The 286,196-nt window shown below is 45.7% G+C and overlaps 5 protein-coding genes across 10 annotated transcripts; 2 read left to right on the plus strand and 3 right to left on the minus strand.

Annotated features, from left to right (window-relative positions):
- Nucleotides 1–1,923: 1,923 nt before the first annotated feature.
- On the minus strand, nucleotides 1,924–6,859 carry LOC116576937 (translation initiation factor IF-2-like). The gene is made up of 2 exons (XM_032319491.1): nucleotides 6,188–6,859; nucleotides 1,924–2,021 (listed from the first exon to the last, which is right to left on the minus strand). Exons 1-2 carry the CDS (start codon nucleotides 6,857–6,859, stop codon nucleotides 1,926–1,928), a joined length of 768 nt encoding a protein of 255 aa, XP_032175382.1. The 3' UTR covers nucleotides 1,924–1,925.
- On the plus strand, nucleotides 6,159–168,772 carry HELZ (helicase with zinc finger). Of its 6 annotated transcripts, none has more exons than XM_032322670.1 (34): nucleotides 6,159–6,248; nucleotides 7,612–7,667; nucleotides 8,605–8,697; nucleotides 12,763–12,819; nucleotides 35,280–35,507; nucleotides 38,116–38,152; nucleotides 49,013–49,137; nucleotides 50,740–50,796; nucleotides 56,095–56,146; nucleotides 57,535–57,610; nucleotides 59,687–59,885; nucleotides 60,334–60,441; nucleotides 61,495–61,792; nucleotides 70,189–70,456; nucleotides 83,135–83,468; nucleotides 84,356–84,486; nucleotides 89,949–90,128; nucleotides 90,682–90,786; nucleotides 96,796–96,974; nucleotides 99,811–99,929; nucleotides 101,316–101,461; nucleotides 102,912–103,059; nucleotides 106,117–106,300; nucleotides 110,698–110,926; nucleotides 118,532–118,736; nucleotides 125,398–125,449; nucleotides 126,196–126,386; nucleotides 128,150–128,357; nucleotides 135,134–135,213; nucleotides 139,589–140,159; nucleotides 140,564–140,804; nucleotides 142,023–142,539; nucleotides 159,529–159,781; nucleotides 165,626–168,772. In XM_032322670.1, exons 5-34 carry the CDS (start codon nucleotides 35,298–35,300, stop codon nucleotides 165,958–165,960), a joined length of 5,838 nt encoding a protein of 1,945 aa, XP_032178561.1. In that variant the 5' UTR covers nucleotides 6,159–6,248; nucleotides 7,612–7,667; nucleotides 8,605–8,697; nucleotides 12,763–12,819; nucleotides 35,280–35,297; the 3' UTR covers nucleotides 165,961–168,772. The 6 variants fall into 6 exon arrangements, with proteins under 6 accessions (XP_032178561.1, XP_032178565.1, XP_032178562.1 ...); XM_032322674.1 differs by having other exon boundaries at nucleotides 90,685–90,786; XM_032322671.1 differs by lacking the exon at nucleotides 12,763–12,819.
- Nucleotides 168,773–174,445: 5,673 nt separating this feature from the next.
- On the plus strand, nucleotides 174,446–175,784 carry LOC116578397. The gene is made up of 2 exons (XM_032322676.1): nucleotides 174,446–174,878; nucleotides 175,102–175,784. The coding sequence occupies exons 1-2, from the start codon at nucleotides 174,720–174,722 to the stop codon at nucleotides 175,606–175,608; spliced, it is 666 nt and encodes a 221-aa protein (XP_032178567.1). The 5' UTR covers nucleotides 174,446–174,719; the 3' UTR covers nucleotides 175,609–175,784.
- A 6,743-nt stretch (nucleotides 175,785–182,527) lies between these two features.
- On the minus strand, nucleotides 182,528–194,717 carry CACNG1 (calcium voltage-gated channel auxiliary subunit gamma 1). Its single transcript, XM_032321783.1, has 4 exons — nucleotides 194,283–194,717; nucleotides 185,304–185,378; nucleotides 184,283–184,420; nucleotides 182,528–183,982 (listed from the first exon to the last, which is right to left on the minus strand). Exons 1-4 carry the CDS (start codon nucleotides 194,515–194,517, stop codon nucleotides 183,756–183,758), a joined length of 675 nt encoding a protein of 224 aa, XP_032177674.1. The 5' UTR covers nucleotides 194,518–194,717; the 3' UTR covers nucleotides 182,528–183,755.
- Nucleotides 194,718–206,209: 11,492 nt separating this feature from the next.
- Nucleotides 206,210–264,131, minus strand: CACNG4 (calcium voltage-gated channel auxiliary subunit gamma 4). The gene is given in 5 exon segments (XM_032321782.1): nucleotides 206,210–207,238; nucleotides 207,241–207,332; nucleotides 211,328–211,468; nucleotides 216,799–216,882; nucleotides 263,654–264,131. Coding segments are annotated over 5 exon segments (984 nt in total). The 5' UTR covers nucleotides 263,874–264,131; the 3' UTR covers nucleotides 206,210–206,791.
- Between the last annotated feature and the right edge of the window lie 22,065 nt (nucleotides 264,132–286,196).

Raw genomic sequence — 286,196 nt, forward strand, 5'->3', positions numbered from 1 at the left:
TCCCAGGGTCCTGGGATGGAGCCCCGCATTGGGCTCTCTGCTCTGCGGGGAGCCTGCTTCCTCCTCTCTCTGCCGGCCTCTCTGCCTACTTGTGATTTCTCTCTGTCAAATAAATAAATAAAATCTTAAAAAAAAAAAAGAATTCACATCTAGAAAAGTTTTGCTATGGCTGATGTCAAAGACATTACTGCCTATGCTCTCTTCTATGACTTTTAATGTTTCAGAATAGGCGGGAAATTCTTGCCAGATTCTGTGGGAAGAAATAGAAGACCATTCATGAAAGAGAAAGGGAGGGGGAGAATGAAGGAGGACTTGGGAAGAGTAGAGGAGAGAGTAGAGATGGATGAGGGTGGAAAAGTAGGAGGAAGAGGGCGCCTGGGTGGCTCAGTGGGTTAAGCTGCTGCCTTCGGCTCAGGTCATGATCTCAGGGTCCCAGGATCGAGTCCCGCATCGGGCTCTCTGCTCAGCAGGGAGCCTGCTTCCTCCTCTCTCTCTCTCTGCCTCTCTGCCTACTTGTGATCTCTGTCTGTCAAATAAATAAATAAAATCTTTAAAAAAAAAAAGAAAAGTAGGAGGAAGAAAAGAAGAAGAAAAAGGTGAAAACAGGGAACAAAATGAAAGGGAACTCCTCATGGGTTTTTTTTTTTTTTTTAAGATTTTATTTATTTATTTAAGAGAGAGACAGTGAGAGAGAGCCTGAGCGAGGAGAAGGTCAGAGAGCGAAGCAGACTCTCCATGGAGCTGGGAGCCTGATGTGGGACTCGATCCCGGAACTCCAGGATCATGACCTGAGCCGAAGGCAGTCGTCCAACCAACTAAGCCACCCAGGAGTCCCACTCCTCGTGGTTTTATCCACGCCTTGTAGCCAATGGTTCTCTCGCAACCCACAGTTTCTGCTTCTTTAGTCAAAACAAGCTAAAATGTCTTTCCTATTGTCCTTTCTTTGTCAATCATCTGCTAATTTTCATGATGGGTTGTGGAAAAAGGAATTCATTCACTCAACAAGTACTTATTAAGTACTTACTGTATGCTAATTCTTGTGGGCACGAGGAATAAACATACAAATGAACGAAACATATAAAAATGCTTTCCTTCATTGAACTTGCGTGCTAGTGGGCTAGAGTAACCACGGTGTAGTCATTAACATGCTAGATGGTATGGCTCAGCTATGGATGCTAGAGGATTAATGGAATAAAGGTCTAGTGTCTGTTCGGCTTAGTGTCAGATGCGTGTATTTATTGTTATTATTATTTTTAGAGAGAGAGTATGAGAGTGCGAGTGAGCAAGACATGGGTGGGGCAGAGGGAGAATCTTTTTATTTTCTTAATTTTTTACAAACATTGTATTTTTTTATTTGAGATAGATAGAGAGAGAGAGAGAGAGAGAAAGAGAACAAGCAGGGGAGGGGGAGAGGGAGAAGCAGACTCCCTGCTGAGCAGAAATTCCTGATGTGATGCGGGGCTCCATCCCAGAACCCTGGGATCACGACCTGAGCAGAAGGCAGATGATTAACGACTGAGCCACCCAGGTGCCCCTTTTTATTTTATTTTTAAAAAATAGTTTATGTATGTGTGTATGTATTTATTTATTTTAAAAGATTTTATTTATGACAGAGATAGTGAGAGAGGGAACACAAGCATGGGGGAGCTGGAGAGGGAGCAGGCTCCCAGAAGCCGGATATGGGGCTCTATCCCAAGACACTGGGATCATGACCTGAGCTGAAGGCGGATGCTGAATGACTGAGACACCCAGGTGCCCTTTAATATTTTATTTATTTATTTGATTGAGAGAGAAAGACAGCACACAGGCACAAGTAGGCAGAGTGGTAGGTAGAGAGAGAGAAGTAGGCTCCCTACTGAGCAGAGAGCCTGATGCGGGGCTTGATCCCAAGATCCTGAGATCATGACCGGAGCTGAAACCAAGTGTCAGATGCTTAACTGACTGAGCCACCCAGGTGCCCCATGATGCATGTATTTTTGATCCGGCCGGTTTCCACAGTCATCCTTTTGCTCGGAGTTCATCTGCAAGATGGAGTCACAAGGCCACAGTCAGCTTCGAGGGCATGGCTGGGAAATGTGGTTCTCAGCAGGAAACCTACGTCTTTAGTGATCAGCAAGCTGACTCCTCCCACAGAGAGAAACAGACAAGAAACTGAGTAACTAAGCAAATTACCTATGGTATTAGGTGGTGATGAATGCCATGGAAAAAAAGCAGGGAAAGAAATAGAGAGTGTGTGTTCAAGGAATATTGAGATTTGAAGTAGGACAGTGAGAAAAGGACTCACTGGGGTGAGCAAAACCTTGAAGGAGGTGCGGGAATCAGCCAGGTGGGTGTATCAGGGAAGGAGGGAACGCTCAAAAAGGAGGCCATCCAGGCAAAGGCAGAGCAAGGGTGAGAAAGGTGTGGGACTAGGTCAAAGAAAGGAGAGGAGGCCGATCGTGTGGGACTCTGGCTTTTCTTCTGAATGAGAGGCATGGAACTCAGAGGGTCATGCGCACAGGAGAGAAAAGGTTTGATTTGCATTTTATCCGGACCAGGTGTGGCAGCTTCCCTGAGAATGCACTGGAAGGTAGGAAAAGGAAGATGACTGTGGCGTGGACCAGAGTGGCAGCGAGGTGGTGATGATGAGACAAGGCAGGATTCAGTATACGTTTTGAAGGCAAAGCAGGATTTGCAGATGGATTGATGGCGGAGTCTGAAAGACGGGGGGCCTGCGGCCTGAGCAGTTTCTAGGATGGAGTTGCCAAGAATGGAGCTGGGGAAGACCGTGATGGAGCGTATTTGTCGGGTAAGATGTTTCTGAGAGATCCAAGTGGGGAGGCAGAGATCTGAAGTAGGTTTAAAGTCCTACTTCAGGGTAAAAATGGTATTTAAAGCCTTATGACCGAGAGATGGTGGGGGAGGGAGTGTAGCTGGAGAGAGTCTAAGGATCCTCTCAGGGTTGAAATGAAGGGTTGGCTAGTAAGAGGGATGCAGAGGAAGGGGTGGGGGAGTGGTTAGGGACTTAAGGTGGGGCAGTGTGTTTATCAGATCAGAATCACAATGGAGCGCCATTAATGTTGGCCAAAGAGCCTGTGTGCTCCTCATTCCATTCCTATTTGCCCATCTCTAGCTGTAGGAGGTCAGAATGGCCTCAAAAGATGGAAGGCAGGGCCCTCAGCCCTTCATTCCATGCTCCAGCACTTTCACCACCACTGCCCTGCTCTGATAAATGTCTGCTCATTCAGGGGTACCTGGCTGGCTCAGTTGGTAGAGTGTGACTCCGGATCTTGGGGTCATGGGTTTGAGCCCCATGATGGGGGCAGAGGTTACTTAAAGAAGAAAAAAAAATCTTTAAAAAATGTGTTGTCATTCATTCAACATCTTATATATGTGCCAGGCCCTTGTCTAGACATTGAGGGGACAAGCCAGATGAGGCCTGTGTCCTTGGGGAGCTTATACTCTAATGGGGTTGGAACCCACAGCAGACAGACATGATCATTTCTAATGAGGGTAAGAGAACAGTGAGTGACCTCTTTTGGTTAAGAGGATCAGGAAAGTCCTCTTGGAGGAGGTGACCTTGAGCTGGGAGCTGGAAAGATGATGCTTGTGAGATGCAGGGCGACCAGGTTCTCACTGGAAGGAAGTTTGGGGTGCTGCAGGGGAAGACAAGGCCAGCCTGCTAGATCATGGCGACGGAGGGAGGGGGGCCAGACCTCCCCCCCCGCCCTTACACAAGAGTGTGTAGGCCACAGTGAGGGATTTGGATCTTCTTCCAGTTGTGAATGGGCCACCTCTGATGGGGTTAAGCATTAACATTTCAGACACGCCAGGGGGTTGGTCAGAGGGAGAATGGATTGCAGGGGGCAGAGTGGAAGCAGGGAGAAGAGCGAGGAGGGCACCTAGTTCAGGCAACGGGTGGTGTCTTGGACAAGGATGGACCAGAAGGCACCCTGGAGGAGATGAATGGGCCGGCAGTTACACAGTGTGAACTTCTCTGGGTCAAGGCCTCTGTGAGGCAAGAAAACGTATGTACTAAAGAATCCTTGGGGAGGCCTAGTTCTTGGCCGCTTGAGCCTGCCCGCCATTCAGTGGGTAACTACAGACAACTGAGACCACACACCTAAAATGCCCTGTAAGGACAGAGCAACCATTACGTAAGTATATAAGGGTGTCGCCAGTGCACAAGGAGAACGGGGAAATGAACAACTGGGATGCCCTGGGAAAAGGACACTTTGGAACCTTCTTTAGATGGGAGGAGCAGCCCATGTTTCAGGGGGCAGCAGCAGAGGGTCCTCTGAGTCCTCTCCCTCTAGTGCACAGGTTCTGCGTGGCTGCATGTGCTGGAAGCTAAGAACCTGGCTCCAGGCTCCGGGTTTCCCAAGTGCAGAGAAGCGGGTGACTCAAGGGAGGTCCCTCCCCAGCACGCCTAGTTCGGTGCTGGCTAGGAGTGACTCATTACCTTGTTCCCTCCCTCAAAGCTAACCCCGGGCCAATCCTTTAATGAGTCTACACCTCACTTTACTCCTTCAGTCCGCAGGGACAATTGCCTGGTGGATTTTTTTTTTTTTTTTTTTTTGTGCTCCCCGGGGGCAGGGCTCTGGTCAGCAACCCCAGGTTCCTGGAAGGAAAGGCAGTGCAGAGGGACAAGTTGTCATAGGGTCTGGAGGGGAGCAGAACCTTAAGGATAGACCTAGGCCCCCCGAAGAGGGGTGCTTTAATGCCCATGCATTCTTGTAATTTCAGAACCCTTAAACAACATTTAGTAGTGAACAGAGTTTCGCAAGCATTGATGTCCTAGAGGATTTTCCCTTGGACACCTCCTTGTAAAAAGCTTGCTTGGGGGGGGCGCGGGAAGCAACCAGAGCAGACTCCCAGTCTGCAAAGCGGAGTACCAGAGTCCCTGGGAAGGGAGGGAGTTGGGGGACTGACCAAGGGGCTCTAGGGGTCATGGGACCACTGCTGAGGGTGCGGGCGAGTGCTGTGTTCGTCCGGTGCAACCGAAAAGCCCGCGGTGGGTATCCGGGAGAGCTCTGCGCTTTGCAAAGGGCCCGCGGGAGGGAGCAGAGCGCCGGGCGGCGTGCGTGGACTGCGGGCTTGCTAGCCCCGCGTCTCTGCGCCCCCTACTTACAGGGTACCCCGTGGCAGACAGGCGACTCCGGGCATCCCCCGACAACTCCCAGGCGGGAGTGGCGCGGATAATCCTCCCCTTGCCCAGCCCCTAAGGTTCGCCTCCCCGCCGGGATCCGGCAGGTGGACCCAGGTGGGCGCACCCTCCTCCCAGCCCCGCACCCTCTCCTCTCTCGGACTCTCCCAGGGCCCCGGCGCGCCTTACCCGTCCGGGTCGGATGCAGCAGCCTAAGCCCCTGAATTACCTGCCCCGGGAAGTTACAGTCCACATTCTGCCTGGAATGCGAACCGGTGGGCTCGGCAGTGCCCAAAGCCACATTCCTAGGGGAGGGGTCTCCACCTAGAGGGTCGGGGATCCCGTTACCGGCGGAGGGGAGGAGCCAGCAGGAGGGCGATCAAATGGGTAAAAGTTGCATTTAGCTTGTTACTTCTTTCCCCAACCCCCAAACGCGCGTTGACGCCGGTTGACTCGGGGACAGTGTCCGCCCAGGTCCTGGAGCCCGACGGCCCCGGAACGCTTTGCCAGGGTAGAGGCACTTCTCCGCCCGCGGATGCGGGAGTCCGAGCGCCGACGGGTCTGCGGTGCTGCCAGGCTCCCGGGCCCTGCAGGCGACCCCCGGCTGCCCCGGGGCAGGGAGCCGGCCGCAGAAGCCCGCCGCCGGGCACTGAGGATCTAGAGCAATAACAGACGCATAAATGCGCATAAATAAATCAATGAGCAGCTCTCTGCTGCCAGCAGCAGGGAAACCTCGGGCTGATTAAATGCAGACGTGGGGTGTCTGCCAGGGCAGGAGGGCGGCGGGGCAAAGGGAACAGGCGTGGAGGCGAGGGGTGGGGGGAAGGGAACCCAGGGGCAGGAGCCAAGAGGAAAACCCAAAGCCACATTTTAAAAAATGGGGATGAATTTTAAATGCAAACAGCGAGGAGGAGGGGAGGGGGCCGGGCTGCAGGCGCCCGGGCCGGCCAGCCAGCCGGGGCAACTTTCCGGGCGGGAGGTGCGGCCGGAGGGGCGGCGCCGGCGGCGGGAGGCGGGAGTCGGGGGCCGAGGGGGGGAGTCACTTTAAAGGCTCTTTCTTACCCATAATGCTTTGTGGGGACGTTGACAAGTGGATCCAAGATGGCGTAGAAAGTAATGACAGGTAAGTCCTGACTTCCCCCTTCTCCGCTGCTGGGACCGCTCCGCGAGCTGCCGGAGCCCTCCGGGGAGGAGACCTGACTCCACTCCGGTCCCCGGGGCCCCGGGAGGGGCGGCCCTCGGACGGGCTGGGGACCCAGGCGGCCCGCGGCGGGGCCTGGGAAGCGGGGCTCTTCGAGGCGAGGCCCGGACGCTGGGGCTGTTTACAGCTTCTTCCCCTCCTCGGTCCCCTTCCCCTCCGCTGGGGGCCGCGGCGCCCGGGGCCCAGGCGGTGGAGGGGGCTTTGCAGACCCCGGCCGCGGGCCTGCGGGAGGTTTCTCCAGCCGCGGGCACTCCGGAGCGGGGTTGGGGGGGGGGGTCGGGCCGCCCTGCACGCTCCCCTTCTGCGGGTCGCGGCTGGGGGTGGGGAGGGTGCGGGCCTCCCACGCCCCGCTTGATCGCCCCCTCAGGGCTCGGACTTGCTGCTGTGGGGCGGGGGCCGAGGGTGGGCGTCAGCAAAAGTGGGTCAGGGGTGCGCCCCCTCTCTCCCCCGCCGGGGGCTGTTGCCAGAGCTTCACTTTTTCCCCCCTTTTCTCCGCCCCCTCCTCGGAAATTCTCATTGGCCCACAAGCGCATCAACAAAAATAAAAACAGACTATCTTTTTCTGGGAGATCTTTTAAGACTCCCCTTTTCTAGGGCTAGGGGACTGCAGTTTTATTTAGGGAACTTTGGTTCTTCTACCCCCAGATTATTTGAGCTTTCTGCACCCTCTTCTTCTCTGAGGATCCTTCAGACAGGGCTGGAAGCCAGGGTCTTAAGGTTCTTCTTGGATTCAGATCCTCAGGTTTTGTTTGAAACTCAAAATTGTTATTGCTTCTCTCTCGCAGCTTAGACTTTTCAGGCAAATCGTTAATAAAATGTGTATAACTCTAGGGACAGTGGATGCCGGGTGTGGGTGGGGGTGTAGGGTTGAGGCGGGGAGGAGTTGTCCTGGCTAGTTTGTTCTTAATTTTGCCCTCTCTAAAACTTAAATTAATGAGGTTTCTTGTCCTTCATTTCTTTTTTTTTTTTTCTTTTCTTTCTTTCTTTTTTTTTTTTTTTTTTTTGGTCTTCTTTTTTGAAAGTAAGATCAGTCAGTGCTGAAAGAGAAAGCTTTTTTAATGTTTTGGATCTTAAGAGCATTTTATAGTCTGTTCTTCCATCACACAGAAAGGAAATGTTTTTATTCGAAAGCAGAACAGTTCATTTACAGAACTGCATACTGTACCATTTTGGTAACTTTTTCCATTTGAAATTTAGAAGCCCTCTCACTTGGGACTGATGTAGTATTTGCTACTGATTGTTATTGGTGTTGTACAGACACATTTTACTTTTCTGTTTGCCTCAGGAATTGGATGAAGTAATTGATCACTAAAGAACTACAGTGCTGGTGAGATGTGTAAGGTGAGACTGCAGTTAAGAATGATTTCCCTTTTTCCTTTATTTTAATCAATGCATAAGGGTGAGTCCGGGACTAAGTAATTTAATGGGACCCTCTTTATTTTCCAAGTATCTCAATCAGTCAAATGGGTCTGTAGGTAGGGCTAGCTTTAGAAAGGAAAAATGTGTCCAGCGTATAAAACTTTTAGGTTATTGCAGTGGTTCTCAACCATAGTGGAGCGCATCCAGAGCCAAATGTTATTTGCAGCTATCCCTGATCAGTATCTTCACCACCAGTAATTATATGTAAATTTCCTTGTGTAACTTTAATTGGATGTCTTAATTTCATGTGTATTGGTGTCTATCACATACTCAACATTGAGTGTTAGTGATTGTTTATGTGGGTTTTCTATGTCCGAGTTACTGGGACTCTTGTTAAGAACACCCGTTCCATTGGAAAGATTGATTATAGGCATCAGTCATTCCTTTTCTTTTCTGAAAAAGTGGAATAGTATTTGTCTTTCCCATAGTTATTTTGAAATAAGAATGATAGTGTTGAATTTTGTTTAATTTATTAGGGATAAGATGGGTTTGTCATTATTTTCTGTTCATGTGGTGTGGGAATTTAAAGTGCTGCTTTAATCTAACTTCTAATGCTTTGGATTTGAAGGACATTATTGATAAAGTGTTAGTGTACAGTTAGTATTCTATAACGGGGAGGAGGAGAGGTTTGTTAATTTTACATTTTTCACAAGCAGTTTTCTCAGCTTTAAAAATATTATGATTTATTGAGAAAATGTAAAGTTATTAGGCCTGCTGCAGGTGTGTGTGTGTGTGTGTGTGTGTGTGTTTTTCCAAACAGGTATGGGTAACCTTTGGATTTTGAAATCCTCTCACAAAATTTTCCTATCTATTGGAACATCTGATTAAGAAGAATAAGCTGTGCTTTATTTTTTTCCAGATTGAGGCATTCTATTGACATTTGCCTTCCCAAAAACAAAAAACAAAAAACAAAACTTGGGAGAGGAAGGTGGACGTAAATCAAGATCCTTTTGTAAGTGCATATGCCACATTTGCTTGTGTTTGAAACTCAGTGCTTGTGTGTATTATATATTTTTATTTTTATTATTCTTGGCGGAGCAGATGTGGATTTTAAAATTTATTTATTTCAGTGGCATATTCAATGCCTTAGACCTTCCAATCAGAACCTTTCCTTTTTATTTATGTATTTATTTGTTTAAATTTACAGATTACTTTGTGGAAAGGAACCAGTGATCTGCTTCTTAGCCTATGGAGATGTTTATTTGTAGTCCAAAAATGAAATACTTAGAGGCATCTGCCTGGCTCAGTTGGAAGAGCATGAGATTCTTGATCTCTGGGTTGTGAGTTTGAGTTCCATGTTGGGTGTAGAGAATACTAAAAAAAGATAAATAAAAACTTAAAAAAATTGAATATTTAGAAATTGGTAATCTCTTGTGACTAGTGTTAATTTGGGTTGAATTATGTCAAGATATTTTCCACAATTTTTATGCATGTAGACCATGTGAAGTATTAGTAGTCACTTGAAAATGAAGTTAGTGGTTGGTTATCAAACAAGTTTGTACAAAAGTATTCTAAAATAGGAAATACCATATTATTAAAGGTTAGGGCTAAGTTGAAGACAGTGTCTTGTAGCCGAATAAAGACACAGCTTTTTTAGTCTATCCTTTTGGCTGAGAAGCTAGGACACTATTTTTAGGTAAGGCTGTAGTTTTGGGGCATCATTAAGTACCTCTCTGTCCGGTGGCAAACTTTGACTTTTGCCACTGTCAGGAAGATTTTTCATTTTCTAACATCAAAGAGATATACTAAGTCCACATTGGAAAGTCAGTGTATATTTATGGACTGTCCAGTTTTTATTGAGGAGGGGAGTGATGCCGAAACAACAGGAGAGATCATTGCTACTTGCAGAGGGCCTTGTGTAGTTTAAAAATACATAGCATATTCATGAAAGGCTAAGAATATTGCAGAGGGATCTACACATAAGTAGACCAGATCTTTTTTTTTTTTTTTTTTAAAGATTTTATTTATTTATTTGATATAAAGAGCAAGAGAGCACAAACAGGGGGAGCAACAGAGGTAGAGGGAAAAGCACGCTCCCATTGAGCAGGGAGCCTAATGCGAGGCTCCATCCCAAGACCCTGGGATTATGACCTGAGCAGAAGGTACAGGCTTAACCAACTGAGCTACCCAGGTGCCCCAGTAGACCAGGTCTTATACATGCATTTTTATTCCCTGTTTATGAGGTAGTCTTGGTATTAATATTCAATAAAAGTTAGTTTATAATTGTCAGACTGCATTTAAGATTCAGATACTGGCTCAGCACAAGAAGTACGGTTCTTTGCCTGTTACTTCAGATGCATAGAGGATTTTGGGTCAAGTATATCAACTTGTTGATAAACAAGATAGGCTGAGGAACTACTTAAAAATTATAAGCAAATTGTTATGGTTATTTTCATAAACTTAGATAAGTGTACATTCAAATATAATTTGACTTCTAAGTAATAATTTGAAATGCTTTCTGGGAAAGAACTATGTTATGTGTGGAGAATGTGGCCACACCAGCTTACAGTTCATTTAAATTGATGGGTGTAGTCAGGATTTATGTAGCATTGGCTAGAAGCAACGTAAAATACAGTGAACCACTTCAGGAGTGGCTGAGATAATACTTTTGAGTAATCCTGAATTCAACAGAGTTAATATTCCTCTTTTAAAAATAATACTGTAGATGTAACATGAAGACTATTATATATATTAAATATATAAGTATGTATAATATAATTTTTAAAAGCTATCAATTGTCTAAAACAAATTGAAAGTTTTTCAACATACTGCCAGATAGTCATACCAACTTGTTTCCTTGTCTAAATTATGCTGGGTCATTTTCTCTAAGAGCAGGAAGTTGTCTGGTAAAACCAGAGTTTGTATATTCATCTTGCTTTTGAGCCAGAAACCCCCTGATTCATCATTAGATCTTCAGAGAATGCATGGCATATTTTTTGACTGAACCATTCTGAAGTGTGAATGTTTGTGATTTTTTGTTATTTCTGTGCCATATTTTAGGTGTTCTCAGCACATCTGAATTTGCCTTTTTCCTTTCTTCTGTGGAAATTCTCCTTGTGGTAAAAATATTCCTGTAAGGCGAGCTTCCTGTCACTAGGCAATATGTATAATTAATATAGTTTTCAACAATTTTTTTATTTTTAAAGATTTTAATTACTTATTTGAGAGAGAGTGAGAGAGATCACAGAGGGAGAGACAGAAGGGGAAGCCAACTCCCCGCTGAGCAGGGAGCCCAACGCAGGGCTTGATCTCAGGATTCCAAGATCCTGACCTGACCTGAGCTGAAGATAGACACTCAACCGACTGAGCCACCCAGGAGCCCCTTAAACAGTTTGTGTGTGTGTGTGTGTGTGTGTGTGTGTGTGTGTGTGTAAGATTTTATTTATTTGACAGAGAGAGATTGCAGGTAGGCAGAGGCAGGCAGAGAGAGAGGGAAAAGCAGGCTCCCTGCTGAGCAGAGAGCTCGATGTGGGACTCGATCCCAGAACCCTGAGATCATGACCTAAGCTGAAGGCAAGAGGCTTAACCCAGTGAGCCACCCAGGCACCTCTAAACAGTTGTTTTTAATACAAAAACTGATGTATGCTATGGTAAACAAAATTGAACAGTACTTAAGTACATAAAGTTAAAAAGATTTATTTATTATTTTTAAAGATTTTATTTATTTATTTGAGAGAGAGTGAGAGGGGGAGGAAAAAGAGAGCATAAGGAGGAGGAGCGGCAGGCAGAAGGAGAGAGAGAACGGACTCCCTGTTGAGCAGAGAACTCAGTGCGGGACTGGATCCTGGGATCCTGACCTGAGCTGAAGGCAGTGCTTAACCGACTGAGCCACCCAGGTGTCCAGTAAAAAAAGATTAAAAAAATAAGACTTTGTTCTTTTTTCCCCATCTTTAGTTGTGTTCCTCTGAGCTGACCATTAGAAAACAGTTGGTGTCATTTGGCTTCTGGAGGGTCTCTCTGTTGTGGTGTACACTAGTATTAGTGAAAGCAGAGGGAGAAGTCAGGGAAGGCCTGGGCAATGAACTAGTTCAAATGTTACGCAGGGTCCATTCTGCTCCTATTTCCTATGATGTTAAGTAATACTGATAATCTTTTTTTTTTTTTTTTTTTTTTTTTTTTTTAGTAATACTGATAATCTTAAACTACCATCAGTTTAAGATAACTGTAATTGAGGGGCGCCTGGGTGGCTCAGTGGTTAAAGCCTCTCCCTTCGGCTCAGGTCTTGGGATTGAGCCCCGCATCGGTCTCTCTGCTCAGCGGGGAACCTGCTTGCTCCTCTCTCTCTGCCTTCCTCTCTCCCTATTTGTGATCTCTGTCTGTCAAATAAATAAATAAAATCTTTAAAAAAAAAAGATAACTGTAATTGAATTGTTAGTGAAACAGTTAATTCCATTGTCAGATTGGTACAGGTTTGATTGTTGATATTTTAAGGAAATAAATATTTGAGAATTGAATTCGTATAATCTTAGGGCTGGGGTAACGGTGGTAATTACTGTCTGTAGAATTTTATGATAAACTGCACAGTATGTTTACTATAGGCTTTTTATAACTCATTATCTCTCCTTTAATTCTCATAACAACCCTAAGAGAGTTGTTATTTCCGTTTTGCAGAGGAGGAAATTTAGGCCAAATGTGAGCTAGCTAACAAATGTCATAAGACTGGTAAGTTGTGGTGCTAGTGTTCTGTCTTGGAGAGCCTGTGCTCTTTCCATTGTAATGTATTCTGCTACTTCTGTCTGGTCTGTTTTATTTTCCACATGAAGAAATTTAGGCCCGCAGAAGTCAAGTGACTTGCCCAAGGTCACACAGCTAAGTAATAGCAACAATAAACCAAACTTCTATCTCTGGTCTCTTTATCTCAGGACTTTTGGTCCGACTGGCTATGCTACATTTTACTGAAATACTATGGACCAAAAGACCATATGCCGTGAATACTGGATACAAGTGATTCAGAACTGATACATCGGCAAAGGTGTTTTCTACTATGTATTTAAAAGCTTCCTTTTCTCTCTTTCAGAAATTATAAAGAGCTCTGATGGGCTATTTGGGTGATCCCCAGTGCAGTGAACTGCAGGTGAGTAAGGTTTAGGAGAGCTTTATTTAGAAAACAAGACCTTGGTAATGCCTGAGAAGGCAACAAGAGAGGCTTAATCTAGAGGGTGATACCGTCCAGAAAGAATAAGGTGGGGGTGGGGGGTGCCGGTGATGCTGAGCAGTAGTGAGACGTAGGAAACCTGAGGATGCTGGTCCCGATGGATGGAATTGGCCACTCCTGAAACAGACGGGGTGACGCTGAACAGAAGAGACTGTTTGCCGCTTTGTGGGAGTTTGTTTGGAGAGAAGTGAGGGTGGGTTAATCTTCCACTCTTGTTCTGAATGAGTAACCACATAGGGGCTCATCCGATCTGCATATGATTGGATCTCGAGAGGCCCTTCAGTTTTTGTGTCAACATTCTGAGTCGTAATCACCCTGTGCTCTGATGAACTTGGTTAAGTATGAATAGTTTGTTTACCCTGGTATCTGCTGCGTGTGTATTGTCATGAATGATCGTATATATCTGCATTTTTGATACTGAGTCTAGATACTGAGAACACAGCAATAGAAACACAAGGTTAAACTTTTTTCCTAATGGTTATATTTATTAGTCCTTCAAATTATTTATCTTTTGCTGAAATGCCCTTCTAAGAAAAGCAATTTAGTCTCTATTATTTCTGATTCACAGTAACTAAGTTTTTTGGTCCATTATTGTATCTTGGTCTTTCATTATTAAACTTAGACAATGGTGATAATACAGAAAAAACAATGAGAAGACTGCTTTAATAGCATCCTTGTGGGACATCAGTGCTAAAAATTATGTTTTGATATGTTTTAATATTTAATAAAATGACTTGCTGTCCTGGCTTATGGACTCTGGCTGCATGAGACTCCTGAGACACGGCCAGCTGCTTTTTACCCAACTTCTTTGTAGTTAAAGTAACTTTTCTTTTTTCTTTTTAACTGTACCTTGGTCTCCTGGCCCTTAGTTCTTTGATTTGTCTGTGATTCCATACTGCTTTTTAATTCTGGTATAGTCCACTACTCAGCAAGTTGGCTTTGAGAATCCTGGAAACCTTAATGTGACAGTACTATATACTTTCAGGGTTTATAATTGAATTTGGGCTTGGCTATTTGCTGATTGCTAAAGTAACACACAGTTGTAGGCATTCTTTGTTTTAGAGTTTATGTTATTGTTTTGCATGATTTGGGAGTTCAAAACAGTTGAGGTGGTTTGTTGGCCTTGGAAAGTGGGGGTCTAAGGGTGTCATAAAGAGGTCATTGTGATAAGGAATGCATGAGAGTTCTCAGTTAAGGCCAAAATGAACTGTAAAAGGGAGGGGTGAACCTCTTCTTGAGGCTCTGCCAAGCTTGTATCATGGAACCCCTCTGTTTCCTCAATATGGCAGAACTTTCTTTTTCAAAAGTTGAGGAGAATAGGGCACCTGGGTGACTCAGTTGGTTGAGCGACTGCCTTCAGCTCAGGTCATGATCCTGGAGTCTGGGGATTGAGTCCTGCATCGGGACACCCCTGCTCAGCAAGGGGTCTGCTTCTCTCCCTCTGACCTTCCCCCCTCTCATGCTTACTCTCTCTCATTCTCTGTCAAATAAATAAATAAATAAATCTTTAAAAAAATTTCAGAAGAATGCCTATTAAATAAATTGTTAAGATATTTAGATTACCCTAAAATGGTTGATTTTTTGTTTTGTTTTCCATTAAAATACATAGTTTTATATGTAAGCATATATATATATATATGTATGTATATACACATATGTGTATTTTTTACTCATGTTAATTATGGTACATGTAATTTGAATTTTTTCTACTTACTAGATCATGAAACGTTTCCATGTTATAGGTGCCACAATTTTAATTTATATGCTTACTTTTTTTTTTTTTTAAGATTTTATTTATTTATTTGACAGAGATCACAAGTAGGCAGACAGGCAGGCAGAGAGAGAGGAGGAAGCAGGCTCCGTGCTGAGCAGAGAGCCCAATGCGGGGCTCGATCCCAGAACCTCAAGTTCATGACCTGAGCCGAAGGCAGAGGCTTAAACCACTGAGCCACCCAGGTGCCCCTATATGCTTACTTTTTAAAAAAAATGATTTATTTGTTTGAGAGACAGTGTGTGCACACATGTAGGCACGGGGAAGGGCAGAGGAGGAGGGAGAGGAGTAGACTCCCATTCATGTGAAGCCTGACCTGGGGCTCGATCTCACAGCCCGGAGTCACGAGCCAAAATCAAGAGTCAGATGCTTAATCGAATGAGCCACCCAGGTGCTCCTGTAGGAAAGGCTGCAAAATATTTCATGAAGTCATGCTCCCATAATTTACCTAATTCTTTCAGTGTTAGGTATTTATGTTGCTCCCTGGTTTTCACTTAATACTTTACATTATTGTACATACTACTGGTTTTATTTTTTTGACTAATTATATTTCTAGGGTACATTTCTGAGTGTATTGTGTTAAATGGGATGAATGTTTTTATGGCTTTTTGTATATGTTGCCATAGAGCTTTTCAAGAACGTTGTACCAGTTTTTACTTCTAACAGATAAATGGATATACCTGTTTTGCCAGAGCTGGACAGAGAAATACAGTTTTCATAAAAAGTTTTTGCTCATTTAGTAGTGTAAAGTGGTATTGCATTTCTTTGTTCTGTAATGTTGAATTTTACTTTGAGTCTCTTTGTGGTGCATTGTTTGTGCATATCCTCTGTTATTTTATGCACTATGGTGTTGATGTGAGCTTTGGATGGTAAGGCAAGTGTAGCCAGCTAATAAACCAGTGGTTATTAAAAAGATAACCAGAACACATTCAGTGGAAACGTTCAAAGAGGTCTAGATGGTAAGTGATCTTGGAGGTAGTGGTTGAAAGGGAACACATGGGTTATTCTCACTTCAGTTCAGCAACTGTTTATTGGGCATCCACTGTGTACAGCGTGCTGTGTTGCGTCCTCTGAGTGCGTCCAAGTTATCATTGCAGTGTGTGCCTGGTTGAAGGAGGAAGCTACTTGAGAATGCTTGAGGACTGGCCAAGATAGCTCAGTTGGGAGAGGGTTAGACTGGAGAATGCTTGCGACTTGACTGGTGGGGACTCTGCTCTGGCTGCTGAAGGCCCTTTGTGACTGCTTGGAGGGTTGATTACGGCCTGGAACATCTTTAACTCGCCACTGTGCCTTTGCACAGTCTTTGAGAAGCTCTGTTCTGAGGAATACAAAGATGAGTAAGACGTATTTCCTACTGACAAGGAACGAATTATCTAGTAGGGAGATTAAAGGCACCAGAAAATGAAAGGACTAATAGGTGCTATAAAAGAGGTTCAGCCCCAGTGCTTAGTGGTTAAGGAGAGGGTGTTATACTGCCCCCTTGGGGAAATCAAGAAGCACTTCAGCCGAAGAAGTGGTATTTAAATGGCATCACCATGAAGAAGAGAAGCAGAGGGAAGAAGAGGGCATTCTGGAGAGAAAGAGCTTGAGCAGAGGTGGGGGACTAGTGTTGGAAATGAGGTTGACCTCAGGAAACTGCATGTCCAAACCACTTGGACCCTGGGATGCATAAAGGAACATAGTGGATGTTGAGACTGCTAAGAGGTTGGGACTGAGTTTTGGAGGGTCTTAAGTGCCAGACTGAGGATGAGTAGGATGGATTGGCAGTGAGGAGAGATAGGGCTTTTTTTTTTTTTTTTTTTAAGATTTTACTTATTTGAGAGAGAGAGAGAGAGACAGACAGCGTGCGAGAGAGCATGAGAGAGGGGAGGGTCAGAGGGAGAAGCAGACTTAACACCTGAGTGGGGAGCCTGATATGGGGCCCAATCCTGGGACTCCTGGGACTCCGGGATCATGACCCAAGGCAAAGGCAGACTCTTAACTGACTGAGCCATCCATGTGCCCAAGAGAGGGACTTTAGTTGTATTCATGGTAGTAGTCCAAGTAAGGAGTGATGAGGGACTGAATTGAATCTGTGGCGTTGGGGATGAAGAGGAGTTAGTGCATTAAGGAGATATTTTGGAGGCTGAGCAGAGAGATGTGGTAACTGATTAGATAGGAGGGGAAGGGAACAGTCAGTTCCATGTCTCAAGTTAGAGATGATGTTGAGGTGTGCATGCTCAGGCGGCTGGCAGAATTAGGCATCAGGAATAGGGAAGTCAGGAGGAAGAACAGGTCTTCAGGGTTTGGAAGAGAGGAAAGATGAATTTGGTTTTGTTTGTTGAGTCCAGGGAGTAAGGAGAAAGCTGAGATCAGAATTTTAATCTTCGAAGGAACAGAGGAGGAAGTTTGGGGCCCAGAGGTACTAGAGGAACCAGTGAGGTCTCCTACTTAGTAAAGCCAAGCATGAAGGAAGCTTCCTGATTCCCAGTCCGGTGTTCTCGTCCCTGCCTCTCACTGCAAAGTGCTGAAGATTCTCATGGGGCCTGTTTTCCTCACACTGGGATGTGCTCAGTAGAAGCTGGAAGTGGCAGAGTTTATGTTGCAGAATGAGGACTTTATCTTTTGGAAAATTTCTTTTCGAAAAATTTTTTTAAAAAAGATTTTATGTGTCTGAGAGAGAGCACAAGGGAGGGGGAGGAGCAGAGGGAGTCGGGGAGGCGGACTCCTGGCCAAACGCAGAGCCCCACGTGGGGCTCAGGGATCATGACCTGAGCCAAAGACAGACGTTTAACTAACTGAGCCACCCAGGCGCCCCTTAGTTAAAATTTTTTATTATGGAACCTTTCAAAGGTTCCACACGAAGTGGAAAAAGAGTATAATCAGTCCCGTGGTACCCATTGCCCGACGCTGACAGTTGTTTGTGTTATGTCATCTGTTTCTTCCCTCCCCATCAGTTACTTTATTTTTTATTTTTTTAAAGAATTTTATTTATTTATTTGACGAGAAAGATCACAAGTAGGCAGAGGCAGGCAGAGAGAGAGGGGGAAGCAGGCTTCCTGCTGAGCAGAGAGCCAGATGCAGGGCTCCATCCCAAGATCCTGGGATCATGACCCGAGCTGAAGGCAGAGGCTCTAACCCACTGAGCCACCCAGGCGCCCCCCTATCAGTTACTTTAAAGTAAATGGGAAGATGAAGTGTGTTGGTAACCTTGAACTTGGTGCATTTGCAGGTAGGGAGAATTTGAACAGTTTCGTAGGGTATGTTTTGAGCTACGTGGGTATGGTCTAGAGGGAAAAGAAGTAGGATTAACTTCCAGAATTATGTTCTGCCTCAGATTTTGTGTTTTGGGCAAATCACTGAAGTCTTTTGACTCTTGGTTTGTCTGTGATATGGAGATAAATGATACCAGCTTTGCAGAATCACCTGAGATAAGATAGGTGTTAAAAAAACCCCAAATGCTCTCTGAACTCTAAACTTTGAAGCTAAACTGATGCAGGTTTTAGTTGTCAGTAATAACAAAAAGGTAGTGCTGTTTAACTTTGGGATTCTGTGTTGCTGGCATAAAATGTCTCATTCAACAAATTTTTATTTTTCAGCACATACTTATGTCAGGAACCTGGGGCTTCAGCAGTGAACAAAATAGACAAAATCCCAGCTCCCATGGAGCTCATATTCTAGATTTGTGAGCTAATGCTTCCCCCCCCCCCAAAGATTTTATTTATTTATTTGACAGAGAGAGACACAGTGAGAGAGGGAGCATAAGCAGGGAGTGGGAGAGGGAGAAGCAGGCTCCCCGCTGAGCAGGGAGCCCTATTCGGGGCTCGAACCCAGGAGTCTGGGATCATGACCTGAGTCATAGGCAGATGCTCAGCGTCTGAGCCATCCAGGCATCCTGTGAGCTAATGCTTTTATTATAGTGGGCCAGGCACTGTTCGGAGTACTTTTTTTTTTTTTTTAAAGATGTCAGTTTTTAAAAAAAAGATTTTATTTATTTATTTGACAGACAGAGATCACAAGTAGGCAGAGAGGCAGGCAGAGAGAGAGGAGGAAGCAGGCTCCCTGCCAAGCAGAGAGCCCAATGTGGGGCTTGATCCCAGGACTCTGGGATCATGACCTGAGCCAAAGGCGGAGGCTTTAGCCCACTGAGCCACCCAGGCGTCCCTGTTCTGAGTACTTTTATAATTCAATTTATTTTAATTCTTGCAAGAGTCCTGAGAGGTGGAGATTGTTATTATTCCTATTTTACAGATTTGGAGATCAAGGCAAATTTTTATGTAGATTGTCTCTGGTTGCAATGCCAGAATTGAAATTTAGGCAGATCTGTTTTTAAGCCTGTATACTCTTTTTTTTTTAAGATTTTACTTATTTATTAGACACACAGAGAGAGATCACAAGTAGGCAGAGTGGCAGGCAGAGAGAGAGAGAGAGGGGGAAGCAGACCCGATGTGGGGCTCTGTCCCAGGGCCCTGAGATCATGACCTGAGCCGAAGGCAGAGGCTTTAACCACTGAGCCACCCAGGCGCCCCAGTTGTAGTCTTTAATAGGAAAATATTTTTCCTCCTGACTTATCATAGGCTTGATATTATCACTTTTCTTGGTTTCTTTGGATACAAATGACTGCCTCAATGGAAAGAAGTTATTTTTCTGCTGACACTTGGGCAGAATCCCTTCTTCAATGAATCCCCTTCTTAGAATTCTCTTTTACCTTTTCCTCCACTTCCCTTCCCTTATCCCAGAAAATTCTCTTCTCTGATCTGTCCTCCATTATTCCCAGTTCTCACCAACTGTGCTGTCCTTACTAGTCTCATCAGCTCCTCTGTCCTGAGTCTCTGCTTTCTGCCTTTGCCTTCTCCTCCCTCGCCTGCCTCTAGCCAACTGCTCTAGACTTGCACCCATGTTTTGGCTTTTCTGAATTTATTTAGTGGGACTAATTTTCCACCTTTGGATCTGGCTCTGAGCTCTCAGTTCCTCAGTGGTGGGGCATACTGGGAAATGGGCAGTAAGGAGTCCTTAGGTTTGCATCTGGATTAGGATATGGGCCTCAGTGCTTATAAGGAGGGTATCAAGACTTGTGTGTGTGTTTTCTGTAGAAATTTTGGCTAAACGGGCGTAAAGTTACCATGTTAGCCATACAGGTCAGTGGCCGGAGGTACATTCACATTATTGTGGGACTGTCCCCACCATCCGTCTCCAAAACTCTTTCATTGCCCCAAACTGAAACTCTGTACCCATTAAACAGCACCTCTCCATTTCCCCCTCCCTCAAGCCCCTGGCAACCAGCATTCTACTTTATCTCGCAATGAATTTGGGTATTCTAGGTCCCTCATGTAAGTACAGTCAGACGTTGTCCTTTTGTGTCTGCCTCTTTTTCACTTAGCATAATGTCTTCAAGGTTCACCTATATTATAGCATATGTCAGCATTTCCTTGCTTTCTGAGGCTAAATAATAAGCCATTTTATGTAAACGGCACATTTTTAATCCATTCATCTTTTATTTTTATTTTTTTTAAAGATTTTATTTATTTATTTGAGAGAGAGGGCATGAGCAGGGGACAGGGAGAGCAGTCTCCCTGCTGAGCAGGGAGTCCCACCCTGGGCTCAATCCCAGGACCCTGGGATCATGACCGGAGCGGAAGGCAGAAGCCTAATGCACTGAGCCACCCAGGCGCCCCTCCATTCATCTGTTAATAGATACTTGGGTTGCTTCCACCTTTCCGCCAATGTGAATAATGCTGCTATGAACATGGATATACAAGTATTTGTTTGAGTCCCTGCTTTTAGTTCTTTTGGGAATTAACCCAGAAGTGGAATTGCTGGGTCCTGTGGTAATTCTGTTTTTAATTTGTTGAGGAATCACCATACTGATTCTATTTCCATAGTAGTAGCATCATTTTATGTGCCACTAGCAATGTGTTTCTCCACATCTTCACCAACACTTGTTATTTTCTGGATTTTTTTTTTTTTTTTTGAGAGAGAGAGTGCATGTGCGAGTAAGATGGTGGGCAGGGGTGGGGGAAGAGGGGTAGAGGGAGAGAGAATCTCAAGCAGGCTCCACACCCAGAGTCCACCTTGGAGTTGATCTCACACCCTGAGATCATTTCCTGAGCTGAAACCAAGAGTTGGATGCTTAACTGACCTAACCACCCAGGTGCCCCTGGATTAGTTTGGGTTTCAAATCACTTTTTTTAAGTTAAAGAAAACCATTAGTTTAATTTATTTCATAGAAATGTTTATGCGTATAGGAAAGTTGAAAGACTGGTATAGTCAACATTCAGTTGTTAGCATTTGTCCTAATTTACTTTCTCTCAATAGAAGTTGTTTGTTTTTTTTTCCCAGAGCCAGTTGAAAGTTAGTGGCAGACATGTTGGATGGTACTTCATTCATATGGGTTTGAATTATGCAGGTCCATTTATACATGGAGTGTTTACAGTAGAGTAAACGTATTCTCTGTCCCTTCTTCTTCCTTCTTTTTTTTTCTTTTTCTTCTTTCTTCTTCTTCTTCTTCTTCTTTTTTTTTTTTAATATTTTATTTATTTATTTGACAGACAGAGATCACAAGTAGGCAGAGAGAGAGGAAGGGAGAAACGGGGAAGCAGGCTCCCCGCTGAGCAGAGAGCTTGATGATGATGACCTGAGCCGAAGGCAGAGGCTTTAACCCACTGAGCCACCTAGGCGCCCCCTTCTTCTTTTTTTTTAAAGATTTATTTATTTAAGTAATCTCTACACTCAGCATAGAGCTTGTGATCAAGACTGGCATGCTCTACTTGACTGAGCCAGCCAGCTGTCCCTCTTGTGATTCTTTTTTTTTTTTTTTTTTTAAAGATTTTATTTATTTATTTGACAGAGAGAGACACATAGTAGGGGAGTGGGAGAGGGAGAAGCAGGCTTTCCCCCTGCGCGGGGAGCCTGATGCAGGGCTTCATCCCAGGACTGGGATCATGATCTGAGCCAAAGGCAGCTGCCTAATGGCTGAGCTGCCCAGGCGCCCCTCTTGTAATTCTTTTATTTATTTTTATTTTTAAAAAAGATTTTATTATTTATTTATTTGTCAGAGAGAGAGAGAGAGCGAGCACACAAGCAGGCAGAGTGGCAGGCAGAGTCAGAGAGAGAAGCAGGCTCCCTGCTGAGCAGTGAGCCCGATGTGGGGCTCGATCCCAGGACCCTGGGATCATGACCTGAGCCGAAGGCAGAAGCTTAACCGACTGAGCCACCCAGGCGCCCCACTTGTGATTTTTTTAATAATCTCTTTTCTCTAGTTAATTCTAAGAGTACATTGTATAACATACAAAGTATGCATTAACTGACTGTTAGCAGTAAGACTTCTGGTCAGCACTAGGTTATTAGTAGTAAGGTTTTTGGGGAGTCAGAGTTATACACAGATTTTTGACATCATGGGGGTCAGCAACCTGATGGTCAACTGTATCTCTAAAGTATGAGGACATTTTTCTTCATAAACATTATATCATTATCACACCTAAGAATTCAGTAATGCTAACGGTTACTATCAGATATCAAGTCTATGGATGTTTCCCCATTTGTCCCCAAAATGTATTTTATTTCTTTAGGTTACTGTGTCTCTTTAGTTTTTTTTTTTTAATTTTTATTTATTTATTTGAGAGAGCATGTGAGAGCTGGGGGAGGGGCAGAGAGAGAGAGAGAGAGGGAAACCCAAGCAGAGCTTGGAGCCTGTTGGAGGGGATGATCCCAGGACCCTGAGATCATGACCTGAGCTGAAACCAAGAGTTGAGACACTTAACTGACCATGCCACCCAGGCACTTGTTTAGTTTTTTTAAAATCTAGAATAGTTACCCCTCCCCTTTCTGTTTTTCACGACAGTGAAGCATGGTCCAGTGTTGGTGACATAGTGGTCAGCATAGCTGCCTTCCGTGACAGTGAAGCATGTTGCTTGTTGAAAAATGCTGCTGAATAGAAAAATCCATAATCCACCATAGATACCCACTTCATTAATTTTTTACTTTATTGTTATTATTTTAAGATTTTATTTATTGGGGCACCTGGGTGGCTCAGTGTGTTAAAGCCTCTGCCTTCTGCTCAGGTCATGATCTCAAGGTCCTGGGATCGATCCTGCATCAGGCTCTCTGCTCGGTGGGGAGCCTGCTTCCCTCCCTCTCTCTGCCTACTTGTGATTTCTCTCTGTCAAATAAAGTCTTTAAAAAAAATCAAGATTTTATTTATTAATTTGACAGAGAGAGACATAGTGAGAGAGGGAACACAAGCAAGGGGAGTAGGAGAGGGAGAAGCAGGCTTCCTGCCGAGCAGAGAGCCCGATGTGGGGCTTGATCCCAGGGTCATGAGACCATGACCCGAACTGAAGGCAGACGCTTAACGACCGAGACCCAGGAGCCCTCACTTAACTAATTTTTAAATAAACTTTAAATTTTGGAATAATTTTAGATTGACAGCAAAGTTGTAAATGTAGGCCAGAGTTCTCATGTACTCTATCCAGTTTTTCCCATTGTTTTTTTTTATTGTTTTTTTTTTTAGTTTATACTTGAGTGGAGATTGCTGCTTATCTAAAATCAGGGTAAATATTCTAATTCACAGTCACTGTTCCTGTTGTTTCTCTTTTGCAAGTCAAAATTTTCCTAAGAGGTAGTTCTCCCATTGTTAATGTCGTACATTTCTGTGGTACATTTGTCAAATCTAAGAAACCTTCATTGGAACATTAGTGTTAATTAATAACCAGATTTTTTTTGGATTTTCCTAGTTTTTCTGTTCAAAGATCTATCCAGGATCCATGTCGAACATGACCGTTATTCAGAGTTCATTGTTTTTTGTTTGTTTGTTTGTTTGTTTTTAAAGATTTTATTTATTTATTTGACAGACAGAGATCACAAGTAGGCAGAGAGGCAGGCAGAGAGAGAGGGAGGAAGCAGGCTCCCCGCCGAGCAGAGAGCCTGATGCGGGGCTCGATCCCAGGACCCCAGGATCATGACCTGAGCCGAAGGCAGAGGCTTAACCCACTGAGCCACCCAGGCGCCCCTCAGAGTTCATTGTTGAAGAGTCCTGGTCTTTCCTTCTTTCTCTCCTCCCTCCCTCCCTCCCCCTTCCCTCCCCCTTCCCTCCCTTCCTCCCTTCCTCCCTTCCTTCTTTTTCCTTCCTATTTTTTTTTTTTTTTTGAAGACTTATTTATTTGAGAGAGAGTGCACCAGGGGTGGGGGAGAGGGAGAGGGAGAAAAAGAATCCCCAGGCGGCTCCACGCTGGGCGCAGAGCCCTTCGAGGGGCTCCTTCTCACGACTCTGAGATCAGGACCTGAGCCAAAGCCAAGAGTCCAACACGTCACTGACTGAGCCACCCAGGCCTTGGTGGGGTATTTCATAGAGTGTTACAGAGTTTGGGTTTGTCTGATAGTTCCCCTCATGGTTAGATTGGAGTTAAGGGTTTTGGGAAAGAAGATAGTCACTTTTGATATTTTGTTTCATATCTTGGCCTTTTTTTTTTTAAAGATTTTATTTATTTGAGAGAGAGAGAGAATAAGAGCGAGCGAGCATGAGGGCGGGAGGTCAGAGGGAGAAGTGGCATCCTGCTTGGCTGGATACCGGGACTGGATACCGGGACTCCAGGATCATGACCTGAGTGGAAGGCAGTCGCTGAAGCAACTGAGCCAACCAGGCGCCCCTTATCTTGGCTTTTTATGTAACATATTCAATACATGTTTTATAAAATGGGATTATATACTGTATTATTTTATAATCTACTTTTTTTTTTTCTTACCAAGACTGTTTTTTTCTTACATATGGAAGTAGGAAACTCTGTACTGAGTTTCAATCACCGACTTGAAAATGCAGTTTTAGAACATAGACTGTTGGTGTAAATTAGAGACAGCTTTTAAGAAGGATGATGGTGGTGGTGGTGGTGGTACCATTTTGTTTTAATTACGCAGTTGGCTTTTTTAAAATTGATTTATGTTTTGTTTAAAAAGCTCAACTGTTTGGGATTATGATGTGTTTACAAGTCTCCACAGATAATCTAAAAGGGAAAATAAAGAAATACAAAGAAAGAAAATGTTTTTAGTAAAATGTTCTTGGTAAGCAGCGAACTTTTCTAGAAAGTCAGTCTTTTGATTTGATTGCTTCATAAATATGGGATTTAAAATATATGCATTTTTATTGATTAGTAAGCATGTTAGATGATTTGGGAGGAGGCTCAAACTTTTTAAGAAATAATTTGGAATTCTTGAAAGAAGTCTGCCTCCAGAATTGCTGATAGTTCTGAAATATGGGTCAGGGGTGCCCTGGGTGGCTCAGTTAGTTAAGCAACTGCCATTAGCTTAGGTCATGGTCCCGGCGTCCTGGGATGGAGCCCCGCATTGGGCTCTGTGCTCTGCAGGTAGCCTGCTTCTCCCTGCTCCTGTCCGCTCTTCCTCTCTCACTGTCTCTTTCTTGCTCTCGCCAATAAATAAATTAAATCTTTTTTTTTTTTAGATTTTATTTATTTATTTGACAGACAGAGATCACAAGTAGGCAGAGAGAGAGGAGGAAGCAGGCTCCCCACTGAGCAGAGAGCCCGAAGCGGGGCTTGATCGAAGGACCCTGGGATCATGACCCAAGCCAAAGACAGAGACTTTAACCCACTGAGCCACCCAGGTGCCCCAATAAATTAAATCTTAAAAAAAAAAAAGGGTCAGGAAAAGTCAAACTAATAGATGGGAAAAACCCCCTCAATTTTAGCTATTGATACAACTTTTAAAATTTAGTTTTTTGGAGGCGCCTGGGTGGCTCAGTGGGTTAAAGCCTCTGCCTTCGGCTCGGGTCATGGTCCCGGTGTCCTGGGATCGGGCCCTGCATTGGGCTCTCTGCTCAGCGGGGAGCCTGCTTCCTCCTCTCTCTCTGCCTGCTTCTCTGCCTACTTGTGATCTCTGTCAAATAAATAAAATCTTAAAAAAAAAATTTTAGTTTTTTTTGTTTTTATCATTTTAGTTACTAAGACAGATGGTAGAAGGTCCATTAGGATGTTTCTTTTACGTATTTAAAACATTTTGCTTTGCTAATATTGAATTCCATGCATTCTGGAATTTAGGAAAATTTACCTCTTCATCAAAGAGATTACTCAAAATGGAATACGATTGATGATCTTAGTTTCTAGTTTTCTTCTCAATAGGGTTAGTCTTTCTTCTAATGCTTCTTGCATGCTCAGAGATTTTATCAGAGTTTTAGAGAAAAATGCAAGTCTGGGTGAATATTAAATATAGTACAATGAATAAAACTTTCTTTACTTTGCAGAATATTTTGCTTATGTATCCCATAGAACCATGGCAGATTCTAGTTTTGGATAAAAACAGATAAATTTAAAGATAATACAGCATTCCTCTTTATGACTTGGAATTCTGATGAGTACTGAATTTGGTACAGGACAGCTCAGTTCTTGGAATGCTTGGCATTCAGGTTATTTTAGGCCATCTCTTTGGGAAATTCAATTAAAGCATTTATTGAATGGCGTTAGTGAATTGAATGGTTGTCTTGGGGATATCAATGATATAAAATATGACCCTATTTATAAGATGGTTGTGTGGGCAGCCAGAGCATCTTATATGTTTAATTCAAAATAATAGATGATTTAGAGGCCAAATCCTTCTGTAGGAAGTAGTGCTGGTTTAGGAGGGAGAACATTTTAGAGAAATTAAGCCTGGGATCATTCATTTAAAGCCGACTAGGAGTTAGGTTCAGAGAGAGGAGGGGAAGGACATTCAGGCGGTGGGAAGGGGCAGAGACTCAGAAGCTTGACTACCCTTCAGGCGTGGCGAGAAAATTAGGCTCTAGCCAGGCCGTGGGTGGCCTGGAGGTCTAGTAGTGAGCCTGGACACTAATTTATCGGCATTTCAGAACCACGGTGCCACCCCTGGAGTAATGGTTCCGAACTTTTTGTTCCCCGAGGAAGCATAACATACTTCTGCTGGCGTCACTGTCTCCCCACAGCTGGGCTGCTGGGTCTGGAGAAGGGGAGATGCTCTCATACACTTTCCTCCATCCAAGGGGCTAAGTCATATGGGTTATTTTAATAATGTATCAATCTGGCTTTTCTTCTCTTGTCACAAAACATGTACTTTCCAGTAGAGTCTTGTTTTCAGAATAATAGAGTTTCTCCTGGGAAAAGAACAATGCATGAGGCTGATTAAAGGCAAATAATTGACTTTGTAGAAAAAAAAGTGAATCTCTAATTTTTTCCTAGCAGTTCTTCCTTTGTTTAAATTTTTGTTTTGTAAAAAAAAAAAAAAAAAAATTTTTTTTGTTTTGTTAGTCATGTAAAGAAAAGTATTTTATTGTATGCATCTTTCAAGTTTTCCTATGGTTTTATTGCTTATATAGCTTAATAAATTAAGGCCAACTTGGAGTCTCATTGAGACCTGATTGTGTGGCTGTTTGTGATTTCTGTCAGAGTAAGTAGATAGTGTTATAGAGATAGAGTAGATGTTCAGCACAGCTCTTCAGTCTTCTCAGATCTCGACAAATGCAGTCCGATTCCTTCTACCCAAGTTACCTATGAGGAAGATATTTTTTTTTGTTTGTTTCTGATGGGAACAAATGTATAAGACAGAGATACAGAAATTCTCTTCAGTTTAGCTTGAAGAAATTTTTTTTTACTACTGTTGGCTCCTGCTGTTTGCTCACAGTTGATTTTTCTTCTTTGAAGTCTGTTTGTAATCAAATAAGCTTTAGCTCTTTTGAAGTAAAAGAGGAACATAACTACATTAACAAGAAAAGTTAATTTAAGGAAGATAACTGATTTTTTTTTTTTTCCAGTAAACCACATTTCATGACTTGATTTCATGGTGGTCGGATGGTTATTCTCATACAGTTACAGAACGAAGTCCACTGTGGGAAAAGAATGATTCTTTTAAAAATCACCTTCCTTTTTATCATCTGTTACTGAAAATGTCTTAGTCCAAGCCTGTCTCCCTAGCACCTTCGTGGCGCACTGTGGATTTCATTTTTCTCCATTATTTACTTTTGGTCCTGGACAAAGTACCTGGTGATAATGGAATTCTTCAGAAGTATCCTGTATTTGGTGCCAACTGAGCTCAATGAGTGCTCAGTTTAGAGACTTCCTTTCTAAGCCTCCGTTCTTGCCTCTGAAACATACGTGGATGGAAAGGGACATGTGCGTAGGTTTTCCATTGATTAACATACCCTTCCGTATCTATTTCTTTACAGTTTTTAAAAAACATGTTAATTGTGACATTGCGATTCATATTTTAAAAGTGATTTTAAAATTTTACTTTTAAATTATCATACTGTAAAAGTGGCTTTTTTTCTTTTGGTAAGAAAATTTTTTCAATTTAATACACGTCTAGTTTGTGCAGCTTTCCCCAGAGTCTGGATACACGCTATTATCATCCCAAAAAACTCCCTCATGCTCTCCTTGTGTAATTATCCATCCCCATCCCATAACCCCTGCAACCACTGACCTTTTTCCAGCCCTATAGTTTTGGCTTTTTGAAAATATAATACAAATGGAATCATACAGTATTAAACTTCTGAGACTGGGCTCTTTTACTCTGTCTTTCAGATTCTTCTAAGGTATTATATATATTACAAATTTATTCTTTTTTTTAATTGCTGAGTAGTTTTCTATCGTCACTCATTAAGGGACATTTGGATTGTTTCCAGTTTTTAGCAGTTATGAATGGAGCTACTGTAAACATCTGTGTACAGATTTTTGTGTGAACATAACGTTTTCATTTCTCCAGGGTCGCTGTCTGTGGGGAGAGGGATTGCTAGGTCATATAGTGAGTATATGTTTAACTTTTTAAGAAACTGCCAATCCTTTTTCTGGAGTGGCTGTACCATTTTATATTCCCACTAGCAGTGTATGAGAGTTCTGGTATTCCACATCACTGATAATATCAATATTTGCAATGTAGTCATTCTAATAGGTATCTAGTAGTAGTGCCTAATCATGGTTTTAATTTGCATTTCTCTGATGACTAAAGCCATTGAACATCTTTTCATGTGCTAATTTGCCATCATCATATTTTTGTGGAGTGCGTGTGGAAATTTTTTATCCAGCTTTTAATTTGGTTATTTTCCTATTACTGAGTTTTGAGAATTCTATGTCTGGATACAAATCCTTTTCCAGATATGTGATTTGCAAAAAATTTTCTCTTAGTCTTTATCTTTCTCTTCATTCCTTTAACGTGGGCTTTTAGAGGACAGAAATGTTTAATTTTGATTAGGTCTAATTTATCATTTTTTTCCTTTTTTTGGATTGTACTAAGATTGATAGATTTTAAAACAAGTTTCTTTCCTATAAACGTAGTGAAAACTAACTTAGTGTTAGGAATGGTCTCATAAAGTTGACTTTGTGGAAGGTGCAAATGTTATCATTTTACGGAAAGGTGGTGTTAATTAAAATACTCTGTAGTCTTAGGAACATCTCTGACTTTTGATTAACCGAAAGAGTTGATTGGCTTAGATTTGGGAAGATTTTCCTACTTTCTCTTCAATGGTAATTTCTAATATGGTTAACAAACAGATACTTTTATGATGCAGAACTATGTAGGAAATCAGTCATTAAGACTGTGAAGATATTTTACATTCACATTTAATATTTTTGGAAGTGCCTGGGTTTGAGTTTCCACTCTCGGAAAGCATGGGAACCTCCATTGTGGGTTCAGAGTCAGTGTCATGGCTAAAAGCATGAACCGGGTCATACTGTCTGAATTTGAATCCTGCCTCTGTTGTTTACTGTACAACTGTGGGTAAGTACCTTTTCTGTGCTTCAGTTTTCTTCTCTGTAAATGAGATTGGAAAAATAATATCCACCTTGTAAGGTCATTATGGGGATTAAATTGGATTATGTAGCTCATTTTCAACAACATCCATCACACAGTAAGCGTTCAGTAAATGGTTCTTATTATTGCCGAAGTAGCTTTATGGTGAAGTCATTTAAACACATGTTTTAGAATTACATTTTCAACAGGCAGAATAACCAAATATCACACTTTTTTTCCTCCTTACACTTACTGTTATTAGTAATCAATAACTGTGGCCAGTGCTATTAGCAATCATGTGCGTAGATACTGTTTTATGAGACAATTACCAGCTTCTTCTGTCTTTCACTTCCTGTAAAGTACTAATTAGATGTACATATACATCAGTTAGTTCCAGCTGCCTGAAGCATCAACCTGAACTGTCTTAAACTAGAAAGAAATTTCTTGGCTCACCTAACTGCAAAGTTCAGGCATAGCTAGATGGAGTCAGGCTCAAGTCGTGACATCAGGACCCAGTTTCTCCCCTGAATCAACTCTGCCTTTTTCTAAAGTATAAACTTCAGTTGTAGGCACTATATGGTAGAAAAATGGCTGCAGCATAGTCATCCCCTGGAGCCTCAGAGTTTAGGTTCACCAGGAAAGAACACCTATCTCTTTCCCAGAAGCCTCAGCAAAAGTCTCATGTCTCATTGGTTCTGATGGGGTCACATGTCTTACCCTGAGCCAATCTTGGTGTTTGGGGCTTTGAGGCTTGTTATTGGCCAGTCATGGTCACATGACAGCCTTAGCTTCCTTGGTGCAGTCAGCTCTTCAGGAACCACATGGATGGCAGTAGGGGAGAGGTGAATTGTCAGAGGGAGAGTACGGGCTCCTATTACCAGGAAGAGGAATGGGTGCTGGGTGGCCAAACAACTAATGATATTAGTCTCTTTTATAGGTCAGCAGCGGATTGCAGGAGTTCATGGATGTGGATTGGAACCTTGGTTTCTGATTCCCACTTTCTTGCGAAGTTACATACTTTCAAGCCCATGTTCCCCACACAGGTTGGAGTTTGTAGAAAATTAGTGTTTTATGTTCTTTTTTAATGTTCTTTTTTATGTTTTTATGTTCTTTTTTAAGATTTTATTTATTTATTTGACAGACAGAGATCACAAGTCGGCAGAGAGGGGAAGCAGGCTCCCTGCTGAGCAGAGAGAGCCTGATGTGGGGTCTGATCCCAGGACCCCGAGGTCACGACCAGGCAGAGGCTTAACCCACTGAGCTACCCAGGCACCCCACAACTTGAATGTTTTTAACAGGAAGAGAAGAATCAAGGCTGGTAGAGGGTAGCTCTCACGGTAGGCAGATGGGGTGCTTCTTCCTATATTGATGTGATTCATGTGACTCAGCTCCTTTCCCTGGACCTCCCTGTCCCCATGAGAGAGGCTCTCCTAGACCCAGCTTGGTCAGTGTCTGCCCTTGGATCAGGCCGTTCTGGCCAGGCAGTGGATCGTATGCTATTGATAAGGCTGTATCTGTATCCCAGACAAGAGGGTCTGTCACCCCCACAGTGAGGTGTAGCTGGGTGCTGGCCTCTTCTAGTAGGAGTAGTTCCAAATCTCTTCATACGTATTTTCTACAGTCCATTTTAGCATGGCCTGTGACATTATCTCACTTTGACTGGCAGTTTTTATTTTATGTTTGAGAAAGCACTTCATCTTTAGGAGCATGTGTAACAAGGTCATGCTTTTTTCTGAAAAACCAAAGTTGAATAAGACCTGCTTCGTCCTGATCTACTCTACAGCCAAGTACCCTAGGAGGTTCAGGTAGGACTTAGGTAGAAACTAATGATCAGGACCTGCTTAATGAAGGTATTTGTGATAGAAACTTTCACATCCTCTTCTGAGGTTGGCACTTGAACCTAGTGAATCAGATGTTAACTCCTTAAGTCATTGAGCCACAAAACTTCTGCCTCTAATCTCTACTTACATGTTAAATGTTACTGAGATTTCCCTGGCGAAAATGTTTGGTGGCTAATGTTGGTAGGAGTCTTTGTGATCTCCCTTTGTAGTCCCTTTTAGGGGTTATTTCATCTAAATCAGTGACATACAAACTTACTTACTTCTCCATAATCATCATCAGTTTATTGAGATGGATAAAAGGGATGAAAATAATACCTCTGTTAAATAAGTAAAGTAGTTAGGTAGAGTGCTGTTTTGTTTTCTATAAATACATTATTGTATGTTGAGATCAGTGCAGTGATTCTACTTTATTTAAATTGAAAACTTGGAATTTTATTTTATTAAAAAAAAAAAAGATTATTTATTTATTTATTTCACAGACAGAAATCACAAGTAGGCAGAGAGGCCGGCAGAGAGAGGGGAAGGGAAGCAGGCTCTCTGCTGAGCAGAGAGCCCGATGCAGGGCTCGATCCCAGGACCCTGGAATCATGACCTGAGCGAAGGCAGAGGCTTTAACCCACTGAGCCACCCAGGCCCCCCGAAAACTTGGAATTTTAGGGAAATAACAATAGCGGACACTTAACTGAGCACATACTGTGCCAGGCATTTTTACAAGTATTCTATACATATTAATTTATCTAATCCTGCATTAACCATTGGAGGTAGGCATTAGTTGTTTTGCCATTTTAGAGGTAAGTTGAGATACAGGAGGTTAAGTCACTTGCCCCAGGCCATGCAGCTGGTGAGTGTCTGAGTGACAGAGTGACAGGACTGATGGTGAGTGGGGAGGGGGGGGTTAGTTAGTGAGAGGGGCTGGTGAGTTAGTGAGCAAGTCCTCTGGCTCTAAACCTATGCTCTGAATCACTGTGCTGCATTCTTTTCCTAAGAAAGATTTTAGCTTGTGGATTCTTAGTTTTTCTTTTTTTTTTTTACTTATTTTTGTAGTATTTTCTAGATGTGTGCTGAGAGTTTTATAGGAAAGATTTGCTCATTCTGGGGCCTCTGCCTCAGAATGATAACCGTGGTTTATCTACTTATTGTTGCCGTTTTCTGGCAAGCAAACACTATATGCTTGTTTGTGTCGGTAGTTCTCAATCAGGAATGATTTTACTCCCAGGGGACATTTGCTCCTGTCTGGAGACCCTTTTAGTTGTCATAGGGTGGAAGATACTACTGGCATCTAGTGGGTAGAGGCCAGAGATGCCGTTACACATCTTAACAAAGTACAGGGCAGCCTCCAGAAACAAAGAACTATTCGGGCCATAGTGTCAGCAGCATTAACTGAGGTCTGTATAGTAAGTTAGTGGTTATCTTGTCATGCCATTCTTATGCTTAAGGGGCAAAAAATTACTGTAGTAATATAGAAATCATTATTTTTGATTTTTGTTTGGTAATTGGTTTTATCCAAATTAATGCATGTTTGTATAAGGGGCATGAATACCAACTAGATCCTACATGTTTCAGCTCCCCTAAGTCACCCTGGGTCTTGTAGTCCACTGAAGGAGGGCTGAGGTAGTTGAAAGGGAGGCAGTGTAGAGACTGAGGACACAGGACTCTAAATATCTATTGGATTATTTATTTATTTAAAGATTTAATTATTTCTTTTAGAGAGAGAGTAGGAGAGGGAGAGAGGGAATCCTCAAGCAGATTCCTGCTGAGTATAGAGCCGGACGTGGGGCTTGATTTCATGATGCTGAGATCATGACCTGAGCTGAAATCAAGAGTTGGACACTCAACCGACCAAGCCACCTGGGTGCCCTTATTTGTTGGATTATCTTGTGTAATTCACAACAAATACGGGTGTTTTTGTTTTTGTGGTTCTTGGTAGAAGTTAATTTTTGTGGTTCTTATTAAAAGTTAATTTGTTAAACGTCAACATTTAAAATATTCTGTAATTTTAAAACCATGCTTTGGCATTTTTTTACTTAAAATTTCAAACGGAGGAAAGTAGAGAATATTGTACCCCATGTGCGTACCAGCCATTTTAACAAATGTTAACAAAGGCTGAAGTCCTTTTTGACTCTTTCTTGGTCCATTCCTCGGAAATTTCTACATTTTTTGACATACAGGTATCTCGAAGTTGAAGGGGCCCAGACTTCTGTGATGTCTGTCCTCCTGCCTTACTCGCTGCACCACTGTGTTTTGGGGGCCCATCCGCAGGTGTCTCCCCTCGGCTTTTGCTGCAGCGCAGAGGCAGCATGGGGCTGAGGAACAGCTGGGAGAGCGCGGGGCCAGGTGGTCACCAGAGCTGGAGAGGCCAGGCAGGAGCGTACGTGTGGGCTGGAGAGAGACGAGAGGGACAGAGAAGTCCCTGGGGCCAGTTGGTAAGGTGAAGGTAGGGAGGAGCAGGAGAGCGAGTAGGGGGGAAGCGGGCAAGAACAGCAATCTGCATGCTGACGGAGCTGGTGGCTAGAGGTCAGCCAGACCGACCCTTGGAAGCAGTATCGTGATTGTCGGGTCACGGGATTTTAGGTCTTGTCTGCCTGGCTTTTGTGCTCTTGCTGTGTGAGTGGTCCAGCCAGGGAGAGGCTGCACTTGAACCCTCAGTCTGTCTTCCTTGGACTGCCTCCTAGTGATCCCTTATCAATGGCAGTGCCTGCCAGTTCTTCACACGACTTCTATATGAGAGTCCTTCCTTCCTTAATTATTTTTAAAGATTTATTTAGTTGAGGGGGTAGCCAGAGAGAGGGAGAGAGAGAGCCTTAAGCAGTGCAGAGCCTGACACGGGGCTTGATCTCACGACCCTGAAATTACAACCTGAGTCGAAACCAAGAGCTGGACGCTTAACTGTGCCACCCAGGCACCCCAGATTCTTTCCTTATTTAAAAATCTGTCATGCCCCATCACCTGTGGAATAAAGCTCTCACTTCTTGTGGCACGTGAGGTCATTCGTCTCTCCTCCTCCTCTTCCCCTGATGCAGCTGGAGTTTAAGTCACATAGTTTCTCCTCTAGTCATTTCACTCGAACTCTTTTCTCTCTGAAGAGCCCACATATACTTTTCCTATCATCTCTGTGTGGTGAACTTCTGTTCACCTTTTGAGGCCAGCTCATGCCTTTCAGCAGATGGAATAAGTCTTTCTTGTAATTGTTCATTTGTGCTTTGCTGCTCTTGCTAGAATCGCAGTTTCTTGAAAGCGGTGATGCCGGACTCCCACCCCTGACTTCAGTGCTCTGAGCACGGCGCTTGGCCTCAGGAAATCCTTGTTGAATTGAATTAATCAGCAGTTCAAACTTGGACTTTAGCCATTTTTTTCATGTTGGTGGAGAAAATCCTGCATGGTAGAGATTTCGATGCTCTGCAGTCACAGTCACAGAATTACAAGACTGAAATCGGGAGGTTTTGATTTGAAACATTTCTGTACCTTCTGGTTTAAAAAAAAAAAAAAAAAAAAAAGAAGCCTTCATGGTTTGTCGCACTCTGCAATATTCAGAGTCAATGTGTCATTTATATATTTGCCTCATGTATACGTTGATGCATTGTTTGTATGATACTGACTTATGGTTGACATTTTGCTTGGATCTTGGTAAAGACTTCGTAAAATAGAAAAGAGAAGTACAGATTGTGTGGCATCAGTCACCCTGCTCAGCTGCAGCTTGATCAGAAGGCGGTTTCAGAGTAACTACTTAGATAGATAATTAAACCAGCGGAGGTAGGAATGAGGTTACAATTTAGTAAGATTTTATTTTTTTTTAATTTTTATTTTTTTTAAATAAAAAACTTTTAAAAAAGATTTTTATTTAGTTGACAGAGAGGGAGAGCACACAAGCAGGGGGAGCTACAGGCAGAGGAAGAGGGAGAAGCAGGCTCTCCGCCGAGCTGGGAGCCCGACGTAGGGCTCGATCCCGGGACCACAACCCGAGCCAAAGGCAGACGGCCAACCGACTGAGCCACCCAGGCACCCCTTCTAGTAAGATTTTAAAACCTTCTCTGACTTGTTCTTTCTTCCTGTAGGATTTTTGTCCCTGAGTCATGGAAGACAGAAGAGCTGAGAAGTCATGTGAACAAGCGTGTGAATCACTTAAGAGGCAGGACTATGAAATGACCCTCAAGCACTGCACAGAGGCCCTCCTTTCTCTTGGCCAGTACTCCATGGCCGACTTCCCAGGGCCATGTCCACTGGAGATAGAAAGCATCAAAATTGAGAGTCTTCTTTATAGAATTGCCTCATTTTTGCAACTGGTGAGTAAACACTGTTGATAAGCCAGTTATGAACCATGTAAAAGGGACTTTTTCACAGAGTGGGGACTCGTTGGTCGTAATCACCTAATTCTGGGCTGAGGAGACGAGTGACCTGGCTAGTGATTGCTGAATATGTTTAATTGCAACAGCAGTTTTTAAGCCTTTAACATTGTACTATTGTGTAACATTTTGGATTATTCACTCATTCAGCAAATATTTATTAAGTGTATACTATGTGCTGGACACTGGTCTAGGTACTTAGTATACATTGATGAAAAAGAGAAAGATCTTCATGGTAATTTTTGTATTAGGGGACAGACAATAAACAACAGATATTATACGTAGGTAGACACTTTAGATTATTAGAAGGTAGCACTCTGCTTGAAAAAAAAAGATGGACAGGGCAAGGGTGATTGTGGATACTAGAGTTAGGGACGGGTTGCGGTGTTTTTTTTTTTTTGGGGGTTGCAGTTTTAAATTGAGTGGTCAAGGTTGGTTTCACTGATCAGGTGATGTGAAGGAGGTACGGGAGTGAGCCTTGTAAAAGGTAGGGGAGGTAGGGAAGTGAGCATTACAGGCAGAGGAAATAGTTCGTGCAAAGATCCTGAGGCAGAAGCCTGACTGGCATGTTTGAGAAATAGCTAGGAGGCCAGTGTGCTGGAGAAAAGTATGTAATGGGGAGAGGGTAACAGAGCTAGATCTTGTGGGGCCCTATAAGGACTTGTTTTTCTCCTACTTAAGACAGGGAGCTTTTGTGGTTTTTTAATTTTTTTTTTTTTTTTTTTAGATTTTATTTATTTGTCAGAGGGAGGAGTACTAGCATGGGGAGTGACAGCCTAAAGGAGAAGCAGGTCCCTCACTGAGCAAGGAGCCTGATGTGGAACTCTATTCCAGGGCGCTGGGATTGTGACCTGAGCCAAAAGCAGATGCTTAAGTGACTGAGCCACCCAGACATCTCTCTTGTGGTTTTGATTAGAGGTTTTGATTAGAGGATTTTGATTAGAGGAGTGGTATAATCTGATTTGGCAGGAATTCTTTGGCTTTTGTTTTGAGAATAGGCTATTGAGGGGTAAGTGTAAAAGGCAGGGGACTAGTTTAGAGGCTGTTGGAATAATCCAGGCCAGAGATGATAGTGACTCAGACAAAATGGTGGCAGTGGATTGAGAAGTGCTTTGGTTCTCTGGTTCTGAGATGAAGATAGAGCCAGTAAGATTTCTTAATACATGAATGGAGGGAGTGAGAGAAAGGGAGCAGACACAGTTTCCTTACCTCAGTGTTGTTTTGTGTGAGCAATTGGAAAGTGGGTTTTCTTCAATTGCGATGACAAGGCTGAAGATGGGGAGCACGTTTTGCTGGCGAAGATAGGAGCTCAGTTTTGGACCTACTGACTCGGAGATGTCATTTAGATATGTAGCTGGAGATGTTGAGTAAGCAGTCAAATATGCAGGTGTGGATTTTGGCAGAGAGGTCTGGGTCAAAGACACTGACTTCAGAGTTGGTGGCCAGTGGGTGATATGTATGTAAAGTCTTGAGCCTGGGTGAGATCACCAAGGGAACGCGTGTACACAGAGGAGAGGAGAGGACTGAGGACTTAGGTCTACCGTGTTAGGAGGCTGGGGAGAAGAGCAGGGACCAGCAGAGCAGCCTGAAGGGTGATGGAAGGGGAAGGAAGCTAAGGGAGGACGGTGTCCGGTAGCCATGTGAGGAAAGTGGATCCAAGTGAGGGAGTGTTGAGCAGTGTCGGTCGCTGTGGATCGAGTAGTGAGAGTTGAGAGTTGGCTGGGGTGTGACAGTGTATCTGAACGGGAACATGGAAATGTGTGTGTCTAACTGGATACGGTTCAGGTCACTGGAGACCTCCATGAGAGCAGCTTCCATGGAATGGTGGGTGAACATCTGACTAAAGAAAGTTTAAGACCGAGTCACGGGGAAGGACTTGGCAATACATGAGTAAGACAGTTCTTGAGTTTTGTCCCAAAGGGGCACAAAAAGTGGGAGTGGTAGCTGGTGGGAGAAGTGAAGTCAAGAGAAGGATTTTTTTTTTTAAAGGTGGGTTGAAATAGCACTGTGTTTGTTTCTAGGACTGACCCAATAGAAAGCAAAAAAGCCAGTGATGTAGGAGAAATAGAGACAGCTTGCCAGAGTGATGTTCCTTGAGTGGGCCATAGAGCAGGTATGCGCAAGTGGAATGACAGGTTCGAGAAAGGAGACCTGGATGGCTTGTCTGGTGACAGAGGGAAGCAGGGTGCTGGGAAGCAGGAAGACCTGGTGTGACAGTTCATGGAGGTTCTCGTCTCATGGCTTCGGTTTTCTCAGTGAAGACTTTAGCTGAGGGTGGTCCTGAAGGAGGAGGTTCTGGTGATGTGGAGCTAGAGAAAGTGAGAAGTCGGAGTGAGTAAATGGACGGGGAAGTGCAACGTTACAACGTTTATTTGTAAAGTGCTATGTAAACCTCAGAGAGCACGTGACTTGGTTTTGCTCTGTGAATGTTACATTTGAAACATTAATAATTAAACTTTGAAACAAAGTTGAGCTTTTTTTTTGGATAAAACCTGTGTTAAGCAGCCCTTGAACTACTTAATTTTATCTTGTATCTTTTATTTTGCAGAAAAACTATGGGCAAGCTGATGAAGATTGTAGGCATGGTATGTTTAAAAATGGGACTGTTTTCTACTTTGAGTATTTTGAGTTACTTAAATTGAGCATTGTTTGAGATTTGATTTTTTATATGCTAATTTCAAGAGAGATTGTAATATTTTAAACACTCCGCCTTCCTGTGGTGCCTACTAATTCTGGATGACAATTTCCTTGCCTTGATGGATATACACTCGAACATTGTTCCTAGTCATGAGTGGGAACATTGATAGTGTCCTTTTCAAGTTTGTGTATTTTCAGTCAATAAGAGCCAAATTTTAAAACTGTTAACATGCATCAATTAAAGGTTAAGCTTGGATAAGTTGAAATACTTGCCTGTCCCTCCTAAAATGTGTTTTTCCCTTCAGTAGAAAATTTCCCTTAGAGAGGAGAGACTAAGCAGGGTGCTCCTTGTGCTTTTTTCCTGTTTTCTTTGGGCAAGAAATTAATTAAAAAGATTTTTACTCTTTGGGTACTCATAGGATGGGAATCCTTTTCTTCATAATTGCTGCCAGTTCACTGGAGTGAATCACGAGGAGTGAGTGGGAGAAGGGGTTGAGCGTACATGCTCACACATCCTTGGTGGGATTTTTTGCACAGCTCAGTGATTTGAGTAGTGTAATGTTTCAGTTATCCAGAATTTGGGGGAGGGGTGCTGAGTTAAACGGAAGTTAAGCTTTTTATTATGCTTTTGTATCAGAACTTTTAAAAGTATTAACTGTTTTTGTTGTAAACTTTAAAGAACTATCTTACTCCTTTGGCATGTTGGATATAATTTAACCGTTCATTTAAGAATGTGAACCTCCTTTAATAAAGTCTTTACTACCTGTGGACATTTAAAGTTACCAACAAGCCAGATAATAAGAAGTCAAATGATAACAGAGGACTATGAAGAAGGGAACCCTCTCGCTCCCCTTTTTACCCCACCTGAAGAGGTCGTTGTTACTAGTTTGCTCTATCTTTAGTACTTTTCTCTATAGTGACAAACATAAATACTTAAATAATGTAGATACGGGTTTTCCTTTAAAAATTAAAAAAGATATATGTGATGAATACAAAGCATATTTCCTACATGTCTACAGATCATGGGTATCTTTCTAAGTTCCACTTGCCGCTTAATATTCCATATGATAAATGTTTCATATTTACTCAAAAATTCTCCCATTGGTGGGCATTCAGCTGGTTCTAGTTTTCTAGGTTGTTCATTATAATTCATCCTGTAATGAACATGTATTCTTTCTTACTGTTGTTTGTTTCTGTAGGACAGTCTTAAAAATTGAATGTCTGGGCGAGGAGGTTTTTTTTTTTTTTTTTTTTTAAAAGATGAATTTAGGAGTGCCTGGGTGGCTCAGTGGGTTAAGCATCTGCCTTCGGCTCAGGTCATGATCCCAGGGTCCTGGGATCGAGCCCCGCATTGGGTTCCCTGCTCAGTGGGGAGTCTGCTTCTCCCTCTCTGTCTGCCTGCTGCTCCCCCTGCTGTGCTCCTCTCTTAGACAAATAAAACAAACCTCAAAAAAAAAAAAAAAAAAGAGATACAGGGGTGGCTGGGTGGCTCAGTGGGTTAAAACCTCTGCTTTCGGCTCAAGTCATGATGTCAGGGTCCTGGGATCGAGCCCCGCATCGGGCTCTCTGCTCAGCTGGGAGGCTGCTTCCTCCTCTCTCTCTCCCTGCCTCTCTGCTTACTTGTGATCTCTGTCTGTCAAATAAATAAATAAATAAAATCTTAAAAAAAAAAAAAAGAGATACATTCATTTTTAGAGAGAGTGAGAGAGGGAGGGGGTTGGGGGGTGGATAGGGGCTGGGTTAGAGAGAGAGGGACAGAGAGTCTCAAGCAGAGTTTCTGTTGAGCGTGGAGCCTGCCCTGAGATTGTGACCTGAGCCAAAATCAAGGGTTGGGCACTTAACTGACTTCGCCACCCAGGCACCTCTGGGTGAAGGAGTATTAAAAGTTGGATATCTGGTTTAAAATTATATGCTTATAGTTTTTTTTAAAAATTTTTTAAAGATTTTATTTACTTAATTGACAGCGACAGAGAGAGAGTGAGAGAGAGAGAGAGAATGCACAGGCAGGGGAGCAGCAGAAGCAGGCTTCATGCTGAGCAGGGAGCCTGACACAGGGCTCGATCCCAGGACCCTGGGACCATGACCTGAGTGGAAGGCAGCCGCTTATCCCACTGAGCCACCCAGGTGTCCCAATATATGCTAAGAGTTTTAATAGACATTGTCAGATTTGTTTCTGATGCATACACGCTGCAGCAGTATCTGAGGATGCCTGCGTCCATGACCTCAGTAACACTGGAACCCGTCAGTCTTGACATTCTGCTAGTCTCATGTGTTAAAAACAGAGTCTCTTTTCTTTAATTTTCACTCCCTTGAGTAGTGAGGTTGGTACAGTCTTCTCATTTTGGAGGCATACAAAGTTCCAGAAGGTTAAATGACTTCTGAAAAATCACAGAAGAGTAATTGCTGTTAGTGAAGGAGCATATGGGAAATTTTTCTGTTGTTTTATTTAGCATTTTGAAGTTAGATACTATTTTACAACTACTGAATTCCTAAAATAAATGTTTAGCCAGGAAACATGGATATGTTTATTACCTATGTTGTGATGATAGTAACATGTGTAGACATGATGAATTTTTTTTTTCCTTTTCAACTTTTGGTAATCTTACTTAAGAGAAAATACCATGGTTAGGCAGTGAGTTAGTAATAAAAAGCAAGTCAGGAATCTCCGGCTGGGGCATCTGGGTGGCTCAGTTGGTTGAGCGGCTGCCTTTAGCTCAGGTCATGATCCTGGAGTCCCGGGACCAAGTTCTGCATCGGATTCCCTGCTTGGCAGGGGGTGTGCTTCTCCCTCTAACCTTACCCCTCTCATGCTCGCTCGCTCTCTCTCTCTCTCTCTCAAATAAGTAAATAAAATCTTAAAAAAAAGAAAAAGAATCTCAGTCTGTTAGGTATTACACGGCTTTGTAATGCTGGAGAGCTCTGGACTAGCTCCTGTCCTACTGGTCCAAACCCTATGCTTCCCTTTTCTATACCATATTGTGTTGATGTCTGTTCCCTTCCTGTCAGGCTGTCAGTTTGCATTCCTTGCAACTCTCAACATGCCTCATTGTAACTACCTTTTCCCTCATTTCTGTTTGCTGCTTTGACTTTCTGATTTCACTTTCTCAGGCAGGGTTAGGAAATCAGCCAGCCAGTATTTGTTACAGAATTTAAAAATATTAAAAGTTTTTTGTTATGAAGAAATTAAAATATTTTCCCATTCATATTCTCAAAACTTAAATTGTAAGATTTTACCATGTTAATTTTTTTCTGAGATATTTGAAAATAATGACAGACATCATATTTACCCCTAAATATGTTAGTATCATCTCCAAATGTAAGACCATAATTGTATAATCACAATTTTATTATTAACCAAATAAAATTGACAGTGATTCTCTAATATTACCTTAAGCCCAGTCTATAATCACATTTACTTGGGTTGTCCCTGAAATGTTTTTTTATGGCTGATTTTTTTCAAGCCAGAAATTAATTAGAATCATAAAACAATAAAGTTGGACTTTTACTTCAAAAAGAGTAAATACACTCTGAGTAAGGACATGAGGGTATCTTAAAAACTAACTACGTAGGCTTTGAATTCACGGACCTTAGTTCTGAGTTTGGTGTTGTGCTGTAGAGAGTGACAGTTGCCACCCTTGTGAGCACTGGATAAATGAGGTAGGCAAGTCTGTTTCCATTATCTGGACATAAGTTGTGTTTGGTGTAACAGGATGCCTGTGAAATATTGATTATATAGGAAACTTACAGTTTTTACATTAACAAAATAGAATGATACTGTATTTTAACTAACTGGAATTAAAATTAAGACTTAAAAAGAACCAAAATAGGGACGCCTGGGTGGCTCAGTTGGTTAAGCCACTGCTTTCGGCACAGGTCATGATCCCAGGGTCCTGGGATCGAGTCCCACATTGGGCTCCTTGTCCAGCAGGGAGCCTGCTTCTGTCTCTGCGTCTGCCTGCCACTCTGCCTGCTTGTGCTCTCTCTCTGACAAATAAATAAATAAATAAATAAAATCTTAAAAAAAAAATTAAAAAAAGAACCAAAATAGAATGAAATAAATGGCAAAAGTGAAATCAAAAGAAAATATTATCGACCAAAATTATGCTACAAATTCTGTCATCATAAACATCAATGAATGTTTTTCATAAGGCTGCCAGATTTTTAAACCCTAGCTGAGAATGTTATTACTGTTTTTTAAGTACTCACTATATCCAGTGTGGGGCTCAAACTGGCAACTGTAAAGTCAAGATTTGCCTGCTCTACTGACTGAGCCAGCCAGGTGCCTGGTTATTAACTTTTTTTTTTAAAGATTTTATTTATTTATTTGACAGAAATTACAAGTACACTGAGAGGCAGGCAGAGAGAGAGAGAGAAGGAAGCAGGCTCCCTGCTGAGCAGAGAGCCCGATGCGGGACTCGATCCCAGGACCCTGAGATCATGACCTGAGCCGAAGGCAGCGGCTTAACCCACTGAGCCACCCAGGTGCCCCTAACTTTTTTTTAATTGATGTGGAGTTGATGCACAGTATTATGTCATTTTCAAGTGTCTATAGCATAGCGATTCAACAGTTCTGTACTGTGCTGACCACAAGTGTAGCCCCCATCTGTCACCATACAACGCTATTAGAGTTCCATTGGCAGTATTCCCTGTGCTGTACCTTTATCCCCATGACTTACTCATTCCATAGCTGGAAACCTGTAGTGTTGCTCCCATACCCCTTCACCTGTTTTGCCCATCGCCTCTCACCCCCCAGCCCTCTGGCAACCATCAGTTTGTACTCTGTATTTATGGGTCTCTTTCTGCTTTTGTTTATTTGTTTTTATTTATTCATTTATTTATTTATTTTTAAAGATTTTATTTATTTATTTGACAGAAAGAGACACAGGGAGAGAGGGAACACAAGCAGGGGGAGTGGGAGAGGGAGAAACAGACTTCCCGCCGAGTGGAGAGCCCGATGGGGGGCTGGATCCCAGGACTCTGGGATCATGACCTGAACCAAAGGTAGCCGCTTAATGCGTGAGCCACGCAGGCGCCCCTTGTTTTGTTTTTTAGATTCCACATATAAGTGACATCATATGGTATTCGTCTTTCTGTGATTCATTTCACTTAGCATAATGCCATCTGGGTCCATCCATGTTGGCGCGAATGGCAAGCTCTCATTCTTTCTTATGGCCGAGTAATATTCCATTGTGTGTGTGTGTTTATGTGAGTTTGTATGCGTGCGCACATGGCATCTTTTTTTTTTTTAAACATTTTCTTTATTTTAGAAAGAGAGCATATGCGAATGAGAGAGGAGAGAGGGGCAGAAGGAGAGAAAGAGGGAAAGAATCTTGATGCGGGCCTCAATCTCATGACCCTGAAATCAAGAGGCAGACACTTAACTGACTGAGCTGCCTACGTGCCCTTGTACTACATCATCATCATCACCATTGTCATCATCATCATCTTTTTTTAAAAGATTTTATTTATTTGAGAGAGAGAGAGAACAAGTGGAGGGGAGAAAGGCAGAGACGGAGGGAGAGGGAGAAGCAGGCTCCCCACCGAGCACGGAGTCCAGCACGGGGCCCGACCCGAGGATCCTGAGATCATGACTTGAGCCAAAGCCAGATGCCCAACCAGCTGAGCCACCCAGGCATCCTGTACTGCATCATCTTAATCTTTTTTTTTTTTTTTTTAAAGATTTTATGTATTTGATAGAAAAAGCACAAGCAGGGGGAACGGCAGGCAGGGGAAGAGGGAGAAGCAGGCTCCCTGATGATCAGGGATCCCAGTGCGGGGCTCAATCTTACGACCCTGAGACCATCACCTGAGCTGAAGGCAGTTGCTTAACCCACCGAGCCACTCAGGGGCTCCTGCATTTACTTAATCTGTTGTTCCATCAGTGGACACTTCGGTTGCTTCCATATCTTGGCTATTGTAAAGAATGCTGCAATAAACATAGGAGTGCATATATTTTTTCAAATTAGTGTTTTTGTTTTCTTTGGGTAAATAGTCAGTAGTGGAATTACTGGATTGTTTGGTATTTCTTAATTTTTTAAAAAATGATCTTATTAATTTGTCAGAGTACGCGTGCATGCGTGCACAAGCAGAGGGAGCGGCACGTAGAAGGAGAAGCGGGCTTCGCACCAAGCAGGGAGCCCAGTGCAGGACTCGATCCCAGGACCCAGGATCATGACCTGAGCTGAAGGCAGTGGCTTAATCAACTGAGCCACCCTGGCGTCCCTATTTCTTAATTTTTTGAGAAACCTCCACACTGTTTTCCTACACTGATCTCCATTTCTACCAACAGTGCACAAGGTTTCCTTTTTCTCCACATCCTCATCAACATTTACTATTTTTTGTCTTTTTGATTGTAGCCATTCTCATAGGTATGAGGTGGTATTTCACTGCGGTTTTGATTTGCATTTCTGTGATGATTAGTGATATTGAACATCCTTTCATGTGTCTGTTGCCCATCTTTATGTCTTCTTTGGAAAAATGTCTATTCAGGTCCTCTGCCCATTTGTTATTTTATTTTTAAAGATTTTATTTATTTTTTTGTCAGAGAAAGAGAGACAGAGAGAGTGCACAAACAGAGGGAGAAGCAGGCTCCCCACTGAGCAAGGAGCCTGATGCAGGACTCGATCTCAGGACCCTTGGATCGTGACCTGAGCTAAAGGCGGATGCTTAACTGACTGAGCCACCCAGGCGTCCCCTCTGCCCATATTTTAATCAAATTATTTATTTTCTTGGTGTTGAGTTATATAAGTTCTTCTTATATTTTGGGTATCAACCCCTTTTTGGGCATATTATTTGCAAATATCTTCTCCCATTGTAGTTTGCCTTTTTGTTTTGTTGATGGTTTCCCTTGCTGCAAAAGCTTTTTATCTCGGTGTAGTCCCAGTAGTTTATTTTTACTTCTGTTTGCCTTTCTTGAGGAGGCATATCTGGAAAAATGTTGCGAAGGCCAGTGTCAAAGAGATTACTGCCTGTGTTTTCTTCCAAAAGTTTTGTGGTTTCAATTCTTGCATTTAGGTACTTAATCCATTTTTAGTTTATTTTTGTGTCTGGTGCAAGAAAGTGGTTCAGTTTCGTTCTTGTGCATGTATCTGTCCAGTTTTCCCAACACCATTTATTGAAGAGACCGTGTTTTCCCCATTGTATATTTCCTTTGTTGTAGATTGAAAGTTTTGGAAAAATACTTGATTAGGCTTAGCTTTTCTTTCTTTTTTTAAAGATTTATTTATTTATTATATATATAGAGAGAGAGAGCGCGGGGAAGTAGGGACAGAGGGAGAGAATCCTCGATTAAACTCCTCGCCGAGCACAGAGCCTGACTCAGGATTTCAGTCCCAGGACCCTGAGATCATGACCGGAGCTGAAACCTGGAGTTGTACACCCAACTGACTGAGCCATCAAGTCGCCCCAGCTTAGCTTTTCAATGAAAGATTTTAGAAATAACTAACGACTTATTGAAAAAAATAATCTACTCTAGTGATGTGACTGAAAAGATACAGTTAGACTCAACATTTATTGTATTTAAGCCTTATTTTAAATCACCTTTCTCATTGCATGTAATTCTTTACAAGTAAAAGGAATTACATTTTAATTTTTGATTGTCTCCTTTTGATAGCCAGAGGCTATCGGACCCTAAGAGAGGCTATTTTGTTGAAATAGTTGAATGAATATTCCTTGAACATTACACATTTCAAGTAAGACATACACAAAAACTGAAGAATGAGAAGGGATGGAGACCTGACTATAATAACAGAGGTGAGGTGTTCGGTCTCCTCCTTAGTAACTCCCAGCAGGCAGGAAGGAGCTGTTCAGTTTGGGAATACTTGTGTGCTCACAGTAAAATCTCACAGAGTTGGTGGGAAGAGAATTTTACAGTGCAAAGCATTGTAACATATTTACAGTGCTCATGATTAGATTATATTTTTAGTGTCCTCTCTTTCGGCAAGTTCATTATTTGAGCTAAGGCAAGTTTAATAATACACAAGGCTATACTTTATTTTCTTTCAAGTTTTTTCAAGATATTACAGATAATGACCGACTAGATTGGCAATATCACAGTTTAATTTTGTTACATGATGCAATAGCAGAAGAGCTTTTTATCTATAATTGTTGAATATTTTTTGGTGATAATTCTTCATGTGGGATCCTGTAAGACAAACGGAATTGCATTTTAGGGCAACAGTTGGCAAAAAGTAAGTCAGTACTGATTTTTGTCTAAAAAAGGGAAAGAGAGAAAAAGAAGAAACATAATTTTGACAAATATTGAGGCCTTCAGACATCAGTATAATGCAGGAACTTTTGCAGAATGAAATTTGGCAAATACCTTGTACAAAACCAAAGATCTGCGAAAGGTGTTTGTAACTATGGTGTGATTTAATACTCTTTAAACCTGACACAATTTCCTGATTTTGAAATATTCTTAGATTTTTTTTTTGTTTGTTTCTGTGAAACATTCTTTAATGCTTGACAACTCGTTTCTTAATAGTGCAATTACTGAAAAGGAATTAGAGTATTTCCTTAGCAGTTCTCAATACTGCTGTATGATTTTTAGAAGGGGAAGGTAAGCAGGGAACTTCTGTGACGAGACTGTGCTAGATACTTACATATGTAATTAACACAGTTAATCTTTACCACAACCTTCCTAGGTAGCTTCTGTCCCTTCCATTTTATAGGGGAGGAAGCAGTTTTAGCCGAAGTAAGTAGTCCAGCCCTTAGTAGGACTGTCGTTTCTTCTTCAAAGCATTTTATTATTCGATCCTTGCAACAGATTTATGTGTGTTTCTGTTTTATAGATGACCGCACTGAGGGCCAGAGAGATAAAGTAATTTGCCAAAGGTCATATTTGAATAGTTTTAGGAATAGTAAGAGCCGAGGGAGATGTGGGCCTACCAGGGAATTTTATAAGATGTTCAAGACATTCTTAATCATACTGTGCTGGAGTTCATCACTTACTGGAATTATCTGGGGACATTGAGTAGATCCATTATGTGGATGGAGTGAGACAGCAGGTTGGCCCAAACTAAAAGTAATTGAATAAAACTGTCTTAAATACAGAGAGACCGCAACTTTCAATTCAGTAATCTGCTTCAATGGGGATATATACATAAAGATGTTTATTGCATTGTTAGTTTCAATAGTTAAAAATTGGGATTCTTATGGAGCCAGGGAGTAGTTAAGTAAATTGATGTACATACTTGATGGAACACCATATGGGCAATAAGATGAGAAATGTAAACATTCTGAGAACCATGGAAGATACTGAATGTGCTGAGGGAAAATAAAGCAGAATACAAACTGTTACATTTATATCAGTTACAGTCATGTAAAAATTACACAAATATTGATGAAAATTGGAAGTGAAAATGAATAAGTGAAGACAGTCTGTTTAGTTGAGTGATGAACTTACAGGGAATTTTTAGGTAGAATTTTATTAGTGTTCTCGTAATGTTATTTGTGTAATGGAAAAATTGAACAACATAATGAAAGGATGTGTTCAGTACAACCAAAATAAATACATTATGAACTGACCCAGTGGACTTTAAATATGCAGTATATTATACTGATATTTAAACATTTCCTTGGAAATAATTAGAAAAAAATGGGGGGTGCCTGGGTGGCTCAGTGGGTTAAAGCCTCTGCCTTTGGCTCAGGTCATGATCTCAGCATCCTGGATCTCTGCTTGGTGTGGAGCCTGCTTCCTCCTCTCTCTCCCTGCCTGCCTCTCTGCCTCCTTGTGATCACTGTCTGTCAAATAAATAAATAAAATCTTAAAAAAAAAAAAGGAATTTCCAAAATATTTTCTTTTAGCAAGTTACTTTCTTGCAAAGGAAGCTAAAGTGTGTTCAAACTAAAAATAGAATCTTGGACTTAGCAGTGAAGAGGAAGATACAGATTGTTTTACTAGTTGAGCCATTAGAAGTTGCTGTGAGAAATCATCTCAAATAACATGGCATAAAAATGAGGATATTCTGTATTGTTAGAAATGTGTGCTCCTGTGATTGTATTAAATCTGCAAACACATGCAGACAATTAGGTCAGCATTTTCTGTGGCCATGTGACAATTAGGTTCTTAGTTAATCTTGCTGGTTTTGATAAAATCTAATTCTTAGCTGCTTAGGAATACCACATGTGGAGATTTGCAGTTTCTATTCTTACGCATTTTAATGGCACTGTATCTCTTGTGTCACTGTTAAAAATGTGGAAACTTTATTCAGAAAATATCAGCGTTTTCATAGCCCTCACTTACCCAGGAATTACAGGCTGAATGGTATTTTTCACTGGAGAGAGAGGTTTTTTTAAAAGATTTTATTTTGGGGGGTGCGGTGGGGAGTGATAAAAAAAAGAAGATTTTATTTATTTATTTGACATACAGAGATCACAAGTAGACAGAGAGGCAGGCAGAGATGGGGTGGGGGAAGCAGGGGCCCTGCTGAGCAGAGACCCTGATGCGGTCTCTGTCCCAGGACTCTGGGATTATGACCCAAGCCGAAGGCAGAGGCTTAGCCCACTGATCCACCCAGACGCCCCATAGAGAGAGAGGTTTAAGATGAACTCTTGTTCCTGTGACTTTGATGTGATCCTACCTGGCTATAGGCCATGGTGGGTTAGATATGTGGATTGACCCATGTTTCTTCTTGTCTTCGCGCATATTTTGGGACAGAACTGAACCGTCATAGCTTTCTACCAGTACTTGAAGTTCATTCTTTTAGCGCATAAGAATTCATCTTTGTGATAGTGTGCTAATGTTATAATCAAGACAAAAATGTGCATTGAACGTTACATGGTTGATACTGGCTATTCTTTCCTAACAGTGCTGGGAGAAGGCCTGGCCAAGGGAGATGGGGCCTTTCAGGCAGTGCTCTGCTGTATGCAGCTGAAAGGAAAGCTTCAACTGGTATCCAGCATTCTTGCCAAGTCACTGACAGGAGAGTCCCTGGTACGTTGACGAGCTCTAATTCTGAATGTGTGAAAATGGATTCATTCATGTGACTCCTTAAGCATATTGTGGGGGAGAAGTAATTAAGTTTGCATTTTTTCTCTTGCTTCCTCCTATTAGAAATCTTTGATACTCATTTCTCTTCAACAAACTGATGTTGAATCATTGGGTTCTTATGGTGTGTGATAATATATATATAAGAATAACACGTACTTTTTAAAGCTTTGAAAGTATAGGATAACTAAATGATTTTCTTTAAAGATGTCATTTTATTAGAAGCTCGGAATATTTTGGGGTTTTAATTAATTAATGATTTTTTTTGGTGAGTAAAGCAATAGAAGTTTATTAAGTGAAGATACAGAAAAAGCTCTCAAGAGTGAGAGGAGTCCTGGGATGGCCGCCCTATTTATTTATTTAAAAAAGATTTTATTTATTTATTTGACAGCGAGATAGGCAGAGAGGCAGGTAGCGGATGAGGGAGAGCAGGCTCTTCGATGAGTAGTGAGTCCAATGCAGGGCTTGATCCCAGGACCCTAGGGTAACGATCTGACCTGAAGGTAGCCGTTTAACAGACTGAGCCACCCAGGTGTCTCTGATTGCTCTGTTTAATTGATTTTATAAGCAAGCTCTAGACCCAGTGTGGCACGTGAACTCAACAATCCTGAGATCAAGAGTTGTGTGAGCCAGTCAGGTGCACTCCTTATTTTGGGCTTTATTTATTTATTTATTTATTATTATTTATTTGAGAAAGAGAGAGAGGGAGAGAATGGGAGAAAGCAGGGTGAGGGGAGTGGGGAGGAGCAGAAAGAGAAGCAGACTCCACGCTGAGCAGGGATCCTAACGTGGGGCTCGATCTCAGGACCCTGGGATCGTGACCTGAGCCGAAGGCAGACACTTATAGTTTTGGGTTTTATTTATTTAGTTAGGTTTTTTTTTTTTTAATTTTTAAAGATTTTAATTTTTTATTTGACAGAGAGCGACATCACAAGTAGACGGAGAGGCAGACAGAGAAAGAGAGGGGGAAGCGGGCTCCTTAGTGAGCAGAGAGCCCGATTCGGGGCTTGATCCCAGGACTCAGATCATGCATGACCTGAGCTGAAGGCAATGGCTTAACCTACTGAGCCACCCTGGTGCCCCCAGTTTTGGGTTTTAAAATGCTCCTGCGGAGTGAGCATTTTAATCATACAATATGATTGTATAGGGTTTTTATAATTGTAAGGGTTTCTTATAGTTGTTCTTACACTATACAATCAGCAGATTGTATAGTGTTCTTAAAATTTCTTAAAATTTATTTTTCGCTTTGCATATCCAGTCTTGCTCTTCAGTGACACCTTTTGTGAATATTTTATTGAACTGATTTTAAACTCTTATACAGGGTGAATAAAGTGTTTTAGGCCACACTGTATATTTTGTCCTGTTAGCTTTTTAAACTTTCCTTACAGATAGATTAGCTTTATTATCCCCATTAATGATAGTGGGATGGGAGATGAGGACAGCATTGTCTTTTTACAGATAAACCTTAGGAACAGTGGAGGAGTTGAGTGACGCCCCTTGGAACTAATACACTAACCGGGTTTTTCGTTTTTCATCTACCTTTTTCAGAATGGGATGGTCACAAAAGATTTGACAAGACTCAAAACACTTCTCACAGAAACAGAGGTAAGACTATTTCAGTGGATCTCTTTGGAAAGAGTTTAACTCAGTCTGGCTATAGTAAGTGTTCTGTATTAAAACTGGAAAGTCTTTCGGCATCAGCCAAGAAAGCAAGGGTGTTACGGTGGGGTAGTGGGATTTCCTGGCCGCCTTTTCCATCGCGGCCCCATCCCAGGAACTCTGCTTCTTCTCATGGATCCCCTGCACGCCAGGTCTTCTGCTCCTAATTCTTTTTGGTGGTCTTTGGCCAACAAGTGGAAAGATGATAGGGAAATTTTAGTGTTTACATCGGGCTGTTAGAAAATACTGTCATTAAAAATCAGATAACTCTCAAGCCTTCTTTTTAAAGCAACTGAAGAGGTCTGTGATCGAAGGACCATTTTTAGGGAATGGAGTTTAGGAGATGGAAATAATGTGTATCAGGGTAACTGGTGAACAGAAACATGCTCTGGTGAAGCACTTGAAGGGCACATAGAAGGCCAGGGGACAGCAGTGGCATGGAACAGGCCCAAAGCTTTGTCAGTTTCAAATTTCTATTCCTCATAGAGGCATTTAAAGTATTTTGATTTAGATACTGCTTTTTGTTTCATTTATTTATTTATTTATAAAAAGATTTTATTAATTTATTTGACACAGAGAGACATAGCAAGAGAGGGAACACAGGCAGGGTGAGTGAGAGAGGGAGAAGCAGGCTTCCTCCTGAGCAGGGAGCCCGACACAGGGCTTGATCCCAAGGACCCTGGGATCATGACCTGAGCCAAAGGCAGAAGCTTAATGACAGAGCCCCCAGGTGCCCCTAGATGTCACTTTTTAAAAACAGCCACTTTTGTCAGCTTTTATTATAAATGGAAGCCATGTAAAGTGATTGGTTTATTTATTTCTTTTTTTCTTTTTCTTTTTTTTTTTTGAGAGAGTGCAGGAGGCGGTGGGAGGAAGGACAGAGAAAGAGAGGGAGAGAGAATCTTTTTTTTTTTTTTTTAAAGATTTTGTTTATTTATAAGACAGAGATCACAAGTAGTTAGAGATGCGGGCGGGGGGCAGGGGAGGCAGGCTCCCTGCCGAGTAGAGAGCCCGATTCGGGGCTCAATCCCAGGACCCCAAGATCATGACCTGAGCCAAAGGCAGAGGCTTTAATCCATTGAGCCATCCAGGCGCCCCGAGAATCTTTTTCTTTTAAAGATTTATTTATTTATTTGAGGGAGTTGGTACATGCGTGAGTATGCGGGGAAGGGCAGAGGGAGAGAATCTTCAAGTAGCCTCCCTGCTGAGTGTAGAGCTGGACTCGGGGCTTGATCTTACAGCCCTGAGATCATGACCTATGCCAAAACCAAGAGCCAGATGCCAGGTGCCTCTGATTGGCTTTCTTATTAAGGAAACTGGCACCTACTATGTGTTAGGTCCTATGTGCGGTGCTGGGAATACAGCACTGACCAAGACACCCATAGTTTGGGAGGTCAAAGTCTTGGGGAAGAGAGAGATAACAAATAAATTGGACAGCTATAGGTATAATTCACATTGAGTAAAGTTCGTATGAGGGGACAGAAATCAGCTTTCTGTGATGGAAACTATAACTGGATTGGGTAGTCAGAGGCTGAGCTAGCTAAGCGAAGAACTGAGGGGTAAGAAGGTGCCATTCCCATAGTGAGTGAGGGGGAGGGCGCTGCACGTGGTGCAGAGAAAGAACAGAGGCCCAGGCGTAGACTGTGACCTCCTGTGGCTTGCTTTCCTGTTCTAACTCTGATAATATGTGTCACATACTGACAAACATTAAGCAAAGACAGTCATCATAAATTGCATGAGCTGGATGAAGATACTGTTTGTTTTGCTGCAATTATAGAGGCTTTAAACAAATGTTATTTTCTTTGTCTTACTATAAATTGAGTATCAGTAAGCTCTAATTAACTTCAGAGCCATTTCCTTTCTTGTATATATGCAGTCTTTTTAATTTCTAAGGCTTAGAGGAGGACTGATAAATTTAGATTTTCAACATGGAATGTAAAATAAGATGACTTTTCATTTTATTAAAAGTTTTGGCTGGCTTCTTTTTTATTGCCTTTATTGAATTACCAGCTTTACATCTGATAATCACACACAGAGATATATATTACGTATTTATATACAAATTTTAATTTTTAATATTTATAATGCTCTCACATGTAAGGCCTCAAGTATCACTTGACTCCTATTTTATAACTGTCCTTTTGGGGAGAAGTGACTTAACTTTTGTTTATAGTTAACTTATCTCTGTAACCAATGTAGTATTTTTTTGGCTAGTGAACTCATATTATTAAAAAAACTCCGTCTAGAAAAAGCTAACAAACAATGAAACCCTTATTATTGCACATGACGTATTAAAAAATTTAGAAACAATTTGTTTTAAAGATTGAACTGAGCTGGCATTTAAATGCTAGAGGATAAGGATAAAGACATGAACTCAAGGCTAACTAATGGAAACAAAACCTGAATATAAAGATTTAAAATATCAAATTAATAGATCTGATGGTAAATTTGTAGACATTCTAGCAATATGAAATTTGGCTGCTTTTCGTGAAGGTGTCAGTACAAACTAAAGATCGATCATAAACTAATTGATATTGCCTTTCTGTCCTGGGGTCTGAACATATAAAAAGGTGTTTAAAAAAGACCCCAAAACACAGTACTTTGGAACCTAAAAGCCATGGTGGCTAAATCCTAAGCCCGGGCTAAACTTCTCAGTCTTACGAGCCCTTGTGGGGCAGATGCGCTGTTCTCCAAACCCCACCAGCCGGTGAGCTGTGGTGTCAGCGCAGGCGCGCCTGCTCGCTTGTACATCATTGCAGATGCTGACCCGGGAAGCATGCCGTGGCGTCTTCCTTCTACCTGTTCTCAATGCTTTCAGCTTTGTCCTAGGACTGAAATATGTTATTTCTATTTTTTTCTTGCATATTGGGAAAATTTATTTTGATAAAATTTTAAGACTTTTTTTTTAAAGTTTATTTATTTATGTAATCTCTGCCCCTAACGTGGGGCTCAAACTCACAACCCCAAGATTGAGAGCTGCATACTCCCATCAACTGAGCCAGCCAGATGCCCCGATTTTGATAAATTTTTTAGAGGAGGTACTTTAAATTCACACATGAAGTGAGCTTTTAGCTTTTATATTTATAAATTTGATGAAGATGAAAAGTAATTTTTTAAAGATTTATTTATTAGAGAGAGCGAGGAGAGGGGTAGAGGGAGAGGGAGAGAAAAACTTGAGAAGGAGACTCCATGCTGAGCAGGGAGCCTGATGTGGAGCTCAGTCTCACAATCCTGAGATCATGACCTGAGCTGAGTGTAAGAGTTGAGCGCTTAACTGACTGCCACCCAGGCGCCCCTGAGATCATATTTTAAAAGCTGGTGTGGGACCTATGACACTTACACCTTGCTTGTAGAATTTAAAGAGAGTTTTTAATATGTACCTTTTTTGTGAGCATAGCACCCTGGTAATGTAAACAATTACTCTTGATTCAGCTTACGTATTTTTTTTTTTTTAAGATTTTTATTTATTTATTTGACAGACAGAGATCACAAGCAGGCAGAGAGGCAGGCAGAGAGAGAGAAAGGGAAGCAGGCTCCCCGCCAAGCAGAGAGCCCGATGCGGGGCTTGATTCCAGGACCCTGAGATCATGACCTGAGCCGAAGGCAGAGGCTTTAACCCACTGAGCCACCCAGGCGCCCCTAGCTTATGTATTCTTATAGTCAGTCCTCATTTTCCAGAAAGAATGGGTTGTCTTTAAACATTTTTAGTAAGTAGTTGGAGAATCAGGAGGCATCTTCCTATAGAAACAGTATTAATGGTGATTTAGTTCCAGCTCAACCTGAAAAGTCCAGTTTAATTAATGACATATGAATTATAATGATATTATTGTTTCAGTTATACCCAATTAGCATTTAGACATCATCTCTACAGTATAGACATTCCAAATTTCATGTTGGGATGCTGTATTCTCTGATTCAGTTCCACGTTTACTGAGCTCCTGTGCTGTTCAAGGATCTCTGGGTTTTGGGAAGCTGAGATAATCTGTGAAAAACAACCTGGTGGGCCAGTTGGAGATGCACATAGCTACTGTACCCATGGGGCAGGCTGCTTGTGGTTAGTAAGTGTGGCAATGGAAGTATAAGCAGGGAGAAGAGAGATTAATAGTCTGTGGGGAGACCAGGAAGGCAGAAGATTAAAGAATGGGGGTGCTAGGTAAAGACCTAGCGGTGACTTGGTACAGGTTAGCATGGTAGTCATTTGGTTCAGGGACAGATGAGAGCCATGGCCAGGATAGTGGCAGTGGGAGTAAAGAGTATGAGACAGATTATGAGGGACATTCTAGACCTCGTTGGGCAAGATTTAGAGAATACTCAGGAGTAGGACAGAAGAGGGAGAGTTCAAGATGGATTTCAGAATTTTAGTCTTGCTCTCCTTGGGAGTATTAACACGAGATAAGGAGCATGAGAAGGACGATGAGATTTGGGATAAAGATGATGAATTTAATTTTGGGCATACTTGTTTGAAGTGCATGGATGATCATCTGTCCAGCCACCATCCCATCCTGGATGCCTTTACTGGGCACCCATTATGTGCCTGGTCCTCTGTGAGCCGTGGGAATGTAGAAGGAGAGTCAGGCTGTTGGCAGTGGATCTGTGCATGGCTGACAGTGATCCGGCCTATAAAACGGTGTCGGTTGTTAAGAAAAGTAAGAAAAAGTGCTGTGGCTGGCACTCAGTTGAAATGGGAGGTGTAGAGTTTAGAGTAAAATTAGAACCAAAGGAGTCGATTGGGGATTTATGTGCACCAAGGGGACCTGAGTCAAGAAAACCAGGGAGAGTGAGTGGGTCCTCCGCTCCATCATGGGAGAGGGGCTTATCCCAGAGCGAGGGGGACCAGCAGGATGTGCTCCAGGCCCCACAGTGGTGGTGTTGCACTCAGTGCAGGAGAAAGGCACCTCTCTAGCTGGTCATTCTCTAGATGTTAGGAAGAGGAGAGTGAAATGAATAAATGAATGGAGGCACTACTCCGTGGACTTTATCGTTAACTACCAGGTAATTTTTATATAGGGAATCTCTATCCGTTTCCTTAACGAAGGCCACATAAGTACCTGTTTTCTGTATTTAAACATACTTTAACATAGAGCAGAGATGGATGCAAAAAATACTGTTTAAAATATTAATGTGTATTAAAATTTCTAAGTATTCAAGCTCAGCCTTAAAAAAAATGTTGAAAACATCCAAGTTTAATTCAACATCAACTGGTTATTTCTTATTATAAAAACATTTTCATTTGGAAAATTTCAGACAGCCACTAGTAACGTCCTGTCTGGATATCACGTGGAAGACTTGGAAGGGGGTAAGTACCACACTCTGTGTTCCTTCTAGCTGTAATTGCTGGCGTCGCTTTGTTATTGGTTATTGGGAGGACATTTACTGAGTTACAGTACATATAAGTGGAGGTTTGGAGAGAACATACAAATTTAATTTCAAGAAGTAGGTGTAGATGAAAGCATTTTTTCCACTGGCCCCTTCTCATAGCATAATGGAGTCAGGGAGGTAGGAAGTATCCTTTTCCTGCCTCCATGTAGCTCAGTGTAAGTAAACCTCATTGTTAGCAATGTCAAGTTGCTACATTCTCCATGTAGTGGGGAGTCTTTACCTTGTTCTGTCCCAGGCTAGTCTGATTACTACTTTTTGGAAGTCCTGATCTGGAAGCTAAGTTGTTCCTGCCACAGTTAAAATCCACGACCTCCTCTTCTCTTGCCAGAGGAAAGGAAAGAGGGACCAACGTTCATTGAGTGCTTGTTGGATACTGTGTACCGTGGTAGCAGCTTTCACAAAAACATGTGTTGGCTTCTCCATCTTTTTGATAAGTGATGAAACTGATGTTTATTAAGGTTCAGTAGTTTTTCCAGTTACACAGCTGGAAAGGGATGAGACATGGCTTTAAACTCATCCTGGCTGAATATCTTTTTTTGGGGTGGGGGTGGGGGTGGTAGCACATGATTTGTGAGGAAATAGAGAATGGCCATGAGGTCCTTGAAAACTTGGTGCTGCTCAGCCTTTGTTGCTCTAGCCTTTTCTTTCTTAAGCCTTATTTTTTTTTTGGTTTATTTGGAACTTTTACCTAAACGAATCAAAGCTCATTGTATTCAGAAGTAAACAAATGTTATTTTTTTTTTTAGCTCTTATGTCAGAATTCAATGTTTTGAACTTTATGTCAGTTGTAAAAAAGGCTTGATTACTTGATACAATGACATGTGCCAGACAAATCCTAAAGAACATGGGTAATAATGTGGAACTTTTCACTCAATATGCAGTATTGAATTTGTTCTACATAATTTCCTTCCAGGTTATGATAATTTCCTCATTCCTGAAATAATTCTGATAGAGACACATTTTATACTTAAGAAATGACAAGCATGCCAGCATTTCCCCCTTTAGTTGTTAGGGAAGAGACTGCATTGGAAATATATCCACCAGTGGCTAGGATAGAGTCAGGGTCATCGACCCGATTTAGTTGCTGGGTAACTACTTCAGTGATGTCTGAGTTTCCTGTGGTTAATTGAATTTAACTCATTTGATTGGTAGATTACTTTTTTGATAGAGGCAATTATGTCATGTCCTTTTTACATCATCTAGGATGATGTGTGTGGAGGGTTTATAGTATTTCTTACACATTAAAATATCAGAATTATTAGCAAGCCTCAAATGATAAGACTATATATCCTGATTACTCTCTAGGATCTTGTAATGGTTGGCATTTCCGCCCACCACCTAGGGGAATCACAAGCAGCGAGGAATATACTTTGTGTAAAAGGTAACGTGATTTTTTTTTTTAAACCAATGACATGTCTTTATTCAAAGGATAGATAATTTTCCTTCACTTTCTGAAGAGTAGTAATTCCAAGTTAAAGAAGATAATCTGTGAAGGAAGAAGTATAATGATTGAGTAAAATGGTTTACTTTCAATGTGAAACAGAAGCCATAATTAATGGTCATTATCATTAAATAAAAGTCAAGGCCATATCAGTGAGCCTTCTTTTAATTACAAACAACAGTGATCTAAATTGGGATTGTTAAGACTTTGTATAGAAGTCTTTTATAAAACCAGTTGAATTATTGTGACTGAATTTAGTTCTGGTCTCTTATTTGTGTGAAATGTACCTCTAACTTACAGTGATTGAATTGAAATTATATAACTTGAAGTAGAGCATAAACTAGATGAAGAAATGTTAAATTATTTTAATAACTTTTCTAAAAAAATCTATTATCTTCATGTTGTCCTTATATATAATTTATGAGTAATTTCTATTTGAAGGGCTAACCTTTCAAAAGTCAATCGTTGTTAAGCTGGAAAGAATTATTAAAGTCACATTCTGAAAGGTACACTCCAGTTCTTTCTGTAAGTAGTAGTAGGGATTTTAGATGTAAATTCTCATTACTATAGGTTGTTTTTGATAATGAAGGAAATTGCATATATAGTTCTGGTAATTGAGTAGTCAGGGTCAGATATGATTTTATAGTAGAAATAAAGAAACTGAGTAGTAAATTTCAAAAATCCTGGCGGCATCATGTTGTAGTACAGGTAGAACGGAGTCCTATGCAGAGGAAATGTGAGAACATTTATAGGCCAGTAAGAATATCAAACCTTTAGTATTTAAAGAAATAACTTAAAACAAAGCAGTAGAAAAACAAAGAAATATTTGGCTCATTAAGACGTACTTAAGAGAAACAAATATGTGATTTTTTGAATGTGTCTTAGAAAGCGTAAGAGAACTTAATAAGTAGTATAATTTAAGTTCCAGTACTTTGTATCATTAAGAAAAGCTTTAAGTACAGTCATCTTTTCAAATAGGACGAACCATTTGATAATTTACATTGTGCTGTGGTTCGTTTTATATTTCTTACTGTCCATATTTTTTCAGTTGAAAAAAATACATAAAATATTATACTTCTCATCTCTATTTTGCTACTTATAGTTTAATTTTCATTTTTTGTTCAGAAGATCTTTAATTTTTTGATGTTTCAGTTGTTTAAAAACTGGCTAAACCCATAATTTTGTAGGACATTTAAAACTTAAAAAAATGAACAAAGTTTTGCATTTTTATCTGTTTTGACCACTGAATTTTCAGTTGAATATTCTGAGTCATAAACACTGAGAAACCATTAACTCTGTCCTTTAATATGAACATTTAGGAATTTACCATTGAAGAATTTAATCTATTAAATTAATTGTGATTCTAATATAGAGCTTTTATTCTTAATTTATTTAAAACTCAAGCAAATGGATATAGTCCAGTATTTTCAATGAAATACAGGTGATAGTAATATAGAAAAGAGTAAAGGCTTTACATTTGAAGGTGAAAAGTAGAAGCCTTAAGATGATAATTTAATGCTATAGTAACATTTTTTTTTTTTTTCAGAATGAAATTCTAGTGTGTAGAGAATTGTCTTTAGGTGATACCATTTTGAGAAGTAGGGCACACCTGTGTTTGATGCATTGTTCCACTTGATGTCAGTGTTGCTTTAGGAAAATTCTGCTCTAAGAAGAATTGTCCAAATAGAGTTGTTACATCATGAAGGAGGAAGCTACCTTTTCGATGCCGGTTTTGTGGGCGAGGGGTGGTTATGATTGATTATGCTTTGCTTTAGCATCCTCGTATTCCAAAAAAAGAAGTCGCTGAGTATGGAAAGTTGCTGTAGTGATTAACTGTTATAAATGTTCTTGAAACCTCTTCTTCCTCCTCTGTGCAAGTCAGTGTGATAAATACGGCCTTTCAGGAGATGAAGTTTTGTTTTTGTTATTGAAGAATCGGAGGGCAAATGCTGGAAGTTTATCTTTTAAATGGTCCAACAAAGTATATGATAAAACAGTCTTTCCTATTCTACTTAGATTTTTAGAGCAAGGAATCTGTAGGTATGGTGCGCAGTGTACTTCAGCACATTCCCAGGAAGAACTAGCAGAATGGCAGAAAAGATATGCTTCACGCTTGATAAAATTGAAACAGCAAAATGAGAATAAACAGCTCTCAGGCAGTTACATGGAAACCTTGATAGAAAAGTGGATGAATTCATTATCTCCTGAGAAAGTGGTGAGGAAAATAAACTGCATTTTTTATTTATTTTGTTTGTTTGTTTTAAACGATGACCTTGTTTGAGTCTTGACTTTATTTTGTGCTATTTTGATTTATTTCCTTATCCTCTGTATGAAGAACTTGATTCTTGATAAAGTGTTTTTGTAGCAAAAGTAGACCCTTTTGCTAAAATAAAGAGCAGAACTAAGCTATTTGTGGAGATTTGCAGGTATTATGTTAATCTTCATTCAGGGAGTGTTTACTGCCATTTTGTTGTTATTAATTTTCTTATGTCTTGTCTAAGCTTTGTTGTATTTTGTTCTTATAAAATTAATGTATAAAAAGCATCTTACTTTGTAAACAGTTCCATCAACATCTTTACTGTTGATAGTTATTTACCATGCCACAAGTTTTTGTTTGTGCTTTGGGGACTAAAAATATAACATTAATTACTCTCTATTTTCAGCTTAGTGAATGTATAGAAGGAGTAAAAGTAGAGCATAATCCTGATCTGTCGGTCACTGTCAACACCAAAAAGTCTCACCAGACATGGACCTTTGCTCTTACTTGTAAGGTATGAATTTTGTGCTAATTAGAGAATGTAAATTTTTTTTTTATTTTCTTAAGGCTTTCTGTGACCTTTAAATCTCTGTGTTAGAGCACTGAAAATGTTTTAATCTAAGTACATCTTAAGTAGGTTCTGTATTGTGCTAAAGTGTATTTCTGTACTTTGTTCATTAAAGGTATAATATTTTTAGGTTTTGAGATAAAAATCTTTATAGATATTTAGATGTTTGCTAATTTACTAATTTGATAAAGTGGTCTTTGATATATTGTCTTCCAAAGTTGGAACATAGGATGGGGTTCATGGCTTATAATTGACTATTTACAAATTGAATTGTTTAATCTGGCAGTTCTAAGATATTTAAACAGTCACATCTTGTTTTTATATTTGATGAAGTCACAGATTCTGTAATAATGTGGTCTTAATATGAGACGTTTTCTGCAGTGCTTCCTGTCTTGAATATAATATTACAAATTTAAGAATGAAGCAGAGTCAAACTTTTCTGTGAATGTGTGCAGTGGAAAAGTTCTGCGTACCTTTTGGTGGCATTTCTTCCACTGTGGCTTCTACATCTTGGGATGAACAATCTGGGAACATTTAGCTTTGGCCTTGAACCCAATCCAGTGCCTTCAGAGGTAACTGCTCTCTTATGAAGACTTCCTACTTGAACCGAGATAAAACTTTTTTAGGCCAAAGGTATGGAAAGTTGGAGGTCAGTGATCTAACCGTGTGATAGAGCTTTTGCCACAAAGAAAGATGAGCATATCCTAGAAAGAGTAGGAAGGCTAGAGATATAGCATAAATATATAATTTTTTAAAATTTCAGCTTTACTGAGTTATAAATGACATCATAAATATATAATTTTAACAACTGATTTTTTTTTAACCATTCTCATTTTTTTTTCTTAAATGGCTTATAAACACAATTTGTACTTTTAACATAGTCTCTTAGAAGCATGGGAAAGTAAAAGTCCCTTATGGGAATATTTTCATTGAAGAGCCCAAATACAGCTGGATTTTTCACCCCCTTGTACTCAATGAATTATTTTAACTTCCTTGTAGCCTGCAAGAATGCTGTATCGTGTAGCATTGCTTTATGATGCTCATCGTCCTCATTTTAGTATCATTGCAATATCTGCCGGAGATAGTACTACCCAGGTATCACAAGAAGTCCCAGAAAACTGTCAAGAATGGATAGGAGGAAAGATGGCCCAAAATGGATTAGATCATTACGTGTATAAAGTCGGGATAGCATTTAACACAGAAATATTTGGAACTTTTCGCCAAACCATAGTTTTCGACTTTGGATTGGAACCAGTACTCATGCAAAGAGTAATGATTGATGCAGCTTCTACAGAAGGTAATATTTAGACTTTTTTCCCCTGATACGATGTATTAAAAGGCACTATAATGGCAGTATTAAAAGATATGTATTGGCCCCTAAATATTCCATGGATAGAGAGAGAATAATAAGGAAAAAAATCCCAGAGCAATCGACTCATTTACTGTGTAATGGGATTAGAATGGTTCACATTGTGCCCTGGTTTGCTCTGCAGTCATCAGGCAAACTTGCTTTGAGCTTCCTTCAATTTCTATGAGTAGATGATCAGGTCTGTTTTGGTCTGCTAGCTTTGTTTTTAAAGTAAGATGATTTTAGCACCATAAAACCTTTCAGTATTAATTTGGGTAGACCGTTATTTCAGTGGTAATCGTGAGTACACCTCCAATGTCTGTTTGCATGTCTGACTGAGTCTCCAGTTAACTTTGCTGACTTTAGTACGGTATCTTTGAATGAAAAGCCCTCAGTAGAAGATTTCATAGGTTAGTTTTATATATTCACTGGTAAAGGAGCTGTGGTGCCTTTAGTAGGATCTGCTCTGTGTTCCTGGGAAGAGGGCCCTGCTTTCAACATGTAAACACCTACAGAAGATGATAATTACTTTGTACGTAGTTACATTACTGCCTGTTGCTAAGTTTTATGCCAAGCTCCAACGTGACAAGGGAAAGGGCACATTTCCCTGCATTTCTTTGGCTTTTGGTTAGATTATAGGTGCTTTTTTATTTTTTAATGAATACTAAATATTTATTTAACAAACACTTTGTGTGATACTTCATATTACGTAGACCATAACCATATTGTGGAGAGTGTTTTTTGCTATGTACCACCATGTCCCATTTATGAGAACCTAGAAGTTTTGTTCATGAGCAAATGCTAGGATTTTATTTTTTGGACACAATGAGCAGGTGGAACTAGTTTTGTCTCCTTCTTTCCTTCAGCTGCTGGTAAGGTTAAAGCAACATTTGGGTCCAGATTGAACAATTAGGCATTACCTTCTAGTGTGTGTGCTAATATTACCCAGACTTATTTCAGCCTCACTTAAACCTTATTTCTTACTTATTTTGATCCCTTATACCTGTTTTTATTCTGTTGTACTGTATTTTTTCATCTTCTCAGTACCCTTTGGAATCAGAATATGTTAATTCCTGTAGCCAAACAGTTGACAAACTAAGAATATTTAATTATGTTTGTTAGTATAGGAGCTCTTTGGCAATTTTTTTCTGCAAAAAGTCAGATAGTCTTTTAGATGTCTCCAGGCAGATGGTGTTTGTTGCAACCACTCCGCTCTGCACCACTGTAGCTGATATGGAAGCAAATGGGCATGACTGTGCTCCAATAAAACTTTATTTTTAAAAGTGACAGCAGGCTGGAGTTACCTTGCGTGCTGTGGTTTGCCTACCCCATGCTAGGGCATTGCTTTTAGAGACTAGAACTTGAGAACTATTAGGAAGCACCCTTTTAAAATCATGAAGAGAGATTAACACTTATTTCCCGCTTTCCAGTGTAACTCTCAGGACGTTCTTGGCTTCCATGTGTGTTGTATTAGAAAAGTTTGCTTTTATTTTATTTTATTTTATTTTATTTTTTTAAAGATTTTATTATTTATTTGACAGAGAGAGATCACAAATAGGCAGAGAGGCAGGCAGAGAGAGAGAGAGAGAGGAGGAAGGCTCCCTGCTGAGCAGAGAGCCCGACGCGGGACTCGATCCCAGGACCCCGAGATCATGACCTGAGCCGAAGGCAGCGGCTTAACCCACTGAGCCACCCAGGCGCCCCGAAAAGTTTGCTTTTAGATTGGTGTTTTGTAACTCATGACTCATATTCCTATAGAAAGAAGTTTGTGTTGTCAAGAGCCTGTATCTTGTTGATGAAAGCCTATGTAGTAAATAATATGTTACATGATTGCATTAAAAAAGTAAGAGAAAATGACACTATTAAGGCAGATGAGGGAAGGGGGTGATGATGAGGATTTCAGGGCACCCTCATGGGTGCTCTGAGTACCTGTGCAGGGTACTTGACATTCCTGAGCTTCATGTGGAAACCTCTTTTAAGTGGGCCTAGAACATTCTATCTTAGAGGATCACCGTGAGATGGAAAATAAACCCTGTACAGTATCTGATACACAATAGGCATTCAGTAAATGGTAGCTGTTGATTTTATCATGAGCCATGATTAGGATAATTCCTGGCTTGTAAGTAGAATGAAGAAAGTAGGAAGAGAGGAGGAGAATTGTTTTAGCAAAGGGAGGCCTGGGGCTAGGGTGCATGCAGAGGAGGGACTGAGAAGACCTGAGCCCTTCAAACCATGGCACCTGTGGATCTTGGCAAGAGAATACAAGAGAAGTTTGTGGAAGAGAAGTTGTCCAAGATGACCCATGTTTTGAGTGTGGGAGTTCCATTTCTTTGGTTTCTAATGTATCAGTTTGAAAATTTGATGAATTTGAGGCACCTGGGTGGCTCAGTGGGTTAAGTTTCTGATTTCAGCTTGGGTCATGATCTCGGGGACCCGGGATGGAGTCCTGCATCAGGCTCCTTGCTCAGCAGGGAATTTATTCTGCCCCTCCCTCTGCCCCTCTTCCCACCTCTCTGCTTGTGCTCTCTGCTCTCTCTCTCTCAAATAAATAAGCAAAATATTTAAAAAAAGAAAACCAAATGATTTTATATTTTATACAGATATGGTAGAAGGAATTAATACAGTCAAGTCTATCCTCCCATTTGGAACTAATATGATGCCTTACCCCCTTTTTGTGATAGTTCTTTATATCCGTTTAGTGGCCACTTTGCAGTTTGTTATCTTTGCTTATTTCTTTAAACAAGGTTTTGCTTCTAAGTCGTTACATCATAGAAAATAATTGAAAAAAATTAAACATTTTCTTGAACTAATTCGGAAACAAAATAGTTTCACATAGTGAAATTTGTACTTCAAGGCCAGGAAAAACAATTATTACAAGAAGACAATTATATAGAATGTACAAAATGTATTTTCCGATGGGAGATTTTGATACTATTAAGGCAGATGAGGGAAGGGGGTGAACATTATAGACAGAAAACCTTAAATTTAGGTTTAGGCAAGCTAGGCGACGTTTGGGCTGATGTTTCTGGTCATTACTGACATTAGCTGACCTGTTGTGGTAATTTTTAGTTTTTTGGTGTTTTCCCTACTCTTTTCTTTTTTTAAAAATTATTTATATATTTTAGAGAGGGAGGGCGATCTAGAGCACAGGTGTAAGTGGGGGGGAGGGGCAGAGGGAAAGGGAGAGAGAATATCAAGCAGACTACCTGCTGAGTGTGGAGCTCAGTGGGGGCTCGATCTCACAACCTTGAGATCAGGACCTGAACCAAAACCCAACAGTTGGATGCTTAACCAACTGAGCCACCCAAGTGTCCCATTTTTTAAAGTATAATTTTCATGATACCTATTTCTTTACTTTTATTTTATTTTTTATTTTAGGTAGGTTCCACACCTACTGTGGGGCTTGAACTCACAGTCCTGAGATTAAGAGTCATAGGCTCTACTGACAGAGACAGCCAGGCACCCCTGTTTTTATAGTATCTAAAGCATGCAAACCTTTTCTGTTTGTAGGCCATGTTTTAGTTGTAAATGACAATTCTGCGAACTGTTCAGGTAATAGGTATGACTTTAACTTTGCTTTTTTCCAGTGCTTTTTCCTTGTTGGGGAAAGGTTCAGGTTAGGCTTATGTTCAGCAAGAGAAACTGTATGCACTAAAAAATTACTGTGAATTAAAGACACGCCTCTCAGAAATACGTGACGGGAGACCATTTACAAAAGAAGGAAGTTAGTGAGTTGTCCCTTTGCTTAGAAAACGAACTGCATTATGCACTTTATCCTATGACTTTGAGTAATGGAACGTTTTTGCTTGGCAAAATTGATTTGGAATTCTGCTTTGAATATCTGGAAATTACATGTTGAAAATTAATTCTTATGTTTAAAATTGAAAACTCGGTAGTACACATTTCTCTCCTTTGAGTCTAGCAGTGTATGTTAACATTTACATTAAAATTTAGTATGACTTAAAAATTTGTCTCCAAATGCCAAAGTTGGTGGTAAATTAAGGGCAGGTTATATATAGATGTATCTCTGTCAGGATCGATATAGATGCTGATAGTATGAAAAGTCATAGAAAAATAGATTAAAAAAAACACTGTACTTGTCAATAGAAGATAAATATTGAGTAGAAGCATGTAAAAAAGTAATGAGGTGGGCGCCTGGGTGGCTCAGTGGGTTAAGCTGCTGCCTTCGGTTCGGGTCATGATCTCGGGTCCTGGGATCGAGTCCCACGTCGGGCTCTCTGCTCAGCAGGGAGCCTGCTTCCTCCTCTCTCTCTGCCTGCCTCTCTGCCTACTTGTGATCTCTCTCTCTGTCAAATAGATAAATAAAATCTTTAAAAAAAAAAAAAAAAAGTAATGAGGTACTCCTATGCTGTTATTTTGCTGTTTTAAATTTTATTTGGTTTAAGAGATGGAAGATAGGGACAGACAATATAGGTAAGCTAAGAGATGCTAATCTTGTTTCTCTGTAGCAATTTTTGGGAAAGGAATGTTACTGAAGTGGATAGCTGAAAGGATGGTTTGGGATTACTTTCAGATTTGTAATTTTTTTGTTACTTTGGGCAGTTCAGACTTGTAAAGACATGACCAAAATGTTTCCTAAGGAAGAGTGTTTACTTCTGATTTCAGAGTTGAGAATCATTTCATCTCATTCTCTTTAATTCCTAATAAGTAGAGCTGTTCTGAATATATTCTGTATGCATTTATTTATCGCACGCTGCTTCTACATCCACCCTTGTGCTAGGCTAGGACACTGGATTTTTTTTTTTTTTTCTCCTTTTTCTTGTCTACTCTCCAGGTTCTGTTAAGGATAGTTTTCAAGTCTGCTATATTATATTCTTCAAGAGAAAACTAAACCAACCTTTTGGATGCTTTGTTAGAATAGTAACTATGTGGCTGAATGAGGAGGCATTGCTGTTCTCAGTCAGCAGGACCAGGGAAGTTGGGAAGCATGTCTTGTGTCCACATAGGCATTCCAAGCTTGAATTCTGTTTGTGGAAGTAGCAACTCTTCCCTTATGTTATCTTCAAAAAATTAGGTATATTCTAATTATCTTTAACTTTTTCTTCTGAATTTCTCTTAAAGTATGTTTATAGCTTCTGCCTACCACATCTCAGCGTAACAGGTCCTACAGGTTTATAATTCTGTCAGATTTGCTTTGGGATTTATTACTGGAGGAGTTGGTTAGTAAGTCAGTGTTAAGCTCTCCATACATGGTTTTCTGAGTATTGATCCTTAGCCTGTCCACTTGTCTTCTTGGCAGAGTGTTTTTCACGTTAGCCTCATCTAGGTTGAAGAAAAGTACTTTCTAGGGATGGACTGGCCCAGCTGCCCCCAGTAGCACACATGCGTGGTTCAGACGTTGGCAGTTGCTGCTGCGTGCTGGAGGTGTGGTTGCGGTGAGGCCCGGTTGTAATGTTACCCATGGGGAACCTCCTCTCCCTCCTCTAGTTGCAAAGGGGCTTTTAAGGGGTGCCTGGGTGGCTCAGTCAGTTAAGCATCCAACTTTTGATTTCGGCTCAGATCATGATCTCTCGGGGTGGTGGGATCGAGCCCTGCATCAAGCTCTGTGCCCAGCGGGGAGTCTGCTTGAGGTTCTCTCTCTCTCTCTCTCTCTCTCCCTCTCCCCCCCTTCCCCTGCTCTCTCTCTCTCCCTCTTCTCCCTTTCCCTTTCTTTTTTTAATATTTTATTTATTTGACAGGGAGAGATCACAAGCAGGCAGAGAGGCAGGCAGAGAGAGAGAGAGGAAAGCAGGCTCCCCGCTGAGCAGAGAGCCCCATATGGGACTCGATCCCAGGACCCTGAGATCATGACCTGAGCCGAAGGCAGAGGCTTAACCCACTGAGCCACCCAGGTGCCCCCCTTTCCCTTTCTTTCTGTCCCTTTTTCTCTCTCTAAAATAAATAAATCTTTAAGAAAAAAAGTCTTTGAACAGGGACTCTTAAGACCTAAACCTTTAAGGACTGGAAGTTAGGTGGGTGTTTGAAAAGGCCTAATAAACTGTTTCTTAAAAGTCAGAGGGTTGGAGGCAGAAAAGCTTGTCTCAGTTCAGATGAAGTAGGGAAAGAGCAGTAGCTTTGGCAAAATATGTCCTTAGTAGTTGCTGGCCACAGTTCATTTCTGATGTCTGAGTTAATGACGGAGATCAGTAATTTGTGGACTTTTTGATGTTGGCACACTTGGATGTTTTTCAGCGTTCTTCTTTCTGTTCCTTGAACCCTGCCCTCTCCTGTGGTATATTTACAGTCACTTAAAAATAAATTTAACATTGTTTGGGAATTGTTTTGAAATTGTGCTACCTGCTGGAGACACGAATTTTAATAATTTCATAAAAACAGGGTGGAAATCATGGCACTGTCTAGGTAAGATGAGAAAAACAAACACTGTTTCTTACGCCACTTTTCCCGGAAAGACTGAGTACTTGTAGTCCAGAGTAGAATGACTGTCTGTGTAATTTGCTTTGCATACTAAATAGGTGACACAAAAATGTTTTTAAAAGGAAAGCTCAATTATTTTCGGTTTCTTATTATCCCAGTTACTTAAAATTGAAAATCAGTTAGAAATAATTAGTGGCTTTTTAAAGAATATGAATGAACATAATGTTGTTCAAGGCATAGTCTGATTCAATTTCTTATTTAAAATAAAATTATGAAATACAATTGCCCTATCTCCAAATAGTGGACATCTTTTTATTATCTATTACAGTGATTCTTTGAGAGTATATGGAGTTTAGTTCTTATTTTTAAAGAGCTGGTTTTTTGGTTTGTCATACTGTACCATTGCTGTTTCTCTTGACTTTTGAATTAAGGAAAATAGATTTTTATGTACATCCTTGTTTTTTGACAATGATTATCATCTGATTTTTAGTGATAGTATGATCTCTTAGAAATGTTGGCATTTGTGTAGCTTAAGTATTTTTTGTACCTATGATTTAATGAACGAAAGGACAGGGTCCACATTTTGGATGATTTAGGAAGAAAATATGGTTAGTTTACTTTATGAAACTTCTACTTTTGAAGCTATTGCAAAAACACCATCCTCATCTCATCCAGTGTATTCTAAGAATGCAGGCCATCCTAAAACTTGATGATTATGGTTGTATTTATTTTATCCTTTGAGAAATAATTAAAAGTGGCATCTAGAAATACCTTTTCAAGGAGCAAAGGCAAGAAATTAGGTCCTTTGCATTTGAATCTTTACTAAGATATTAGGATAAACTGTTTTCTAGTATTGAGAAATGTCTTTTGGATGATTATGCTTAATATGTTTGTAGTTTATATATAACATTTTAATATAGGAAAATCTTTCACTAAGCCATACATGGCAGTTATGTATTGTTCTCTCATTGCAAAGATAGTACAGGGTAATTTATTTTTGTGTTTTGAAGACCAGCTGATGTCTCTTTAAATTTCTTATTATATCGTCCCAAATTTTAACCTCATTTGTGAAGCCATCTTTTCAATTATGTTACATTAAAACTGGATCTCAGCCTAATGAGTCAGTCAGGCAACTTCTTTTTCCCCTTTTAGTTACGTTTCATATTTACAGGGATATGTATGTTCCACCAAATAGAAATGTCACACGCACTGCAGTCAGAGCGCGTCTCCCCAGGGCTCAGAATCTATGTTACGATAAATTTCATCCTGTGCTGGTACTATGCTCCAGTTTTTTCCCAGAGATGTCAGAACTTGAACAGTCATTCATTTTGACATTGTGTCCTACTTAACGGTATAATGTAACTGAGGCTAAACTGAATTTTTCTGAAATGTCATTTGAATGCTACATCGTCTCATCTTTTAATGAGGAATTAGCAGTACTTTTTTACATGAATATTTCCTAAAAGGTATTTGTTTGTCGTAAGTTGACTTTCAGAGAGTTTCACTGCACTTTACTACGCAAGAAAAGACACAGTTTTCTGATCTCGTCTTGCTGTCATGGGCAGGTATTGGTTGTAGGAGGGGAAAAGTGATTGGTCACCTGATAGATTTTATCTCAGGAGGACTTTATCCTGCAGTTAAGATTTCTTTTGACTGTCAGTGAATTTCTAAATGTTAATCAGTATTTTCAATATGTTAATGACTATTTTTGTTACATTCTACCCTAATGTTAAAAGAAAAAGGTTTTTTTTTGTTTTTTTACATGGGTTCCTATTTATGTTATTTTGTTAAGCTAGACAAAAGATTTCTGATATGGGGAAGATTCTCTGTCAAATGGGTTTTTGTATTGTTCTGTTTTTAAGAATTATGAGCTCTAGCATATAAAATGCTCCTACCAAAACGTGTAATGTATTATTTGGGAATTTTAATGTTGTGTTCCTTTATAAATGTGTTTTTTTGTTTCCGTTTAGATCTTGAATACCTGATGCATGCAAAACAACAGCTAGTAACCACAGCTAAGCGTTGGGATTCTTCTTCTAAGACTATTATAGATTTCGAACCCAATGAAACTACTGATTTGGAGAAGAGCCTTCTTATCAGATACCAAATTCCTCTCTCTGCTGACCAGCTGTTCACCCAGTCCGTTTTAGACAAATCGTTGACCAAGACCAACTATCAGTCACGGCTGCATGACCTTCTTTATATTGAGGAGATAGCCCAGTATAAAGAAGTCAGCAAGTAAGTTACTTCAGAAGCACTTTGTTTCCAAAGAAACCCCTCCGCATTCGATGGTATTTTTTTATTTTTAAAATGGAGATGTGCCGGGCGCCTGGGTGGCTCAGTGGGTTAAGCCGCTGCCTTCGGCTCGGGTCATGATCTCAGGGTCCTGGGATCGAGTCCCACATTGGGCTCTCTGCTCAGCGGGGAGCCTGCTTCCCTTCCTCTCTCTCTGCCTGCCTCTCCGTCTACTTGTGATTTCTCTCTGTCAAATAAATAAATAAAAATCTAAAAAAAAAAAAAAAATGGAGATGTGCCTAAGTGAGGCAAGGTAGTAACGGTTGTTATTTGATAGCTGTTGTTTAGTGCTGTGTCCTGTTCGTCTCGGCCTCCCTAGTGCACAGTATATAGTTCATTTCCGCAAGACTGCCCCGTGCTGGGATGTAAACATACGGTCCCTGCTGCACAGGAGCTTTCTGTTAATGATAGAGTGCGGGCTCGGTGAATATTTGTTGAATAAATGTACAAAAACTGAAAGAGACTACATATTTTGGAATGTAATTTTATGAATGAAATGATTGGGGATGCCTGGTGGCTCAGTATGTTGGGCTTCTGCCTTGGGCTTGGGTAATAATCCTGAGGTCTTGGGATCGCATCAGGCTCCTTAGGAGCTCAGCGGGGAATCTGCTCCTCCCTCTCTCTCTGCCCCTCTCCCTGCTTGTGTGCTCACTCTTACTCCCTTTCTCTCCCTCTCAAGTAAATAAATAAAATATTTCAAAAAAAAGAAAAGAATGAAATGAATTAAATCTTCAGGAAAACTATTTGTTAATAGTAAAATACTTTTTGAGACACTTATAAATGCTTTAACATACTTTACATTTTATCCATATGCCACAGGTGAAGACCAAGGGTAAATCCAAGAGCTTATTTGAGGGACACCTGGGTGGCTCAGTCGATTAAGCGGCTGTCTTCGGCTTAGGTCATGATCCCGGAGTCTTGGGATTGAGCCCTGTGTCAGGCTCTCTGCTCAGTGGGGAGCCTGCTTCTCCCTCTCCCTCTGGCTTGTGCTCTCTTCCATGCTCACTTGCTCGTTCTCTCTCAAATGAATAAATAAAATCTTAGAACAACAAAAAAACCAAAAGCTTATTTGAGTCATTATAGGAAAAGTGATCTTAGCAATGAAATTTTGGGGCACCTGCGTGGCTCACTTGGTTAAGCATCTGACTCTTTTTTTTTTTTTTTTTTTTTAAAGATTTTATTTATTTATTTGTTAGAGAGAGAGAGAGAGGGAGAGAGAGAGTGTGAGCACAGGTAGACAGAGTGGTAGGCAGAGGCAGAGGGAGAAGCAGGCTCCCCACTGAGCGAGGAGCCCTAAGTGGGACCCGATCCCAGGCCGCCAGGATCATGACCTGAGCCGAAGGCAGCTGCTCAGCCAACTGAGCCACCCAGGCGTCCCTAAGCATCTGACTCTTGATTTTGGCTCTCAGCATGGTGTTGGAGCTGTGAGAGCAAGCCTTGCATTGAACTCTGCACTCAGTGTGGAGTTGGCTTGAGATGCTCTTCCTCTGCACTCCCCACCTCCTGCCCTTGGATGCACGCTCACTCGCTCATAAATAAATAAAATAAATTTTAAAAGATTAAAAAAATGGAAGTTTGAGTGAAGGAAGATAGTAATGAAGTCATTTGGTAGTAGCATTCCACTTTTCCAATAAAATGGAAATAAGCCTTAAATACTGAACCATAGTTATGAGAAAAATATATATATTTTTAAATTTATTTTTATTATTTGACAGAGATCACAAGTAGGCAGAGAGGCAGGCAGAGGGGGAGGAGGAAGCAGGCTCCCTGCTGAGCACAGAGCCCGATGCGGGGCTTCATCCCAGGACCCTGAGATCATGACCAGAGTCAAAGGCAGAGGCTTAATCCACGGAGCCACCCAGGCACCCCGAGACATAAATGTATTTTTTATAAGTAGTTTTCTCTTTAGGTATAGCCTAACCAACCTATTTTTTTACCAAGATGTCTTATTTTGGTACCTTATCATTAATATTATTAATAGATACAACACTCATTAAGGAATATATTCAGAGAAAGAAAAGTAAAAAAATACCCGTGTTACTCTATTTATAGATCTAGCTTTTGGAACATATCTAATTTGAAATTAAATACTTGTAAAATTTATAGTGTTATATAGAATATATTTTTCATTACTCTTAAGACTTCAAATTATGGCCACTGATGGTCTCTTACAGGACTTTTATTAACTGTGTCCATGTACAGTTCTAATGAAATAGTCATACTAAATAACGAGGACCAGGCAACCTTCTCGGGTCCCCTCCCTCCTCAGGAGCTTTGTACTGTCACTTTGCTATCGCTCAGTAAACCTTGAAAAAAAATAACAAGGACAGTGGCTTGTATCATGTATATTCACATTATTAATAGCATATATGTTATTTACATGGTCATAGGTTTCTTTTTCCTCAGTAAAGAAAACATTGATTAAAAAATTGTGAATATTGGGATGAAATGGAGTTTAAAAGCTTACCAGAGTCTTAAGAGACTATTCTGGAGTACTATATTAGAAATTCAGAAAACAGGGGTGCCTGGGTGGCTCAGTGGGTTAAAGCCTCTGCCTTCGGCTCAGGTCACGATCCCAGAGTCCTGGGATCGAGCCCTGCATCGGGCTCTCTGCTCAGCAGGGAGCCTGTTTCCTCCTCTCTCTCTCTCTCTGCCTGCCTCTCTGCCTACCTTTGATCTCTGTCTGTCAAATAAATAAATAAAATCTCTCTTTTTTTTTAAGATTGTATTTATTTGGCAGAGAGAGAGAGAGAGAGAGAGCAAGCACAGGCAGGCAGAGGTAGATGGAGAAGCAGGCTCCCCGCTGAGCAAGGAGCCCGATGTGGGACTCGATCCCAGGACGCTGGGATCACGACCTGAGCCGAAGGCAGCTGCTTAACCAACTGAGCCACCCAGGCATCCCTAAATAAATAAAATCTTAAAAAAAATAAAAAAAAAGAAATTCAGAAAACATTATGTGTTAACTTACACTTGTTTAAATGTAACAAATAAATATTGTTTGTTCAAGTTTAAAAATTATTCCATATATGTTTTCTCAGAACTTATAACTAAAGATCAATAAGCTTATGGATTATTACCTTAAAATAATTTTTTTTAAATGGAGATTTGGGATATCTGGGTGGCTTAGTGGCTTAAGCATAGGACTCTTGATTTCAGCTCAGGTCATGATCTCTGGTCATTAGTTAGAGCCCCCGTTGGGCTTTATGCTGGGCATGGTGTCTGCTGGAGATTCTTTCTCTCCCTCTGCACTGCACTGTCCCCCCCCAACCCCACTTGCTCTTGCGCTCTCTCCCTCTCTTTAAAAAAAAAAAAAAAAAAAAAAAAGGAAATTTGAAAAGATAAAAGAATGAACCCTACAAAATTGTGGAGATCAGATTCTGATTATGAAACTAAGTGGATGAAAGTTCACTCCAAGAGTGCCTTGTAAGGGCTTCTTAGAGCCCATACAAGGGACATCTAGGTGGCTCAGTCATTTGAGCGTTTACTCTTGGTTTGGGCAGGTTGTGGTCTCAGGGCTGTTGGGTCGAGTCCTGTGTCAGGCTCTGTGCTGAGTGTGGAGACAGCTTGCGTTCTCTCTCTCTCCCCCTCTTCCCCTCCCCCTGCTTGCTCGCTCTCTCAAATTAATAAGTAAAATCTTAAAAAAAAAAAAAAGCCCATATAAGAGGGGTTTGGAAATACCTGCATACATGCAATGTGAAACGAACACCCGTGACTGACTCAAGTTGGTATATTTCTGGAGGAGGTTTTTAAGGCAGTTTATATTAAAGGTCTTTAAAAGGTTTGAACCTTTTGGTGTAGTAATTCTACTTCAGAGGAATCATCCTGAAGGAAGAATCAGAGGTGAAGTTAAAGATGCCTGTGCGTAATTGTCTTTCAAAGAGTAGTGAAAATAAGTAAATTATGATATCGCCATATAATCCAGTGTTCTGTGGCTACAGTTGTTCCCCCTCATCCGTGATTTCCCTTTCCGTGGTTTCAATTGCCTGTGATCAACCGTGGCCCAGAAGCATATGCTGCTTCTTGAGATCTGTCATCAGAGGGTCAGTGACAGCTTAATGCTACGTCACTAGGTTTTGTCATTGACCTTACTTCATCTCATCACCCAGGCATGTCATCATCTCACATCACAGAAAGTGTGAGTACAGTACACTAAGATATTTTGAGAGAGAGAGAGACACCCCACATTCACATGGCTTTTTTTTTACAGTATATTGTTATACTTGTTTTATTATTATTGTTGTTAACCTCTTTTTGTACCAGTGTATAAAACTTTATCATAGGTATGTATGGTTAGGAAAAAACAAAGTATAAATAGGGTTTGGCACTATTCATGGCGGGTCTTGGATCATATCCCATGCAGATATGGGGGGACTACAGTATTGAAATTATGTTCTTGAAGAATTTTCAAAATGGTAAAGATGCTGATGATACGATATAAAGGGAAAATCTGCTAGTTATGAAAGCATCAACTGTAATTCTAATTTTGTATGAGTCTATATAATGCATATACATGAACATATTTGTATATAAAAATATTGGGAAGAGTTAAAGCATTATGTGTTCTGGTTGATGAAATTATGAGTAATTTCTATGTTCTTTTTTTTTTTTTTTTGGTCTGTTTTTTAAAGATTCTGTTTATTTGTCAGCACACATGCGTGTGAGACAAGCACGCGGGACGGGTAGAGAGAAAGGGAGAAGCAGGCTGAGCAGGGACCCCAATTTGGGATCTGATCGCAGGATCCTAGGATCAAGACCTGACCTGAAGGCAGATGCTTGCTTAACCACTGAGCCACCCAAGGGTCCCTTTTTTATATTCTTTTTATTTTTTTTGAAGATTTTATTTATTTATTTGATAGACAGAGATCACAAGTAGTCAGAGAGGAGGAAGCAGGCTTCCTACTGAGCAGAGAGCCTGATGCAGGGCCCCATCCCCAGACCCTGGGATCATGACCTGAGCCGAAAGCAGAGGCTTAACACACTGAGCCACACAGGTGCCCCCCTTTTTATGTTCTAATGTGGTTTTCTCTATTTTTGAAATGTTGTATAATGACCATATGTTACTATTATAATACAAAAAAGCAAACAAAGAAATAGAAAGACGGTTAGGATACTATCAGTTGCAGTACTTGGTGATTCAGGTGTGAAATTGCCGTTAGAGATGAAAGGAAGTAGTAAGGAACGTCTGAGCTTTCTCTCTCTCTTTTTCTTAATCTTTAAAATTAGGTCTTTAAAATAGTTACTGATTCAAATAGGGATGTTCACAAATTGAATATAAGTCTATAGGATCACTTTTTATATTTATGCTAACTACACAAGATTTAGAAGGATCTTAAAGATGGAAATGAGGGGACTCCTGGGTGGCTCAGTGGGTTAAGCCTCTGTCTTCGGCTCAGGTCATGGACTCAGGGTCCTGGGATTGAGCCCCACATCAGGGAGCCTGCTCCCCCCGCCCACCTTCTGTTCTGTCTACTTGTGATCTCTCTCTCTCTGTCAAATAAATAAATAAAGTCTTTATTAAAGATGGAAATGAGAATTTATTGCTGCATGTCTAATGTGACAAGTAGATAGTACTATGTTAGAGAATTTGAAAATTTCCAGTGGTTCTCTCACCCAGAGAGGAGACCCTCTGGATGTGAAGACTGGTAAATTACACTTCTGAATTTGACAGGCTTGCAAAATTTTGGGAAGTACAGCATAGAGTTTGTGTACATACGAAGAAGCAAACCATCTTAGTTATTAGATGGAGTTCACAGAGGGTGTCTGTAAGCAGATGGACGAGGGACAAATAACAGATATAAACTGAAGAATTTTGAAAAATTGTTGACGAAGTTTTATATTACTTAAAAAAATTGTATTTTCTGTTTTTTCCTTCTTTCCCCTTTGAACTTAATATATTAATTTTATTGTTGCCTTGAATTTAATTCACATTTGATTGTTAATTCTTTAAGCACAAATAACGTGAAAGATGTATTTAAAAAATGAATTTGAGGGGCTCTGTATGCAGCTACTAAACTAGTTCAGCAAACTTTTTCTGTAAAGGTCCAGCAAGTAAATATTAAAGGCTCTATGGACTTGGTATAGTCCTTCTTGCATAGCTTCTTTGTTTTGTCTTGTTTTATTTTTTGTTTTTGTAAAAACTGTTCTTAGTTAAGGGCTATACAGAACAGGCAGAAGGTTGGATTTGGTCCTTGGGCCGTTCTCTAGTGTGTCTGATTGGATCATTTTACTTGTCTGTTTTGTCAATACCAGTCATCAAAACAAACCCATGTCACCATTAGAATGGTGAAGAATGTTTTGCTGTGGATTGAGACTCAATTTAAAGCCAGAAGACAGTGGCTTGGGTAAACGGAGTCCTCCCTCTAAATGACTCGGATGTGTATTGACAGTAGTAATGTATTCTGTATGCAATGGTATGTGCCTCTTTGAGATGCAGTGAGACTTAGCCATGATTAGTAGGGTATTTCCTAAGATAAAGCGAATGTATTGGTCATTTGTGAACTTTGACAATTTAAAAAAAAAAAGATTTTATTTATTTATTTGACACACACAGAGAGCATGAGCTGGGGTGGGGGAAGAGGGACAAAGGGAGAGGGAGAAACAGGTTCCCCGCTGAGCAGAGAGCCCAGTGCAAGGCCTGATCCCAGGATGCTGGGATCGTGACCTGAGCCAAAGGCAGACACTTAAACTGACTGAGCCACCCAGGTGCCTCAGAACTTTGACAATTGAAATAGAATATTGCTCATCATGAAAGTAATGTCAAGGTTTTTACATCTTAATTGTAAAGTTTGGATTATATTTTTACATGGTTACCCTTATCATTCCTTCCTTGAAAATGGGATTGAATGAAGCCTCCCAAGATTAGACAGAATAGGGGCTCCTGGGTGGCTCAGTGGGTTAAAGCCTCTGCCTTCAGCTCAGGTCATATCCCAGGGTATTGGGATCGAGCCCTGCATTGGGCTCTTTGCTCCTTGGGGAGCCTGCTTTCTCCTCTCTGCCTGCCTCTCTGCCTACTTGTGATCTCTGTCTGTCAAATAAATAAATAAAATCTTTAAAAAAAAGACAATATATTTTGGCTTGAGTTTCGATGTAGTAATCAAGTTTATCTTCTTATTTTTTTTTACTTTAAAGAAAGGGATGATTTTTTAAAGCGGTCTGGAAATTAAGATTCCTTTTTATGTTAAGTTCTAGTGTGAGATGTGTGGGGGTGAGAAGGACAATACTGAATTTCATTTAAGTTTTGGAAAATGCCCTTCAGTTCTTTCAAGATTAAGAAAAAAAAAAGTATTTCTCTTGTCTTCAGCGACATGTTGATATGCCTTCAATTATGATTCTACCTTGAAGTGAAAGCTATCTGATTCTTAGACGCACATTTTCAAAAGAAATTGACTCTTGGCTGAAGCTGTTGTGTCCATTAAACTGTGTAGCGGTGTGCCTAATCAGGTAGCCGGGGCTTCTCGGCGCTGACAGGTGGCGTGACAGGCCTGGTGTTTGGATGTACATTTCGTCATTAAGATGGGTGAGGTGAGGCCTCTGTTGGGTCTGCCTGAGTTCTGTGGCTCTGCCTCAGTAAATCCAGGTATTGGCTTATTACCTTGGTTGATTTTTGTTACCATTCATTTAGTCAGAAATTGTGTGAAGTGAAATTCTGCATATAGCTTTGAAAGTCTTTTAAAGTTATACTCGAGAGATATAACTGTTGCTAAGATTGATAGAGCCATATTTCTTTTAGCTGATATTAAATTGGTCCAAATTTGCTTGGCTGCTATTCTGCTGTTTCCCAAAACGTTAGGAATTGTATAAGCTTTAAGGTTGATTTCAAAATGTGGCAAGCAGTAATAGAAAGATGGTTTTTCTTTTTATTAAGAAATATCTTTGTTAATTGTATAATATATTTTGTATTCTAGGTATTTCTGAGTTATTAAATCTTAAAAATATACATGCTATTTTAAATACTTAAGATATCTTACTAATATAATTTATTTTTAGGCTGTTAATCTTCTAGAAAATTAAATATTACTAGCTGTAACTTCTACCAGAAATTCTGTATGTCTGTATCTTGAACATATGATGTATCTTCTGGGGGAAAGCTGTATTTCTTAGTACTTTTATTTTCTAGTGCCTCTACCTTAGGAGTTGTGTTGTAAGGTACAACTAAATGTCATAAGAGGATTCTGTTACTGCTTTAAGACTGAGGTGAATTTTTCATGCTTGCTAAATTGTGATCAGGTGTTTTGGGAAGGCAGATTCTAAAACAGATGCAACAGAAAAATTTTAATATATTGCCTTAGTTGAGAAAATATTATACAATTTCTAGAATTTATTGGGGAATAGTATAAAGTAGTTGAAATAGAAATATGTTGCCTGGAAAAAATCAGGTTATTATGAAAATGTAAAAGTAACTCAATGAACAAATTTTTTTGAGTATTTAAAGTGTTAGGTTCTAGACTGGCCACTGCTGATTCTAAGGCAAACACACTATGTTTCTTCCTCAAAAGTTTGTAATCCATGAAATGAATATAACACTGTATGTTAACTAACTGGAATTAAAATAAACTTAGAATAAAGTTTGTTACCCAGTGAGGGAGACAGACCTATAATATAGGGTTGTAATCCAGTGTAATAAGCACTGTAATAGAGGAAAGCACGAGGGTCCCACAGGAGAGCATCTGCCCCACAGTAATGGGGAGAAGGAGGATAGTCAAGTCAAGGAGGGAATGAAGTCGGCTTTTGGGAACAAGATGGTGTTTAAGCTGAAATTTTTTTTTTTTTAAAGATTTTATTTACTTTAGAGAGGAAGTGTGAGAGAGTGCTCTCCTGTGCGCATGTTGGGGTATGGGTAGTGGGAGAGAATCTCAAGCAGCCTGCCTGCTGAGCAGGGAACCCGATGTGGGGCTCTATCTGATGACCCATGAGTTCATGGTTCATGAGTTCATGACCTTAGCCGAAACCAAGAGTCCGACCCTCAACCGACTGAGCCACCTGGGTGCCCCTTTAGGCTGAATTTAAGACAAAATAAACAAGAATAAAACAAAAAAACAGGTAAAATTGTCAGATGAAGAATACAAAGGTATGTTAAGGTTCTTACATCTTAATTGTTGGAAGGAACAAGATTTGAGAATAAGAGGATAGAATTTGGGGGGAAATTGCAAGTTGGTCATCATAGCTGTAATGGAGGGCTCATGCTGGGTTGGGTGGGGTGGTGAGAGAAAGCTGTTTAAGCCTTTTACTTAGAGCCAGAGGAAGCTGCTTATCTTCAGACTTACATTTTGCAAAGTGGTGGTGGTATGAAGTATAGATTTGAATCAGGAAGTCATGTTAGGAGTTTGTTACGTTTATCCATGTTCAGAATGTTAAGATGCAGAGGAATTAGGAGGAAGAGGACTCAGCAGGGCTTGGTGAATGTATGATAGAGGATTGAAGGATGGTGACAGACACAAGGTCAAGGATAACATGGTTTCTGTCTTGAACACCTAGGTTGATGAGAGTGCTGTTGCCTAAAATATATAATACATGGAAAGACTAGTTTGGGGTGACAGAAGGGGACGTCAGATCGTAACTGTGTTTTGCTTATACTGAGTTTGAAGAGCATATAAGTGAAGGTGTCTGTTTGATGGTTGGGTTTACAGCCCTGAGCTGAGAGATCTAGGAGAGGGTGACCTCACCTAATGAGAACCTACAGAGTGAGAAGAGGGTGGACTTTTAGCAGGTGGCCAGTGCTTGGGTGGAGGATGGAGGAACTGCTAGAAAGGTAAGAAAACTAGAGAGTATGACTTTCGGGAAGTCAATAGAAGAGGGAGTTTCAAGAAGTGGAAAGTGGTTGCAAAGTTAAAAAAAAATTAAAATTGTATATCAACTTTAGCAGCAAAGAGACTATTTCTTCTTTCCTTTTTTTTTTTTTTTAATTTGACAGAGATCACAAGTAGGCAGAGAGGCAGGCAGAGAGAGAGAGGGGGAAGCAGGCTCCCCGCTGAGCAGAGAGCCCGATGCGGGGCTCGATCCCAGGATCTGGGATCATGACCTGAGCTGAAGGCAGAAGCTTAACTCAGTGAGCCACCCAGGCTCCCCTCTTCTTTTCTTTTTAAAGATTGTGTTCACTTGAGAGAGAGAGCCAGCCTGCGCGCACTCACAGGGAGAGGGCCAGAGAGAGAGGGAGAAGCAGACACCCTGCTGAGCAGGGAGGTAGAAGCGGGCCTCGATCCCAAGACCCTGGGATCATGACCTGAGTTGAAGGCAGATGCTTAATCAACTGAGCCACCCAGGCGCTCCCAAAGAGACCATTTCTGAATGAAGAATGCACTATAAGAAATTTCTTTCCTCTCTGAAAACTTTTAATGACCGTAAATCTCATATATGTGGAGTAAAGGAAAGTAAAAATTTAACTGTATTTGAAAAAGCGTGATAAACCATGGGCTTCTGTTCTTTTTTAAAGCATATGTTGTATTACAAAAAAAAAAAAAAGCAGGTCAACATAGATTATATGTAAACTGGGGAGTCTAGTATACTTTTATTTTCTTTTTATGTGAATCTTAGTGCATGTTCCAGTCTTTAAAAAGAGTCAAATATAACTAGATAACATACAAACTGTATTTCTTTAAATTATCATCCTACTTTTCTGTTTTGGATCTAGCAAAATATGCACAGAGAATGAGAAAAATATAATGTGATTTTTTAATAATTCCACACAAATGGCAAATACTGCTAGAATTCGTTTAATCCTCATTAGATCATTAAATACTAACTTTAGTATATATTTATGCATGTTTTTGGAGTTTAAGTGTTCTGTTTTTAGGTTACTAATGGAACTTATAAGCTCTTATTATTTATTACATGCGTAAGTAGCTATTCAGATATATTACTTAAAGATTTCTGTAACAATATTTCTCTATCCTTATGCTTTTCTACTTTATTTTTTTACTTTTTACTTTTCTAACTTAAAGTATATAAATGGACATTCTACATTTTAATATGGTGTTTTTCTTTTCTTCTTTTTAAAGATTTTGTTTATTCATTTGAGAGAGAAAGAAAGAGAGAATGAGGGTGGGGAGAGAGGCACAGGGAGAGGGAGAAGCAGACTCCCTGATGAGCAGGGACCCCCCCCCACCCCATGCGGGATCTATCCCAGGACCCTGAGATTGTGGCCTGAACTGGAGGCAGACACTTAACTGAGCTACCCAGGTGCCCCTTAATATGGTGTTTTTTTTTTTTTTTTTTTTAAGATTTTATTTGTTTATTTATTTGACAGACAGAGATCACAAGTAGGCAGAGAGGCAGGCAGAGAGAGAGGGGGAAGCAGGCTCCCTGCTGAGCAGAGAGCCCGATGTGGGGCTCAATCTCAGGACTCTGGGATCATGACCTGAGCTGAAGGCAGAGGCTTAACCCACTGAGCCACCCAGGCGCCCCCAGATGTTTTCATTAAGAAAATTTACAGTGTTTTAAAAAATTTTTTTTTCTTAAGAATGTGTAAGATATTCTTAGCATCATGCATATAAAAGAAGATTTGAAAAGAAGACAGTTCAGTAGTACCATTAAAAAGTAGCCTTTTCCACAAATGGATATTTAGATTTTAAAAGAACTTAGTTTTTTTTTCATTCACATAATTTGAAATCTTCTGAAGAAAAAGTAGAAAATGTTACCTTTCCTCTTTTACTGCTTTGTCTTCTCTCTGCGGCACCGTTTCAGAATGGCAAAGGAGAGAGCTGTCCGTTAGCTTAAATCTTTCTTCCACCTCCTATTTCTTGACCAGGTAGCTCGATTCTCTGTACTTGTTTGTCACACACATTCTTTCTCACACTCATGGGTACACACGGGAGTGCAAGTGAGTGCACCGGCTGTTGCCTGACAGTCTAGCTTTTAACTTCATTTCATTCCGCATGGGATCTGTCTCAGTGTAGTCATGAACAAAAGTTTATTCTGGGTGTTACTCGTTAACAGCATTGAAAGAAAAATTTCACAGTTTGAATCTATTGTGTACTTGAAAAGCCTCAGTTTAATGAAGGTCTGTTTTAGTTTCAGTGCTGTGTTTCTGTCTGGCTTTAGGGGATTTTGAGGTTTTAATGGTTCTAGGAAGTGTTCAAGCAGACTTCTGTATTAATTAACATGTGATAACATTTCATTTTATTAAAATACCATACTTAGCTTTATTTTAAATGTTTAAGTTTTATTTTATTTTTTTTTAAGATTTTTATTAGAGAGAGAGTGAACGAGAGAGCACGACTGTGGGGCGAGGCAAAGGGAGAAGCAGCCTCCTCACTAAACAGGGAGCCCCATGCAGGGCTTGATCCCAGGACCCTGGGATCATGACCCAGGCCGAAGGCAGATGCTTTAACCGACTGAGCCCCCCAGGTGTCCCTTAAATGTTCAGGTTTTAAAAATGTTTGTTTTCTTTAGCTCAACTAAGTAAATGCCTTTATGTAACTTAGATGAAAGTTTATTGACTTAAAAAAAAGTTTTGTTGTTTCCAACTTAATGGCAGAAAGGTAATATATGGTTTGTAGCTCGATGGAATGGAATTGATGAAGTTTTAAGTTTTTGTATGTTTAAATTTGATTTATTTTGTTCTGCTCTTCTAGTTTTTTTGTTTTGATGTAAAGCATTCAGACTCATTTTCTACTTTTGATTTAGGTTCAACCTTAAAGTGCAGTTGCAGATTCTAGCAAGTTTCATGCTCACTGGAGTTTCTGGAGGTGCAAAGTATGCTCAGAATGGACAACTTTTTGGTCGCTTTAAGCTTACTGAAACACTTTCTGAAGATACTTTGGCTGGACGGCTGGTGATGACCAAAGTCAATGCTGTTTATTTATTACCAGTCCCTAAAGAGAAGTTAGTACAGACCCAGGGAACCAAAGAGAAGGTTTATGAAGCTACTATTGAAGAAAAAACAAAAGAATATATATTTTTAAGGATATCCAGGGAATGCTGTGAAGAACTTAATCTTCGGCCTGATTATGACACACAGGTGTGTTCTGAAGTGAGGTAACTTAATTATGGTTGTCTGTAATGTCTTTGTCAGCTGATACAATTCTGGTTTGATTTTCCACCTTTTGTTCTAACCAGAAATGCAGTTGATTTTGAAGTGTTATAGAGGTGGGTGGAGAATTAGACCTCTGGTAGCTCTCGGAGAAAACCAGTTTGGTGATTAAGTAACATCTACAATGTTTCAGTCTTACATGAGGCCAAACTTTCTGATTAGAATTTTAAATCAGCAATAGAAGAACAGATTAAAGGAAACTAAGCCACATTCAGGGACAGTTCTCATTGGAGGTTGTATCTGCTTATGTTCTCCTCTCTTTGTGTAGGTGAACTGTGTGTTCACTCTGCCATATTTAACTGGAGAGCCAATCTTCTTTAAAATTTTATTTATTTTTCTTTTTTCTTTTTAAACGTAAAATTTGGTGATTGTTATTTATTCATAGTAAATTGATACAGTGTCCTGGGCCTGATTTTTTTTAACCACTTAAGAGATAATATCTCACAGATGTTCTACAGATTTCATCAAATATAGTATTTATAGGAATATGGTGGAACAAGATAACCTTTATTTAGATATTAAGTGACTCATAAGTATTTCATTTTCTTTAGATGTTAAATAAGGTTAATAATGATACATACATCATTGGTACTAGTAAGTAGATAATTTATGTAAAGTGCACATTACAGTGCCTGACAGTAAGTAAACAAAGCAAATATTAGCCGTAATAATTCTTATTAAAATAACATTGCACTTAAGAGAATCTCTAAACTTGGCTTCCCTAAAAGGTTATCTCCACAAAAATTTTTAGCAAGCTGCAAGCATTGATGTTTGCATTCATGCATTTAAAAAATTTTTTTAATTTTGTGTTTCAGGTTGAACTTCAGTTTCAATTAAATCGATTACCCCTCTGTGAAATGCATTATGCGCTAGACAGGATCAAGGACAACGGGGTTTTGTTTCCAGACACCACTATGACTCCAACCATACCTTGGAGTCCTAACAGGTACAGAAAAGGAGATGTCTCACTAGAAGTGAAATTGAATTTCTGTATCAAATAATGCCAATATAGTTTTTAAAGCAAATTTGCCATACTCTCCAGGAGCCGTGTATTAGTAGAGAAAGGGGAGTGAAAAAGCCCTTGAAAGGAAACATTTGAGTTTCATCATGTACTTTCTTCATTTTTCCTCAGAGTCTAAATGAGTTCTGTTGCTTTTCTCAACAGCCTTAATTTGATAGAAAGCCAAGCGATTCAGGAATATTTCTGAGTATAAGTTGAATGGGAAAATTAGGATCTTTTTTAAAAGTGGTTCAAACAGTTCATTTAAAATGATTTTTATCATACATAATATTTCAGAAACTGCTCTCAGGTTAAGGGTTGTATAAATATTTTCCTGCTTCAATTCACTTTGGCACATCTTCGTAAGTGTCTTTATAAGGGTACTTCTGATTTGTTTCCAGACGAACCCCGATGGCTGTATGACTGCATCGTTCTTCTTGTGCTTTTCCCTGAGTTTTTATCTTCTCGGCCCCTGCTGCTGCCCTGCTCATTCCACCTTTTATTCCTTTCTTTTTTAATCTCAGTGCCTCTCCACAATAGAAGGTTATTTATTTATCGCTTGTGTCACTCCAGTCATGGTCGGGTGGCCCTGCTCCACCACTGATGGAGGCCCTGGTATCTTCAGTAAGTGGTTTCCATGGTTTCACCCCGTGTGTTGACATCCAGCTGGCAGGCAGGGGAAGAATGACCACAGGGGATCACCTAGGAAAGTTTTATGGGCCAGGCCTAGAAGTGGCCTATAGCTCTTCCCCTCACATTCTATTTCTTTCGGTTCTAAAAACAGAACAAAGCACAAGATGCCTTACAACAGAAAACCCAAATCATTTCTCCCTTGTTTCACTTCTTAACTATCTTTTTTGCATTCTTCATTTTATTGCCAGAATTCACGAGCAGGAGTAGTTTATGTATTTCCGCTGTTCTTTATACGCATCCTGTGATCTCCGTTTTCCACTTCCTCACTGTCCCGGAAGTAATCAGCGATCTATAGCTGTAAAACTCCAGTCTTCTCAGTTCCCATTTGGCTCGCTTTCTTTGAACTTTTTCCCTCCTTCCGTTCTTGCAGCCCGTGTATAATTTAGAGCTGGGATACATGAGGAACCTTATAGTCGGTCTCCTGTTCTGTAGTTTGTGTCTCCGTTCTCTGGTCCATCCCGCATATTTCTGCCACAGGTAGTTTACTGAAATAATCATTTCATTTCAGTGGTTACGTATCTATGAGGGTGTCTCCTTGATATGTGGAGAGTCCGAGCGGCCGAACGCCATCCTCTTGTTATGTGGCCCCATTGCCAGGGCTTTCCAGCCATAGCTTCAGATTTCTTCTACATTTTTCTACTTGACACCCCCCCTTCCCCCTCTAAATCCCCATGCTCTAGCCATATTGAGTTACCTTGAAGTTTCTTTAGTTGGCCCTACACTTAATTTCTTTTAAGATTTTATTTATTTGACAGAGAGAGACAGAGTGAGAGAGGGAACACAAGCAGGGGGAGTGGGAGAGGGAGAAGCAGGCTACCCGTAGAGCTGGGAGCCCAATGCGGGGGGACCCGATCCCAGGACCCAAAGGCAGATGCTTAATGACTGAGCCACCCAGGCACCCCAGTTTCTTATCAATTTTTTAAAAATTGTGGTAAAATTTACATAATGCAAAACTGACCCTCCAAACCCCTTTTAAGTATATAGTTGAGTCTTGTTAAGTATATTCACATTGTCATGCAGTCATTCTCCAGAACCTTCTCGTCTAGCAAAACTGACACTGTCCACCCATCAAGCTCAGAGTTTCCCCCTCCGCCATTTTTATCTGTAAGTGATTTTCTTTCCCTGAAATAATCTTTGCCCATTGTTATCTGTTGATCCACCTGTCCTTTAAGATTCAGTCCAGCTCAACTGTTCTCTCCTTCAAGGAGATGAGCCTGACCCTTCCATTTTCATTTTTCCAAGAAAAATACCTTGAGTACCTTCTGTGGGCTAGATTCAGTTAGTTTTGTGCTTTCAAACACAATTATACTCAAATTAATTTTTGTCACTTGCGTACATTTTCCCGGTTTTGGTACACTCTGAGGTCTTTGAAGGAAGAGACTGCATTGCACTTATCTGTCAGTCCTCAGCACGGCCTTACACATTATTAATGTATGACTTAGAGTTTCAAGTTTAAAGAAGGAAATTAAGGTTTCAAATGTGAGACATACCAGTAAACTTTTCGGCATATACTTGATATGTTTACTTCTGAAAATTATATTGTACATAACGGTATATTCAAGTACAACTGACTGCAAGGGTTAACTGCAGGAGTAACTAAGAAAATGTCAGGTATCAGAAAACGTCTGAGCAGGAAGAGATTCCATACCGCTGTAATTTAAATAGCAACTAAAGGTGTCTGAGTGGGGGAATATACTCAGAAACCATTAGCCGTATAAAGTCTTTTTGGGGATAAGGTGGAATACAGGTAGATAAATGAGCATGTGGTCTGTAAACTAATTATAAAAATGCATTAGACCAGTGGGAAAAAAGGACTCTGAATTAATGTGATTCAGGGTTTAAGTAATTTTTATTCAGAATGAGCTTGAAGAGACTATGTTATTTTATTTTAAAGATTTTTATTTATTTATTTGAGAGTGAGCAAGTGAGCACTAGTGGGGGTGGGCAGAGGGAGAAGCACACTCCCCGCTGGGCATCAAGCCTGATGTGGGGCTTGATCCCAGGACCCCGGAACCAAGACCTGAGCCGAAGACAGACGTTTCCCCGACTGAGCCACCCAGCCGCCCTGAGAGTGTTCTTTTAAACTGTGAAAATCGAGATGGGTCTTACTGGCACATGTATTCTAAGTCCTCTTCCCTCTGTTGAGCAGGTGGCACACTAAAGACAACTTGGGCTCATTGGCCTTCCTCATTCATGACCAGAAACTGTAGAGGTGACCAGCATTGATGGTTTCTGATCTGCTCTGAAGCATTTATTTATACTGAAGCAGTTGATAAGTAGAGTGGGCTGTATAAATAAAGAGATAATATATTTTAGAGCTATACCTATAAATTCGTCATGAATGTCTTAGATCGATACTTTTATATATAACTTACTATTTGTCTCATTTATAAGTTCATCGAAGTCACCACATTTGAAGAATTAGAGCATTTTTTTGAAAACTTTTGTTTTTGGAAGTGTGTATTGGTCAAGTAATATGTCATTTTTCTGAAGTCCTCAGTGAACGCGGTAATAGAAACTAACGTTAATTGAGCACTGACTGCTCAATTATTTTTCTAAACGGCTTTTCTAAACAGCACCTCATTTGATCCTAGAAAGACCATCTGATACACAAGTCATTATCCCCATGTATAGGTAAAGGAGCCACTGGGGTCAGGTATGGATGCAAGTAACAGTTTACTGAACTAACTATGGCTTAAACAAGTAGAGATGGACGCCCAGAGGTACGTAGGTGGTCCAGGACTTGCCGGGGCTCCGCAGTACCATCCAGGACTGAGGTCTCCCCTCCTCTCCACCTTAGAGCATACGAGTTTTCTTCATGCTGGTTTTCTTCCTGACGTCTGTTACCTCTTGATTATAAGAGGGCAGCTGCAGTTTTGTTTACAGGATCTCTTTCCAGCCAGGTGAAGGAGGAATGCAGAGGAGCAAGAGGGCTTCCTCCTAGTGAGGCTTTGTTTGTGTTTTATTGAGTCAGGGAAGAAGCCCTTCGGAGGGGCCTTTCCTTTAAGCTCATTGACCAGAGTTGGAGCTCCAGCAGAGGAGGGAGGGCAGTTGAGTGTTTTAGCTGTCTAGGCTCAGCAGCAGAAGAATCGTTCCACTGTGAGGAGTCGTTCCACTGTTTTCCACATATATTACATCTGGATTTAACAATTACCTAAAGTAATTTCCTCTTTTACAGAAAATGGAACATTGCTAGGTGCTGGCAGAATTATGAATAAATAAGCTGTCTAATGATGAGAGATTCTTTGAAGTCAAAAGCTTGACCTTTAGTCAGTGGTTTCCAGGAAATCTAGTGCCATTGGTCAGAGTTCTTTTGTTTTTTACTTAAAAATTTTAAGTTTTGAAAAAATAAGTAATGGCGTGTTTATATAGTCAAAAGTATATTTTTTAAAGTTTTACATTTCCTCAGAGACTTCTGTTTGTTTGAAATTATCTGTCCGAATATAGCATTAGTTACACTTTTTAAAAACTGAAAGTATTAAGATTTTCCAGGAATAACTGGTTTCTGATTACTGTAGAGTACAGCCTCAGAGAGAAGGAGTTTTCCCATCCAAACTGCGTCTTGCAGGAGTATTTTGTTGGCACTTGGAATGTAAATTTTCTAAGCATCTCTTTACATACCCTTCCTATTTTGGTTTACATCCTTATCATTTTTGCCATAGTTGTTGCAATATTTAGTATTTTAATTGTAGTTGTGAAAAAGAATGCTGTTGATTCTCCACTTGGTTTGATCCCTTGTAGCATCTGCTATCCATTTAAATCCTCGAAACTTAGCCAAGTCATAGAAGGGACACTCATAAGATCCCATTACAGCAACCATTTGTGCTACTGTGACAGGTGTTCTCTGCCCTGAAAAATAGGACATCAGTACATTATGGGTATGGGGGAAATAATAGAAAACATTCCTTATTGTTTGGCCTTTGATACCTTTTTTTTTAAAAAAAGATTTTATTTATTTATTTGAGAGGGAGAGAGAGAGAGAGAAACAGAGATAGTGAGAGAGCATGAGCATGGAGGAGAGGGAGAAATGGACTCCCTGCTGAGCAGGCACGCTGCCGTGGGGCTCGACCCCAGGACCCTGGGATCATGACCGGAACTGAAGGCAGATGCTTACCCAAATGAGCCACCCAGGCGTTCGTCCCTCTTTGATATCTTTTTTTTTTTTTTTTTAACTGCCGTTTTCTGAATTAAGAACTTTGTAAACATTTAATAATCTCTTAACCAGGGACATACAGGTTTTTTCTTTGCCTCTTGTTTTCACTTTCACTAGAGAGAGCTTTCAGTGGACTAGAATTTGAAATGTGGTTTGTCTCCCTTTTGCATTTTACTTGCTCTGCAAAGAAACTAATACTTCTTTATTACCAGAAAAAAAGTTTCCTGATCCTTTTATGTAACAGGGAAATTAAATTTTTGAGACATTGCCATTACTATTCATAGACTTGGTAGCAGCTAGACTAGAAGTGTGTGTGCCTTCTTTAGTTATCACAATCTTTTTGCACTTGGAATCGGACAAAATAATTAAAGTGAGTTTTGATCAACATAGTGAAGCACCCTGCACGGCTCTGTTGGGTATATTTCTGAAAGGAAGTTTTAGAATAAGTGTTTGTTTTTGTAGGTGCTTTGTTTCTTCAGTATTTTTAATGGTTCAGTAAAATTTAGGCTTGTGTTTTATTTGTAAGATGCATGTGTTTACAATAAATTTTTATTTTCTGTAGACAGTGGGATGAGCAGTTGGATCCTCGGCTAAATGCAAAACAGAAAGAGGCTGTCCTGGCCATTACAACTCCACTTTCAATACAGCTGCCTCCTGTTCTCATCATTGGACCCTATGGGACAGGCAAAACATTCACTCTAGCTCAGGCCGTCAAGCACATACTCCAGCAGCAGGAGACGAGGTGAGGTGGTGGTATGTGTGCTCCGATTTCATCATTAGGCCACAACCTCTGTCCTTGTTGTGAGTACAAAGCTAAGGCTAACGAGACCATATTAATTCAGCTTGGAAAAATTAAAACAACAACAACAAAACAAAACAAAACAAAAAACAACAAAGGAAAAGAAAAAGACCCACACCAAAACCCGAAAGGACTAAAATTTGAATTCTTTTAAAACATACTGTTTTTAAAAATTGGCAACATAGAAAATGATAGCTTTTAAATAGCCATCTGAATTCCCAAGTCTGCTAAGGAATTGTGATATACGTTAGAGCTGAAAGACTTGGGTGCATAAAGTTCTGTGTGTTAGATTTAAAAGTAATTTGGGGAAACTTGTTTCCTTTACAGCTTAGAGAGTTATAGTTTCCTGAAAACATCATTGAATAATATGTTGGAGATTGATGAGTAGGTTGAGGGAAATGTTTGATATTAAGATGGCCACTGCTTTTGTTTGGTATTATACTGCTTGAGTAGTTTTGTGTTTTATCATTCTTTTTATTTGCACCATTTATTTCAGCAGGATCCTCATTTGCACCCATTCTAATAGTGCTGCTGACCTCTACATAAAGGATTATTTACATCCATATGTAGAAGCAGGCAATCCCCAGGCAAGACCTCTCAGGTATTTTTTAAGGCTTATTATGTATCTGTGTCATACTTTATTATTCTTAAGAAAAGGTGTCTTTAAAGATTTTAGTAACTTGGAGAACACAAAATCTTTAACTGTATATTGGCATTTGGAGGTGATGCCTTTTGAAGCAGTCATTTAAAATTAAGGAAAAATTTAAAAAATCTTTGACCATTCATTTCTTTAACATTAAGTAAAGAGAAAGACATCCTTTTTTAAGTTTCGTATGTAAAAATGTTGTTACAATCTGAGCAAATTTTGATGTGTACCTCTAAGAGCTACTATGATGAAATAATATAAAAATGATTTGCTTAAATCAAATCTTATTGAAATTCCAGCATATTTTGCATGGCCAAATAGTCATGCAGTAGATATAAAATTTTGACTGTGATCATGCAGGTAATTTCATAGAAGTTACACTTTAGAGAAGCATGAAATATTGAAATGATTTCTGCAACAAAATGTAATTCACTGCTATTTACAACTTTTTACTATCATATAAGAGACAAAATGTCAAAGAAAAGTTTATGTTGATATAGAAAGGTCGTTTTAAGTGTATATGGATATGAAAGGTACCTAAATACGGATTGTGGGGGAATAAAATCCTTTTCTTCAGAAAACAATAAAGAATCATTAAATGGTTGTTTATACACCATTTGCTTTCATTGTTATATGAATTAATGTTTGGTTTTGCCATTTTACAAACTAATATGTCATGCCCTGTGTTGTTTGAATACAATTATTGCTTACAAATTAATTTCTAACCACACTTTTGAATCATAATCCACTAACTTTTTATTTCTAGTTGAGTCCAGGCATGGAAAAGTGAGATTATGCCATTTAATTCTTAATAACCACAACCAAAGCCATTTGAATGATTTTACAATTGCATTAAAAAGAACAATAAAGAAAAAGGTGGTGTGGTCTGCTAACACAGGTTTTTATGCCATACTTTGTTTCCACTCTGGAAGATAATTCAGAGCAGAAATAATTGTTTCAAGTAGAATCCAGTTGTATTTAGTAAGAAAATATCACATATATACAATCTCTGTAAATGAAAATGTGGTATTTATCACTGGATAAGTTCATCAGTGACTAGTGTGCTTCAGATTCTGATCTTTTTTAGTCATAAGTAAAAACTCAGCAGCTAGTAGCAGTTTTGCTATGAGTGTTCTTACTTTGGTGGAGGTGTTTCGTTTGCTTTTATTGTGTGTGTTTCTGTCTGTGTATGTGTCTGTTATGTAGGACACCTTCAGTTATCATGGTGTACGTGGGCTTGGAAGCAATGGAGTAGCCCCCTCACATCTTGATTGACCTAGGATATAGGTCATTTGATATTTGGGGCTAAAGAGCTCTTGTTGATTAACATCTGCCATGTGACTAGCATTATGTTTAACTTTTCCCATGTAAAATTATGTTTTGACGGTTATAATCTATCTAGATGTGTAGTATTAATAAGTTATGTCTCAATAGGGTGTATGTGTAGTTGTAGTGCCTCAGACACAGAAACTGGCTCTTTAGCAGAATATCTCACCTCTCTGTAAGTCTCAAGGGTGGTTCAGTCAAAAAGCTTGGAAAGTACTTAAATTTCTAGTTACTGCATTTAGTAAATGGTATAAAATAAGAGGTTTGACTTTTTCTAAATTTTTTCTTTTTGTGGTCCTATATTTTCACCATGGTTTTTCTCTTTGGGAATGGTGTTAACTTGTAAATGTATTTCCTAGGAGGATGGTGCATTGAATTATTAAAATTTATTAGTACCGTCTGTTATTACATTAATTCATATTAATTTGTAATTATCCTGATGGACAACAAACATGGAAGATATGAGAGATGGGATAGAGGAAATTAGCATGACTGAGCACTCTGGAGAGATTAGCTTTATCTGTCCCAGGATACAGGAGAAGGAACACAAGGGGGCACTAACTGTCTGCGTGTGACTTTGAAGATTTGCTGTGTCTGTGGTGTAAGGTGGTTGAAGTTTGCCTTCTGCATCGTGTAGTCTAGAATGGGCCATGGTAGATGCCATAACATGTGAAAATGGTCATAAGTATTAAATAGTTTAATACAGTACATATGACATATGTTTAAATATACACATTTACAATTGAAATGTATAAAATTATATTACTTGCTGGGAGTTGAGCTTAAAATATTTGGGGTTGGAGATTTTAGAAACCATTTCAGATTATATTTTATTTGGCTTTTACCTCTTATTTCATCAGAATTAGTAGACCTTAATTTGGACGAGAGAGGAAAACACAGTTTCTGTGTAGGGTTCTGAAGATCAGTATCTGGTTCTGACAGAATTATTACTTAGTAGATAGAGGTTATCCATGGAGAGAGTCTATAGTTATTGCTTTCTGGACATATAGAAGGTATTTGTTTTTTATACAGATCTTCAGAGTAATAGATTTTATTCTGGTATCAGGTATTTCTGATTCTGTAGTAGCTTGTGTAGTAACATTTTGGAAGGGTTGTTTATTGTTTATGAATTCAATACATGAATAAAATTTCAGTGAATTAAAATTATGTATTACCAGACAATCTCCTACTTTAACAGTCATAATTCATGTGGGATCTGTGGATAGTTTGTTCCTAGAAATATGTAAATTACTTAGTTGGTGTCACATTTAATACTATGAGCTTGAAGGTGTCACTTGTCACTGTTCTCCAGTATTGAAAAATGTTAGTTGTGTTTCAAACAATCTTATAGATAGTGTCTACCTTAAATGTTGCACAAAACGAAAGCACAAAGAAAGTATTTAAACTTTTTGAAGTCAGCACCAGAATATTTACTTTTAAGGAAATATATTCTTAACAGTCAAACTTTGTCTCCTTACTAGTTTCAGCTTGAGGTGGTTTTCCAAGGTAATTGTAAAAAACGTCAGTAGTGAGACTTAGAACTTCTATTTTTTATTTTTTCTTTGAGTAAAAAGTGGTGCTTGGCATTAGAATTGATGAGTAATTTGAAAAACCATTTTTCCAGTTTTATAATGTGAAATGTTCATTTAGGAAAGTATGGAAAATACAGAAAGGAACAAGGAAGAAAATAAAATTATCTGTAATCTCAGCACACAGAGATAAATACCACTAACATTTTAGAGTTTAGTTTCTAGTAATTCCTTGGTTTAAATGCATGTACTTTGGTTAATATTTATGGAATCATAATTTTATAAATGATTTTTTCAGATAATTTGTAAAATGAGATTTTTTTTTTACGATTTTTAAAAAAATTTCTTTATTTAACAGAGAGAGAGAGATCACAACTAGACAGAGAGGCAGGCAGAGAGAGAGGGGGAAGCAGTCTCCCTGCTGAGCATAGAGCCCGATACAGGGCTTAATCCCATGACCCTGAGATCATGACCTGAGCCAAAGGCAGAGGCTTAACCCACTGAGCCACCCAGGCGTCCCAAGATTTTTCATTTATTTTAAAGTAAATTCCACTTTGCTGATCTGATTAAACATTTTTTTATTAAAACCTAAAACTCTTCTATTATTTATGTTTTATTAAACTAATATTTTTTATTATTTATTTGTTTACTTAAAAGATTTTATTTATTTGAGAAAAAGAGAGTGAGTATAAGCAGAGGGAGAGGTTGGGGGAGAGGGAGAAGCAGGCTCTTTGCTGAGCAAGGAGCCTGATGTGGCTGCTGGGATCATGACCCAGGCCAAAGGCAGACGCTTAACTGACTGAGCCACCCAGGTGCCCCCATTTTTGCATCTTTTAGAAGTGATATTGGTTACTTCTATCAAGTTTACAGTCCTTTCTATCAGAGTAATGTTTTTAAAAGATATTTCTTGACTTTTCTTATTTATATTTAGTTATATTTATTAAATACCTTTTTTATTGCTTTGCAAAAAGTAATAGTCAGTTTTAAGTATTTCATGAGAGGTGAGAACACATTTTAGAAGATCACGAGATTTGGTTTTATGCACATTACATTTGAGCTGCCTTTGAAATATCCTGAAGGAGACATATGTTAAATAAAAAGTTGATATGCATTCTGGAGATGACAAGACAAGGTCTTGGCTGGAGAGAGAAAAGTGTGTTGAGTCAAGAGTATTGGTGGTGATTGAAGCCATGGGCCTGGCTGAGATGGGCCGGGAGAGAACAGAGCCCGAGCAAAGGAGTGTGCTGTGTCAGCCGCGGGAACCCTAACCTAGAGAGGAGGAACGAAGGCCAGGAGCGGCTGAGTCATGGGAGCCGAGGGCGGGGAGTGTGGCTCGCAGGGAACAACAGCAGAGCTGGGTGCTGCTAGTGGTCAAGCACCACGATGGGCCTGGAGAATAACCAAAAGATTTAGTAACACGGATGCTTGTATCCCTTGACTGGAGCCCATGCTCTCCTGAGTTCTTTTTTACTTTGACTGCTTCTTGCCAGTTTCCTTTACTGTTTGCCTCTTCTTTTCCCTGCGTCTAGACATTGGGGGTAACCGTCAGTCGTTCTCCCGACTAGTTTCTCTTCTATCTACACTTACTCTCCAGCTGATCTCGTCTAGTCCCTAGGCTTAAATATTATCCCAGCTGTATGTTTCTTGTCCCAGACATTCTCCTGAGCTTCAGACTTCTGTATCCTCCTGCTTATTGAATATCCCCACATGGACGTCTGCTACTGAATTTGTCCACAACTGAGTTCTGTTCTCACTTCAAATCTGTTCCTCACTTTCACCATCTTTGTAAACACTGTCATTCATCTAGTTTCAGAGGCACAGAATCATCCTTTCTCTTAAATTGCACATCTGGTTCACTAAATCCTGTCAGCATTACTCTCTAAATGTGTAGTGAATCCAACCATTTTCACATCTTTACTGTTACCACCCTGATCCAAACTGTCATTTTTTTCTTGTCCAGACCGTTGTAACAGCCTCTTAACCGTTCTCGCTGCTTCTCTCCCCTGCCCCTGTCCAAGTCAGTTGTGTGTTGCAGCCAACTTGTAGTGGCTTGTGAGACCCAGTCATGTACATGTCTTCCCAAGTTCATGTTCGGTGACATCATGTTGGTAGCTTGAAATTGGCCATGGTAGTGGATTTTATTCCACGGAACTCAGCAAACACTACAGATCAGCACCACCCCTCCCCTCCAAGCTGGTCATTCAACATTTACCAGCACACCACTGTCCAGCCCCCCCCAACAAACTATATATTCTGTTCAGAGAAACAGAGTGGTTCTTTATCAGCATAAGAGCATGTGACCGCCCTGTCAGAGCTCTCTGATGGCTTTCCATTAAAATCAGAGTAAATCAAAGCCTTTATGAAAGCTTGGAAACCATGTGATTTGTCTCTGTGCTGGAACATAGCAGACACCCAGTATATCTTTGTTGTACTGAGTGGGTGGATGGATGGATGCCTTGTTTCTGTACCATTTTAGTAGTCTGTCGCATGAGGCCTATTGGTATTTTTCTTTTGCAGTTAATGGAGAGATGCTCTTAAGATTTTTTGATTGTCCAAAATTTAAATTTATTTTTAAATCTCCCTTAGATAATATAGATAAACCTCCTTTAGATTTAAACATGGGTGTTCAGAATATATTCTGAAGTGAAATGCAGATAACTTTTAAGTTTCTGTTGTAGGTGTGCAATTCACTATTTTTTACTAGCATAGGTAATTACAATATTAATTAAGTGTATTTTTGTAAGAATATTCTGGAAAAAAAGTAATTCCTAAATGGGAATGTTTTGAACTTAAAAAACTATATAGTGTTTATGAAACTGTTGGTCATTCTGTTGTAAGATTGATCTGAACACTTAAAAATAATTAGGTATTTATTTTATGATAGTACATATGCTCTCTGTTTGAATCTGTTTTTGGTAGGGCATAGTCACGTACATTTATATGTAATATACAGTTGTATGTTAAATTCTAACTCAGTAGAGTGTTAATGGTTACCAGATTTATTTGTTAATGTCCAGATATGGTAGTCTTAACACAATAATGTTAATTTTTTGATTATGCTGGTAAGATGTTAATAAATATAAATAGGAAATATTATCTTCTTTTATAGGGTATATTTCAGAAACCGCTGGGTAAAGACTGTCCACCCAGTTGTGCATCAGTACTGTTTGATCTCAAGCGCACATTCCACCTTTCAGATGCCACAGAAAGAAGATATTCTTAAACACCGAGTGGTTGTTGTTACATTGAATACTTCCCAGTACCTCTGTCAGTTGGACCTTGAACCTGGTATGCTGACTCAAGACACAGATAGGGTGTCTCTGAATGCATAGGCCTCCTGCATTCAGTTTAGACCAGGGGTTGGCAAACTATATAGTCTGTGGGCCAAATCTGGCCTGTTGTCTGTTTTTATAAATAAAGTTTTATTGGACGGAACACAGCCATGCCCATTTATTTACCTATTTTTTATGTATGGGTGCCTTTGTGCCACAGTAGCTGAGTTGAGTAGATGCAGCAGAGATTATATGGCCAACAAAACCTAAAATATATACTGTTTGGCCTTTTACCAAAAAAAGAAAACAAAAACAAAAAACCAACAAAGTCAACCCCTAGTTTAGACATTTGAGTGACCACTATTCTGTTTGTTCTCTTATCAGATGGTATTTACTTATTATTGGCCATGTGAAAAATTCAAATTTGGATAGTATGTGTTTTTTTTTTAACAATTTTTTCAAGTTTTTATTTTAAAATGCTGTGTGTTATACATTGTAGAGATAGCAATCATGATAGGTTTTTCAGACATGCTATTAAGATTATTATATTGTTATATATTATTATATTTAAGTACAGTTTGATTTGTAAAATCAAACTAATATGAAGTACAGATATAAGATGACAAGTAATTCTGATAACTGTGGGAGAACTTAACCATCAAGAAGTGGTACCACTTTAAGGTATTTGCTTTGGAAGAATATTCATTTATTACTGCCATATTATAATGGTTGACATTGCTCAACACTTTTTTGCTCTCTCCTTTTGGAATTGCTTTCAGAGCCAGTGACAGATTCTTTTGAACTTTCCAGTCCCTGGAAGGTAGATACTGTTCTCTTCACCTTGAATTCCTGGCATCTGGCCCAGGGTATAGACACCTGGAGGCCCTTGATAAACCTCTCTTTATCTTAAATGAATGAATGGTGGCCAAACTTTCTTTTTTGAGGGTAGATTTAATTTTAGAAGAGCTTCAAAATCTTTCTGAGCCACGTCTGGTAAATAAGGTAGGTGATCAAACTGAGCAGTGCCATTAGGAGTAAAAAAAAAAAAAAAAGGGAGAGAGACGTGCCTCTCATGTAATGAGACTTATTTTCTTGTGCATACAGCTCATAGCTGGCTGGTGAGGGCAGTTACAAAAGCAGAGTTTCAAAAATGTTTTGAACAGTGACTGCATCATTGGAGTGAGTTCTATTTCCTCCCAACTGACTTCTTTGAATGGAACAGCACTTATTTGAAATGTAAATTTTGGTATGTTTATTTAACAATCAGTCTCATTACTTCATGGTTATACTCTGCCTTTTTGCCGCTTAGATGAAATTCCCAAACCTCCTAGACAGTATACTTTTGTGGGAAAGTGTAGAATGGCTTTGAAGAGCCAGAATATGGAAGAATACTTAGAAGTTGCCCATGTGCTCTGTTCTGGGCTTACTTATATTTGATTTCATTTAATTCTTATATCAGCCCTGTGGAGGGAGGGTTCTTTGGCAGAAGAGAAAACCAAGGCTCAGGCTAAATCAGTTTGATTAATTCAAGTTCCCTGTGCTAGCTTAAGTGATAGCTCTAACAGTTTCATGATATATCCAGGTTTCATGATTCAAGCCTAGCTCTATTTAATTAAAATGTCATCTAATGAAAACAGTGGTTTTCAAGTAATTAGTTTTGTAAAACAAAAAGCACAAAGTTCCCTTAACAGGGAGAAAAATGCACAAGGCTCTGTCATGTTTGGGCCACTGTCAGGAAATAAACAAGTTGTTGATACTTACACTATCAACCGTAACCATAACCTTTTGTCTGAATGATGGTGGTCATTACTGCTGGTCAGTAAGATTTAGAAGATTCCCAACCTAAAAACAAGTTGCATAAAAAATGGTTTGGGACTTGCTGATATTCGTAGACATAGGTATAGAAACGGAGGTTTGGTTCTTGAGCCCTCCTCCCAGGAGTCTCATCAATCCAGAGTTTTAGAACTGTCATTCTGTTGAGAAACTGCTTTGTTCTTTTGCTATGCTAGTAAAAAGAAGGCCCCTTTCTTCCTAACTCTGTGTATTGGCAGCAGGGGAGAACTTTTTCCTTCTCCGTATTGAGACCGTAGGATTTTTGCCTCTTTCCCCACTTAGGGCAAAAGGACTTCCTCCTCCCTCTGGACACAGAATCCTGTGCTCCAGTGCGAGTGGCCGTAGCACTAAGATGTGGGATGCCTCTTACTCTAGATGGTTGGCTTCTGTCTGTTCCTTTTTGCACGCTGGTGATTTTGTTTTTCAGCCAGGGTAGGCTCTTAGACAAGTAATTTTATAGATACACCAGACACACACAAAACCCCCTAATAATCAGATTAGTGAATCTGCTCATCGACATTCCCTTTGTTTTAGTCAAGGTTGGATTATAACTTTCTCCCTTATATTAGATTTCAGGTATGATTTTCATTAATATTTAATATGCACAATAAAGCTAAAGTTACTTATAAACTGCCATTGTTTTATTTTTGATATTTCATCACACAGATAATGAAAGGACTATCAGTGTTCAGTTGCTGGCCCTTCTTTTTGCTGCAAAGCTGCTATCTTGTACTTTAAACATCTTTTTTAAGTGTACTCAGTCAGCTGTTCGTCCGGGGGCCCTTAGCACCAGATGCCATTTCATATCTACTAGTGGGTAGAATAGTTATTTCTTTCCATCTCTGTTCTTTACATAATGATTTAAATTAATGATTTTCTAAATTGGGGATGGGCATTGAAAGTACTCCTAACTCTGAAATCAGCACACTGAACTCTTTCCTTAGCAGAAAAGGGAAGAAGTACTGCTGCCTTTATTGCCGCTGTGAGATGCTTTACTGTGTTTATACTGTACTTTGTAGGGTTTTTTACACACATTCTATTAGATGAAGCTGCCCAGGCCATGGAGTGTGAAACCATTATGCCTCTAGCATTAGCAACTAAAAACACTCGGATTGTCTTGGCTGGTGACCACATGCAGGTATGCGCCCTCTGAGTCATCGTATAGAAGGAGCTACTAACTATGTTTTAATGTTTAATACTCTGTTTTCTAAAGCGTCCTACGAAATTGTGCCATGTATTACAGTATAAGTACTTTAAATATTTCTGTGCTAATAATGAAAAATACTGCCTTTTCTGAAGGAAAATTACTATCCCACTGTTTTTTTCCTTCTTTGGATAGAGAGTGGAATGAGTGAGTCTGTCAGTGTTATATGTCATGCTTTTAATTTGAAGACCAGCTTTCTAAGTGTGAAATTTGATTTTTACTTTTCTTCAGAAAATAAATTTAAGTTGACCTCCCTACAGTTCCCCAGTTCTTGTCCCTAACATTTGTTTTCATGAAGGGTTGATTTTTTTTTTTTTTTTGCCATCATGGGAAACAGTGTACTTAATTCAGAATAATATCCCACATCTCAAAGAATGTGTCTGAGTTTATGGATTTCAATACCCACATAAGGAAAGAGAAATAGAATTTTTCTGTTAATCTTTATTTTACAGAGTTGTGGTTTGAAGTTCTTTCTTTTCTGCTCTGATCGAGGTTGAACCTATGTAGTATTGTAGCTCTGACGACATCATGAAAGAGTTGAATGTAGAGGAGGAAATTCTGTTTATGTTTCTTTGCCAAGAGCAGTTTATTTTTTTTATTTTATTTTTTTTATTTTTAAAGATTTTATTTATTTATTTGACAGAGAGAAATCACAAGTAGATGGAGAGGTAGGCAGAGAGAGAGAGAGGGAAGCAGGCTCTCCGCTGAGCAGAGAGCCCGATGCGGGACTCGATCCCAGGACTCTGAGATCATGACCTGAGCCGAAGGCAGCGGCTTAACCCACTGAGCCACCCAGGCGCCCCAGCCAAGAGCAGTTTAATTTTGTTCTCTAGTCATCAAAAGTATGATCAAGAATGGCTCCTTATACTTTATGAGATAAAAAGCATTATTTTACTGATTATTCCATTAAATTTTTGAACCATAGGCTGTCTATCCTTCCAGCTCACCCTTTTAAATAGTTGATCAGTTTTAGTGAGATAAGTGCCTCACTCCCTCAGTGGTGCAGTAGGGTTGCATCTCTGAAAGTCACTGAAGTAATAGCTATTTATTATGTTGGGGGAGCCCTTCATGAACCTATGTGTGGAAACCCTGTGCTGTGTCGATATACTGAAATGAAGAGTTAGAAATTTTAGGCCAGTTCTTTATGGTAGTAAAATTGTTCAGAGAAAGTATTTTCGATTCTGCTCATTCCAGCATTTAGCATGTTGAGATTTAGCACATCAGAGGTTTCAGCATAGTGGATTTTTTTTTTATAAGTAGGTTAAAAAAGTGCTACTTGCATATTTAGTTAAATTTTCTCTGTATGTTTGTCTGTTACAGCTCAGTCCTTTTGTTTACAGCGAGTTTGCCAGGGAGAGAAACCTTCATGTTTCATTACTTGATCGACTCTATGAGCATTACCCTGCTGAGTTTCCATGTAGGATCCTCCTCTGTGAGAACTACCGCTCCCATGAAGCTATCATCAAGTAGGTGTGCCCCTCGTGTATCACACTTCCTGCAGTCTCAGGGGAGGGAGCTCACTGTGGCTCTGGAAACGAGGGACAGGCTATTCCCAGCACAGTTACATGGTGTCCCTGACATTGCTAGTTCCATGAAATATTACTTCTGAAAAAGAGTGCCTCAGAGGTCAGCTGTCATGTTCCACAAAGTAGGGCAATCCTGGAAACGAAAATTTTAGGTTCTACCAGTCAGGATGTTTTTCTGTGACTAAATATGTAAGATGTATGTAAAACTATATGTCAAATATATTGACAGAACATGTAGTAGTTTCTTTTATGTCTGGCCGTGTTATTCAGAGCCTTTGTTTTAAAAGTAAGAAGGGAGGAAGCAAGCAAGGAAGGAAAACCTGTGAAACTTAGTCATGAAGTTTTTAAAGGTTTCTATTAAATACAGTATGCATCTATAAAAATAAAAATATCATAAGTGATAGTTCAGTGAGCAGTCACGAATTGAACATACCTTTGTAACCCGACCTCCAGATTAAGAAACAGAACATTAGCAGCACTCTGGAAAGCCCCTTTTGCTCCTTTCCGGTCACTGCCTCACCAAAAACTTAAGAGTGTTTTAAAGGTTTTTTTTTTTTTTTAAAGATTTTATTTATTTATTTGACAGAGAGAGATCACAAGTAGGCAGAGGGGCAGGCAGAGAGAGAGGAGGAAGCAGAGAGCCCGACGTGGGGCTCGATCCCAGGACCCTGGGATCATGACCTGAGCCGAAGGCAGAGGCTCTAACCCAACTGAGCCACCCAGGCACCCGAGTTTTTTAAAGTTTAATATAATTTAATAATATTGATGATGTTAGTGAAAATCGTTTTTGGGTTTCTCTGGAAACAATAGGGTAGGTATAAAAATAAATTTAGATTTAACTATGACCTTTATCAGTCTCTCAAAATGTGAGTCTGTTGTTGCCAGTCATTTGCTGTAGTCAGTAATGAATCAAGTACTTAGTATTTTCATCTGTAGAAAGTATTCTTTTTGCACCTGAAGACTTCAATTATCCTTTGGATGTGTGTGTTTCAGTGTCTATATATCTTTGTGTTTGCATGTATAAGTAAATGATCCATATAAATAAAAATGTGTGTTAACCAAGAAAATAGCTAGTAATTTCCACAGAGAGCAAGATCCCATCTCGTATTGAACTATTGTCATTTCTTCCTTTCCTTTCTATATTCTGGCTTCATACCTGACCAGATTCATTTAGCAATGGTATACCAGGAGCCTACCCTGTTGTTATTGCTGTGGTTAATTTTTGGGACAGTCTTGCCCTCAAAGGTGTTAGATGTTTGAATTAAAATCCATCAAGGACATACAGCAGCATTATTAGAGTTGACTGATAATTTTTTTTTCTTATGGGTGGAGTTAATTTTGATGATAAATCACTGTCTATTTACTTATTTATTTTGGTCTTTTTTGGCAGTTACACCTCTGAGCTCTTCTATGAGGGCAAATTGATGGCCAGTGGAAAGCAACCAGCACACAAGGATTTCTACCCACTAACTTTCTTTACAGCACGAGGGGAAGATGTACAAGAAAAAAATAGCACAGCTTTTTATAATAATGCAGAGGTACTTTAGTTTTTTGCAGATTGTTGACATTTTCACATTCACATGGTCTGTTCTTGAGTGTTTATAATTTTGGGTTGTCATCCTGTTGTATGTCATTTACATGAAAATAGTATGTAAAGTTTATTCTTTTTGTATTACATTTATTTGTTAAAATGAATCTCCTGTGGAAACAAAAACTGATTTACATTTTGATTACATTTGATTTACATCTTTTTTTAAAAGATTTTATTTATTTATTTTATTTATTTGACAGAAAGAGAAAGAGAGAGTGCGAGCGTGTGCACAAGTAGGCAGAGCATCAGGCAGAGGGAGAAGCAGGCTCCCCACCGAGCAGAGAGCTCGATGGGGGGCTCTATCCCAGGACCCTGGGATCATGGCCTTAGCTGAAGGCAGATGCTTAACTGACTGAGCCACCCAGGCACCCCTTGGTTTACATTTCTTTCTTCCTTTATTATTTTTTTTTTTTTTGGTTTACATTTCTTATGACAAAATACAAAATACATGACTTCGTTTAAAAGAAAAGCCAATATTATTTTCATAGATTATTATTGTTAGCTAACTAAAATAGACTATATTTCATAGTACATACTCAAATGAGTTACCATCTTAAATGAGACTTGAATTGCAGAATCCTGTGCTCCAGATAGATTATACAGGCCCGGTTGACAGTGTTCCTAAGCCATTATGTGCTGTAACTTGTATGTTTCTCTTACAGTTTCTGACTTTTTAAGTTTAGAGAGAATGTGGGTAATACGGTCAGATCAGGCAGCAGAAAAAAACCTGTGAAGTCTTTAAGGGTCAGCAGGCCAGAGTCTCTGGGGTTAGGTACTGGCTGTCACAGGGAGTGGAATTCTGGACTTCAGGAAACCCAGAGGAGGGGGTATGGTTGGTTGGTCATTAGAGGAAGGGGTCTTGATCTGGATCTCCATTTCCCTTTCTTCTCTTGAGTCCCATGCTTTGCTCATTTTATTTACAAAGAAATGCATCTTATTATGTAACCGTAATTCATCTTTCTTTTTAAAAAATTGATCAGAGGTCTCTAGTTAGAAGGCAGTACAAGAAAATCAACTGCTATTAACTGTTCAATATAGGTCTTCTGTGGCTTGGAGCTGTGGAAAATGGGATGTGATGCTCACCAGCTGCCAAAACCACCTGGAGTAACTCTTTCAGCCCAGGGAGGTAGGGGAGGTCAGAAGTGCCTCTGCGTGGGGATGGCTGCATCCAGAGTTTGAATGCCCTGGCCTCCCTCTTCTGACTGAGTTTCTGTACACTTTGTTGAATAAATGCTTCTCAATTTCTTGTAAAGTCTTTGATCAGTCTCCAGAGACTGATTGCTGATTTTGCCCAGCTTAATAGATGTCTGTCTGGGAGAGAAGTTTCCCCAAGCTCCTACGTCACCATTCCAACTCTGTGTATTTTGACTTCAGTTTTAGGCTTATCCCTTCACAGAGGGATGAGGTAGAGAAGTGATCCTATATTGCTTAGTGGTAGGAACTCTGTATGTGTGTTTGGGTGGGGTGAGCAGTAGAGGTGTCTCCCCAACTTTCATCCACCCCCATATTTAACCAAGTGGGTGAAAATAGTTTTTTCTTATTCTTTATTGCAGTAGACTCTGGCCCACCTTTCTTACTCTTTATCCTGACAGCGCCATGCCTTCAGTCTAGCTTACTCTTCAGAACCCTTGGACAGTCTGTATGTCTGAAGCACTTCATGTTAAATCATCATAACAGTGGGGAGACCCTAGTCTCTACCACTGTCATTCATTGAGTTTGTATCGGGCAGTGAGAACTGAATCCCAGCTAATAATCCTCAGGTTCTTAAAAGGAATAAAAATACTGTCAAATTTTTATTAAGTATATTTAACACTGTAAATATAAGTACGTATTTTTAACCAATATTAAATAATGTTATTTAAAACAAATTTAAGAGACTTTATTCTCAGGGCACCTCAGTGGCTTATTCGGTTGAGCGTCTGACTTTTGGTTTCGACTCACGGCTTGATCTCAGGGTTGTGAGATTGAACCCCACATTGGGCCCTAAGCATAGTCTACATGAAATTCTTTCCCCCTTCTCCCCTTCCCCTCTGCTTCTCCCTCTGCTTGCCTGTGCACACTCTCTCTCAAATAAATTAATAAAATCTTAAAAATGAAACAAAACAACTTTCTTCTCTATGCCCCTAGAGTCTTGCCTAACCCTCTATTGAGCTTGCTGTTTCCAAACACACACACACACACACACACACACACACACACACGGAATATATATAGAATCTGTTTTCTAAATATACAGCAATCACTCAGCAGGCAAAGAACATGTTTTATTAATCTTTGTGTCCCCCACTGTGCCAAGCATTGAAACTTTGATCAGTTCATTGTATTAAAATAGATCGAATAAATTCAGTTAGGTAAAATATGGTGTTACTTTATTGTAAGGTTAATGAAATGGCTTGAGCAAACTTGTACTACTAGAAGGCAGTGAACTGTGGAAGTATCTCTCCAGTCCAGATTTATCTCAGTCCTAGCTGTGGTTTGGTGTTAGCTCTTGGCTGCTTTGCTTAGTTGTATACAACAGGGGAGGGTGACAGTTCCAGATCTTGTACTGCTGAGACTTTATGGTGACACTGACTCTTGGAATCTTTCAGCTGGCTGTTCATTTCACTGGCCTGATACAGACTGAATGGACTGAGAAATCCTGGGAATGTGGGGAATGGCTTCCTGACTCCCTAGATGGGGTTGCCAGTTTCATGGCCCTTTCCCAGTCCTCCTCTCTACCTAGGAAATTGAAACTGGCCCCATTTAAGAATGGAGGCTGACTGAAGGGTGAGGGCCAATAGCCCATTACATTGTTTCTGACATTCATGTTTTCACTGGGTGCATTTTACTTGGCTAGAATTTTACTCTTTGAAATGAACATAAAATTTTTTTCCTTGTGTTCATTCCAGCAAAGCATTACTTCTATTTAGAGGACATTTTTGAATGACATTTGCTAAAATGGCATCCTTCCTACATCTGTTTCAGTTACCGTATCTTTAATATGCATATGTGTGTTTGTTTAAAGGTATTCGAAGTGGTGGAACGTGTGGAAGAGTTGAGAAGGAAGTGGCCAGTAGCGTGGGGGAAGTTGGATGACGGCAGTATTGGTGTGGTCACTCCGTATGCTGATCAAGTGTTCAGGATACGTGCTGAGCTTCGAAAAAAGAGATTATCCGATGTTAATGTAGAAAGGGTGCTAAATGTTCAAGGTATGTATTAATTGAAATGAATTAACATATTCAGATGCTTAAATCTTAAAGTGTGTACACGTTTGATTTTTAATTCTCCAGGTCTTTTTTTGGACAAGCGGTTGTATATTCATTTCATACCAAGTTCTTTAATGCCAAATTTGGCAATTAAAGGTCAAGCTCATTTACATGTTTATTAAGTTTTTGTATCCAGATGAAAGAAGTGGGAACAAATGGATTTTTTTTTAAAAGATTTTATTTATTTATTTGACAGACAGAGATCACAAGTAGGCAGAGAGGCAGGCAGAGAGAGAGGAAGGTAAGCAGGCTCCCCGCTGAGCAGAGAGCCCGATGCTGGACTCGATTCCAGGACCCTGAGATTATGATCTGAGCCAAAGGCAGAAGCTTAACCCATTGAGCCACCCAGCGCCCTGGAACAAATGGATTTTTTCAGTGATCGTAATGGTGTGAATGCTACACACTACATCTGTGTGCAGTAGTTGTAATCATAGTATTGTATAACACCTACGTCAGCATACTCTATCTGAAGAGTAATTTGTTCATAAAGGTTTTTAAAAACTTGTACCTATCAAGCATATTCTGTTTAAATGCATTTTTAAAGACACAGTTTGTTTTTTAACCTATAGACGTTCCTAAATGAATAGTTACCAGCAGCTCATTTAAATTGCCTTCATGTAATTAGTTGCTATAGAGTTCGTGCTTTTATTTTTTATAATTTTTTTAAAAAGACTTTATTTATTAACAGGGGCGGGCAGGGGTGGAGGGAGAGGGAGAGGGACAAGCAGACTCCCTAATGAATGTGGAGACCCACGTGGGTCTCAGTTCCAGGACCTGAGATCATGACCTGAGCTGAGGTCAGACGCTTAATTGACTGAGTCACGCAGGCATCCCGAGTTTGTGCTTTTAAATATATGAAGCAACATTATCACATGAGTGCTGGAAAAGTTCAGTACAATTACAGTTTTAGGTTTCTCGGGAATGTGCAATGGTAAGAGCAATGCAGTTTTAGATTATGGGGACAAAATAGTTCTACTATACCATGTGTTGTTCAGATCCCTCAGATTCTGGGCATTTGTTTCATTATTTATTTACATTTTAGTTAACATATAATGTAGTACTGGTTTCATGAGTCAAATTCAGTGATTCATCACTTACATGCAACGCCCACTGCCTTTGACAACAGGTAATACCTGTTAATACCCATCACCCGTCTAGCCCATCCCCCACACATCTCCCTCCATCAGCCCTCAGTTTGTTCTCTGTCATTAAGAGTCTCTTATGGTTTGTTTCCCCTTCCTCCACCTTCCCATATGTTTACCTGTTTTGTTTCTTAGATTCCACATGGCATTTGTCTTTCTGTGATAGACTTATTTCCCTTAGTGTGATACATTCTGGTTCCATCCCCGTCATTGCAAATTGCAAGATTTCATTCTTTTGGATGGCTGAGTAATGTTCTGGGGTGTGTGTGTGTGTGTGTGTGTGTGTACGCGTGCATGCGTGCGTGGACGTCCATTGTGTGCGTACACCACATCTTTATCCGTTCATCAGTTGATGGGCATTTGGGCTCTCTCTAGTTTGGCTGTTGTTGATAATGCTACAGTAAACACTGGGGTGCATATACCCCTTGGAATCTGTATTTTTATATCCTTTGGGTAAATACCTACTAGTGCAATTGCAGATTGTAAGTTAATTCAGTTTTATTTTTTTGAGGAACCGCTGACTGCTCTCCAGCATGGCTGCACCAGTTTGCATTCCCACCAGTGTTCAAGAGGGTTCCCCTTTCTCCACATTCTCACGAATACCTGTTGTTTCTTGTGTTGTTAATTTTAGTCATTCTGACAGGTGTGAGGTACATGGTTTTGATTTTTTTCTTTTTAAAGATTTTGTTTATCTATTTTAGAGAGAGCCCGTGCACACATGAGTGGGGAAGAGGGACGGAGCGGGAAGGAGAGGGAAAGGAAGAGAATCTCGAACAGCCTCTGTGCTGAGCGCGGGGCCCAGTGTGCGGCTCAGTTCCATGACCTGTGCTGAAACCAAGAGTTTGGTTTCTCACGACCGAGCCACCCTGGTTGCCCATCATTGCGGTTTTGATTTGTATTTCCCTGATGATGAGTGATATTGAGCATCTTTTCATGTGTCTGTTTGTTGAAGAAACTGTATTTTTTCCATTGGACATTCTGTCCTGCTTTGTCGAAGATTAGTGGACCATATAGTTTTGGGCTCATTTCTGGGTTTTCTGTTCTGTTCCATTGATCTGTGCGTCTGTTTTGTACCAGGACCATACTGTCTTAATGACTACAGCTTTGTGATATAGCTTGAAATCCAGAATAGTGATGCCTCCAGTTTTGTTTTTCTTTTTCAGAATTGCTTTGGCTATTTGGGGTCTTTCGTGGTTCCATACAAATTTTAGGATTATTTGTTCTAGGTCTGTGAAAAATGCTGGTAGCATTTTAGTAGGGAGAGTATTAAATATGTAGATTATTTTGGGGTAGTATAGACATTTTAACAATGTTTGTTCTTCCAGTCCATGAGCACGGAATGCTTTTCCATTTCTTTGTGGCTTCTTCAATTTCTTTCATAAGAATTCTGTAGTTTTTAGAGTACAGATCTTTTACCTCTTTAGTTAGGTTTATTCCCAGATATCTTAGTTTTTGCTGCAATTGCAAATGGGATCGATTTTTGATTTCTTTTTCTGCCGCTTCATTTTTGGTATATAGAAATGCAACAGATTTCTGCACTTTGATTTTATATCCTGAGAGTTTGCTGAATTCATTTATTAGTTCTCGCAATTTTTTGGTGATGTCTGACAGGTTTTCTGCATTGAGCATCATGTCTGCAAATAGTGAAAGTTTGACTTTGTCTCTCCAATTTGGATGCCTTCTTTTTTTCTTTTTTCTTTTTTTTTTTGGTCTGATTAAGGCCAAGACTTCCAATATTATGTTAAATAGTAATGGTAATAGTGGACATTTGGGCATTTGTTTATTTATTAAAAGATTTTATTTATTTATTTGACAGAGCACAAGTAGGCAGAGAGGCAGGCAGAGAGAGAGGAGGAAGCAGGTTCCCCGCTGAGCAGAGAGCCCGATGCGGGGCTCAATCCCAGGACCCCGAGATCATGACCTGAGCCGATGGCAGAGGCTTTAACCCACTGAGCCACCCAGGCGCCCCTGGGCATGCATTTAGAAGGAGTATTACCAGTAAGGTAGGAGGCACCCAGAGGAGACCTGGGATAGGTAATGCACGATCTAAAAACTGCCACATGGGACGAGTCAGAAATGATTGAAAGAACCTGGGTTGTTTGGCTAGAGAAGACTGAAGATTGATATTAAAACTGTATTCAGAAATTTATAGATTTGCCACAGAATGAGGGAATAGATTTGCTACTCTAAGAAAGACCATAAGAAAAAATGCTGTGCAAACTAGATTCTCAGTAAGCCTTCCTTACGGACTCCGCTGTGTTTGCCTTGGTTAGCAAGAAGGCTGGTCCAGGGAATGGGCCTTGCATGGAGTGGGACTGTAGATGAGATTAAGTCTGGTTCCAGAAATAATATTTTTAAAAGTTTAATAAGATTTATCATTCTAATCATTTTTATATGTTCATTCTGAAAGTAGCTCTCCAGTTCAGAAATACATAAAATACCGCTGTTCATTGGCATTAAGGATATTAACCTCCTTGTGCAGCCATCACCACCATCTGTCTCCAGAACTCCTTTCATTTTGTGAAACTGATACTCTGTACCCATTATATGAAAACTCCCTGTCCCACTTCCCTCCACCCCCTAGCCTCTTGGAACCACCATTCTGCTTTCTCTCTATGAATTTGACTACTCTAGGTACTTCATAGAAGTGTGGTCCTGTGGTATTTGTTCTTTTGTGACTGGCTTATTTTATTTAGTGTAATGTCTTCAGGGTTCATCCGTGCTGTAGCGTGTGTCAGAATCTCCTTCCTTTTTAAGGCTGAATGATATTTCTTGGTATGTATACACCGTGTTTTGTTTATCCACTTATCTGTCGATGGACACTTGGGTTGTTTCTGCCTTTTGCCCCCGTGACTAATGCTGTTATGAACATGGATATATAAATATTTTTGAGATCCTGCTTTCAGTTCTTTTGGGTAAATGCCCAGAAGTGGAATTGCTGGATCCTGTGTTAATTCTATGCTTCATTTTAATTCTGTGTTTTAGTTTTATGTTAATTGTTTTAGGAGCCGCCACACTACTTTCCAGAGTCTTTGGCATACCATTTGCCATTCCCACCTGCAGGACACAGGAGTCTCAGTTTCTCCACAACCTCACCGACACTTGTTACTTAGCAATAACATTTAAAAACTGAAATGCTTTTATTGTATCAGTGGTTCAAAGTAATCTTAAGTCTTTCATTCATTTATTTTTTTATAGGAAAACAGTTCAGAGTTTTGTTTCTTAGCACAGTGCGTACAAGGCATACTTGTAAACACAAACAGACACCGATTAAGAAGAAAGAGCAGCTGCTGGAAGATTCCACGGAGGATTTAGATTATGGTTTTCTCTCTAACTACAAACTTCTCAATACTGCCATCACAAGAGCACAGTCCCTGGTTGCTGTGGTGGGCGATCCCATTGCTCTGTGCTCTATTGGAAGATGCAGGTAATTCTGTGTTCCTAAAACACTAAAGGGGAAAATGTACAGTAATTCGCATCCCTATGTATATACTTATTTATATGACCTCTTGTCTAATTAAAATCAGGTTCAGTCACCTGATACCAGTGGGAACACAAAAATATATTGCTTTGGGTCTCTTCATTATGTTCGTAATTATGTATTCTTTCATTCAGTCATCACGCAGCAGGTATTTCCTGAGTGCATGCTATGTTCTAAGCGCCTTTCTAGCCACTAAGAATGTATCAGTGACAGAAATGAATAAAAATCTCTGCCTTTGTGGGCTTTATGTTTTATTGGGGAGGAGAGGAAGACTGAGATTAAACAGAATAAGAATACTGTATGTGGTAAGTTCAGTGAAAGAGAAATAGAACATAAAGGAGAATTAGGAGTGATGGGGGTGCAGCAAGCTGCTTTGTGATTTATGGAGTGTGGTCAGAGCTTCCCTCACTGAGAAGCTGACTTTGAAGTAAAGGAGTGAGCTATGCTGATATCTGGGTAAAAGTGTTCCAGGAAGAGGGAACAGCTTGTGCAAGGGTCCTGAGGTGGTTTTGTGTATATGTGTATCTTTGATGGAGATTGAATTTTTTATTGATATTATTTCATTTTTTCCCCCTTCATTATTGTGTGAGCTTGTTTTTGGTGAATTTCCTTCTCTACTTACTTTCTCTCAGGGCTTCTCAGTGTAAATGATTCATGGTGTTTGGTTAATCCAAGGGTCTTAAAATTAAGGAGGTTAGGAGTGGTTATTACTTGTGTTTGAATAGTGTTGCTAGTATTCCTATATTTTCTACTAAAATGTAGTTAAAATATCAAAATAAAAAATTACTCTTTATACACTTATTTATTTTATTTATGTACACCAGGTAATAGGAATTTTAACTGTTTGAGGCTAGTAATATGAGGCTTGGTCTTTATAGTGTTGAAACTTATGTTACGATTAACAAAAAACAGTTGAACAGAAATTTATAGCCTATATTATTTATGGAAAAGAAATACAGTAGGGATTACTTAAAGTTGTGGAAGTATTCTGGACCTGTTAAAGTGAATTCAGATAGTAGAAAGCGATGTAGACAGTTCTGAATATGCCTTGGGTAATTATTTCTTTTTGATAGTTAGAATTAAAGTAGACAGAGCTGTTAAGAAGTGGCCTAAACCACCTTTTCTATTGCAATATAGATATGGCAGCGTTTTATTGTCTGTTTTCCTGTTTCAGCAGGAAGAAAAATTCTATGGGGAAAGGAAACAACTGGGACTTTTAATAATAATCTGCATGTATTAGAGTTTAAGACTCCAGAAGAAGTTAATATACTTTATAGGGGAAAGCCATTAACAAAGGAATCAAGTAGTTTTAATTTATGATTAGGTTATAAAAAATAACCTTTATTTTAAAAAAATCCACGGGACTCCTGGGTGGCTCAGTTGGTTAAGTGACTGCCTTCATGGTCATGGTCCTAGGGTACTGGGATCAAGTCCCACATGGGGCTCCCTGCTCAGTGGGGAGCCTGCTTCTCCCTCTGTCTCTGCCCCTCCTTCCCACTCATGCTCTCTCTCTCTCTGACAAATAAATAAATAAAATCTTCAAAAAAATAATTAAAAATTTTAAAAAATCCACAAAACTTGAGTGGTCCATGGCTTATTTATGCATAGCTAAACAGTCCTGTTGTAAAATCTCTCTCTCTTTTTTTTTTTTTAAAGATTTTATCATTTATTTGAGAGCGAGAGAAAGAGAGGGAAGAGAGAAAGAGAGGGAAAAGCAGACTCCCCACTGAGCAGGGAGCCCGATGCAGGGTTCGATTTCAGGACACCAACATCGTGATCAGACGCTTAATCAACTGAGCCACCCAGGCACCCCCATAATATCTTTAATTTCATACTTAAAAGATGGATTTCTGTTCATTTTTAGCCACTAATGATGAAAAGTTGGGGAAGGGAATGTATTAATTCCAAGTTACAAATGAATAAAACTAGGTGTAATAATTTAGCTTTTCTCCTAAGAATTTTAGGAGTAACTTTAATTACTTTATAATACATTGAAAGCATATTTGGTTAGAATATTCCTGTGATATTTACCATTTTTTTTATATTTATCATTAGAAAAATGTGAGAATACATACACTTTGGTTAGAATTTAATAGATGAAAGCACATATAAAATAGGACAACTTATTAAAAAAAAAACTAGGGGAAAAAAAGCAAATTAGAAACTACTGGGGGAGTAAGTAGATATAACAATAGCCTTGAGCCAGATTTGTTTTAGACTCCCTTTATAAATAATGTCAAACATTTGTCGATATGAATATTATTTTTCAAAAATGATTATCCCCTTTGTAGAGTTGTATTATGCTCTGAATTCCATGAGATAAGCATTTTTCACCCCTTCTGTGACATAAATTGTTATTTTCTTAGAGCAGTTAGGTGAATAATTCTGAGGCCATGTTGTCAGGATTATCTAGGGCTAATTTTTAACTTGTAGCCAGGCCTATTGTTTGCTTATTTCTTACTATACAGCGGAGTGTAAGAGGTTAACTGTATTATGTAGGGAGAAGAAAATCACGTGATGTATAGCTAATTTAGAATGCTGGTTATCTGTGTTATTTGGACAGTTTAATCAGGGCTTTAATCCAAGAGCTGATAGTTGAAGTGTATGGGTATTTGTGCTTTAATCTTTTAAATTTCATTAGAAATTAATTTAACTCACAAGTAAACTTGGGGGACATACCTTTTTTTTTTTTTTTTTTTCCCCAAAGCTTTCAGCTTTTCACTAAGTATTTCAGCTTTTCATTAAGTATGATGTCAGCTGTGGACTTGTTGTATATGGCCTTTATCTATTTATTTTTTTAAGATTATATTTATTTGAGAGAAAGAGTGAAGGAGAGCACGAGAGTGGGGTGAGGGGCAGAGAGAGAAGCTGATCCCCCGCTGAGCAGGTTGCCCAATGCAGATTTGCAGGGCTTGATCCTTGGACTCTGGGGTTATGACTTGTGCCGAAGGCCCAAACTGACTGAGCCGCCCAGGTGTCCCTACATGTATGATTCTTAGGCACTATAGTAACAGAGGAATGAATTCTTTGTAGTTTGAGTTAATCAGCCACGCCCCCTGTGTCCCATTCAGTATTTGTGAAAAACTAATATATTTCCAAATATTGATTAAATTTTCAAGGAATAATTATGGTATATAGTATACCAGTGTAGATGGCAACTGTTAGGGGCACCTGGGTGGCTCAGTGGGTTAAGCCTCTGCCTTCGGCTCAGGTCATGATCCTAGGGTCCTGGGATCAAGCCCCTCGGGCTCTGCTCAGCGGGGAGCCTGCCCCCTGCCCCTGCCCCACCTTCTCTCTCTGCCTGCCTCTCTGCCTACTTGTGATTTCTGTCTGTCAAATAAATAAATAAATAATCTTTAGAAGGCAACCATTACATAATCTTTTTGTTGTATTTTCTTTTTTTTTTTTTTTTTTGGATTTTATTTATTTATTTGACAGAGAGATAGCACAAGCAAGCAGAGTGGCAGGCAGAGGGAGAGGGAGAAGCAGGCTCTCTGCTGAGCAGGGAGCTGGATGTGGGACTCGATCCCAGGACCCTGGGATCATGACCCGAGCTGAAGGCAGTTGCTTAACCGACTGAGCCACCCAGGCACCCCTTTTTGTTGTATTTTTAAATAGAATTTATCTGTTAACTTAAAGTGAATGTAGTGACCTTCCTCCTCGCCAGCTCGCCAAGTCAACGAATAGTAGCTGCTGTTTACTGACAGCTTTCTCTTGCCAGGTGCTTGGTTAAGTGCTCTGCACACTCAGCCTTATTCAGTCATCCCAACAACCCTGCAATGTGTGAATTTTATTTGCATTTTAAATGGGCTGCCTGATTCAAGAGTTTAAATTACTACCCAAGGTCATTTACCTATTAAGTGGTTCACTCAAACAGATGTCACACCGACTTCAAAACCCAAACTCTTCTCTCTGGCTTACCCTGCCTTTCCCAGGAACTGAAGAAAATGCTTGTATAAATCTACAGCGTATGGGGAGGGCCGGGAGGAGTCATACATTTCTCCAAATCGCTGTGTTGGGAAGAGGTTTTCCTGTGAACTGGATTTCTTCATTAGCAGATTCCATTTACTGAGTGAGATAAAATCGTATTTCAGATGTATGTATATGTGTATGTATACATATGCACTCTCTATAACTTAAGGATGCTCAGTGATTTTTCACTGTTTTGTCGGTGATCTTAGAAGCAAGGTTAGCATAAAAACAAAACCAAACTTTGTTCATGTGGTAACTAAAATTAAGGTTATCTTCTTTGAAATACTTGTAATTATATTACAATGTAAAAACATACTTGGGTTCTCTAGTTCAAATTGTTGTCATAATAATATGTGAAAATTTTAGGGATGGGCCTCAGAATTAGTGCACCCTATGAATAACCACAGTGGTGAAGTCTTCTCAATCTGAATATAGTTGAAGTTCTCAAGTGATCTGTGTGTTCAGAATTGCCTCATAATGCCATACATAGTATTTAATAAAGTATTGTGGAGTTCAAGGGCTGTGAGCCTACATGAAGAGAGAAAAGAAAAAAATTATTTTTTTAAAGATTTTTAAAATTTATCTGACAGAGAAAGAGAGGGAGAGAGAGAACACAAGCAAGGGGAGTGGGAGAGGGAGGAAGAGTCTTCCTGCTGGGCAAGCAGGGAGCCCGGTGTGGGGCTTGCTGGATCCCAGAACCCTGGGATCACCACCTGAGCCGAAGGCAGACACCCAATGACCCAGGAGCCCTAAGAAAAGGAAAATTTTCAACTTTAAGAATTTTTGAAGGAAGGGCACCTGAGTGGCTCAGTGGGTTAAAGCCTCTGCCTTTAGCTCAGGTCATGATCCCAGGGTCCTGGGATCGAGCCCCATATCGGGCTCTCTGCTCAGCGGTGGGGGGAGCCTGCTTTCCTCACTCTCTGTCTCTGCCTGCCTCTCTGCCTACTTGTGATCTCTGTCTGTCAAATAGATAAATAAAATCTTTAAAAAATATATTTTTTTGAAGGAAAAAATGCATTTCTCTGAAAATTTATAAGTGAGAAAGTATAATAATAATACTGTTGGTGTCTTATTTTACACATGTGGAAATTGAGCTACAGAGAGAGATTAAGTTATTGAATTGCCTGAAGTTACACAGCTGAATGACAGAGCCATGACCAAAACCCCAGAGCGGAGTTCTGGAATCCATGTTCTTGACCACTTCCCCATACCAGTGGGTCATTCAAAGGATAAGTGAGATTTAAAATAGAGATTTCAGGTTACTTTCGGAACTTGTTTAACTTGATTAACTTACTGTGTTTATTGTTCTGAAATGGTGTCCATTAGCTCTAAGCCTGTGTTTTCGAGATCCCTGACATCTTGTAGACAAAGACTGTCACTGAGCTACTAGCTTCTCTTGAACTGTGGGGTTGTTGGAAGGTTCTGCTTAATTAACTCTGTGTAACTTCAGCTCTTGTTCAAGAGCAGCTGAGGTCAGTGAGGCCGGTATAGGAGCAGGGTATGGGATTTTAAAAGGAGCTTAAACATAGAACAAGTTCTATGCTGGAAATGAAAATCCGTTATAAAAAATTGGTATTAAAAACTTAGAGTAAAAGTTGCTGTGTCTTAAATTTCAACCCAAATATGAAATGCCATTTTATGAAATTGATACTTTATCAATTAGACCAAAGAAACGTCTGAATGTAGCATGTAGAATCATGTTGATAAATGTTCCCACAGTTGAATACTGTGGCTTTATTTAAATCAAAAGGGCAGAAAAGTTTATGGATTTTAGCTTCTTAGTGCTATATTAAAGATAACCAGGGTACCTAGGTGGCTCAGTTGGTTAAGTGTCTGCCTTTGACTTAGGTCTTGATTTCAAGGTCCTGGAATTGAGCCCTGCTTCTCCCTCTCCTTCTGCAGCTCCCCCTGCTTGTGCGCTCTTTCACACACTCTATCTCTTTCAAATAAATAGATAAAAAATAGAAAGATAGTTCTTCCTTAGCTTATCAGACTGTGAGAAAAAAGCCTTGATTCCTTCAGAAGGGTTCTTTTTTCCCCCTAAGGTCACATACATTTATGTATGTATGTATGTATGTATGTATGTATGTATGTTTTGGGGAGGGAGAGAGAGAGCAGGGAGGAGCAGAGTGGGAGGGAGCGGGGCAAGCAGTCTCTGCAGTGAGCCTGGAGCTTGTCGTGGGGCTCCATCTCATGATCCCAAGATCATGACCCGGAGATCTTGACCTGAGCTGAAACCAAGACTCAGCCACCCTGGCACCCCCAGAAGGGTTCTTAATAAAAATAAAGGTTACTAGTGTGCATTTCTTAGCAACACATACTTCCTGTAGCTGAATGACTGTTTTGTTATCCTTTATATTTTATTGTCAGAAATGCCTATTTAACATTTTGTAGTACTTGTTGTTGACATATAGACCTGAAATTTCTTTTGGATCCATTTCTTAAACTCATCTTTAAAAAAACATAAAAGACATATGTAAGAGAAACATAGTTCAAAATTAAACCCTGCAAAGTTTTATGAATGTATGAATAACCCATTTCCCACTCATATACTAACTTTTATAATACAAACCTTTTCATTTATGCTTCTTGAAGCTCTCTTGATTACTTCTTGTCCACCTGGACACAAGGATACCAACTTGGGAAGAAACCATTTCATGTATCTTTTATAGTGTAATAAAACATTATTTGAACCTCATGTTAAAGATAGGTATGCATATTTATAATAGTCATTTAAAATTTTTAAAAATTTATGTTGTCTTTTGTAATATGTATTTATTTTTTTTGATATTTAAAGAACAGTTTCCAAACCTGTAGGAAAACAGCTATCCAACTGTAACAAGTTTTTGAATTTTTTTCCCTTTACTATTTATTAATCTGATTAGGAAATGAATAATCAACATTAAAATACACATCTAACTTCCTGCATTTTTCATAATCACTTTAACTCTCTTCGTCAATTAATGTTCTGTGTTCTGCTTGTGACAAGGCATCTGTTTAAGTAAGAGAAAATACAGGAATAGCTAGTTATTTCTTAAGTATCTTCCTTGAGGATTATCTACTTTGTGGTTCAGGTTTATGTCATGAGTTGGCTTTTCTTAGTCATCTAGCACCAGGTTCCTTTGGCCCCATAATTCAGATTAGTCTGATTTATATATGTGTCTATATTTGTGTGTGTCTATAACGTATATGTAAGTATGTATTAAGTACAAATCATGGGTAAAATGAGGTAGCATCAGTTTTGAAATCCTTACCTATGTAGATAACAAAACTGTCATTTTTAGATTAGTGTGGATAATTGAGCATTGACCACATTACTTGCATTGGTCAGGCAAAATTAATTGAGAGCATAATTTGTATTTTCCACAATATTTGACTTGACTGTAGTTTCAGAATCGAATTTCTGGAGTCTTGTAATCTGGTAGAAAGATTATACCTGAATCATCGTCAGGTGAATGTTGATCTGAGGATTTGGGGTGGGAAGAGGGAATTTGAAACTATCTTTAGTTGCTTATGTTCGTTTCTATGATTTTATCCACTGAAATTGTATACTGATCTTCTAATAAATCTTTTCTGTAGGAAATTTTGGGAACGGTTTATTGCCCTGTGTCATGAAAATAATAGCCTACACGGAATCACTTTTGAACAGATCAAAGCTCAGCTAGAGGCTTTAGAACTCAAGAAGACGTATGTGTTGAATCCACTGGCACCTGAATTTATCCCCCGGGCTCTACGACTGCAGCATTCAGGAAATACCAACAAACTGCAGCAGTCACCCCCCAAGGTAAAGCCTGCTCTCGGAGTCGAAGAGGGTAGAGGGAGAGAACAGCACAGAATGGCCCAAGGTTCACTGGGCTGCAAGTTTCTTCAAGTATTGGAAATGAAGGTTACATTGGGTGGCAAGCAGTCTCTTCAAGGAGCTTGTTTAGTTCGGATATGTACGTGACAATACAGTGTGGTGTGTAGCCATGCTCAAGGTCATAATCATCCTCAAAAAAGTTTCCAAGTACCTGATTGCTTTTGTGTCCTTTGTATGATACTTTCCTGTCCTCTCTGCTGATAGGCGTTTATTTAGCATGATGTGAATACAACAAAGCAGTTTAAAAGACTGTTAACACTCATTAAAAAGAGCCCTCAGAGCGTATTATTACAAGAAATAATATTATATAATAGTGTTTGTTGAAAACAGTTCTAACCTGTGTTGATCAATTCATTTCAAGTAATATTTGACCCAGTGAGAAAATTTGGTTGACTTCTTGAAGATTAATTGACTTGACCTATATTTGTTGTGTAGGAAGTAGTCCAGTCAGGAATGGAGGTGAGTCAGTCAGGGCCATGTCTGCTTTTGAATCAGTTATTTTGGGCAGGGACAGCTGCTGTGTTTGCTACAGTGCCTGAAAAAAATAGGCTTGCACCTACCATCTAGAAAAGAAAGTTAGGAGAATAGCATGTTTAGTATCTGCTCTGGTTTTTTTGGTGTGTTTATAGTCATCAGTATGGTATGAAATTTATTGACAGGAATGAAGTAAAAGAATATGTCAGTTTGGGGCTTCATTTTAAAAATGTAAAACCTGATATGTGAACAATAATTAATGGTTTAATATCTTGAAAATCTTTGAGCTGAATAGGTATTAAGCTGAGAAGAGAATTTCTGTGTTAATATACCATTGTATATTATTAAATAAAAATGGTCCGAATGTGCAGTCATGTTTTACTGATTTGGGATTTCTAGGGGATTAAACATCTTGCATAAACAAGTCTTCTAGATTTCTAAACCTTTAAAATATTAATTAATAATCAACTTATTTATCAGATAGTTAAGTTGCTTCTCTGTGCCAGCTGCTGGGGTAGTTGTTAGAGAAGCATAAGGGAGCACATGAGGCCCCCTGAGTCCTTTGCGGCAGCTGTTGGAGGATGATGGTCAGAGGAGGCAGGTGGATTCAAGGCAGTTTCCACCACAGAGTTCTTGTTTAGCAGTCCACTGAATAGAGGGGGATAGTGCTAGACTGAGCAGACATTTCAGAAACTAGGATATAAAAGCTCCGTCAGGGCAGAGATTTTTGCCTGTATTACTTACTGCACTGGCCTCTGTGCCTAGAACAACACTGGCTCATCACAGGTGCTTCAGGGAATTTTTTGAGATGAATGAATAAAGCTTAAGAAAGAGCTTATACAAAAGGTCAGAGGTATGAAAGAGCGGGCTCTGCAGGGACCAGCGAGGAATTTAGGGTGTATGGGGAGTGGGGAATCCAGGTCGAAATTTTTATATTTTACAGTTTTTTAAAAAATTAAAATATTGTAAAATCATTATATTCTTTGCACATCCTTAACTACAATAGAGTAAAATCTTCTTACGGACTTGGGAGTGGAAACATCAGTTTACGAACAATAGGTCAGCCAGATTCAAGCCAGAGTCCAAACGTGGACTGATCGCAAGCAAGATCCTGCAGTTTGCTCTGTATTTTCCTTGTAAAAGTGAAGTAAATAGAATATGTTCAATCCACTTGCTTTTCTAAAAACCATAAACTCCTTGAAGGCAGAAATCCAGTTCTGTATACTTTTTATGGCCCCTAATGCCTTGCCCCACACTTTGTATGTAGTGGCTGCTCAGTAAATATTTGATAAGTGAGTAAGGGTTACGGTGCATCCAGGAAAGTATAGTGTGGCCTTTCTCTCTTTCTCTTTCTTTGTGGCTTTTCTCTTTTAATAAGAGGATTGTGTAATTAAAGGCCAAAGCAGCCATTGCCCTTTTTTTTTTTTTTTTTTTTAACTTTTTAGAAAATACTCTTCACTGATGCCACAGATACCATCTGTTGTTTCTGTCACTAACACAGCGGTTCATCAAATTATTTATACACCTGGCTATTTAAAAATATTGATTATTTATAGCATGTCTGAGAATACTCAGTAATTTTAAATAACTGAGGTGTAGTAAGCAAGAGGTTGTTTTTGTCACTTTATCTCCTTCTCTCCCCAGGATTTTATTTTACTTCCATTAAATTGTTTTGAGGTTTGCATTTGTACTAGAGTCTTGTTTTATTTCACTTTCTGTTGTAGGAAGTTTCAAATAATCGTAAGTAGAATAGTATAATGAATTCCCTCTCCTTTTTAAAAATTTTATTTATTTGAGAGAGAGTGAGTGCACATGAGCATGACCATTAATGGGGGGAGGAGCAGAGGGACAAGCAGACTCCCCGCTAAGCACGGAGCCCAACTCGGGGCTCAGGCGCAGGACCCTGAGATTATGACCTGAGTCAAAGCCCAAGAGTCAGATGCTCAACGTACTGAGCCCCCCAAGTGGCCCTCTGTCATCTAGGTTTACTAATTACCAACTTAAACTTATCTCATCCCCCCACCAGATCTACACACTGGAAAATTTTGAAACAGATTCCAGATATTTTATTTTATGTGCTAGAGTCTTTTGGTGAATGGAGATACACTTCATTGTTAGAAAAGGATGCTATTTATGAAAACATACTAAACCATACAGTTTCCCCTTAAGTTTTCCTTAATGTATAGCTTTATATTAAAAATTAGTACTGTTGATGTTAGACTATGATTTAAGTCCCAGTCGGATTTCCTGGAGATGCAGTCGTCAGAAGCCTGGCCGATAGTTGAAAGTTCAGGACGTGCTTGCTCTGGGTTGTGTTTGGCGACGAAACATGGCCCGAGCTGTTTAGCAGTCACATAACTTTATGCTAAGAGGTCCGTTCTGTGATGGTGTTAGCAAAGGTCCAGAATGTTTGGGCTCCAGGAGCCACTTGTCCGAGCTGGCCCTTTCTTGCCTTCCTCTCTGCAGGCATCGTTTATTGCCAGGAGACTGCAGAATTAGCACAGAGAAAAGCAATTTGCCTGTTTTCATTCCACTTACTCTGAGGGCATTTGCTGGGAGCAGCGTTTGGAAGCTTTGCTAAAATGGAACAGATTCATTTGCACACACTCTGAAAACCAGTCGGAGCAGAGATAACACTCAGAAATGGATTCTCTGAAAAGACCATAGCATTATTTTATAGATTTTAGTTGGGAGTTGTTTTTATCATCCGTCCCTAGCTGCTCACTGTCCAGACATCAGAAAACATGTCAGTCTGTGTACGTCAGTAGCCTCAGTGCCCATCCAGGGGTAGACGTGTGTTGGGCCTCATTAACATTTGTTGAATGCGTAAATGGAAAACGATGTGTAAAAAAAGAAACATTTGACTTAACAATGATGGAGTAAAAAGTCCATATGAACTATGTTGACACGAGCTGTATTTGCTTGTAAAAATCCTGACATTCTACTAAAGGTACACAGACTTTATTATTGGAATTACCACTGTGGAATGACTTTCATACATAGTTCGTGCTAACCCTCCTACTACGTTATTATTTGTTTATAAGCTACCAAACACCATGTGATTTTTCTATGGACCAAGTATACTTACTGCCCTACAGCTGCATGCTGAGTCAAAGAGTCCGAGGAAAGTTTCTCCTGCACTGAACCGTACAGAGTACTGAATTATACTTGTAGAGGTGCATATCTTTTTACATGATAGGCCTCAGTTGCTTCTTAAGTTAGCTTATCCCCCAACCCTGAGTGCCGATGCATGTTGTCTGGCCTGCTTCCAGCTTCACAGTGTAGGATTAACCTAGACTGTGGTTATTCTTTGTGTTGGTTTCCTCTTGTGGCTGCAACAAATCAGCACAAACTTAGTGACTTAAAACAACACAAATGTATTATCTCACATTTCTTTGGGCCACATGTCCATGCTGCCTTGGTTGGTTTCTTGACGTTGGGTCTCGAAAGGCCAGGATCAAGCAAGGTGTGGGCTGACTGGCCCCTTATCTGGAGGCTCTGGGAAGATTCTGCTTCAGAGTTCATGAAGAATCCGGTTTCTTGTGGTTACAGGACCAACATCCTTATTTCCTTGCCTGCTGGAGCATTCTTAGCTTCTGGAGCCTTCTCTCCCATTCTTGGATTTGGCCCTTGTGTTGTCTCAGAGTCACCAATGATGTATTAAATCCTTCTCTCCCTTGGAATCTCTGACTTCCTCTTTTTGCCACATCTGTCTGATTCCAGCTGGGGAAACTTTTCTGCTTTTAAGGCTCATGTGATTAGAGTGGGTCCACCCAGGTAATCTAGGATAACCTCCTTATTTCAAATCCACCACTTACTTATATCTGCCGCATAACATGGCACAGTCATGGATTCCAGGGATCAGGGTGTGGATGTCTTGGGGTGCTGCTCGTACCACACTGACTGCATCACTGTTTTTTCTGCATGCTGCACAGTCACCCCTGCTTGATGGTTCATTAGAGGCTAAGAAATCTAAATGGTGTGCTACCCTTTTGGAACAGTCTTACCTCCTTTCTTCTGTCCCTGTATGTGCCCCAACTGCTCTTGATGTCACTTCTGATTGCTTCTGCTTCTGATCTTCCCACTTACCCCTGCCGTCTCTGCTGCCTGCCACGCTCACCTTTTCGTGGTTTCTTCTTTCTTCTGCCCTGCTTTTCTTACTGCTCCTTTATTCCTCAGAAGTTTGTTTTTTTCTAGCTAGTGCCGATCACTGGGAACATTCTCCGGATTAATGGACCGACTGTGATTCTTAATGGACTGGCTGTGATTCTTTTTTGAGTGTTTCTTTCTGACTCTCTAAGAGTTGGAGCTTCCTTGCCCTTGTCCCCTCATAACGAGCTTACCTGACCACATGCCTTTAATGTTTAGTGCTGACCTGAATAATTAACACTGCCGACAGATAGGGAGATAAATGAAGTGTCACTGTACTTTTGCTTTGGTCAGGAAGAAATTTCTTTTCCTGTTGTAGATGTTATCCACCCCCCAGATGTTAGGTACAGATAACAGATTTGTATCTGTCTAAGGGTAAGTTGTATAGCATGCTACTTCTGTTGTATCATGGCTTTGTGTGTTACATGGAGCCAATAGAACGACAAATTTTTTTAAATCCAGAAATTCAGAACCATTGTCTCTTCAAATACTGTTTCTGCCCTAAAGTCATCCCATTTAATGGTACATGAGTCTAGCATTGCTTATTTAATAAATCTTCGGATGATGGACATTTAGGTTGTTAACATTTAACACACATATAAACAATGCTGTGGTGAACATCTGTGCCCAAATCCAGTATTACTTCATTTGGATAAATTCCTGAAAGTGCAATTATTGGGTTAAAACATGTGTACATTTTTGATGCTTCTGGTAATGTTGGCAAATTGCTTTCTAGAACATTTGTACGCTCCCTTAAGCAAGTTGTACCAGTGTCTTTTCCTATTCCTTCAGTAGATTTTACACTTGAAGTTGCCATGAATCATGCTTGAAATATCTTTTTTTTTTTTCAAAGATTTTATTTATTTATTTGACAGAGAGAGATCACAAGTAGGCAGAGAGGCAGGCGGGGGGGGGGGGCGGCGGGATGCAGGCTCCCTGCTGAGCAGAGAGCCTGATGCGGGGCTCGATCCCAGGACCCTGGAATCATGACCCGAGCCAAAGGCAGAGGTTTTTACCCACTGAGCCACCCAGGCACCCCCATGCTCGAAATATCTTAAGTCCCAAACCCATGTTTATGTTCACATGGTTGTTTTAAAGGTTTTCATCCTCAGGAATTGAAGACTGATTTTTTTCCCTTAAAAAGCAACTTTTCTTTTTTTAAAGAGATTGTTTATTTATTTATTTGACCAAGAGAGACACAGCGGGAGAGGGAACACAGGCAGGGGGAGTGGGAGAGGGAGAAGCAGGCTTCCTGCCCAGCAGGGAGCCCAATGCAGGGCTTGATCCCAGGACACTGGAAATGTGACCTGAGCTAAAGGCAGACACCCAACTACGGAGCCACCTAGGTGCCACCTAGGCGCCGTGAATAGCAACTTTTCATTTCATCATTTAATTAATAGAAAATTTGTAGAGAAGCTGTAAAGGAGTAGAATTTAGTTTCAGTCACATTGATTGCTTATTTCTTTTTATTTAAAAAATAAACATTATTTATTTATTCATTATTATTCACTTAAGCAAAGAATTTTAGATACCCTTAATTTGAAAGCTGAGAAAATTAGAGGCCTAGCACCATGACTTAATATTTATTTATTCACTTTTAAAAATTTTATTTATTTGAGAGAGTATAAGTGGGAGGGGGGGCAGAGGGAGGCAGAGAAGCAGACTCCCCACTGAGTAGGAAGCCTTCATGGAGGTTGATCCCAGGATCCTGAGATCATGACCTGAGCCAAAGGCAGACACTTAACTGACTAAACCACGCCAGGCACCCCCGTGACTTAATAGTTAAAAAGAAAGTTGGCTCAAAGCAGTCTAGTGGTTAATTACAGACTCGCAATCTTTGAGTTTTAATTGTTGCTGTATATATTTAATTTGCATAGGATTAGGAAAGTGGTTACTGTTCTCTTAATATTAAATGTGTTTAAATTATTATAATTATTACAATTCTGTTTATTTTTCTGTAAAGGGGAAGAGCCTCCATCATACCCAGAATGATCATTTCCAGAACGATGGAATTGGTAAGTGGAAAATTAGCCCTGTGATAACTTGCTTTTATTGTATAAGAGATTTACCTCCAAACTTCCTCACTAGAAAGAATAGGATTTAGAGTGGGATGTATGCACGTGTATGTGCGTGCGTGCACACACAAACACACACACACACACTTTGGAACTCACTGAACTATTTTATTCAACACAATAAATTCAACACAATGTAAATTCTTTGTTATGCTGTTACTGAAAACATGTGATTTGTACCTAGAAGTTTGAGGAAAAACATTTAAGCCTATGCAACAAAAGTTTCTGGAACATATTTATATTCTCCAAATGTTGGGTCATTGAAATTTCAAGATGAAGTTTATTTAAACAATTTAAAATATTACGGAAGTATGCTTTTAAAATAATAATTGCTTAGCCTTCATTTTGTTTGTGGCTATATTATAGCTTTCCTAGTCTTAGAAGAATGTTTCCCTGAGCGTGTATGGTTTTCTCGAAAGATATACCTCTAGCTTCTTGGAAGACATTTACAATTACACTAGTTTACAAAAGGAATACTTTGTATATCTCAAGCTCATTTTAGGGAGCCTTATAAAATGGTAATTTTTTCAATATGCTTTATTCTTCCACATTGGTATATTTCCTCGATTATCAGATACCTTATGGCAAACCTGGGAAATGTATTTTGCTGTTGGTGATTTAAATTATTCTTGTCTAGAGAAACGTGAACAACTACTGAGTGCATTCTCTCTCTGTTTATATTTCAGTTCAACCCAATCCTTCTGTACTTATTGGCAATCCTATTAGAGCATATACTCCTCCACCCCCTCTTGGACCTCACCCAAATTTGGGGAAATCTCCAAGCCCTGTTCAAAGAATAGATCCTCACACTGGGACAAGTATTCTTTACGTACCTGCTGTCTATGGAGGGAATGTAGTTATGTCGGTGCCTTTACCTGTAAGTGGACATTTGAGATAATTTTTATTGAATAAAATAAAATAGGCTTCACTAAATTAGTGACTATCCCAGATCGTGTTCTACCTTTTTAAAAAAAATTTTTCAATACCTGTAGGCTTTTAAAGCAGCTCATTCTTTAACCATCGGAGTTTGAAATGACCAAAGAAATATGAATTGTTGCTTACAGTTGGTTACTTGCCAGTGGCTATGAAGAAATCTGTTAATTGACTGTTTTGATTGAAAAGCCTTTGTATTCTTTTAAAATATTTTTACTAGGAAAATTGAGCTGAAAGTTAACAGAGCTAGTAAATTGGTCTCTTGTTTTATAAAGTGATGCTTTATTTTATCTTTTACTTTTTTATTCTTACATAATTCACTAATCCTTCCTAAGAAATAATAGTTTTTCGGAGGAGGCAAAGAAGCTTGGGTTAGTCTAACTCTCTGGATCTGAATTTATCTGAGAAATTTCCCTTCTTATGAAATCTTACTGGTACTTAAAAACATTATTAAATCCTTTCTAAGAAAATAGGTATTTAGAGGGCTTGAATCTTATGAATGGATAATGGAAACCCATTTTTATTCCTTTAAGATTCTTTAATATTTTTGTAATTTTGCTAGTTTGCTAATATAATAACATTTCTAAATTCAGGAATTTTAGCCTAGAAAACGTATCTTTCATTTAAGGTAAGTGTTGTAATTTCAGGCAGAGGTGATTATTGCCAAAGATTTTTGGCACTCCCTCCCCACCAGAATGGAAAAATGCCATGATGTAAACCTTTCTCAGCCATATTGATCACAATAGTTTACAGTTATAGCAGCCAGTGAATTGTCAGTAAGTAATTCATGCCCACTCCGCATAGACCTTCAATTTTAGCTGACTTATTTCTTCCCAGACAGCCTGGCAACATTTTATCATTTGCTTTAAATAGTAAGTCCCTTAGGATTTATATTTCATTTTACTAGGTCAGGAGGCTTTTATTATAAAAGATTTTTTTAAGAGTCTGCATGTAACAGTTACATTACTGTAAGATGGGGCAGTAGCTTAGATGTCATTGTTTCTCCTTTTGCATTAGTGTGCAGAGATTATATGTTTAGATACACCTAAAGAAATGTTCTATTTCTGTGGTTTAAGGGAAGAGGAATTAATCAAAAGCATTAATTTAACTAACAGACTGTTGGAATTTTGCCTACAACAAATGAACATGAAATGATTGGGTTATTCCTGTAAAGTGGAATATGTATATTATGCATTATGTGTATTCTGTATTTTGTGTCAAGACACCTTAGACTAAATTCTAAATTCTTTCTGAAGTTTTCCCTTGTTCTTTCATTTAGTTTATTAAACTATGTAACTATGTGGTTATAAAAGGTGATTTTCTTGGTAATCTATGGCATGTATACATTCATATTGAGGAGAAATGATTCAGGATAATAAAATGATTTAATGTGTCAAAGAATAATTATCAATTTTAAGTCTTTAGTTTCTTCCAAACGCGAAAGATGATCCATTTTCCCTACACCCTAAAGAATCAGGGAGCCAATTTTTTTTTTTTTTTTTTTAAGAAGCCAGTTTTTGACCAGTTAAGATGTGGTAGTAATTCTGCCAATTGCTACAATTAGCATTGACTTTGTAGTTCTTCATTTTGATAAAATTGACATCTGTGTGTGTGTGTGTGTTTGCTTTTCCCTCATCAACAGCCCTGTGGCAGCTTGCCTTTCAGAATGTACTTAATGCAGTTATTTTATTTCTTGTAATAACCTAGGTACCATGGACAGGGTACCAGGGCAGATTTGCAGTCGATCCTCGGATCCTTACGCACCAGGCAGCGATGGCCTACAATATGAACCTCTTACAGACACACGGACGGGGGTCTCCCATACCGTATGGCCTTGGGCACCACCCACCTGTCAGCATAGGGCAGCCGCAAAACCAGCATCCAGAGAAGGAGCAACATGAGCCAAGTCGAAATGGTGAGCTGCTCGGCTGTTCTCAGGTTCCCAAATTGATCATATGCCTGCTTGTATCAATATACAAAGTTCTTTTAACAGTATAATTATTTTAAAAAAAAATTATTTATTTATTATTTATTTAGAGAAAGCATGGGGAGGGACAGAGAGAGGGGGAGAGAATCTCAAGCAGACTTCCTGCTGAGCATGGAGCCCAACACAGGGCTCGTTCTCACGACCCTGAGACGGTAACCTGGGCCGAAACCAAGAGTCAGTTGCTCAGCTGGACTGAGCCACCCAGGTGCCCAATATTTCGAGTGTTTTTAATGATAATTATTTACAATTGAGATGGAGACTCCTCTCCTGTTAAACATTTTTATTGACTCCTTTACTTTTGTGCTGTACTAGAAACGAATGCTACTCTTTTTTTTTTTTTTTAAAGATTTCATTTATTTATTTGACGGAGAGAGATCACAAGTAGGCAGAGAGGCAGGCGGAGAAAGAAAGCAGGAAGCAGGCTCTCCATGGAGCAGAGAGCCCAATGCGGGGCTCGATCCCAGGACCCCAGGATCATGACCTGAGCCAAAGGCAGAGGCTTAACCCACTGAGCCACCCAGGCGCCCCACGAATGCTATCTTGATTTAAAGTAGTCCTTATGTAAAGCGCAGTCCCATGTCTATTTGAATTATAAATAAGGGAAAATGACCCAGTCTGTTTTTTAAAGTCAAGTTTATTGAGGTATAATTTATATACAGTAAAATCCAGTTTTAAAATGTACAGTTGATGTGTTTTGACAAGTACAGAGAGTTGTTCACCACCACCAACATCAAGGTATAGGATATTTACATAACAGAATGTTCCCTCATATCCCTTTGTCGTCTGCCTCCTTCTCCAAGCCCCAGCCCTGGGCAGCCACTAATTGTAGTTTTGTCTTTAGTATGTCATGTAAATGGAATCACAGAGCATACAGTTTTGTGTGTCTAGCTTCATTCACTTAATGCTTTTGAGATTCATTCATGTTGACTGTGTCAGTAGTTTGTTCCTTTCACTGTTGGTTAGTATTCTGTTATATGATGCACCACAGTGCTTTTATCTACCCATCAGCTGATGGGCAATTAGTTATTTCTAATTTTTGGCTCTTATGGATAAAGCTGCTATGAACACATGTATGAACATATGGTTTTCATTTCTCTTGGGTGTATACCCAGGAATAAGATTGCTAAGCATATTATAAACACATAGGTGACTTTATAAGACACTGCCATGCTGTTTTCCAAGTGGCTAATCCATTTTTTTTTTTTTTTAAAGATTTTATTTATTTATTTGACAGAGAGAAATCACAAGTAGATGGAGAGGCAGGCAGAGAGAGAGAGAGGGAAGCAGGCTCTCCGCTGAGCAGAGAGCCCGATGCGGGACTCGATCCCAGGACTCTGAGATCATGACCTGAGCCGAAGGCAGCGGCTTAACCCACTGAGCCACCCAGGCGCCCCGGCTAATCCATTTTTTATCTCAGCTAGTAATGTATGAGATTTCCAGGTGTTCCACATTCTCATCAGCACTTGGTGGTGTCAGTCTTTTTAATTTTACCCTTGCTAGTCGGTATCTGATAGTATCTGATCATAGTATTAGTTTGCATGTTCCTAATGACGAATATTGTTGAATATCTTTTCATTGGACTTATTTGCCCTCTGTATATCTCTCATGAAGTGTCTCATGAAGTAGATCTCTCATTCGTATTTTTGCCCACCTTTTTTATTAGTTTGTTTTATGAAGTTGTAAGAGTTCTTTATACCTTCTGGACACAAATCTTTAATTAGGTACATGTTTTGAAAATACTTTATCCGAGGATATGGCTTGCCTTTTCATTAACAGTATCTTTCACAGATTATAAGGTTCTACTTTTGATAAAATTCAGTTGATCATTTTTTTTCTTCTTTGAGCCATGTTTTTGGTGTGGTGTCTAAATTTCTTTGATCTATGTTTTGTTTTATTTTGTTTTATTTTTTTTTTTTCCCTAAAAGCTTCATAGTTTTAGCTCTCACTTAGGTCCTTTTTTTTTTTAATATTTTATTTATTTATTTGGCAAACAGAGATCACAAGCAGGCAGAGAGGCAGGCAGAGAGAGAGGAAGGGAAGCAGGCTCCTTACAGAGCTGAGAGCCTGACGTGGGGCTCGATCCCAGGACCCTGGGGTCATGACCCAAGCTGAAGGCAGAGGCTTTAACCCACCGAGCCACCCAGGTGCCCCACGTAGGTCCGTTTTGAATTAAGTTTTATATGGTGTGAGGTAAGAATTGAGGCTTTTGTTTTTGTTTTTGTTTCTGTAAGTGTGTGTGTATATGTATATATAGCACCATTTGTTGAAAACACTGTCCTTCCTCCGCTAAACGCAGTGGCTTTGTTGAAAACCATTTGACCACATATATTAAGTCTCTGTTCTGTTCTGTTGCTGCACGCGTTTATGTGTATGCCAGATGTGCTGTCTTGATTCCTGTAGCTTTATGAAAGCCTTGACAGCAGGTACTATGAGTTTTCGAGCCCTGTCCCTTTCCAAAAAAAACTCTATTCCAGCTGCTTTGCATTTCCACATACATTTTAGAATCAGCTTCTCAGTTTCTACAAAAAAAACCCTCCTGGGATTTTGATTGGGACTGTGTTGATTTGTAGATCAGTTTAGGGAGGATTGATATCTTAACAGTATTGAGCCTTTTCTTTTTTTTTTTAAAGTTTTCGGTATAAGACTCTTGCACATACTTTGTTAGAGTGAAAGCTTAAATTAATATAGGTATTTAGTGTTACAATTTTCCTCCTTAGTAGTGTATCCCACACATTCTGATCTATTTTCATCAGTTGCATACACTTTCTAATTTCACTTGAAATTAGGTCGATGGAATATTTAGAAAGGGGAGTTTTAGTTTCCAATTACTAGGGATCGTCTAAGAATTTTTATGTTACTGATTTCTACATTAATTCCATTGTGATAAGAAAACATATTTTGTATGACTCAAACTCTTATTTAGTGACATTTGTTTTATGGCCCATGATTTGGTATATTTTTGCAAATATTCCATGTTTACTTGAGAAGAATGGAGTGCTCTGTAAATGTTACTTAGGTCAAGTTGATTGATAGAATTGTGTAGATCTACTATATTCTTGCTGATTTTCTGTCTGCTTTTAAAAAAATACATGTGAGAGGAGAATATTGAAATCTCCAAGGACAGTTGGCATTTGTCTCTTTTTTCTTTAAGTCTTGCTTGATTAATTTTGAAGTTCTCCTATTAGGAGCATCAACATTTAGGATTATATGCTCTTGATTAATTAACTCTTGTGATTTTGGAATGACTTCCTTTATCCCTGGTAATAGTCTTTGCTCTGTGATCTACTTTGCTTAATATCTAATGTAATCACTTTAGCTTTCTTTTGACTAGTGATGTCATGGTATATCTTTTTTGACCTTTTTCCTCTTTTCTTTCTTCTTTTTTTACCTATTACTTTTAATCTCTTTGTGTCTTTATATTTAAAGTGCATTTTGGGGGGCACCTGGGTGGCTTAGTTGATTAAACTTCTGACTCTTGCTTTTGGCTCAGGTCATGATCTCAGGGTCACGGGATTGAGCCCGGCTTCAGGCTCTACACTCAGTTCAGAGCCTGTTTGAGATTAGGATTTTTTCCCTCTCCTTGTCTTTCTCTCATGCATGCTCAGTCTCTCTCAAATACATAAAATCATTAAAGTGCATTTATTTTATTTATTTATTTTTTAAAGATTTACTTATTTGAGAGAGAGAGAGAGAGAGGTGGGGTGGGGCGAGGAGAGAGAGAGAGAGAGAATCCTAGGCAGACTCCCATCTGAGCGTGGAGCCCTATGTGGGGCTCGGTCCCACGATCCTGAGATGCTGAGATAATGACCTGAGCCAAAACCAGGAGTTGAGTGCTAAGCCCACAGAGCCGCCCAGGTGTCTCTACAGTGTGTTTATTTTAGAGGGCATATGGTTTGGCTGTTAGTCCAATGTAACGATCTCTGTTTTAATTGGGGTGTTTAGACCATTTGTACTGTATGTGATTACATAGTTAGCCTTAATTTCATCATCTTGCTATTTTTAATTTGCCTAATCTGTTTTTTATTTCTCCTTGACTTTTTTCCTGCCTTCTTTGGATTAGTTGAATATTCTTTTTTTATTCCACTTTATCTCCTTTTTTGGATTATTAGCTATAACCCTTTATTATTTTAGTATTTGCTTTAGAGTTCATAGTGTACATCTTTAACTTCTCACAGTGTAATTTATGTTCTTTCTGATGTATATTTTACCACTTCATGTACAGTAAAAGAATCCTATAATATTTTAGTTTTTCCTCTCCTGGCTTCTATGATATTATTGTCATGCATTTTACTTTTACATATGTTATAAGCCCAACATTGTTATTATTTTTATTTAAAGGGCCAAGTATCTTTTTAAAGAGTTTTAAAGAACAGTAATTTTTTTTATCTATCCATGTAGGTAGCATTTCTGGTAATCTATTTTTTTCTGTATATTCATGTTTTCATTTGATAGAATTTTCCTTATGCCTGAAGGGCTTTTCTTTTCTTTCTTTAAGATTTTATTTATTTATTTGACAGAGAAAGCTAGAGCACAAGCAGGCAGAGCAGCAGTGGGAGAGGGAGAAGGAGGCTCTCCACTGAGCAGGGAGCCTGATGCGGGGCTTGATCCCGGGACTCTGGGATCATGACCTGAGCTGAAGGCAGACACTTAACGACTGAGCCACCCAGGCTCCCCATGAAGGACTTTTCTTAACATTCCTTTTTCTTCATGCCTCTTGAGTTTGGGGTTTTGTAGAACTTCTTAGATCTGTGGATTTGTAGTTTTCATCAAGTTTGGAAAATTTTGACCTTTATTTCTTAAGATATTTTGTGTCTCATCTCCTCTTGGCTTCTTCAGGAATTCCAACTACTCAAATATTAGGCTGATTAAAGTTTCCCCACAGTTTGTGGATGCACTTTCCTTTTTTTTCTCTTTCTTTTTCTTTTTTCTTTTTGTGTGGTTTCTGTTGCATATGCCTCAAGATCACTAAATTTTTATTCTACAGTGTCTAATCTGCTAGTTCCATCCAGTGTATATCTCAGACATTGTAGTTTTCATTTCTTGAAGTTTAGTAGTAAGCATATTCTGGCATGAAAATTCATTTTATAAATTTCTAGTGGCTTTTCTAAAAGAGTGATGTATATATGTATGTATGTATGTATATATTTAGAAGTAGACTTCATGCCCAGTGTGGAGCCCCATGCAGGGCTTGAACTCATGACCCTGAGATCAAGACCTGAACTGATAACAAGAGTTGGATAGTTAACCAACTGAGCCACCCAGGTGCCCCATAAAAGTGGTTTTTTTTTTTTTTTTAAGATTTTATTTATTTATTTGACAGAGAGACACAGTGAGAGAGGGAACACAAGCAGGGGGAGTGGGAGAGGGAGAAGCAGACTCCCCACTGAGCAGGGAGCCTGATGCAGGCTCGATCCCAGGACCCTGGGATCATGAGCCGAAGGCAGATGCCCAACGACTAAGCCACCCAGGCGCTCTTGCCCATAAAAGTGTTTTTAACCAAGAACTCAAATCAGGGAGTTTTTTTCAAGGAATTTAAAATATCCAGCAGTTAATTCTTACAGATTAAAATCCTTTTACATGTGTGGGGTGCCTGGATGGCTGTCGGTTAAGCATCCGACTTGATTACGGCTCAGGTCAAGATCTCAGGGTCCTGGGATTGAACCTTGTATCAGGCTCCGTGCTCAGCTCAGAGTCTACATCAGTTCCTCTCCCTGTGCTCCTCCCCTTGCTCACTCGCTCTCTCTGTCTCTCTCAAATAAATAAATAAAATATTAAAAAAAGAAAAACAAGATCCTTTCACGTGTATGAAATTTATTTAATTCTATTATAATTGTGATTCTTAAAAAAATCTTCAGAGAAAGACCATTATCATATGATCTCCCTGATATGAGGAATTTGAGAGGCAAGGTGGCGGTTTTGGGGGGTAGGGAAGGAAAAAAAAAAACAAGATGGGATCGGGAGGGAGACAAACCATGAGACTCTTAATCTCACAAAATAAACTGAGGGTTGCCACGGGGAGGTGGGTAGGGAGAGGGTGGTTAGGTTATGGACATTGTGGAGGGTATGTGCTCTGGTGAGTGCTGTGAAGTGTGTAAACCTGGTGATTCACAGACCTGTACCCCTGGGGCAAATAATACATTATATGTTAATTAAAAAAAATAGAAAAAAAATCTTAATTTGCTTCCTTTACTATTTATCATCCACTTGTATTTAATTTGCTCTCTATTACTTTTAAGCAATATAACTACATCCCTTTCAGAATATCTGTTCATTTAGATTCCTCTGTTCAATTGGGTTGGCATATTATTTGGATTTTGCTTAATTGCATTTGTGAATGACCAAAGCATTGAGCCTTTATAAACAGGCAAGAAGCCAATGCCTTTTGTGCATCCAGTTTAAGAAAACAAGGCTCCGAATTCCTGGAGAATGGACAGTTATCTTTGAAGTTATTTCATGTTTTAAGGTTATTCCTTTATTTGTGCTTTTGTTTTGACAATGAGGTTTGCTTTAATTATAAATTTTCTTTCTTGCAGGGAAACTGCAACTCTGAAACTTTAGAGAAAGCAAATCCCAAGCAGTAGTATAAATCAAAGTAATGGGTGAACAGTGTTCAAAATATTCTGCTTCTGTCTAATAATTGTTAGTCACTGGAAATGTAACATCCATTGGAAACAATTTATAAGAATTTTAAAATATTTTCTTAGGTAAAAGTGATACAAATAATCCTGGAGCTGAAATTAATAAGATTCGAACACCAGAGAAAAAGCCTACAGAATCAAAACAGGTATGCTGCTTACATTTGGTGATTGCATTGTCCTAATGGATTTAGTCTGATTGATCACCTTGGAATCTTAATGTTTTAAAGAAAATTTTCTATCTTTTTATGTGTGTCTTTTATGTTTATTGTTTCATGAGGATCTGGTGGGTTGTGTCATGCCTCTCTCCCTTCACCTTTTCTTTGTGGCTATGTTATCTGATTTATTTGTATACCTTCCTCAAATTGTGTTATTCAGTGATAGACTTGAATTTAGAGCCTTTCTGTGACAAAGTACTAAGTGAAGACACAGCTTGCAGATGTGTCATTGAAAATAATCTCAGCATGCAAAGAGTTGTTACAGTGAAGAAGGAAGACTTCACTTCCTTAAGTAGCTTTAGCTTATCTTGTCCTCTCAGTACACCTGCTGTGTAACTCCTTAACTTTTTTAAATGAAGTATAGTTGACACACAATGTCACATTCTTTTCAGGTGTACAACATAGTGATTCACTGAGTCTGTATGTTCTGCTTACTCTTCATAGTGCAATTACATCTGTCACTGTACAACGCTATTATAATACCACTGATTATATTCCCTATGCTGTATCTTTTATACCCATGACTTATTCATGTCATCACTAATCCTAAACTCTTTACCCACCCGTTCTTCTACTCTCCTTGCTTCTGTGCTTGTGAATGAATTAGGGACAATCAAACCATTGGTTGAATTAGTGCCACTGGAAATCTCTAAGATCTTATTTATTTATTTGAGAGAGAGAAAAAGAGAGAGAGAGCGCGCACAAGTGGAGTGAGGGGAAGAGAAAGGCAGACTCCCAGCTGAACAGGGAGCCTGATGTGGGCCGCAGTCCTGGGTCTGTGGAATCATGACCCGAGCTGAAGCAGATGCTTAACCGACTGAGCCATCCAGGTTCCCCTCGGGTGACCAACTCTTAGGAACCCACTTAAGCTGTAGTCTTGTCTTTTCTGCGGTATTTGTTACTATTTCCTGCTTCTTTCTTCTTGACCATCTTGTTTCTTTTGGTTTCCTTGACATGCATTTCTACTTTTCACAACTCTAACATGACCTGTCTCTTTTCTAAGTTCCTGCCCGCCCCCTTCCCATTTGTCCCTAGTCCTTATGTTGGGGTTTCCCAGGGTTCTGTCACTGTCCTACACGTCTCTGCACTCTATGATTCCTCACTATAAGCTAGGTCAGTTCCATGGTTTTAAATCTCTGCTGCATGATAATGACTTCCAAATCTGTATTTCCAACTTCAGCTGGCTTTAAGCTACGGTTCTCTATGTTCAGTGACTTATGTCCCATCAGCAGCTCTGACTCACAGTTTCTACAACTGAGAAGACTTAGTGCCTGCCGGAGGAGTACAGATGAGGCAGCCAGTGGCACTTCCTGCAGAGTCCGAGCGGAGCTGCCGTCAAGTGGAGGTTCTGTGGGCAGGGAGAGACCAGGCGGCAGGGAGGATGCTGGGGCAGCCCTTGTGGTCGGAGGTAGCGTAGGACGCAGTCTCCCACAGGAGCCTTGGGTGCCATGAGAGCAGCCGAAGCCCAGGTAGCCAAGTGTCTCTTGTGTCCTTGTTTTAAAATTTCTCATGATCTTTCCCTGTTCAGGAACTAGGCAACCTGGTAGATGTGTTTGATTTTCTTTTCATACTGATGCTTTGTCCTAGGGCCTTGGGGCAAGCCACTTCCTAGCTCTCCTTGACTCAGTGTCTCAGTATTGAGAGGGAAGTATTGGAAGATAATGTAATTCTGGTAGTGATCGAATTCTCAGGCTCCTTCAGCCGGTACAGCCCTCTGTGCTGCTTAGCCCACGGTAGTAGCATAGAGCAGCACAGTGTGTTCATTTATTATTATTTTTTAAAGATTTTGTTCATTAGAGAGAGAGGCAGAGAGCACACAGGGGGAAGAGCCAAGGAAGAGGGACAAGCAGACTCTGTGCTGAGCACAGAGCCCAATGTGGGGCTGGGTCCCATGCCCCTGAGATTACGACCTAAGCCAAAACCAAGAGTCAGATGCCCAACTGGCTGAGCGACTCGGCGCCCCGAGTATCATAGTCTTTGTATTTTCTTTTTACAGATTTATTTATTTATTTGGGGGGGGTCAGAAGGAGAGGGACAAGCAGGCTCCCGGCTGAGTGGGGAGCCCAAGTAGGGGCTGGCTCCCGGAAACCTGAGATCGTGACCTGAACTGAAATCAGGAGTTGGCAGCTTAACTGACTGAGCCACTCAGGCGCCCCACCGAGTAGCACAGTCTTGATTTAAGCTTCTGTGACCGGCCTAGCTTCTGGTCCATGTCAGAGTCAGAAGTGAAGGAGGCAGCTTATCCACAAACAACCTTGACATCTAATCACGATCTCCCCCACGTGATCTGAGTAAGCTTTCCAACAGTATGTTATAGAAAGATGCATATCCCAGCTAAATGCAGCATCAGTCATCAAAAAGATGAAGATTTATGGGGGACAGCGTTTGTTTGTAAAGAGCCGAAACTTTTTTTTTCCTTATTTTGCAGATAAAGTGTAATGATTTAATATATGAAGCTCAAATCTCGGGTCATTGTAGATTAATGACAACTCATTATTGAAGACCTCCATGTTTATAATGTCACTGTGGGTAACGGGCTCTGAGACATTCAGAGAGCAGGCACTGCGGCGACTCGGGAAGACTGGGATGGAATTGTCATTCTTCTCATTTCATTTTCTAGACAATTTCTATACACCCAGTCATCTTAAGGACCTTATTGGCCAAATTCAGTGGCAGTCCACGGGAGCTAGTGATGAGAGATGAAAAGGCCCTGGAGGCATGATGGGCTCATCTCAGCCATTGGTGTGATCGCTTGGTTGCCAGGGGCACCTCGGGGGCAATTCAGGAACAAGCTGCTTGTTCTGGGTTCTTGACAGCGGTCAATTCCGTGTTCAGCTTGAGAGCCTTTGGGGAGGCAAGTCCTCTGCAGTCCCCAGTGACGATTTTCCACACTGAAACCTAGAAGGAGATTGATATACCAGAGCAGCTCATTGAGTGTTTGGACAGAGATGGGAAAGAAAAATTGCTTCTTTCCACCTTATATTTCAGTTTTCACATTGTCACCACTTACGATCAAACTTAGGTTTTGGAAGGATGACAGTACTCCCTGGCTTACAAATCTTTGGTAGCTTACCACAGTTTACATATAGGATTAAAAATGTTTATTCTCAGCACTGAATCATTCAGGGTCTTATGTAATTGGGCTCTAGCAGTTTTATCTGATGTCAGGAAGGGGAAAACTCTCATCTTAACAAGTGAAGTTGTAGCTCTGTGTGTACACAAAGCTTCTCGTGCTCCTTAAATCTGCCATATTTTTCTGCTTCCCCCTCTCCTTGGTTAAGCTGTTACCTTTACCTAGAGTGTCCTTCCCTCATGGGTAAATTCCAGCTCTCTGTGCAAGACTCAATTCAAACGCCATAGCCTTTGTGACACCACCTCTCATTGTCTCAGGCACTAGGATCTCCGATCACATCCTTTCGTGAACACCTCTAATTTTGTGTTTACTTGTGGGTATCCTCTACTGGACTCCAAGCCTAGGCTTTGCAAACTTTTCCTGCAAAAGGCCAGATAGTACATCTTCAGGCTTTGTGGCTGTATGGTTTTTGTGGCGGTCTCAGCTCTGCCACTGTGGAGAGAAAGTGGCCATAGACTGTACGTCAGCAAATGGGGGTGGCTGTGTTCCAGCAAAACTTTCACTGCAGAAATCTGGTGGGCTGGAAATGGCCTGGGGACCATCATTTGCCAGCCTTTGCTATAAGCTCTTGAGGGTACAAACTAAGTCCTCTTACTGCCTTCTTAATCTCCAGCACAAGGTCGAGTGCCCTGGGTAGGCTCTCAGTAAATGTTTGTTGAAAGAATAAATGTCAGTACCAAATAGCAAGAATTGACAATCAAACTGGTTATACAAAGATGATGATAAAGTACTTACTTATTTGTTCACTTCACAGTTGTTTAAATTGAGACAAGTCTTTTTAAAATTAATACAGATATATTTGAAGAGAGAGATGTATAAAAACAATAAAATTGAAAGGAAATGACACATTTGAATGATGGTTATCTTTCCAAGGAAGAAAGTGTGAAATTAGAAATAATGTTTTTTAAAAGAATGGAAGTGGGTATGTTAATAAGATGGCAATATCTCTTCTTATGACTCAAATATAATATGCTTTTTTTTTCCTGTTTCATCTTTTCTAATTTAAAAAATACTTATCCCCTCACTTGATTGTCAGAAGGTGATTGGGCCCCTGCTCTGAGCTGTGACTGGTAACAATCTATCCTACCCTGTAGATGTGCTAGGGGTGGAAAGGTGGAGAGCCACAGGACCCAGATCTTCCATAGTTAAGAAAGACTTCTTATTTTTTTCTAGATTGATTTGGAATCAAATCCACAGAACAGAAGTCCTGAGTCGCGTCCTGGTGTTGTTTATCCCAATACCAAATTTCATCGCAAAGATAATCTCAACCCGAGACACATAAATCTTCCTCTCCCGGCTCCCCACGCACAGTATGCCATCCCCAGTCGTCATTTTCATCCCCTTCCCCAGCTACCCAGACCACCGTTTCCGATTCCGCAGCAGCACGCCCTGTTAAATCAGCAGCAGAGTAATTTGCCTGAACAACCAAATCAGATGCCACCCCAGCCAAATCAGGTAGTCCCGCCGCCGAATCCGCTGAACCAGCTGACTCCGCAGCCGCCGCCTCAGCTTTCTCCTGCCTATCAGGCAGGACCCAACAGCGCTTTCTTTAATAGCGCCGTGTCTCACCGCCCGCAGTCCCCACCCACAGAGGCTGTGATCCCCGAGCAGCAGCCGCCTCCCATGCTGCAGGAAGGCCATGGTCCTCTGCGAGCCATCGCACAGCCCGGCCCCCTCCTTCCGTCACATCTGAGTAACTTCACTGATGAGAACCCCCCAGGATTGCCTGTAGGGGAGGCTTTAGGTAAGTTCTCCTGTCACTGCGGGACGTGACAAAGTCAGAGATTATTTCCTTAAATTTGCATGTACTGTGCAATATTAATTTGGGTCAGGATTGATTCAGTTCTTCAAACAGTGGCAGCAAAAATCAGTCGCTTAGTGTGACAGGCAGAACCTTGTTCCAAACGCTGTTTGCTGTCGAGCATCCAGGTGATGCCAGTCTCCGGGATCACGTAGGTAAGGAAGAACCTCGCCACCATTACCATGACCTTAGTTACGGGCAAATTTAGGAAATACCCAAAATGGTGGGCATTTCTTTGTCTCTGTGAAGAAAATCTGGTTGTAAAAACACTTGAGTAGCTTGAAACCCCAAATGAACCCGAAACCCCAAAGGCATGAAAATTTAAACTCTTCCCAAATATCTTGCAGATCGTATGCACGGGAGTGTAGCGCTAGAAACACTAAGGCAGCAGCAAGTGCGGTTCCAGCAGTGGAACGAGCATCACGCCTATCTCAGTCAGGGCAGTATTCCGTACCCGCACCATCACCGCCCACATCCGCACCTCCAGCACCTTCCTCAGACGCCTATCGGATTGCATCAGCCCCCAGTGAGAGCAGAGTGGAAGCTCCCCAGCAGTGCCGAAGATGAAGCAGAAACCACAGACTCCAGGTACTTCCGCAGAGTAAACATAGCCTCGGAAGCATGGCCCACACCCCCTCCCCCGACACACTGTGTTCTTCCTTGGGTGTCGTCCTTTTAGCCTCAAGTTGGGGTATTGTCCCAAAGATGCTGCATGCTGGCCTTCTAGGCACATGGTACACAGTTCTAATGATTGATTCTAAAAGGTAGAGAATCGTTTAGAAGTAACTGGGGCAAATCTGGGTATGGACAGTCCGTTGTGGATTGAAAATTAATGTGGCCCCTTGCTTTGTGGCTCTCCTGAGAAAAATAGACTGTCGCTGTATGTTTTTCCTACTCAGTAGTCATACATGAATGGACACAGAAGTAAGTTAAAAATGTTAAAAATGAGAAGTTTGTCATCAGTTTTTTTCCCCTGCCTGCACAGAATTCTGTCTTTTTTAACTGTAAACGTTTATGAGTGTTCAGTCCTTAGTGCAAACTTGTTTTTATGGGCAGTGTCATGTGACTGCAGTGAAGTGTTTCCTGATCCCTCTGAACAAGGCCCACCACAATGGTGACTTTTCGTAACCGCCAGTTATCAAAGACATGTAGACGCAAGGACAATTTTTTTTTTTTTTTAAGACTTTGTTTATTTATTTGAAAGAGAATGAGAGAGAGAGCAAGCAAGAGGCAGGGAGTGGCAGAGGGAGAAGCAGACTTTCTGCTAAGCAGGGAGCCTGATGCGGGACTCCCAGGACCCCAGGATCATGACCTGAGCCGAAGGTGGTTGTTTAACCGACTGAGCCACCCAGGTGCCTGAGACAAGGACAGTTTTTAATGCCAAGGGAAAAGAAAGAAATCAGGTACTTGGACATATTTAGTGCCTCCCACTCAGCATCTATTGCCTGTTAATGATCACTTTTTTTTTTTTTTGAAGACTATTTATTTATTTGAAAGAGAGAGAGAGCCTACATGTGCAAGCGAGGGGGAGAAGCAGAGGGAGAGGGACAAGCAGACTCCACACTGAGCGTGGAGCCCAACATGGGGCTTGATCCTGAGATCCTGAGCTGAAACCAGGAAAGAGTCCGACCAAATGAGCCACCCAACTGCCCTTTGATGCTCACTTTTGAGATTAATTAATGTTAATTCTAACGAAGTATTCTGATTTTGTCTGTAAAAATTAACATGTGTAGTTGACTAAAGCTCTCCTTGATGTGACAGAGCTTTTTTGTTTTCTTTTCCTCATATTTCATCGTCTTTATGTAGGTTTCAAGACTTAATCAGAGAACTGTCTAATCGTGATCAAAGTGAAACACGGGAACTAGCTGAAATGCCACCACCTCAATCAAGACTTTTGCAATATAGACAAATTCAGACTAGGAGCCCACCAGCAGTCCCATCTCCCCCATCCAGCACAGACCACAGTAGCCACTTTTCTAACTTTAATGACAACAGCAGAGACATTGAAGTAGCCAGCAACCCAGCATTTCCACAGCGCCTACCGCCCCAGATATTCAGCTCGCCTTTCTCGTTGCCATCTGAACACCTTGCCCCTCCTCCCTTGAAATACCTGGCACCTGACGGAGCATGGACTTTTGCTAACTTACAACAGAATCACCTAATGGGGCCGGGTTTTCCCTATGGCCTACCTCCATTGCCGCACAGGCCACCGCAAAACCCTTTTGTACAAATACAGAATCATCAACATGCTATTGGTCAAGAGCCATTTCACCCATTGTCATCTCGAACAGTATCTTCTTCTTCGCTCCCTAGCTTAGAAGAGGTAAATATCTTTCTTTTCCTTTTTTTCCTTTTGGGATTAAATTTTTGTGAAAAGTAATCGCATATATTGATTTGATGAGCATGGTGAACAGGTCTTACTGAATTTAAAAGTCTTTTCAAGATAATCTTTTCTTGGAATTTATTTTAATTTGTCCGTTTATTGTGGTATTTCAGGCTTTGTAGAATCATCATTATTGTTGAAACATGCCCCTTAGATTCTTTTGTTGCTGTTTTAGAACATTCAACATCTGATTGACCTGAGGAGGCAGCTTTTTGTTCAGTCTAATCTGGGCAAATGGTTTCTGGTGATTGGTCTTTTTACTTAAGTTACATTTGTCAGTTATAAATGTGTTAATTAAGCCTTAAGTAGACGCTGGCTTTTTCAGCCAGGGGTGAATTCCTAGTGCGGTGCTTCTCCTGGCACTCACTCTGGTGCTTTCTCACTTAACCTGGGGCAGTTGAGACGTGTTAGTACTGATTCCCGAGTGTCAGAATGGGCGGTGTATTTAACGTGGAATCCACTCTGCTCAACTAGGCATTTTAAGGTAAACTGGATTTTTATCTTAAAATAGTTAGGTATTTCTAGGGAGCATCTATATGGACCTTCACTGATATGAAAATCCTACTAATCCCAGGTATAAATCTTTCAAAATGGTACCACTGATGTAGACTATAAACATGTTGTCTAGCTGGCCCCCTTAAGTTTGCAGTGATTAAAGATGGGAATGTAGAAAGCTGGTTGTGGTCCTTATCAATCGCACATGTCTACTTATTAAAATAGGGTAAACATTTACAACTTTGATACGTGAAAGATATCTTTTTGACATTAGCTTTATTTTGGCTGTTCCTTGTTGATTTCTAAAGGCTTTTAAAAATAATTCTTGTGTTTTGCAGATTTTTCTGCTGTACCTGCTGATTAAAAAGTCAGGTTTTGATAGGGATGGTTCTGTATCTTATTTGTAGAGTTTTGGAGGTAATTTGTTTAAGTAGTTCCAGTAGGTATTGTTCGGCTCATCTGGTTTAATAACTGTTATGCAAACAACTTACCTGCCACCTTGGGCTCCTAATACAAATTGTAAGCATAAAATGAATTGGTATCTGTATATATGTATTGTGGGGATCTCGAAATTTGGAACCATACTTTTAAAGATTTGACACATATCTGACATTTCAAGTTATAACAGAGGGGCTTAACAGCTAAGTGGTAATGTAATTTTCATTTAGATGGTGTTTTCTATATTTACCTGTGTAGTTATTTCTGATAAAATTCATATAACAAAAAATTCACCATTTCGACCATTTTAAGGTACTATTTAGTGGGTTTTAATACATATACAATGTCGTGTAGCTGCTCTCTTAATTCCAGATCATTGTTGTCGCCCAGAGAGAAGCCTCTAACTGTTAAGTAGTTGCTCCCTAATCCTCCCTGCCTCCCATTCCTAGTAGCTCATAATCTACTGTCTGTCTCTGTGGAGACATTTTATATAACTGGAATCATCCAAAATGTGGCCTTCTGAGTCTGGCTTTTCCCTTTAGCGTGTTTTTGAAGCTCGTGCCCATTGTAGCACGTGTCAGTACTTCATTCCTTTCCATGCCTGAGTTATATTCCACTGATGGATTTGCCACCATTTGTTTATCTCTTCATCGATTGATGGGTACTTGATTTGTTTCTGTTATTTTGCTATTATGAGTAGTGCTACCGAACAAGTTTTTGTGTGAAAGCTTATTTTTTGTTCTTTTATTTATGTACCTAGAATTCCTGGGTTGTCTGGTAACTCTATGTTTGAGGAGATGTCAGGCTGTTTTCCACAGGGCCTTGTACCATTTTTACATTCCCAGTAGTGATGTATGAGGGTTCCAGAATTTCCTTTTAAAAAAAAAAAATGATAGCCATTTAGTGGGTGTATAGTTCTATCTCTGTGGCTCTGATATGCATTTCTCTAAGGACTAATGATGCTGAGCGTCACCGTATATGTATCTTCTTTGCAGAAATGTACATTCAAATCCTTTACCCATTTAAAAAAAAATGGTTGGTTGCCTTTTTGTTACAGAGCTTTGTAAGAGGTTCTAAATACCTTCTGGGTACTTGATTCTTATCACACATAAGATTTACCGTATTTTCTCCTTCGGTAAGCTTGTCTTTTCACCTTCTTAATAGTATCCTTTTATACACAAAAGTTTTTAGTTTGGGAAAAGTCCAATTTATCTGTTCTTTGTCATTGTTGCTGTTCTTGTTACTGTGGTTTTGATGTCATACCTGAGAAACTGTTGCCTAATCCAAAGTCATGGAGATGTATGTCTACCTTCCTTAATTTTATAGTTTTAGTTTTTACATTGAGTTCTTTGACCCTTTTTGAGTTAGTTCTTGTGTGTTATATAAGGTGATGACAGATCCATTATTTTGCATGTTGGTTATCCAGTTTTCTCAGCACCAGTTATCGAAAAGACTTTTTGTCCATTGAATGGTCATGGCAACCTTGTCAAAAATCAGTTAACCGTAGATGTTTGGGATTACTTGTAGGCTTTCAATTTGTTCATTATTGTCGATGTCCTTATTCTCTACTGCACTATCTTGTATACTATATCTTTGTAGTGAGTTTTGTATTTGGAAGTATGGTGTTGTACTTTGTTCTTTTTCAAGATTGTTTTGACTGTTCTGGGTCTCTTGAATTTCTATATGAAATTTAGGATCAGTTTGTAAATTTCTGCCAAAAAAACCCCCCAAAACCAGCTGGAATTTTAAGAGAGATTGCTTTAAATCTGTAGATTAAGTTGAAGACTATTGTCATCTTAACAACATTAAGCCTTCTGGTACCTGAACATGGGGTATCTTTACATTTATTTAGGTCCTTTAAAATTTTTCTTTAACAGCATTTTGTAATTGTCCAAGTATAAGTCTCACACTTCTATCTTGAAGTAGTTTACTCTTTTTTTTTTTTTTTTTTAAAGATTTTATTTATTTACTTGACAGAGAGAGATGACAAGCAGGCAGAGAGGCAGGCAGAGAGAGAGGAGGAAGCAGGCTCCCTGCTGAGCAGAGAGCCCGATGCGGGGCTCGATCCCAGGACCCTGAGACCATGACCTGAGCCGAAGGCAGTGGCTTAACCCACTGAGCCACCCAGGCGCCCCAGTAGTTTACTCTTTTAACTGCAATTGTAAACAGAATTGTTCTCTTAATTTCAGTTTTGAATTGTTCATTACTAGTGTACAGAAATACAATTATATACTTATTATATATCTGCAAATTTGCTGAACTGTTAATTAGCTCTAATAGATTTTTTGTGGATACCTTGGGATTTTTTTGTTTGTTTGTTTTTTCGTATAGAAGAAAATGTCTGCGAATATATCTTTGTTCTTCCTTTCTAATCTGGTTGTGTTTTCTATTTCTTGCCTAATTGCCCTGGCCAGAACTGTAGTATAATGTTTAAAGTACTTATTTGGTAAATTAGAGAAAAGCAAGTATATCAAGGGTGAGGTTTTCAAATTTCCTTGTGTTTTTGATTTCTGATTTCATTCCTTTGTGGTTGGAGAATATAGTTTCTGTAATTTTAATCTATTAAAATTTATTGAGATTTGTTTTATGGTCCAACATACTGTCTTTCCTGGAGAATGTTTCAGGTGCATTGGAAAACCACGAGTATTTTGTTCTTGTTGGTTGGAATGTTCTGTAGTTGTGTTAGGTCTGTTTGGTTTGTATTTTTCAAATTTTCCGTTTGCTTTGGATCTCTCTCTGTCTAGGTTTTATATCTCCTACTGAAAGTAGGGTGTTGAAATCTCTCAACTACTAATGTTGGATCTTCTGTTTCTCCCTTTCAGTTCTGTCAGTTTATGCTTCATGTATATTGGGGCTCTGTGGTTAGGTTTATACATGTTTATAATTGTTAGGTCTTCTTGACGGATTGGCATTTTTATCGTTACATGATTTCCTTTCTCTCTTACAACAGTTTTTGTCTTGAGTATGTTTTTTTCAGATGTTTGTGTAGCCCCACAGCTCTTTTTGTTTCAGTTTGCATGTGATCTCTTTTCTCATTCTTTTGTTTTTGGATTTGGTTGTCATTTGTTTAGTGACTTCTCTGATCTAATATAAAAAATAATAGTAAATTAATTAAAAATTCTGAACCAATTACATATTTATTTTTTATTATTTTTTTAAAATATTTTGATTATTGGGGTGCCTGAGTGGCTCAGTGGGTTAAAGCCTCTGCCTTTGTCTCAGGTCATGATCCCAGGTCCTGGGATCGAGCCCCACATCAGGCTCTCTGCAGAGAGCTTGTTTCCTCCTCTCTCTCCCTGCCTGCCTCTCTGCCTACTTGTGATCTCTGTCTGTCAAATAAATAAATAAAATATTTTTTAAAAAAAGATTTTATTTATTTACTTGACAGAGATCACAAGTAGGCAGAGAGGCAGGCGGGGCGGGATGGGGAATGATGCAGGCTCCTTGCTGAGCATAGAGCCCAGCCCGATGCAGGGCTCAATCCCAGGACCCTGGGATCATGACCCGAGCCAAAGGCAGAGACTTTAACCCACTGAGCCACCCAGGCGCCCCCTGAACCAATTTTTTAAAGTTTGTGGTTGTCATGTGTCACCTCTGAAGTCTTTATGCTGTTAGCTTCATGGTCAACTAATCATCACGCAGAGATGCCCTTAAATGCCCAGGACTAAAAACATGGCCCAGTTTTTGCAGAAGTGTCTGAGTGTGCATTTGGGTGCAACCCCCACACTCAGCCAGGCAGTTACATCTTCGCCTTAGTCCTAGCTTCCTGCCTCCGCAGAGCCTCCAGATCAGCCAGAGGTAGGAACTTTTCAGGTCTTTTCTGAGCAGGTACACAGCATGTGTGTGGCCTTTTAGATTCCCAGGGATGTGTCAGAGCTCCTGAAAGCCCTTACTTCCTAAGCATCTCATTCCTCGCCTTTCCTCTGAAGCTTTTGGTTAGTCTGCTGTTCTGTCCAGCTGTTAGTCCTTTGTGTCAGGCAGCAGTGGCTAAAACCTTTGCCTATGAATGTTTTTGATACGGCCCTCTTAGTGCTGGTGGAGTTCTCAGACAAGACAGGGCAAGGGTTTTTGAGCCAGTCTTCCAGGGACCACCAGGTCACAACAAAGAATTACACGTCTTTGAGAATGAAGCCTGTTCTGCACTGTCTGGTCCTGGGGCTGGAAATGCCAAGTCTTACTTATATTCAAGGCCACCATTGAGCTGGAGGGAAGGGTTTGGGAACCAGAGTAAGTTAAAGTACCAGAGAGCTCACTACTTACTGAATTTTCCATTTTTCTTGATGAACTGCTCTCTTGGTTGCTGTAAGCTTTAATTTATCAAATTTAAGAAAGTTGATGGTGACAGTTTTGCCAATTTTTTCATTGCTTTATCGAGCGATGGGCTTTGGAATTACTTACCTCCGCCATTTGTACCAATACCTCTTGTGATTTTTTTTTAAAAAAGATTTTTATTTATTTGTGAGAGAAAGAGAACATGTACACACAAGCGCTGGGGAGGGGCAGAGGGAGAAGGAGAAGCAGACTCCCCGCTGAGCAGGGAGCCCCATGTGGGGCTTGATTGCAGGACCCTGAGATCATAACCTGAGCTGAAGGCAGTCACTTAACTGGCTGAGCCACCCAGGGGCCCCTCTTATGATGATATTTATTTAACTTGCCAAATGAATTCATAATATGTGGAGGAGACAATGTGCCAAAGGCTTTATAGGGTTCTATAAAGATTTGTACTTTACCGTATAATACTCAGTACTGAATAATGTACTTTAATCTTTGATGTATTTAAGTATTACTTAGTTTTGGAATTTTAAGTTCTTTTTACCTTCAGGCTCTTAACATTTGATACTACTGTTTAGCTGTGTGTGAGTAAGTACCTTCAATTTTCACTGGGTCCTTAGAGTAAAATTACTTTTGCAGAACTATTTGGTCACCTTTATTTTGATGCCTAAGATTCTCTTAATGATGACTAACTTGGAACACTGAAAAAGAATACCTTGACAAGGAAAATATTATTTCTACCATATTACAGATTTTGACTTTTTTTTCAAGTGCATTGTGATAACTTTTGTGTGTTATGTGGTACAAAATGATTTTGCATGAATCATCTCGCAGAATGAATAGTTTATATATTTGGTGTTTATTTCTGGCCTTTTAAAATAATTTCTTATATTAATGATTTAGAAAAATGTCTTATTTCCTTCTGTACTGTGAATTCTTCTATTGCTAGAAACCTTAATTGATCAATCTTATGTGAGATGAAAACATCTAGATGTTAGGTTAACAGTTAACTTGAACAGAGGTGGTTTTTCACATTCTGTTTCATTAGTATTTTCTTTTTTTAATAATTTCCATTTTCTTTTGACAAAGTACATGCTCAGCATGGAAAATGTCGCAACTAGAGATATTATATCTAATTTACTATTCAAAGATAGCTACTGTAACATTGGGCTTTTCATAGCATTCATAGAGATGAACATGCTATTTCATAGCATTCATAAAAATGAACATTAGGTGATTATTTGTTGAAACATTGTTGAAACAATTTTTTCCCTTAATTTCTGTGCTCAGTTTTATTACCCCATCAAGCCTTTCTTTCAGGCCAGGGTGCTTACATGGGATCTTGATCCTATTCTGTAGTATTTTTTGCTACTTAAAATTTTTAGAGTATTCTCATCTAGGTCTGTCTTAAATGCAGTAGGTTTTCTTCCCTAGCTTGAATGCAGCCAAAGCCCTGGCCCTCAGCCAGGCTGGGGCACTGTGGTCTGGCAGTGGTGCCAGCACCCTCTCCCAGTTCTAGTTCTTTCTGATGATGGGATAAAGAAGGGAACAGAGGGCAGAGGTGCCACCCTTACCCTGGGCCAGGTAACAGACATTCCTGATTGGAAATAGAGTGATCAGTTGCTCCAGTTTGATTTCAAATTTCAGTATAAATTGGGATTATGATTTAATGTTTCTCTGAATATTTAGCCAGTTGTCTTCATACTCGTTAAATTCCTGCATTGTCACTAAAGAGAATAGTAGCTTTCTTGTCCAATACTAATTCTTTTATAATAGCACTGTATCATGTTTGCATGTCAGCTAACCGCGGTGGGGGTGGGGAGAGACGGAATGTGAAGAGAATCAATAGAAGATAATTCTTGGCTTCAGAGCTTGCAAGGGGTCAATTTCTCATAATTTTGGCATGATTCACAATTTTTCAAGGGTAATTTTTTCTATATGAGATCTCCTACTTTGTATGACAACTTTATAACTTAACTCCTGAGTAGGACGCTCTTTTTCAGTATACACTCAGATCTGTTTCTAGACTTTCAGTTTTTCTCCTCATCTAGCTATATTTATTTTTCTGTACCAGAATTGAACTCTTTTAATTTTTCAGGCTTTGTAGTATTCTAATTTGATAGTGTAAAGTCTCTCTTACTGGGCGCCTGGGTGGCTCAGTGGGTTAAGCCGCTGCCTTTGGCTCAGGTCATGATCTCAGGGTTCTGGGATCGAGTCCCGCATCGGGCTCTCTGCTCAGCAGGGAGCCTGCTTCCTCCTCTCTCTCTCTCTGCCTGCCTCTCTGCCTACTTGTGATCTCTCTCTGTCAAATAAATAAATAAAATCTTTAAAAAAAAAAAAAAAAAAGTCTCTCTTACTGCGTTGTCCCCCCCTCCCCCGCTTCCGGGGTGGGCAGTAGAACGAAGTGATTTATCGCTTTTTCTACCATAACTCTTTGTGAACTCTTCCTCCCCCCACACAGCCCCCCACACCCAAAGAAAAACCTCTCTTGGGTTGTTCTTTTTTTGTTGTTTGTTTTTAATTACATCAAACGTGTAGCTTTAAATTAGGGGAAATTTTGTCTTTACAGATTTCTTAAACCTCTCATTTAGGAATTGGTACAGTCTTCAGTATTTTAATCCCCCTCCCCCGGCCTCTTTCCCTCCCTTCCTTTTTTATTTTCTGAGTGTTCCACTGTAAAATTCAGTAGCAGCTTCACTCCTGGGTAAATTTACATTGATTGTTCCTTGTTTTTTATTATGAGTGGAATCCTTTTTTTTCCCCATTATACTTTCCAGTTACTATATCTTGAGGGACAAATCCTCATTCTTCTTAAGCGGGCTTAGTTTTATCACACTGAAAACTTTCATTTAACATAGAACCAGCAGTACTGATCCTGGTACAGAACAAATGTTGCCAGGTAGGATGTGCCGCACTGTGAAATAGTGTGGTTAAAAGTGCTTATGAGGAATGCGTGGAAAATTCTTTTTTAAAAGCTTCGCTGGAAAACTCTCAGAATTTGAAACCGCATGCTTTTGTGTTGCAGCGGTGGTATTGTTGTGATGGCCTTCCGATGAGAACAGATGCTGTAAGTCGCTCACCTTGACCAGTGTTCAGTCAGTTGCATTTACCGATGCCATTTGAGACATGACATGTGTGCCTCTGTGATGAATCTGCTTTGAAACATCTCTTGTCTTCTTTGTTGGTTTTTGAACAAACACCTTCGACTCATCTGTTAGTTTTCATTTTTTCCTTCAAAGAGCTCTGGTTTTGAAGTTAGTCGGTAGTTTAGATTTTGATGTTGTCTGATTACCCCACGCCTTCACGCTCCCTTCTCTGGCGCCAAGTCTTGTACACATGTGGCTGATGGACATTCTGCCTGTTCTGACTTTAGAAGTGGGTGAGGACAGCTTGTGACTTACGCTGTGTAACCGGGTGGTAATAGCGCCATCTTCTTAGATCATTAATGTATGGTATCTAATAAGCCATCTGATGCACATAACAGAGACAGTTAATCAACAGATTAATAAATTAGACCTCTATTCACGCTTAAATTATCAAAGCTAATCATTTAAATGAGAAGTTCTATTTTAATGAACGTTCCTGGCACCATAGTTAATGACACTTGGAATTTTCACTAGAGCATTTAGCTCTTCCTTAGTGATTAGCTTTGATAGTATAATTCTAAATAGAGCACTAATTAACTTAGTTGTGACCTTTCCCCCAGTTATCTATTTATACATATACTTTTGAGATTTTAGCATTATATTTTGATATTTAGAAAGATCTATATCAGCACCAGCCTTATTAGAAAATGACGATCATTTGTTTAGCAACAGAACGGTTTCACGGCTCAGCGTCAAGAATGTAAACACAAATGCACGTGGAGTTGATGCCCAGCCGAGAAGCGAGGGTCTCTGACAGAATAAAATGAGCCTTTAAGCAATAAATAATGAAATTATTTAGACCCAAGAACTCTAATATGAAACTAGAGTGTTGGACATTGGTTGGGCTGCCGTCTAAAAGTAAAGGAATAATCTGATTGGGAGGAGACAGATGTAGAAGGAAGGGTGTCTTCATGAAAGAAACTGAGAACGGTGCAGAACAACAGGAAACAAAATGTGGTCAAGAAATAAGGACGAAGGGAGAGAAAGTATGGTTTATATCTTCAATTAGCCCACAGGGCCCAAGTATAGGTGGAAATCCAAAGGACATTCTCTGTTGGAATTTTTTTTCTTTTTCCCCAGACAAGGACGCTTTCTCTGAAATTTATAGCTATGGGTCCTTGTCTTTCAATGTAAATTTCATAGAAATGTCCCTCTGTGGGGGAGAAAAACTGAAATTTTAAACTCATTGCCCAGAATGCATTTTATTGTAGTCAGTTAGCATGCTGTATAGTTTTTGGATTTAAATAACTTAAATATGCTTGTATGTGGTATCACATTTGAACTGCTTTAGCAGATAAGAGCATATTTTTGATGGTTGTTAAAGTTGTTGATGGATTATGTTTGGACTTTTTTTTTTTTTAAAGATTTTATTTATTTATTTGACTGAGAGAGAGATCACAAGTAGGGAAAGAAAGGCAGAGAGAGAGGAAGGGAAGCAGGCTCCCTGCCTAGCAGAGAGCTCGATCTCAGGACCCTGGGGGGCTCGATCCGAGGACCCTGGGATTATGACCTGAGCCGAAGGCAGAGGCTTTAACCCACTGAGCCACCCAGGCGCCCGTGGACATTTTTTTTTTTTTAAAGATTTTATTTATTTATGACAGAGAAAGGTAGTGAGAGAAGGAACACAAGCGGGGGGCGGGGGGAGCTGGAGAGGGAGAAGTGGGCTCCACTCTGAGCAGGGAGCCCAATCTGGGGCTTGATCCCAGGATCCTAGAATCATGACCAAGCGGAAGGCAGATGCTTAACCAACTAAGCCACCCAGGCACCCCTGTGTTTGAACATTTTAATAAAAAAGAGTTAAGCAGCACCTGGGTGATTTAGTCAGTTGGGCATCCAACTGTTGATCTCAGCTCAGGTGTTGATCTCAGGGGTTTAAGTTCAAGCCCCACATTGGGCTTCACTCTGGGCATGGAGCCTACTTTAAAAAATAGTTACAATATATTCTCATTGAGAAGGACTCTGATTTATTGAAGACTCTTTTCAAAAACAAAACAGAACTTTGAAAGTAGTTGAGGCCTTGAAGAGCATTCATTCTCACTCCTCCTTTTTAAAGGAGACTGAGGCACCAAGATATCGAGGGACTTGCAGCTTAAGCAGTTTTACCAATTAAAGTGGATCTGAGACTCCAGACTCCCAGGCCTCCTCAGCTTCACACTGTTCTTCAGCTTTTTATGCCATGAGTTAGGTGTCTTCCTGGAAGACAATAAGTGATTGCGATTACGTGAGGTAGAGATGTGGTGGGGCGGCGAGTACCACATGATGTTCCTGGGACCAGAGAATGCAATCTTCGGCTCTATGAGGTTTTCCTTTTTGGTGGGGAGGATGAGAGGAGAGATGGTTCATTTTAGAATTCTTGATTTCCACCCCCCCAAATTCTTGATGCTTCAAAGCTCTCTGGTTCCAGCTGCTAAATGTTTGAGTGTTTAAATGATTTATTCAGAAATTTCAAATACCAGAAAATTAACTATGAGAAATGTACTACGCTTCTCAATCTTCTTCTTTTTTTTTTTTAAAGAAAGGGAGTGATGGTAGGGGGAGGGGCAGAGGGAGACAGAATTTTTTTTTTTTAAAGATTTTATTTATTTGAGAGAGAGCAAGCGAGCGAGCGACGGGAGGAGGGAGAGGGACAGGCGGACTCTGAGTTGAATGCAGAGCCTGACACAGGGCTGGATCCCATGACCCTGAGATCATGACCTGTGCTGAAATCCAGAGTTGGATGCTTAACTGACTGAGCCACCGAGGCGCCCTCATTTCTCAGTGTTCTTTAAATATAAAACAAAAATTCTCTGGCATTACCTTGTTTTTTAAAGCTAGGAAATTTGCTTAATTATGATAATTACGGTTCTTCAGAGAAAATACAAATAGTTATGAGTTAAAGGTAAACTTCTGTGGATATTTATTTCCTACCTAAGCTGACACTTCTCACTGTAGGAGGCGTTGCAGTCTGTAATGGATAACTTGACTGTTTCATATTCAAGAAGAGTAAACAAGAGCCAGATAGATTCAAGGTAGCTCAAAATGTCACAGCAGCAAATCTGACATTTCTCTCTTAGATGTAATATTACATTCATTCTAGTACCTCTTCTATTACCTTGTGTTTGGATGTAGGAAAATAATACTGCTTGGTGGGAAGATACTATTTGCAAATTTTAAGTACCTTCGCCTGTGAGCTGCTTCTGATGGTATTTTTTCTTTATTTAGAACTAAATTGATGTTAATGCACTTTGCTACAAAGTCACATTCATTTCAGTATACCTTTCTTTTAAGAAAAACAGTAACAAAACCCAGAGAGAAATGTACCACGGTTTGAAAAATTAAGATAAATTTTGCTTCTATTGTTATGATTGAATCTTATAAACCTAATGTTGACATTAAAGTTGTTTTTAAAATTATGCTTAGATAATGTATTTTATTTTAAAAATAATTCCTTTAAAATGACATAAAAGGAATAATGTAGAGTGTCAGTTGTCTGGACAAGGGAATGATGGTGGCTTGGATTATGATGTAGCTGCAGAATGTGAGATGTATATTAAGTCAAGATCTATTTGTAGTTAAAATCTACAGGAATGGGGCACCTGGGTGTCTCAGTCGTTAAGCATCTGCGTTTGGCTCAGGTCATGATCCCAGGGTCCTGGGTTTGAGCCCTGTATCGGGCTCCCTGCTCAGTGGGGAGCCTGCTTCCTCCTCTCTCTCCGCCTGCCTCTCTGCCTACTTGTGATCTCTCACTCTCTGTCAAATAAATAAATAAAATCTTAAAAAAAAAAAAACCTACAGGAATTCCAGATGGGTTAGATATTATTAAGATGAAATGAAATAAAATAATCTGTTTCTTATTTCTACTAGCCACATTTCAATTGCTCAGTAGCCACATGTGGCTAGAGGTCACCTTATTGAACGGTGAGGGTACAGAACATCTCCATCATCACAGAAAGGTCTTACAGACAGCAGTGCTCTAGAGAAAGACTCATATCCTTCAGCTCTTTGAAATTGTCTTACATTGTATTTTTGATAATGTTCTATCATCTCTTTTCTCTGTGTCTCTTTCTAAAGCATTTGTTAGACCTCCTGGACTCTCCATATCTTTTTTGGTCCTGTCATATTTTGGTATCTTTGTATTTTTTCTTACTTTCTGAAAGATTTTTTAAAATTTAATTTTATCTACAAACCCTCCTATTGCATTTTATATTTGAGCCCACAAATGTTTTAATTTCCAGGAGTTCTTTATTCTCAACTTTTCCTTTTTCATAATGTCTTACTTTTGTTTTTATAAACATAATGCCTTTTTCGAGGAAACCAGTTGAGGGTTTGTTGTTATTGTCTTATTTTAGAATTTTAGTAAGAACTAAAATAATATTCCAAAAATATTTTTAAAACATTGTTGTTACTTTTTTTCCTCTGGGCCTCCCTTTTTTTCTGTTTGCTTACCTATGACCATCTTTTGTGCTGAAAACTCTCCTTAAATGTCTAGTAACCTTCAATTGTCTATGTCACTAACGAGCGACTTGGGAGTTTTATTCGCGTCTCAGGACTTACTGCCTGGCAGGCTTTTCCCTGGGGATCTTTTAATGCTTGAATTCCTCTGGTGGTTGGGGGAATGCAGAGTGAGACCAGCTGTTCAGCTGCACCGACTTTCATTTAACACCCCCCCCCCCAATTTTATCCCTTCATTTTTCATGGTAGCTGGTGTTTCTGAGGCTTGAGCCTCTGTGGAATTCTGCAGGGTGAATTGGTTCTCATCTTAGTTTGTGGCTCTAACTCCATGCTTCTTTCACAGATACTCTTCCTCCATTGAGTCTCCATATAGCCCAGAAATTGTGTCCTTTATTAATGCTGGTCATTTGGTCCTGATTGTTGTGGGTCTTTTATATTAATTTATTATTATTTTAGTGGAGTCTTGGGCCAGTCTCCCCCACTAACTGGGAATCATGCCTTTAAAAAAAAAAAAATACTGTTTTATAATTTATCAAGTCCTTTTTTTAAAAAAAAGATTTTAAGATACTACCCCCCCCAAAAAACCCACAAAGCCACATACATTTAATATAATACAATATCTGTGATGTATAAAATCTCTTAGCAAACTAGAAATAGAAATTCCTCAGCCTGTTAAAGAGCACCTGTAAAAATCCTACAGCTATCATCATATTTAATGGCAGAGATTGAATACTTTCTCTCTAAGACTAGGAGCAAGATAAAATGTCCACTCTCAACACTCCTATTCAACATTGTACTGGAAATCTTAGCCAAAGCAATATGGCAAGAAAAAGAAATTGAAGGCATGGGGATTGGAAAGGAAGACATAAAACTCTCCCTATTCAAGGATGACAGGATTATCAATGTGGGAAAGCCCAAGGAATCTATCCAGAAAACAAACCAACAAGAATCCTCTACTAATATGAATATAACAAGGTTTCAGGGTATAAGATCAACACACACAAATCAATCTCATTTCTATATACTAGCAATATATAATTGGAAACCAAAATGTACAAGTCAATATCCTTTACAATAGCTTAAAGAAAAATGAAATACTTAGATATAAATCTAACAAAAACTGTACAAATCTGACGCTGAAAACTACAGAACTGCTAAAATGTAGTTTATTTGGTATATGAACCAATTTTTTCACTTGTCATCAAGATTTCTGTCTCTTTACTCAGATTCCTTTGAGGATAGATTCGAAAGTAGCAAATCATATTTTCATGCATTACCTTCATCTGTGTGTACCAGCAGACTTTTTAAAAACAATTTCAAGTTTTGGTTCCTTTTCTGACAGAAAGGATCAATCATATTTATGATGTGATTTGAAATTGAATTTTGTATTTCATCTGCACATTCATCTTTGTCAATAGCTGCTTAGGAGCTCTTATAATAAGTATGTTACACAGTACTTCCACAGTTCCTGCTGTGCATGTCAACTGTGATTTTTTTTTGGATTTCAGTTGAATGATACAAATGATACACATTTTCTGAAAAGCTTAATTGAGTATTGTCTCCTTTCATTTCAGCTTTCCCTCACTTTCTGATTTTTAGTTTTCCTCATTTAAGCTTTGTGGTTTATGTGTATCTGTTCATCGTAAAAAGATGTTTTGTTTCTACTACCAGCATACATATGCTTAGTATTTAATGCAAAAAGGCTTGTAAAGCTAATGCCTGAAATTTATATAAGTTTATTTAGTGTTCAGTATCACCAGGGTATATTTGATTATCATAACCTCTTCTTTCTGAGGCCTTAACAGATGTTAGTTTTGTATTTACATATTCACATGTAAAGACTTTAGAATGTGATTCCCGGCAGATTGTGACTGGGCTTATTACTAAATACTCTGGGCATGGTGATACAAAGAAACACTTCATTTTGATTCTAGGAGCTGATGATCTTGGTGACAACCCTTGATAAAGAAGACACATTGCACAGGCTATTGTAATCAGTCATTCAGGGATTACCTAGCCCTAGGGAAAGTGAAGCAGTTTAGGAGGGTTGGTTATTCTACCGAACATCATAATTTAATCATCAAATATGCTGATTAAATTCACAGGTGGCAGTTATATTCTAGAAAACTGGAACCACATTCAGAATGATCTTGATCACTGAAAACATTCTCTTAAAACAGAGCAAAATTAAAGGTGAATTTCGATATTATACTTAAGGACAGAAGAAATAAAGATAGACGAAAAAAAGAACTAGCCAGATGGAAGGATAACTCTTGCCTTTGCCATCCAGTAACTAAAGTTTAGAAATGAAGAAACAATCTGGAAACTCATCATTTAATAGTGAGAAAGTTGCTCTCCTCCTGTCCTTTCCTGCCTTCTGAACAAGGGCAGACAGTCCAAGCCCATTCCCTCTCCTGCCTTATATCCTAGTGATTCATCTGGGATGACTTGACCCTCACAGTGCTTATATCCAGTGTCTTTTGTTTAGTTGGCTTGAGAATATCAGTTTGCTGCTGTTTTATATTCCCAGCAAACATCCTGTGATTACTGTGCTAATTCATCTCTCTCTCTCTCCTTTGTAATCTAATCTCCTGTTCCTGATTTCCAGTTACTGCTAACGACAGTGGCAAAAGACAGATTCCTCAGAACCATAGTGATCACAAGCTAAATAATAAATGTTACAGTTGGGGAGGCGGGAGAGGAGTGCAATAGTCCGTCAGTCTCATTCCATCATTTAAGGTCTACGTGGGGTCTTATCTTTATATGTTTATTAAAACACTTGTATGACAACAAACCCTTCCTATGTGCCGGGAACAGTGCTTAATGCTGTGCATGCTGAACTCATTTAGTTCTTACAACAGTCCTAAGAGGTAGGTCCAGTGGGTAACAAAGCTCCGTTTACAGATGAAGTTCCCAAGAGGTCGGGCCACTTGCCCAGGTGACAGTGCTGGCTGGTAAAACGCATCCTGAAGTCTAACAGTCTGGCTCCAGGCTGAGGCTGCAGACCTCACCGCCCCTCATGCGGCCTTGCCACCAAGACAGAGGCGGAGTGTTGGTCACAGCAATGAGGCAGGAGGGAATCGGAGAGTCCGTGGGCAACGGTAAAAAATCTTGAAATGGCTGGCTGGTGGCTCTTGTTGAGAGCATTAAAGGGATCTGGGCTGTGCAGTTTAGCGAGGAGAAAATACAAGGAGTAAGTTAGTTGGGTTTCAGATGTATAAAGGATGTTTTATTTGAGAGAGAGAGAGAGGCCAAGAGCACAAGTGGGGGAAAAGGGAAAGAGATTGTCTCCTCCAATGCGGGGCTTGGTCTCATGACCCCAAGATCATGACCTGAGCTGAAACCAAGAGTCAGATGCTTAACTGACTGAGCTACCCAGGTGCCCTAAAGGAATTTTGAAAGAAAGATTATATTTATTTACTGGAGAGAGAGAGAGAGAGATCGCGCATGCGCACACACATGAGCAGAAGGGAGGGGCAGAGGGAGAGGGAGAAGTGTGGCCCAAGATGGGGCTGGATCCCAGGACCCTGGGATCATGACCTGAGCTGAAGGTAGACGCTTAACCGACTGAGCCACCTAGGTGTGCCCCTTAAGGAATTTTTTGAAGAAAATAATGTTCTGTATCAGTTGAAGACTGTATGTGAAAGGATGCACAGAGAGTGAGCCCAATCAGGAGCGCTTCACGTGCGGTTGGGGGAGTCATGTCTTGCCATCAAGTCTACGGAATAATAAATCGGAAGAAGTCGAGAATGGGTTACTGTTCAGGGCGGCTATGGTTCAGTTGACTGTGATGTAGCAGATACCTTTCTTCGTTCTTAATCTTATGTTACCTAAGATGGCAATAGAGTTTTAGAACCAAAGACAGGTAGTTGAGCTCTATATCTTACAGATAAGAAAACAGAAAGTAGACGTGTGTTGTCCTAGGACTGCCTGCTAAGGGTCAGAACTGAGTTTTGAACCCAGGTTTCCTGAACACTGTGTCCAGAGCTCAGGCTGCTTTTCCGGGCAGGGTGGTAGGGAGGGGGTCATCGTCACAGAGGATAGTATTTTGAGCATTGCTGTTTAATACAGTGCGATTGCCATGTACCGAAGAGGGGAGGGGGTGTAGGTTTCACTGATTTATGAAATGCCCTTTTTCTTTGTGTAGTATGAACCCAGAGGACCTGGTCGGCCCTTGTACCAAAGAAGAATCTCATCTAGCTCAGTCCAGCCTTGTTCTGAAGAAGTAAGCACTCCTCAAGACAGTCTTGCTCAGTGTAAAGAGCTTCAGGACCATAATAACCAATCTTCTTTCAACTTTTCATCCCCGGAGTCCTGGGTAAACACCACCTCATCTGCCCCCTATCAGAACATTCCGTGTAATGGATCCAGCAGGACAGCTCAGCCCAGAGAGTTGATCGGTAAGATGGAGTTGGTGGGTTCTTCAAACCGCAGTCGTAACTGTCCACTCCCGGATGCTGGAGTCCTTCTTCCGCTCCTCCAGCCCCTGTTGACACTATTTTCTTGGGATATGATCGGATGCTCATAGCTCATGGGTGTGTCTCAGGCGTACGGTGTTAATTTAATTCAGCACTACGTTGAGTCCATGTTTATGCTCTGGAAGGGGAGTAGATCTATCTCTGGGAGCTCATCACTTTGATCATTTTGACCTGTGGATGAATGAAAGAAGTCGTGGAATTTAAACTGCATTTCTAAATAGAGTCACCTTTGCTTGGGAGAAGTTTGTTTTCTGGCTTTTGATCAACCCCCCTCCACCCCCACCCCCACCTCCACCGCCACCCCTCCTCCAGCCTTTCCCCAGGATTAGGGGTGGGAGGAGTTTGTTGGGTCAGCATCAGTTTTTAAGGATTTATTGTTAATAAAGTCGTTGACAGTTTGCTACACAGTAGAGTTTGGCCAGGAGAGAAACTAATAAAGTCCAACATTTTGAGATCTAGAAATCTTGTGTTTGTTCCTTGTATTCTAATGGACTGAGAAATCCGAGGCTAAAGAGGGGGGGAAAAAGGCATAGAAAGGCATGGGAATGGCCCTCTACTGGATAGTTCAGTGAAGTCTGAAGTCTTTAGCCTTGAATGCAAGTAAATGCACTTTTATCTTCCCTCTTTTTTTTTTTTAATATTAAATGTGAGGAAACAATGGTATTATTTGAGTTCTCCAACCTGTAGCCTTCTCTTTATAGGCTGTAGACATTGATTTTTGCGAATAAGTCTGTGATCTCTTTTGGATGATTTTCTGCCCTGGTGGCATCAACCTTTGTATTTGAATTTAATTTTGTTCATCTTTAGAATGTGAATCTGTTGTTTCTGTAACTGGCATTTTTGAGTATGTGCCATGTAAGCATATTTTTAGAACAATAGACATAATAGGACAAAAGCATTAGAAAGATTTTGGTTTTGTTTCCTGGCAAGAGACGTTGTCATTTTAATTTTTAAACGTTCATGAATACCTACAATGTATAAGCAGCTGTATTTTTGCTGAGGTTCCTTTGTCATTTTAAAGGTGTGACATACATACGCTCATATTATCGTACCTGAATTTCTTGAGAAACATCTCAATTACAAATCAGTGATAAGGACTTGTTAATTTTTAGTTGTTTTGTTTATTATCATTTATATTTTAATTATAATTTAGTTTTTATTTTTAAATTTATTTTTATTTTAAAAAATTTTAAATTTAAATTCAATTTATTCAGCATATACTGTATTATTAGTTTCAGGGGTAGAGTTCAGTGATTCAACACTTGCACAGAACACCCACTGTTCATTACATGTCGTGCCTCTTTAACCCCCATCACCCAGTTACCCCATCCCCCACCCCTCTAGCAACCCTCAGTTTATTTCCTAGAGTTAAGAGCCTCTTGTGGTGTGCTGCCCTCTCTGTTCTTCTCTTATTTTATTTCTCCTTCCCTTCCCCTGTGTTCATCTGTTTTGTTTCTTAAATCCCACGTATGAGTGAAATCATATGGTATGTGTCTTCCTCTGACTGACTTAATTCAGTTAGGATAATACATTCTAGTTCTGTCCGTGTTATTGCAAACAGCAAGATCTCATTCTTTTTGATGGGTGAGTAATTATTATAATTTATTTTAAAGACAACATCCTTTCTCTCTCTCTTTTTTTTTCCACCTTAAATTATAGGGTAAGTTTTGGCCCAAACCAGTAAAAACCTGACTTGAACTGATAAGGTAGAAAGTTTCTAAATAACTGTCCAAAACACATGTCATTTTATGGGGTCCTTTCCACAAGTACACAGTTATTATTTTGTCATAACTAGCAGACAAATTGTAGTATTCTTTAGCTGAAAGTAACAGTTAAGTGTTAAAAAATGAACTCAAGACCACGAGTTTCCTGAAGCACAACTTCCTGTCCATTAGTATTTATTTATTTATTCCTTTTTAGAAGAATGCAGCCTTAGCCACGGGGGAATCAGAGGGAAAATAGTCCCCACGCGGGCAACTTCTTTCTGAAGTTTGAGACTTCAGTTAAAGAAAACTGTTCATATGGAATTGGTTTGGTATTTAAAAGTGGTCCTTGTGTCTGATGTGGTCATATTTTCTCCACACTTGAAAGTCTGAGAGCAGAGAATTGTGTCTTTGACTTTTCTGAACTTTGGATTTCCTGTTTTGTCACTGATCACATGTCCTGCTCTTGGAGAATGTCTGCTGAGGAAGAAGATAACAGATAGGTTTTGTGTGCTTGAGGAGCTGGGGTCGTGGGCAGGCTGGTCACAGTGCTCAGCCTTTACACCTAGTGGTGTCCCCCCCACCCCCGCCCCAGGGACGCTGCATACTTCATCAGACATTCTCTAGTGATGTTTGGGTGAAAATGTAAGATTAGCTAGAGATATGCACTTTGAAAAAGATCATTGGGTGTCAGATTAGTGATGCTGTTAAAGCATAGTTTCTCTTCTTCGGAGAATATGTGATAAGTCACATTAATAGAGATCTCAGATTTGTGGTTCATTAAGTGTGTAGGCATTAGGTGCAACTGCCTCTGGGCTTATTTTATAAGTATTGATTATTTAGTTGAAAATATTTTATACTCTAATTATATTGTCACGAAAATGAGAGCATGGTTAAATAAATCTTAGTGAATAAGAACAGTAAGTTTTTGAACAACCAATAAAATATGTTATAGTAGCTAGTATAGGCCACTGTTATAGTGAAATGTTTGGCTTTTTTTTTTTTTTAATGTTTCAGGGTTTTATTTAAATTTTAGTTAGTTAGCATACAGTGTAATACTTGGTTTAGGAGTAGAATTTAGTGATTCATCATGAAATGTTTGTTAAACTAATGCTCTTAAAAGTAATTGTTTTACAAAATCAGTGACATCATCAATGGACAAGTGAGAAATGTTCTAAAAATATGTTAGGTGGCTTAAGCTAATTTTTTAAAAAGATGTTATTTATTTATTTGACAGAGACACAGCGAGAGAGGGAACACAAGAGAGGGAGAAGCAGGCTTCCCGCTGATCGGGGAGCCCAATGCGGGGCTCCATCCCAGGACCTTGCGGTCATGACCTGAGCCGAAGGCAGAGGCTTAACCCACTGAGCCACGCAGGCACCCCTTAAACTAATTTTTTAAAAAAGATTTTATCAATTTATTTGACAAAGAGAACACAAGTAGGCAGAAAGGCAGGCAGAGGGAGAGGGGGAAGCAGGCTCCCTGCAGAGCAGAGAACCTGATGCAGGGCTTGATTCCAGGACCCCGAGACCATGACCTGAGCCGAAGGCAGAGGTTCAACCCAGTGAGCCACCCAGGCGCCCCTTAAACTAATTTTTAAAAAGATGTTATTTATTGGGGTGGGGGTAGGTGAGAGAGCATGAGCGGTGGAGGGAGAGAGTGAAGCCGACTTCCTTACTGAACAGGGAGCCTGATGTGGGGCCTGATCCTAGAACCCCGAGCGCGTGACCTGGGCCAAAGGCAGACTCAACCAACCGACTGAGCCACCCAGGTGTCCCTAAACTAATTTTGGACAATGTTATGAATTTTTTAAAAACATTGAATTTATTTATTTGTTTTTAAAGAGAGAGAACACAACCTTGCGAGCAAGAGGAGGGTAGAGGGAAAGGGAGAGAATCTCAAACCCGAGCTGAGCACGGAGCCCAACGTGGGGCTCTCTCCCGTGACTCGGAAATCATGACCTGAGCCAAAATCAAGAATCAGATGCTTAATGAATTGAGCCACATAGGTGCCCCTGAACAAATTCATTGATTTCTTAAGTTTTAAGGTAATACTATGAAATTAGCATGTTGGTTCAATGAAATGCTAAGACTAAAAAATGAAGTATTTTCACTTACCATCTCAGTGCACAAATAGATAGATAATAAACATAGGGAAAAGAATCCATAAATATCTGTAATCAAAGACATGCAAATTAGAGCTACAGCAAGATATTTATTTATAAAATAGGCTAAGACTGAAAACAAAAAACAAAACCCACCAGTGTTGTGACGGGGTAGGGAAATGGGCAAGCATTGCTGGCAGAGTGTAGGTAGGCAGTATCTGTCTGGGGGGACGTTTGGCTGTAGTTATCGAAAGCTGTAATTATATATATATACCTTAGGACTCAGGCATTATACTTATAGGGGTTTATCATAAGGAAATAGTCATGAATATTTAGAAATATTTGTCTGTAATATCACAGTATTATCACAGTATTTAAAGGTGTGAAAAGTTGAATATAATCCAAATTTCTAAAAGCCAGAGGTTACCCAAATAACTTATGAAATATCTGTGTTACATGATGTCTTTAAGAAGAAGCACACCAGGTTAAGGCTTATCTCTGGTATAGGAGGTGAATGACTTATTTTCCTCTTTGACTTTTTCTGTAGTTTCCAAATTATCCTCCGTGAATATGTATAATCCAATAAGCCAAGGGTTTTTTTTAGCATACCAATTATCTTAGGCTGATTATTTTTAAGAAACTATAGACACAGAAGCTCTGAAAACTGGGTGAGAGTTACCATTTTGTAAGAGAGATGTACATTTACAAGGGAAATCTCTATTTGTAAGAGTATCTCCCTTTCTGTACCAGGAAGAGGAGGAGGAGTCTAACTTTCTGGAAAGTATACCTGGAGAAAACAACAGCTGACCCTTTAACTTAACCCTGCATAACAACTTTTCCCCTTGTTCAGTGGGCTTTTCCTGGTAACCTTGCATAACTGCCCTCTACCCCCAACATCTTTTGCCTTTAGCGGGAGATGTTATTTTAGTTGCTGGCTTGGGCCATTTCAGGGAGTTATTCAAGTTTCCTGGATCTCCCTCACCATATAGAAGGTGTACATGTTTATTAAACTTTGATTGTTTTTCTCCTGTTAGTCTGTCTTAATATAGGGGGTGTCTCAGCTAAGAACCTACAAGAGTAGAGGGAAAATTATTTTTCCTCCCCCCACTTTAGTTAAACATTTAAAATATTGAAAAAAGCAGTGTTTAAAAACAGGTCTTGGTTTAGTGGACAATAAAATTAGGGAAGAGTGGAGTCAAATGAGGCAAATTACATATAGGAAATGTGAAGAAAACTTTATAGCCATTTTTCCTCCACCATATTCTGTGTTTACTTATATATTGGAAGAAAAGAGGGCATTCTTAAGAAATGGAATCCAGGGATGCCTGGTGGCTTAGTTGGTTAAGCCGCTGCCTTCAGCTCAGCTCATGATCTCAGAGTCCTGGGATGGAGCCCCGAATTGGGCTCCTTGATCGGCGGGGAGCCTGCTTCTCTCTCTGCCTCTGCCTGCCACTCTGCCTGCTTGTGTGCTTTCTCTCTCTCTCTGACAAACAAACAAACAAACAAACACACCAATAAAATCTTTACAAAATGGAATCCAGTAGTACTGTTACTTAAGCTAATCATAAGAGCTGTTTGATCAGAAGTCCACGTATATAGATCCTTTCTATTTAAGAAAGAACATGTATATTCTCGTTTTCAAAGTTGAGCAGTTACTATAATAAATACCACAGTGTACACATGTAAAACAGATTTTTGAAGCAAACCTTCGGCTTTGACCTCTAGTTTTTATATGTTAGCTCTTCTCATTTACGTAGTTAATTCTTTTGCAAGTGTTATTAATGATTTGATTAGATGTGTTGTGATTTCAACATTCTGTGGCAGAAGTGGTCCGTCCTCGTGGCTATACTGTCCCTGAGTTCCTGGAGATGAGAACCAGTTGTGACACCGTGAGCCGACGAGATGCACGGATGTTGCGGGGCGTGCCCTCAAATCCTCATTACTGTTCTCTGCTTTTAGTTCCACCCAAGACCGTCAAACCCCCTGAGGATCAGCTGAAGTCTGAGAACCTCGAGGTGTCCAGTTCCTTCAACTATAATGTGCTGCAGCATCTCGGCCAGTTCCCCCCTCTCATGCCCAACAAGCAGATCGTGGAGTCGGCCAACAGCAGTAGCCAGCAGAGCTCTGGGGGCAGCAAGCCCGCCATGTCTTATGCCAGTGCTTTGCGGGCCCCTCCCAAGCCCAGGCCCCAGCCCGAGCAGGCCAAGAAGAGTAGCGACCCTCTGTCTCTGTTCCAGGAACTTAGCCTGGGGAGCTCATCAGGCAGCAATGGCTTTTACTCCTATTTTAAATAATCACTTTTTTTCCCCCTCAAGGGAGAATGTTTTAATTTCTGTTTGTATCAGTAGAATTAAGATAGTTGGACTTCATCTATAGATGCACAGTTCCCTTTGTTTTAATATTAAATATGTTCTCACTTACTTGCTTTGCTGCTAGACTTGCGACTAATTTTTTAAAAGTATATTCCATTATTTTGCATTTTTGACGTGAGTCTTTTGACAGCTTTTATGTAGAATAAAAAATATTTTTAAATTTGTGTATTGTTACATATGTTTGCATCAAGCTAGCAGCTAAGAGGTTAATTGTGCAACTATAAAAAAAAAAGAAAAAAAAACTTTGTCTAAAATGTATTTAAAAAGAAAAAAAATTGTAAGTAGCATTTACATTTATTCAATAATATTACCATATGCTGGGTTTCTGTACCAGAAATGGCCAGTTGATGTACAAATGTATGTTATTTTTGCTTAAATTCATTTAAAATTTTTTAAAATAAAGGGGCAGCATCTTCTAAATACTTTAAGTTTTATCAGCTTTTTTTTTTTTTTTTTTTTTTGGTGACAAGATGCTGCATTCTAAAACTTTTATAGTTTTAGACTATGTATGATGTGCTGTTGTAATCTCCATCCACTGTAGGATAGAGTTAAAGGCATTCTTTGCAGGTATATTTTGTATGCCACTGTTTTTTGTAACATGAAAAAACATTGGCATATTTAGTTATTTTTTGGACAAGCTATACTTCAAGCTTGTTTTTAACGTTAATTTGATAGTGTGTGTGTGTGTTTTTTTTTTTTTTAAACAAATCATGAAGCTGAAAAATTTTTAGGATTGTTGGTGCTTAGTAGACTTGATAACTATTTTAAAAATGCGTGAATTTAGTAAAATCCTTTTTTTCTCACTATGCATGTGTAAATGTTTGTAATCTGGCTTCCCCCCCTCTCCAGTGGTATAAAGAATTGTGCCGCTTTAAGGTTTGTTTTTTTTTTTCCCTCCAGTAAAAATTTTGGTACCTTATTTGATGTTTACATTAAAATGTGACATTATATATGGCAATTCCAATATTTTGCTAACTGTTTTGTTTGAGGACATCATTAAAAAGAAATATAATGTTTGTCCAAAATGTATCAAAATTCATCAAAATCTGGGGCAAAAAACTACCCTTGTTTTTCATGTCTTTTGATTCTTATAAAATAACCCCACTGAACTTGTATAAAAATATAAAATTTAAATAGCTATCTTAATTATCCTACAGTCTAAAAATTGTTTTGAATGAACTTTGGTAAAATCCAAAGGAAAACATTTACCCTCTTGAAACTTGTGGTCTTGTAACACATTTGAAACAATGCATGTCCTTATTGATTTCCTGATTTGGTAGTACTACTTTTCTACTTCAGAGATATCTTGAAACTACAATACAACTTTTTTTTTTTAAAATAAGATAAGGTTGGAAAACATTGCAATGAACCAATGGATCCTGATGATCCTTTCCAAAATAGTTTTTTGGAGGACTACTTTGAATAGGCCATCCTGTATTCACAGTACATTTTTAAAATGGGGTTGGAAAGGACCAGGAGTACAGAAAACTCCTTCCATCTCTTCTGGGTCTGGAGTTTCGTTGCTGGCGGCCAGCTACAATGCCCCCCCACCCCATCATCCTCATACAGTTTAGGAGAAGATAATGCCTTTAGTTCAAGGTTAGCGAGCCTGCAGGACAAAGAGCACCTCCGTTCTTCCGATCTGTCCTTCTGCTCAGAGTGGGTGCCCGTCATTTGCTGTGGCTTTCCGTCAGGGGCCACGAGTCTCCGTGTGAGGCAGCAGATGGAGACGTGTCGACTGCAGACGTGTTCATTAACACAGTTATAAATCACAGTTGGAAAACAGAGTCGGCAAGTTCCAGCACCACGTTTTCTCTGGCTGATGTCAGACCGCCGCATTGAACTAGGTCAGATTTTGCTCGAGATAACTTTAGTCACAAGAAAAGAAGAAAATGTTTCGCCACATAGCTATGTATTTCCGATTCTCTGACGAAACTCAAGACATAGCCCAAACGAAGATTAGATCTCCCTGATGTGAGGATGTCTGGGAGAAATCGTTTTTTTCAATTGTGATGATTTTCTCCACACACCCCCGCACACCCCTGGCAGAAATGTTCAGGAGCGTTTGAGAATAGGAAGACAGAACTAGCATGTCAGGGCTTTCAGATAATCCTTTGCTGTGGAGTGATTGCCTAATTTTCGGTTTTCCGTTCTTGAACCTTTAAAAAGCATCGGTTTAAAATTATTTGTATTTATAACGAGGTCAAGGGCATATCCCACCGCTTTACATAAATACACCGACACTGGAAGCTTTGGATAAGGAAGCTGCTAAGTCGTTGTGACAGCCTTGTTTCAGCAGTTATTTCCCAAAACCCTAGAAATAATAGCTGCTTATCCGTCCCCTGTCTGCTGTGTCCAAGTGTCCCTCATTTCCTTACTGTTCCTGCAGCCAGTCAAGCATTCGGATATCGTTTTCATCTACTGCCTTTTTAGATTGTGCCTCGAGTGCATGTTCTAGCACACCTGCCCTTCCTCGGCATCACTTAATGCCATCTTCGCAACCATAAATAATGGTTCTGAGCAAGTCTTACTGCAGGAATCACTAAATTTCTCTTGAAATGAGGCGTGACTTTTGAGGACCGTTCATGCTGTCTGGGTATTACTTAGGTAGTAGTAGCAAGTACCCAGAAAGCAGACTTAGAAACAACTTATGTATTGGGTTCAACCCTAGAGTTGAGATGGAACTCTTTTTTTTTTTTTTTTGTTAAAGAAACTCAAGTTTCTTTTTTTTTTTAAGAAACTTGATGTTAACTCTTGGATGATACCAACTATTACCAGCTTCCTTTTCTTCCAGAACAGATTTCTTTTCAGTGAAGTTAATTGTTCACACGATGTCTTTCTACTTCTTTGTTCTTCGTATCACTCTGAAGTTTTTCCTTTTTTCTTGCCAGAATCTTTTTTTTTTTTTTATCTCACTTTTTAATTTCAGTGCTACTTGAGATTTTCCTTTTTTCTTTTTTTACGTTAAAGAAATTCTTTTGGGTGGTAGCACTTGTAGAGTATCTACGTTCAAGGTTTTTCTCCTGATCTAAAAATGAATTTTTGTTAAGGTTCGAAGAAAGAAACTCATTCAGTGTAACTTGGGTATTTTCTGGTGTGTTTTTAAAAGGGGTTTTGGCTGCCAATTTGGCACACACTTTGCCAAATTGTTTTAGCAGAGCTTTGTTTTTGATTAATCAGTAGTTAATTATTGACCATTTAAACTAACATGACCTTAATTTTCCTTTCCTCAGACAGATAGGCTTTCTATGCAGGTCATTTTGCGTATATGAAATGAAATAACAACTGCTTTGTGTGATTTTTTTTTCGTGAGAGATTCTAGAATAAGTTCAGGTTCAGTGTAAACATCAGTTGGTCTTTTCAGTTCAAAGAATTGCAGAATAAGTAAAATAAGCAGAATTCCCACTGAATAAGCATTACCTAATTAAACATAGCAATCTCCAAGACCTATTTGCGAAAATAGTTTCCTTGTTTATGGAGGCATTGAAATTGCTGAGAAAGCTAACTGAATTTCCTCACTTTGAGATAATTAATATATGGTATTATCTTGCTCTAGTGTAGTTACCTGACATGTTTAATATTTTTCATGTATATACATCTTACAAGCAAAACTGTAAACATAGAAGAATGTATCTCTAGCCACCTTGGCTAGAGAGAGCCACCCTTGCCTAAGAGCCAGGGGTGTGAAAAAACAATTTCAAGTTAAAGTTTAGATATCAGCTATTGTTCTTAAGAAAATTAGATTTACTGAAATAGTCATTTAAAAAGAGACACCAGTTAGATAGCATTGTTTTATTTCATAGTTGTCTCTGAAAAGGGAGTCCCAGAAAAAGTATAAAAATACAAGATTAAAACTTTAAATATATTGAGACATACAGATTGCTGCCTTAAAATGTAATTTAGGCTACCATCCATTGGTTTTTTTTTTTTTTTCCTTCTAGCTCCACAAAGGTAGTAATTTGTCCTTTATGATTAACCAGACATCATTTCTTACAAGCCATTCCACCCCCCCGCCCCTAACAATACAAAAAACCCTTAATTTCTACCACCACCCTCCGTGTCTTCCTAAATCTCGGAATTAAATGTGTTAACCTGATTTTGCTTTCCCCTTTTTGCCGTCTGATCCACAAACTACCCAGCAATTAGGAATAATGGATAATGTTCAATGATTTCTTGTTCAAAATATCACGTAGTGATGTCCATCATATTATAAAGATACGGTCATGAAAGAGTACGTGGCATGCTCGTCTTCAGAGTTCTCATATATTAGGCGTCTTGCCTTTCCCTTCTACTTGAAGTTGGATATTTATTTGCTGAGATTTTACTGTAAAGCTGCTAAATTCACACTTAACTACTTTCATACATCTGTTCAATTAGCAATCGCAAGACCATTGTTAAAAGGAGTGAATCTTACTAACGTTTAACATTCTTATAAGACACATTCAGAAAATGTATTGTTACTACTTTAAACTAGAATATCAAACATTAAAAATAAGACATTTTTAATGTAACATTTGAAATTTTTGAAATGATGGAAAATATCTACTTTGGAATAAACTTAAAGGAAACAGTCACAGGAGTTTCTAAATTTTTTTGAAGGGAGAGATCTGATAGAAGAATCTAGACTTAGTAATGTGAGCTGCGGTTAAACCCCAAACCCAGTTACACAGTTGTCTGAAGCTTCTAAAACTAGAGCGTGAAGGAAACCCAGAGACATTCATACACGTATAGTTTCAGCAATCAGTATTAGACCAGACTTTATTTGCAATTTGTCCAACAGAGAGAGTTTATTTTGATACAAATATTAAGCATAAAACATAGTAAGTTTTCTATAATTCTATGAGTTCATTAAATGATATTATGGAACTTTCATTATGTTCTTGGGGTATCTTTTTAGCTATTTCTGCACCTCATAGAGGAGGCCTCTTCTGTATTCCGTTTTGCATACTAGCATGTGACTGCCTGCCTTAGAACTGTGTCTAGGAGGGGAAATCTATTACTTTAAAAAATACTTGGTTTGTGCAAATAAATTTTTTCATTAATACCTTTTTTTGATATTTGAGAAGTGTAGGGGATGGAAGGGGTAGCCAATGACATAGCTTCAACACAGAAGCCCACCAGTAGTATCTGTTTAAAGATCTGTCTTCTTTTAAGATTTTAGAAGCTCGAGCAGGGAGGAACGGTGGTTCTCAAACTTCAGCTAGCATCGCAGTTACCTGGGATCTTCTTGAGATACAGATAGATGGCTGGGCCCTGCCCTGGGGTTTCTGATCCCAGGCTGAAGCCTGATCATTTGCACTTGCAACAAGTTCTCAGGTGACGCTGATGCTGCTGGTCCAGGACCCACACTTTGAGAACTGCTGGTCTGGAGAAAATCCGGTGGTCTTTCCAACCGTGCATGTCTTTGCTCAGTGTAAACAACTTACCATGTGAGAAGTTTTTAGCAGTTACGATGCCATGAGTGGAACATTCATGGAGAAAGATCTCTGTGGAGTGATGAGAGCCTCTGGGCTGGCCGCCGCCATCCCTCGCCCGCATTGCCCACCCCCAATACAGTCTGTGCTGCTCTCCTGCGTTAGGGTGCAGGAGCTCGTTCGTTTCTAGGCCGAGATTGGTTTTGTGTACCCTGCAGCCTGGGCTTTGTTCTGGAAGCTGTGCATCTGGTGGGCTTAGCGTTGGTCTTGGTCCCTACACATGGAGACGAGGATTGTGAAAGGGAGCCATCAGAGTGTCACGGTACAGGAGGCCCAGTCCTACGATGGCAGTGATGTGGAGCATTAAAAACAATAAGTAATCCCCAAATAATGTGTTTGTAGTTTTTACAGCTTTTTTTGGGGGGGGGAGCGGACTGTGGGGCTTCAAAGGCAAAGGATTTGCTTTTCAAATGATGCGTTTCTCAGGTTAACAAAGTTATGCTGGATTCTCTGCCAGCAAGCATTAGGGGAGCCTCAAGTGTTGTAGATGGCAGAAAATTGGTAATTGTCTCTGATTCCTTTCCTACTTAAAACAAATCTACATATGTTTGCAACAACAGTCTGGGGGGATCCACACCGACGAAGCATGAGTTATTCATAAACCATAGGTGCGCATGTATGAGCAAGGTATTTTTGAGAAAGAAACTGAGAAAGTCTTTGGATATTTAAAAAATTGACATATTATTGTCGTTGTTGGTAATGTTACCCCCAGACTGCAGCTTGAGGGGTATCGGGCTCTGACTCTGGCTTTTAGTTTGGCTTTGAATTTACTGAGATACTAGGAGGAGAAAAAAAAATACTTCGAAAGCAATAGAGTTCTAGAATGACTTAGGTGTAGAAGTACCCATGATAAGCATCAGAGAACGCACAGCTTTGGAATTCTTCAACTACAGCACTTCCTCCTTGAAAGGCTTGATTACCCTTCCGCGGGGATTGTGTCCACGTTCAGCACAGTTTCCTTTGTCCGTGTCCAGCCCACAGGGAGCTCTGGTTGATTCACATTTGGCTTTGCATGATGCCGTGTATGCAAAGACCTCTCTCTTCCTAGGTTGAAGTCCCAACCTGTGGGTTCCGCCTGAGAACGTTTCTCAGTCCTCCCCTCCCGTGCAGAGGAAGGGTCTTGGATTTCCATAGATCTAGACCGTGCCTGCTTCCTGTCGGTCCGTGTAGGACACTGTACTGTAGCCGCTTTTTCTGTGCCCGTCATCTGACCTGATTCTTTGGAACCCATGAAGGTACTGGTTACATATAGTAGTTGTATCCTAGGTAAATATGGTGATGAAAATACCTCTTCTCAAAATTATAAAGGTAATGGGTTTTGCATTTTGGAATGGGTCCTGTTATTAGTGACAGGTTTGTGTGTGTGTGTTTAATGCTTCAAAAAATACAGTTCTTATCTGAACTTTGTTTAGCTAATGTCATACAGTCAGTTACTTAGCAAATCCATACGGGGTCTTACTTTGGCAAGTCTTCCAGAGGGAGGCTTTATAAAACTGAGGTGGTCTGTCTAAGGCTCTCCCCAGGCTCGTTTGTGCAGCCATCTAATAATCTTAATTTCTGGCAAAATTATAATGATTATTTTTTTTCTTCACAGTGAATGATACCTCATCTGAGAGGTTCTAATACTTAAAGAGTTTATCCTTTAAAGTGAAAATGACTTTGTACCATAAAATAGCCCCAAAGGCACTCTCCAGGGTCTTTATTTTCTTCCTTTTTTGGGGGGAGGGTCATTTTCTTTTCTTTTCTTTTTTTTTTAACCTGGTTTTGGAATTACTTTATCCACTTTGGTTACTTCGAACAACTTTTCCATTTTGGGGTGGGGGGGTGCGGGGTCTACACTTCTTACATTGTGATCATTGTCTCAGTGAAGTTCTTTTGTCTTAAAAGATTCATGGTAACACAAAATGTATTTTACTGCTACAACTAAAATGTATTTATAATAAAATGCCTTTTTAATAATTTGGAGATTGGTTTATTGCCTGCGAACCACAATTCCCTGCTTTCTTTTACTTTTAGGATCCAAGGTCTGCCAGAAGTTAGGCACAGCACCTTGACCTCGTTCATGATACTAGCCATGAAACTAGCCGCAGTAACAGCTCAGTGTTCATTTGTAAAATTCGAACCAGTTTCTGGAAATCTATGACTTGACTTAAATCTCTTAAACCTCAGCGGTAGCAAAGGCCTGTCATATTTATGAGGGCCTAAGGTGTGACAAAATGTACCGGTCTCAGAGAAGTTGCCATTCAACGCAGATCTGAGGAACTGGGAAGAATCACCAAGGTCGCTTGTTAATGCTGGGCTTGTGCAGCCCAGAGTTAACTACAAAACTTATAAACTTAGTTTGCATCAATATATGATATGGGTGTAATACTAATACATGACAGAGTGGTGTGACAAGCATTAATCCAACTATCCCCCGAACCCCCAAATGCTGGCTGTGCAGAAAATCACCCTGAGTCAGGGTCTTCTTTTTCGCTGGGGGAATAACTCTTTGCATCAGCCATGATGCGATGTTGAGAAGCATTAGCAGGTCGCAGAATGTTGTGGGCCCTGGCTGTTTTATTTTTAACATCTTATTAGTGTGGCACCATAAATCTAAGTTGACTACACTGTGCTTGAAGTTTGTAAATGTTTAAGTGGATAGGACCCTCAGCCTCTCCGAAGGACAATTTATAATCCTTACTCATTGCAGCAAATCAGTTTTTAAGCTGGGTATCTTGCTTTCTTTGAGTTGCACTGATACGACATGACATAAATCGTCTCTGGATTTTGAAAAGAGAAACACCTCTTTACGTATGAATCAAATGGATTTGGAGGACTCCCCGAGCGGCTGTCTGCTCTCGTAGAGGTAAGCCGGGCCCCGTCTTCAGTGGGAAAATGCAAATAAGACCCCCAGATGTTAATCCCTGTGTCACTTAGGTGCTCTAAGGATATTGTCCCGAGAATGAGATTAGTGTGAAAGTTCGCGGGAAAATACAGTTTCATCAACACTGCAAGGTGGGAACATGGCATAGGGAGGGAGAGCAGGTCAAGCACGGAGACGGGAAGGAAGTTGGCTTAGCGGTCCGTGCTGGGCGCAGGGTTGTCTGTCTGCCTTTAGCTTGGTTGAACTGCAGCATCCAAACACCCACGTGGGTGGTTCCAAGTGGCTCTAGGTCCCTTGATCTGAAATGGACTTTGCTGCTTGGCCCACAGAGCATCCTCCAAATGAAACAACCCCCTGGTGGACCGAAGTCCTTTTCTTCTGGTTTGAAGAACCCCGTCCTGCCCCAGTGCGTCCTGCCCACCGCAGCCAGGCTCATTTTTCTGAAGCAGACCCATTCGTTGTGCTCTTTTTCTGACAAGCCCTCAGTGGTCTGCTGTGACATCCTGAATTTCTTTTTTTTCTTTTTTTTTTTTTTGATTTATTTATTTATTTATTTGACAGAGAGAGAGTACAAGTAGGCAGAGAGGCAGGCAGAGAGAGAGAGGAGGAAGCAGGCTCCCTGCTGAGCAGAGAGCCCGATGTGGGACTCGATCCCAGGACCCTGAGATCATGACCTGAGCCGAAGGCAGCAGTTTAACCCACTGAGCCACCCAGGCGCCCGACATCCTGAATTTCTTAATTGGACTTTGGAGGCATCTCCCCACCCCGACCCCGTCCTCCAGGCACCGCATAGGGCAGACCAAATCAGACCACTTGCCATTCCCCTCCACACCCCACACCCCCGGGAGGAGCCCCTGGCATCCTTGCCTCTGTACTTTGGGGCATGCCTTCGGCACTCCTGCCTCCAAACCCAGGTCCCCTTTGCGGCGCTCTGCTTGCTCGAGACTCTGCAAACTCCAGCAGTTGGAATTAGCCCCCTTTACTCGCTGCATGCGATCACGCCTTCCCCTTCTGCTATCCCAGTGTGTGCTTCACAGGCAGGGGGCTGTGAGTTTGTGGGTGACAGAGACAGTGTCCTGTGACCTCTCCACCTTCAGGCCCTATGCCTTTTACATAGCAGGCCCTCGAGCACTCGCAGAGCTGGCTGGCTCCCGGGCTTCGATCCGAGCGGCACTTCGAGACACTCCCCTCTGCACTGATGTCCTCTGCCAACGCAGCGCAGCCAGGTGACAGCTGGGCCGGAGTGATGGCCTGGGGAGCTGGAGGAATGAGCTGTCCTGCGTGGTGACGTCCCCACCCGCTCCACACCGCTCCCAGAGCAGGGACAAAGCAGCAGCATTCACCAGTATTTGGTGTCTTAGCAGGTATGACTGTCGGAACCTTTCCTTTGACAACTTCACCACGGTCGTGTCAATTATTTATTTATTTATTTATTTAAAAGATTTTTGTTTATTTATTTGACAGACAGAGATCACAAGCAGGCAGAGAGGCAGGCAGAGAGAGTGAGAGGGAAGCACGTCCCCGCTGAGCAGAGAGCCCGATGCGGGACTCGATCCCAGGACCCTGAGATCATGACCTGAGCCAAAGGCAGCGGCTTAACCTACTGAGCCACCCAGGTGCCCTGGTCATGTCAGTTTTGATGGATGCTGCCTGCTTTAGCTTGTCCCAGTCTGCCGGCGCATACCGGCCCTGCAGAGCTGGGGAAAGTGATGAAATGCCCTTTCGTCCAAAGCCAGCTCTGGTTGGTTATAAATCCACAGAGGGCGGTAATTAAATTGAACAGAAGCTACAGCTTGCAAAATCCATGGCATTATCCCACTCTTAGCTCATTAAAACTGCTGCCCTACAAATTGATTTGAGCCACTGTTTCGGGAAACTGTGATGCCAATCCCCGGGAAGAACGTGGCTCTGATGAGGTGCTTGGAGGAGCCAACAAAGGATTCTGGAAGGTGGGCGTGGCTGGCGGGCTTTGGGCTCCCCGGCAAAGCAAAGGGGAGGAGAAAATGGGGTGTCTGCCTTTTGGTCGCAATCTCGAGGCATCTGGCTATGAGCGGAGCACCTGGCAATTTGGAGACCTCGCAAGGGGAACTTGGAAATGTTCTAATTAGTCTTTAGGGTCTTGTCCCCTTTGTGTGCGAAAGACCTGAGAGGGAGCCAGGAGGGAAGGGGCCGAAGTCAGGGAGTGGGTGGCTCTGTGCCGCTCCCCCAAACCCACCTGCTGCTCAGGCTTTCATCCGTCTGGAAGCCAGACGTGTCCGTGTTTTTACAAAGCTGAACAGGAGTGGGTGCTCTGGGCGGAGGCGCTTCTAAGGGAAGGTTTTGAGGGTTCAAATCCTTTTAGCTTCCTGACCGGGCTGAAAGCCGGTTACATAACCCGAGACAAAAGTAACGGGGAATGGCTGGAAGGTGGGTAAGCCGGGCTTTCTCTGATGACTCAGACCTCCTCCTCCTCGGGGTGACCCTGGAGGCCTGTGAGGGCTCACATCATCCCCTTGGGCCGCTGCTGCTAACAGGGCAGAAGAGAAAACTATTCTGGGAGGGTGGGGGGGGGTGGCGGGGATGTGCGTGATCCAGCGTAATTACAAGTAGTTTTGAGCCTTTCAGTCAAGCGCTTCTGGAAACCTGTCTGTTCGCCGGGGCTGCCGGCTGCAGTGCTCTGGCCCCGATGTCCATCCCCTCCACCCGGAGCCCCGCGGCCTGGGCCGAGCGCGGGGACCGACCACTCCGGCTGCGGACACCCGAGGCCCGGGGACCAGAGCTCTGCCAAGCTCTCTCTCACCTCGAGTGGCTCCCTGAGGCCTCCCTGTCCGTCTTCCTCCGTGGCCTCCCCACTCTTGTCTCCCTCACCAGCACGGTCCAGGGGTCACCAGCGCAGCCCGGGGGGGTGGGCACCGAGCATGGTCTATGGGGCACTACGCGGAGGGTTTGGAGGGACGGCTGTGGGGAAGGTTCTAGCTGCTGGGAAGGTTCTAGCTGCTGGGATCATTCCGAAGAAAGTAGAGCCCTGCCCTTTAAAGAGTTTCTAACCCGCCAAGGCACACAGACACGGCAAATTGCTCCGAATGGGGTAAGTCATGGGACCGTGAGTGAGCACAGGGTCAAGGGCACAAGAAGGAGGGAAGCATGAATTTTGCATGAGGGGCTGGAGAACATGCCACCTTGTGATGTCTGAGCGGGGCCCTGTGGAATAGTAGGTTCAGGAAAGGGGCAGGCCCTGTGCCTTCTGTGCTGCCGAGACCGGCCCCAAACCCCTGGCTCTTCAGATTTAAATCCTCCACCATGAACTGTCAACTCCTGAAGGACAGGACCGGGCGCGATCCCGCCTTCCCGCTGGCACGCAACAGCGATGACCGAATCGTGGTCCCCCAAAGATGTCCGCATCCGAATCCTCACGCCTGGAGACCCTCGGCCCTCCTCCTAACCCCGGGGACCTGAGACTTTTTGTGAAAGAAAGGGACTTGGCCAATGTGATTTAAGTTAAGGATCTTGAGATGGGGAGATTATCTTGGATTATCTGGATGGGCCCAGGACAAGCGCAAAGGTCCTAATTAGAGGCAAGCAGCGGGAGCCAAAGTCAGAGAAGCAGACGTGATGGCAGAAGCAGGGGTCGGAATGCACACACCAGGGAAGGGAGGCGGCCTCTAGGAGCTGGACGTCCCCACCCGGACTGCCCGAAGGAGCCAGCCCTGCCAGCACCTTGGTTTGGGCCGTGTAAGAGTCATTTCTGACTTCTGCCCCCAGATCTGTAAGAGAATAAATGTGTTATTTTTAGCCATTGAGTTTGTGTGGTTTGTTACAGCATCAGAAGGAAATGGAGACGGTCTGGAAGCGCATACTCCGTTAAGCAAAGGACAGATGGGGACGGCCGGGTGTGTCTGGAAAAGTCTCCCTTGGTGGCCTCTGCTGAGGACCCAGGGTGGCGGAGCCTGGCCTCAGGTGGCCCGGGCGGCCGCCAGGGAGCAAGACGAGGGCGTGGGCTTGGGAGTCGCTTCAGGAGGAGGGTCTGTGAAGTGGGCTTGGTGAGCAAGCCGGGGGGCTGTCCGGTGAGCAAGCCGGGAGCCTGTCCGAGGATCGACAGCAGTCCGTGGCTTGGGCGGACGGGTAGGCAAGACGCCATCCAACGGAAGCAACAAAAAATGGAGGGGAGGTTTGGCTAAGAAGTGAGAGGTTGGGTCTGGACATCTGTGTCTGGGGTGCTTTGGAGGGTCTGGGGTACAGAAGGAGGCACAGGCCGGGATGGGTACCTAGGGCCGGGGAAAGGGTGACATTTCTCAGCCACTGTCATGTGGGATGAGGAGGCTGAAGATGGGAGACTTGGAAACCACCAGCGTAAGGGGTGGGTGGGAAGAGCAGGAACCCTGTAAAGAAAAAGAGGGCAAAGAGAAAAATACAGGGAATTTCTAGAAGGAGCAGAGGCTCAAAGTACAAAATGCTGCTGCAGGAGCCATGCCTTGTGTGGGGATGGATTTATGGCCTCAGTGGCTGCAAACAGGGGTCACCATGAAATGTGGGCAAGAGGGGGCTGTAGGCAGCTGCATCCCTACCTGAACAGCAGCCATCAGTGTAATGGATACGTTCCACGTCGTGGGTTTCTTAGTCCCTGCCTCTGCTTCAGATCTTTTCTGAAGGTGGGCAGGGTATAAATTAGAAATGAATTTGTAAATAAAATATTTGATCCAAATGGGACAGGCCACGCTGGCAGGGGAAATATTGCTGCAGGATGATGGGGTTAAAATCCAACTTTATTGGGGCAGTCAGGAAAAATAGAGGTAGACCCGGGTCCTTGAAAGTTTTAGTCTCAAGGAGGGATTAGTAAGCGCCAAACCGCTTGGCCAGGACCTTCTATGAGTTAGCCAAAGAGAGGGTGAGATGTCTCCCCTCCCCTGTCCCGGTTACTGGACAGAGGTCAGGTGAGGACTGACTGGTAAAGGGTCCTGGTTAGACATTGGCAAAGCAGCAGCCTCGCTTCAGTTTTCTCCTGTGTACATGGGGACGTTTGTGGCTACTTTCCCCGTGATGCCACGCCCCACGAGCATGACAGTAGGACAAAGCAATAATTTGGATCCCGTCTTCACGTAAAGCCTCGATATGATATTCATCATGGATATTTTCCAATAGTTTTTTTATTCCTTTCCTTTTTTTAAAAAAAAATAACATAATGTGTTATTTGCTTCAGGGGTACAGGTCTGTGAATCATCAGTCTTACACAATTCACAGCACTGCAATAGTTTTGATTTAAGAAATGTCACACTTGGTAGATATCCAGAAGAATTGCAAACAGAGTCATGAAGACACACTTGAACGCCCATGTTCACAGCAGCATTATTCACAAGAGCCAGAAGGTGGCAGCCCCCAAGTGTCCATTAGCGGATGAATGGATCAGCGAAACGTGGTAGAATCAGCCATACAATGGAATACTACTCAGCCTTGAAAAGGAAAGAGATTCTGATACAGGCTCCCACGTGGATGAACCTGGAGAATGCTAAGTGAGATTAACCAGACAGAAAAGGACAAAAACTGTATGATTTCACTGGAGTAGCCAACTTCATAGAGACAGAAAGGAGAATGGTAGTTACCCCGGGCTTGGGAGCGGGGAGCAGGGAGTTGGTTAGTAGAGGCAGAGTTTCAGTTCAGGACAATGGAGAGTTCTGGAGATGGGTCACATGACAATGTAAATGTGCTTAACGTTACTGACCTGCACACTTAGAGGTGGCTAAGATGGTGGGGGGAGTGCCTGTCGGTTGAGCGTCCGACTCTTGGTTTTAGCTCAGGTCATGATCTCAGGGTTGTGAGATGGAGCCCCGTGTCAGGCTCCCCGCCCAGGGCAGACTCTCCCTTTACCCCTCCCCACCACTCTTTCTCTCTCAAGCAAATGAGTCTTTAAAAAAAAAAAAAAATGGTTAAGATGGTACATGTTATGCTTTGTGTATTTTACCACAGTTAAAAAAAAGAAATCTCACACGCAAATATTTCTTCATAACCGAATGGCTAGTCCTGGGTCCTCAGGGAATCCAGTGAATTCTAAGGAGCCGAGAGAGTGAAGGTGTGTGAGACCTTGATCCGGTGGCGGTGACATGCACACAACCCAAGGAAGGGGGTGGGAGACCTGTGTGATAGCTTAGCTTGGGGGTCCTCCGAGCATGGTCTGACTGCACCCCAGGGGATACCTTGCAGGGTCCCCAGCCAGACCCAGGCGGAGGAAGATGGACCGACTACCCCTTGTGGACCGACCACCTTCCTGGCAAGTGTAGGTCAGTGGGCCGGGGAGAGAAGCCCGTTTTCCTTCCTTGGTTTGGTGGCTCTGCTTCTCTTTTGGCATAGGGCTCTGTTTTGCCTTATTGTGACATACTTCTCCCCACGGCGGAAGCTGGAGCTGATGCGATCATGCGTGGGTCTCTGCCAGCTTCCCTCAGATGCTTTTGTGTGCAAAGCAGTTTCGGGCGCACCTAGGAAACTCTCGAAAGAGTTCAAGTCCTGGGAAACCAAACGTGATCTGTTCAGCTGGTATTCCACTCCGAGGGGATCTGTTGTGTCGAAAACACGGGCGCCCACGTAAGGGTGTAAAATGCACACCGATGAGAACACTGACTTCCAAAATGGAGTTTGTGGGATGAGGTCATCTGTCTTCCTTCCTACTCCTAAACTGCGGCCCGAACTCCCTGGCTGGCCCAGACTTGCGTTTTCCCGTTCTCTTACCTGCAGCATGTTTGCTCTCGGGTTCTGTCTCTGCCTCTTTGGGACAGTGACCCATGGGGGGCTGTAGGGCCACGTGGGGCCGTGCATTGTCCTCCAGGACTCACCTGCCCCACCCCCCTTCTCTGCAGGTCCCGGCTTTGGCTTCCTGACATTTTGTCACCCTGCTCTCTTTGATCCTTTTGCTTTCACAATCATGTGCCAGCCATTTGCACTGCCCAGGGCTGCAGAGAAGGCTGGGCTGTGCTCTCTGTCCCCCAGGCTCCCGGGCCAGCCCCTCAAGCCCAGCCCAAACCCCCGAGACAACAGGGAGGCATCTGGACAAGCCCTACCACGAGACCCGCCAGATGTCCCCAGACTCATGCTTCTTCCTTTATTTTTTTTTTAAAGATTTTGTTTATTTATTTGACAGAGAGAGAGAGATCACAAGTAGGCAGAGAGGTAGGCAGAGAAAGAGGGGGAAGCAGGCTCCCTGCTACGGGGAGAGCCTGATGCAGGGCTCGATCCCAGGATCCTGGGACCATGACCTGAGACGAACCAAGGCAGACGCTCAACCAACAGAGCCTCCCAGGCATCCTTGAGTCACTTTTTCCTTGACAGTTCCAATAAAACTTTATTATACAGACACTGAAATGGAAGGACCCTGGGATCATGACCTGAGCTGAAGGCAGAGGTTTTAACCCACTGAGCCACCCGGCGCCCCTAGCTTCTTCCTTTTAAATTGTTCTAAGAACGAATAGGTCTCTTGGCTCTCCTGTCACCGACGGGAACAGTGAGAGGTGAATTAGCTGACTGACGAGTGTACGGTTACTCCAGAAAAGGGTTCAGCAAACTGTTTCCAGAAAGGGTAAGGTAGTGTGAGCCAGACGGCTTGTCTCGGTTTATACCAGATTCTTCCCTATTGCAAGAGTTTATTACTGATTAAAATACGCCCTTACCACTTGAGTGATTTGTTTTTTCTTTTCTTTTTTAAAAGAAGATTTCATTTGTTTATTCATGAGAAACAGAGAGGGACAGAGAGAGACAGAGGGGCACAGGGAGAAGCAGGCTTCTGGCTGAGCAGGGAGCCCGACACGGGGCTCGATCCCAGGATTCTGGGATCATGACCTGAGCCAAACCAAGCTAGACGCTCAACCAACAGAGCCTCCCAGGCATCCTTGAGCAATTTTTTCCTTGACAGTTCCAATAAAACTTTATTATACGGCCAATGAAATGGAAGTACTTTCCAAATATCATAAAATATTCTTCTATTGGTTTTTTAAAAAAGATTTTATTTACTTGACAGAGAGAGATCACAAGTAGGCAGAGAGGCAGGCAAAGAGGGGGAAACAAGCTCCCTGCAGAGAGCCCGATGTGGGACTCAATTCCAGGACCCTGAGATCATGACCTGAGCCGAAGGCAGAGGCTTAACCCATTGAGCCACCCAGGCGCCCCTCTTCTGATTTTTAAAAACCATTTAAAATTGTAAAAACCATTCTTAGTTTGCAGACTATATCACAGCTGGCGGCAGGCCAGGTGTGGCCCTACCGGCCAAGTTTGCCACCCCTGCTGTAGAGGAATGAGGGCTCCCCAGGACTGCTGGTGCATGTTCAAGGCAAGGAGCACGGAGATCCCCTCTGCCACCTGTGTCTGACTTCCCATTTCTGAGGGTTGGGTGAAAAGGATGGAGTTTGGAAGGTAGAAAGTGTAAATTACGACACTCCGGGGGACCCTAGGTGTCTAACTGCTAAGCCCTGCTTCCTGATGTTCATTGCAACAAAAATCCAGCATCTGAAATCAGACCCGGGCCGTGCTGCTGCTGGAGTGCTGTGTTAGCACTTGGAGGCTGGCATGCTGGGGCTCTGGAAATAACCCCTCCTTATTTTTAACACCCTTGCCTAGTCAGATTGTCTCTGGTTTCTCCCAGAGAAAATCCCAGGGCCCAGCGACCCAAGCTGGAATTCAGAACCTCTAAGTCTTATTGGTAAACAAGACCCCGTTATCCCGTCATCCCCCCTCCCCATCATGCACCTGCTTCCCTACAAAAGTAGGGAACAACGCCAGGGGGACATGCTTTTCTTCCCACTTCAGGGTCATGGGGCCCCTGGGCCATCTAAGGTCAGGAATCCAACCAAGCAATTTGTATGCAAGATGCAAGGAAAAGGTAAGTTTTCAAAGAGCTTTTATTTCAAACATAGTCAGACTCTACCCAGTTAAAAAATGCTCCTCAGGTGTCTTGGAAACCAAGGAGGGAACGTTCAGTTCACTGGAAAGGGTGTCTTGTCCCAGAGGAGGAGGGAGGGGCTGGCTATTTACACGGGCAGCACCGGGACTGGCAAATGAGCACAGGGCGTCCCTATAGGGCTCAGGGAGGACACCTGGACCCTGCTTATTAAAGACAGCTGGCTCAGCGAGGCCCACGTGCAGCTCCAGGGGAAGGTGGGTCCTCGCCAGACACCTGCGCACCTGCCAACCCCGCCGTCCCCCTCCCACCCCGGGCAGGTGTGGATCATGTCCACTTGCTGGATTCCCAGGGGAGCCTGTCATAGCCCAGAGAAGGGCTCAGAGATGGAAGCGGCAGCGGACGTCGTGGGGTAGGTGCGACCGAGGACAGGGAAATCTCCCGCCTCCTCTCTAGAACGTTCTGGGCCAGGCTCGGCTTCCCGAAGGGAAAGCCCCAAGGCGGGGCTGGGGCTCCGGGAGGGCTAGTGCTCGGGCTCGGCGTCCATGCACGACTCCCAGGGGTTCTGGGGCATTCGAGGCAAGGAGAGGAGCAGGAGAGCCAGGCCGCCGAGGAAGAGGAGGACGAAGGCGGAGCAGGCGCAGGCGAAGGACCAGGAGTAGGAGTACTCGATCCACACGGTGTGCTCGCTGTCGATCATGCGCGTCACCGACTGCCGCGTCACCTCCACCGACACGAAGATGCACAGGCCTGGGGCGGAGCGGGACCTTCAGGGCCGGCGCCGAGAACGCCCAGGCCCAGCTCGGAGCCGGGGTCCCGCCCGCCGCCCGCCCCGCGCGTGAGCCGCGTCTCGATCCTTCCGGTCGGTGCTGGCGACCAGCCTGGCTCTCCGCACCACCGATGCCCGCGCAGAGCGCACAGGCGGCCCGGATCGGCGTCCCCGAGGGGGGGCTGCGGCTCGGCCCAGCTGGCTCCCCACCCCCTGGTGGCTGCAGAGCCGGCGGCCGCGCTCCCTCGCCCGGGCCAGGGTGGGGAGGGGGCCCGCGCTACCTGCGAAGGCGTAGAACATGGACGCGGGCCTCAACAGGTAATCCCGCTTCTTCCGGAAGGACAGCAGCGCGCACGTGGTCCCCATGATGATGAAGCCCAGGCTGAAGACGGCGATGGCGGCGGCCGAGATGCTGTACTCTGCGGGACAGGGGCGGGCGCGGCACCGCGGCTCAGCGGCGGCCTCTCGGCGGCTGGACGGCTGGTGCCGCGCGTCCTTGTGCCCATGGCTCTCGGGAGCCATGGTCCCCAGGGTCCGCGACGAAACCCCTCACTCAGGGTCACACAGCGGGGACAACAGGCCCCCTTCCCACTCCCGGGGTGGGGGTGGTGGCGAAGCTACAGGTTCCCCCTCGGTGGGGGACAGAGGCCTGGCAGCAGGCGGTGGGGACGGGGGCGCACGTGGCCGCAGACCTTTCTGGAGCACAAAGCTTCTTGGGAGCCAGGGAGCCTCGGGCGGCAAGCAGCCGCAGCAGGTGTGGCTTGTTCCAGAGCCCTGTGCGTGATCGTGTGTGTGCGCGCGCGCCCCGCATGTGCAGAGACTGACCGAGCGGGCATGCTCATGTGTGCGCGCTGTGTGCCCACACTGTGTGCAGGGCCCGCACCCGTGCCGAGAAGGTCCCTGCGGCACACGCGCTCCGAGACCCCTGGACCGCTCCCCGGGTTCCCCCCATGGGGCGGGATACAGGCAGGCGACAGAGGGAATCAGCTCCCCGCGGGCTCTGATCCGCCCTGAAGACCAGCACCGGGCGCTGGAGTCCTGTTCCATTTCCCGGTCACTCCGGCCTCCCCGCGGGCCCGGCAGGAAGACGACTGCGGGGCCTTCCAGGAAACGTCTCCTTCCAGGCTCCCTCCGGATTGCCGGCCACTGGGGTTGTGCTCTCAGAGCGCAGAGCGTCAGGCTCAGCCGCTTTCCCTCGCAGGCGGCGAAGACAGGGCTTTTGGGTCAAATGACTTTGTGGCTCAGCCGTCTGGCCTGGGGGCTCTCTTCCTGACCCTCCCTGCTTTCGCCCACCCCACTCACCTTTCTGAGTAGTGACTTCGAAGATCTCCGAGGTCTCGCCTGGGTTAAAATGCCTGAAGTAGGAACAGTTTTTCTCTGCAAAGGAGGGAGACAGCCTGTGAGTTGAGACCGAAGGCCGGCAGACCCGCCAGAGGCTCCACCAAGAGAGGGTGAGTGTGATATCACCCCCCCCCCCCAGGGGCCCTTCTCACCCTAAACCCAGAATCTGAGCCAAAACTAACATCTTTCTCCACCCTTACACCAAAATTTCAGTAGGATAAGGGGGTTTCGTGAGAGGCTAGGAGATCTTCAGGAAGCAAAGACTGACTGAGTGGAGAGGGCAGAGTACTGTGGGTAGTGAGCCCATTAGGCAGATGGGATAGCTGAGGCTCAGGAACACGTTTTTCCGGGGAGGGGGGCAGGGAATACCAGCTACAAAGGGCCAGATGGTGGTTCTCACCTAGGCCTTGTTGGGGAAGGTCTGGAAACACATTTGGAGTCACAACTGGCAGGGGTAACTTGGCATGTAGAGGATAGAGGTCCGGAATACTGCTAATCACCCTGCAACTTCAGGACAGCCCCTCACAGCATAGAATTAACTGGCTTCAGTCTATCAGTAGGGCTGAGTTTGAGAAAGCCTGATCACACCAACATCTAGGGCTGTCTTTGCTATGGATATCCGGGCCCATCCTGATGCACTGGGTGTGACCGTGAAGCAAGTGATGTTTTTCAAAAGCTTTCCAGAAGATTCTGATGCTCACCCAGTTTGGAAAGCTCTGCTCCAGGTCTCTTAAAATGCCCCACAGAGAGATTTTCTGAGTGGACCAATGGATGGATTTGGGTGGAGGGTAGGGAACTTCCATTCAAGGGCCAAATGTGAGCGACCATTATGTCATTTCATCAGACCCTTCACACCTGTGACTAGACACAACCTCCCTTGACAGGTGCTTGTTCTAGCGGATTAGTGTCAAAAAAGCTATAGAAGATGTGTGAACAGCAGGACTAAAAATCTGGATTTGATGGGGCCCAGAGGAAGGACTCAGAACAAAGAGATTCGAGCTGGTTTTAAACACAATTTCAGGCATAATTTCTCTTCCATTTTTCTCCCTTAATTTCTCTTGTAACTTGACATCAAAGGATATTCATACTGCTTATTGAGTACAGTTTAATATCCTTTACTCTGTTTTTAGGAAGTAGGTGAATGGTTGTCTTAAAAATATATATTATTTTCTGTTTCTTTTTAAAAAAATTAAATTGGGTTGCTTTTTATTTGTGTGAGGCCCTCCATTGATTTCTTTTTCCTGTGGGTCCATGACGCTCAGTAGAAAACACCTCCACTCCTCGTTTAGATGGCCTCTAGGTTGTGCATTCATTTCTTCACTTTCAGGCTATGTTTAAATTACTGAGATGATTATTGATGCTGGGTGTCCTTTGGAAAGTTACCAGAGGTGTTGCCAAATCATAGCTTTCATTGGTCTGCAGGCTTTCTTCTATGTGACCTAAGTCATCTTATTGCCACTTAAGCCTATGGCCTCCCAGTCCTCCCTTCCCCCAGTGTCAGGGTTGCTGCTCCTCCCATGATGGAGAAGGAAATGACCCCTGGAGATGAGCCAGGTTTAGCAGCAGTAAATATTCTGCGAGGTAAACAGCCATCTCTCTGAGCTTCTATATTTAAATCACTTTCCTTTCGAGCAGAGTTACCTGGAGTGTCTGAATGCCGGCGGTGATGTCAGATTAATGCTGTTCTTTTCTCTCTCACAGCTTCCGGTGCTATTTTAAAACATAATGCAACTCTCTTCTATTCGTTAGATTATTAGCTCTAGATTCTTTTAAATCACTGCTTCAGAATGGCTCTTGCTCTGTCGTAAGTCGCCATGTGTGTCTCCCTCTGGACAAAGGACCATTTCTGTTTCATTCTTTAAGGGCCAATTTCAGTTGTCATTGAAAACCCTCTGAAAAGAATTGACTGGATTCAAGTGTATTTCACGGTCAGCTGCCTCCCTGACTACTCGCAATCTGGGAGTTGAAAGCTTTTGGAGCCAAGGGCCGTGAGATGAAGGCCCATCAGAGCCCAAAGCATGGAGCTATTGGGCAGCTCCGGGCTGCTGGGCCGCTGTCGCCGAGGGAGTGTTTGTGTTGTCAGCCTCCCCCCAACCCCAGATCGGTGGCAGGCTCCAGCCTGACAGACCGCCGTATGCATGAAACCCATCTTAGCTCGGGTCATAGTGGGATGCTGCATGTCTTAGGAAGCCTGCCTGTGGATTTTCTTGGGGAGATTTTCCCCTTCAGTGACCCAGGGACACTCCTACTCCCTCTCCTCCCCTATTACATGATATCACGTTGTGTGGAATAGGAGACACCCAATGGAAGGGATTCCCACACCGGGCATCCGGAAGGCTCCGCTGCTCTCTGATCGGGCTGAGCTTAGGGCAAGAGAATGGTTGGGCTAACCCTGTCCCCTCTCTTGAACTCAGCACGTAAGCTAGGCCAGCGTCTTCTGCCCTGAACCTTGGGGCAACATCAGCTCAAGGGCCCCATGGCTGCCCATATAAGACCACAAACCCCTTCATGGTCCCTGATGACTCCAGCAGGGGTTGGGGGACATGTTAGACCCAGGTACCATTTCAGACACTTCCAGCACCAACAAGATGCTCATTCAGGAAAAATCAAGCTGGGCATCTGCCCGTGTCACCGAAGGTTGCGTAGCGTCCTGCTGAGGTGGGCAGACCTCGCTTCTGCCCCTTTGTCTGCAGGGTTCTGGGTACACTCGGCATCGAGAGCAGCTTGAAAAGGAAGGACACCAGAGACAGGTCTGGTGTGGGCCACTTAGTCACAGGTGAGGGGCTTGGAGGAGAAGGGCAGTGGTAGCTCTCTGACAACTGTGTAGGTTCTGAGTCTTCCTGCTTCTGCCTTTCTGATGTCCTTCCATGCCTTTCCTGAGCTTCCATCAGAGCTGCACAAAACTCAGGGCTTCGAGCTTGGTCTTCATGGATGATAGCCCCTTCACTGGGGGCTTGCCAAAGAAGCAAGTGCTTTGGATCAAGTCAGTGGCGATTCCAATGTCAGGGTGATGGTCTCGGACTAATATTCAGGAAGTTGAAAGTTCCCCCGGCTTCCTTTGTCTCTGCAAAGGGCCCATGGCGACTCTAATGTTTGTATTTCTATTTTTCGGTATTCCAGAAATGTCTGTCATTCACCGTCATAAGACTCAGTGGTCTAAAAATTTAAGTAGGTTATTCCTTAAAAAATATGGTGAACTCAGGGCACGTGGGTGGCTCAGTTGAGGGTCCAGCTCTTGGTTTCAGCTCAGGTCGTGATCTTGGGGTCATGAGACTGAATGCCATTCCGGCTCTGCACTGGGCTTGGAGTCTGCTTAAGGCTCTCACTCTCCCTCTGCCCCTCTCCTCTGCTTTCTCTCTCAACAAAAATAAATCTTTAAAAATAATATGGTGAATTCAGCTATTAAGCTTGACTGTGGTTGGAGAGTCCTGGCTACACAAGCATTCTGGTTAAGGGAATGATAACACACAACTATATCTAACTGCCCATTTGAAACAACAACAACAACAAAAGGCATGTTTGACTCTAACCTGAACTTAAGTTAATGCAGGTTTCCTCTGATAGTTGGGATAACTTCTGTGATTAAGGGGTACTTCTGGGTTATCACTGAGAATGTATCAGTGTACCCAGTGCTGGTTGATGCAGACTTTAATATCTTAAAAAAAAAAATACCTTGTTGGTTGACACAAAACTAAGGGAACTAGTGACTTAAGCATTGGAAAAAAAAATAGTTCACTTACTTATTACTTGCATCAATGCCAGGGCTGTCTTCACCCTTTTTTGTAAAAGTAGTTCTTGGTGCTCCCGACAGTGGTTTCTCTGTGCTCTGTCTCCCCTTACCACTCGGATTGAGAACTTTTGTCAAGTGGATTGAAGAAATCCCCAAGACCCAAGCCCAGAAAGTCAGAGCATTGCTGTTCTATTGCGGGGGGTGGGGGCGTCTGGTTATGGCCTGGGTCTCTAGCATGGGCTCATGTGGATGGGAAAGGGAGTCCCTGAAATTCTTGATGCTCTTTCCTATGGCTCCAGTTCCTGCACCAGGTACTGGAGGAGAGGACAGGCCATATGGGAAGTGGGGTACTGGGGCAGTCTGCTGCCTTAGCCTGGAGAGATAGAGCCTGAGACAAACAGCATTCTGCCCAACCCAAAAGCAGGGGATGTCCCCTCTGGGGTGATTCACTTGGGCTTTCAGACAGACAGCCTCTCCTGACAATGGGGTAAGGCCCTACTCTTACTCTGAAGGTGTTAGAATTAACCTCAGATGTCGATCTTTGCATGACCGTTCTTCTAAAGCTCTTTGGGTCTGTGGGAAAAACCAAATTAGACAATTTATGTCCTCAGAGCCTCCAGCGTTCTGTGGCTCAATGGGACCTTGGAAAGTCTCCTCTATGGAACCAGCTCCTAGTTGAGCGTCTTTCAAACCATGTCATGTCAAAAGTTGGCCTCCTAAGTGTTTGCCTGGATGGCAGCTTTTTGGAGTTGTGTTCGTATGTACCGTGGGGGGTATTGTATGGCAGTGGGCTGGAGAGACAAGGGGCTCTGAATCTGAGCCCTGGGTGTTGAATTTGTGACCAGGTTAGCTTTGGGAAGGCCACTCTGAGTCTCAGCTTTTGCACATGTAGAATGAGAACCACCTGAAGAATGTGAGCCTCCTTACTGGGCTGTTGTGAAGTAGTCTAATGTAGTGACCAAGAAGGAGAATTTTAGGGGCATGAACTCTAGCTGCTCTGCCATGGTAATTGGGTGACCCCGGTCAAGTGACTCAACCTCTCTGTGACTCATTTTGTTTATCTGTGAGGTGGAATGATGATAATAGTACAGGTCTCATAGAGGATTTTGTGAGGATTAGTTGAGTGCATCTTTATTTCTCTTTGTCATCCCACTGCCTTCTGGCCTCCATGGTTTCTGGAAAAACATCAGCTGTAAATCCTACCTTAATAAGATCTCTTGTATGTGATGAGTCATTTCTTGCTGCTTCCAAGATTCTGGGTCTTTATCTTTCAGCAGTTTTGATCATGATGCCTCTAGGTGTGGATTTATCCTACTAGAATGTGTTAAGCACCATGGATTTATAGATCAATATTTTTCATCAAATTTAGAAACTTTTCAGCCATTATTGTTCTGCTTTTCTGCTTCCTGCTGCTTTCTCTCGCCCTTCCATCTGGGACCACCATTATGCATATATTGCTCATTTGATACTATCCCGCAGGTCTCTGAGGCTCTGTTCATTTTTCTTCCTTTTTTCCCGTCTATTCCTCACACTAGCTAATCACAATCGATCGATCTTCAAGTTCACTTATTCTTTTTTGCACCTGCTCAGATCTGTGCTCGAAACCTTCTAGTGAATTTTCCATTTCAATTATTACAGTTCTCAATTCCAGAATTTCTATTTGGTACTTTTGTTTATTTTCTTGTGTGTGTGTGTGTTTTTTTTTCAAAGATTTATTTAGTTATTAGAGAGAGAGCGCACAATTAGGAGGGGCAGAGGGAGGGGGAGAGAGAATCTCAAGCAGACTCTGTGCTGAGCGTGGAGCCCAATGTGGGGCTTGATCTCATGACCCTGAGAACATGACCTGAGCTGAAACCAAGAGTTGGACACTTAAACAACCACCCAGGCACCCCAAAGTATTTTTTTTTAAGTGACTCCATGCCCAGGGCAGAGTGAAACATGGGGCTTGAACTCATGCTATTACATCCTTTTACAGTAATTTCTATCTCTTTATTGATAATTTCTATTATGAGACATCATTCTCATCTTTTGTTGTTTAGACTTTTTCTTAGTTCTTTGAATGTATTCTGATTTAAAGTCTGTAGGTCCAACATCTGGGCTTTCTTAAGGATCTGTTGATTGGTTTTATCCCCCTTATGTATGGGCCATACTGTCTTACTTCTTTGCATGTCTTGTGATTTTTTTTTAACTTTAAATTTAAAGCTGGAATATTTAAACAATATGATGAGCCACTCTGGAAATCAGAGTCCCACCTTTCCCTAGGGTCTGTTCTTGTTGGCATTTGCTACTGTTTGTTGAGCAACTTTAATTAATTTTGTAAAGTCTGTTTCCTTTGTCATGCTGGACCACTGAAATCTCTGCTCAGGTAGTTTGGGAACCAGATCACATTTTGTAAAATGCTTGGAATGAATCCATCTCCCATTCTTTACTGAGGGGCTCTGTGCTAAGCAGAGAGCTAAGTGCTCCACTCAGCAACGTTTATTTCTGCCTTAGCTCGCACTTTTTGCTTGCCCACAGCCTCAAGATCAGCCCAAGGTGAGAGCTTAGGACCCTCTCAGGCCTTTCCTTGTACACCATACAGCACAAGGCCTTCTGAATTCTCAGGAACACGGTGGAGCTTCTCAAAGCCACCTATGGACATCTCATTCTCTCGCTTTTTTGGTTAGCCTCCTCTTTGCCCTAACCGTTGTATAATGCCTCAGGAAGCAATGTTAAACAGCTATTAAACAATTAAACATTTGTTTAATTAAAAATATTAAACAATTGTTTCTAATTGTTTTTGACAAACACCCCCTGAGAAAAAGACTGTTTCCACTGATTGAGCCCAGCGTCAGGTCGAATAAAGACAGCCTTGCAAGGGAGAGACTTCCAGGGAACCCCCAGACAGATCAGATAATGACAGTTCTCCAGGAATGAGGCTTTGAAAGGGCTCCAGCTCCATCTGTCCCCTTTGGGGGCTGCCAGGCCGCTAAACTTTCAGCGTTTGCAGGCTGTTGGTTTTCAAGCCTATGCCAGAGTTGGGGAATGGGGAGCAGGAATAGAGCAAGTTTAAGTATCACAGAACTCCCTGTTCTTACTGCAATTCACCTATTTTTCTCAAAGAAGCACTCGCTGGATTACTGCAAGGCTGGTTAATTTCCAGCGTTCTGAAAGAGTGTATTCTGACCAATTTTGCCAGAGTTCTCCTTGTTTTTATGGAGAAGAGGGTTTTTGGAGATTCTTACTCTGCCATTTTTTCTAGTGTCGTTCAAAGTTAAAATGAAGGCACTGAAAGCAGTATTTGGCAGATGGTGCTAGGTTGGTGTTTGTGGTTATTACTGCCGTGAATAAGATTTGAGAGAACATGTATGAACCCTCTTCCTCCCTCCAGCAGAGAGTAATCTCACAGAGCACAGGGAAAGTGGGTGGGGAAGGAAAAAGGTGTCCATCTGCAGAGAAAGGAGAGGGGAGAAGGCAGGAACATACTTCAGAAGCTTGTCGCGGGGAGGGGGCAGGTAGGGCAGGGCTCACAAGTGTGGGAGGGAGGGTTCACTCTGGACCAGGGGAAGAAGGCGTAGAGAGGGTCTCTGTTCAGGCTCAAGGCCAAACCATGCCTGCTGGTCCTCTGTAGCTAACCTCTTGCTTGTTAGTCTCTTCCTTGTACGGGCTTGCCTCAGCTCCCTGCTCATCTGCTCTGTAAACTCACCAGATTTTTAAAAGGCAGGTGCTTCTGAGGACAGGTGGACTGGACCAGAGCAGTGCCTCCCCATGCATGGGCCAGCAAGAACCTGCCTCACCCTGCCCTGCCCTGCCCTGCCCATGGGAGTTGTCTGAGTGATGCGTCTGTTTACGAGCGTGCTCGGCCTCGGCTGAAAGCGTGGGCATGGGAGCTATGCGGATACCCTTCAAGCACATGTCCATGTCCGTTAAAGCCCTCAGCCCTGGGACTCAGTGTTTCTAAGACAGCTGGGTATTTACGAGGCTTCCATGTATCTTAGGGGGGAAATGAGCAAGCCTGGAGTTTTCTAGAGCCAGCGGGAGGGAAAGGAGGAGGAAAAAGACAAGTGGAGGAACGGGGTTTGGGCTCCTTTGTCCCACACACAGATTGCGAGATCTCCGGGGACTTAGCACCAACTTCCGCAGAAGGCAGGCTTCAAGGAACACCCAGTCTGATCGCAGGGGGAATGATTCTGGAAATCAGGTGGGTCCCGGTACTCAGGCTGGTCCACTGCCGCCTTACAGTGACATCGGGGAGCCCTGGAAGGGACTTGATGTCGCTGAGCCCAAGCCCTGGGTTTTACAGGAGGCAGCAGAGGCTGCAATGGGCTTTGTTGACCCCGGAGTCACTGGGGGGCCGTGGGCATTGCGTGACAGAGCCCAGACCTCCCATTCTCCATGCAGGGCTCTTTCCGCAGCATGGGCTCTGTCTGCTGTGAATGTGGGAGGCTCCCCATTTGCAGAATTGTCTGGTCACCCTCACACCAGGTGCTCCCGACAAGGAGCCCACCTTTGATGTGCCGTTCAGTCCCCTGGGGGTGGGGGCAGGAATTGAGGAACACACTTAAAATTTAGCAGCAGCTATGCTTCCCAACCCCGAAGGGGTCTGAGCTCAGAGAATGCACTGGAATGATGGTTTGGACAAAAAGCAGGTCTAGGAGGAGGTCCTGCTTCACAGAGGTGTGGCCTCTGCCGTCAGGCGAGAGCCCCCACCTGGCTGCAGCCTTCACCGTGGCTATCCTGAAACTCTCAAGAACAATCCCTGGGGAGCCCCGCGTTTCCCCTGCGTGCCCCACCGTATGCACTTTCTGGCCGATCCAGCCTGGGGGTGCGGAACGCAAGTGCCCATGGGTCCCTCCGGCCACTTAGCCTGTCCATGCAGGGAGAGAGTGGACGAGAGGCCCCCGCGGGGGCCAGAAGCCTCTCGTCTGGCAGAGCCACGGAGTCTTTCCTGAGCCTCTGGTCTCACCTGCACAGCCCTGTGCTCGGGGCGGAAAACCGGAGCCCTCTGCGGTGCAGAAAGAGCTCGAGGCCAACAGCCTCAGTTTATGGACCAGCTCTGGCCTCCAGTACAACACACACAGTTCCGATCCTCCTCCCCCGGCACAGAGGGCTGGGCGGTGTTGCTGTCCCAAGGCAGGGGGACCTGCCCTCTCTCCCACGGGCAGCTTTCCCAGGGTAGGGGTGGTGAGGAAGGGCCGGGCACGGACAGGATCAGAGAGTGGGTACGTTACCCCCAGGCAGGGTGATGGGTCCGCAGGTCTTGTCCGTGCTGTCAGTCATGACAATGCGCTTGGTGCAAATCCGCCAGAGGCCGAAGTGGGCCGCCTCGCAGGTGGCATTGTGGTGTTTCACCTCGGGGCTCAGCACGGCCCAGTGGTCGGTCACCACGGCCACCGTGGCCAGCACGATGCCCACCAGGATGCAGAAGAGGGTGGCGCGGACCTTCAGCGCTTTGGTCTGGGACATGGCAGTGGCTGAGGAGTGGGTGCCCTGGGCACGGTCTGGTGGCAGTGTCTCCCAGGCAGGTGGCAGTTGGGCTGGGGAGGTGGCGGCGAAGACCGAGTCAGGGGTAGAAGCTAAGTTTAGTGCATCCGGCTGAGCCAGAGAGGGCTGGCCTCGGGGCTGAGGGACACCAGACGGGGCAGAGCAGCTGCCCAGACGTGTCAGGGGCCTGAGCGAGGCTTCTATTAATGCGCACCTCAGGCATGTCACCAAGGATAGCTTGTCCTCAGGTTTCAGGGCTTTCTTTCCCTCTTGGGACCTAAAATACCTCAAGGAGGGGCCAGGAGAGAAGGCTCTAGATGGTGGCTTGAGACCTCCACAGTCGGCAGCTCAGGACACCTGAGTTGGAGGCAGTGAGGGTTAGGACACCGGGACACTAGGTGTGTGAGGATCTGCTTGCTTTGGGCTCCAGGAGGAGGCGGCCCTGCTGGGTGGGGGTAGGGGACCCTGGGGTTCACCGGTTCCACAGTCTGGTGGGCGCTCACACTCGACAGGCCAGTCACCAGTGGGGGGCGGGTGTGAGTGGGCCTTTGTCCTGGAGGCTTGGGGGACTCAGGATCCTGCCGAGGGACACCTTGGGGATCCCCTACCAGAATGTCTGGAGCCCTAGTATGTCCCCAGACTGCAGGAAGATTTCTGGTCATTCCTGGGCCTGGCATTACCCAGCGCCGTGCCCGGCGTGGGAACGCTCTTTCCTTTTCTTTCTTGCCTGCTTTTTTTTTTTTTTTAAGATTTTATTTACTTTTTGTGAGAGAGAGAGAAAAAGAGTGCACAGTGGGGCAGGCTGGGGCAAAGGGAGAGGAAGAAGCAGGCTCCCCACTGAGCCGGGAGCCCAACACAAGGGACTCGATCCCAGGACCCCAAGATCATGACCCGAGCCCAAGGCAGATGCTTAACCCACTGAGCCACCCAGGTGCCCCCGGCTTTTTCCTTCTCAGTTCTCCTCCCATACCTCCAACTGGGTCCGGAAGGAAAACAGGCGGGGGGGGGGGGGCAGTCACCGCTCACCCTTCACGGTGCAGACCAGCCTCCCCATCCAGGTGCTGAATCTGCCAGAGCACCTCCCTCAGCCTTCCGCATCCCTGCCCTCCCTCTCTCCCTGCCCCCTGCCTCTGTCTCCCCCTACCCCCAACCTCCTGGCCTCAGTGGGGGGCAGGCTTGTGCAGCACCGGGAGTCCCGAGTCCTCCAACCCAGGGAGCGGAGGATTAAAGACGGATGGCCCCTTCCTCTTGACGTGGCCTTTGTGTGTAAACCTGCCCCATGTGGGCAGCTCCGGGGGTTGCAGGCGAGTCGTCCTCCCCAAACTCCTCCAAATAGACCACGTCTGCTCCTGGAGGCTGCTGCCAGGCCGCCTGTGCTAGGCTGCTCTCTAGAACCTTGCTGGGCTAGTGGTTGCTGGCGTTTGCTGGGAGGCGGGGCTGGGGGACAACCGCACCTGCTGCAGGGGCCCTCCCCTTCCCAGGGCAAGGAGGGAGGACAGCTTCTGGGGAACCAGCCTGCAGGGGTGTGTGGGGGAGGGGACGGATGGAGTGGCCAGCCATGGATCAGAGCCTGCTCTGCCCCGCTGGGCTCTTCAGCCTCCCTAAGCTGCCTTCCTGCATCTTAAATGAGGGCAGTGACTGCTGGCTGGGGAGCTGGCGAGCATCATCGAGCATCGGCGATCATGCTCTTTACCAGCGTAGCCTGTGCTAGGTGCTGTGGGCAGAATCCTATCCCCCCTCAATTCAGATGTTGAAGCCCATACCCTGAGGTGAGGCTATTTGGAGCTGGGGCCCTTTGGGAGGTGGTTAGATGAGATGAGGGCCTGGGAATGGGGCCCCATGATGGGATTAGTGTCCTTAAAGGAAAAGATACCAGACAGCTTGTTCTGTCTTTCTCTCTGCCACGGGAGGACTCAGGGCGGCAAAACCCAGGAGGAGGGCTCTCACCAGAACCCAAGCGGGCTGGCGCCCGGATCTAAGTTTTCCAGCCTTCCAGAGTCAGGAGAAGGTACATTTCTGTTGTTTAAGTCGTTCTCTGGTATTTTGTTATCTGAGCTAACAGAGCAGGCTGTCGTGGACGGCTGGTGATCTTACTATTACTTACAGACCACAAATGTATCAGCTTTCTCTGATGGGCGATAAGCTTCTGGAGGGTAGAGACAATGAGGCTCTATCACATGTTCATTCTGGGTGCCCTTAGAGAACACCCCCAGGTTTGAGCCCAGGGTGGAAATTCATGTATGTTTGTTGAATGACTAATGGATGGCTGGGTGGACAGATGAACTGAAAGAAGGGGACAGAGACTCAAATAATTTACAATCCAGAGGACATTTCTATGTTGTTCAAGGCCATAGAGACCTTAACAGTGGCATCTGGGGCAGACCCAGACCGCTTGGACCAATGGTTAATTTGCCTCAAGGTGCAGAGGGACACCCTGGGAGGGCATCATCATTACCCCTGCAGTCAAGTTCAAAAGGAAGCAGCCTCGTGAGATCCAACATTTTCTACAATCTTTAGATGCGCCACACTCAGTGAAACGGGGGTTGTCTATATTTTACTCGTCCCGATGAACCAGTTCTCATGTGTCCCAAATGACTCCTCTTTTCCCAGGAAGGGCCAGACATAACTAGGGGAAGGAAGGAAAGATCTCCCAGAGGTGGACCTCATTTGGAGTTGGGGCCAAGGCACACCTGGGAAGGGGCCGATTAAGTCTTCCCCAGCAACGTGCTGATCTAATTTTGAGCTCAGCCTTAATTAGGCTGCACCATGGCCTTGGCCTTTTGGTCTTAAGATACTATAAAAAAGCACGGCGCCACCTGATTGATCCAACCTCTTTACACCACTTCATCTGCCTCCCTTCACTGTTCAGTTCAGACCCTCTGTTGCATCAGGCTTGCTGCCCCCAATTCCATGCTATGATCCCAGGGGACCGGGAGTTCTTCCATCTTTGAGGCCCAGAATGGTGCCATGCTGACCTCTGCTTCTGTCATCATGTCTCCTTTGAGGCGCTAACTCCCTCTTGCCTTTAGATGGACTCTTGTGATGACACTGGGCCCACCCAGCTAATCCAGGAACAGCTCGCCATCTCAAGACCCTTACTTGAATCACATCTGCCAGGTAAAGTGACACATTCGCAGGTCCAGGAATTAGGACTTGGACATCCTCGGAGGCCTTGGAGGTCGCTCTCTCCCCACATGCGTGTTGGTTTACAATTTGCTTCACTTTCTCTGGCATCACCGTGCAGCTCGGGTGCAGGAGAAGATGGGAAGTGAGATTAGGAGGCTTGGGGTCTTTAAGGGGGAAAAGCTAGAAGGAAAAGGGCCCAAGGGCATGGAGGGCGTTGGCAAGGATGACCTTGAATGGTAACTCTTGATAGCCCTGCCACCAGGAAGGCTGATGCATTGGGAGGCTATAGAGCAGTCAAGGCCCTTGGAGGCTTGGAGAACAGGTAGCGTGGTGGTAAGGGAGGGAAGGCGTGGGGCCCTGGCCGCTGGGGTCAGAGAGGAGGGCGCTGTCCCGGAAGATTACACGGGGCCGGGGGGACGGTCAGGGGTGCTGCCAAGGTCCAGGTTAGAGACAAAGGTCTTCGGAGGCACGAAGGAAGGAGAACTGTGGGAGCAGGGAGTTGGGGTGGCCGGCCCACGGATGTTGACGGTGACCAGACGTGCAGTGAAGAGATGGCGCTTCTGGAGAATGTGAAGGGATGCTCAGGAAGCGTTTGAGAGATGACAGGAGAAGGGGCTCGGGGGCCCACCGCAGGCCCTCAGAGAAGGCTTTTCCCCAGGAAGGTGGAGGAATAATGGTCTGGAGGCATCAGCATCCGCCACACTCCCCTCTCTTGCTGCTGCAAGTCCAAGGACATGAGATCATACCCTTCTCTGGCCACAGACTTCTGTTCCCGAGGTCGTACCCGCAGTTTTGTTAGAAGCTGCAAGTTTAAAAATATCTGTGTCCGGTGTGTGGGCCCCATCTCCCTCTGGACCCTAAGGTCCCTTGGATTCCCTTTCTCCCTTTGCATCCCCGCCTCTCTTGGGTCTGAGTATGGGGCTGAGCACAGCCAAGAAAGTCAGGTTGGGAACCTGGGCAGGGAACTCCAGCAGGAGAAGGGACAGCTTTCACCAGGAGGACGGGGTGGGGGGAGGGGGAAGGCATGCGCTTAGGAGAGAGGGTCATTTCATGTGTCCCAGGAGGTGGAGCTGTGGGGGGTTCCAGAGGGCATGGTGGAGACAGAGGATGGAAAGAAGCCTGGAACCAAGCAGGGTACCCGAGAGAGATGGGGGTGAGGGGAGGGGAGATTTTCATTTTCTGAAAAAATGGCCACGGAAGTATTCTGTGGCCACGTGTTTCTTCCAGCACCTTGTCAAAAACGTGGACTGTTTCTTCTCTCCTTCAACTCAAGTGGGCTTTTCTCTGTCTTCATCCTTAACACGCAGTGGAAGTGACTTCTGAGACTTCCAGCTTTCTCTCTTGCTCTGGGGACACTGGCCTTCGAACCCAGGCACTGTGCTGTGAGGGACCTCAAGCCACACAGAGAAGCCGCGTGCAGACATTCAGGCTGAAAACTGCAGCTAAAATCTTTGCCAATAGCCAGCATCAAGTGCCAGACATGTGAGCAAATAAGCTTCCAGATGATTCCAGCCCCCGGCCATCGAGTCTTCCAGAAAAGGCCCCAGACACAGTGGAGCAGAGATGAACCATCCTGATCCTCTCTCTGTCGAGCAGAGATAAGAATCCATGACCATATTTCATGGTTGTTTAACGCCCCTCAATTCTGGTGTAATTTGTTACGCGGCCCTACTAACTGATCTGCTCTGAGAGAGAAGGAATTGCCTTCAGCCCGGCTGAGGATGGCTTGTTGCGAGGTCTGGTGGAATGAAGCAGCCCTAGCCTTTTCAAGAGGAACTTTGGCATAAAGCTGGGGAGGGGAGGCTGTTATTCCCCAGCCCAGACAAGCAGGTGTGCGTAGAGACGAGATCCTGAGTGTCTTTCGGGGTGCACAAGGAGTCTGACCTTTTCCTCTTCCTCTAGGGCAAAGCTGAGGCAGACGTTTATAGTGAAAAGTCACCAGACCTTAGCCAATTGCACCCTGAGGATCCCAGCGCTTTGGGCCCCATTCAGGACGCCCTCTAAGGTCTAGGGAGCAAATAAGCTGTGTCCAGCCGTAGGACGCGAGTCAGATAAATGACATCTCTGTTTTGATGCAGCCGTTAGAGACTGAGTTTTCGAGGAATATTTAAAGACACGGGGAGGGACCACCTGGGTGGCTCAGTGGGTTGAAGCATCTGACTCTTGGTTTTGATGCAGGTCGTGATCTCAGGGTTGTGGGATAGATAGAGCCCTGCGTGGAGCCTCGGCTGGGATTCTGTGCCCAGTGGGGCGTCTGCTGAGATTCTCTGCCTCCCTCTGCCCCTCCCCTCACTTGCATCCATGTGCTCTCTCTCTCTCTTTCCAAAATAAACAAATCTTGAAAAAAAAAAAAGACCGGGGCGCCTGGGTGGCTCAGTGGGTTAAAGCCTCTGCCTTAGGCTCAGGTCATGGTCCCAGAGTCCTGGGATCGAGCCCCGCATCGGGCTCTCTGCTCAGTGGGGAACCTGCTTCCTCCTCTTTCTCTCTGCCTGCCTCTCTGCCTACTTGTAATCTCTGCCTGTCAAATAAATAAATAAAATCTTAAAAAAAAAAAAAAAGACCCAGGAAGATTCCCATGATGCGAAACAGTGAATAGAGACAGTGTATTAAGCCTCACCCTGACATGCCTTGGGGTGCACTGTATTTTTCAGATTTTTAAAGGTAAAAAGGAATGCTCTTAGGATTTGGAAAGCATAGTGATTTGTTTTAAAAAGGACCTAGCTCTTTGCAGTTTAATTTGTGGTTCTTGGAGATCCCACAGGGGTTCGTGTTTCTCTGAGACAACTTATCAGGGGACAAAAGTCAGGAAGGAGGTCCTTCCAAGGTCCCCGTCCTGCGTTGTAAGCACAGGGAGAAGCACTTTTTAACCCTCTGCCACGGCAGACTTCTGTTCCTGAGGTTGTACTGGTGATTTTGTTGGAAGCCGCAATTTTAAAAATATCCGTATCAGGTGTTATTGGGCTCCATCTCCCCCTTTGGATTCGATGTCCCCGAGCGCCTCTCCTACCCTCAGTCCCTCACCCCACCCCTCATGTCCAGGGCTGGGCAGCCGGGGTGCTATATTAGGAACCAGTGCAGGGAGCTGAAGTCATGTGCTGGCTCCGAGCTCCCTGCGGGGAAGCCTCCCCTCCCCCAGCTTTACCCTCCCCGTCCCGTGCCCCAGGCCTCACCTCCATGGCAGCCTCATGCTAGGACCCCAGACCTTCTGGTGTAGCCCGGGGGCCCCCGAAAGTGGTCAGGCCTGGGCTCTTGCAGCTGACATGGCCTGTGAGGAACGGGGAGGGGCCGGGTAAGGTTTGGGGGCCTGCAGAAGCTGCAAAGAGGGCAGGAGCCCTGTGGCAGCCGTGCCAGTGGTGGTCTGGAGGCCACTTCGTGGCCTGGAGACCACTGAAGGCGGGAAAGGAATGGGCTTCCACCGGAGAAGCAGCTGCGGCAAGAACCCGCTCTCTAGAGGCTGGATCGGGTGGATGACAGGTGTCTCCCAAACCAAGGTGCAGTGGGCATGGCACCCTATGGGCCTGGCTCCCAGAGAACCACCTCCAAGGGCTGTTCTAGAACGGTCCACCTGGAGAAACTCCTTGTACGTTGTCAGTCAACAAACAGTTCTGAAAGCTCACTCTTAATGCTCCTTGCTGAGCTGGGGTATTTATGTACATTTCCCCATTTGCTGAAGTTTTATTCATTCTCCCAATTACCCTGGGAGGGAAGGGCTCCCTCCCCATCTGACCCAGGAGGAGGGAATGGGGGGCTCCGAGATGTTGGGGGCTTGCCCAGGGCTGCCTGCTGGTAAGTCGGTCTTTCTGGATCCAGGCCCGGTCCCTGCAGCTGCCGGGTGGCATGCGGGCCGGGAAGGGCTCGCAGCTGTTCCCTCCCAGCCTCAAGCTAGGCTAGGCTTGTACTCTCGTGGCCTGTTTGGCTGGATTCCATCAGCCTTTTCTGCCTGACACCCAAGCACCCCCACCCCACCCCGGACAGGTGGCCGTTTTCCCATTTCCAAACTGCCGGCTCAGAAGCGAAGAGGGAAAAGGCAAAACTCAGAAAGTGTGGAGGGCACGGAACCCTAGAAATAAATGAATGCGTTTTCCTAATATGTCCACAGCGTTGAGGCCCAGGGACCCTCGCCCGCCGGCGCCTTTGTCTCCCTCACTGTGGAACCAGGCCTGTGCATGGTGTTGGGGCATCGACATTTTGGACTAGGTCATTTCTGGTGGGTGGGATGAAGGTGTGGTGTGCTGAGTGCCGTCCCTAGCCGCCACGCACTAGATGCCAGGACTGCCACCCTCTTCCAAGTTGTGACAGCCAAGAACGTTTCTAGACACTGACAAGTGTCCCTTGGAGACCAAAATCACCTCTGCTTGAGAACCACTGGGCTCGTGGCCACTCCCTTTCATGAGTGTTGCGAACATCTTCAAAAAGGATTTTTCCTCCTTCTTTTTCTTCCGTGAGTCCCTCCCTTTCTCTTCAGGCTTATTTCCTCTCCTAGGATGAAGACATCAAATGAGAGGGTTCCTACAGTACCCATCCCTCCTGCTGGCATGATGTCCAGCATTCTGTGGTTTTCTGTCTGGATCGAGGTGCAAACTCAGGCCTATTCCTCTAAACTCCGGGAAAAGGGAGCCTGGGCCCATTTTACAGATGGGGTGTCTGGGGCAGGAAGAGGCCAGGCGTCCCCACTGGTGCTGAAGGAGGGCTCCGGCCACACTGAGGTGGATGCAGTCCCAAAGTCAGTGTCAAGGGGCATGTCCCCCAAAGACTGGTGGTGGGGGAGGCGAAAGAGGGAGGAACTGAAGGACATAGACCAGACCAGGGAGCTGGGACTGGCCAGCCGCTCCCCTCACCGGTTTCCTCTCTCCCCCGGGCTGGACTACCTTTCCCATGTTCCCTGACTCTTAGCGATGTGACTGTGTATTGAATTCTGGCCACCGGGCACATGAGCAGAAGGGAAAGTCACAGCTTCCTGGTCCCATTAAGCGTGCCGGCAAGTCTCTCCTCTTCCCAAGATCGCCTGCTCTCTGTCTTCTCCTTTGGGCTGCTGGATGTCGATGCCAGGGTGACGTCGGAAGCCTAGGTCGAAGATGAAGGAGCCTCCCCAGGATGGGCTTTACCTCTGAAGGCCCACCCCCACCGCCCCGTGGGTGGGACTGGCCATGAATGAGAAGGAAACTTTTATTGCATTTAAGCCATTCTACGATGGGGCACGGAGGAGTTCTGGTTATGCTGGTGGTCTGCTCTCAGTGATGCAAGTGGAGGGAAGAATGCGGGGGCCGTTGTTGGGTCGGTTCTTGGCTGCTTCAAATTAGGGGGGCTGAATTTTGAGTTGACGGAAAGCCGTGACTACGTGAGCCCCATGTTGGAGGCATCGCATCCAGAGACCGCTGCGGGGTTCCACCAGAATGGCTGCAAAGCTCGTGCTGAGCCAGAGTTTCCTGAAGGCTAAGAATAAACAGGAGGCAGGGACATTTTGGCTCGTGGGGCTTGTGCTGGGCAGCATTGGCCCAGCCTGGCAGAGGCATCGGCCTGAAGCTTGGCAGGGGCTCAGTCGGTGGGTGTGGGAGGTTGAATACCCCTGGCCCCGGGACCTGGTGGCTTGTCTGGGACCTCCATCTCCCCATGTATCTATGTCAGGCAGGAGGATGGAGGGTCAGAAAGCCAGGGTTGAAAGATTGGACCTGCTGGGAGTGGTTTCTGCAGCCATCGGAGTGGGGACTGGGCACCCTCGCCCTCTCTTTGCTGGGACCAGGGTGAGAAAGGTCTTCTTGAGGCTCAGAGTTTAGTGCTTCTGGGTTCCAGGAGGAACAGCAAAGCCTGGGGGTCTAGGAGGAAAACCCGCAGTCTGGGTCCTGGAAGACAGGAGAAGATGTACTTGGATGTTGAAAGCCCCGTGGGCTGCCGCTCGGGTAGAACGGGGGTGGGGACCCCAATCATCCCCTCGTCAGCTCCCGAGAGGGAAGGGCTGACAACCCGCCAGTGCTGGTCTGTGAGGGTGAAAGTGCTGTGACCAGACCGAACTTGTGACAGTATGTCATCATTGCTCTGATCAGAGGGGTCACACCGTCCCTCTCTCTGACCCTGACCTCACTCCTCAGTGGCTGGGGGTAGTGGTGGCCAGCTCCTGGGCCTGGGATTAGGTGGCCTGGTCCCATGTGGCCTCCGGTCTGGCTTCACCAGTCATTTTGGTACTAGGCCCTCCTTTATTTCTTAATCATTTCAGAATGTGGAGGGCAAAGGAGGCTGGATGCCTTAGAAACCCAGCCGGGCAGCATAGGGCCCCCGAGGCTATGGTTGCATCAGTCTAGTCTGGCTGCCGCCCTGCAGAGTCCTGAAGACAGATCAGGCTTGCTCGGCTGCCTGCATGCCCCCACCGCTGCCCCAGGGCGGCCGGTCCACCTTCCAGCCCAGCCGTGAAAAGGTGCCTGGAGGGCACCGCCCAGCAGTCTGAAACCAGGTTAAAGCGGGAGAAACCCACCATGACCAGCACAGAATCCACCCTCCCTCCCCCTTCTCCGGGAGGCCCCACTATGTCCCCCAGACTCAGGGAGACACTATTTGCCTTAAGTGCCCACCAAGACTTGAGGGGAGCTCTATCTACCCTTCCTCCCACCCCCACAGCAAGAAGAGAACATTTTAAAAATGTTTTTATTTAATTAAAAAAAAGACAGAACTAACAACCCAAAACCAGTAGTCGGTACAGGATTCACAGGTGCTTAACTGGCGAAACACACAGGGGCTGGTTGGAGAGGGCCGTGGGGCAGGAGGGGGCGGCAACGGGCCACTGCGTCCGGCCCTGGACGCAAGGTCTCAGACCGACAGGTGGCAGGGAGCCGGCTCCGCGCACGTCCCTGGGCAACCTCGGCTGACAGGCGGTGAGCAGGAGGGGTGGCCAGGGCCGAGGGGCCGGGAGCCCGAGGGGGCATGGTGGGGAGCAAACCCATGAAGACCAGGGGCGCTGAGGTGGTCCTGCTCCCTGCTCTTCTGTCCTTTGTTGTCTCTTTTCTAGGCTTTCCTGGTCCCTAGAGCGGGCCCCACAGTCTCTGCCTGGGACTGGGCAAGAGGTAGGATTCATTGGAACACAGCTTTCTCTGTGAAATGACAGAAACCGCCAGGGCAGCAGGTGTGGAGGTGGAGAAAGAGCACGGCTGCCCGGCTTTGGGAAGGGACAGAAGAGCCTGGGGACCTCGCCGGGGGATGGGCTCCCAGATTTTGCCCCCTTCCTTCGAGTCTGGTGCGATGGTGTCCTAGATGGGGGGTGGGGGCAGGCTGCCGAGGGCAGTCGGGGGTGGGGGCGGGACGGGGACAGGATTGGCCCCAGCAGGGCGGGCCACGAGCCCTGACACGCCATTATTCACGGCTGCACATGCTTGGACAAACCACCACACAAAGCCAACCTCAACAGGAGGAAGGGGTTTCGAGCAAGCACAAAAGGGTCCCCAGCACACGGCGCCTCCATGGGCCCACACTCTGGGGCGGTCAGGTGAGGGGGTCCTCGGGGAGATGTCCTCTCTGGGGGTGGGGGGGGGTGAAGGATTATGGAGGTGACCATGACCCAGATCTGAACTCCTAAGGGGCTGAGTCCACCCCGGGGGTGGTGGTGGACGGGTTGGGGGAGGGGGTTGTCGCTGAGCAGGTGGCTGAGGTAAGAATTTGCTTGTCACTTCTAAGGATGACAGCTACTGGGACCACAGACGACCGCTCGAGGTGGGATTACCAAGTCTCAAAAAGTAAGAAAGGATTTGTCTTTAGAAAGCACGTGTTTGATATAAAAGAGGGCGAGCTCCCTGTTCCAGAAAGTTTGGCTTCTCCACCCACACACGCTTCCACGTTCGCCGCTTGCTTCAGGAGGGGAAGGGATGGTTGCGGATGGAAAGAATGTCAGACGTGGTGTCGCCTCCCCGGTCCCTAGGGGCTGGGACGTCCCTCTCGCGAGGAGGGAGGACAGCACGGTACGGCCTTTCCATCCACATATTCTCGGCTGAGCCCTTCATGGGGGTGGCAGAAAGAATCACAATCCCAGGCCTTTTTAAGATGAAGAAACGAATGTCACTTGCTTCCCCGGCCTTCGCTGGCAATCAGTCGTGATTAACGGCTGCTTAGGAAATGGACGTTTGACCTGATTTTTTGGTCGCTATTTACCCTTGGGTCTCCTTTCTTGCTCAGAATTTCAGGCTCCTGTTGCCAAATACCAGTGTGTGTTTGGGGCGGGGGGGGGCGGGGGGGGGCGGGGGGTCTGCCCCTCCCTCTCCCCGAGGAGGGACAGAGCAGCTCCTCAGGTCAGTGGGGAGCAACCTATGGCCACCTTTCCTCAGACCCGTGGAATCTTCCAAACTCTCAAGTACCATCAGTGTGTTCTGCCCTTTCCGTGGGAGGCAGAAACTTCTACAAGCGGATAGGAATGCCAGCGACAGGCTCTGGCTTTTACCTCACCACCACCCCCCAGCCGGCGAAGGCCTCCCCCTCTGCAGATTCTTCCACAGGCCTTGGTCTCCTCAGGTTGAGGGAAGTTGGCCCTAGGACAGCACAAAGGCCAAAGCACCAGCTGGCCACAGGGCTTTCTCCTCAGGATTACTGTTATTTCAACAACTGGCCACTGCCAGAGAGAGAGAGAGAGAGAGAAAGAAAGAGAAAGGGCACTCGATAGACACGAAGGGGGAAGCTCTGGCTTCCTTGTTTTCTGCTCACAGACTCGGAAACCTCAGATCAGAAAGCAGCAGACCAATGTCCAAAGGTCCCCTTGTGTCCGGTGAGGCCCTCCCAGTGGCCCAGCACCGAGGCAGGTGGGGCGGGGTGGGGGGGGGGACCCCAAAAGCCCATTCTTCTGGCAAAATTTGTTTCCGAGAGGAGATAATGGCTCGATTTTATCTTCCCCGGGGGTCACTCCAGGCCGTGCAGCCTCAGGAGATTTCAGAATCCCGGGGCATCAAACACGCTCTCTGGGGACAAAGTGAGCCTTCCGCCTCCACTTCCCATCTCCCGGGTGGCTTGGCGCCCAACCAGCCCGCGACACTTGCTGGAGACCAGGGAGGGGTGGGTTTGGCTTCCGTCCATCGTTGGTCCGTCTTAAGGGGCAGGTGCCCTCGTGTGGGATCCACACGGCGGTTCTGGGGACAGGCCGGCGCTGAGAGGAAGGGGCAGCTCACACAGGGGTCGTCCGCCGGTTCAGCATGCTGACGTGCAAGCCTTCCTTCAGGTCCTGCTGGAAGAAGTCGTGCACCTGCAGGAAGCTGGCCTCCTGGTCAGGGCTGTAGCTGGCTGCCGTGGTCACCTTGAGGGGCTCCCTGGACAGCGTGTACATGGACAGCTCGCCCATGGGGATGGCCCCGGTGATCTTCAGGCCCACCGGGGACGCCGCCCTGGAGGGAGAGGCCTCAGTGGACCTGGAGCTGGACCTCGAGCGCCGTCGCCGGTACCTGTAGCTCGGCATCCGGGCGTACGGAGACGAGGAGGGAGCCTTGAGGAACTCCCGTCTGGTCTTAAACCTCAACTCCTTATTTTTCTCAATGTAAATGTTCACAGCCAGGACTCCCACGGTCTCGGCCACAATGAAGGACAGGGCTCCAAAGTAAAAAGACCAACCGTAGTTTGTAATGGTTTTTTTTTGTCTTCGTCGCGCTTGTCGCTCGGGTCGCCGGTGTTGCTGGAAATGTAGACGATGATGCCTATGATGTTGCTGAGGCCTGGAAGAGAAGCAGGAGAGGGGGTGGGAGCGAGGGAGGCAGAGGTTAGACCCGCAGCTGGACCAGCGGAGGAGGAGGGGCTGTGGCCACACTTCCCTGGACGGGTGCTGCTTTGTTCCGGTCGTGAACTTTCCTTTAAAGTTGTTTGGTTTTTTTGTTTTTGTTTTTGTTTTTAAAGATTTTATTTATTTATCAGAAGGGGGGGGGAGCGAGCACAGGCAGACAGAATGGCAGGCAGAGGCAGAGGGAGAAGCAGGCTCCCTGCTGAGCAAGGAGCCCAATGTGGGACTCGATCCCAGGACGCTGGGATCATGACCCGAGCCGAAGGCAGCTGCTTAACCAACTGAGCCACCCAGGCGTCCCTTAAGTTGTTTGTTTTGAAGGGGTAGTAGAGCAAGAGTTCGGATGAAGGGTGCAAAAAACCGGAGGCACTTAGTGGCCCAGGTCCCCTCCTGAAGGTGGCTACTATTTGTTCGTTCTTATTTTAAAGATTTTTACTTACTTATTTGAGAGAGAGAGTATGAGCAGGGGAAGTGGGAGAGGGAGAAGCAGACTCCCCACTGAGCAGGGAGCCCGATGTGGGGCTTGATCCCAGGACTCTGAAGACTATGATCTGAGCCAAAGGCAGACGCTTAACCAACTGAGCCACCCAGGGGTCCCTGTTTTTCTATCATTGTTATGTCCAGTCTCTTCTTCCTCCTTCCCCCTCTCTTTTACACACACACACACACACACACACACACACACACACACACACATCTATTGTTTCTTTGCACAATACTCTTGGTCCCTTTGCCTTTTTCTGGAACAGTCTACCTGGCAGACGGTTCCACGTCAAGACAGAGAGAGCCTTCCATCTTTCTGAGAGCCCATGGCAGCCGCTGCACAGACATGTAACCGGGGCTCTGCCACAGACGTCCAGGAAGCGCCTAGTCCTCTGCTGTGACAGAGCTGTCACAGACATCCTTGTGTCCACACCATCCCACGCACGACTACAACCGTGGGATGAATTCCTTGATGTTAAACCTCTGCCTCCTCGGATATGTGCATCTCAAAGCTTAAAAATAAACTTTGGGGACATTAGGCATAGTGAAAAGTTGTGAAGAGGATACGGAGAGCCCCTTTGCTAGCTTCCTCGCCGGGTTCCCCCGTGAACGGCTGATGTTACCGCGTACGTTTATCACAATCAGGAAACTCCCCGGTATGTTACTACTCACTATTTACTTATTTGAGAGAGAGAGAGAGAGCGAGTAGGAGCAGGGGAAGCGGGAGGAGAGGGAGAAGCAGACCCCCACTGCGCCCCCCTGTGGCTGTCTCGGTTTGACTTGATCTTCCCAGAAGAGAGGTTCGGTAGAGCCAGGCTGCCTGGGTTTGAATCCGGTTCTACCAACAACCAGCCATGGAACTTTGGGCAAATAACTCAGCTTCCTGTGTCTCCGTATTCTCACATGCCAGACGGGAGTCCCCGTGGTACGCGCTTCCCGGGGCAGACGTGAGGGCCGAAGGGGCTGGGACATGCCCAGTACTTAGCACAGCAGCCGGCACAGGGTGGGGCGGCTTTCCTGTTCTCTCATCATCCGCTGTGTTTCACTGGGCAGTAACATGTCGTCTGGTCTACGCACCACCGTGCCCTTTGCCCTCCCGCCTCCCGCAGAGATCCGAGTGGTGGACGGTGCGCTCCAGGCCCTCCGGCCCCTGGACCATACCTCTCCCCGGGCTCTGACCATTTCCCGCCTCAAATGGCTTCTGGGTCTAAATCACCTCACTGCTGGGGCTGGAGAGGCCTCGAGCTGGGGGCCCCATGTGTGACCCCTGGCCTGCCGTGGCCTTGGCCCGTGATCAGAGCTTCCATAAACCAGGGAATAAACGGGAACGAGTGGACGTCACCTTGCTCGTCTGCCGAGACTGCTCTTGTCCCTGCTTCCTCTCCGCTCTGGACCCGTGTTTTTAGAGGAGTGTCCCCGGGCTCCGGGGACCTGGAGCACTGGGTATGGTTCCTCCTGGGGAGATGGGCAGCCGCCGAGGGCCCCCGACATGGGAGACTGACAGCGTTGGGCACAGCCTGTGTCTCTACCACCAGATGGCCTCAGGGAAGCCCCCTGGGCCACCTGATGGCCTCCTCAGAATCTGGGATGCTGTGGTTGTGCTCCCTGGGCACCGGGTACCATGGCCCTAATACTTGGTAGTGGAGGTTGGTGCCATTCTTCTTACCCTTCCTCGGGGAGAGGAAAGGGAGGCAGGACTCAAACCTTATGGCAAGGATTTCTTTAATGGTTCATGCCTTCAAAAAGCCGGGGACTCAAAGGAGGAGAGAAAATTCTCCTCTCCCCTCTGCCCCGGGAGGGGCCAAGAAGGAAAAGCATGGGGGCCGGGCCAAGAAGGAGGCTCTACACTCGGGCTCTCCTTGCCAGCACACACACGCACACCCTGCACCCTTGACACACACACATAGTATCAATTGCCTTGGAAGGACACAGAAGTGGAAGGAATGTCGAGACAGGAGCATTAGAAGCTGGCCCAAAGACTTTAAGCCAGTGCCTTGACTGCTTTGACCCGAAGTCACCTTCCTTCTCCCAGAGAAACCACAAGGAGAGGACAAGATGAGGTCAGGCACCGTGAGGCCCTTCCACACCTGTTCCCGCAGCCCCCCACCACTGTCCTCAGCAAAAGAAACTCGACCACCAAAGACCACCAGCGGCCACCGCCATTGCTGGGATTCTCACTGTCCCCCCTCATGGGACTACTGGGCTGTTTCAAGATGCAGAGCCCAGGCCAAGCTAGGGCTGCCTCACCAGAGCGAGGGAAGAAATAAGATGCTTTGAAAGCAAGAACCCTGTTACGGCCTAGCAGGGAGCTATGATAACCATTTAGGAAAGAATCTCTGAATTCAGGGCCACCTGGGCGGCTCAGGTAAGCACCTGCCTTTGGCTCAGGTCATGATCCGAGAGTCCTGGGATCGAGCCCCCTGTCGGGTTTTCTGCTCAGTGGGGAGCCTGCGTCTCCCTCTGTCCCCCATTCCTCCTGCTCTTTCTTGTTCTCTCTCTCTCTCAAATAAATAAATAAAATCTTTATTAAAAAAAAAAGAATCACTGAGCTTTGTAACACATCTCAAACTTACGTACTGGAAGGCCTAAGACATTAGGCAGGTCCTGTGTCTCTTGACAGAGACCCCTGTTGCAAGTTTATCTGAATCCCACAGGGGCTGCCTGAAGCCTTCAGGACGCCACTGGCCAGTTTCAGCCCCGGCAGGAGCCCCCTCGAGACTCCCCTGGAGACTCGGGCCAGAAAACCCAGGGTTTGGTCCTGGACTGTGTATGGGCTCACACTTCCGGTCCAGACTTCTGCCAGGTCTGCAGTGGTGAGACATGAGTCGTGGTGTCTCCATCAAGAGGAGGGATGGTATGAAGTCATTTGGGACCAGGTAGGCTGGGGGAGCGTGGCGGTCACCCACGGCTCTGTGGGTTTTCACTGGGTCGTGGAGGGTGGCTCCGAGGTGCACCCTTGCCAGTAACGTACCCCCTTCACCCTGTCCTCACCTGGTCGGCTCTTTCAGGTCCTGGCTTCTCTTGAGCCCCTCTTGGTGCCCCCCGGTCTCCCCCACCAACTCAGCCGGGCTTCCCCATCACAGGCTTCTGAGGCTCCAGCCCTGCCCTTCTGGAGCACTTTGCACACTTGGACTTATTAATCTTTCTGGTCGAGGTGAAATTCACAGAACATAAATTAACCCTTTAAAGTGCACACGTTCATGGCTTAGAATCCTCTGGAATGTTGTGCAGCCACCACTGCTCTCTAGGTCCAGAACATTGTTCATCACGCCAAGCAGAGACCCCATGCCCCTTGAGCAGTTGTTGCCCACTTCCGCTCCAGCCCCCTCCCACTTGGACACCTGAAATCAATTTCGAGAAATAACTTTACACCTGCCCCCCACACTCCCCCAGGCCCATGCATGCACCAGGACGCAGACCCGGTGCGGGGGAACAGAGCTGGCGACTCACCCGCGGCCACAAAGAGGATGCCCGCGCTGAGGACGATGTTGTTCTTGTGGCTGTAGAACCTTCCAGCGCCGATGCAGAGCCCGCCGAGTAGCAGCAGGATGGTACTGAGGATGGGGAAGACACTGGAGGCGCGCACGATGCCTGGGTTGGGCAGGAGACAGAGGGGAGGGCAGTGAGAGGGGCTTTTGTCCTGGGCGTCGCCATGGGCACCGGCCAGGAGCCCTGAAGCTTGGGGCCCTTCCCCTGACCTTGAAGGTTCCCATCAGGCCCTGGAGACCACGGTGGGTTGGGAGCTGGCTAGGTGGGTGCCGCTGGGCCAGACTCAAGGGATAGCCCAGGCTTGCTGGTTACTCCCTGCAGGATGCCAGGTGGCCTGGAGTCACATCTGCCCGTGGCTCGCTTAGGCTCTCCCTGGGTGTGGGTCACACTTCTGCCAGCCTGCAGGCAGGAGAGCCCCTCAGTGACATCTGGGAGCTGCAATGAGAGTCATGAGAAGGCTCGTCTGCCTTCTGTTCAGATGAGACCTCACAGTCCACGGAGCCTTTCACGGGCACCATCTCTAAGAAGCCTCTGGAAGGCTGGGAAGTGGTGTCCACAAGAGGCCGCTCTGATGGGTAGCTGAGAACACAGGCTTTGGCATCAGACGGTCCTGAGTCTGCTCTGCGACATGCTGGCTGTGTGGCTTGGGTCAAATCACTTCACCTAAAACGGAGCTCGCCCATTTCCAGAAAGCAGCTCACAGTGGTACCTACACTTGACGGTTGGTTTTGTACGAATAAGGGGCTTAGCACAGGGCCTGGCCGTAGCACACCCTTCCTAGGGGAGCTTCTCTCTCTGGACTCTTCATCACTGTCCTCAACCCCAGGTGACACGCAGAAGCACGGGACCTCCCGAGGTCACAGGGGATGGGGTAGCTACACAGAGTGGGACACGAGCGGACCCTGCCACCCAGCGGAGCTTGGTCTGCACATTTGCTCCGCCCCCGATGAGGGGGATGGCCAGGGCCATGGACTTCTGACAACAGCAGTCCCCTCCTTTATAACCCGGGGAGAGTAGTCATACCTATCTGTGGGGGTTGAATCCTTCCCGGCCCCAGATATGACCCCGTCCCACCCACGGGAAACTACAAATGTGACTTTTATTTGGATACAAGCTCTTTGAGGCTGTGATTAAATTAGGGATTTCAAGAGGACACCATCCTAGATGAGGGGGGGTCCCAAGTTCAAGGACAAGTACCCTTGTAAGAGGAGGGAGAGAGACAAGCAGAAGACAAGGCACCTGGGAGAGAAGGCGTGTGAAGACAGAGACAGAAAGGGGTAAAGTAGCCCCAGGTCAACGACAGCCGGGAGCCGTAAACGCTGGAGAGGCAAGGACAGCTTCTCCCCCAGGGCCTGTGGAGAGAGTGCAGCCGGGCCAGCACCCCTTGAAGTCTTCAGCCTCCACACCCATGAGAGTAAATTCCTGTCCTTTGAGGCCACCCAGCTCATGGCACTTTATCCTGGGTGGCCCTAGGCAAAGAATGCACTCTCTCCATTTTGAAAGGGCTCTGGGGACCTGGGTCCCTCTTCCTTAGTGTCTGGCTAGGAGGAAGGACAGGAGGGGCCCCGAGCTGTCCTGCCTGATGCACCTGCCTGATACACCTCCCAGCCCAGGAGAAATCCTGGCCTCAGGGACACTTGGTGGCCCCAGCAGGGGACAGTGAGCCCGGGAGCCCTGGCAGGCGCCAACTCCTGAGCCAGCTGAGGGAGTCTGTGGCCTCTCAGCCTCTGAAGGCAGCATTTGTCCCATTCCTTGTAAGCCCACCAGTGTGTGCCCTGCTTCACAGAGGGGGCTTTGTTGGGGGCATTAAATAAAGCTCTTCTCTCCAGGACCTCCTCTTCCTCCTTCCTCTGCCTTCTTGCGGCCACAGGCTCTGGGAGGAGGTTTCCCGTGGGCTTGGGAAACATGCCTCTGAGCCGGGCTGACCAGAAAAATCTGATTTCAGCTCCCCTTAGACATCCTCGTTCTGCAGACAGGTTGGAGGCTGGAGAAGAGGAAGCCTGGTTCCTCCAAGGTCCCTGAGGTCCGACTTGGCTCCGAGACATCCACCCTGCCCAGGTAAGTCATGTGTATAACTATCCTTTGCCGCATAGGCTCATCCCTGAGTTCTGGCTGTGTGGACACCAGCTGGGGTCGCTGTGGACGGTGGTATGAGTTGGGTCTTGCACAGAGCTGAGGGACAAGTGGGGCTGAGGTCCAGCCCACGCGTCACAGCCAAATCTAGCCAAAGCTAGCCCTGTCTCTCTAGAGGATGGCCACCTCCTTCTAACTCCCCTGCAGGCACACCATGGCCTCCCAACAGCTCTGATACCCGCTCTTAAGGCCTGACATGGGTTTAGTACAGAAATCAGCTGCCTGCTGGGAAAATGCGGAGCCTGGAGAAAGGGCACCAGGCACAGGGCAGGGTGGATGGGAATCTCTATGGTTGGTCTAGTGGAGCTGGTGGAAGAGACATGGCAGACGGGGTGTGGGGTGGTGACCCTCTCCACACCTGCCTGTGGGTCTATCAACCAGTGTGGGCACTGCCAGAGCCCCAAGGCTGGGAGGAAGCCCTCTGACAGTTATGCAACTCAACGTATGAGCCCGGTTTCTCTGGAAGACCTCAGAGCACACGGCCTGAAGGCTGACCTTGTTCTTGACTTGTTGAAGACACGGTGTAAGGAGCACAGCCTCGGACCTGCTGGGGCTGACACCCCACGCCCGGACAGCTAAGCTGCACCCCAACAGGCTCTCCCACAGGCAGACATCATGGTACCTTCTGTGACCTTCTCAGACCCCCCTGTTCTCCACTGGAATGTTAGCACCAGGACGACAGAGCGCTGTTGTGCTCACTGCAGTATCCCACGTGCCTAATACAGTGCCTGGCACATAGGCCCATAATCACTTTTTGTTAAATGGGTGATGAAATGAGCTCTCGTGACCCTTGTCTCTCTCTCTCTCTCTCCTGTGCGTCTATATGTTTTTGGGATCACAATAGTCTGGGGACCAGAGGACCAAATATTGGGAATCCGGGGGGATAGTGACAGTGACCATAACCTTGGCTTGTCCCCAGGGGTTGCCTCCTTCCTCTGGCTGAAGCTCCCAGGTACCTGCACTCTGAACCTTGTTTCAAGACCGCTTCCTTGTTTCCGCAGACCGTTTCCAACAAGGAGGAAAAACACCTTAGATCTGCCCTCTGCCCCAGTTCCAGCAGCAGCTAGAGCTGCCGGCCCAAAGCCATCACTTCTTCTTATCCTTGGGCATCTCTGGGCTTGTTAATGAGCCCGCTGCTCCCCGCACTGTGTACACCTGAGGAACGCTTTTCCTTCCCAAATGAGCTTTCGTTGACGTTCCGTCACCATCAATCTGGGAAAATTGCTGCTAGGCCCCTCCTAGTCCTTTTGACCCCCAACCTCAGGTACCCTGGCCGAGTATGAGGACAGCAGGAGCCTGAAGCTGGACGGGAGAGTGGGCAGCACATTCCTGATCTACCCCTCCGCATCCTTGTTCCAACCTTTGGCATCCTGCCCTGGGCCCTGGGAGGCACAAGCCATGCACGGGATATGCGGCTCCCTTGCCTCTGGCTTTGGGAGGAGAGTGCAGGGGAGTGTTCCCCCGCTTAGCTTCCTTCCTTCCTAAAAGCCACAGCTCCTGCCAGGCAGCCCTGTCTTCAAGCGTCCCCCTTCCTAGCTCCCATACCTGCTTTCCTCACCGGCTCGGCCCAGGAGGGGAAGGGCTTCCCCTAGCTGCCGTGCTGGTGGTCTCACCATCCCTGCCAGTTTCCTTTAAGCCCGCCCACCCCTTTGTAAACAGTCCCTCACCAGCTCCCCTTTCTCCACCCCATCTGAGCAAACCAGTCTGCTTCCTGCTGGGACCTCAAGCAGCTACATTGTCCGGTCTCTGGGTCGAAAGAGATTGCAGGGCTCCGGGCAGGAAGAGGAGACAGGGGCAGGGAGGTAAAGAGGAAGAGCCAGCGCCAACGGCCATAACCTCAAGTAAGCTCAAGCGGGGAAACAGGAGAGGGGATGCTTTGTTTCTCCAGGCCTCGCTCCTCACACCCCCAGTGGGGGCAAATCTGCTCTCAGAGCCTTAAGAACCGCCTGAGTGCCCTGAGTAGGGCAGAGAATGGCAGGTTCTGAGTCGGGCTTCATTTCCAGTTGAGCCATCCCCACCGGTCTGAGCACCAGGGGTCGCCCCGGATGGCTGTGCAGGCCACGCACTGTACAACTTGAAGGGTGTCATTTATGCCACAGTCTATGTACGTGGCATTCCTTGAGCAGTGCGTCAGCTGCATGGCCATTTGCGGCGGCCCTGTGGACTATCATTTGCTTGCTTCCGTGTTTTCCCCCCAAAAGCAGAAAGAAAGGAGCGGCAAGAGGAGGAAGAGAAGGTGACAGAGGGATCTTGGGAGGCAGATCTAGCCCCCAATTTTTTCAGGTTCTGGGCTCAGCCAGAGCCGCCCAGCACTTCCCCAGACCCCACGGGAACGGCACGCTGGACTGTTTCCCCGGATGACTCAGAACCCAAATCCTTTCTCTTAGGAAAAACAAAAACGAAAAACGATCCATAAGCAGGTGCAGAGTAGACTGAGCTCTCTTGGAGGACGCTGGTATCGATTCTCCATAACTGAAGCCGGGCCCCGGCCCCCGAGGGGGTGCTGTGAGCAGCTCTGTGTGTGTCTTAGCTAATGGGAAAGGGAAAGTGGCTTCAAAGCGGGCATTTCTTCCATTTCTGGGCCCTTCCCTGGCTGCAGCCTCATCCTTCCTCCCAGGGAGGTATTCACAGGCCCGGCGGGGAGATCCAGCTTTAGGGTGTGGAACGGGGTTTGTCCTTGTCCAACATATGCTGTGACTTCCCGTCGGGGGACTAACCCGGCCACAGGGCCTGGGCATAGGCGGGGGCTCCCCCAGCTGGTGTCGTGAGCGTGGACATCAGAGCCGGCTCGGCCACCCCTCCTTTGCCTTCTCCCCCAGGCAGCCTGAGAATGCCGCTTCCTCTGAATTTTCCAGAATAGAATGCTGGGTGTGTGGGGCGGGGGTGGGCAGGCCCAAGGCTGGCAGTGCAATGTATTTAGGCTATCATGCCCACCCCCCGGATGCTTGCCTGGGCAAGCCTTTGTCTAACCTCCTTGCCCCGGGCCCAGCAGCAGCAATTGGTGACTCTGGAACTAGTCATGACCAGCCGCCCTGGGGAGGGGGACGCCCACACCATTACCGGCCTCAGTCTCCCCAGACGTGGGCCTACCCACCAAGGAAGCCCACTGGGAGACTCAGCCCATCACGGCAGTGTCGGACCAAAGTCCATCCTCTGGACTAAGAATTCTGAACCGGAAAGGGAGAGAAAGAGCCTTCGGAGGATGTATACCCTTTATGCGCATGGGGCCAGGCTTTCCGCCCGTAGCAACCCCCTCTCCCCTACACACACCAAGGAAGCGAAAGATTCCTGACACTTACGAAGGAGATACTCGGAGCTGTCGTGGTCATAATCATTGTCCTCTGGGAAGTGATTGATCCGGAAGCAGTGGCCTTTATAGATTCCTGGGGAGAGCAAGAGGGAAAGATCATGGTAAATGTTGCATGGGGCACGGGTTCACGCAGCCGCTCCCTCCAGCCTCGTATACGGCGTGTGTGCCAGGCTCTGGGGCAGGCCCGGGGCATGGAGAGAGGAGAGAGGCCCGCTCTGGCATCCCTGGTCTGTGCGGGAGTGGGCACACACACAGAAGGACCACGCAGAGGGACGAGCGCCCAGGACAGGACCCTCTTGGTCATGGTCCACGTCTGGGCACCTGCAAGTGTGAAAGGCCCACCATCAATGACTATGCGGGGACAAGAGCTGAGCTGCTCAGGGCAAGCAGGACGTTCGATCCATCGGATCCCCTGGCCCGTCTGGTCCAAGGTGACTGCAGAGCCATCTCGAAAAATGATAAAGAATTTGCCCCTGGGAACCGTGAGAGGGGTCGTTCCGGGTGGAGGAGGAAGCCGAGAAAAGCAAGGGCTGGGGTCCAAGCCCAGCAAGTGATGGGAAGCTCTGTGGCCGGACTCAGTAGAACCCCTGTCGGGGAGGGGCTGGGCCATAGTGGGGCAAGGTCTGGGTCTGGGTCTGGGTCTGGGTCTAGCTCAGGGTCCGATGAGTTGGGATGAAATCTTACCCTGAGATGTCTGTGTCTTTCCTCTCTCCTAAACACTCATAAATCCCTGCTAAGGTACACTCCGAATCTGCAGTGAGCAGCGTGATTCCGATCCCCTCACTCAGTATGATGGCGGGAAGACAACACGGAGCCGGAGAACATTCCAGAAAGGCCGATACCACCTCCTGCCTGCTTTCCCTTCCCGGCTCCAAGAGGAGGCCTCCGCAGAGGGGGAGGCAGGACACCCAGGGTAATTTTGCAACTGCAGGAGGAGAGGCCAGGCCTTCCTTCCAGAAGCTTCTGCCCTGCTCTTCTGGCCCCTGCTCCCCTGTAGTCTGGGAACAGCCAGCACAGAAGTGGACACGGGTGGAGAGCGGGGCCCCCAGGGTGTCAGGCCCTGCCCTGCCCTGCCCTGCCAGCCCAGCCCCTCACGCCCAGCTCGGCCGCCCAGCTCGGCCTCCCTTCTTCGGCAAGGAGCTCGTCTTGACAGCACTGCTTGGATGGGGCTGGGGCCGTTTCCACCCCGGGGCCAGTTCTTGTTTTGCAGCTGCTGCCAAGCATCCCGCTGGCCTCGCACAGCCCAGCCTGACCTCTCAGTCGGAGGCAGAGTCAGAAGCAGGGCGTGCGCCAGCCCAGCATCCGTCTCTCGGTGCTTCCAATCAAGAGCCGCCCCTGACGCGCTCGGGGCACGCTGCCCTTCCACCTGTGCCCCAATTAGCCGGCTCGCCGGCGGCCTCCCCACGCTGTCCCCTTTGCCTTAGCTGCTGCCTCCAGAAAGCCGGGGAGCTGGGGGAGGACCCCCGCTTCCCGAAGGCCCAGAGCCCTCGAGGACCCACTGGTAGGTGGGCCGGATTTGGTCAGGGAGCAGTAGGAGGACAGACTGTGGGTCTCAGAGGTCATGCCCTGAGTGGGATAGGGGTTGACAGTGTCTGCTGTGCTGAGCCAAGCAAGAAGGACTCCACGTCCTCATCTGTAGAATGGGAACAACTTCATGCTTTGTCTGCTAGGGATGTCAGAAGAATCACGAAGGGCAACACTTGAACGGCCCTCAGATGTTCCTGGGTCCCGGCGACGGCTCGGGAAAGGCTCGCTGCCGCTGGCCCCAGAAACCTTCAACCCTTTACTGCGCGGGTCCTGACCCCTCCCTGAGCCCCTGGGTCGGTGGAGAAGCACGAGAGGTCGTGAGTGAGAGGAGAGAGCACAAGGGTGGGCATCAACGGGTCCCACGGAGGCCGGAGGGGACCAGCCACACCTTCCTCTCAGGCCGGGCTGTGGGAGCCCAGAGCCGGGGTGTTTGTGGAAACACAGGGTGTTTTCCAGATGGGCGAGGCGGGCCAAACCCTCAACCCTTCTTCCCTCTCCCCACTCACCTTGTTTGGGTCATTTTATGGGCCTCAACCAAATCACCAAATCACATGTGCTTGTTGGAAACAAGTCCAATAGTCAGAGGTTGACAACGAAAAAGTAAATAATGTCTCTTCAGACTCGTTTTCTAGAGGCCAACGAGGTGTGTGTCCCCACGTCTTCCTCTCTGTGTGCACCGGCATGTGTCCACCTTCATGAGTTTCCCCATTTTTTTTTTTTTTATTGAACTTTTTGCTTGGAGGTATGGGAAAATTTGCGGGCAGTTGTAAGAGATAATAATACATATACCCTCCGCCCAGTCTCCCTCAACGGTCACATCTTGCAAAATCGTAGTCTCACAACCAGGATGCTGACATGGCTACAGTCGAGAGAGAGAGAGAGAGAGAGAGAGAGAGAGATTTCCAGTACCACCTTCCTCCTGCCTTCCCGGCGTCTCCTTGACCCACGGCACCTGCCAAGCTGTTCATTTGCACAGAATTGTCATTTCAAGAATGTCCTTTGGCTCTTTTCTCCCAGCATTGTTCTCTTAAGGTTCATCCACATTGTGTATAAACACTTTGTGTATAAACATGTGTATAAACACTTTCTTTTTATTGGCCAGCGCTATGCCACGGTATGGAGGTAACAAGGTTTGGGACATCTGACTGTTCAAAGAGATTACAGCTGTGACATCCTGCTATTTCTAATAATGTTGCCGCGAACGTTCACAGGCGAGTTCTTAGGTGAGCCTAAGTTTTCACTTCTCTGGGATAAATGCCCAGGAGTATGACTGCTGAGTCACATGATCGGTTAGTTTTATTAGGGACTCCTAAAAGTGATTTCGAAGATGCCTATTTTTTTTTAAATTTTATTTTATTTTCTTGACAGACAAAGATCACAAGTAGGCAGAGAGGCAGAGAGAGAGGAGGAAGCAGACTCCTTGCGGAGCAGAGAGCCCGATACGGGGCTTGATCCCAGGACCCTGAGATCATGACCTGAGCCGAAGGCAGAGGCTTACCCCACTGAGCCACCCAGGTGCCCTGCCTATTTTTTTTAAAAAGATTTTATTTACTTGTTTGACAGAGAGATCACAAGTAGGAAGAGAAGCAGGCAGAGAGAGAGAGAGAGCAAGAGGGGGAAGCAGGCTCCCTGCTGAGCAGAGAGCCTGATTTGGGGCTCGATCCCAGGACCCTGAGATCATAACCTGAGCTGAAGGCAGAGGCTTTAACCCACTGAGCCACCCAGGTGTCCTGAAGATGCCTATTTTTTGGGTGGAATTATGCTTTATGCGTCTATCCATAACCTGCATTTCTCATTTAACATATGTACAAACATCCTTCCAGGCCAGTACCTATAGATTTAACTTCTAGAAAAAACTTTTGTCTATTTTGCATAAAAAACAACAAGTTGATACGAATCCAACAGTTGCTGGAAATCCTAGCCGGAAATCCTAGCATCTAGGCCAGGAAGCTCGCTCCGGCACGGACAGCGTGAAAGGAAAACATGCCCTTGGTAGAAACGAGGAAAGAAATATATTTACATATTCAACCTGAAAACAACACTCGGGTTTTGACCTGTTAGCTTGCATACGGATATCTTTGCTCCAAATGCTCCTGTAGTACGTCTTGCTGCCCTCAACTCTACATTTAGGAGAGAGAGTTAATATTTGATAGAATCTGTACATAGAACTCACACTGTCCAATGTATCAACTTTTTTTTTTTTTAAGACTTTTAAATTTATTTATTTGACAGACTTCACAAGCAGGCAGAGAGGCGGGCAGAGAGAGGGAGGAAGCAGGCTCCCCGCTGAGCAGAGAGCCCGATGCGGGGCTCGATCCCAGGACCCTGAGATCATGACCTGAGCCGAAGGCAGAGGCTTTAACCCACTGAGCCACCCAGGCACCCCATATCGACGGTTTTTAAAAGCCATTCTTTTTCATGGTTGCATAGCCACCCACAGTCATGTTTTGTCATTTCAGTTGGCCCACAGAATCCCTTTCTTGGGGCCGTGTGCACACACTGGGAATCCTACCATGTCCTGTTACGCTCCCAGGGACGTTGAATACACACGTGCATTGTGCATCGACTCCTTTCTCTTTCCTTTCTTCCTTCCTTCCACTTTGAGCCCTTATCCACCGACAGAAGGGATGGGCATTGTTGGGGGTTGAATTATGTCCCCCTGAAAGATGGACTAAAGTCCTAACCCCTGGTACCTGCGAATGTGACTCTGTTTAGAAATAGGACGCCTGGGTGGCTCAGTGGGGTAAGCCTCTGCCTTCGGCTCAGGTCATGATCTCAGGGTCCTGGGATGGAGCCCCGCATCGGGCTCTCTGCTCAGCAGGGAGCCTGCTTCCTCCTCTCTCTCTCTCTGCCTGCTTGTGATGTCTGTCTGCCAAATAACTAAATAAAGTCTTAAAAAAAAAAAAAAAGAAATAGGGTCTTAAAGACCTAAGCAAGTGAAGATGAGGTCACCCTGAATTCGGGTGGGCCCTAAATTTGGGGACCAGTGTCCTTATTAAAAAAAGAGGGGGGACTGTGGAAAGAGATACACACAAGGGAGAAGGTCATGGGGAGAAAGAAACAGATCCTGGAGTGACATGTCTATACACCGACGGATGCCAAGGACTAACCGCCACCACCAAAAGCTAGGGAGAGGCAAGGAAAGATCCTCCCAACGTCTCAGAGGGGCCACGGCCCTGCTGACACCTTGCTTTTAGACTTCCGGCCTGCACCACTGGGAGACAAGACATTTCTGTTGTTCCCAGCCACCCACTTTGTGACAATTCGTCACGCTGGCCCTACCTAGGAGGCTCATACACGTGTTGTGCTGTGTGGGAAAAAATGCAGCGTGGCCTCCCTCACTCCCCAGGGGGCACCGCAGCCCTACAGAAAGGTGAAGGCGCCCTGCTCAAGGTCATGTTCCATCTTCCGGCTCCTCAGTCAGCTGTGGGAGTGTGGGCAAAACTAAGAAGTCGGGTTCACTGGGCACCTCCTTGTTAGTTGTTCTGGAGTGAAACTCCTGTGGTCTCTCAGGCCCAGGCTTCCAAAGCACCTTGGCCAGTCCCCATCGGGGTCCCAGATCCTCTCCTGATTCTCTTACTTTTTGGTACCTGCCGGCCACGGGGACCTCATCACCTCCCCAAGGCATTCCATTTTTAAACAGTTTTAACGTTGAACTTCCTGAAGTTCCTGCCTCCCTCCACTGGTGCTACTCACAAGCTCTAGGAATGAAAGAATCCCTTGGCCATGCTCGGACCTTCGAATCACTGAATGTGTCTGACAGGTTGGAAGTCAAAGCTACTTTTCTAGCTGCCCAGGATTTGCAGGTGAGGCCGGAAGCTGAGGACAAGCAATGACCCACCACCTGCCAACATTTGAGACCAGACCCCTCCCCTAGCAACCTTATTAACAGGCAGGATACCTGACCCCCATCCCCGTCAACCTTATCCCCAAACCTAGTCGTGGAGAAGAAGGCGCCACTTGTCATTGGTGTATGGAGAGTGAAAGAGATTGCTCCCTTCCCCTAGAGTCAAGGATTTGCGTATTTCCCTTAAATGAATGTCACCTCTAGGTCAGACATCTTTAGTTCCTTCAGTCATTTCTTTATTGATGGTTCCAAGAGACATCTCCAGCCTAGCTCCCTTCTTTGGGGCAGCTTCCATCTCTCGGCTCCCACCACCAAACCCAATGTTTCAGAGCACAGCAGAGCTGTCCCCTCCTCTCCTTTGGACTCTATGCTTCTGTTAATGGGACCTGGTGTCAACTCGGGCTCTCATAAGTTTTTCTCAAGAACTGGAACACCTCCCCCCGCCCCCAAGTTGTTTTTGTTGAATGGGATGTTTATTCCTAGGGCCTTCACATTTATTCCTGTCAAGTTTAATTTTGTTAGTGTTGGCCCAGTGCATCCGATAGGGAGAAAATGAATGGCTGATACAAGAGGTAAGAGAAGACCATTTCCAATCCACTTCACATGTGCGCTCTCTCCGTGAACAGGTTATTCGCCAAGTTATCTATTAAGTGGGAGGTAAATGACGAGGGGGTAAATGATGAGATCCTGGCCAGGTACATGTCGGGTGGTAAATGACGACATGCTGGCCAGACCACATTGCAGGAGCACTGAGACATTCCTGGGGATCCTCTCCTTCCTGGGGTCAGGAAACTACTTTGTCACATGGCCCCAGATGAGTTATTTCTTCATCTACAAAACTCAGGAACTGGGCCAGAGGGAGCCTCTCCTGCTCAAAGATTCTTGAACTGTTTTGTGTAGAAAAACTAGGAGTTCAAGCTCCCTGCTCAGCGGGGAGTCTGCGTCTCCCTCTGCCTGCTGCTCCCCCTGCTTGCGCACGCTCTCTCTCGTCAAATAAATAAATAAAATCTTTAAAAAAAAAATCTTAAAAAAAAAAGAAAAGATAAAATTGTGTGCCCAGGTTAACACAGTCATTCATCTACAGACATCTAGACCACTTTTGTTAAAGCACTTTCTAAAGGCATAGGAAACATTTGGAAAGAAATATCCTTGAAAGGTGCAGTGTTTTATCTCTGGGTGATAGGGTTATGAGCGAATTAAAGTTTCCTTCTTTACATTTTTTTTTTTTCCTGAATTTCCTACAGTGCCAAAACATGAACCGGTAGGGGTTACTGAAAGAAAGAAAAGAAACAGAATCTTTGATTCTTAGTGATGACGGGAGGGTCCTTCCGGAATGACCACAGATCCGATCAGATGTGACCACTAGTGAGTTCGGTGCAGACCGCGGGGGTGCGACCGTGTGGGAGGCACTGGACCCTCTCCTGGGGGAGCGTCCCCAGCGCCCCCCCCCTCACACCAGGCAACCAGGGGGTGCAGCCCCCACGACATGGCGGGGTTGATTATGGGGATGTAGGATTTTCAGTGCAAAGCGGGAGGAGATGGTCACTGGACACGTCCTTTCTGGAAGGCCAGCGTCCGACACAAGCTCCGCAACGGGCCACTTCGGAGCTCTGTGGTCACGGGGGAATCCTGGAGTAAAGACTGGTGGAGGGCGACCACACTGAAGGAGATCGTTCCGTACTCCTCTGCCCCGTGCAAAGCATTTCCGTAGGTATGACTTCCTCGAGCCTCACTAACACTGGCAGCAGCCATCACACCCACTGGGTACAGACACCTGTTAACCGCCCCCCCCCCCAATACTTCTCTTCTGGCTTCTCACTCCAGCCCTTTGTCCATGCAGCAGCCAGCTCCACGCACGGGTCACCTGCAGACACCTCGATTCGGCTGCACTCATCATTTCTGGCTTTTCTCCCAGGGTGCAGGGTAGGTTGTGGGGGTGGGGTGGGGTGGGGAGAGCTGGACGTCACGCCCATGCGTGGAGCTGGAACACTGACATGGAGGGATGATGACAATCCTTCCCCTCCCCCCCTCGTAGCCTTTGTGTAGGAGGATGAGGGGAGCTGGTGGATAAAGTGCCCATCCCCCATCCTGGGGGTCCATGCTGCCTGCTTCTGGGGGCCGGTTCCAAGAGGACCGAGTCTAGTGATGGTCAACTCAGGGACGCCCCCGGCACTGGCTTGCTTTCCCTCTAATCTGGGTTTTGCTCTCACCGGCGCCCCTGCCCTCCCCATCACCGTGCCCATCCCCTAGGACCGCCTCCCAAGACACACCCCCTGCCTCCAAGCCCCGGGGCTCAGGCTATGGTGAAAAAGGTGATGTGCTGAGCATGTGCCATGCACCGGCTCATTTCATCTTTGCAAAAACACTCTCTTGAAGATGGAAGAAAGGAGCTAAGAGACACTGGAAGGTCTGCTCCCCAGGCCGCACTGCAGAGGTCCAATTAGGAAAGCCCAGGCGTTCTCCCTTAGCTGCAAAGTCTCCTTTGCTCCATTTTAAAGCAGAGGCTCGGGGGACGCCCGGAGTGCATGCGGCAGAGCGGCGGCGCCTGGAATCCATCTTCTTGACTTCTCATCGCGTGTTCCTCCCTGGCGTGATGTTCTCGAGACTCCTCGGCAAACGTGAGGGGCTTCTCATGCAGCGTGGGCGGCTGGTCCTCCTCCCCAGGACGGGTCAGGATGTGCAACCTCATAACTGCCAAGAGCGCCAGATTAGCCTCCAGGAAACGGTCTCCTGACACTGAAGCCAGAGGCAAAGTCATGTCCAGGCCTTGGAAAAGGCAGTTGTGGGTGAGCAGGGATGGCTGGAGGCTCAGAGAAGGTGGCCAGACACGGCAGGGCCCCTTTGGCTCGAGGACAGGGTGAGTGTGAGCATAGAGTGCAAAGGGCCCAGTGGAAGGAGGTGCTGAGCTGGGTTTTTCCTGCCTCGGTCATCCCCCAACAGGATTTTCACTCTCATGTGCCAAGCGTGGCCCAGGTGCTGGAGCTTCGGGTCTGAGTGAGGCCCCGTCCTCGCCCTCACGGAGCAAGCTCTCGGCTGGGGGAAACCACAACACGAGACACTCGGAGAAATCACCGTGAGTATCATCCCGGGGGGCAGGGGAAGGCATCAGAGGTGTCTTAGATGGTAGGTTCTCATCCTGAAGTTCAGGCTGAGCCCAAAGCTGAGGTCCGGGGCGGGGGTGGGACTCAGGGAAACAGCCCAGATGTGGGAACCTACGCCTCTGCAGAAGCTGCTTGAACCCATGACAGTAGATCAGCCCCAGCCCCAGCCCTGCTCACCATCCCCGGCCAATCTGAGGACTGGAAAAGCCCAGAGGAGGCCCAGCTGCTGACGAGGAGGTGACGGTGAGTCCCACCCGTGGGCCAGCACATCCCAGCAGACCCGTCTAAATCAGCTTATGCATTGGAAACTAGTTGAACAGCACTTATTTTTCTCCATGGACAATAATCTGGGATGCTGTCTCCTAACGAGTCCAGATTAAGGACAGGTGGCTGGACTGTGCTCTGCGAGTTGGGCCATCACATGCCGGTCCCGGCCCTGGTCCAAGGGCCAAGTGGCATGGGACACGTGGGAGGAGCTCAGAGGGAGCCTGTGTCTCCTGGTCCCGGCGCCGATGACACACCAGGACTGCTTCCCCTGCAGGGTCTTTCCAGAGCTGCGTGTCTGTCAGCTGGTCCCCAACCCTAACCCTGACTTCCTGCGGGAAGGGCGTGAGCAGCTTGGAGGATTGAAGGGCTGTACATTTCCAGGAGGATATAGGCCTTTCTAGAAAGGACCCAGGCCTTGTGGAGGAAGTGGAGAACGAAGAGGCAGCCAGGCTTTGGCCAGGCTAATGGGGGGCGGGGAGGTGGGGACGAATATTATCCTTGTGGCAAGAAGAGCAGCAAGGATTTACTTAGCACCTACTATGTGCCAGGCTCTCTGGGGAGCACCTGTCACTTATTAGCTCACTTCACCTTCCTACTAAGCCTCTGAGCTAGATAGGACAACAAATCCCATTTGCTACTAACTGTCCTAGCCAGGATTCGAACCAGGCCACCCGGCGTCAGCAGCCATACCTTTATCTCCTTCACTTTGGAGGCAGAAGGACGCGGGGCAATCTCAGAGCTACAAGGAGTTCTGATTGGTGGGAGCGTGTCGCAGACGTATGGGTCCCTGACACTCTTTAGTGGCAGGAAAACTTGTTTTCCTGGACTCTTGGGCAAAGGGGCAGTGGCCGAGGGGAGTGGCTGGATGAGCTTTTCGCCAGAAGGTGGGGGGCCCGAGCTGGAGGCAGGGCCATCCAGGGCCCCAGTCAAGACAGCGGTAATGGGGGCGGGAGAGCTTGAGGGCAGAGCTTGGCTGAGGCTAGGAACTTGGAGGGGCGCTGATGCGTACCTGGGTGGGCAGCACAAGCAAAGGGCACGGGTCGAGGGGACGAAAGGGCACAGGTCGGCCCGCCTTGTGTTCTGGAACCACGGAGTGCGGTATGGGTGGAGAGTAGCAGAGGGGTTTGAAGAGGCTGGGCCGGGTGTGGGGGTCTCACGGGGTAAGCGGGGAGATGGGGCTCTACTGCACGGTCTTCACAGGGGGTGACTTGAGGTTGGAAGGCCCCGGCGGGCTACGGCCGCTCCTCAAGGGAGGTGTGTGGGGTGAGGGTCATGAGGGTTGGAGGGACAAGAAAGGCAGCACAGGGCTGTGTGAGAGGGGCCCTTCGTGTGGGGAGACCCTGTGTCCTGCCCTTCGACGTGTTTGCAGATGAGGGACTAGAGGCCAGGCTGGAAGGGACCTGGGCAAGATGGTTTCAGCACGGACAGGCAGCCTGTACTCCTTTCCGGGGTTGCAGTCACGAAGTATCCCACACTGCGTGGCCAGGCCCACAGAATTTCTCGGTTTCTCACTGCTGGAGGCCAGGGGCCAAGATAGGGGAGGGCAAGGGAGGGCCCTGAGGGGAATCCACTCCCCTAGCGGTAGCCGTTTGCCCGAAATCTTGGCTTCCCGCGGCCTCTGAAGCCTTGCCTTGATTTCCGCCTTCAGCCCCACACGGTGTTCTCCCTGTGTGTGTGTGTCCGTCTCCACATTTCCCCCTTGCACGAGGACAGCGGCGGTCCTACAGTTTGAGGCCCGCCCTGTTAAATGCACCTCATTTTAACTTGATTATCTCTGTAAAGACCCAAGCTCCAAATAAGGTCACATTCTGAGGTACTGGGGTTAGGACTTCAACATGAGAGTCTGAGGAGGGGGGCTCATAACACAGGGTGAGGGCCACGTGGCCAGGTGTCCAGGCCTGGACCCCAAAGTCTCCACACTTCTCCCACCTCTCCAGCTTCTGCTCCCGTAATCCCCCCTCAGAGTTCTCCTCATGATTCCTCCCCCTCTACGCCTATCTCCAGAGAAACTTCCCAGTAACTGTGATTTCCCACTTGGCACACTCCGGTGTCCTCTTACAAGCTCGTTTCTCTCCAGCAGCAGTGAGGCAGGCGGTTGGGGAACTACTCTCTGGGCTGCCATAGAGAAATGGTAACTGGAAAGCTCGGGGATGGTGCTAACCACTCGAGTCCTTTCCTTACTGAAACGCAGGGTCGCCATGTTTGCTGTTAGATGAGGCACAGTGACCGAGGTGGTGAATGGAGTGTGAGTAGAGGTGATGTGTGCTCTTTCTGGACAATGCTCTGGAGAAATGGGTGCGCCCCTCCATCTCCATGGCACAGGGAGCCACGTGACAGAAAGGACCAAAGTCCCCGGATCTAACTATGAGGGAAAACTGCCCATGAAGAGGGCTATCCACTTTGAACTGTTCCATGAGCCATCAATCCACTTCTAGGAAGTTGAAGACATTACACGTTTTAGTGTGTCTCTGTTCCAGAAATAATGATATAAGAAGAGAACAAGGCAGACGTGGCCTCTGCCATTCCGGAGCTTTCCAGTTACAGAGTCAATTACGGCTGAGGGGAGAGGTTTGAAGGAGGAGGCCGGAGTTTCAGAGAGCACTTCATGGAGGACCTGACCTGGGTTGCTGAGCCGAAGTCAGGAAAGCGTCTCCTCGTCTGGAAAATGGAGAAATATTTTTATGATCTTTCAGAGCCAAAGGGAGGCCCAATGAGCCCCACGCTGGTCAGAGCACTTTGAGAAGAGTATAAATCCTGAGGATGTTGTGAGGGTGAATATATAGTTTCTTGGAGATGCCTTCAGACCAGACCAGAGCCCTCCGTGTCCTCTCCGTGGCCGTGGGGATTCAGAGCCTGTGCGGCCTCCTTGGGCGTCGCTGGCCGCCAGTGGCCGGGACGTGTTTCATATGTGCTCTTCCCTTCTCTGCGTAGCCCTAGGTTAGTCACTGAGGTGCCTCGAGGATGTGTGGGGGTCTTTCTTTTGATAGAGACATGGTTCATCCCTTTGACCTTTACCCTTCCTTCTTTCCTTTTTAAAAAATTTATGTATTTATCTTATAGAAGAGGGGGAAGCCAGAGGGAGAGGAAGAGAGTATCCCAAGCAGACTCCACGCCAAGTGGGGAGCCTGATGCGGGGCTCGATCTTATGACCCTGAGATTGTGACCTGAGCCGAGACAAAGAGTCGGACACTTCACGGACTGAGCCACCCAGACGCCCCATGTTGTCTTTTCTTTTACTTCATATTCATTGGTAGATGCCAGCCCTGTGGGAGCCCAAAGACGTTGGTCCTGCTGGCAGGATCTTGCAGCCCATTTGGGGACATGAACATATCCCCATCACCTTAAAGCAAGTGAGCCAGTGACACGTGCCTTGAGGGAAGTACGGGGTTCGCAGAGTTTCCAAGAACGAGCAAGAAAAGCTGGGAGGGGTGTCTGGGACCAGTCCAGGGAGTGCGTTTTGGCAGAAAGCATGCCTGGCGAGGAGGAACGGAGGCTGGGAAAGGTCTGTGGGCTGCTGTCACGGGCATGCCTGCGTCACCCTGCAAGGGGACTGGATGTCATGCATTGGCTCTGAGGCGCCGCTGTGAGATTTTGTGCGACTGGAATGGAACGGTCTCCTCATGACTAATGCAGGGAGCCCTCGTCCCCCGAGGCTCCGCATGGCTGCGATTCTATTCCCAGCCCCGCTGGGTGTCGGTTGACCTGTTAGGTCTGTGACCCTGCCTGGGGGTCCCTTGGGGGTCTTGTTTTCATCCCGGAGGAACCCAGCTGCCCAGGCGATGGCAGGCTCCGCTTCCCCAGGATTAACAAGCTCCCTTCATTGCTTCACAGAAGCGCCTTGTGAGGAGGGGACGCACTGACACCCTGGCCCAGAGTCACAGCTTCCTGCAGCTGCCAGACGACCACGGCCGCTCAGTGTGGCTGCTGCCAGGAGCGCAGGGCGGGGAGGCCAGCGGGGGACCCAGGACTCAGCCTGGCTCACCCCCGTCCACCGTCATTCACAAGGAGGGAGCCACGTTGAGGAGTGACGGGTGCCAACAGAGAAGAATGGATTCCACGGCAACCTGGACCCCAGGCCTCCTCCCTCTGGTCTGGTCTGCATAACCAGATGGCGGCTGGCGGCGTGGGGTTCCAGCTCCAAGACGCCTCCTCCCTCTAGCAGTGTAGGTGAGCTACTGGGTAGGTGCAAAAGGATGTCTCTCTTGACTGGGAGAGCCCTCGCGGAGCATCTGTGAGAGGTCACCCTTGTCATCAGCCACCGAAGGAGGACGGCACCTGTTTCCAAGGGGGCTAGACTCCGGCTCAGTGTCTGTGGGGTTCTGGTTCAAGCCCCAACCCCCAGGTAGTGGGATTCCCAGAGAGAGCTCTATTTCTGCCCTCAAACTCTGTCTCTATGAACCCGGGAGTGAAGTTGCTCTGGTAAACTGAGACAGGTTTTCAGGACTGGATTCTAAGGCTCGTGGGCTTGCCCGGAGGAGCGGAAGATGGGGAGAAGCCGTGTGCCTGGCGCTAAGCCCATCCGAGGTTCTGAGGTACTTCTGGAGTGTGCCCGTGCGGAGCCCCTTTCTCTGGGAATGGGTCCCTCACGTGGATTTCTCCCCGGTGGCCACTTTGGATGACCCTGCCCCAGCCAGGAATCCTGGACGCACAGCTGGACCAGCCAGAAGCTCTCTTGGGGGTTTGGATTTTGGATCAGAAGCAGAGGGGACCTAGGGGCCAAGGGACACTGGGGAGCTCACGAATGGGGTGTTCTGCCAAACTTCTGCTGCCAACCTTCCTCAATCCCTGGGACCCTCCACATCCGAAAAAGTCCTCTTCTGGGATCCAGCCGCAAGAAGCTGGTTTCTGTGCGCCAAGGGAAAGAGATTCCCACCCAGTCTGGGCGGGCTCCGAAGCCCGGCTTCTATGTCATTTCCTCAGGACACGTGTGCGATGCTTTGACAAGATACAAAGATGAGCGTAGGCTCCGGGGCGACCAGAGAGCCTGTGGTATAGGAGGCATGTTGCGTCTGCAGACAGAAACACTGAACGTCTGTCCTGCAAACTTCGTCTCTCGAGGTCTCAGTCCCCTGGGAAAAGCCTTCATCAGGCCAGTCCGTTAATTATACACCATTATAATTATACAATTATGTATGTCACTGCTTCTTCATCTATAAAGAGGGGATACCCATGCGCCCCCTTATTCCATGAGGAATAAGGTAATGACACCCCTTGAGGCCAGCATGGAGATGCTTCCCCATAAATGGTGGCTTCTCCTCCATCCCAATATAAAAGTCCTTCCTACCTGCTGGCGGCCAGTAAACCAGGTCCTTGGACAAGGTCTCCTCCCCCATAAGCTTGCTGTGAGGACCTCAGAGATGGATCTGGCCGCCTCCTGCCCCAAGGCCCATCCTCACGGCCCTGCTCCTGCCCACGCACCCCGGCCCTTGGGCAGGAGATGGGAGCCTGGCCTCCTCGCCATCCCAAATCCCTCACGTCCCTCGGTGAGTCCTTCAAGCTCCCATCGCCAGCCTCACGCCTCCTCCAACACTTCACTACTAGGTGGGCCAGGATTATGAATCCTGCTGAGATTCATAATTGCACAGAGCCGGGGAGACGTCCCCAACCAATAGCTCCTTTTTCCTCCTAACGCAGGGAAATGGGGGTTCAGTGATTGTGGTTTTTTCCTACTTGTATCTGCTTGGGAACTGCTGCTTGGATGAAATCTCCGTATTGAGGTTCAGGTTTTTTTCTTTGTCTCTCTCTCCCTCTTTCTTTCCTTTAATGAGGAGCAAATCCAGAGCTCCGAGAGGGTGAAACCGCTCTCGGCAGATTCCAGGCTTCTCTGCTGGTGTGCCTCTGCAGATCTCCGGAAAGTTATGCTCCAATAACCCGAGAGTTTTAATTGAAGGGCCTGGGAAGGAGAATCACAGTGTGGAATCATAAACTTCCAGAAGGGAGTCTTGGGACCATCCCTTTTTATCCCATTCACGTTACACATTAAGAACCTGAAGCCGGGGCCGTTTCCATGGTGATGGGCTGGTTGGCGCCAGGCAAGCCTAGAACTCAGGTCTCCTGACTCTGAATTCAGTGCTCTTCTCACCCATCCCCCGCTGCCTGCTCCAGTTAAGGGGTCTCGACCAGGGGTGACTTTGCCTCCCAGGAGACACTGTCCGGAGACCGTCTTAATTGTCAGAACCTGGGGGAGCTCAGTGCTCCTGGCGACTGGTGGGGGCAGGCTGTGCAAGGTTCAGAGCAGCCCCTACACCAAGAATTACTTATTTATTTGAGTTATTTATTTATTTAAAGGTTTATTGATTTGAGAGAGAGGGAGAGCTCATGCATTCCTCCCCTCCACCCCCTCTGCAGGGCCTCTGAGTCAAGGTGATGCCCACTGATCTTGATCATCTCGTGGCCAGATACCACAGAGCTGGGAGGTTACAAAATTATGCTGCTTGGGTTTTTGTCCCGGCTCTGTCGCACAGCTGTGTGACTGTGGGTCCCCATTAACCTCTCTGTGCCTCACTTTTTATCATCTGTGAAATGGGACCATAAATGGGAAGCTCTTCAGGGGGCTGTTTGGGAGGTTAAACAAGTTAATGCCGTCTACAGATGTCACGGTGCCCGGGACACTGTGAGTGTTTAAGACACGTAAGCTGTTCTCATAATCAACTCCGTTCTAGTGTCAGAGAGACAGCTGGTCCTACTAGGAGAAGGGAGCAGGCCAGGTTTGTTCCGGATCGGGACCGACACAGATTTTTTCCTTGTCTTCATATAGCTGTGATATTGCCGCTTTCAAGTGAGCAAAACCTTCCCGACTCTTAGGACTTCGCTTCCCTTAGCCCCATTGCCCAGGGACTAATCAGGGCTGGCTGTGGTTGAGCACAGACCTCTTGCAAAGCCCTGTGCTAAGCTCCTCCCGTTTCCTCACAAAAGCCTTGAAGTAACCCCAGAAGCAGAAAAGCGCCTAGGAACCCATTTTACAGATGAGGAAACCAAGACTCTCGGAGGGCAAGTAACTGCCGGAGGTAATCGAGCCCCCAGCAGCCAAGCCAGGATTCTGTTCCCGTCGGACCCTGGCACCGGACTCTCACCGCTGTGCCTCTCTGCCTCCTTCTTCTATTTGAGAACAGGACAAGGGAGAGAGAGGAAAGATGGGAGGCAGGGAGAACCGGCGTCTTGGGGGGCGCACACCTGCCAGGTCACTGGCATTGTCTATTGACGCGGATGGGCTGGTCTGTGGGGCCCAGACTCCCTCTCAGAGCACCCTGGGTGCTGGAGGGAAGAGCTCCCTCTGGGCAGCCAGAAGCCAGATGCAAACCCAGCTTTTAAGATCCCTCTTTCTGGGACGCCTGAGTAGCTCCCTCGGTCTGGCGTCCAGCTCTTAACTGGGGCTCAGGGCATGACATCAGGGTCATGCTGGGCAGCGGGCTCCATGCTGGGCGTGGAGTCTGCTGAAGAGTCTCTCCCTCTCCGTCTGCCCCTCCCCCAAGTCTGGGGCTTTAGCTTGCATGGGGGCGAAAAATATAAAAGCCAGCTTCCCTCCTTCCAAGGCACAGCAGGGCCCACGAGCAGGGCGTTGGTGGGCTGGGACAAGGCGGCTCCCAGCTGGCTGTGAGCTAGTGTCGCTGGCTACGACAGAGAAACCCCCAGGAAGGCAGCAGAACAACTGTCATTGTGACTCAAGCAGACCGTTTATGGGGAGGATAAAAGTTAATGGGAAGCCATAGCCCAGCTTCTCACCATTAAGCAAGAGAAATGCTGGTGGAAGACACAAAGCCGGAGAAGAGAGGCCCCGCATGCAACAGGGTTCTGCGCATAGGGAGCTCGGGAGGAGGCCAGGCGGGGTCCGCAAGAAGCGCGTCCCCAGGAGCCACATTCGTCACCTAATTAGGAAGGCAATCAGCGTCTGCCCATCACCGATTTCATATCATCTCCATGGGCTTCCACATCTGGGACCCCCATCCCTCCCAGGCCCACTGTAAGTCAGCTGGGGTGGAGGGGCCTGTCCTCTCCCTAATTCACCTAAACAAAGCCTGCTGTCCCGAGCCCACCCAGTCGGGCAGCCTGAATTTGCAGCCTCCTCTATCCTGATCGCGTGCAGGTGCCCTGGTTTCTTGCCAGTCCTCGGAGATGAGCGAGGGACGCAGGACCACAGCCTGCAGAAGGGAGCTGCTCGGGGCAGGAGCAGGCGTTCCCACGCTGATACCACCACTGCTACAAGGACCAGCACCAGGAGAGCTAACACGTGCCGAGGCTCACCCTGTCCTAAGCGATTTATGTTTTAACTCACTGAGTCCTCCTATAACCCGCTCTTGTGGGTTCTGCGTTTATCATCAACCCCATTTTCCAGATGGGAAAACTGAGGCCCTGAGGGGTTAAGTGACTTGCCCGGGGCTGCCCAAACCCTAAGTGCAGAGCTGGAATTAGAACCCAGGCAAGCATCCTTCAGAGCCTGGGCGCCTAAACACCCAGCTCTACTACCAGCTCGGATGCTATTGAAATACGTCAGGGGTTACACAGGCACTTGTTGGCAGTGCAAGGGCTGAGCGGGTGGGGGTATCCTAACCCATCTGCCAGAATGTTCCATGAGCTACCTGGACCATCTCAGGAGCACCTCCCTCTCACCAGCTTCTGTATGTCCCGGGCTGGGAACCCAGAGTGGACCCACCAAGAGGATGACCGTGGGTCCTTGGAAATGTGTGCCGAAGGGCTCAGACGGGAAGGCAGAGCCGGGTGTGGGAGAAGGACGAGCGCCCGCAGATGAAACGGATTTGGACATGGAGCCCGAGGCAGGCAGCGGTACTTGGGGGGCCGATCCCTGCTACTGAAAACGAGCTGCCTGCCTGGGGCGGGGAGGGGGGGGCACTCCTAATTTCCCTCCGCGGGTTCTCACTCTCTCCAGGTCTCCTCCCGCCCCCGCCTGCCAGGGCTGTCCACTTCCCGTCTGCCTGCAAGTCCTGTCTGCACACGCCAGGCAGGTGCCCTGGTTTCTTGCCAGTCCGCGGAGTGAGCTCCCCCGTCCACAGCTTCTCTGACCCCCCACCTGGATGGCATGGCTCACACCTACACTGTCCTCCCACCCCTCCCGCTCCCGCTCCCGTTACCCTCCTCCTCCTCCTCCCGCTGTGGTTTTGCCTTACCCTCTGGGGGGTCTTCACTGAAGGCGCCCCGTCTCCTCCCTCTTCCTCTCCCTGCCCATCCCCCATCCATCAGCCGATCTTGCAACGTGACCCCTTCGGGATACCCCAGGCCCGTCACTCCCCTCTACCCACACCCCCCGCCCTCGCGTGGGTTTGCGTGGCCTTTCTCTTAACTGGTATTCTTGTCACTGCCTCCTTCAGAATCACCTGCTGCAGTGGTCGGGTCACACGGGGCTGGCCACAGCACCATCGGTGACTTTCTACCTCTTGCGGGACCAAGTCCGGGCATGCCGGCCATCAAGGGCTGGTTCCTGTTGACCGCAGGTCTCCTGCCTGGCCTCGTCCTCCAGGAACACTGAGCCGTGCGTGGCATCTCTCCCTCGAGGTGTGCTCTTCTGAGCCGTCTTCTGGTTCTGGCTTTCCCTCTCATCTGGAGCTTTCCTCCTTATGAAGACTTCCAAAAGTCTTTAGGGCAGGTGCTGCCCCTTCCAAGAAGCCTTCCTCGACCCGCCTCCACCTTCTGTTTTGGGGCCACAAAATACTCGGCGCATACCCCTATCCCTGCACTTTCCTGCCTTGTATTTACATCCTGTCTCCTCCCTGAGCCAGATGACCAGGTTCTGCACTTGCCTTGGAATCCTGAGCTCCTATTCTGGTCTGCTCGATCAGTTGGATTGCAATGAACTTTCTCCAAAGGGAGGTTCTACGGGATTGGGGACATGGAGGCGGGTGGGTCACGCTTCCCTCCCGGCCCCCTAGTTCCACATCCACATGGGAAGAAAGGTGCTCTGCGCTTCCAACTGTCTTGCCCACCAGTGGGTGAAAATTTCCAGAAAAGGCACAGAATTTCTACTCGAAAAGCCCGAAGGCATTGGCAGGTCAAGCCCAGCTTCTGTTCACAAGATGCCAACGGACGCACTGCTTGTCATCAACCCTCCTAAGTCAACAAATCCTGAAAGCATGAGCTGATTGTAATATGATAAATACGACCGATCTAGAGGCGAATCCTTGGGCGGCCCGGCCGGGGACCCAGGGTGACCGGCTGTCACCCAATCTCCATTTTAACCAACTCTAAAACCAGAGTAAAAACTGCCACCTCGTAAATAGGGAAGGACAAAAGAGAAAAAGGAAAAACCCACAAGCCTTTCTGGAGCCCACTTTTAAAAAAAAATTTATTTATTTATTTAACAGAGAGAGAGAGAGAGAGAGAGAGATCACTAGTAGGCAGAGAGGCAGGCAGAGAGAGGGGAAAGCAAGTTCCCCACTGAGCAGAGAGGCCGATGTGAGGCTCGAACCCAGGACTCTGGGATCATGACCTGAGCCAAAGGCAGAGGCTTAACCCACTGAGCCACCCAGGCGCCCCTGGATCCCATTTTCAAGACAGCATACGTTGCCGTAAACTCGTCTTGATGTCTCAGGAGACAGGTTGGCCCACCCAGGGAAGACACCGACAAATGGGAGGCATGGGCTCCTGAGTCCCTGGTGGGGTGGACACCTGGGAGAGCCTGAGCCAGCCATCTGTCTGCCCCCACACGTTTCTCAGCCAGAGCTCAGAAGCCTGCACTTCCTCGGGTGCCCCAAGAAGCCGCTGCCGAGTGATGGTAAGGCTTTCATTATTCAGTAAGCCATTTTTCCTCCCGATTGAAATCCTGAGATCCGGATCCGGACATAGGAACAGCACAGCCTTCAGTTCCCCGGCTGGACCCCTCCCTGCCTGCGGACAGAAGCTCAGGACGCCCGTCTCCAGTACTTCCGAGTCACAGCCAGGGGAACGAGGCTCTCGGAGGTGTGGTGACCTGGGTCAGCGGCGCCACGGTGGCCGTGAGCCAGCACCGTGCCCAGGGAGGGCTGAATATGTTACCTCTAATGGCTCTGAGTTAGAGGCTTTATACCTTGAGATACCAGAATAAACCTGATTTGAAACTGGCCCAGGGGAAATTTGTTAAAGAGAAATAAAGATGTTGGACGGAGTCTTCTGCACGTTGCAAGGTGGCTTTCTCCACCCACCCCTGCTCCCAAGGCCATGGATTTCTGGGTGATCCAGGCTCCCACCCTGCTTGTACCAAAGCCGTGGCTCCCCCATTCCTCACCCCTACTCCCATCCTGGAGCTGCCACTCTTTCGCTCGTGACCTGCCCACCAGTCAGCCTCCAAGAGGAAGTGCGGGGGAGGAGGCATGGAGAGTGATTTTGTGCGGGCGCTCAGCCACATAGCCCTTAGATTTACTGCCTCCTCCCCATTTTACAGAGAAGGAAACTGAGACCCCAAGAAGCAGCAGAGAAGGGCGCCTGAGTGGCTCAGTGGGTTAAGCCACTGCCTTCGGCTCAGGTCATGATCTCAGGGTCCTGGGATCGAGTCCCACATTGGGCTCTCCGCTCGGCGGAGAGCCTGCTTCCTCCTCTCTCTCTCTTTGCCTGCCTCTCTGCCTACTTGCGATCTTTCTCTGTCAAATAAATAAATTCTTGAAAAAAAAAAAAAAAGAAGAAGCAGCAGAAAGGTCAAACTTTAAACTCTGCTCCCTGGTTCCAAAGTGGACAATTTTTACTTAGGCGACTCCCAGCTGAGTTGCCACCAGGACTGGGACACGTGGGGACCAATCTGGGAGTTAGCTGAGTCCACAGGAGCTGTTCCTATGTGGTGAGTTTCTTAAACCCTCTGTGTCTCATTTTCCGGCTTCGAGCAGCCAGGATAGCCGCGGGACCTGCCTCCAACGGGAGGATTAGGTAAAGCACGAGAGGTCCTTGGCCCTGTGCCTGATGTGTCTTCTCCACGTGTGTCTGCCCACCCTCGAGACACCACTGTCACCGAATGACGGGATGTGTCATCCCGTGCACGAGTGGACAGGCACGTGGGTAGGACAGTGATGGGGGAGAAAGTAGACGGACGGGTGTGCACCTGTCCCGGGCACCCAGACCAGCCGCCGCAGGGGTGAGAAGCTGCCTTCTGCCCCCAAACGCATGTGCTTGGCTTTGAGCAGACAAGCCCTTTGGGGTGTCACCGTGGCAGATGCCAAAGCCCTGGAAGCCAACAGCCTTGCCTGCCAGCCTCTCAGAGCCCCCCGGCTCCAACCGAGCCCTAATTCACAGGGTTGCTGCCAATGCTCATTAATAAATGAGCGAGAACCTCTCAGTAAATGTCGGACCCCGACATGGTGCTCGCAGTCCCCACTGCGAGCCTCGGGCCCAGCCGGCCTCCGGGTGAGTGAGGCGGGAGGGCAGCCTGCAGAGCACCTCGGGGACAGCCATGAGGTCCCTTACAGCCAATCAGAGCCTGGGGGTGGTGGGGGCGATGTCTATTGCCGGGGTGGGTGTTCTGTCTGGGATTCCCTTTTTGGAACTCAGAGGCAGCCGGGTTTGGAGGGCCCTGTGTTCGCTGACATGGACCGGGACCGCTGGCTGGACGCTGAAAGGTCAGATTGATGAGTGTGTTTTCCAGCTGCCTGGGGAGCTAGAGAGTAGAGTAAGGAAAGGAAATATAACTCACGATCCTTCCCAGGGGGACGCGTACCTGGCCTGGGAAGAGTGAGGTTCTAGGAGCAACAGGCTGGCTTTAGCCAGCGGGGACCCCCAGTTCTAACCCTGGAGACTGGCTCTGTTTCAGGGCCAGAAGCCCACTGTCTCTGCCCCCAGACTGCTTGATTTAGGGAGACGTGCTGGAAGAAAGTGGGCTCCCCCCAGAGGAGTGCATTCACATTCGGGGACCTGGTACCTTCTTTCATAAAGGGTCTCTCAGTGTCCCCACAGACAGGGACCCCCCACCTTCCTGGGATGTCCTGCTTGGGTGATGTTTTTATCTACAGCCCTATCAGGAACAGATCTAGATTTTGTTGGGCCCTGAGTTTGTGCAATTAGGCCCTTCTAAAAAAAAGAACACACAAAATTAGGCCTATAAAATTCCTGTGCAAGGGAGGGAACTGACGCTTCTTAAGCATCCCACTAAGTCCATCTTTGGGCTAACCCAGGCTGGGGACCCTGTCCCCCCTGGACACCACAGCCCCCTTCCACTCTGTTACCTTTCCAAGAAGCACCCGCCCCCCGCACCCCGTCAGACCAAAGGTCTCTACATCAGGCTCCAGGCTAGGTTGAATGAATGGATGGATGGATGGATGGATGGATGATTGGATGGATGGATGGTTGGATGGATGGTTGGATGGATGGTTGGATGGATGGATGGATGGATGGATGGTTGGATGGATGGATGGATGGATGGGTGGATGGATGCATGGTTGGATGGATGGATGGATGGATGGGTGGATGGATGGATGGATGGTTGGATGGATGGATGGATGCATGGTTGGATGGATGGATGGATGGATGCGTGGTTGGATGGATGGATGGATGGATGGGTGGATGGATGGTTGGATGGATGGTTGGATGGATGGTTGGATGGATGGATGGATGGATGCGTGGTTGGATGGATGGATGGATGGATGGGTGGATGGATGGATGGATGGTTGGATGGATGGATGGATGGGTGGATGGATGGATGGATGGTTGGATGGATGGATGGATGCATGGTTGGATGGATGGATGGATGGATGAGGTTAAAGTTTCATGGGAAAGACTACCTCTGAGATGACTCTTGAAGGATGGACAGAGCTGGGTGGGCGATGGCTCCCCCTGGGAACAGTCCCATGGCATCCAGATGGCGTGGTGGGAGGGGGTCTGGAAAGGCAGAGTAGACAGTGGAATTCCACTGTCCCAAGAAGGGGCAAGAAAGTCCAGCCTGCAGATCTGTGATTTATGTACTCTTCAATGTCAGGGCCAGATTATGTCTTAAACTTCCAAGGTTTCTGGTGGTTGGTTGGTAAGACACCTGCCAGATTCTTCACACGCCCCAGAACCATCAACATGTGCTTGGGAGGGGACAGGCCATACCCAGGACTAGTACATGGGGGCTGTGTGGGGGAGGGGCAGTCCCTGAGTGAGAACTCGCTGAAGGTGCCAAAGGGACCAACAAGGGATCTTACAGGAGGAAAGACATCGGCCCCCCACCCGCATGCCACCACCCCCGCTGCTCAGCTCAGCACCAGGAGGGGCCCGGTCCTTTCCTATGGGATCTGGCTTCTGGGCACAGGGGAACCGCACCTCACGCTATATGGGGAGGAAGATATTTCCCAAGCATTTTGTTCGTTTGCTTGTCTGGGGGACCTTATTTCATCCCCACCTTTCACCAGGCAAAGCTGTAGGGATGCTTACCATTCAGGAGAAGGGGAAGGGGCAGTAACAACTGTGGGACAGCTGAGCCCTGCCTGAGACGGGGCGGGGGGCTAAGCCACACCTTCGGGCTCCAGGGCTAGGTGAGCCATCCATCTCAGTCTTCCTCTGGGAGGGAAGCAGGCTTGCAAAGGAGGGGAGGGAGCTGCCGCTTCCTGAGCTCCTAGCAACTGCCCTGCTTGCCTGTCTAACCGATCTAATCCCCCACAAAGCGCCCTGGGTCTAGTATGATGGCCCATCCTTGATAAATAAGGAGACTCGGATTTAAAGGGCACGCAAGGAATTTGCCAAGGTCACACCCTGGAGTCAGGGACTCAGCCAGGACTCTGAGTCAAGTTCCGCTGAACCTGGTAGGCAGAGTCCTAACACAGTTTCTGAAATCCCCCTCACCCCACCCCCACCCGGCGTGCTCCCCTGGAGTGTGGGAGGAACCCGGGAGTTTGATGAGATCACATTATATAAGACCCCACTGTGGCAGGCTGGAGGGGGCGAAGTCAGAGACACGTTCCTCCTGGCCTGGAAGGAAGCACATGGCCAGGTTGTGAACCGCCAATAGGGCCGTGTGGCAGGAAGCTGTGGGCGCCCCTCGGGGCTGAGAAGCCCCAGGCTGATGGCTAGCAAGAGCATAGGGCCTTGTCATGCACAGAAACCAATTCTGCCAGCAACCAGTGAGCTCAGAAGAGAACCCCAGTCTCCGGAAAGGAATGCAGCTCGGCTGACACCTTGAGAGCCGCCTGGGGACACCCCCACTAGCAGGGCATCCAGCCAGGCTGTCCCCAACTCCCAATCCACGGAAACTGTGAGGTCATAAGTCTGTGTTGTTGCAAGCCGCCAAGCCTGTGATACTTAGCCGAGAAAAGGCTTGCGAACGAATAGGTTTCTCATCTTAACCAGTCCCTGTAGCCTTCAGTAGCTCAGTCCAGTCCTGTGAAAATAGCCATTGACCCAGAAAGAAATAAAAATATTCACGTTGCCTTGGAAAAATTATTTCAGCTCTCTGCGAATCAGTTTCCTCAATTGTAACTGAGGACAATGACGGTCCCGACGTCAGAGGGCCGGTGGGAGGGTTCGAGGAGGGGATGCGGACTCGTTCTCAGCACAAAAAGCACGCTCTCGAGGCGCGGTGGCTAACAGTCACATTTCCTTCATGTCAGGTTACCCTCGGGAGGCTGGCTCATTCGGTGGTTATTGGCGAGGCCGAATTAATTTCCCTGGATTGGTTTCCCAGGCTCTGTCACAGAGTGCAGAAAACGAGGAGGACTTAAAACAAAGGAGACTGATGCTCTCCTAGTTCTAGAGGCCAGGAGCCCACAGTTGAGGTGTCAACAGGGCTCTGCCTTCTCTGAAAGACCAAGAGAAGAATCTGTCCCAGGCCTTTCTCTTTGCTTCTGGCGCTCCCCGGCATGCCTTGGCTTGTAGCTACGACCCTTCCATTTTGGCCTCCACCTGCTCAAGACCGTCTCCCTGTGTGTGTCTCTCATCTTCTTCCAAGGACCCTGTCCGCAGAGTGGGATGTCATCTTGACTTGAATATATCTGAAAAGACCCCCATTTCTACATAAGGTCCCTTTTACAGATACCAGGGTGAGGATTTGGGCACATCTTTGTGGGGGTCGCAATCCAATTCACATCACACCCCGGTGCTCAAGACCCTCGCCCTCCTCTCCTATTACCCAACTCTCCTGCTGTTTCCATGCCTTGCCTAGGATGGAACCAGAAATGGGAAGCCTCTGCTGGTGGATTTCTGCAATGTTCTGGCCTGAGGGAGGCAGCCCCACAACGATGTCCTGTGTCCTCCACGCCTTCTGGAGAGCAGCGGAGAGCTCAGGTACCGTCTGAGTGGCAAGGTGCAAGAGCCTAGCAAATAACTGAGGTGACGGGAGACCCAGGGGCAGGTGCTGGAGGCCGCCCAGGAGGAGGCGGGGCATTGTGTGGAGTCCATAGGCGTTGCCGCGAGATCCCTAAGGATGGGGCTGGATTTCTCAGGAAAACAGTAAAAGCTGTTTCCTTCCTTCAGAGAAAAGCTGGTGCTGCAGATTCTGGGGCCTTTTTTCTTGCCATCTCCTCTATCCTCTCTCTCACTGAGGGCAGTGGGGGAGGTAGGTGCATCTGCCCAGTGGCCCAGCTGAGCAGACCGGCCAAGTCACTCGGAGCCCTGATGCTTGGGATCCCTCATGGGTCTTCCACCACGGCAACAGGAAGGGACAGGCAGCAGGCAGATGCTGCTGCAGGCACGGGTGCATGGGGACTTGCGCAGCCAGCTGGGTCCTTTTGGGTGGGCGACCCACAGTAGCCATACTGTGTGGGCCTGCACGCATGTGTGCACAAAAGGGCTGTGTAGCCACAGGCACACACAGCCATGGAGTGCAACTCCGCTTTCTCCCTCAGTGCACACTCAGGAACATGTCGAAGCACAGCGGGCAGGGGTCATACATGAGCCGACACACACAGACCAACATGCCTCACCACCCACAGGGGCGGCAGAGGGTACCCCTGTATCCCAGGAAACTACATTTCCCAGGCTCCCTTGCTCCTGGCTTCTGGAGGCTCTGATGGAACATGAGAAGGTATAAGGAAGGGAGAAGTCAGGGTATTTCTCCCTCTGTTCCTTGGGCAGTGTTGGTGGCGGCTACTGCATCTCCTCTAGGGGTCCAGTTCCTTCCGGAAGGTCCCTCCCTTTGCGGTCCCTGCTTCTTGCATGATCCAAGCACTTGCTGGATGGACTGGCCTCTGGCAAAGGCACTGCTTCTTGTTCTCATTTCAGTGCCTGGGTGGAAGGGGCTTCCTCTTGTGGCTCACGTCTGGGTGCCTCGTGATTCCCCTGTTTGGCTTTTCAGCTCTTCTCTCACCTGGGAAATCAACTCCCTTTACTACATTTCCTCAGTCTGAATGACAGAGAGAGGACTTCGTTTTTCAGGGATGGACCCGGACTGTTAGAGTAATGACAACGACCATTTATTAAGCATGTAGAAGGTGCCAGTGATTCTTTCATGCATTATCTCCCTGAATTCTCACATGCGGAGACACAGAGGTGGACCTGTTGATTCCATTTTGTAGACAAAGAAGAGGAAGTTCAGAGAACACAGCCAACTTACCCAAGGAGAAACCTCCATTCCAACCCAGCTGTAATTGAAGGAACACTAAGCTTTGGTGCAAATCTCATTTCAACCCCTTGGTAGCTATCTGGGCTCGGGCAAGTTACCTAGTCTTCCTCAACCCATTTCTTAGTTCTAGAACGTTTTTATTTATTTATTTATTTATTTGATTATTTATTTATTTATTTGATAGAGAGAGAGAGATCACAAGTAGGCAGAGAGGCAGGCAGAGAGAGAGGAGGAAGCAGGCTCCCCGCTGAGCAGAGAGCCCTATGCGGGGCTTGATCCCAGGACCCTGAGTTCATGACCTGAGCCAAAGGCAGAGGCTTTAATCCACTGAGCCACCCAGGCGCCCCCTAGAACATTTTCATTACCCTAAATGGAAACTCCGTATCCATTAAGAAGCTGCTCCCATTCTCTCCCTTGAGCCCTTGGCAACCTTTAATCTGCTTCCTGTTTCCTTGAGTATGTTGCACGCGCTTCGTATAAACGGAATGATACAGTGCGAAGCTGTAAAGAGTTGAACCGTGTCCCCCCACTTCATATGGGGGGGACATATAACAAATTCATATGTTGAAGTTCTAATCCTCCAGGACCTCAGAATGTGACACTGTTTGGAAGGAGTCACCGCAGGCAAAGTTAAGAAGGCCATCAAGGTGGGCCCCATAAGGGTGGGCCCCGATTTGATACGACTGAAGTCTTTATAGGAAGGAAAGACACACAGACACATGCGCACGGGGAGAATGCCATGAGAAGATGAAGACAGAGATATACGAGCCAAGGAACACCACGGGCCTCCAGCAGAAGCTGGGGGAGAAGCACGGAACAGATTCTCCCTCACGTGGGCAGAAGGAACCAATTCTGCCCCGACCTTGATCTTGGACTCTGGCCCCCAGAACCGTGAGACAATGAATTTCTGGCATTCAAGCCTGCCAGTGCGTGACACTTCATTATGGCGGCCCTAGCTTTTATGGCTGGCTTCTTTCACTTAACGAGTTTTTGAGACTCTCTGCTACAGGGAGGGAGACATGACTAGGGTTGGGGATGGGCAGCTGCCACAGGTGAGCCTTCCAGGAAACAGAGCTGGGGTCACACCTACAGGATCTTGGGGTGCAGAGCTACCCATGTCTTGCTGAGAAACTGGTACCAGGCTACGTGGCTCCTCTCACCACCCCGAGAAGTTCCGGGCTCTCCCCTGCATCCAGGGGCTGGGGACCTCCCTAAGGTTGCCTCTCAGTTTGGGGGGCAGGAACAATGATACCCAGAGCCAGACTGCCTCTGGGCGAATCCCAGGACCAGCTCTGCCACTTGCATGCCCTGCTGCTTGGGACACTCACTGCAACTCGCTGTACCTTGGTCCCCCCATCTGCAAAATGGGAATAAATAAATAGTAAAGAGATGAGCTAAGACATAAGAGCTTTGTAGAGTCTGATCCAACCTAAAGTCCCTGCTGTTCCCTGCATGCACCTGGGCTCTGGCCTGGAGCTGTCCTCAGCAGCTCCACTCACAAAGCCTGCTTCTCCTCCCAGGTGTCCTGTTTTGCTTGGTGACGCACTCCTCCCGGGATGGGTTCCCCTCTGCATCCCCACGGCCAGTCTGTCTCCAAGGTGGATCTCATAGCCACCTTCTCTCTCTGCTCCTAATCCAGGGTCCCTCACCCCGGTCAGGCCTTCTCCAGTACTTTCCTAGCAGGTCTCTGTGCCTCCAGCCTTGCTCTGTCTTCTGTAGGAAAGCTTCAGTGAGCTCTCAAGACACGAATCAAAACCTGACTGCCACCCCCAGTGGAGCCCTTCACTAGCAGCCCTTGCCATGAGGGCCAAATGCCGGCTCCTGTGCACGGTGTGAAGACTCATCTCTCAAAATGGGCTCAGATGACCTATTGCCTAGAAAGACCCCTACGCCCACACCTTATGCCTCTGAGGGCCTCCCTCTCCCCACCCTGCAGGACTCCAGCTCCTGGAAGGCGCATTTATCATCACAAATCCACAAGGAATTACAATGGATTTGGCTGTCAGGCACTAAGTTCCTCTAGGAATAGAGCAAGATTCTCTTTTTCACCCAGGTAGCTCAACAAAATGCCTGCCGAGGAGTGAATGAATGGATGAATGAACGAAAGCATGTGCCTCTGTATGGTCAGTTCCCCCTGACTGCAGACTCCTATGCATTCTGCAAGACACAGCCAACGTCACCACCTCTGGGCAGCCCTCCCTGATTTCCTCTGGCTGACAGAGGTCAGGATAGACCATGACAAGGATCCCTGCAGAGCCTGCCTCCCCATTTCAGAGCAAGCCAAGCGCAGCCCCCACATTATTCAACATGGTAGCCATTACTATCTTGTTAGAACCGAGGTGAGACCCTATCAGGCCTTGGCCCCAAGCTCTCCAGTGCCTCTTCCAAGTCCTTACTGGTGGCCACAGTCCGCTCTTTGACCGATATCTCCTGCTCCCTGCCCTAGCCACTCAGGCCTCAGACAAGCTCAAATAGAGCTGTGATGCTTACTCTCCTCTCTGCCCCACACAACTGTCCCCAGACCTCCCCAAAGCTCACCTCCTCCGGCCTACTCAAATACCTCCCGGCAACGGGGCCCTCCCCGGCCACTCTCCTGATTTCTCTTGCTTATTGTCCTCTGAGACCATATAATCATTATGTGAATCACTGTTTTCCTCGCTGCTATGAAGGAAACTTCCCCCGCCATCTAGAACACCGCTTGGTTCAGTAGCAGGCCCTCGGTAAACATTTGCTGAATGAATGAATGACCCGAGTGCCCAGGACTCCGTCTGGGGTCTGGTTTTTAAATTCTCCGTAAGTATTTGAGGGATTTGAATCGAGATTCAGAAATGCTGGTGGGGATTGGGGGTACAGGGGATGTGATGAGGGCTGAAGGTACTGGCTTCCCCAGGCAGGGTAACGACAGGGCTCGGAGAGTCACAGTTGCCTGGCTGAGACCAAGAACAGTTTCAGAAAAACAAGGTCATTCTTGGCCTTGGGGCCAGACCCCCTTCACCCAAAACACATTACGCTTCTGCTACACCTAGGGCGGGCCCTTCCTCAGCAGGTGTGCTGGGCTCAAGTGAGCATCTCCATAAGGATGAGGCCCGTGTCGGGGGGGAGACGGGCACTCAGTTCGTGGCCTGCCCAGTAACCAGAGCAGCCCCGGGGTGGGCTCAGACTCTGCTCAGAGGAGGTGGATACGGCATCGTGACCAGAACAGGGCCCAACGCAAGTTCAAGTCAGACTCTGCCTTCCCGGCTCTACCGTCTTGAGGCCGATAGAGCCCACGTCCCCGTAGGGTGGCGAGAGTTCCATGAGGGACCACAGATCGGGAGACACAAGCAAGTGGGGGATCTCGTCAGCTCCCAGTCACGCCGTTCGTGGACACAGGAACATCCGTCTCCTCCAGCCGGCCGAGCAGCCTCCCCAAAAGGCTGGATGCAAAAATCACAGCTGAGTGGAAGAACAGATGAGCCAAATCACTGAGTCCTTAGAATTCGGCACAGACTAGGGGCCCACATTGCCAACGAGCATTTGTGGGATTGACTAGAATTGGAGAAAATACCAGCCAGCTGTTGAGGATCCATGACAGCAGGTGAGGGCCGGTGACAGGCCAGCCAGGGGTCTTTGTCACCCCAGACCTGTATTGGTCTGTTTTTAAGTTTTTTTTTTTTTTTTTAAGATTTATTGATTTATTAGAGAGAAAGTGTGAGCATGAGTACGGGAAAGGGGCAGAGGCAGAGGGAAAGAGAGAATCCCAAGCAGACTCAGCGCTGAGCACAGAGCCCGACATGGGGCTTGATCCCAGGACGCTGAGATCACCACAGATCACCACCTGAGCCTAAGCCAAGACTCAGACGCTCGGCTGACTAAGCCACCCAGGTGCCCCTGTCTGTTTTTAATTTTTATGGATGATAACACACAGAGAGCAATCCTGAGGGCAGCTCGATGAACATATGTCTCCATGTCTACACTGATGCAAATACCAACCAGGTCAGGATCTGGAATGTGGTCATGCACACGCCGGGGGCCCCCTCTCACCCCCTTCCAGTCGGTTCTCTGCAAAGGAGAGCCATGCTGCTGACTCCCATCGCATTTGGAATTGGACTGGTCCTGCGGGCATCTGAACTTGATATGAGAGGAAGCACAGAGTACGACCAGACTCTGTGCTTCTGTCTGCTTTTTGTGAGCTGGGCGTGAGCACGTGAATGCCAGCCGCCGGAATCTGGGTGTGAAAATGTGCTGGCAGGTGGCATCCCCTGCAAAACGTGGGTTCTGGGGGTTTGAAGTGTGTGGTTAATGCCTCCTTCAAGGAGCTGTCTCCAGCAGAATGCTTTTTACCTTCTCTACCGAGAACATCCAATCTAAAGAGCCGCCTTCGTTCTGACAGCAGAATCTTTCCTCTCCGGGCTGCATGAGTCAGACTCCGAGCCCAGCATCGTGTGCTGTTCTGGTCACGACTCTGTGCCCACCTCTTCCGAGAAGCCTGCCGTGCCAGCCTGGCCTGCGGCCAGCAGCTTGCCAACCTGTGGAGCTGCACCTGTGGGACACGTCCTGCTCTCTCTTGACATCCAGGCCTCCTCCCCACCAGCAGCACAGGAGCACAGCAGCCTGCATTTTGGCCCCTAGGTTCCTGGTGTCCCTAGGGACAGTTCTGGAAATGTGTAGGACTCGGAGCCTCCCGACCACCGCTCCTCAGGGCGACTGAGGCTGCTTCTCTTTCTTGATAGGCATAGGGTAGTTTTTCCCACGGGGCTGTAGAAAGAGCTCAAGTAAGTTTCCGAGGCAGACGCCTGGGTGCACATGTTGGCTTGTGTCCAGGAGGGTGAGCCTCCCTTAGCATCTCCGCCTCCCACAAGGGAAGTGTTACCCGTGTGGTTCCGTAAAGCGGAGGGGAGCTAGCCAAGTGCCAGCACATGAGCGATTTCCACAAGTTGTAGCTCTCACTATCGTAGCTCGGCAACAAAGAGGGGGCGATGTGAAGCTAGACAGCCCGAGTCTGAAGTCTGCTGTCACCACTTGTTGGATCTGGAACTTCGGGCAAGTCACTTAATATCTCCATGCCTCAGTTTCCCCCTCTCTACAGTAGAAGCAGTGACAGTACCCACTCAGCTGAGGACCAGCTAAATCCATACCTAAAGTGCTTGGGACAGTTCCTGGCACGTAGTAAGCATGATGTAAGAGTTAGCTCGCTCTCTCTCCCTCTCCCTCTGAAATATACGTGATGAACCAATAGTTCATTAAATAACTACTTAAGTAGCATTACATCATAGCTGTTATAATGATGAGAGACCATACGGAAAGTTCTGGAAATAATACATTCAGTACCTGGTACACAGTAAAAAATTTTTAAATTAAAAAAATTTTTTTTTAAATTTAAAAAAATAAAAAAAAATTTGTAGTCTTGGGGTGCCTGGGTGGCTCAGTGGGTTAAAGCCTCTGCCTTTGGCTCAGGTCATGATCCCAGGGTCCTGGGATCGAGCCCCACATCGGGCTCTCTGCTCAGCAGGGAGCCTGCTTCCTCTTCCCTCTCTCTCTGCTTGCCTCTCTGCCTACTTGTGATCTCTGTCTGTCAAATAAAATAAATAAAATATTAAAAAAAAAATTGTAGTCTGGATCCTAAGCAAAGAAGTGGGCAGGGGTGTGGGGGATGGGTAAGCAGGTGAGGCAGGAGGGGAACAAGGGCGCCATCAGGCAGGACGGGGCTGGCCTGGGCACCTACTTGCTCATGGGCCACTCAACAACCCGCCTCTGAGAAGTGGGGAGGGTCTCCTCCTGCTCCGCCCACCGCCTCCAGCCCAGGGCACTTTGCACCAGTGGGCACCCCACAAAGGCTTGTTGACTGAAAGCCAGAAATGGTCTAGAGAAAACAACCAGGTTTAAGAACAAACAAAACAAAACAAAACAAAACAAAGACGGGTAAATTTCCTTCCCGATCCTTCCGAGATGGGAGAACTAAGAGAAGACATAAGCACCGCTTCCGAGAACATGAAGGGCTTTTAAGGGCGAAGATGAGTGCTTTGTTTTTGGCTTTGGGAAGGACTGAACGAGAAGGAACAAACACACCATCAGAGGCCCAGCGATTTTTACGGGAATCAAGGAAGTGCCTTCTAGTCTAAGGCTGGGCATCACAGCCACAGCCACCGGGCTGGGACTTCACGTCTGCCTCTGCAGGGCGGCTCGCACGGCTGTCTTTGCTAAGAGCACCGCTACTCACTAAAGCAGCTCTAACAAGCAAGCATCTGGCCTCAGGAACCCCTGGGCGTTGACAGCCCAGCATCGCCGGGCATTTGAAGAATCAACTGACTCACTGCCCCGAAAAGCAGAGTGGGGTTGGTACAGGTCATAGTGGGAAGTACCTTTCCTCCAGCATTTGCCATGCAAAGCCTTTTTGCAAAGAATTTACACAAATGGAATTGGCAATGGAAAAAATCTGAGACCCAAGAATGCTTTATTTGAGGGGTTTTTTTTTTTTTTTTTTTGCCATGAAGCATGCGTAAACTTGCCACAGGGAGATTTTTCAGAAGAGAGAAGGGGGAAAAAAGGAAAGAAAATTCTGCTCAAACTTCACTGGATTCCTATTTCGAGAAATGTGGGCCAGTCTGGCTCAGGCAGAAAAATTCCCCCAAAGGAACATTTCATGATGCAGCTTTTATACGAAGTGCTTAGTTTTACATATGGGAGAAAAGTGTGTAGGAGCGTCTATCTGGGGTTTTATTTCTTTTTCATTTACTTTTGTGGTCAGTTTGGGTACTTTGATGGCATGAGATAGATTTCTAGGAATGCAAAGCCAGTGTGCAAATTGCGCTTGCAGGAAACAAAAATTCGCCCGTGGATAGCTCACAGAGGCTTTCATCCAGGAATCAATTTGGTTATAAGTCAGGGATGGCCTGTAATAAAACACTGACAAAAGGTGACCGGGCGTGATGCCGGGGAGCACGCTCCTGGAGGCATTTAAGAATAAAGAGAAAAAACACCATTAACACTGAATGAACCTACACACCCATTCATCTCTCTGAGGACGAGAGATGGGCCCTGGTGCTTTTTATTTACTTATTTATTTTTAAAGATTTTATTTACTTAAGAGAGAGAGAGAGAGAGATTACAAAGGGAGAGGGAGAAGCAGACTCCCTGTTGAGCAGAGAGCCTGATGGGGGGCTTGATCCCAGGACCTTGAATATGACCTGAGCTAAAGGGAGATACTTAACTGACTAAACCACCTAGGCGACCCCCTGGTGCTTTTTAAATTTAAATATCAGGTTTCTAAATCCCAACTCCCCAACATAACAGAAAATCTGAAAAAGATAGAAGGAGAGTAAAGAAATCATGCATAGTTCCCACGACCACCATTTTAACACGTTGGTGAATTTCCTTCCAATGTATTTTTTTTTCCTTTTTTTTCTGGCCGCATAGAATAATCATACCATATTCCCATCTATTTTGTACCAGATGACCTTTAGAGGTTCCACATCTATGGGTTTTTGACTCACTCAATTTGCTACTTAATAGAATTCTTCCCATGCTTAATAAACCTTCTAATAATCACAGACTTAAGATAATACATTTTTATCTCGTAAGTGCCTCAAGAACTTTCAAAAGTCTGCCTTGAACAAGACGCAGGAGAGGATCTGTGTGATTTGAATATGGCATACTGCAAAGGGAAGAGGAAGAAATAGGGGTATGAGGCAGAAAGCGAGAGAGGGAGGGAGGTTGGGGAGGGGGGGGGAGAACAAAACACGTTGGTTTGGTAGGAGGCTCGCGGAAGGAGACCTAGTGGTTGGCTGGCTGGGTGTGGTGATGGTGGGACAGTGCGCGTTGGTCTCAACCCCAACCAGTACCCTTGGGACACAGCCACCCAGTGGGGAGAGGAACTGACCAGTGTGAAGGTGGTTGACAGGCCAGGGGCCAGAAGACAACTCTTGGAAAGACTGAACCTCAGGGGCCACGGGCCACAAAGGGCCACCAAGGCGGAAGAAGGGGGACCCCGCACATGGCTAAGCAAACCGGACTCTTCACCAGGCATCTGGCCTTGACTCCCACGCAAGGAATCCGTGGGCAGAAAGACAACAAAAGCTATTTTTCAGGCAAGAGGAGTTGGACATCAGGAAAAATCAGAGCCCCTTTGTATGACATGCCAAATTGCTGAAGCGAGAAAACGTCTCGGGCGAGGGCTCAGATGCGAGCCGGGAAGAGCGCGCTCGCCCAGGGGAACCCGGCCGTCAATGTGCGCTTGTTATCGGGGCTTTTCAGAGCGAGGGCCGGAAGCAAGCGCGGGCCGTCCTCCCCCCGCCGTGTGGCAGAGATGAGCTGGTGACACGGCCTTGGCCGGACTGTCCGGCCCCTGGAAGGGAGCCTGGGTGTCCTGAAATGTCCCTTGGAAGCCTTCAGGGATCTGGACGCTCTCCCTTGCTTGTGGTTTGGGCTGGGGGCTCGCCAGAGACTCCCTTCCTCTGAGACCCATCCTTACAGGTGGGACCCCTTCCCACTGCCCCCAAGTGCTGGGTTAGTAAAGGACAGTAACTACTGGGCACTGGACCCTTTATTCCTGGCTCGAGCTGAGCACGGACACAGTGCATCTTGGCTCCTGGGAGCAAGTCTGCACTGTCGGGGTGCTACAGCCCATTTTGCAGAGAAAGTAACTGAGGCTCTACAGACACTGTGAAATGATTGGCAGGTGACCTCGCAGCTAGCAGGAGGCAGAGCCTGGGCTCAGACCCCACTCCGCAGGGGATCTGAGCCGTGCTCCTTCCCATGCCCTCACCATGCCCTACTTCTCTCCAAGAGGCCGCTTACACTGCCCCTGTGTTTTGCATGTCTATCGCAAAGCAGGTGTGTGTGTTTTCCTCTTGATCCTCCGGTGACCCTAGGATACGGGTCCGGCTGGTGCCCCCAGGAGGGTGCCCCAACAGCCAGGTGTGCTCTGGAGCTCTCCATGCCCTGCACTGTCGTGTGTGACCATCTTGTCTCCTGTGGGTTCCCTGGAACCAGAGGGTACATTCTGCACCCATCGAGCCCAGCACGAAGCCAAGCATTCAGCAGGCACCCCATAAATGCTTCACAGTGACAGAGTTTTAAGCCGCACTGCTCTCCGAGGCAGCCCCTGTCCTTGTGTAGAGTTGGTGGCCAGCCCTTGGGTAAAAAAGAGCAGTGAGATCTACTTCCCAGCTCCCACCTGTGCTTCCCACCCTGACTGCCAATTTCTGCACAACCTCAGGACCTTCCAGTGTCAGCTTCTCTGTCCCATTTTTCTCCACAAAGTTCCTTCTCGGAGCAGAAGGACACTTGGGAGAGGTTATGCTGTTTATGGGATCCAATGCAAAGTGGAAATACAGATCCTCTTGTTCAAAAATGATTAAGAATTATAAGATGGTGAGAGCAGAACACCCAACACTCAGGGGTCCTAACCGCACAAGCCCCCAGCCCGTGAATACAGTGACAACAGTCACTTTGCAGCCTTTGCACATGGCCTGTGACTCAGGTCTGGATTTTTCTAGGATGGTTTTGATTTTAAATTGTCTGCTCTCTCCCCTGCCCTGCCACTTCCTCAAACAAACTGTGAATGTCAACATTTCAGGATCCCAGTAACGTCTATTTTACCTCTTATACCTTCTACAACAATAGAAAACCTGTTGTTTTTTTATCTGGTTTTGGTTCATTAAGGACAAATGCCACAGGGCCATTGGTCCCGTTGGGGAACAGAAGGCACTCGGGTTCATGTTCATGACCTGACACGTCATCACAAGGGGGAACTGTTTTCGTCCATCCAGCAGATGACTCCCGCACCTGTGTCTCCAGGTCTGCCCTGCCTCCTCCCTTAGCGAGGGGTGGTCCCCCACCCTATGCACTCAGCCCACCCGGAGTCCAGCTCTCCTATCTCCAGTCCCCCTAGACCACTCTTGCTTGGTGCTGTGTCTTGGGGAATGGCTCCACTCCCTGGGGGTTGTCTATCATGCTATCCCATTTTATAGATGAGAAAACTGAGTCTCAGAGCAGCTGGGGGAGTTTGCCCAAGCTCGCAGGGAAAGCAGGGTAGAGCAGGATTCAAATGCACGTCTCTTTGTCCAGCCCTCATGCTATCAACCATCACATGGGCTTGGTTCAGATACATCTTCCCTGACACTTTTTCTGGAAAATGGAACGTCTGGTGGGAGAGATCAGAGAGGTGTGTGGGGCCCCATCTGCAGGGTTTCGTAGATCAGGGAATGGGCCTGACTTGATCACAGATAGGTTGTGGTCCCACTGAAATCTGTCAAGCTGGGGAGTGAATGTCATCTGATTATATATATTTTTTCTTAAACATTTTATTTATTTATTTGACAGACAGAGATCACAAGTAGGCAGAGAGGCAGATGGCGGGGGGGGCGGGGGAGTAGGCTCCCTGCTGAGTGGAGAACCCGATGTAGGGCTCGATCCCAGGACCTTGAGATCATGACCTGAGCTGAAAGCAGAGGCTTTAACCCACTAAGCCACCCAGGTGTCCCCTGATTATATGTTTATAAGAACTTTCTGGCTATGAGTGAAGGGCTGGCATGGGGTGGGGGGCAGGAGAGAAAGCAGGGACATGGGTCAGGACCCTGCTTGGGGCATCAGGGCGAGAGATGACAGAGGCTGGGAGCCAGGTGGGGAGAAGGGGCAGGGGAGCAGCAGGTGTGTTCTGGCGCGGGGGAAGCTGGCAGGGCTAGGGGAGCTCCCACAGGAAAGCAGCTCTCGTCTGGCCTCTGTGGTGGCCAGCACGGTGCTGGACCCAGAGCAGGCTCACAGTGTTTGCTGGAGGTTGGGTGGGAGAGGAGTCGTGACCGATTGTCCTGAGGAGAGACCACGCTGGCCAGCAGCAGCTCATGTGATATGGGAGGCTGCTGCCCACATACGCTTCCTTGCTAAGTACGTGCAAAGGTCCTGTCCCCTCTGCAAGTGCCTCCGTGGGAGCGGCCATGGCCTTGCCAGCACCTTCCCACTGCATAGTCCCCTAACCCCAGTGGGGGACAGTGGACAAAAGGAGGATGCAGGGAAGAGGGAAGGAGTAAGGAGGGAGGGGGGGGAGGGGTGGGGAGATAAAGGGAGAAGGAGGGAGGCGGGGGCCAGGACGGAGGGAAGCGCAGGTGTCACTTGCCAATCGGCCAAACGAGCAAACCGAGGCTCTGCGGGGTCGAGGGACAAGCAGAAGGCGGTTCAGATGGTCAGTGGCAGGGTTGGGATCCAGCCATAGGTCTCCTGACCCCCGTTCTGACGTGTCCACAGCCCAGCATCCTGTCCTCCTCGGTCACAGCCCGGATCCCGCCACACAGGAGTTCGCAGCGACAGCCTCAGTGCCAGGAAATGTGATGCAGCGACTCTCAGCCCGGGTGGCTGCCGTCACCGCTCTGGGCACTGCCTTGGTGCTAGACCTTATTTCAACTCCTAATGGAGAGCCCTTGGGTTCTGATTTTATGGTTCACAGAAGCCACTCGAGCAGTTCTGCCTCAAGAGGTGATGACACGGCACCATGTTCTCCCCTGGCCCGAACATCCCCGGAGAAGCTCCGTGTCTTCCTGTTCCCAGACGCTGGGGGCCAGTGAGCTGACCCCGGGCCCCGCTCAAGCCCGCTGCAAACGCAGAACAACTTTGTTCTTCTGGGGAAATTTCCAATGTTCCGGAAACATGGAACCAGGGAGAAGGTAATCCTGCCTTGAATATACCTACAAGATGCCAGGCGCCTCGGAGGTAATTTTGCACAAAACCCTTTGCATATAACCGTGAGGTGTTCTCACAAAACCTTCCCAGCGACCCCAGGGGCTATCCCACCATGAAGGGACTGGTGTTTGGCGGGGGTTAGGTACCTTGATGAGTGGCCGTCCGGACTCAAGCCCACGTCCGGACTCAAGCCCACGTCCGTATGACTTCAGGGCTGGGTGTACGGTGCTTCCTTGTGGGCTAGTGGGGGCTGGGAAAGTGAGCTGCCGTGGGCATTTAGTCCTGCCGTGCTCCTCTGGGGCCAGCGGGTGATGGAGACAGCCAGGGCAGATGATGAGCCGGGGAAGCTGACCGGCCTTAGCTAATGGGTTTTCTCCCAGGCTCTGGAGCTGGGCTTGGGTCAAAAAGTCCCTGTGGTCTTTCCACACTCTCAGAGACGGGGCAATGGCCAGGGAGGAGGAGGGACACCTAACCAGCTCTTGGGAGGACCTCTGCCTCTGTGGGCTTGGTGTGGTGGGAGGCACAGAAGGGTGGATGTCGGCAGGAAGGACCTGGCTTCGGGTGTGCAATCCTTGGAATTGGGGGAGGGGCGGGAGAGGCAGGGGAAGGGTGAGGGCTGTTAGGGTTACAAGCTTTGCTAGCTGGAGGCTGGGGGTTGGCTGGTTTCTTAGGGGAGGTTGGCTTGAAGGACCTTGGAGGTCGGGGAGAGGGGTGGAAATGAGGTGACAGATCCTGATGTTTAGGGGAGCAAAATAATCAGATTACTCTTCGGACCCAGCATCCCCAACAGGGTGGCTCCCAGGCCCCATCCCGGCTCCAGGAAAGCGGGAGGGTAGGGGGAGCCAACCTCAGGCATGGCTGAGTATGGTGTCACAGTCTGTCATCTCTGAGCTGGCAGAGTCCTCCAGGGGCAGGACCGTCTGCTTTGCAAAAACCCCGGAGCTTCCCTAGGAGGGTCATCGGGCCGCAGCCCTGTCCTGCCACTGCAGAGAAATCACAGAGCGCGTGAAATGCAAAGGGGCATTTCTACACCTGGGAACCTGCTGGGAAACTCCTGAGTCCTCCCCAGGGTTGTCCTAACAAGCATTCCGTTTGCGGAGTATCTACTCTGTGTTTGTGCGCTGGGCACTTTCACATTTGTTGCTTCATTATCTTATTTTCCAGGTATGTGAACAACTCAGAGAGGTTAAGTAACCTGCCCCAAGCAGCACAGTTACCTGGGAAAGCCGGGATTTGAACTGAAAACCTGGCCTCCTGCCTCGCCACCCCCCCCCCCCCCACCACGCTGCCTTTTCAACAGAGTCTACTTTAATGTGATAAAAGGAAGCAGGGAATACTTTGCTCCCAGGCCTCCGTATCAGAGACAATCAGGCTTCTCTCCAGCAGAGATCTCCTCTACCATGTGCATACTGGCCACCCCACGTTTGGTCATGCTCTCCTGTCTGTCCCTAGTACCGGGAAGCTCAGGGACAAGCGGTGGCCCATCTCCAGCAACACAGCCAGCCTCTGCAGCGTGCTTTTTGTGTGCTAATCGGACTCAACCATCACCTTACTTTCCTGCTCTTGTTTCTACTTCTGACCCAATGTCTCCTCCACTTTTTTTTTTTTTTTTTTTTTTTTTTTTTAGATCGGGGCCCTTTCTTCCTTTCTCTCTTTTTTTGGAGGGAGAGGAACTAAATAAGTAAAATCGTATGATATCATTTTCACAGCTTTGAAAGGTTTTCACATAAAGAAAATTGTTACGTTCGAAAAGGAATGTCCTTCGTCTGGTACCACATCCTGACTCTCAGTTCAGAAGAGACAGTCTCATCAGTACCCTCTGAGCGCCAGGGGGGTAAAGAGAAGGATTGCGAGGGGTATGGAGCGGGGGGTCTTGGGCGTGGCCCTGGGGTTAGAACCAGCGTGTTCTCTAACTGACCCCGATTTCAGGGATCTGGCCGGTGCTCACGTGTCCTTACCGGAGGCCAGGGGCTGCTGCTCTGAGTGTGTGTTTGTGGGTTAACTGTGATGGAGCTGATGAGCTGTGGCAGAGGAAGGCCCGGAGGGAGTGAGTTCCCTTCATCTCCCTGTGTTTCTTGCTGCCTAGTGTCCAGCCTCTGCCCCCATGCCCGCCTGAGGGAAGGCTATGCCCAGCGAGCCCTAACCAGGCAGTCCCTACACCCCCTTCTGCCCCAGGTCTGTTACCAACAAGCCGTGTGACCTTGGATGAGTCACTTTGCCTCCTTGGCCTTGGGTTTCCTTTGCTTGCAGAGTGTGAGGCTCGGGCCTCATGGGCAGGTCCCATCTCTAGTGTGGACACACGCTGGGGTGTCACAGGCAGGGGTGAGCTGGGTCCCCTGTAAGTCATTACTCTTAAGAAGGGAATAGAAGTGACCCTTTCTGCCACCAGTCACCTAAAGCAGATGCCACCTCGTTCTATCTGTACATATGGTTTCTTGAAGGAATGCGACAAGAGTGGGGATCCTACCAGCTGCCAGAAATCGGGTCCGCCCCAGCCCCCCACCTAAAGGCTGACTCCCTTAGAGCAGCCTCCACAGAGACTTAATTTTGCTTCCCCACTCTGCCCCCCACGCCACCATGCCCAGGGGTCACTGGGCAACGTCTGGGAGTATTTTGGTTATCAGAACTTGGCAGCAGAGGGATGCTCCTGGCTTCTGGTGGGGAGAAGCCAGAGACGCCATTGAACTGCCTACAGCCCACAGGACAGCCCCCGCCACCAAGAAGGACCCAGCCCCAAATGTCGCTGTCCTGCCGTTGAGAAACCCTGTCCCGGGGTGACGGGCAATTGATGATGAATCCAGACACTCGGGCCCGTGATGCCAGAGTGGTCCTCCTGAGTTACCCTCCTCGGGACTTCCCAGCATGACTTCCGGTGGAGGGCATGTTGGGTGGTCGCGCCAAATCCTGGAACCCCCATGGGTACATGCTTGATTTCCCTTCCCGTTCCTGCTCCTTCCTCCGTGTTCCCCACTCGGCCATGGCCGTGCCGTCTCGCAGCTGCCATAGCCCCAGATCCAGGAGTCAATGCAGGCAGTCAGCCTTGACTCCTCACCTCCCCTTGCCCATCCTTCTCTCCACTTCTCCCCACCTCTGCTGCCATTCGGGTCCCTGGCAGTGAGGACCAGACTGGTCTCCTGGTGGCCTCCCTTGCCTTCCAGAGTCTCCACTCCCCATGTGCAGCTGAAGACTCTTCTAAAACCATAAGTCAGGTCAATTTACTCCCCAGCCCCAAACTCCTCAAAGCATTGATCTTGATCCTGACCTCCAGGAGCCTCTCGAGGACCCCCACGCGGTGCTGGAGCCCTGCCCGGCCTTTCCTGCCTCAGAGCCTCAGCCTGCCTTTTCCTCTTCCTGGAAGGTTTTCCTTCTTCCTCCGGTCCTCTGACAGCTCTTCCCTGTCCCCTTAACCGATGGCAACCCTCCCCAGCCTCTCCCAGCACACCTCCGCTCTGCATCCATCCTAACCCTCATCCATGCCTGGAAACGTCAGCTACCCCATGAGAATGTTGGCTCCGGGAGAGCAGGGACCGACTCTGTCCCGTCCGCCGTGTGACAGAGAGCCTCACGCGCCTGACACAGAGCAGGTACTCGGCGAGCATGTGTGGAATGAAAATAAGTGAGTGGATTGGATGAATGAATGAATAAAAAGAAGCAGGCCCGGCAGATTGGTGCCTTAGAGCCTTTCTGCGTGTGTGTCTTAGCAGAAAAAAAGGTCAGGAGTCACTGAACCAAGTAATCTTCAGAGGTTCTTCTGGCCAGAGGAGCCCTGCCCCCCCTCCCCCTGCTGGCCCGTGTGTGGAAGCCTCATGAACCTGATTCAACCAGGAGGCTGGGGGCAGGGGGCTCTCTGGGGCTTATATAGCTGAAAGCCAGAAATGGAAGGAAAGTTCCAGAGCAGCTAGGCCCCTCCCTTCAGGCCCACCAGGCCCTCTTCCGCAGTTCTGGTTTGGCTACACCGTTCTTTGCCTCCCTTGGCTTCTGAGACTCTGGGTTTGACGACCCGAGGTCTCTTCCACTGCATTTCTGTGACGACAGCCCCCAAATCTCGAGTCTCTGCATCTGAAGAGACTGACCCAGGAGATTTATTTTAAAGAGCTGCTGCGTTCCCACTGAGCCTCTCTGAAGCCCCTCACGGGGGGGGGGTCCTCCAAAGCCGGCTCTGTGGTGAGGTCCTTAAATCAGACCCCTGGGAACCCCAGCCTCTCCTCACGAAGTCAGCGGGTCCAGTTCAAAGGAGCTGGGTTGTTCTTACAAGAAGAGAGAAAGCCGCAAAGAACAAAGCAGGACATTAAGGGAAGGTAGACAGGAGAAGGGGCTGCCAGGGCCCCTTCCTGAGTGGCTAGAGAGTGAGCCCCGGGGAAGCAGGCGCAGGAAGGGAGATCAGCCCTCTACCAGACCGAATGCTGGTGTCCTTCTGAAATTCCTATATGTGGACAAAATTTGTACAGGTTGACGCTCTAACCCCCTGGGGTACTTGGCAGTGGGGCTCTGGAGGTGGTGACTAGGTTTAGATGAGGTCTGAGGTGGTGGTCGGGGTGGGGGTTCCTCATGATGGGGTTAATGCCCTGATAAGGAGAGACCAGAGAGCTTGCACTCCTCCCTGTGAGGACACGGTGAGAAGGGGGCTACCTGCAAGCCAAGAGCCAAATTGGCTGGCACTTGATCTTGGCTTTCCGGCCTCCAGAACTCTAAGAAATAAATGTTGCTTAAGCCAATGGGATAAGACAACACCCTCACTCACCCCTTCCCAAATCTGTGTGGTTCAAATAAAGGACATCCTCTGGCTGGTGGAAAGCGGGCTCATCTATTCAGACAGAAGACATTCTACAGCACTCAAGAGCTCTGACCATCGGAAGCCTCATCTTCCACATCTATGAAAGGCAGGTAATTAATATTTGCCTTGAACTATGGTTGACAGTTACACGAACTTACGGAGTCCTGCACGGAGGTCTTCACCAAGTGATGGGCATCTTTATCAACACCAGAGGGCAAAGGAGAGCCGGTGGGTGAGGTGACTAGCTGAGGGAGACCTGCTCTGGCTACTGTCCCCCAACCCGGGCTTGACTGGACAGGCTGCCTGTGAGTTTTCGCAAGAGAAAATGAAAGCAAACACAGACAGGAAAAGTTCCCAGCGCAGTGCCTGGGAGTGGAGTGGGTGTGGAACGGACGTTATTTGAATCAAAACGTCTCTGAATGGTCCTATGTTGGGAGTGTGGTAAGGCAAATCTTCCCAGCACCTGCCTGGAAAGGGTTCCTAGTGTCCTGGAGGAGGAAGCCCCGCCCCCCCGCAACTGGGCGGGGCCTGGGCGGGCTGAAGCCCCTGGCTAGTCCCTGAGAGTTGTCTTCTGGCTCCCCTGGCCCCGAGATGCAGTACTAACAGTTTCTTTTTCTCTGTGTTCCATAACGTGAATGAAGTCTGGGTTTACTGGGTGAGAGGCGTTGCTCGGGTGAGGGTGGTGGGTCCCTCACGGACCCTGACCTCCAGCGGCCCCCGCGGACACTCCGGAACTAAGAGCGGGCGTGGGGACTTTCCCAGGACACAGTGCACGCTCCCTAATGCTTGCTTACATTCCATACCTCGCCTAATTGCAAGACGCATTAGAGATTGAGCAAATGCTGGTTGGTGATACCTACGAGGGAAAAGTCCACAAAGATTTAGGACTTCTTTCCCGTGTCCCCAGCATTGGGCTGAGTGTCACCAAAGACACAAAGAAAGAATGAGGTGGGCTTGGGAAGGAAGGGAGCAGGAGGCCGATAGTGATGGGGATGGGCTAGTCCAGAACGTGGTAGAAGAAGAGAGAGACAGAAACAGAGACAGAGGCAGAAACAGACAAAGAGAGAAGAGAAGGGGAGGGGAGGAGAGAGGGGAGAGAGAAGGAAAGGGGAGGGGAGGGGAGGGGAGAAAGAGTATGTTATGCAATTTGGGCATCACTTGTACATTCTCACTTCTGAATGCCTTCATGCTGCTGTCAGCCCAACCTCAGAGCTAGGCTCCGCTGGGTAGTCAAGTACTTGGTTCTATTTTTAATGGCAACCCAGAAGCTGTTTGGGAAAGGGCAGGATGACATGGTGGGAAGAGCTTTGTAGTGAGACAAAGGCTCAAATCTGGCCCAGCAGCCTCCTACCTGGGTGCCTCCGGGCAAGTGCCTCACCCTCTCTGAGCCTCTATACCCTCAGCTGCCTACAGGGATGCAGACAGTATCCTCTTGGGGCTGTTGTGAACGTGCCGTGGGCTAACATGCACAGACTCCGAGCGCTTGTCCGATAGAGAGGATCTGGGGTAGCGGGGTGCAGAAAGAGGCTGGGGTGACGCCAGCACTGCTTGGCTGGGGGCGGGCCTGTCCGACTGCTGGGATGCCTTCAGTACGCAGAGGGCTCGGCTCTCCGGTCCCAGCAGCATCATTGACGGGAGACAACCAGGAAATGGAATCACTGTCGCCAGCAAACCCTCAGTCACAACCAGTGTTTTGTTAGTGGCCCTGCTCCAATATTTCTCTAGGTTCAGCCCAGAGGCTTGATCTTTTCTTTTCTCTCTGCCCCCACCCCCCATGTAAAGCTTTGGGAGCACTTGGCTAGAGAACAGGTGGAAATCATGCCTTTTACACACAAAGCCAACACTGGGGGGGGGGCGGTCCCCAGGGAGGGGCATGGGATCCCTGTGCTTCCTGGGTCCCCGCCTGGACGCTCTCTAGCAGGTGGAGGCCTCACAGATGTCAGGCGATTGTGCTTCCCCGAGGTGAGCCAGCAGTTTCCACCCAGGTCCAGGGAAGGATGATCCTAGCCACAACAAGGAATCCTGAACCAGCCCTCCTGGTCCTGGGTTGGTCCGAGGGTGGTCCAGCCCTTGGATGTGGCCTGGTTTGGCCCTCAGAACCCCTGAGCTGGTGGGTGGGGAATGACAGAGGCAGCTCAGTTCTTATGGTGAAGTCCCCCAGATGGCAATTCTCCACCCTCCCTCCGCCAGCGGAGCCAGCTGCCCAGATCGGCTTGGGGCTCTCTTGATGAACACCGAGTGCAAACGGCTCGAGGCAGCTGGCAAGATGCTAAGTGCAGCATCAATCCTAATTAGGATGAGGAATTAATAAAGGAGGCATTCGAGCCGCTCTGCAGAGGCCGGGGCTCGCCGCTGTGGAGGAGTTAGTTCCGATTCCCACTGGGAAACTGGGAGGCTTGGGGTCCACAGGTGCCTTCGGGTGATGACAGCGGCATGACTTACTGTGCCCCCCGAGCCTCTGTGAGGGAGAACATGGGGGCTCTGCGGCCCCTGTTCTGTGTCTAATTCAGGTGCCGTGGCTGGTAGTGACGTGGGTACATTCTCCAGATGAGAAGAGTAGGTGTTTGTGATCTGAGCAATTGCACACCAGAAATGATGTTTTTCAAAAGAAAAGAGGAGGGTGTGATCGTGGGCCCACCGATCCTTTGTGTGGCTTGCTTCCCAAACGACTGATTGCACCTATGCCCGCTCCTCCAAGACTCCACTTAGCCCTGGCACTAAACTCCAAATTGCAAAGGGCAAGGCAGCCGCGTCTGGGAGAGGGTGTGGGGGGCAGAGGTGGGCAGGATTCCCGAGAAGGCAGGTCTAGGAGGAGGGGAAAGGGAGCAAGTTCAGCCTTCCCGAGCCGACCCAGCTCTACAAAGCCTCTTTTTATATGACTCCAAATGCGGCCAGAAAAAGGGCCATCTCTTTAAGAGCTTCCTACCAACCTCCACCAAGCTCCAAACCCGCTAAACTATTTGCAGGGGCTGTAACTGCAGTAAGGAAGGCTGGGTGTGTGGGAGAACTCCTCGAATGACGGAAGGGCGGAGTTAACACACGGGAAAAGGTTACAGAAAAAGAAAGAGGAAACTCTGTCCAAGGATATCGGAAAGGAACGCTCCGCCAACTCCCCCCATCCCTTTTCCGATCTGAAAGCCAAGACCAAAGCGGCAGGCCCCGTTCACAACCTGGCTGGGACCAGACCGCCCTTCCACAGCCACCTGTTAGTTCCCGTTCCGCAGCGGGGCGGGCTGGAGGCGCTGAAGTCGGGCGCATTTTGCCATTGGAGGCGTCCGGGCCCCTCCCGCAGAGGGAGCGGTCCCCTTGGTCCCGGGACACCCAATCCCGGCCCCCAGAGGCATTCCAACCTTGCAACACCTACTTCACGCCCCCCTCGCGCACCCGTAGGGCGCCGCGGCCGCCCCTCTTGCACCGACGGGGCGGCCACGCCCCTCCCAGGCAGTTGTTGGTCCGCGGGTCGCCCCTACGCACTCTGGCGTCCTGCCGAGGTCTCCCGCAGCCTCCCTGCCGAGGGACCGCGACGAAGGACTTGCTCCCCTAGTCTGGGGTGGGGGGCAGCCTCGGTGACGCACCCCTCCCTCCCCGCCGAGCAGGGAGCAGCGGGCCGGGGCCCCGTGGAGGAGTAGGCGGCGGAGCAGGGTCTGGGTGGCGTCAGGCTCCGGCGACCCAGGTCGCCCAGAGCCGCTCGGAGCACAGCCCCCACCCCCACCCCCACCCCTCGGTCCGGGCCTGGAGCGAGCGAGGAGCGGCCCCAGCGCTCCCCGCCCCCGGCCGGCCCCGCCCCAGGATGGCCAGTTCCCATAGCAATCGCACAGACACCGGTTGCCAAGCAACCCCTCCCCCTCCTCCCTCCCCTCCTCTCCGGTCCGCTCCCCCCAACTCCAGCCTCCTCCCGCCCCCACGCCATCCTCCACCTCCCCCGGGGGCTCCGGCGCGGCCCCTCGGGATCGCTCCGGTCTCGGGCTGCACGCGCGCCCGTGTGAGTTTCCGTGTGTTTCATTGTGTCTGTGTGCGAGGGGGTGTGCGTGTGCGTGGAGTTTGTGGGATCGGCTTGAGGGACCCCGAGCTGGTGCACAGCTGGCCGCGAGGGGACCCGCCCGCTCGCTCCGGCTCCTTTGTGTGTCGCGCGGAGCCAGTGCCGCGCCCACCCCCTTCCCGGCCGGCACCCCGGGCAGGGTGTGCGTGTGCGTGTGTGTGTGTCGGGAGGTGGGTGGGTGCCGCGGCCGGCCGTACCTTCGATGCAGCACACCCGCCACAGCCCCGAGTGGGTGAGGTCGCCGCGGGCGCGGCGGGGCGCGGGCCCGTCGTCCATGGTCAGGTTGGTGCCGTTGCAGATGTGCGCGCTGGAGTAGAGCCAGTAGTCGGTGCCGATGGCGATGGCCATGAGCGAGAAGGCGGCGAAGGCTCCGGCCGTGGTCAGCAGCATCTGCAGCCCGCGGTCGCATCGCACCATGGTGGGCGCCTCATAGTCCGCCGCCCGCCGGCCCGGCCCGCCGCGCCCGCCCGCCCTCCTCCCTCCGCGCGCCGCTCCGGGGGCGCCCGGGCTGGGGGGCCGAGGGCCGGGGGGCGGCGCCGCGCTGCGCGCTCCGACCCCGCGCCCCGGGCGTGCCTGCGCTCGGGCCCCGCCGGGGCTCAAACTCCGAGGCGCGGCGGCGAGTGAGGGCTGCGCGGGCCGCCGGGCGGGCTGGCGGCGGAGGCCGGGGGCTCCTCCCTCTCGGCCCGCCCTCCCGGCTCGGCCCGCGCCTCCGCCCCGCGCCCTCCGCGCCTCCGCCCGCCGCCGCCGCGCTCCGGGCCCGCGCCCCGCTCCTTTCGGCGCCGCCCCTCGCGCCTCGGCCCCCGCCCGGCTTCGCGCTCCCCTCTCGGCCCCTCTCCCCCGGCCCGGATTTTCTCTTCCCCCGCTCCTCTCCCCTCTCCGCGCTCGCACGCGCTCTCGCCTCCTCTCCCAGGGTTCATTCACATTATTGGAGCGAAGGAAGCCGAGGCACGGGTTCCCGGGAGGACGGAAGGGGAACCGCGTTGCCAGCCACCTCGCTTACTCAACCCAGGACATCCAGCCTTCCCTTAGATGGCCCGGGGACTCTTTCATTTGTGGAGTGTGTGCGTGTGTGCGCGTGCGGGGGGTGGCCCTCCTTGCCCCGTGTACAAATCTGTGCCTTTACCTGGCGATGGATGGTGTAGGCGTAATCTGGCAGTGGGAATGTTCCGGTCAGATTTCCAGAAGCCCCAGATGTGGGTCACAGCTGAGAGATATTACAGGCCAAGCCAGGCCCTGGCCCCTTCCCTCCCCCACCTAACTGCTCCTGCCCCCACCAGCTCCTCCAGGGGACCCAGAATTTGGGGTTGAGGGAGAAAAGGGGTGTCAGCCAGAGGTCATTTGGGAAGAACATAGCATCCCTGTTAGGCAGAGCGGTAATGGGGTTGTGATTGGAGAGGGGGCTCCCCTCCATTATTACATTTCTGGGTGCTTTATTCCTGTGAGTCCAGGAACACCCTAGTTGTAGCCAATTCAAGCACGGCAGCCCTCAGCTGTTCCCCTCTTTCTTCTTGCTCCCTCCTGAATACCTTTATTTCTTTTTGCCTTTCCCTCCACTGGAGCTTAACTGGCTTTCCCTCACCTCTGTCCCTTTATTGCCAGTCTCTGCCTCCAGCCCTGCTGGCTTCACTTAATTGCCTTTGCTGCTGGCATGATCCCAACCTAGACACGCTCCCTTCTCCCAGAGCCAATGCGGGCTCCTTCCCCTTCAAAACCTCAGCTCCAAACTCTTCTCTCCAAAAGGTCTTCGGAGACAAGCCCCGGGATGTCCAGCGTGACATCATTCTGTCCCTCCCCAAAGCTCGTGTGGTTGGCACCCTTGATGGTTGCCCTGGGGCTGCTGCCCTGGACCCCCAGGAAACTGAAAGAAGTGTGCCAAGAGTTGCTATTCTTCTTGTGAGGTGCAGACTAAATGTCACCTCCATTTCTAGCACCTTCCCTGGCCCCCGCGACCCAAGGAAAATTAATGACCTCATGCTGGAATTAGTGGTCTCTCTTCCATGAGCCTGTGAGCCTTTCTCATATCTGATGTATGTGGTAAGGAGTGGAGAAATGTTTGCAGACTGAGAGGTGTTCCTTGTGCCCTGGAAAATCAGAGTCTGACTGGGGGACACTAGAGCCTATAAATAAAACCCAAGATAATGTAGCCCAAGGACCAGGCTAGCTGCATTAATTCATATTTGTGGCCCCTTCTCCTGCTTTTGGGGTATCTGTTCGTGGGTACCCTGAGTCTCAGAGGACGAGAGCTGTCACCTGTATTCTACTTTCATCCACCTGTCACCCGATCTGGGGTTCTGTACACAGCAGGTGCCCAATGTATGCCTGAAGGTGCACACCTGGTGTGAGATGGCTTACTCTGACTCAGAGCAGGGCTGCCTTCCTATGTCCCTAATATCCACAAGGATAAATTCTAGGTTCTGTCCCCAGAAGCACCGAGAAGGGTAGATCTCAAGCTTTCTTCTTCTTGTTGTTACTGTTCTTCTTCTTCTCCTCCTTAAGGAGCAAATCTTTGCCTCAAATTAAATCTTAAACAGAAGCCCCAGATAAATAGACCAAGTCTCCTACCAGTTAGCCATGTAGGTCAGGGCTGGCATAGCTCTGGTTAAACAGGGGCCCCAGATTACCTGTACCCACCCACCTACACCACCCCCTGTAGCCCCGAGAGCACCCCTGTGGACCTAGGGTTCCAAGAAATATGGTGTGAAAACCAGCATCCTGAGCCTGCTTCTGGGTCCCTCGGGGACATCCTTTCCACTCCGTCCTGCTTGCAGTCTTTCTCGGGGACTTTGAGAGAAATAAATGGAACCAAGATAAACAGATCTTATTTATCTGTGGGGTGGAGCGGGAGTGAGAAGCTTCCCTCAGTCTGCTCTTAGGCCTGGGAAGTGATGCACGCGTGATGGGGCCTTCTTCCAAGCCAGCGATCCTCATGTTAATCCCACGGAAACAGAACGGAAATCTTCATTCATCAGAGCCCGAATGGACCAGTTCCCACCAGCATTCCCAGGAGCATGTGGGAGAGTGCAGATAGCCCTGTACTGGGAGCCAAGATGTCAGCATCTCAGCCTGCCTCCATCACTAACTGTGGGTGATCTTGGACAAGCCAGAACCACCTGAGAGAAAGACACCTCTCCAGCCCCCCCTTTCAGATGCTTTTGAGGATCAAATAGAGTACCTTGCACATTGCATACACTTAGCGACTTAGTGATCATTTGTGGAATCAGTAGTAAATACTGCCTCCCCTTTTTTTGAGACAGTGAGCGGACATATGTTACTACATCATCTGTTATTCTCACTGTTATCGCCCTTACAATACCTGGGGAATCCAAGGCCCAGAGAAGTTGACTAACTCGCTCAAGGTCTCACACCTGCAAGGTCTCAGCTCAGATCCCAATAACCAGAATATTTCAAGGGCACCAAACTGCCTCTTGGTCCTTGTCGAGTGCTGCTTGACTGTGTTACATATATATATGACATGTTGGACGTGGGAGAAGGGGACCCCAATGGGGCTTAGCAACTTGCCTTTCTATCTGTGGACGCCCAACCGGCAGCCATGCTTAGTCCCGAGATGGCCAGGGTGTAGACTGTGGAGTCAAATAAGGACTTGACCGCCGGTGAAGGGAGCTGGAGCAAACTCAAGACTGTCTGAGACCATTCATCATGCCTGGGTGAGCACAATTTAAATCTGGAAATTTCTGCTCAGCCGGATTAGAGAACTCTAAATGGCAGTGTTTAAGGGCTGCCTGAGGTCCCCGGAGTTTCTCCCATGTGACATTTCCAGTTCCGAGGGAGGGATGTGTCTTTTGCTTACTCAGGAGGAGGTTCTGGGCTGGTCTTGTTCTGGAGACACCGGACACTTGGCATCTTCCCTCGGGGAGCTGCTCAGTGTCAGATCCACAGTGGGGGGAGGGGCCAACTCACTGTACTCATTACTACCTCTGTGGACAGCTGAGCAGGTGGAGGTGTTTAGATCAGTCCTTTGAAGCCATCTTTTTCAACACAAACGGGTTTCTTTCCCTTTCACCTGCTCATTTGGGTAATGACCACAATTCTTCACTTTACTCTGGCTGTGAGGACAAATGAATGAGCTCCGAACCCTCCGACCAACCCAGCTCCGGGGTGAGGCGGCGGGGCAGTGGCCGTGGGAGGGCAGTACGCATTAGACTGTGCATGCTGTGTAACGGGCATGTCAAAGCCGCCCAGCATCTGTAGTCAGAAGGAAGGGAGAGGCCCTCCGCCAGCGAGGGGGAACACGGTTCCGAGAGCCCTTATTAAAAGCTTTGCTTTCCCCCTTTGTCCTCCAGAAATAATGACCTTCGGGTGGCAACTTTTTGTACTATCTCATTTCCATGCCCAAAGCAGATGGTTCTGCTGATTTTAGAAGACTTAATGGGGCGGGGGCGGGGGTGGGGGGGGGAGGGGGATATTTGGAGAGCCAGGGAGATATTTCCGGTGAATTGACAGAAAGAGTGATTTTGATTTTCTATAGCACAGGGTTGAGGATGAGACTTAGAAGGTTCCGGGGCTTGGCTCAGTGTGGAGGCTTATCTGTAGCCCATCCAAGCTGCTCAGAATCCAAGAAGAATGCCTCTAGATCCTGGTACGGACAGCCTCCCCCGTCAGATTATGCACACCGCAAGAATGGCTTTTTTTCTTTTTCTTCATATTTCAGTAGGTTCCTTTGAGGAGGAGCGCAGATCCGAAAATGCTCCTTGGCTTTATGTATTCAAGTTTATTCCATTTCATTTGCTTATCACTTATATCCCATTCAAGGTGGCTGGGCCCGGATATGCAGCCTTCTTTCTCAGCCCTGCCACAGTGAAGCGGTGGGGTGCTCACTATCTCCACGCCAGGCCAGCGCCTGGAAGTGCAGAGGGAAGAGCACCTGCGTTCCCCGAGTGCCCTCTCTGTGCTGCCTCCTATATGGGCATCGTTTCATCTCATCATGGCAACAAGCACATAAGGTCGATGCCTTTACCCCCATTCTGTAGGAGACGCACCTGCAGCCACACAGAATCAACAACTGCGCTGGGATTTGAACCCAGTTCTGCCCGAGCCCAGCCAGGGTGAGCCAGCTAACAGAGGGCGCCGGGGCTCAGGGTCTTCCAAGTCCCTCTGCCCACATCTGCTTCCTCCGCTTCTCTTCTTTCATGTCTTCATCCAGATGAAATCAGGTTCAAATGACCATCAAGGTCACAGGAGGGTGGAGAGGTTAAGGAGGGGCTGCGTCTTGCAACCCCAGGGGCGGGGCGGTGAGTGGACAAGGGAGTGAGGATGAGGCACATTCCCCATTTCTTGGGCAGGTAGGTTGAGCGGGGCTGCTGTCAGGGGCTGGAACCAGCCTTAGGAGCCTGCCTTCTTCCTCCTCCTCCTGCCTGGTTCCTACTCCCAGTGCCTGTCTTGATGCTGGCCAGAGTGGAAGGCAGAAGGCCACCCCTGATCTGGGGTCCTCCGACTGCCACCCCGCCGCCCCAGGTTTTTCTGTTTACTGTCAGTGGGAGGGGAAGGCAGTGGCCTGCTGTCAGTGTTGCACAGCGAACAAAGCGGCCAACTATGAGCAAAGTCCGTGTGGGCTTTTTGAAGACCTGTGTGTTTTCAAACCGGATCCCACTAGGGGCTGCACTCAGTCGCAGGCTGGGCGGTCTCCCCCGCTAGAATTTGTTCCAGAACCAGCCCCGCTGATGAGCATATTGATATTAATGGCCTGACTTGGCCAAAGCTTCCGGCACAGCACGCCTGATAGTTAGCTGGTTATTCTGAGAACATTCTTTTCAAAACACTCAACAGGACAAACAGGCCGAGAGGTTCCTTTGTCCACAGACGGCCTCTGAAACTGAGCCGACTCTCAAAGGACTGAGAAGAACACTCCAAGGAAGAAATCGGCGGCCCAGGGAGTGCAAGCATTTGAAACGGCGGGCTGGGTGGAGAGCACGGCCGGCGGCAGCCCCGTCCTGCAACGGACGCGTAGCGTTTGTGCTTTCGCCAGAGCGGAGCTTTTAATTCCTAAAATATAACAGCCCTGGGCAGGAGCCTGCAAGAACCGGCAGCGGTTCATGCAGAACTTTGCTGCCAAGTGCCTGGCTGTGGAGGGCAAGGTCAGGTGCACGGTCCATCTGGCTACTTTCGGCTCCTGAGTGGCCCTTTCCCTTGCATCTCCTGCCTCCCTCATTCTCTCAGTGGCCTGCCCGGGGGCGGGGTGGTCGGGGGACGGGACTGGCTACCCTCAGCCCTTGTGGAGCTGTGTTTGCTACCGACTGGGGGAGTTTGCTTTATCCAGAGATTTCTTTCTGAATCATGGATATCAATGGAATATTTGCACTCTGCCGCCTCCGTTGGCTATCCCCGCTCATGTCCTTATTGAAGGGCTGCTGCATCTTTGCTGCTTTTCTCTCCACGGCCTTTTCTTGTGAACAGGAAAGGAAAGGTCACTGGGTTCAGGGTGACCCAGGTTTCTAGTCGTGCTCTGTCACTTGCAGCTGTGTGGCCTTGGACTAGTGGCTCAAGCTCTCTGGGCTTCAGAACAGTGGCGACCCAGACACCTGCCTGCTGGGGTTGTTTGCAGATTTAGGAGCCTGGGCAAGACACTGTCGCAACAGTGCTGAGAGCTGAAGCTTCCGGAACATTCCACAAGCACCAGGCTCCTTTCTAAATGCTTTACTGCGCTGTATGGGACTCACTTGGTTTACTCCCAAACTCTTTGAAGCAGCCGTATTATATGAATCCTCATCCAAGAGGTGAGCAAGACACAGGGCTGGTAAATCCCTCACCAAGGGATGTACCCACCTGTGAACCTTAACAGTCAGGCTCCAGAACCCATGCTTATAATTTTGATTTAATATGTGCTTAATAAATGGTAGCTTTCATTAACTCACTCATTAATGCCCCCTAACAGTTAGGTTTAAGTTACTCAGTATCCTCCTCCACGAATAATCACTGACTTTATGAGACTCAAGTATTCCTTTGTAAGAAAACTTCTCCAGTCCAGAAATACGGGATTTTTTTTCACTGGGCCCCTCTCTGTCCATTCCTTTTGTCTTCTGGAAACCTATCAATGTGGGTCTTCTGGGTGACAAAGACATTATTATTATTATTATTAGAAAATGCAGGAGAGGGGCATAGGAAGAGGGAGAATCTTAAGCAGGCTTTATGCTGGGCCACGCGGAGCTCGATCTCACGACTTTGAGCCAAAATCAAGAGTCGGATACTTAACCGATTGTGCCAACCAGAGACACCAACAGACATTATTAAAATCATGGCCGTCGACCGTCAAAACTCTGTGGCCAGAGGAGAGCAGGCCCTGAGGCGCCCAGTGGTGTAGGATTCCGAGCCAAGGCCAGCTCCTCAGTCCTCCCCAGCCACCACGTGGCCCAGCAGCACCGGCCCTGGGAGAGCCGCCGGAAGAAGCTGCAGAGGACGGGTGATGGGCCTGGCCCCAGCTGACCGAGCCAAGGTGGTCTGAAATCAGCGGGTGTCCCCTGGTAGATGAGCATCACATGAAATCAGAAATAATACTTACCGTATGAATGATGGGTGCAGCCAAGATTTTGGGGTTCTTTTCAAGCGGTCTGCAGAATCACCGGGTTCTTCTCTGACGTGTCTGCTGGGAAGTACCTGCTCCCTGGCATGGCCTCAGGGTCTTCTCCCCACCCCCACCCCCAGACCAAAGCACCACTGGGCAGAGCGAGTGCTTAGACACTCACATCCAGCTCCACACTTGGCTGGGTCTGATAACAGACCATTTCCAGGTAAACAGGGGATGGAAAATGAATTGACTTCCTAGAGGAAAGATGTTAAGTGCTTTAGATTCTTTTAAATTCAGGGAGAAGGATTCTTTAGCTGGTGCTGTGTCTGTGGAGGGTGTTGTCCCCTGGAGGATGGCACCTGTCCTCTGGTGACCCCTACCCAGAGGGGGACACCCTGAGGCAGCTCTGCCATTACCTGCAGGTAATGGCGCTGAGCATCCGGGAACCAGGTGCTGTGTCTCCCCCTTCCCTGACCCACTGCCCCATTGGGCTCCTCTGCACACCCAAGTCTAACCATCTCTTGTCCCACATGCTGGATTTGTGATGCGATGGCCCCCACAGCAGCTTTCATTTACTGGAACGTTATGTATGCAGTAGCACTCTATAACAACCCAAACGTTGCTATCCCCATTTTACAGATGATGAAATGGAGGCTTTACGGAGACAAGTAACTTATTCACGGTCAAGGCTAATACACGGAAGAGCTAGGATTCCGGAGTAGGATTGGCTGTCTCTAGGGAACACGTTCTTGCCATAACTCAATACTTTTCAACCCCGGATGCCCTTGACAATGGCCTAGGGGGACTTTGGGGATATACACCCCACTCCTAGAGATTCTGACCACTCTGGAATGGGGCTTGAACATCAGTATTTTTTTTAAAGCTCCCAAGTGATTCCTAACGTATAGCCCGGGAAAGAATCTGGACACAAAGCCATGATTCCTTTGGACCCAAGGTCTCCTGGAAAGAGTTTGGCTTTTGACTAAATTCATTGCCAGCAAGCACAGCCCAACTCAGACCCTGCGGTAACTGACAGGGAGCGGTGGGCTGGGGAGCCCCTGGTATCGTCTGGGCTGGCTGTGCCTAGGGTGAGTGGGGAAAGCAGCTGTTCTGCTGGTTAACATCTGGGAGATTCTACAAAGCTCTCATGACCACTTCTAGCCCTGCAAGCAAGCCGACCTGCCCTGTCTCCAGTGTGGGTCATGCTGTCCGCCTGTGTCTGCCTTCTCACCCAGCAGGTGGGAAACGCCCAGCAGGGAGCCCTGGCCAGGGCTGTGGCTCTACCGAAGGCCTCCTGGGCTGGGAGAGCCTGGCGACACAGGGGCCAAGCCAGCATCGTCTTCTCCAGCACCTTATCCCACTAATAACTGGAATCTGCTGTGGGAAGCTGGTCACCCTCCCCTCCCCACTCCTCTGGTTTAGCTGGGAAAGTCAGGGAGCTTTGGCATCCGACCAGAGGGCGGGAAGGATGAGACGTGGACAGTGGTGCTAATGGTGGGGGAGGGGTGTCCCGTGCCTGGCTCATGTGGGGGTTTGGGGCTGTGGGATGTCAAGTGGCAGACGTACCTGGTCTCTCAGGATGCCCCGGGGCCCCAAACACTCCTCCCTCTGTCTGGGCCCCAAGCTCCTCCTCCCTCTGCCTCGGCCAATTCCCAGCAAGCCACCCGCTGCACTTGCCAATAGAGCCAGATGCTGCTTTAGGGAAAATACCTTCTGGAGTTTGTTGTCTGAGTCCTCCCAGCTGACACCCACGGTGGAGAAGATGTGTCAGGATAAATGAAAAATCTCTTCATAAATATTTGAAAAAGGCAAAAAGGAAAAGAAGAAGAAGAAGAAGAAGAAAAAAAAAAAAAGAACCCCGAACTCCCCGCGTTTGGGAACATCTTAGTGACTGCTGCTAACAGACAGGATGCAGGTCACGAACATCCCTCAGTTTGTAGTACGATCCCAGGGAAGGCTGGCAGGAACCCCAGGGTTAGTTCAGGGGCCCCTCCCCCGGCTCATCCTGGGGCTCCGGGGAGAGGACAGACCTGTCCGGCCTGCTTATGGAAGCCACAGAGCACGCGCAGATGCCGAGCTGCCCTTTATCCATAATGCATAATTGTGTCTTTAAACTCCACTGCCATGGGACTTTATTACAAGTAGAGCACAGGCTAAAGAGGCTTACGGGGGGCCCCTGGGAGGAGAGTGAAGAGGCCCTGGGGGCCGGTGCCCACAGCAGGAAGACAATGGCACGCCCCAGGCCCGTGAGTCCAAGGTTGGGGGCCCCCTCCCAACTCACACGCCCTCCGGAGGGTGCGGCTAAGGGGAGATAGGGCGCTTCGAGGCCGGGACTCCCCAGTAAAAGGGGGCGCTGCTCAGGTTCGATTATTAAAGAAACTCACCACCCAGGGACAGCATCTTGGCCTCAACCCTGAGATTCCGGGTCTGACCACATCAGCCCTGTGCGCCCCTGGGATCAGAAACTGGGGCTCCCAGCAACACCGGTGCCCTACCTATGGTCTCTACACATGCCTTCCTGCCTCCCTCATGCCAGCTCACTTGCCTGCCTCGGGGGCCTGGTTCCTGCCCCTCTTGTGATCCCAGCAAATGGACTCTGCAACCTGGAGAGAAGAGAAGGGCCCATCGGAGCAGGAACTGGGCTGAGGCAGGGTCTCCAGAGGACAGAACCCTGGAGTGGACAATCTAAGCGTGGGTGCCTGAGGTGAACTTGGAAAGACAGATGTGTTCGAGGCCCCCGAAGACCCGTGCACCCCGTGGAAGGTCTCCTGTCCGCTAGAGCCTCTCTGCCCTGAGAGCTGGGCGCACGGCCTCCCTCCCACTCCGCAGCAGCGGACACCCTTCAGTCTCTGGAGCTGGTGTCATCACAACAGCAGGTGGCCTTCAGCCCAGGCTGGAGTATAAGGAGGAGGAGGCCACCTGGGAACTGGGTGTGTGTGACGAGGTGTTTGTCCCCAAGCCTGGGATGCGAGGTCACAGAGACCTTGACCGAGGCATTTGGAGCCGCATTTCTCATTGACATGTGTTTCAGGATTCTCCAGAGAAACAGATCTCTAAGAGGAGATTTATTATGGGAATCTGCTCCCAAAATTATGGAGGCTAAGAAGTCCCACGATGCACGGTCTGCAGGCTGGAGAACCGGGAAGGCTGGTGGCATAATTCAGTCTTCGTCCAAATTCAGTCCAATTCAGTCTCGTAGTTGAAAAATATGAGAACCGCGAGCTCTGAGGTCCAAGGCCAGAAAAAGATGGATGTCCCAGCTCTGGATCAGAGAAAGCCAGAGAGAGAATTCACCCTTCCTCTGCCTTTCTGTTGCAGTTAGGCCGTCCGTGCATGGAGAATGCTTCCCCTGAGCTGGGGAGGGCCATCTCCACTCAGTCCACTGGCTCACATACACGAATTTCTTCCAGAAACACCCTCACAGACGCGCTCAGAAATCGTCTTTGATCAACCTCTGGGCATCCCTCAGCCCAAGCCGGTTAACACGCAGAATGAACCGTCACAGCCCACGTCCTCCGCACGCACAGGTATCGGAATATTAACTGATTTCAGGAGGAGGCTGGGAGCAGGAGAGCGCGGAGGCTGGGCCGTGCCACGGTGACTCAAATTCTCTGTGGCATTCGGACTCTGAGTCAGTTCTACCCGGAATGCTGCACTCTGGCCGCCGTTCCAGCACCCTCCAGAGAAGCCAGTGGTGCTCACAAGCCTCCCCGAGAAGTAAGCCGGCTGGGAAACAGGGTCTGCTTCTCGCAGAGCCTCCCAGGTGCACGTTGCACGTGTCCAGTCCACGGCCGTGCTCACTGGCTTCTCAAAAGTGCCTGGCCTTGGGTCGCTCGAATTCTCTTTGACGAGGGATCATGAAAGGTAAAGCAGAATCGCTCATTCAGTTACTCAGTAGGTACATGGAGCAGGTTGCTTCGGAGGTCCCCCAAAGGGGATGTCCTTGTCCTAGTACCCGGACCCTTAAACGTGACCTTATTTGGAAAAAGGTTCTTTGCAGACGTGATCAAGTGGGGGTTCTTGAGGTCACCCCGAGTTAGAGCGGGCCCTAAGTCCAGGGACAAGTGTCCTTATAAGGGAATGGGAGGAGACACACAGGCAGGGAACGGACGGACGCAGACAGGAAGTCAAGGAATGCCAAGGATTTCCGGCAGGCACCAGAAGGTAGGGGAGAAGCATGGCACGGAGTCTTCCTCAGAGCTTCCAGAAGGAACCAACCCAGTCACCACCTTGATGTTAGAATTTTGTCCTCTTGAACGTGAAAAAATAAATATGTATTTTTTTAAACTACCCTGTTCGTGGTTGTTTGTGACGGTGGCCCTAGGACCCAAAGGCAAGGAACAGGTGAGGGCTCCCAGGTCAAAGGCAATGGATTCCCCATCGTAGCGATGCACAGAGAAGTGGTCTCACTTGAAACGTCACATTCACAGACAGGCTTTTCCAGAAGGCCCCGTGTGCCTCGAGAACCTCTTCTTTCTTTGTCGGAACCTTTCGTCTTAGCTCTTCTGTAGTCATTAAAAGGCTGATATGTTTAGTGTCTGACTTTTCCACACACACAGCAAACCCTAAGAGGGTGGAGGCCATCTCTGTTTTATTCAATTCTGAGCCTCCACCCTCTCATGTAGGGCCCAGCATGGAGAAATGCCCAATATATACGTATTTGTTGAATGAGAAGATAAGTAAATAGCTTCCCTGAGCCATAGGAGGTAGTAAAGAAGGACCTACACTCGGGACGCCTTGGTGGCTCAGTTGATGAAGCATCTGAGTCTTGATTTCGGCTTAGGTCATGATCTCAGGGTCATGGGATTGGGCCCTCCATCAGGCTCTGTGCTCAGCACGGAGTCTGCTTGTCCCTCTCCCTCTGCTCTCTCTCTCTCTTTAAAATAAATAAAATCTTTTAAAAATTTAAAAAGAAAACAAAAACATGCTTAAAAAAAAAAAAGAACCCACACTTGTGTGGCAAACTTCTCCTGAGACCCTACAAGTTTATTATCTCATGATAGCAGGCTTGGAAATGTAATTACTTTGTTTTTCTCTCTCCTCCAAATGCCTTGTTTTTAAAGTTCAGGTTTTTTTTTTTTCTTTTTCCCACTTGTGGAGTAAATAACCCCTAGGATGGCAGAAAGGGAAGGGTAGGCTCAGGAAAGAGCATACTTGCTCAAAGTCAGACCCCCAGAAGGAAAACTTCCTGTCAAACAGAACATCTGATGAAAGTTAAAATGCTCTTGCAGAAATAAATTGGTTGCCCTAGCAACCAATTTCTTCTGGTTCTCCCCCAGAAGAAAAACATAGAAAGAGAAGCGGGGGGGGGGGGGGATGTCAGCTAACTCTGGTCTCAGCTTTGGAGAAGGAGCTGTCCAGCTAGAACTGGGGGAAGCAATGGTGACCTGTCTCACGTTACTGGCCTAGAAGGATGCCGGCACGCTTGCCTCCGTCTGGGCAGTGGGGTCCCTCCCCTGAGCTGCATTCACCCCCTGTATTGCCTTCCTGGCCGGCTCTCGTGGGCAGCAGAGCATATGACCTCCTCCAGACAATGTCTCTTGCCCCCTCTCAAAGTTGTATTAAAATGCTCCTGTATTAAAATGCTCTTTAAAGAGACCCTGTTCTGGGTCCTTCGATCATGAGTAATCAACTTCCAAAAGACTCTCATTGTAAATTCAGATTTTTATCTATCTACAGTTTTCCAGCGTGGAATCCACCCACCTGTGCCAGGAGAGTTCACCAAAGGCATCTGAGCAGGGAGTGAGCGCTCAGAGGTGCCTCTTGATGGTGCATATGGGGTTCGTGGGGGAATGACAGCCCACTTACGGGGGAGAGGGGCAGCGACGGGACGTTGAGCGCAGTGGTGTGGGAGGGTGGGTGCAGGCACGTTTTTATGAAATGTGGTGGTCCTGGTGAGCGGGCAGCACAACCTTAGCTGGTTTTCTCTGAGCAGATTATCCATTGAGGGTGTGAGTCTAGAGAAGCACTTGTCCCGGGTTTGATAGCGGTGAAAATGCCCAAAGAATGTTCATTGCACTCACTCCTTTTTGCTCGGTCTTTGGATCCTGTCTTTGGGAGGTGGGATAATGTCTTCCCAAAGAAGCCAGTGTCCTGGTCCTGGGAACCTGAGGATATATTACATTATGGGAGAAGGTGGAATAAAGGTCGCTAATCAGCAGACTTTAAGATGGGGGCTTATCCTGGCTTATCGGGGTGGGCTCAGCAGCATCACGAGGGTCCTTAAAAGTGGAAGAGGAAGGCACAAGAGAGGCTCAGCGTGATATCACATGAGAGAACGGTTGTTGGCCTTGAGGATGGAGGAGAGGGCCCGAGCCACAGAACGCAGGCGGCTTCTAGAAGCTGGAGAGGCCAGGAGATGGATTTCCCCATAGAGCCTCTGGAAAGGAACACTGCCCTGCCGACCCTTAACTTTAATCCTGCAATCCTGGAGACCCATTTTGGAAGTTCGAATGACACAAAGGTAGGATAACCATTTCGTGTTGTTTCAGGCCTCAGACCGTGTGGTAATTTGTTACAGCAGCCCTAGGGCACCGATCTGCCTTGAAGCACCAGGCCCCGTGCCAGGTCCTGGGGGCACAGGGTCCACGGAGGCAAGGCTGCCACCCCCATGAGGTTTTATAGTCCAGAGAAGGGGGAAGCCAGGAAAATCAACAGTGGAGGCCTAGTAACGTAAGGGGTAGAGTGCAGTGGGGGTGGCAGAGGGTAGGGAAAGTGTCCCAGGATAACTTTTGAAAAATGGACTCAAAGGATTGACTAGTGAAAGATCGGCTGGGTACGATGTCCAAGATGGAGGGAGGACATGGCCAGTGGGGGTGGGGGGGCTTGCAATGCACTGCTGAGAGAAGCAGCATGGTGAGCTAGGCTAGGCATGACAGAGCTACGTGAGGCAGCGTGAACTAAGCCAAGTACTGTAGAACTAAGCCAAGTACTATAGAACTAAGAAAGTACTGTAGAACTAAGCTAAGTACTGCAGAACTAACTTAGGTACTGTAGAATTAAGTCAAGTACTATAGAACTAAGCTAGGTACATAGAACTAAGCCAAGTACTATAGAACTAAGCTAAGTAGCATAGAACTAAGCTAAGTACTATAGAACTAGGCCAAGTACTGTAGAATTAAGCCAAGTACTATAGAATTAAGCTAAGTACTGTAGAACTAAGCCAAGTACTGTAGAACTAAGCTAAGTAGCATGGAACTAAGCTAGGCACTATAGAACTAAACTAAGTACTGTAGAACTAAGCTAAGTACCATAGAACTAGGCCAAGTACTATAGAATTAAGCCAAGTACTGTAGAACTAAGCTACATACTGTAGAACTAAGCCAAGTACTATAGAACTAAGCTAAGTACCATAGAACTAGACCAAGTACTATAGAATTAAGCCAAGTACTACAGAACTAAGCTAAGTACCATAGAACTAGGCCAAGTACTATAGAATTAAGCCAAGTACTATAGAACTAAGCTAAGTACTGTAGAACTAAGCTAAGTACTATAGAACTAAGCTAAGTACTGTAGAACTAAGCCAGATATTGTAGAACTAAGCCAAGTACTTCAGAACTAAGCCAAGGATTATAGAACTAGGCCAAGTACTATAGAACTAAACCAAGTACTATAGAACTAAGCTAAGTACTGTAGAACTAAGCACTGTGAGCTAAGATCAGAACTGTAGAGCTAAGCTAGACACTATGAGCTAAGTAGGATAGAACTAAGTTAGGTACTGTGAACTAAGCTAAGCACTGTGAAACTAAGCCAAGCTCTATGGAGCAAAACTAAGCAGCCTGACTTTTATCTGGAGAGCTACAGGGAGCCTCTGAAGGGTCCCAAGAAGGAGTTGACAAGGTTTTGATCAACCTGACCAGACACAGCAGAGCACGTCAAAACCAGAGCCAAGCTGATCAAAATCAAAGCTTATCTGGTCAGTGGGCTGAGAAGGGTCTCTCTCTTGGGAAGAGAGTGAGGACTTTCTGCCAGGGACCTGCCCTCCCTCCACTCAAACTCCTCTGTTCCCATCTCAGCTGAGACTGGATCCCCCGGTATTCCTTGACCTGCTTCAAGGAAATGGTCAGAACTCTGCAGACCGGGTCTGCTTCCCCAACCTCCAGACATTTTCCCCTTCCCAACCGGCAAGGGCTCCAGGGGAAAAGCCAAATGGAAAACACAGCCATGGTCACAGGCGGAGGCCTCGGCCTGCCATCCTTTCATAAATTAAATATAAACTGTAAAAATGGATTATTTAAGGCATAATTGCCATTATTTTCTGATCTAAGAAAGCAGGAATGAGCACGGTGATGGATCGTAAGCCAGACTGGAAAGAGGCACGGAATTAATTTCCCGAGACTGCTGAAAGGCTATCTCTGTGAAGGGGCTGCAGCTTGCCCCTCGGGGCAGAACCCCCGGCCTAGGGTGTGCTCCAGAGCCCTGCCCCTGGGGTGGGGGGTTGCTGAGGCCTGGGCAGGGTGGGAGAGGGAAGGAGCAGCAGGTTTGCTGCGTGGGGGCTCTCAGGATGCGCTCCGGCTGGTGGGGCTCGTGGGAGGTCAGTGGAGGACCAGAATCTGGGCTCTGGGAGGTGGAGGCCAAGTGCAGATTCTCAGCTAAGCGTCCTGAGCTCAAGCTTCAGGAGCTGCATGTGGGCTTCAAGGGAGGAGCCCTAGAGTCCTGCCTCCCCTGGCTGAGCTCAGCGACCCCTGCTTCAGCTCCAGTCATTAGAAGCAAGTCCTCATCGTCCTCTCCAGCTCTATTCTCACTGGATCTTGTCCTGTCCCCTGGGATCCTGGTCATCATGATGACAACGCCATTTGATCTAAAAGCCACCTGCTCCCCCACGTCCCGTGGCCCATGCTGGAGGACCCCATAAGATGCATGCCGTTCCCATTTTACAGGAGAAGCTTGAGGTCCAAAGGGCTGAACAGCTTCACAGGAACGTGGGGTTAATGGCGCGGTCCCAATTCGCACGAGGTCTCTGGCCCATCAGGCCCCTCTCTTCCCTCTGTGCCACTGGCCACTGTCCCAACACCTAGCGCACTGTCCCTAAAGGTCCCCAGGGACCAGCCTGAGTGGGACTGCTCTAACTGGGAGGGGTGTAGTTGGGGTTTCCCATCTGCCTTCAGAGCTGGGCTGTCTCTTGCCCAGACCAGCTTCCCCCAGCCTCACACGGTTCCCAGACTGAACGGCAACACGCCGACAAAGACACCAGCCCCGGTCCCGACGCTGGGTCCCTCCTGTCCCATCTCCATCAGCCCCACACCTTTCTCACCTGTCCCCTCTAGCACTGGGGCCAGAAGGCACAGATTTTCCTTTGTCAGAAGCCCCATTCCTTCATTCGTCCTTGCCATGAACACTGATTGAGCATTTGCCATGCTGGGCGCTGAGCTAGAGACGGAGACTCTGCCTTTGGGAAGCTCCCAGGCTAGGAGGGGAAACAGACAAGGAAACAGGGGATGACGAATGTCCATGGCAGGGGCTGCGGTGGGGCAAGGTGGGGGTTGTTGAGGGATTCCCCAGCCGGCTGGAGGAGTGGGGAAGCAGGGGGCACTTCCTGGAGGAGGGGACATTTACACCGACTCCCACAACGAAGGGAAGAGCAGAGAAGAGCCTTCTAGGTGAGAAGCACAGCCCAGGCACACAGGCCTGAGGCTGGGGGGACGGGGGCTGGAAGGATGGGGAGGGGTGGACACTGCGGGGACAGCAGCAGGGGAGGCAGCTGAGGCTGGAATGACCCGAGAGCTGGGCTTGCCTCTTTTCTTGAAAGCGGTGGGACGTCACTGAAGGAGTTTAAAAGCAGGGGACAGGCGGCACGGCAAACCTCCCTGCAGAGAGATGATGCCGGCGTGAGCGCAGAGCCCCAGGCATAGGGCCAGGGAAGGGAGGCCCGGGGTGTGCAGGATGGGAGGGTGCTGGCTTGGAGGCCGTGGGGATGGAGGAGCGGGTGAGCTTGGGGCTTCTTCAGAGGCGGTGACTAGAGTTCTTCTCAGACAGAGATTGCCACAGACCACGGCTCAGAGGGCAACGGGAGAGGGAAAGCAGCTGCTTGTGTTCCAGACCCTTCCTCGATCCCTTCTGGTCCCCGGGACGCGCTCGCCGGGGGTCTGTTTGTTCTTTTTTCCTTCCGTGCCCCGTCTTGAGCTTTCAGGATGCGTCACTCGGAACTGACTGAGCAATACCATCCTGACACTTGTGTGATTCACGGCCCCCGCGACGGGCGCTCGGGGAAGCTGCCGCGGCCTCTGAGGCCACCGGCATCTAATTGATTTAATACATCAGCTAAGGAACTGCTGTTTCCTGAACGAAACCCAAAATTGCATTGACGCCACAGCTGCAGCTGAGAAGGACTTAACCCCGGCCGTCCAAATGCACACACGGAGGTGGCACCGGTATGGCAGGGCCTGTCGCCCGAGTTAATGACTGCGCCTTTGATCTGTTGTCTTCTGTGTCCTCCCCCGGGGAGGGGGGGGGGCTGGCCGTGGGAGAAAGCAGTGGGCTGCGTGGGAGGCTCTTCAGAGGGTGACAATGGCCACTTGTAAGAAAGCAGGTCTCCCCTCTCCAACCCTCCCCCTGCCCCCTGGCACACACACGCACACACACACACACACACACACACACAGCGGGGCTGAGATAATGAATGTTCTATGAGCCGCTCTCATCTGAAGGGAGCTAATTGATTCCAATATTCATTTTACTGGGTCCCATAATTCTTGATTATGCCTTCTTCTATGCCTTGGGAGACTTGGCGCCGACTCGCTGTGTAACAGGAGGCCTGTGTAATCCGCGTGATGATCCTTTATTCACCAGCAGGACAAACGGCGCTCTGTGTCACCATGAGCACGCCCGGGGAACTCCTCCTGTCTGTCACTCTTCTCCTCCTATCCTAGATGGCCATGTCCACCCCAGAGCTATGTGAGTCATCTCTCCCCGCTCTGGGAAGAAGGAAGGGGACCTTTCCTGAGGCCGTCCCCTGGACAGATGGGAACACGTAGGGGGGACATCGTGCTTCAAGACGCTTCCCTGGTGGCAGGTGCCTGGAGACGGCATTCATTCACTCCGGAAGAGAGGACTCAGCTCTGTCTACAGCCGGGGAGGGTGCACGCTTCCCCAGCGCCTGGCCCCGGGCAAAGTTCCAGGAAGCCAGGTTATCAGGCCGGTTTCAAAGACTTAGGTCATTGCCGGGCTCTCCTCCCCGTAGCGGACTTCACAGGTTCCTGAGCGCACGGCCTCATTCACTCACTCTCTCGCTCCCTCTCTCTCCACACACATTCATCAAGCCCCTGCCGTGTGTCAGGCACTGGGGATATGGAGATGAATAACGCACGCGGCCCTGTTGTCAAGGATCGGCTTCTGGTGAGGAAGAGAGAGCCATGGAGCGTTGGGGACAAACATCGAGAGACACAGGGACAGAGGAGGGCCTGATGAAGCCCCAGGGGCTGGGCGGCCCCTGCGCTGGGGCAGGGACAGGGCGGCTGGGGCAGGGGATGCAGAGGCTCGTGGCGTGACACCAGACGTGACTGTGGGCAGCTCTTCGCAGAAGCTCAGGGAGGGGAACGGCTGAGGTTTGGGGAGCCGAGTCACAAGGGCTGCGCCTGCCTTGCTCAGTAGTTTAGTTTCACAGAGCAGACGACGGGGAGGCAGTCCGCGTCTTTAAGCCACACAGAGACAGTCCGGAACGTGCAGCGTCTGCATTTTAGAAAGATCCTTCTGGCTTTGGAGAAGGAGATGGCGAGCAGGGGGGGAATCCGACTTACCATACAGGCAGGGGGCAAGGCAAGTCGAGGACAGGATGACGCCGAGGAGATGAAACCTCCAGGACTCAGTGACTTCTGAGACATGAAGGGTGAGGAAGCGGGGAGTGAATTTCACTCTGGTTGCCCGTCTCTGTTTTAGGAATGCTTCCATCAGGCGAGGGATGGAAGACTGACAGTGACTGATGCAGTAAAGGCACTAATGGTCCACACACTGAGAAGTCTGGGGGTGAGCTGTCGCAAGCTGGTTGGACATCTCAATAGTGTCGTTAAAGATCTAGGATCTTCCTGCTCACCCGCTGTGGGTGCACAGTGCCTTTTGCCGCCCCCCCTCATGACTGCAAAATGGCTGCTTCAGCTCCAGACATTTTCATGGCATCCAAGGCAAGAAGAAGGAGAAAGAGGTGGCTACAACCATGTCTCTATTTCCTTTAATTTAAAAAAAAAAAAAAAAAAAGCCTTTTTCGGAAACTTCTACCTATAAGTCAATGACCATCCGTAGTTGCAAGGAGGCTGGGAAAGTGAGTTTTAAAGTTTTCTAGCACCAAGAGTGGAGGCAAGTAAGGAAGAGAGGGATTGGGTATTGAGCCAACAGTGCTGCCAACCAAGAGGGACAAGTGAAAGGGGAAGGGACTGCATAGCCCCATGCCCTGGGCGAGTGAGGTGTGGGACAAAAGGCAGCCTCTGGCCCAGGGAGCTACGGGGAAGTGGGTGTCGTAAGGCGGCCGGCTTGCCTTACACGCACTCCTTGCCCTTCCCTGGCCCTGTGTGGCTGTGTTTCCCTGGCTCCCTGCTCATTCTGCCAACGGGAGGCACTGGGGGAGATGGGAGGGTCAAAGGAGGGAGAAGTCGGGGGGTCACTCCTCCAACTCCCGCTCTGTCTCCAGGGGCTGCTTCTCTTTGCAGGCTTGGCTCCCACCTGCCATGGCTCCAGTGTCCCCTGGTGGGACCTTAGGCCCTCCTTGCTGTCCCTCTAGCCATACAGGGATGAGAGGGTAGAGGAGATCCTCCACTGGTGATGGCGGTGGGCTGGGGAGGGGGAATACCAGGCTGTGCACTGGATATCCTGGAGCTGGTGCTAATGGGGCCGGAGCCGCCATCGCGACAAGTGACAGAGGGAAGAGACAAGGCAGAGTTCCCACCTTTGCACTCTCTGCTTCATGACCTACGTTTTTGCTTCCTGTGGGTCTGCTAAGACAAAGCTACAGAGATCAGACTCTGGATGTCTCTGACGAGGCTCGGAAGGGAAGGCTGGTTTTACCCTACAGTCCAGGCTCCGCAATGTTGCGGCCACAAGCCACCTTCTGGTCCCAGTGGTTTAATGCCACGGAAGTCTGTTTCTCATTCACGCTACGTGCCCGCTGGAAACGCCCCTGTGGAGGACACTGGAAAAGTCCACAGGGGGCTCTGCTCCCTTTAGTCCTCTAAGACCCTCTCTGGTCACACACATCCACAAGTGCCACAGCTGTGGGGAGGAAACATGGAAAACTGTAGGTGTTGCTTGAGGTGGTGAAAGTCATTCACAATTTAGTAGTAATTAGAAGCTCCACGGAGGCAGATGTCTGTCTGTTTTGATCACGGCTGTATCTCAAGCTTCCAGAAGAGTGACCAACACATACTAGGTGCTCAGTAAATATATGTGGAGTGAATTATTAACTCATTAGTCCTCACAGCAGCCCCAAGGAAGCTGGTGTTATAATTACCTCCATTTTCCAGGGCAAGAAGCTGACGGTCACCAAAGTTAGGACATGGCCAGAGCTGACCACCCTGACCCAGAAATCAGCAGCGGCATCCCCGTAGGTCTGAAGAGTTTCTCCCCTCTCCCTCGCGCATGCTTCTCTTCTTTGCAGCAAGATGTTGTCACCTCCCTTTGCCAATCTGGAAATGTCACCTACGGGGGAATGACTTGACCATCCCTGGCTGGTTGGCTTCTACCAAAGAAGATCTGTGCACTAATTGTGCAGGTGCTGGCGTCAGCCCTCAGGGAACTCCCGAGCTAGTGGGATCCTCCGAGCCAGGCTTTCTGGAGATGAGGGAAAACCCACGCCCAGGGATCGTGACAGCTGGGAGAGGGAGCATCTCATAGCTCCGGGAGCAGCCGCGCCTCGTTTCTCTAGGTGTGTTCATCGCCTTCAGTGGGGGCAGAAGTCAGTGCTTCTAGTCCTTTGTCACAACGCCCAGGCTGGGGCGGGACAGGTGCCAGCTGGTTTCACCCCTGTGGACTTTGCTTTCTTTCCTGTGGGCCGCAGCACCCCATCTCCGCCTGAGGACACGGTCACCCCTGGAGGCGGCCAAGTGGGCTTGCCGATCCGGGGCCCTGCCCTCTGCGGGTCAAGGAGTGGGGGTCTCCAGGGGTTGATGTGAGCACATGAACCCCTCCTGGGGCTTGTTTTTGGAGAAGGCCTTCCAAGATATGCACTGCCCTGCCCTCGGCCCCCTCCCTGGTTCCAGTTCCCCGGGCTCAGCTCTGGGAGCACCCTACCCCCTCTCTGCCCCCCATCCCTTCCTGCTGAGATCAGCCAGAATCGCAAGTTTGCAGCATGCAGCCCCAATAACCCAACCGAAGCACACAGGCTTGCTAAATCCAGAGCTGGAGGGCAACTCAGAGACCATTTGATCCAACCTTTTATCCTACAGCTGAACAAATTGAGGCCTAAGACTCCATCCGTGTCTGCAGAGCGGGCGAGACGGCGGGCGGCGCTGAGGGCTTTCTGAGAGTCCACCGTTTTTTCTCAGCATCCCGGGCCACCCTACAACTCCCTCTGAGGGCTAGAATCCCCCTTTTAGAGACGGGAGGCTGAAGCCCAGGAGGGCTGAACCGTTTCCCGCAGGTCACACAGCTTCCCCAGGGTGGGCCGGGTCTGAGGCCAGCCATTGGGTTCTGGAGCCTGAGCCGTCCCGCCGCGCACTCCGCTTCCTCCCAAGGCTTGCCCGGGGCTCCGGGGTGCTGCCCAGGGTCGGACGACAGGTCCCTGTGGAACCTGTGCTCCGGAGGCCGGTATCGGATGCAGCTGTTACTTCCTGCCTTCCTTCCCGTCAATGCTGCCCTGGGTCTGGCGGGGTCCCCACTTTGCTGTGTTGAAGGCTGTTCCTTGAAAGCGTGTTGAGCCATCAGGGGGTCACATGGGTCTCTTCTGCCACCAAGGCTGGGAGACAGGGCCACGGCCTGGGAGTCTGCAGAGCCACGGCTCTCAGAGCCCCCACCAGATGACCAGGGAGCAGCCCCGACCTTCCCTTCTGGGGCCCCTGCCTCATGCCTGACGGGAGGCTGTGCCATGGGGCGGGTCCCCTCACAGCAGTGCTCTGGACAGCAGCAAAGACCCACTGACCTCGGGGCACTGCACACATTCTGCGCAAGAGGATGGACTCACCCCTGCCCCCACCGACAGAGGCCTTTTGGAGGCTCCCCTCTTCCTAGGGTCCCCCCATTTTCAAGCCTTCAGCCTGGCCTCCCCAAGGAAGGGGACCCTGCCCTCCTTGCTCCTTTCC

Source organism: Mustela erminea, chromosome 18, assembly GCF_009829155.1.
Source record: "Mustela erminea isolate mMusErm1 chromosome 18, mMusErm1.Pri, whole genome shotgun sequence".
Lineage (NCBI taxonomy): Eukaryota > Metazoa > Chordata > Mammalia > Carnivora > Mustelidae > Mustela > Mustela erminea.

Excerpts from the sequence above, each read along its gene's own strand:
- CACNG1 (XM_032321783.1), bottom strand. The coding sequence starts at position 194,517 with ATGTCCCAGACCAAAGCGCTGAAGGTCCGCGCCACCCTCTTCTGCATC. Across the intron at positions 184,421-185,303 it reads CGAAGTCACTACTCAGAAAG|AGTACAGCATCTCGGCCGCC; the intron begins GTGAGTGGGGTG and ends CCTGTCCCGCAG. Across the intron at positions 183,983-184,282 it reads CATGTTCTACGCCTTCGCAG|GCCTGTGCATCTTCGTGTCG; the intron begins GTAGCGCGGGCC and ends GCTCCGCCCCAG.
- LOC116578397 (XM_032322676.1), top strand. The coding sequence starts at position 174,720 with ATGAAACAACCCCCTGGTGGACCGAAGTCCTTTTCTTCTGGTTTGAAG. Across the intron at positions 174,879-175,101 it reads CCTCAGTGGTCTGCTGTGAC|ATCCTGAATTTCTTAATTGG; the intron begins ATCCTGAATTTC and ends CAGGCGCCCGAC.
- HELZ (XM_032322670.1), top strand. The coding sequence starts at position 35,298 with ATGGAAGACAGAAGAGCTGAGAAGTCATGTGAACAAGCGTGTGAATCA. Across the intron at positions 59,886-60,333 it reads CATTATCTCCTGAGAAAGTG|CTTAGTGAATGTATAGAAGG; the intron begins GTGAGGAAAATA and ends CTCTATTTTCAG. Across the intron at positions 118,737-125,397 it reads TGCAGCAGTCACCCCCCAAG|GGGAAGAGCCTCCATCATAC; the intron begins GTAAAGCCTGCT and ends TTTTCTGTAAAG.
- LOC116576937 (XM_032319491.1), bottom strand. The coding sequence starts at position 6,859 with ATGCGCTTGTGGGCCAATGAGAATTTCCGAGGAGGGGGCGGAGAAAAG. Across the intron at positions 2,022-6,187 it reads GTCCCCACAAAGCATTATGG|ATGAACTCCGAGCAAAAGGA; the intron begins GTAAGAAAGAGC and ends TCCATCTTGCAG.